The 237,858-nt window shown below is 43.7% G+C and overlaps 4 protein-coding genes, 1 long non-coding RNA gene, 2 other non-coding genes and 1 pseudogene across 11 annotated transcripts in view; 4 read left to right on the plus strand and 4 right to left on the minus strand.

Moving 5' to 3' along the window:
* LOC125349716 (kinetochore-associated protein DSN1 homolog) overlaps positions 1-488 on the plus strand; it is a 1,140-nt gene extending 652 nt beyond the window's left edge. The window contains exon 1 of the mRNA XM_048344099.1: positions 1-488. This exon is cut by the window's left edge and continues 652 nt beyond it. Coding sequence (XP_048200056.1) covers positions 1-488 — 488 coding nt within the window.
* Positions 489-11,616: 11,128 nt separating this feature from the next.
* Positions 11,617-31,195, minus strand: Sinhcaf (SIN3-HDAC complex associated factor). 4 transcript variants are annotated; one of them, XM_048367011.1, is made up of 7 exons: positions 28,497-28,797; positions 25,311-25,433; positions 20,531-20,676; positions 17,023-17,122; positions 15,432-15,558; positions 12,781-12,931; positions 11,617-11,962 (listed from the first exon to the last, which is right to left on the minus strand). In XM_048367011.1, exons 3-7 carry the CDS (start codon positions 20,656-20,658, stop codon positions 11,803-11,805), a joined length of 666 nt encoding a protein of 221 aa, XP_048222968.1. In that variant the 5' UTR covers positions 20,659-20,676; positions 25,311-25,433; positions 28,497-28,797; the 3' UTR covers positions 11,617-11,802. The 4 variants fall into 4 exon arrangements, with proteins under 4 accessions (XP_048222968.1, XP_048222985.1, XP_048222959.1 ...); XM_048367028.1 differs by lacking the exons at positions 25,311-25,433; positions 28,497-28,797 and adding an exon at positions 30,980-31,195 and having other exon boundaries at positions 20,531-20,678; XM_048367002.1 differs by lacking the exon at positions 25,311-25,433 and having other exon boundaries at positions 20,531-20,678.
* Positions 31,196-48,740: 17,545 nt separating this feature from the next.
* LOC125349727 lies at positions 48,741-49,479 on the plus strand (annotated as a pseudogene).
* A 7,600-nt stretch (positions 49,480-57,079) lies between these two features.
* Positions 57,080-57,501, minus strand: LOC125366383. Its single transcript, XR_007213828.1, has 2 exons — positions 57,368-57,501; positions 57,080-57,127 (listed from the first exon to the last, which is right to left on the minus strand). It is a non-coding gene; the product is annotated as an uncharacterized LOC125366383 (long non-coding RNA).
* A 4,880-nt stretch (positions 57,502-62,381) lies between these two features.
* Dennd5b (DENN domain containing 5B) lies at positions 62,382-210,714 on the minus strand. 2 transcript variants are annotated; one of them, XM_048366951.1, is made up of 22 exons: positions 210,353-210,714; positions 152,652-152,717; positions 149,749-149,858; positions 135,845-136,511; positions 119,928-120,115; positions 110,902-111,438; positions 107,992-108,223; positions 102,062-102,212; positions 97,230-97,323; positions 93,630-93,761; positions 92,991-93,143; positions 91,542-91,620; positions 88,022-88,103; positions 82,838-82,966; positions 78,217-78,338; positions 75,406-75,551; positions 73,147-73,265; positions 70,397-70,584; positions 69,317-69,399; positions 68,991-69,117; positions 66,020-66,194; positions 62,382-63,152 (listed from the first exon to the last, which is right to left on the minus strand). In XM_048366951.1, the coding sequence occupies exons 1-22, from the start codon at positions 210,483-210,485 to the stop codon at positions 62,969-62,971; spliced, it is 3,897 nt and encodes a 1,298-aa protein (XP_048222908.1). In that variant the 5' UTR covers positions 210,486-210,714; the 3' UTR covers positions 62,382-62,968. The 2 variants fall into 2 exon arrangements, with proteins under 2 accessions (XP_048222908.1, XP_048222918.1); XM_048366961.1 differs by lacking the exon at positions 152,652-152,717.
* On the plus strand, positions 194,297-194,403 carry LOC125341998. Its single transcript, XR_007209127.1, has one exon. It is a non-coding gene; the product is annotated as a U6 spliceosomal RNA (small nuclear RNA).
* Positions 210,715-222,459: 11,745 nt separating the features above from the next.
* On the minus strand, positions 222,460-222,560 carry LOC125341835. Its single transcript, XR_007209091.1, has one exon. It is a non-coding gene; the product is annotated as a small nucleolar RNA U13 (small nucleolar RNA).
* Positions 222,561-230,811: 8,251 nt separating this feature from the next.
* Etfbkmt (electron transfer flavoprotein subunit beta lysine methyltransferase) lies at positions 230,812-236,849 on the plus strand. Its single transcript, XM_048366988.1, has 4 exons — positions 230,812-230,849; positions 231,882-232,254; positions 234,279-234,409; positions 236,463-236,849. The coding sequence occupies exons 2-4, from the start codon at positions 231,944-231,946 to the stop codon at positions 236,804-236,806; spliced, it is 786 nt and encodes a 261-aa protein (XP_048222945.1). The 5' UTR covers positions 230,812-230,849; positions 231,882-231,943; the 3' UTR covers positions 236,807-236,849.
* Positions 236,850-237,858: the final 1,009 nt, after the last annotated feature.

The following is a 237,858-nucleotide window of genomic DNA, read 5'->3' on the forward strand; positions in this document are numbered from 1 at the left end:
ATTTTTCTCTGGAAACATCAGTGGCTGAGATGAAGGAGTATATAGCAAAGTTTTCTTTAGAAAGTCATACCTGGGATCAGCTCTTGCTGCATTACCAGAAGGAGTCACTGCCAGAAACAATATCCAGCTCAGTTGAAACCAAAATCAATGAAGTAAACATGGGCCCTAAAACCTATCTTGAGTCTTCCCAAAGTGAAGTTCTTAACACAAAGCCTGACTATCAGAAAATATTACAGAGCCAGAACCAAGTCTTTGATTTTATGGAGTTGGTGATGGATGAGCTCCAAGGATCAGTGAAGCAGCTGCAGGCATTCATGGATGAAAGTACCCAGTGCCTCCAGAAGGTGTCAGTACAGCTCGAGAAGAGAAGCATGGAACAATTAGATCATTCACCTGCTCGAAAACTGCTCAAACTTCACCTACGGAACCCTCCTACCACACAGTGCTCTCCATCTTATCAGTGGCATTACCCAGCTCCTCTGCCATGAAATACTCAGAAGATGGGACTAGGAAGAGTGCCCAACATGCGGTAACTCTGTGGCATTCTGGACTGGAAAGTTCTGTGTGGTGACCTTGAGGATAACTGGCAACTCATTCTGTTGAATATCCTTCATGGTCAGAACTGTTCACCTCATGAATGTATTTTTGTTTTGTTTCATTTAGTTTTGCTTTGGGTGCTGGTACTGGGACTTGAATATAGGACCTCAGGCTCTCACCTGGGCTTTTTCACTCATGGCTAGTATTCTACTCCCTCGGGCCACACTTTTTGGTATTTTAGTTAATTGGAGATAAAATCTTGTGGATTTTTCTGCCAAGGATGGCTTCAAACTTTGATTTTCACAACACAGCCTCCTGAGTAGCTAAGATTATAGGTATGTGCCACTGTACCCTACTGTGGATATGCTTTTTAGCTTTTAAAACAACCCAAGTCAGTTAGGACCATGTTTAACGAATCATTTTTAGGGGCCAAGAACATGGAGCATTGTTCACAAATGTCCAGTTTTCAAGAAAAGACTACTCATTGCCAATATCTTAATGTATGTCATGTACTTTAGTTTTTATATTGAGTTGAGAGCTTTCTGATTAATACTAAAGGAGAAGACTGCTTTTTTTTTTCTTTTCTTTTTTTTTTTTTTTTTTTTTGGCCAGTCCTGGGGCTTGGACTCAGGGCCTGAGCACTGTCCCTGGCTTCTTTTTGCTCAAGGCTAGCACTCTGCCACTTGAGCCACAGTGCCACTTCTGGCCGTTTTCTGTACATGTGGTGCTGGGGAATTGAACCCAGGGCCTCATGTATACGAGGCAAGCACTCTTGCCACTAGGCCATATCCCCAGCCCCTACTTTTTTTTTTTCTTTGTTTAGTGCTGAGAGTGAATTCCAAGGCTTCACACATGGTAGACTGGTGTCCTGCCACTAAGCTACGTGCTCAATCCCTGAACTTGATTTTGAAAAAAGTCACTCTCTTTGCTCTGTGGGTAATAAAAGTAAGCAAGATGTGGATATGCAAAGTGGTTAGGCTGCTGCTGAGGTTGAGGTGAGAAGTAAAAGCTTGTGCTAGGTAGATGAATGCAATGTGTTGGCTCATGGTGTCTGGAGAATAGTTGATAGGTAACCTGTGTCTCAAAAACCCAATCCTGCCACTTCCTATGACAGAAGAAGTCATTTAACCTCTTGTCTGTAAAGTTGGAAGAATGGTAGAATCTATATTTCAGGGATACCATAAGGATTAAATTAAACAATACAGGTTTAGAACAGCAGGGAAGCTAATAGCCAATTTGTGATAGCAAGTGGAGAATTCAACTAGACAGTAATACAGGTGGGGAAATGGGAGTGAAGTATAAACTAAATTTGAGAGATGTTTAGTTTGAAGACTTTAGAATAGATATTGTCCACAGTAGAAAAACATTTAAGGATCAGGAGTAATGTAAACGACCTACTGTTTCTGAAGCAGAGTGGTATCACACAGAGTGTAGAGCTTAGAGTGAGTCTTCTTACTCTGTTTTTTTTTTTAATTTTATTTTTTAATGTTAATATAAAGTTGATGTACAAAGGGAGGTACATAAGTCAGATAAAAGAATACATTTTTTTTTTTTGCCAGTCCTGGGCACGGTCCCTGATCTTCTTTTCGCTAAAGGTTAGCACTCTACCACTTAAGCCACGTGCCACTTCCAGCTTTTTCTGTTTATGTGGTACTGAGGAATCGGAGCTTCATAGATGCAAGGCAAGCAAGTACATTTCTTTTTGAACATTGTCACCCCCTTCCTTGCTCTCTCCCAGTTTTCTCTTCTTTCCCTACCCACAAGTTGTATATAGTTCATGTTCAACACAGTGTCCAGTAAGTGCTACTGCTATCTGTGTTCACCCTTGGTCCCTCCATTTCTATGATATTCTGAGTTTCTTTATAAAGTAGGAATAAACCACCTCTCTCCCCAAAGGTGTAGTACATCATAAGGTGTGGCAATTTTTTGTTTGAGTTTGTTGATGATAGGAAGTGTGTTTGTTGTCTCCCAACAGCTAAACAGAATGAAATATTAAAAAAATAATACCTATTGGGGTCTAAGAACCATTTAGCCCTTAAAAAAACTTATGAGAAAGATTCTGTTCTTTGTCGCTCTGGGTGAGGAACCCGGGCATAGAGAGGCTTAACTCAGTAACATGTGGATAGTAATGGAAGGTGAACTTGAATCAATCTGGCATTCAGTAGATGACAACAAATAAACATAAGCCATACAAAAAAGGGCCATACTCAAATTTGGTTCATACCTTGTGCTTGATGAATAACATTGTCTCTGCCTTTTGAGATACATGGTTATGTTTATTTCATTTGCCTAAGAAAATAACCTTTGGTCAAGGATACTTAGTGTTAATAAAAAGTAATGTGATGGGCTGGGGATATGGCCTAGTGGCAAGAGTGCCTGCCTCATATACATGAAGCCCTGGGTTCGATTCCCCAGCACCACATATACAGAAACCAGCCAGAAGTGGTGCTGTGGCTCAAGTGGCAGAGTGCTAGCCTTGAGCAAAAAGAAGCCAGGGACAGTGCCCAGGCCCTGAGTTCAAGCCCCAAAATGGCCAAAAAAAAAAAAAGAAGAAGAAGAAGAAAAGGGAAGGAGTGGGCTGGGAGGTATAGGTGAGAATGTTGAAAGAGTGACATTGATCAAGATGCACTGTGTTCATAAACTGCATTGTTAAAAAGGAAACTCCTTTGTGCAACTAAAACATAATAAAAAAAATTTATACCCGTCCTAGGGTTTAAACTCAGGGCTTGGGTGCTGTCTCTGAGATTTTATGCTTAAGACCAGTACTCTACCACTTGAACCACAGCTTCACATCTTGTTGTGGTTAACTGGAGATAAGAGTTACTCAGATATATCTGCCAGGGCTGGCTTCAAACCATGATCCTCAGATCTCAGCCTCCTGAGTAGCTAGGATCAGAGGCCTGAGCCATGGATGCCCAGATCTCACAGTATTTTCATTACAGTGGTTTGGTATTATTTCTTCTAGCCTATGGAGAAAATAAACTCACTAAATTCAACAGAGATCATAAAGCTAGTTAGTAGAAAATCCAAGATTTAAATTCCTGTCAATATTATTCCCTAGTGACATACCAAAAAATCTCTTGTGCCAAATATAACCAAATTAAGAAACTAAATGGCCATATATAATTAAGTAGAAAGAATTAAGTAAGGCTGGCCACAGTGCTTTGAGCGCTGGAGCTGAATCCCCAGTACCATGCCAAAATGTTAAAAAATAGTATATGTATATATGGGTGTGGGCAGATATATGCATACACACACACACACACACACACACACACACACAGAGGACAGACAGAATAAAGTGTTCTACCATTGATCTACCCGCTAGATTTATCTTTTTTTTTTTTTTTTTTTTTTTTTTTTTGCCAGTCCTGGGCCTTAGACTCAGGGCCTGAGCACTGTCCCTGGCTTCTTTTTGCTCAAGGCTAGCACTCTGCCACTTGAGCCACAGCGCCACTTCTGGCCATTTTCTATATATGTGGTGCTGGGGAATCGAACCCAGGCTTCATGTATATGAAGCAAGCATTCTTGCCACTAGGCCATATTCCCAGCTCTTATCTTTTCTTTGCTAGTCTTGGTGCTTGGACTCAGGGCCTGAGCACTGTCCCTGGCTTCTTTTTGCTCAAGGCTAGCACTCTGCCACTTGAGCCACAGCGCCTCTTCTGGCCCTTTTTATATATGTGGTGCTGAGGAATCGAACCCAGGGCTTCATGTATAGGAGGCAAGCACTCTTGCCACTAGGCCATATTCCCAGCCCGATAGATTTATCTCTATATCTAGATCTAGGGTGTATTTCTAGAAGTTAAGGTCATATAAAATGAGTTTATGCTAACCATTTTAGTGAATTTAAGGTTCTTGTTGTTTGCATATTCTGGGGCTTGAACTCAAAGCCTAGGCAGAGTCCCTGAGCCTTTTTGCTCAGGGCTGGCCCTTTACCACTTGAGCCACAGCTCTACTTCCGGCCTTGCGCTGGTTAACTGGAAACAGGAGGCTCATGAATTTTCCTGCCTAGGCTGGCTTCAAACTCAGAACTCAGCTTCCTGAGTCTGAGTAGCTAGGATAAGAGGCATGTGCCAGGTCAAAATTCTCAGAATTTAAGGATTCTAGCCATGTGGTTTCTCAAGTGTCAACTGTCATTCAGTAAAGGGACCTTGGAGATAGTAAATAATTTTTTTAAAGTTTGAATTAAAAATCTCACAATATCAATGCACAAATTACTTTAGTCAGGTATAAAAGAAAAAAATGTAGCTGGGTACTAGTCACTCATGCTTATAATCCTAGATACACAGGTAGCTAAGATTTAAGTATTCAGAATCAAAGCCCACCAATGTAGGAAAACACATGAGACTCTTTATCTCCAACTTACCACTAAAAAGTCCTAAGCAGAGATGTGAATTAAGAGGTAGAGTGCTAGGTTTGAGCAAAAAAGCCCAGGGATAGCACTCTGGGTTCAAACCCTGGTACCAGTGTGTGCGCGCACACACACAGACAAATGTACATGATCTGGCACTAACCATCTTAACAAAGTGGCCCACTTTAACATAACAGAGGAGCACAAGACAGTTGGCTCACACCTGCAATCCTAGCTACCCACAAGGATGAGATCTGAGGATCACAGTTGAAAGCCAGCTGGGCAGAAAAATCTGAGACTTTTTGTTTTTTTGCCAGTCCTGGGGCTTGGACTCAGGGCCTGAGCACTGTACCTGGCTTCTTTTGCTCAAGCTTAGCACTCTATCACTTGAGCCACAGCACCACTTCCAGCTTTTCTGTGTATGCAGTACAGAGGAATGGAACCTAGAGCTTCATGCTGGCTAGGCAAGCAATCTACCACTAGGCCAAACTCCTGGCCCCAGATCTGAGGCTCTTATCTCTGACTAACCAGCAAAAAGCCAGAAGTGGAGGTGTGGCTTAAGTGGTATAGACACTACCTTCAGTGAAAAACTAAGCAAGAACATGAGGTTGAGGGGCTAGGAATATGGCCTAGTGGCATGGAGCCCTGGGTTCAATTCCTCAGCACCACATAAATAGAAAAGGCCAGAAGTGGCGCTGTGGCAGAGTGCTAGCCTTGAGCAAAAAAGAAGCCAGGACCAGTGCTCAGGCCCTGAGTTCAAGCCCCAGGACTGGCAAAAAGAAAAAAAGAACATGAGGTTGAGTTCATCTCATTATTCGTACGCATGTGGTGTGTGCGCACACACACAGACACACAAAGAAATTGCAGCTACTCTAAACAAGATCAATTGTCAATAAACTATATAAGGAACAGTCTCTTTTTTTTCTTTCTTGCCAGTCCTGAGGCTTGAACTCAGGGCCTGGGAACTGTCCCTGAACCTTTTTGTGCTCAAGGCTAGTGCTCTACCAGTTGAGCCATAGTGCCACTTTTGACTTTTTGAGTAATTTATTGGAGGTAAGTCTCATAAATTTTCCTGCCTGGGCTTTGAACTGTGATCCTGATTTCAGCCTCCTGAGTAGCTAGGATTACAGGTGTGAGCCACTGGCGCCTGGCCAGGAATGGACATTTTAACAGAGTAAAATTTTCCCTATTTAGACCCCGAGACAAAGGCAATACTTTAAAAAGCCTTTCTCAAAATGGAACAACTCATTTCTCTTATACTAAATCTTCAAAAATATTTACTCCAAGAGACTCACTCAACTCAGCATCCAATAGCAACTTATCTTTTTGTTTGTTTTGCCAGTCTTGGGCTACCACTCTGGCTTTTTCTATGTATGTGGTGCTGAGGGCTTCATATATACGAGGCAGGCACTCTACCACTAGGCCATATTCCCAGCCTGCAACTCATTTTTTTATCCAGGCATAAGGAATTTGATTCCAAAAGCTTTCTCATCATTACAATTAGTAACCTAACTTCCCAGCCTGAGAAGTTGTTAGACAGAACCTTTGGGTCCCTTCAGGAACATGAGCCTGCAAAATTATCTGCCTTTAATCCAGTTTGGCTTTCTCCTCCCTTCCCAGTTCACTGAACATAGCACAAAAATAATCACCAGAGTATGACAATGCTATAATGGGAGCATCAGGAAGCTGTACAAAGACCACTAAATAAGGAGGGTTCCTGAGTTTCAAGCATTCTTTATTTGCAGAACAGTTAGTGAGCTCTGGATACTCTAATTTCTGTGGTCATCACTTGTTTTCTGATTTGAGGACACTATTCTCCACACACACACAGTAGACCTACTTTTAATATTATTTACATTAAAAAACAATGGTACCAGTCATGCCTGTAATCCTAGCTGCTCAGCAGGCTGAGATCTGAAGATCACACTTTGACCGCAGCTTGGGCATGAAAGTTGCAGAGACTCTTTCCAATTAGTCACCAAAAAGAGCCCAAAGTGGAGCTGTGGTAAAGTGCTAGGCTTGAGCACAAAAGCTCAGGGACAGTGCCCAGGCTCAATTTCAATCTGGAGGACACGCATGCGTGTGCGTGTGTGTGTGCACGCGCACACACACATACACCACACAAAGGAATTAGATAAGGGTCAACCTCTGTGCAAGGGGAATCAACCTAGAGCAGAGGAGAGTAGAGGAGGACACTGTCCCGTCCCCAAAGTGGGTGAAGATGGCATTATTACTATAGAACTTTCAGGACACGGTGTTGGAATAAAAGCAGATTTTATTCAAGCTACATTACCTTCTTTGCACCTCTCTCCACAATTGTGGATGAGGTTTTTGTGATCCTGGGGCTGAGCTTTTGTGCTCAAGGCTGGTGCTTTATCACATAAGCCACAGCTCTACTTCTGGCATTTTGGTGCTTAATTAGAGATAAAAGTCTTATGGAACCTGGTAGTTCAGGCCTATCATCCTAGCTACTGAGGAGGCTGCGATCTGAGAATCACAGTTCAAAGCCAAGTTGGGTAGAAAAGTCCATAAGACTTTCCCCCCCCCCCCCCCCCGCTAGTGCTGGAGCTTGGACTCAGAGCCTGAGCACTGTCCCAGGCTTCTTTTTGCTCAAGGCTAGGGCTCTACCTCATGAGCCACAGCACTACTTCTGGCTTTTTCCATTTATGTGGTGCTGAGGAATTGAACCCAGGGTTTTGTGCAGGCTAGGCACACACTCTACCACTAAGCCACATTCCCAGTCCCCTCCATAAGACTCTTATTTCCAACAAACTATTCAGAAAAAGCCTAAAGTGGTGCTGTGGCTCAAGTGGTAGAAGCCTAGCCTTAAGCATAAATTGGCTCAGGGACAGCACCCAGGACCTGAGCTCAAGCCCCACAATGGACAAAAAAAGGGTCTCCTGGACTTTCCTGCTCAAGCTAGCTTTGAGCCATAAGCCTCAGAATCTCAGCCTCCTGAGTAGCTAGGATTTTAGGCTTGGGTCATAAACACCCAGCTGGACGAGATTTTACTTTGCAGTTCCTGGCCCAAGCTAAGCTTTTCATAATGGGGATGGGGCTGGGGATATGGCCTAGTGGCAAGAGTGCTTGCCTTGTATACATGAAGCCCTGGGTCTAAAATTCCCCAGCAGAAGACAGCCAGAAGTGGCACTGTGGCTCAAGTGGCAGAGTGCTAGCCTTGAGCAAAAAGAAACCAGGGACAGTGCTTAGGCCCTGAGTCCAAGGCCCAGGACTGGCAAAAACAAAACAAAACAAAACATAATGGGAAAGCCCTTTTGCTACAAAACTCCTGTATTATAGGTATATAGAAGCCCCAACTAAAGGAGTCAGTGTAAAAATATGGGATTCTCTGGCCCTCTACATCAGCCACAGTTCCATGTCCAGCATTTTACTGGCTAACTGGAGAGAAAAGTCTCATACTTTCCTGCCCGGTCTGGCTTTGAATAGCAATCCTCACATCTCAGCCTCCCTGAGTAGCTAGGATTACAGGAAGTATTTGTTAAAACACTCAGGATACTAAATTATTGTGCACTTCTGTTAAAATCCCTTTTTTAGTGAAATTTTTTTGTGCCAGTAGTAGGATTTTAACTAGTCTTCAAGTTCACTTGACTTTTCTACTCAAGGCTGACATTGTACCACTTGAGCCACACCTTCACTTCCAGCTTTTTGTTGGTTAATTGGAAATAGGTTCCTTGAATTTGTCTGTACAAGCAGTTTCAAATAGTGATCTTCAGATCTGTCTCTTGATAGGATTATAGGGGTGAGCCACCAGCACCCTGCTTTAGTCAAATTTCTCCCCATCTCACATGTAATGTTTCTCCTTTCTTTTTTGTGCCAGTCCTGGGGCTGGAACTCAGGGCCTAGTCTCTGACCTATTCTGTTCAAAGTTAGCACTCTACCACTTGAGCCACAGATGTATTACCAGACCTTTGGTGGCTAATTGGGGATAAGAGTCTCAGACTTTCCTGCCCAAGCTGGCTTTGAATCATCTTAGCCTCCTGCATAGCTTATGGGCATGAGCAATTGGTTCCTAGCTACAGCTTGTAATAAATTTAAGGGCTTTATACGGAGTATCTGTGAAAAAGAAAACCTTTAGTTATTCTCAACAGACACAAAGCTACCAGTCTTCATTTTTCTAATAAGACTAAATTTATTCAATACCCTAGTAAAAGTTTTGATTATAATTATCCAACCGTATAAAAAAGTACAAAACAGATTTTGTAGATTTCTAATATATTAATACAAAGTGCATGACTACAATACCGAACATCCTACAGGCAAAGAGAGGTGGGAAGGGGGAAAAGAAGACTGTGGTTGAGGTCTAGTAATAAATAAATAAATACAGAAGTCGAGATGATCAACATTATAGGATCTACCACCAAAAATACTGCAGCCAAATGTACAAAAAAGACCAAAAAACAAAACAAAACAAAAAACCAAAAACAAAAACAGAACCACTTCCAAACAACTCAGGAGTAAGATGATGGCTGGACACACTGGCAGAGTGGACCCAATTCACTGTGCAGTCTCTGCCTACGGTGGCTTGGAACATGAAGGGCTTTCTTTTTTGCAAAAGAAAAGGGTTAGATTAAGAACTATAAACTACAAGGTCCTCCTTAAAAGTGGCTCACTTCATATTGTGACACTAATTTGTGTGTGTGTGTGTGTGTGTGTGTGTGTGTGTGTGTGTTGCACAGGTACTAGGTCCCTTAGCTTGCTTTCTTTTGGTTCTGGTCCTGAGATATGAGCCAAGGGCTTGGGTACTGTTCCTGAGCTCTTTTGCTCAAGGCTGGCACTCTCCCACTTGAGCCATAGCTCTTGTGGCTTTTTGCTGTTTAATTAGAAGAGTGCCATAGACTTTCCTTCCTGGGCTGGCTCTGAACCAAAATCCTCAGATGTCAGCTTCCTCAGTAGCTCAGACTACAGGTGTGAGCCACTAGATGAGGCTGTCCCTTAGCTTTTTTACTCAAACTTAGTGCTCTACCACTTGACCCACATATCCACTTCTGCTTTTCTGGTAGTTAATTGAAGTTAAAGTCTCATGGGCATCATTGCTGTGGCTGGCTTTGAACTTAGATCGTTCCTCAGACCTCAGCTTCTAGAGTGGCTTGGATTATAGGAGAAAAGCACTGGTGCCTGGCTTCAATTCCAGTTTCAAAAAGGAGCTGGGAATGTGGCTTAGTGGTAGAGTGGCGCTGTGCTCAAGTGGTATGGTAGAGTACTAGCCTTGAGCAAAAGGAAGCCAGGAGTGCTCAGGCCCTGAGTGCAAGCCCCAGGACTGGCAAAAAAAAAAGGAGCAGATTCAGATTACTACACAAGCAGGCAAGAAGCAAGGCTCTACCCTAATTATGGAAAATTTAAACCAGAGCTATTGTTTTACCTGAACTTGTTGAAAGAGGCAATGAGTAAACTTTGGACTGAGTTCAAGTAAAGAGAGCCCCCCACCCCCAATTCAGATACTGGGATTCAAACTCAGGGCAGGGTACTTTCCATTAACTCACTAACTTTCTCTCAAGGATGGCATTCTACCACTTATTTTTACCTCCACTTCTGGTTTTTGCTGGTTAACTGGAGATGAGTCTCTTTTCTGCCCAGACTGGCTTTGAACTGCAATCCTCAGCTATCAGCCTCCTGAGTAGCTAGGGTTACAGACCTGTACCACCAGTGCCCCATAACAAGTGAGGCTTTTAATGAGGATATAGGAATTGGGGGCTCCGACTTCAGTACACCTTGTAGTTTCAAAAGTTCCATTCAAGAAAGAAAAAGAAAAATCTGAACTCAAAACCAATCTTCTTAGCATTAACACATGCCTTTTTTCTAATAAATTTTACTTCAAATAGTGAAGAAAAAAAAAATCCTAATAGCTCAAACCAAGCCAAACGCCACCTGTAATAGGTAAAACCTTCACAAAGGTCAGTGGAAGCAATCCAGAGCTAAAACTGAATTGTGCACATTTCAGGAGGCTGAAGAACAGACATGTAACACAAGCAACAATCATTCACATTGGGTCAGCCCTCAAAGAAATGTGCCCTAAATAGCATTCACCTTTGTTCCATGCCATCCTGAAGAACGTGCACCTTTTATTCAGATAGTTTAAAATTTATACTCAAAGCCTCATGTTCTCTGCCGGGTGGTAATGCTTTGGTATCAGTTCAGACAGGATCTCATCTACCCTACAGACTTCCATTCTCACATAGGGCACTTGGACTCTGCTTTCAGGTTTCCACATGAATTAAAACCTTTATGCAGTATTAATGCGAGGAGGTAACAAAAGATGCAATGTATAAAGTCAAACTCCCTGTGTATTAGACATGCCTCCCATCAAGCTATCTTGCATCCCAAAGCTCACTCTCCTGCTCAATCATCAGTAGTATAGGTTTGAATCATCAAAACCACGGCAAGACCTAAGGTATGCCCAAGTTACCAACAGCAGCCACCTCTGTCAGGGGCAGGCCATGTCACTGAGTCACAAATGTAGAATCAGGAGGGAAAACAAGTACATCCAGCCATCGAAGAAAATGCCCCCAACCACGGCTTCTCAGTAGAGAAAGACTAAAACTACATACGGTTCAGCATACAACAAACCCATCTCTGTCCCCTGAATTTCCCCCTAATTTATTCAATAGAAGGGGATTTTAAAAAAGACGTAAAGAGCACTTTACAGCAGCATTCAGCTTTCCTATGAAATACTCAGCATCTTAAATATTATGTACACTTCTTTTGTTTTGTTTTCTTGTAGTAAGTAGACACTGGCTTCAGAGTTTGTGGGACTGGGGAAGGAAAAGAAACACCTTTCATAAAACTATTCTAGAAAATGTCTTTTGGCAGAATAGCAAGGATCCAAGTTCAAAAGAAGAGGGTCAGTTGGTTGCTTGTTTTCTCTGCCAACTTTCGATGGCTTCTGCCTGGGCCTGTCACCATTCCTGTGTGGAGATGGGCAGTGGCTCCGGCCCCGGCTCCTCGGGCTTGTCAGTGCCTGCTTTCTTATTGCTGCAGCAAGGCTTAAACAGATGGGTGTCAATGAGGACTTCCCCAAAGCGGCCTTTATAGATGATCCCACAACATATTTTTTGTCTAAAAGGAAAAAGAAAAGAATACTTATAAAGCACAAAAACAAGACGAGAGAGACAGAGAGAGGAAGGGAGGGAAACCTACCCACCATTTAACTAGTCCAACATGATCAAAAGATTCACTTTCAACAATCTTAAAAACTCCCACATGATAGGGATCCTGGAAAAATGTCAATTATCTAGGAAACTGAGATTTCTATTTCCATGATTATAGAAACATTTGAACATGTTCTTGTTTAATGAGCTATTTCTGTGCTAATAACCCTGGGGCTTGGACTCAGGGCCTCAACACTGTCCCTGAGCTTTTGTATACAAGGCTAGAGTTCTACCATCCAAGCCACAGCTCTATTTCCAGCTCTTTAGTTTTGCAAGGGCTTCCCACACCCAGCATTCTGAGACATTTCTTTTTTTCTTCTTTTTATTGTCTGTTGTGGGGCTGGAACTTAGGGTGTGGTTGCTGTCCCTGAGATCTTTTGCTCAAGCCTAGAGCTCTATCACTTTGAACCACAATGACATTTCTGGTTTTTGAGTGACTTGTTGGAGTTAAGTGTCTCATAGAGTTTCCTGTGCAGACTGCCTTCAAACTCTGATCCTCAGATCTCAGCCTCCTGAGTAGGTAGGATGACAGGCATGAGCCAACAGTGCCAAGCTTGCTTTCTACTTTAATGCCTTTATCATTAATACTTTTATTTGGTGTGAAGAAATCAAGTGGAATTCTTCCATACTTATTTCATGCTCTGGATCATATCCTAGCAATCATCATACATCATGTAACAAGTCTCTATAGGAGTGTGTGATACTTTTGTTTTCTGTTACTCTCACCTTTTCCAATATGTAAGATCTAAAAAGGAAAAAACTGGTGTCCTGTTAGAGCCAGCAGCCATCTCTGTGTCTGAGCCATCATCAGATTGGTTACTGTAACAAGGAGACTGAGCTGGGGAGGCACTTGAGGTGGTACTGTGAGCATCAGAATCTGCAATTGAAAGAAAAAAGGAAATGATTTCCATTGCATTATATATAAGACCCACTACAGGAGCTGAAACATCCCAACCCACCCCTCCCAGGTAAGCATTTTTTTTTTTTTTTTTTTTTTTTTGCTGGTCCTGGGGTTTGAACTCACTTGGGCTTCATTTTGCTCAAGCCTAGGGCTGTACCACTCGGGCCACAGCTTCCCTTCTGGCTTTTTCTGTGATTAATTGGAAATAAAAGTCTTAATACTTTTCTGCCTAGGCTGGCTTTGAACTGTGATCCTCAGATCTTAGCTTCCTGAGTAGCTAGGATTACAGGCATCAGCCACCCACATGGAGCTAAATATACTTTTCTTTTTTTGTCAGTTGTGGGGCTTCAGCTCTGGGCCTGTGTGCTATCCATGAGCTCTTCAGCTCAAGACTAGCACTCTAGCCAAGAGACCTGGTGGCTCACACCTGTAATTCTTAGCTACTCAGGAGGCTGAGATCTGAGGATTATGGTTCAAAGCCAGCCCGGGAGGAAAAGTCTGTGAAACTCTTATCTCCAATTAACCACCAGAAAAACTGGGTTGAGACACAGCTCCACTTTTAGTTTTCTGGTGGTTTATTGGAGATAAGAGGCTTGTGGACTTTCCTGTACAGAGGGGTTATAGTTACATATGTAGTGAGTACATTTCTTAGCAAACTTGTAACCTCCTCCTGTTGTAGGGAGTACAGGTGACTCCATCTTGACTAGGGAAACATGGTAGGAAATGTTGGGGGGAGTAGATGAGGTCAACCTGACCCCAAAATTCTACTTCTGTAAATGGCTTGCTTAACTTGTTTGTTGCTTGCTCTACCCCCTGCATCAATCTCCTACATCTGTGCAACGCTTGCTTAACTTGTTTGTTGCTTGCTCTACTTCCTGCGTCAAACCCTTACATCTGTGCTACACTTTTACCTTTATAAACCCCAGCTTAAGGACTGTTAGACGTCCGAGTGTCAGCTCCTAAGTCTGCACTGTGTCCCTGACCAGTCAGCCTGCTTTTTTAGGGTCGCAGTTTCAGCTCCCGAGTCTGTGCTGCATTCCTGGCCGATCAGTTCACTTTTTGCTTGAGACTGTCTCTGAGTGGTGGACTCTTGGAGGGGTGTGGAATCTCCTCGCTTGAACCCTGTAACACTCCCTTGCTTTTCTCCCACCTTCCCTCCTCCCCAATTCTTGTCCCAAGAACACTTTTTTTTTGTCTAAGACTAGGACTCACACTCTCTACCTGATATATTTGTTTTCACTCATTGGTTGGTGCTCTACCACCTGAGCCATACCTTCTTGGTTATCACTTGATAACCAAGATAAAATTAAAATATTTTTAGGTGTGTGCCTGCATTAAGGCTTGAACTAATGGCCCCATGCTCTTGCTGGGCTTTTCCACTCAAGGATAATGCTGTGCTGCTTGAGCCATACAGCTCCACTTCCACATGTTTTTGGTATTTTTCTTTCCCTCAAGGCTAGCACTCAACCACTCTAAGCACATTCCACTTCTGGCTTTTCCATGTTTGATTCGAGATAAAAGTCTCATGGACTTTTGTGTCAGGATGGCTTCAAACTGCAATCCTCAGATCTCAGCCTCCTGAGTACACTGTATATGTACTTGGTATGTATGTATGTATGCATGTATGATCACTTCTCTTTGGAGATGAGCTTCATGAAAAATCATGTTTCTTAGCCAGGTGCTGGTGGCTCACATTTAAGGAGGCTGAGATCAGAGGATCAGGGTTCAAACCAGACTGGGCAGGAAAATCCATGAGAGGCTTATTGCTAGTCACCAAAAAAAGTGGCTATGTGGCTCAAGTGGTAGAGCATCAGCCTTGAGCAAAAAAAGCTCAGACAGTGCACAGGCCAAATGTTCACTTCCAGGAATGGCACTCCCCCAATATAATAATAAAAAATCCTATTTCTTTACACAGCATCTCACGGTCACCAATTAGTCACTATTATGCACATTTAGCCAATCTTTCGCTCACAAGTCAGTTTAGCAGAACAAATGCTTTGGCCTTTGTCTCGGAATCATGAGGTATAAGGTACAATGCCTTAGGCCTTAGTTCCTAGATGGGGCTGGGCTGGTGGCTCCACACCTATAATCCTGGCTACTCAGGAGGCTGAGACCTGAAGGACTGTGGTTCAAAGCCAGCCCAGCAAGAAAAGTATGGAAGACTCTACCTCCAAAACAACCAGCAAGAAGAGCCAGGCTGAAGATGTGACTCAAGTTCAACACTAGCAAGGAACATGCAAGCTATGAGAAAACAAGGCCTTGATTTCAAGGCCCAGTAAGTACCAAGGGGGAAAAAAAAGGGAAGCAGCAGCAGTAAAGGGGCTTGGGGTATAACTGGTCCCTAGCATGTACAATCCTCAGCCCTGACAAAAAGGGAAAAGCAAACCAACGATAAGAAGTTATGTGTGTATACCATTCACCACTAACAAGCAAAAACAAACTGGAAAACCACCCAGTCCCAAGGCTCTAAACTTACTGTGACGTTTAAATTCCTTCTGCAGTTTACTGATCTGGTTGCTTTTTATCCTGTTTCCAGACAGGGTTTTCACTTTCTTTGGTTTCAAGGTAGTCTTTAGGCTGGGGCCTGCCCTGGCATCTACCACCTGGAAGAAATTACTGAATATTTAATGTCATTTAAGCACAGATACCAGTGTATAGATCTCTTTGGTTCAGGCCTATCTCTATTTGAGAAGCACAGTTTTACACTCAAAGAGGCAGAGTGCCAAGACTATAATCCTAGCTACTCAGAAGGGTAAGATATAAGAATTGCAGTTTCAAGAGCCCTAGGAAGGAAAGTCCTTTAAGTAGTTTCTATTTTTTGCTGGTCATGGGGCTTGAATTTGGAACCTGGGCACTGTCCTTGAGCTCTTTTGCTCAAGGTCAGTGTTCTACCACTTTGAGCCACAGCTCCCATTCTGTTTTTTTTTTGGGGGGGGGCAGTTAATTAGAGATAAGAGTCTCACAGACTTTCCTGTCCAGGCTAGCTTTGAACCATGATCCTTGGATCTCAGCCGTCTGAGTAGCTAAGATTATGGGTGTGAGCCACTAGAGCCAGGCTAAATACCAACATTCAAATGAGTGCCAAAATGACCATGGCTCAGTCTTGAGCAAAAAAAGCTAAAGGTCAGCATGTAGGCCCTGAATTCAAGTTCCAGTACTGGTACATGTGTGCATGTGAACACATACATGAGAGGAAGTAAATAAGGCAGGAAGGCAGGCAGCCAAGTGTTTGAGAGTCAAAGTCTCTCTTTCTCTCTCTTCCTCCCTCCCTCTCTCTGGTGCCCATCCTGGGGCTTGAACTCAGGGCCTGGTCACTGGCCCTGAGTTTCTTTTGCTCGAAGCTAGCACTCTACCACCTTAAGCCACAGCACCACTTCTGTTTATGTGGTGCTGAGGAACTGAATGCAGGGCTTCATGAATGCTAGGCAAGCAATCTACCACTATGCCACATTTTCAGCCCCAAATAACAGTCCTGGGACTTGAACACAGGGCCTGGGTTCTGTCCTTGAGCCTCTCTGTGCTCAGGGCTAGCACTCTACCACTTGAACTATAGCACCACTTCCTCAAAGTGTATTTTTAACCATCATATATTATGAAATAATGAATGCCATCCACTATTTTACTCTTTCTTTAAAGTGCATAATAGTAGGCATCTGCTGGGGGAAAAATGTGCAACTTGTGTATACTTGTTAATCATCAGTGGATAACCCAACAAAATTAAGAAAAATAAAAAACTATTATTTCTACCCAATATTTGAAAGTTAACAACAAAAAGTTTTAATACACCAGATACAGGTGGCCTACACCCATAATTCTAGTTCTCAGGAGGCTGAGATCTGAGGATCCTAGTTCAAAGCCAGCAAGCAGCAGAACAAATGTACAATATCTGATGTGAAATTATCAAGCAAAAATCCATGCTGGAGGTGTGAGTCAAGTGGTAGACTAGTGCTAGCCAAGAGCAAAAATGTCTAGTGAGAGACACTGACCTCAAGCCCCAATACCGACACATACAGACAAAAAGCTATGTGGATACATAAAAGTAGAACTGAGAGAAAAGATGAACTAACATGATTCCAGTTTTTTTTTGATCCAGCTGGTAATTTCTTCCATCTTTTGACAAGCAAAACACAGGCATTGCAGATGTCTCCTGAACGGGTTTCATGCAACCTGATAAAGAAAACAAACCTGGATCAGGCTCCTTTACCTTTAAGAGTCCATGCAAGTATACTTCTCCCAGAAAACCAGCTATCCACCCATTTAGAGTTTCAAGATGCAATTTCTCATCATTCTAAATAATCATCTTGTTCCACTGTTTCTCAGCTGTATCTTAGAAATATAATTAGCCTCTACAGGACTAATAACCAATTGTTTCAATCTGCTAATTTAAAAATAAAGGGCAGAGCTTGGGAATATGGCCTAGTTGGTAGAGTGCTTGCCTTGCATACATGAAGCCCTGGGTTCGATTCCCCAGGACCACATATATAGAAAAAAAAAAAGCCAGAAGAGGTGCTGTGGCTCAAGTGATAGAGTGCTAGCTTTGTGCAAAAAGAAGCCAGGGACAGTGCTCAGGCCTTGAGTTCAAGCCCCAGGACTGGCAAAATAATAATAAAGAACAGGAGATGGGAATGTGGCTTAGTGGTAGAGTACTTGCCTATCATGCATGAGGTGCTGGGTTCAATTGCTCAGTACCACATAAACAAAAAAATTCTTTACACACACATATACACGAATTTTTAAAAAAGAGCAATAGCAAATAAATAAAATAATACATTTTTTAAATTAAGTAACAGCAAAACTTTGGACCTACAGGAGATTCTGGCCAGTGCTTTTGGAGAATGCAGTCAAATCTTTCTTAGTATGCATATCTGCTTCATTACTTACTCTGAAAGTAAAAAACAGAGCCTGGTGCTGGTGACTCACTCCTGTAAACCTAGCTCCTCAGGAGGCTCAGAGCTGAGAATCAAGGTTCAAAGCCTGCCTGAGCAGGAAAGTTCATGAGACTCTTATCACCAATTAACCATCAAAAAGCCAGAAGTGAAGTCCTGGCTCAACAGGTACAGTGCTAGTCTTGAGCACAAAAGCTTAGGGACAGCAAACAAGCACTGAGTTCAAGCCCCAAGACTGGCATTAAAAAAAAAATTTAAAAAATAATGTGCTGTAACAGTCCAGTTGCATAATGCCAGAGGATTTTTGAAATTTTTAAAGTGATTGTAGCTGTGAAGAAATAAACAAAAGATCAATAGCAGGCACTGAAAACTTTTTTTTTTTTGCCAGTCCTGGGGCTTGAACTCAGGGCCTGAGCACTGTCCCTGGCTTTCTTTTGCTCAAGGCTAGCACTCTGTCACTGGAGCCACAGCACCATTTCTGGCCATTTTCTATATATGTTGTGCTGAGGAATCAAACCCAGGGCTTCATGTATGCAAGGCAAGCACTCTTGCCAGTAGGCCATATTCCCAGCCCCTGAAAACTATTTTTAAATTATATCACTGAAAAACTTCTTGCAAAACCTGTCTGGTACTGATACATCAGAACTGAAGAAAAATGCAATTTGCAAAGATGTATATGATAGGATAGAAAATGTCAACCTTCTAAATAATTATGTTACAATTAATAATAAATGATCAGCAAGGCAGTGGTGGTTCATGCTTGTATTCCTACTTACTCAGGAAGCTGAGATCTGATGACTGAGGTTCAAAACTAATAGAGGCAGAAAAGTCTTATTTCAATTATCCAGCAAAAAAGCCAGAAATAGAGGTGTGGCTCCAGTGGAAGCTTTGAGCTGAAAAAATTGAATGACACTATGTGTGGCCTTGAGTTCAAGCCCCAGTACTGGCATAAAACAAAAGGAAATAAAAATGACCAAGTAAGCTGGGAGCTGATGGCTCACGCCTATAATCCTACTCAAAAGGCTGAGATCTGAGGCTCCCAGGTTCAAAATCAGCTCAGGCAGGAAAGTCCTCGAGATTCTTGTCTCTAATTAACCATAAGAAAACCAGAAAGTGGTGCTGTGGCTCAAGTGGTAGAGCACTAGTCTTGAGCAAAAGAGCTCAAGGACAGCGCCCAGGCCCAGAGTTCAAGTACCATGACCACCACCACCAACAACAACCAAAAGACCAAGTAAAATTAATTTCTAACATGGAAAATAAACTTTTTTTAGCCAGGTAATTGTGGGAAAATAAATCCTATTTTATTGAGTAGAGGTAAGATTACTGAGTAAAACAATAAGGATAATTTCAGGAAAGAACACTAACAATATCTTCCTTGACAAGTTAGGTTAAAATGTATCTATCTCTACTGCTTAGAAAGATAATGCAGAAAAAAAATCATTGGGGCAGCCACTAGAAACAGTAAGGGGAAAAATGTAAAATCTTCTTTTTTTTTCTTTTCAAAATTCAATATGTATACTTTATTTTTTTCAAAATCTACTCTTTATGGCGAAATTAAGAAAAGGAACTGTCTACTTAGAATCATTCTGAGCTTCCTAACTAATTTGATAGCAATTACTATTTTTTTTTTTTTTTTTGGCCAGTCCTGGACCTTGGACTCAGGGCCTGAGCACTGTCCCTGGCTTCCTTTTGCTCAAGGCTAGCACTCTGCCACTTGAGCCACAGCGCCACTTCTGGCCGTTTTCTGTATATGTGGTGCTGGGGAATTGAACCCAGGGCCTCATACGAGGCAAGCTCTTTTGCCACTAGGCCATATCCCCAGCCCCAGCAATTACTATTAACAAGGGCCCAGTGGCTCACATCTACAATCCACCGAGAAGTATGGTTCTAAGACAGCTTGGTCAGGAAAGTTCACGAAACTCTTGTCTCTAATTAAGCACCCGAAGCTGTGGGTCAAGTGATAGAGTGCTAGCCTTGAGCAAAAAAGCTCAGGGAAGCTTGGTGCTGGTGGCTCACGGCTGTAATCCTAGCTATTTAGGAGACTGAGATCTGAGGATTGCAGTTCCAAGCCAGCCTAGGCAGGGAAAGTCTGTGAGACTCTTATTTCCAGTTAATCATAGAAAATTCCAGAAGCAGCACTGTGGCTCAAGTGGTAGTGGGCTAACCTTGAGCAAAGGAGCCCAGGGACAGCACTTGGACTCAAGAATTCAAGCCCTAGAATTGACACACACACACACACACACACACACAAATATTATTAGGATTCATTTTAAGATTAGGATCTTCTAAATAAGCTAATTAGAAAATAAATTATATGAACTAGCACACTGATGTAATTGCTTTGCTTAGAAATATTTCCTTTTCTATAATTGTTTTTCTCTGGAAGAAAGATACAAATATCAGCTGGGTGCCGGTGGCTCCCACCTGTAATTCTAGCAACCCAGTAGGCTGAGATCTGAGGATCATTTCAATTCTAAGTCAGCCCAAGCAGAAAAATCCCATGAGACTCTTATCTCCAATAAAAGACTCAAAGAAGCTGGAAGTGGTGATGTGGCTCAAGTAGTAGAGCACAGCCTTGAGCACAAAGAGGCTCAAGTATAGAACCTAGTCTCTGAGTTCAAGCTCTAGGACCTGCAAAAACAAACAAATAACAATAAAAGAGAATGGTAGACATGTCAACTGATCTTACCCAAAGCAGCTCTGGAAATCCTTTTCATAGCGTTTACTGTCAGTGAATCGAGAACTTGATGACTTAGCTCTGCAAATACAGCAGCCCTCTATACTGCGATACATCTTTGGCTTGTGAAAACCAAACATGTTTTCTTCTAGGTGAAAGTCTGTAAAGTCAAAGAAAGGGACACAACTTTATTGAAGGCTTTACCAAGAAACCATACCACCCCCAAGCACCACGGTAACTCCTGACCAAGTCAAATAAGCAGGATCCAGGAAGATCTTCTAGATTTCCCTCCATTCTTAATGTCTAGTGGTATATGTATAAAGAAGAGCAAACTCCAGACTGGGAATGTGGCTTAGTGCTTGTCGAGCATTCGTGAAGCCCTGGGTTCAATTCCTCAGTACCACATACACAGAAAAAGCTGAAAGTAGCAATGTGGTTCAAGTGGTAGAGTGCTAGCTTTGAGCAAAAAAGAAGCCAGGGACAGTGCCCAGGCCCCGAGTCCAAGCACCACGACTGGCAAAAATAAATAAACAAAAATAAGCATCTGAAGTTTCCCCTTTAAAACAGAACAACTGTTAACCTAGTGTACCTCTTCAATGTTTTCTCCCCCATTGGCTGAGGCTTAAACTCAGGGCCTGTCTGTGCTCAAAGCTAGTGTTATATCAATGGAGCCACACCACCACTTCCAGTTTTTGAGTGGTTAGTTGGAGAGTCTCACAGGGACTTTTCTGCCTATATCCTCAGATCTCAGCCTCCAGAGGAGCTAGGATTACAGGTGTGAGTCACTGGTGCCCAGCCTCTTCAATGTTTTTGTTTGTAGGGAGGCAGGAGGCATGAGCAAGAAAGGCCACTGATGCAATTCAATCATTACATCTTCAGTCACTTATATTATCTGTTAGTTATTGATAATCATTTGGTAATTTCACCCCTCATTAACCAGCAAAAAGCTGGAAGTAGAGGTGTGGACCAAGTGGTACAACTCCAGGCTTGAGAAAAAAGTCCTAAACAAGAACTTGAGAACCTGAGTTCAAGCCTAATACCTAGCATTTAAAAATAATAAAGCACAAGGCTCTTTCTTTCTCCCTTTTTCTCTTCTTCCTTCCCCTGTCTCCCCGCACCAGCAGTTTGCTCTCCCCCCATAAACTCTTCTCTGCTTGAAAAATAAAAAATAAAATAAAATAAAGAACATATATAGAGCCAATTCTTTTCTAACTTAATGAGATTCTGAAGGCAGAGAACAGACACAATATCTATGCTTACATTTAACTCAATACACGTACGTTTACTGAGATAACATAATATAAATCACAAAGAACCCAAGGAACACTACTGAAGAATTTTTTTCTACCCAGCTATGGTAAGGCAAGCCTGTAATCCTGGGGGTGGGGTGGGAGGGTATAAACACAGTGAAAACCCAACTGAACTAACCAACCAACTAAAACAACAAAAAATACTTTCTGATCATTTTGAAGCTTAAAGTTGACTATTACAAATACCAGCTTGAGCTCCAGCCAGGAAATAAAAAACAATCCTGAGTATATATGTACACACACACACACACACACACACACACACACACACACACACACACCATAGTAGCTGTTCACTTTGAGTATTTTAATATGGAATCAGGTAAAACCTGAGCTTTGCCTCATATTTTGTGACTTACGTATTATTGTCAGCACTGGGACTTGAACTCAGGACCTCAACACTATCTTTAAGGCACAGCTCCACTTCCAGCTTAATTGGAGGTAAGAGTCTCATGGAATTTTCTGCCCAAGATGGCTTCAGACATTGAGTCTCAGATCTCAGTCTCCTGAGTAGCTAGGATGAAAGGTATGAACCACTGGCAGCCAGCTTAGAACAGACCTTGAAATGACAGGATGATGGGAAAAGGAAGAAATAATCATGAAAAACTACCTGTGGTCACATGCAGTGAGAACCTAACTGATCCTTTGGTCAATCATATGCTTATGCTCTTTAATCATCTCATAGGTACAGGATCTAGTCCATACCAGCCATGTAACCAGAGCAACACTCTAACATTCTTCACAAAGGGTCAATAGAACTGAGTGCTTTGTATTTTCCAGCTGCTAAGTCACTTGCTTGCAATTATTTCCCAACAATTATACTGTTTTATCAGCACCTACAAAGAGCCATGAGTAATAAAAGATTATTATTTCCTTTCACCTGCTTCTAACTATCTGCCTACTTCCCAGCATTCAAAGTTCTGAATATATACTGGCAGGAGGGGAGGCTGGGGAGGGGCGGGTAGGGCCTGGCTCACACCAGTAATCCTAGCTCCTTGGAAGGCTGAGATTTGAGGATCCAAGCTAGAAAAACCAGCCTGGACAGGAAAATCAACCCCAAACCCAGAAGTGGAACTGTGGCTCAAGTAGTAAAGAGCAATAGGACAATACCCATGCTCTGAGTCCATGTCCCAGGACTGGCACTAACAATAATAACCGTAGCTACTCAGGAGGCTGAGATCTAAGGATGGCAGTTTGAAATCCTCTGGGGCAGAAGGCTCAGACTCTTATCTCCAATGAACTAGCAAAAAGCAGGAAGTGAAGGTGTGGCTCAAGTAATAGAGTGCCAGACTTGAGAGCATGAGGCCATGAGTTCAAGAGTGATTCAATGGGGCTGGGAATATGGCCTAGTGGCAAGAGTGCTTGCCTTGTATACATGAAGCCCTGGGTTCAATTCCTCAGCACCACATATATAGAAAAGCCAGAAGTGGTGCTGTGGCTCAAGTGACAGAGTGCTAGCCTTGAGCAAAAGAAAGCCAGGGAGAATGCTCAGGCTGAATTTAAGGCCCAGGACTAGCCAAAAAAAAAGTGATTCAGTGGGTGAGAAAGGTGAAGAGGGTCAGGATTCTTTGGATTTACACATTATCCCTGTAAAAGGCAGGGATAATGAGCAATACAAAATGCAAGGGTTCTAAGTGGTGGTTAGTCCACTGGAGCTCCTGTCTTAGAAATAAGAAGTCCCTTCTAATTTCTTTTTCTTTTTTTTTTTTTTTTTGCCAGTCCCGGGGCTTGGACTCAGGGCCTGAGCACTGTCCCTGGCTTCTTTTTGCTCAAGGCTAACACTCTACCACTTGAACCACAGAACCACTTCTTCCACTTTTTCCATTTACATGGTGCTGAGAAATGGAACCCAGGGCTTCATGCATGCCAGGCAAGCACTTTACTGCTAAGCCACAATCTCAGCCCCTCCCTTCTAATTTCATTTGCACCTTGGTAATATTGAGAGATGAATATCATTTCTCTTCTGAAGTGCATAAAAATACTGTGTATTGTTTCTTTTTTTCCTGACTTTACTGGGGTTTGAACTCAAGACTTTACCTGTCTCTTAGGATTCTTCCACTTTCAACGTGACAATGTTAAGAATGGGGTATTGATGGCACATACACCTAATCTGATCCAAACTTGTGTCTCACCCTCTGCCACCTTTATCAACTCCAAAATAGGGATAAATCCTGACTTTTGTGCTCAGCTGACAGTTGGGGGCGGGGGGAACGACACGATTTGAACTCAGGGCTTGGGCGCTATTTCTGAGCTTTTGTGAGCCACTGGTGCCCTGCTGGCAGGTTTTTGTTTTTTTTCCCCCAATATATCATTTTGCTTTCTGGTTGGGCAGTTAATTTGCCTAAGTACTTGGTACTGGTACTTCTCAGCATACAACTTTTGTTTTTCTCCAGATCTGGGGCTTGAACTTAGGGCATGGGCACTGTCCTAGAGCCTCTCTGTGCTCAAGGCTAGTGCTCTACCACTTGAGCCACAGCGTCACTTCAGCCTTTTCTGCCTATGCAGTACCTTTTTCTGTCCATATGGCACTGAGAAATTGAACCCAGGGCTTCATGCATGCCAGGCAAGCACTCTACCACTAAGCCACATTCCCAGCCCTCAGCATACTATTCTTGATCCAACTTGTCCCTTGCCTGTAACTACTCAGGAGCCTGAGATCTGAGAATCATGATTTGAAGCCAGCCCAGGAAGGAAAATCTATGAGACTCTCAATCTCCAATTAGGCAGGAAAAAAACCCAGAAGAGGAGCTGTGGCTCCAGTGGTAGAGCAATAACCATGAGGGAAATAAGCCAAGACAATGCACAGGCCCTAAGTTCAACCTTAGTATCAGCACAAAAAGTACTTATACTATTATATAACTTAAGGGTAGGGACGGGAGAAAAAAAACTGGAAGAGCAAGCAAAGGGGGTGACATTGTCCAAAAAGAAATGTACTCTAATTTGCATTGAAACAATGTAATTTAGTGTCTTCTTTTTGCCTTTCCTGACTTATAGAAATTGTACAATTTGGGGGGATTCTTTTCTGTTACTATATTTGCAATTCATTAAAGAATATGGAAAATCCAAGAAAAAATGTACTCTACTTGACTTACTGGAACTAACTGGAACCCCTGTGTATCACCTTAAAAAATTAAAAATAAATTAATTAATGAGTCTGAAAACCCATTATTCTCTTCCTTCTCTTTCCATGAAGTATCAAGTCTAGCTTCAGGAGAGTAACAAAACTCCTTGGCAAAAAACAAAAGGCTATTTCCAGGCTGCCCAAGAATGCTAAAACAACTTTAGTTTGTTTCCACCTTAATAAGGTCCTTTTGCTAGTATTTGTCTGGAGACTGCTACCTCTTATTCTCTCAGCCTGCAAAATTAAATTATCTTGCAACATTTTTCCAATCCTTTCTTAGAACACTGATCTAACAAGACTTCATTTATTTATTTACTGTATTATCTCCTGGGTTATTTCAGTAGCCGCTGCAGGAGTTGCTAGCCTGTTACAAGAAATAAGTCTTAGGTTACTGCCAGGTATTAGCTACACGTAGTCCACAGAAACAGGTGGAATCTGCTAACGATGCAAAAAAAAAAAAAAAATTGGGATAGTCAAGATGGTTCTGAAAGGCATGAATGGGAAAGTGCCCACAATAAAGAGGGAAGAAAAACATGAGATGTTTTGAAAGGAGTTTTTTTTTTTTTTTTAACATTTTGTCTATGGACTTTTGTAGAATACAAAAGTTGAGATGTAGCCAGGCACCAATGACTCACACCTGTAATTCTAGCTACTCAGGAGGCTGAGATTGAAAGATCACAGCTGGAAGCCAGCCCAGGCAAGGAAAGTCCATGAGATTTTTATTTCCACTTAACCACCAAAAAGGAAGCTGTGGTTCAAGTGGTAGAATGCTAGCCCTGAACAAAAAAGCTCAAAGGACAAGGGACACCATAAATTTTATTTACATATCTATATATGTAATATATAGAAAGATGTATAAATTTCATGGAAACACATACCAAATGAATTACTATGGAGAGAAAACAAATGAATGGATGGCCATCCATTTTCACAACTGGTAGAAACTAGTTTGTGCTATTTTGAGAGACTGGGAAGGGAGAATTAGTCTCAAATATAGGGAGAAATTAAGTCTCTAAATGAGTTACTTCAAGGGGGCACTGGTGGCTTATACCTGTAGTCCCAACTACTCACAGAAGCTGAGATCTGAGGAAAGCAGTCTAAAGCTAGCCCCGGGAGGAAAATCAGTGAGGCGCTTATCTCCAGTTAACTAGCAGAAAGCTAGAAGTGGAGTTGTGGCTCAAGTGGTACAGTGCCAGTCTTCCTTAAGCAAAAAAGAGGCTATGGGACAGTAACTAGACCCCGAGTCAAGCATCAGCACCGACCAAAACAATAAAGTTCCTCTAATTCAGTATGTACTAACATTAACCAAGTTAAAATAACATCAAGTCAGACAGTAAACAATGAAGCTTATAGTAAATGGAAACATTATGTTATCTGTTACACTTGAACCAGTAGTTGCAGATTTACCTGCATCCATATTTCTGGTGAAAAAAGAAAATCTCCCTACTTTTCTTCTGGACTTGATTTCCAGATTATTTCCCTAATACTAAAAACTTTACCTGCAGGGCTGGGAATATGGCCTTAGTGGCAGAGTGTGCCTTGTATACACGAAGCCCTGCGTCCAATTTCTCAGTACCACGTACATAGAAAAAGCCAGAAATGGAGCTGTGGCTCAAGTGGTAGAATTCTAGCCTTGAGCAAAGAAGCCAGGGACAATGCTCAGGCCCTGGGTCCAAGTCCCAAGACTGGCAAACCACCCCCCACCAAAAAAAAAAGTTACCTGCAGATACAATGAAAAGGGAAACTAGTGAAGCCAAAATATTTTCAGCTTAAATCCCCAGAGGAAAAACAAGGCTACTTCAGAGGGCAAGAGAAATCAGGAAGAAAGCAACCTTTTCTAGGTCTTTCAGGGACTTTTTTTTAAAAGAACTTTTTAAAACTGTAAAATGGTTGATTCAGAATTGGAAAAGCTGCAGGAGAAGGCCGTCTCCAGAACTGGTTTCTGGAGGTGGGGGAAAGGACATTCATTTTTGCCACATCAGGCCTGTTTTGTTTTTAATTTTTTTCTTTTTTTAGGGCTGTGTAGGGTGCTTGAACTCAGGACCTCACACTATTAGCTTCTAGGCTTTTTCAACTAAAGGCTGATGACACGCTACTATTTGAGTCACACTTCCACGACCAGCTTTTTGCTAGTTAATTGTAAATAAGTCTCCTGGGTTTGTCTGCCATCTGATTTCAAACTGACATCCTAAGATGGAGTTTGAACTCCATCTTGGGCTTCTTTTGCTCAAGGCTAGCGCTCTACCACTTGAACCACAGCTCCACATCTGGCTTTTTCTGAGTAGTCTGTTGGAGATAAGTCTCAGTCTTTCCTGCCTGCCTGCCTTTGAACTTAAATCCTCAGATCTCAGCCTCTTGAGTAGCTCTTGAGTAGGCATGAGCCATCAGTGTTCAGATTCCCTATCACTTTTTGAGAAGAAAAAAAAAATGACATTAATTCTAAAGTATCCTATGTGCCTGGTGAATAAATGCATTAATGTGTCTTAGCCTCATAACATTGGTTTAGGTTAAGTCAGCTGACACTTTCCCCACTGAAAAACTTTTACAAGTGTAGTCACTTACTTTTACATGTGAAGTCATTCATCATCTCTTAGCTGACATAAATACCCAATCATAGTTTAAGTCCCACCAATCATGTTTTCCCAAGATCTTATTGCTAACCATCCAGGTCCCAAACACATAGAACTAATCCCACTCAGGTGGTATTATACATTTCTTCTGGAACTTTCCATGCCTGACATCCCACAAAAAGTAATACAAAAAGGCCAGTGGACTGAGTCCCTGTCTTTGTGTCCTTCCACCCATAAATTATTCATTCTGATAAACCACTCTAACATCATCTAAAAACAAAAAAAATTCACTCTACTTGCTATGTTTGAAATTTCCCAGCATTGTGAAATTCCTGTAATAACAGGACTATGATACTGAAAGAAAAGAATCTACGTATACTTGCAAATTACCTTTTAAATACATAATCCAGAGAAAGAAATACCCAAAGGAAAGTCAAAGTTCTTAAGCTAAGTTTTTACTTGAGGTGTTTGTTCTCTTTCAATTAACTTCAGAAATGTACTAATTCTGATTGCCCTTCTCTGTGAGTTGGCTAACCAAAACTTAAGAGGAATGTGTTTACTTAATGAGAATGGAAAAAAAGGATTTCAACTAGTATGGATTTTTTTTTCTTGGTATGGCAAAACATCTCAAGCTGATTCAAACAGAACTCAGGAAGGATCAACAGAGAGCTGCTTATCAGATGTCTAGACTGTAGGCAAACCCCAAATACCAAAGGAGCACCCATGTGTCAAACCAGCAGAATTTTTGAGCTAAGCCTGGGGCCACATACAAAACAAAACAAAACAAAAAGCTTGAAAAGAAAGCCTCGAGAGGTAACCAGAAGGTCAACTCTAGCTCAAAGGAACTGGGGAGAAACTAGCCATATTGGGTAGCCATTACCCTGAGCAACTTACTCTCAACCCCCTGAATGCTAGCTTCCTGGAGGTAATCTTAAAAGCGGAGAAAAAGTGATCAAACACTAAGTAGTCTGGCATACCTTAAGACAAATGATCACATAAATTGTTTAAATACCAGCAGGCTTTGTTCCGGAACTCCCCCAGAAACAACTCCCAGCCCTTCATTTCCATTGGGCAATTTACAAACGTGTTGAGTTTTGCAACAATAAATTACTTTAAAGGACAGTTCAAGTCTGGCGAGCTTCAGTTAAAAAAGGTGCTTTTGGTAAGTCTTCTCCATGACAAGATCAGATTCATCTGAATTATCCAAAGAATTAGGCTGAGCAAACGCTGTCCCAGCCTTCCTTCCTCAGGACCGTGAGGACTGGGAGGTGGGGGCGGCTAGGGGGTCGCCGCGCACTACCGTGGGCTGAACTGAGATTCCTCGATTTTCCGAGTGCCTGCAAGCCATAGGAAACTGGAAGGCAGAAAGGAGTCCACTGGGATCCTGGTTACAAGCGGCACCACTCCACCCCCACCCCCAATCCAAGCAAGCCCCAAGAGGGCACAGTCTGCCACGGTTCTTACTTCCTAAGAGCAGGCCGGAGCCCCAAGCTTCCCCCGCGGTGGTTTTCGGGAGACGGGGGTCCCTGCGTGGACGGATGAATCCGCAGTCATCACATTGCCGGTGTCCCCCGAGCCTCCAGATGCCCCCTCCCAGGGGTTTCCCAAACACTCGGAGCCCCGGACACTCCGCGACCAGCGCCAGCCGCGGCGACGCCAGCGCCCGGGTCGGCTGGTAACGGAGGAGCCACTCTGAACACGAACCCCACAACCTGTGGGAGAATCGGGGAGCGCGCGGAGCGGCGGCAGGGTCCGAAAAGACCCGCACTCGTACCTGACTCGCGCACTCGGGGCCCCTCCCCACCCCACGACGCGAGCGAAGTTCCGCGGAGAGCCCCGGGGCCGGCGGGAGCGGGCGGCCACGGGGGTCCCAGCCCGGCCTCGCTCCGCCCGGGCCCCGCCCCGCGCCCCCCGCCGGCACCGCCCGCAGGCCGCGCCCCCCGCACGCCGCGCGGCCGGCCGGGGCTTGTTCCTCCTCATGGCTTTGCCCTGACGTAATTCAAACATGGCAACAGTTCGACTTCAAAGGCGAGTCCGGACCTCCCAGACACCCGCTCGGGGCCGCCGGGAGCGGGGTCCGTGGAGTCCCTTCCTGGCCAGGGCAGCCAGGGCTGCAGTGCCGGGGGCGCTCGCCCCGCACCCGCGCCGAAGTTTCCCCCAGCACGGTTCCGGGGACAAAGCCCCTCCCCAAAGTCGCCCGAACTTCGGGGTCCGCGGCCGCCCCCCACCGCGGCCCGGGCCCGCTCGGGCACTCGCCGCCCTTTGTTTTCCGTGCGCCCGGGCACTGCGTAAGTGCCGCCTCCGGGACGGCGGGGGGCGCGGACCGACACCCCGAGGGGGGTCCGGAGTCCCCGGGCGGCGGAGCCCGTTCCCCTGCGGTCGCCGGGGGTTTGTTAGACAAAGTTCTCGGCGACCTCGCGAGCGAGGGTCCGGCGGGGGCGGCAACCTCACCACTCGGCTTTTAAACTGGCGAGACGCCATCATCTGCAAATCATTGTCCTGCGGGCCGAGCCCCGCGCCGCGTCCGCCCGCGGGCTGCCCCCACCCGGGCCGGGGCCTGGAGCACGTGCTCTGCGGTGCCGAGCGCAGACATACACACACACACACACGCACACACACACACAAACTCGCGCAAGCACGCAATCACACACATGCAAACCCCAGCGGTTTCTTCCTCCGGAGTTCGCTCGCTCAGGCCTGGGCAGAGCAGCTCCGCTCCATCGGCGCCATCGCCCGGTAGCCCGCGCCGAGGCTACAGGTGAGCGCACGGCCACCGGCCAAACTTGGGGAGGGGGTGCCGGCCCGGTGCCCCCGCCTAGGGCGGCCCGGCACGGCGCGCGTGGCCGCGGGCTGCGTAGGGCGACCGCGTGCCGGCCGCATTGTCGCATCCGCATCCCTCCCCAGCCGGGCCAAAACTGCGGCAGCGGGAGCTGCGGGGCGGCCGGACGCGGCCCTGCACCCCGACGCGCGCCGGCCTCGACTTCCCGAGGCCCGCAACTTTGCAAGTTTCTGCACGGCGGTGCTCATTGTCCGACCGGCCCGGTCAGCTCCTGGGCACGGGCTGCGGAGATAAGTCCGCCACGCGGGGAGCGACGGCGCGCGGCCTTCCCCGCCCCGCGGCCGCCCGCGCCTCCTGAGAGGACACTGCGGCCAGGAGTCATTGTCACCTTCGGCGTGGCCGCCGGCCCCGCGCGCCCCCGGCCCCGGACTTTCGCTTTACCTCACGAGCCCGCCCCGGTACCGAACACATCCAGACGCGTGCACAAAAGAATCGGGCTCTGGGGTCACGTACACAACGCGCGCCGCGATGCCACCTCCAACACAAAACTTCCTGTGGGTGCGTGCGTGCATTTGTGTGTGGATAGATGGGGGAGGGGGAGGTGAAAGAAAAAAGATCACCCCGGAATTAAGCCTTCACAAACAACTTAGCACCACCAAAGTAACGCTCGGAGTCACCCACCTTCCACAAGCGGCCGATCCACGCGCAGTGACGTCCCCGAGGTGCAGCCTGCACCACCCGGCTCACCTCCCTGGCGCGCCCGCTCCCCGCCGCCAACCGCCTTGTGTAGAAAGATTGTCTCCTGCAGTTCTGCAGTTGCTACCGCTGGCCGAGAAGGTGTAGATTCCGCTTTCCCACTGCGCGTGCGCCGCCCCCAGCACCAAATTCTCCTGAATCGAGCTTATTTGCATACGGGCGCGCGCGCGTCGTGGGCGGGGCGGGGAGAACTCCCGGCGGGCCGGAGGGCGCGCGCGCTCCCGAGGCCTCCATTGTCCTTTTAAGGGGAGCGACGCCCGGGCGCGGGAAACGAGGCCGCGAGGGGGAAACCAGGCGGCGAAGGGGAGACGCGGGGCGGGGACTGCTTACTACGGCGACGTCCCACAAACAAATGCTCGGCGGCCGCGAGCCGCGGCGACTGGAAAGGTAGCCCTGGAACTGGGGTGTGCTTCCGGGTTCTTAGGTCCCCATTCTCGTGACAGAATACTTGTGAGCGCCACTTGCGCTGCCCACGCCCTGAGGCAGAGCTCTTCCCAGCGCCCTTGCCGGGCCGGTACCGCCCGCCGGGCTTAAAGTTTGCTTGGGGTTGGGCTTCTAAGGGTTTGTTTGGGTTCTGTTTCCTTTCGTTCTTCTGTTTTTGCCGATTGTGGGGGACTTGAACCCAGATCCTGAGCGCCGTCCCTGAGCTCTTCAGCCCCCAGGCTGGCGCTCTACCACCTGAGCCACAGCCCCATTTCCGGGTTTCCATGATTAACTGGAAATAAGAGTCTCGCGGACTTCCCCGCCAGAGCTGGCTTTGAACGAGGGTTCTCAGATCTCAGCCTCCTGAGCAGCTGGGATTACAGGCCTGAGTCACTGGCGCCCGGATTATTATTATTATTATTATTATTTATTAACCTTCCTCGTTGGCCATAGATTTCAAGCCCCTGGGATCTGAGTGGTTAATTTTTTTTTTTTTTTTTTGGCCAGTCCTGGGCCTTGGACTCAGGGCCTGAGCACTGTCCCTGGCTTCTTCCCGCTCAAGGCTAGCACTCTGCCACCTGAGCCACAGCGCCGCTTCTGGCCGTTTTTCTGTATATGTGGTGCTGGGGAATCGAACCTAGGGCCTCGTGTATCCGAGGCAGGCACTCTTGTCACTAGGCTATATCCCCAGCCCCTGAGTGGTTAATTTTTGTGAGAACAGTATAGCTTTCAAAAAAGACTAAACGGGCTGGGAATATGGCCTACTAGTAGAGTGCTTGCCTCGTATAAATAAAGCCCTGAGTTCGATTCCTCAGCACCACATATATGGAAAAAGCCAGAAGTGGCGCTGTGGCTCAAGTGGTAGAGTGCTAGCCTTGAGCAAAAAGAAGCCAGGGACAGTGCTCAGGCCCTGAGTTCCTGCTCCACAAAAGACCAAACAACACATAATCCGTAAACTAGACATTCTTCCTCCTCTACTAGGTGCTTGAAAAGGGTTATTCCACCCCCACCTCCAAGCCATTCTACTGTGGAATTGAGTCAGCAGAGTGCATACTTTTCCTCAGGGAATACATAATAATCTTAACCATAGAAGCAAGGTGGGGGGGGGAGGAGGGAATGAAGTAAAATTCAAATGCAAAGTAGGAAATGAAAAATATAAATAAATAAGAAATGCAGAATGCACATTTATTCCAATAATACATGTAGCTCTAAAATACAAAGATTTGGGGTTAAGAATAATGAGAGGACCCAAAGAGAAGAATGTTTATCTCAGAAATTGAATATTGTGGGCTGGGAATATGGCCTAGTGGCAAGAGAGCTTGCCTTGTATACATGAAGCCCTGGTTCGATTCTCCAGCACCACATATCTAGAAAATGGCTAGAAGTGGTGCTGTGGCTCAGGTGGCAGAGTGCTAGCCTTGAGCAAAAAGGAAGCCAGGGATAGTGCTCAGGCCCTGAGTCCATGCCCCAGGACTGGCCCCCCCCCCCAAAAAAAAAGAAATTGAATATTGCTCCCAAGCTACCAAAGTGTGAAAACCAATCATCAAATTTGATCATCTGCTAACAAGTCTTGCTGCTTCAAGTTCAAGTCAACAAACAACAGGGTTTTAAATAGAAAACTTACTCAGGAAGCCGAGATCTATGGATCAGGGTTTGAAGTCAGCCTGGGAAGAAAAGTCCATGAGACTCACCTCCAGTTAACCATCAAAAAGCTGGAACTGAAGGTGTGGCTCTCATGGTAGAGGTGAGGGAGAGAATACTAATCAAGAGCAAGTAAGCCCTGAGTGCAAAAGTGCAAGCTCCATACTGGCAACACACACACACACACACACACACAAAACTTGGCTAATTTAACAGCCAACTCTTAGAACATAGAGTACAAACTCACTTGTGAAGTTCTTAATTATTGCTTTTTATTAGGTTCTGTAATACACTATTACTGCAACTATATATGGAAAATGCATCTTTAAATACCTGTGAAGATGAAAAAAAAGCTCTGACACATCTCACTAAAAATATGAATTCCTTAAGGGCAAAGATGTTATCTTGCTCCATTTTGTATTCAAGCCCCAGTGCTAGCACAGAAAGAAGGAAAGGAAGAGTAAAGAAAAAACCTAGAAGTAACCATTGACAACTGAGATCAGACCAGATAACACAATTTCGTCTGCTCTCAAACTATAGGTTCAGAAATAATTTGGGTAATTTTTGTAAGGATAGGAATAAAATCTTTATAATGAGACGTTTTAATTTCTTCAGGTTTTTTTTTTTTATAACAATCTTTTTTTTTTTTTTTGCCAGTCTTGGGGCTTGAACTCAGGGCCTGAGCACTGTCTCTGAGCTTCTTATGCTCAAAGCTAGCACTCTACCATTTGAGCCACAGCACCACTTCTGGCTTTTTCTGTTTATATGGTACTGAGGAATCAAACCCAGGGCTTCATATGTGCTAGGCACATCCCCAGCCCCCATCTGCTAGTTTTGAACAACAACATTCATTCCAAAGGTTCTTTTGTTAGTGTTGTTGCTTGAATACCATGCTTGGGCCATGTAGCTGGGAAGGTGGCTCTCGCCTGTAATCATAGCTGCTCAGGAGGCAGAGATCTGAGGATCATGGTTCAAAGCCAGCCCAGAAAGAAAAGTCCAGGAGACTCTTAACTCCAATTAACCATCAGAAAACTGGAAATAGACCTTGGCTCAAAGTGGTAGAACACCAGTCTTGAGCAAAAAAGCTCAGGAACAGCACCTAGGCCCTTGAGTTCAAGCCCCATGACTGACCAAAAAAAAAAAAAAATTTGCTATTAAACAGCCCAAGTGAAAAAATATTTTAGTATCTGAGTTTTTGTTTTGTTTTCAGCTCAATGCTAGCCTCTACCTCTTGAGCCACAGCACCACTTCCAGTTTTCTGGTGGTTAATTGCAGATAAGAGTCTCAGGGACTTTCCTGCCCAGACTGGCTTTGAATTGTGGTCCTCAGATCTCAGCCCCTTGAGTAACTGGGATTACAGGCGTGAGCCACTAGCACTAAGCACTTCTCTTTTTGTTTTGTTTGGTTTTTTTTTTTGTTTTTTTTTGCCAGTCCTTGGGCTTGAACTCAGGGTCTGAGCTCTGTCCCTGGGCTTCTTTTTGCTCAAGGCTAGCAATTTGCTACTTGAGCCACAGTGCCACTTCCGGCTTTTTCTATATATGTGGTGCTGAGGAATCGAACCCAGGGCTTCATGTATACGAGCCAAGCACTTTAGAATTAGGCCATATTCCCAGCCCCCATCTTTTTTCCTTTTCCTCCTCTCCTTTTCAGTACTGGGGATCAAACCCTCAGTCTTTCTAATGGTAGGCAAGTATTCTACCACCGAGCTACACGTGCATACACACACACTCACACACAGTCCTTTTTATTTTTGTTATATTTTTCTGCCAGACCTGGGTGCTGCTCCTGAGCTTCTTTTTGCTCAAGGCTAGCACTTTACCAGTTGATCCACAGCTCCATGTCCAGCTTTTTGGACCAGCTTATTGGAGATAAAAGAGTATCTTGAACTTTCCTGCTCCGACTGGCTTTAAACTGCAATCCTCAGATCTCAGCCTCCTCCATAGCTAAGATTACAGGCATGAGCTACTAGCTCCTGGCTTCCTTTTTGAAATTTTTGTTTGAGCTAGGGTCTCACTCTGTGGTCCAGGCTGACCTCAAACTCCTGGTGCTTCTGCCTAGTCTGGACTGATAAGCACGGCCACCAAGCTTTCATAAGTATGTATTTCTCAAAGGTCTGCAAGAAAGGCCAACCACCAGTTGCCAGGCCTGCAACCCAGCCACTCAGGAAGCTGAGATCTTAGGATTCTGGTTTGAAGCCAGCTTGGGCAGGAAAGTTTGTGAGTTTTACCTCCAATTAACCAGCAAAAAAGCCAGAAGTGGAGCTATGGCTGGAAGTGCTAAAGGACAGGCCCTAAGTTTAAGTCCCAGTATCTGCAACACACACACACACACACTAATCCCAGTGTATCACACTGACTTTTTTTTTGGGGGGGAGGGGGCTGTCATGGGGGCTTGAACCCAGGGACTGGGCACTGTCCCTGAGCTCTTCAGCTCAAGGCTAGGGCTCTACCACTTGAGCCGCAGCACCACTTCTGGTTTTCTGGTGGTTAATTGGAGATAAGAGTCTCACAGAGTTCTGCCCAGGCTGGCTTGGAACTGCCATTCTCTGATCTCAGCCTCCTGAGTAGCTAGGATTACAGGAGTGAACTACCAGTGCTTGGCCACATGGACTTTTATAGAGTAAGCATTCACAGACAGAAGGGAAAAGAGTGAGAGGATAAGAGGAGGGATGGGAAGCTTGCTTTGGAAGTTTGCTATGATCAAAAGTCCTGGCTGGCTGCTAAATGCACTTGCTTTCATCCGTTGAAATGTACACAGTGTAACCTTGAGCACAGGCTCCAAACTTTCTCCATTTCGACATATGATTTATTTACCTGGGTTGATGTTTTCTTAAGGTTTCATTTCTAGTTTTAGGTTTGCATTCTAAGTGGCCTGTTTTGTGTTTGGGCACTTATAATAAGGAAAAGCTTAAGCCTGAAAATTAAAGCCCTCACCTAGCCAGGCTGGAAACAGTTTGGATGCACTTCACTGCTTCTGTTAGATAGTAACTTGTTGCCAACAGAAACTGAAAGAAGTACTTTCTGCAATTAATATGTTAATTATCATTAATGGCTTTGTTTACAGCAGGCCTGCCAACAGCTCTGGTCTTAGTCTTTGCTCTTGTTAAACTGGTTCTGAAAAATGAAAACACATGAGTTCAAGAAAGCGACTAGAGACCCAGCATTGAATCTCCACACAAAGTGGATTTTGCTTCTCAAGGTAAATCAAAACCTTGAACTTTGAAGCCCCTAGGACAGATTCTATTTCATATGTTAGAGATGATTTTTAGCATGCGTGTATGTGCTGGTACTGGGACTTGATCTGCCTCTCACTTGGCTTTTCAGGGATGAGTGTTTTCTACTACTTGAAAAACACCTCTACTTCCACCTTTTTTGTTAGTTCATTAGACTTTGTTGCTCTGCCTGGATTTGAACCTCCATTCTCCGATCTAAATCTCCTGGGTAGCTAGGATTATATGTGTGAGCCACTGGCACCCAATCTAAAATCATTTTCCTTACTCTTGATTTTTCAGTGTCACAGTGTTTTGAAGGGTGTAAAGTGTCCCATAGAAACGTGGCACATCTTCTTGAGGATTCAATGTTATTCAAAGATTATTTAGCTCATTTTTGCCTTTGCTCAAAAAATAGCAAGACTTTATCTTGACAATAACTAGTGCAAAAGGTGGCTGGAAGACAAGCCCAAGTAGTAGAGCACCAGTCTTGGCTCTTGGACTCAGGGCCTGAGCACTGCACCTGGCTTCTTTTTGCTCAAAGCTAGCACTCTACCTCTTGAGCCACAGTGCCACTAGTGGCTTTTGCTGTTGACGTGGTGCTGAGGAATCAAACCCAGGGCTTCATGCATGCTAGGCAAGCACACTACCACTAAGCCACATTCCCAGCCCCACTTTTTTAATTTTTTTCTCCTAGTCTTTCTTCCTTTCCCTGCCTGAACTTAAAAGTTCCTGGCTAAGAGGTAGTGTTGGGATATCTGTGTCTAGGTCATGGACGTCAGTCTCAAAGACATGAAACTGCAGGGAAAAACATACATGTAGAGCTTTTCTTGAAATGCTGGCATCAGATTTTTCAGAATATGTCACTATATTAGATATTGTCATTTTTATTTTGTTGGTTGTGGGGCTTGAACTTGGGGCCTGGGTACTATCCCTGAGCTCTTTTATTCAAGGGTAGTGCTCTAAGCCATAGCTCCACTTCCAGTTTTTGGTAGTTAATTGGAGATAAGAGTCTCTCAGACTTACCTACCTAGGCTGGTTTTGAAGCATTGATCCTCAGGTCTCAGACTCCTGAGTAGCTAGGATTACATGCATGAGCCATCAGTGCCTAGTCTTAGATATTGTAATCTTGCAAATTACTTAATGTCTCATGGCCCAGTTTCTCCTCTCTCTTTCTCTCTCTCTCTCTCTTTTTGTGTGTGATACTGGGCCTTGAGCTCTGGACTTCGTATTTTCAACATAGGTGCTCTACCACTTGAGCCACAGCACCACTCCTGGCTTTGCTGGTGAACTGGATATAAAAGTCTGTCTGATTTGTCAGTTTGGGGCTGCCTTTGAACTGCAGTCCTCAGATCACAGCCTTCTGAATAGCTAGAATCACATGCACAAGTCATTGGTATCAGATTTTATTTTTACCTCATTTTTATTTTTTAATTAAAAATTAAAAACTTGGGGCTAGGAATATGGCCTAGTGGTAGAGTGCTTGCCTTGCATACATGAAGCCCTGGGTTCTGTTCCTCAGCACCACATATATAGAAAAAGCCAGAAGTGGCACGGTGGCTCAAATGGTAGAGTGCTATCCTTGAGCAAAAAGAAGCCAGGGACAGTGCTCAGGCCCTGAGTTCAAGCCCTAAGACTGGCAAAAAAAACCACAAGAAAAATTTAAAAATTGTTATGCAAAGATGATGAACAGAGGGGTTGCCATTTTGTCAGTCAGGTAATGAGTACATTTTTTTTGGACAATGTCACCCTTTCCTTTGCTTTTTCCCTTCATTTTTTTTTAAGTGTAAGCAAAGATTTATTTGGATACCATTAAAAACATGGAACATATCCCCAGCCATAGTTTTAGTTATAAAACATCTTGGAGATGAAAACGTTGCTTTTCAAGTTAAAAAAAAAAAAGAAAAACATGGGCCATAGAAAGAAGTTGGGGATTTATCTCAGCAGGAGAGTGCTAGCCTAGCATGTGCAAGGCCCTGAGTTTGATCCTCAGCTCTGAAAACGAATAGTGGGAAATAAGGTAAGTACACAGGAGTACCGTTCTTATTTCTCCATCTTTGAAGAGATAAAAATTCATGTGAAGATTCAGTGAAGTGATAGTGGCAGTATTAAAATGCTTATTAAAAGTAATGCCTATATTTAAGTTAATTGTTACTGGCTTCTGCTTAAGGGTATTGGGGCAAGGCTAATGTGCACTAGATTGCTCTAAACTCCTCCACCTGGGCTGTCTATAGAATATAGTTGATATGTGGGACTGAAAATTTCTCATCAGCATAATAACTAAGAAAGATGAAAATGTTTCCTTAAAAATAAACGATAGCTTGGCGCCCTGGTTTATACTTGTCTTTTTTTTTTTTTTTTTTTTGGCGAGTCCTGGGCCTTGGACTCAGGGCCTGAGCACTGTCCCTGGCTTCCTTTTTGCTCAAGGCTAGCACTCTGCCACTTGAGCCACAGCGCCACTTCTGGCCATTTTCTGTATATGTGGTGCTGGGGAATCGAACCCAGGGCCTCATGTATACAAGGCAAGCTCTCTCGCCACTAGGCCATATCCCCAGCCCTATACTTGTTATTCTTGCTACCCAGGAGGCTGAAATCTGAGGATCCCAGTTCAAAGCCAGCAGACAAATCAAAGAGATTCTTAATTAATCACAAAAAGCCAGAAGTGGAGCTATGGCTCAAGTGGTAGAGCACCAACCTTGAGCACAAAAGCCAATAAAACTCAGCTACCACTTGAGCAATGGAGCCACACCTCCAGTATAGATTTTTGGGTTTTGTTTTCTAGAACATTTCTGTTCTAGCTGGCTTAGAAATGTTATCCTCCAGATGTTCCACTAGTAAGTAGCTAGAATTACAGGTGTGAGCCACTGCTACTGGGCTGCAATTGTAAGAGAGTCCCTCAGTATGCTACAGTGGGCTCAAACTCAGTCCCCTCTGCCACCCAAGGCTTGGATTAGAGGTATGCACTTCCATATCCATTTTCCAGAGGAACTTTTCCTTTTTTGGTGGTGGTCCTGGGCTTGAACTCAGCGTCTGGGCAATTTCCCTGAGCTTTTGTGTTCAACACTAGTGCTCTGCCATTGAAGCTGCAGCCCCACTTCCAGGTTTTTGTTGTTTTTGTGTGTGTGATTTTTTTGAGATAAGAGGCTGAAGGATGTCCTTTGATTGGCTTCCAAGATCTCAGCTTCCTGAATAGCTAGGATTCCAGGAGTGAGCTACCAGTGCTCAATGAGCAGCTTTCTTTCATAATATCCAACCTAAAGGAGGTTATGTTGTGGATCTGACACATGTAGGGAAGCACTAGTCATGCAATGGGAGGCTCTGAGTTCAAACTCTTGTGGCAAATCTTTGTCCTTATGCATTCTCATTACTTTCCTCTAGAATATTTGCTACAATTTTAAATTATACATTTACCTAAATAGTTATTTGCAGAATCAATAAATGTTTTTCCACACAAAATCCAAGTTCCATGTTTTTGCTGGTGCTTTGGAGACAAGAATTGCTCAAATTTCTCTCTTTGGGCTGGCTTTGAACTTCGATCCTCAGATCTCAGCTTCTTGAATAGCTGGGATTACAAGCGTCATTCACTTGCACCTGGCTTAATATTTGTTGATGATAAGTTTATAAATATCCCTCTGGTCTGCGTATTTTTCTGCAAAACACAGCCTGATACCAGGGAATACTCTGATTACCAGGCAGTGTGTATCATTTTGGCAGGATCTAGGCACACCAGGCAGCTCATACTTTCTCTTCTCATTCCAACTTCAAATAGCCTCTAGGCACACTGGGGCATGATTAATTGCAGCTGAGTTTTAAGGCCAACATGGCAAGCCAGGTACCAGTGATTCACACCTGTCATCCTAGCTACTCAGGAGGCTGAGGCACAAGGATCGCAGTTTGAAGCCAGCCTGGGCAGAAAAGTTATCTCCAATAAACTACTTTAAAAAAAAGCCAGTAGAGGTGTGGCTAATATGGTAGAGAGCTTTGAGCAAAAGAAGCTCAGGGACTGTGCCTAGGCCGAGTTCAAGCCCCAGAACCAGCACACACATTAAAAGAAAAAAAAATCAAAATACTTGATTTCCTCTATGGGCACATACCTCAGCCCCCAAAATACCCTCTACATATTTTTTAGGTTTAGCCTTTCTTTTCTACCCAGCCCCTTTGATCTGGAAGGATCCTAAGGGGATTTTCCCAGAGCCTTCCCTGGGGAGAAGGGCAATGCCCTAAGGACCCACTTAATTCATCATGTCTTTGTTTTCCACCAAGATGCTATATCCTGTATCTCGTGTGTGTGTGTGTGTGTGTGTGTGGGGGGGGGGGGGGGGGGGTCATGGGGCTTGAAGTCAGGGCATTGTTCCTGAGCCTCTTTGTGCTCAAGGTTAGCTAGCACTCTACCATTTTGAGCTACAGCACTACTTTCTGTTTTGTGGTGGTTTTTAGAGATGAGAGTCTCATGGGACTTTCCTGCCCAGGCTGATTTTGAACCCTGCTCCTCAGATGTCAGTCTCTGGAGTAGCTAGGATGACAGGCTTCTTGCCTTTTTTTTTTTTTTTTTTTTTTTGCCTGAGCTCCTTTTGCTCAAGGCTAGTGTTCTACCACTTGGGCCACAGCACCACTTCTGGCCTTTTCTGTTTATGTGGTACTGATGAGTCAAATCCAGGGCTTCATGCATGCTAGGCAAGCACTCTACCACTAAGCCACATTCCCAGCCCCTAAAACCTTTTTAAAATATTGAGCTGGTTCAGGAAAAGTTCTCTCTGGTCTGGAATGTGAGAGCTGAACATAAAACTTTGAATCATTGAGAGAAGTTGTCTGAGGAAGAAAAGGTGATCTCCAAATGGAGATGAGCTTGCTGGGCACGAGTGACTCATTCCTGGAAACCTAGCTACTTAAGAGGCTGAGATTTGAGGATCATGGTTCAAAGCCAGCCCAGGCAGGAAAGTCTATGAGACTCTTACCTCCAAATAATCACCAAAAAGCTGGAAGTGGAGCTGTGCTCCACTGGTAGAGTGCTAGCCTTGAGTAAAAGACCTCAAGGACAGCACCCACGACCTGTGTTCAAGCCCCATGATAAAAAGAAAAAAAGAGAGAATTAACTCCACAGATGAAGTGACAATACAGTATGATGTGACATGAGCAGAACTGTACTTCTGTACAGTTTATGCAGAAATGGTCTTTATCCCTTAAATTATGCCCTTCCTGCCAGGTACCAGTGGCTCACACCTGCAATCCTAGCTACTTGGGAAGCTGAGATCTGAGGATTGGTGTGGTTTACAGTCAGCCTGGAAAGTTCATGAGACTCTGATCTTCAATGAACCACCAAAATGCCAGAAGTAGAGTGTGGCTCAATGGTAGAATGGCTTTGAGTAAAAAAGCCAAGCAAGAGTGTGAAGTTCTGAATTCAAGCCCCAATACCAGCACAAAAGAAAGAAAAGTAAAATACTCAAAATACATCAGTTCTGCTATTATCTAGATGGGTCATGGAGGTTATGCTTCAAATAAGTTGCTTTTACAACGTGATAGCCTTGTACCATATTCTGGGCAAATATGGCCATAATTCACAGGCAGCTGACACATTAATGGGGTCCACTGTGTGGACTCTGTGTCAGGGATCTGACAGAGGGACAGGATTAGTCACTAACATTCAGAATACAGCGACAAAGCCAAACAAGCAGCTTCCACAGATACCTCGCTGAACAAATCCAACTTGAAACCTCTATTTTGATGACCAAAAATGAGGTAAAATATGCCTTTTCTAATGAATTTCCTTTTCTTTCTCTATTCTTTGTGTTGTGTGCATGTGTTTGTGTGCCAGAAATAAGGCTTGAACTTAGGGCTTAGGTACTGTTCCTGAACTTTTTGGCTCAAGGTTAATGCTCTTTCACTTTATTCACAGTTCCACTTCCAGCTTTTTTGGTGGTTAATTGGAGATTAAGAATCTCACAGATTTTCCTTCCTAAGCTGGTTTCAAACCATGATTCTGAGATCTCAGCCTCTTGAGTAGCTGGAATATATGAGCCACTAGCACCTGGCTTCTTTTTCTGTGTATGCCAGTACTGGATATTGAACTCAGGGCCTGGGGTCTGCCCTTCAGCTTTTTCATTCAAGACTGGTGTGCTCTACATATATCTTTTTTGTTGTTGTTAGTCATGAGTCTTGAACTCGTGGGCTAGGCACTGTCATTGAGCTTTTTTACTCAAGGCTAGCATTCTACTACTTGGAGCCACAGCTCCACTTGTGATTTTCTGGTTGTTAATTGGAGATAAGAGTCTCATGGACTTTCTTACTCAACCTGGCTTCCAACCTCAATCCTCAGATCTCAGCCTCCTGAGTAGTTAGGATTACAGGCATGAGCCACTGGTGCCTGACAGCATATTTCTTACTGCAAAACTACAAATGGGCATCTAGCTAGCACAGCAGTCTCCCAGGGGTTTGGTCACTTAGTGTTCACTGTCCCTGAGCAGTGGCCTCTGCTGCTCCATGGAAATCTCTCTACAGCTGAGAACTCTTGCCATTATAACCTAAATAAAAGTCGTGCAGTCCTGGCTTAGCAGCACTTCAAGACCACTCAGCTTCTCAACATCTTTATTTTGTTTTAAATGCTGCATCAGTTATTATGAGTGAAAACTAGCACTTATTTTTAAATGGCAAGGCATTCTAAATGGCTTAAATTGAGGGCAAGTTCAGACATAATAGGTGCTGACTGAAAGTAGGTGCTCCTTTGAATTATTAAGTACTGACTTCCGGTTATGAAAACTGAAGTCAGTCATTGAAAAAAATAAACCTTTTTTCTTTTTTTGGTTGATCATGGTCCTTGTACTAAGAGGTTGTAGGTGCTATCCCTGAGCAATTTTTGCTCAAGGCTAGTGCTCTTCCATCTTGAGCTTCCAGTTTTCTGGTGGTTAATTAGAGATTAGAGTTTCACAGACTTTCCTGTCCTGGCTGGCTTGGGACTATGATCCTCAGATCTCAGCCTCCTGACTAGCTAGGACTATAGGTGTGAGCCATCTGAACCTGGATCTTTTAGGGTTTGGGTTTTTTTTTTTTTTTTTTTTTTTTTTTTTGTGCCCATCCTAGGGCTTAAACTCCAGGACTAGGTGCTGTTCCTGAACTTCTTTTGCTCAAAGCTGGTGCTCTACCAGTTGAGCCACAGCTCTACTTCAAGCTTTTTTGAGAAAACAAAATTGTATAAGGAGCTGGAATTCAGGGCCTAGCAAGCATCCTACCACATAAGCCATACCCCAACGCTCTTTGCTTTAGTCTGTTTTTAGCTAAGAGTCTTGTGCCCTTGCCTGGGCCTGCCTCTGTTGGAGAAGCTTCCTTACTGCTACCTGGGATCACATCACTCCCAGCCTTAACATTTGAATTATGCAAGTCTTGGTGGTATACATCTGTAATCCCAGCACCCAGTAGGATCCTGATAGCCAGCCTGATCTATCAAGGTCTTGTCCACCCATTGATTATACCCTAATTTACAGATTGTGGCAATTTTTCATATTGTTGAGAGTAAAAAATATTGAAATAGCTAGGCATTTGTGGCTCATATCTGTAATCCTAGCTACTGAGGAGGCTGAGATCTGACAATCACAGTTCAGAGTCAGCCTGAGCTTTAGAAAAGTCCAGACTCTTGTCTCCAATTAACTGCAAAAAAAAGTCAGAAGTGGAGCTGTGGCTCACAAGCCTTGAGCATGAAAGCTCAACTTCAGCTGAGGTGGAACCCCAGAAACGGTACAAATTTTTTTTTTAAGGTTTTTAAGGGCTGGGAATATGGCCTAGTGGCAAGACTGCTCGCCTTGTATACATGAAGCCCTGGGTTCGATTCCCCAGCACCACATATATAGAAAACGGCCAGAAGTGGCACTGTGGCTCAAGTGGCAGAGTGCAGGCCTTGAGTCTAAGGCCCAGGACTGGCAAAAAAAAGTTTTTAAATAGCTGGACACCAGTGGCTCGCTCATACCTGTAATCCTAGTTACTCAGGAGGCTGAGATCTGAAGATCCAAGCTTGAAGCCAGCTCAGGCAGGAAAGTAGGTGAGCCTCTAATTAATCACAGAAAAAGCTGGAAATAGTGTTGTGGCTTAAGTGCTAGAGCGCTATTCTTAAGCAAAAGCAGCTCAGGGACAGCACTTGGGCCCACAGTTGAAGCCCCAGGATGGCAGGAAGGAGAGAAGAGAGGAGAGAGAGACCAGCCAGAACAAAAGCACGGAGATTTCACTGCAGCTCATCTATTCTCCAGATGTGAGCAGGTGGTTTCCACAGCATTAACCTGGAACAGGTTAAAAACCTCTAAATCTGGCTTCTGTGGTAATCCTTGCTACTCAAGAGGCTCAAATGGAGTGAGTAGACAAAATTGAGATTCTTAATTCTAACCAGCAAAAGACCAGCAATATGGTTCAAGTACAGTGCCACGCTTGAGAGGAAAAAGTTAAGGGATAGTTCCTAGGCCCTAAATTCAAGCCCCACGGCTAGCACTATTAAAAAAAATCCTTCTTGGGGTCCTGCTGACCATACACACTCGTACACACGTATACGTGTATACACACACACACACAGAGCAGGGCAAAAACATCAACTTCATTCCCGACCCTGTAGTGCCTGGGGCTGTACAGAATTGAATCACAGAACCTCACAGGAAAACAGCTTCCTGCAGATCCAGGGGTGAAAGGACCCAGAGCCCTGGTGGAGCAGGTCTCCCGGCCCCCAGGCAGCCGGCAGGCGGCTCTGCCTCTCCGTGAGCCGCAGAGGGGAGCCGAGCACCACCCGTGTGCCCCTGTCCTTCCAGGTCTCTCCTATCCATCAAGCCGCGGCCCGGCTTCGGTCTTGTTTCGGTGGCTGGCCGGAGACGCGCGTCCCGCCCGCGACCCCGTCGTGCTGTCTGTACCCGCGGGTGCGCGGACCCCAGCCTGTGGCTGGCTGGGTGGCGGTGTCCGGGCTCACGGTGCGGCCCTGCCTTCGTGCTCTAGACACAGCTGCCGTGGGTCGTGGGCGTCCCACGACGAGCGGTGGGGAGGGCTGCGCCCTGGGGTCAGGTAGGGTGGCCTGGCTGAGGCACTGGGGTTGGCTGCGGATTTTGTTTACTGTCGGTCTTTGCTTTTTCTTTTTTTCCTCACCCCTTTTTATCTTCGCGGGAACTGCGGGACTGTGCGGCCGTCAAAAGGGAGGACCTGCGTCCGGGTGGTGCAACCCCACCCCGGAAGCCCGCCCTGCCCCCTTTTCATTGAGAAAAGATGTAGCCGCGTGGCCCGAGCTTACGCAAAGACTCCACCCGACCAGCTCCCGAGTCCGGAGGGCTGTGCTCCCGCGCGCGCCTGCGAGGACCAGTGCGCACGCGCCACCGGCGCAGGGCGTGATGGAGGCACGCCGGGGAGGGGCGTGGCCTGCGCGCAGGGGCGGGGCGGAGGCAAGTAGCGGGGATTCCTTATGGCAGCCGCTTTGGGGACCACTGGACCCTGAATGGGAACGTGGAAGCCCTGCAGGTCTCCAAGCGAAGATCTCTTCCCTTTCTTCGTGAGTGACCGCGGAGGTGCGGGACGCGACAGCCGGCCAATGACGCCGACGGGGCAGGATTCAGAGCGTGGTGTGCGGGCGGCGGGCTCCACAGGTGCCAGTGTTTATGGTTGTCTAATCAACTGCCCCAAATCGTCTCAGCTTCAAAGGACCGGGGCTGAATGTTCTCCCGGGTCCAAGATCGGGCTCCGCTGGGCGCTGCCAGGCGATGGGGGCGGTCCGGTCTGGGAGGCTGCGCGCAGTGGCGGGAGGCACCCGCGCCCTAACCCCCTACAAATAGTAGATGGTGTGGATTAGATCTTGTGGTGTGGCTCTTCTCCCAGGACAACCGAGAACCGTAAAGAGGGGTTCCAGAGAACCCCAGCTTTGGTGTAACCTAAGCGAGAACTGACACCCATCACCTGTGCAGCAGTTGTTTCCCAGCGCCCTGGGGAGGGGGATCACCCTAGGCTGCCTGCACACTACCCACAATGAGAACCGAGGCCTGGAGCCTTGTAGCAAGCTCCTTCTGGGAAGTGGAAGTGGAGAGGGGGTTCCTTGTGAGGCTTGAACTTAGGGTCTGGCACCGTCCCAGAGATTTTTCTCAGGCTAGCACTTTGTCAGTTAAAGGCACAGTTCCATGTCTGGTTTTCTGGTGGTTAACTGGAGCTAAAAGTCTCACAGACTTTCCTGCCCGTCGCTGACATCAAACCTCAATCCTCAGATCTCAGCCTGTTGAGGACCTAGGAGTTCAGGTGTGAGCCACAGGTTCTGGCTTTGTAGCAGGTTCTTAAACTGCGCTCTGTGTGTGTGTGTGTGTGTGTGTGTGTGTGTGTGTGTGTGTACATGTACATGTGTACATGCTGTGTACTGGGGCTTGAACTCATTGTGTGGGCGCTGTCCCTTAGCTTCTTTTTATTCAAGGCTATTCCTCTACCACTTCAGACACAGTTCAACTTTCTACCTTTTTACTGGTTAATTGGAGATAAGCGTCTCAGACTTTCCTGCCTGGGCTGGCTGATCCTCAGGGCTCAGCCTGTTGAGTAGCTAGGATTACAGGCAAGAGCTACCAGTGCCTGGCTAGCAATAACTCTTAATAACAAAGCCCTGACCAATTGTGAAACAATTGGCAAACAAGTTACCAGTATCTGCGGCCATCAGAACACACCTGTAACTGCAGTTGTTTATTGTGCATGCTTCTCCTTCTTCCCCTACTATTCCTCTTTTTTTTGTGCCAGTACTAGGTCCTGAACTCAGACTCTCAGTTGGCTGGTAGGCTCAAGGCTTGTGCTGTACCACTTGAGTCACACCTCCACTTCCAGTTATTTAGTGCCAGTCCTGTGGCTTGAACTAGGGGCGTGGGCACTGCCCTTGACAATTTTTGCTCAAGGCTAGTGCTCTACCACTCAAGCCACAGCTCCACTCCCAGCTTTTTTTTTTTTTTTTTTTTTTTGGCCAGTCGCTGGGCCTTGGACTCAGGGCCTGAGCACTGTCTCTGGCTTCTTCCGGCTCAAGGCTAGCACTCTGCCACCTGAGCCACAGCGCCCCCTCTGGCCATTTTCCATATATGTGGTGCTGGGGAATCGAACCCTGAGCTTCATGTATAGGAGGCAAGCACTCTTGCCACTAGGCCATATTCCCAGCCCTCCACTCCCAGCCTTTTCATGATTTATTGGATATTAGTCTTACAGATTTTCCTTCCTGGGCTGGCTTCAAACTGTGATCCTCACATCTCAGCTTTCTGAGTAGCTAGGATTACAGGTGTGAGCCACTGGTGCCTGGGATTTCTAGTGTTTTGCTGGTTAATTGGATAGAAGAGTCTCTAAGCATTTGTCTGCCCCAACTGGCTTCAAATTTTGATCCTCAGATCTCAGCCTCCAGAATACCTAGGATTACTGGTGTGAGCCACCAACACCCAATTCTTCCTCTTATTTAAACCTAAAACAGACCTCTGAAGAAGATAGGTTGAAATGTCCTTTCCCCTGAGCCTGCCCTTGACAAATTAATGCACTCTCCCTTCTGTGACCTCCAGTACTACTTGTCTTTTTAGTTGGCATATTTTACTTGTTTCTTTATTCGGCTTATTGGAACAAGTAGATGGATCTGACACGTATGAAACTGAGGAGTCTGGACCTGACGCCTGCCACTCTGGCAACAGGCAGACTGCAGCAAGCCAGGTGCAAGGGGCATGTGAGTGCCAGTGAGCTGCCGTGTAACTCGGCATGGTTGAATAGAGTGCTTGTTCTGGGTGGATGTGGCTTCTTGTGTAGCTGTGTAAGGGATCCAGCAGGACTCAAAGTATAAGACTTTAAAAAAAAATAGTGCTGAGGCTGGGAATATGGCCTAGTGGTAGAGTGCTTGCCTCGTATACATGAAGCCCTGGGTTCGATTCCTCAGCACCACATATATAGAAAAAGCCAGAAGGGGCGCTGAGGCTCAAGTGGCAGAGTGCTAGCCTTGAGCAAAAAGAAGCCAGGGACAGTGCTCAGGCCCTGAGTTTGTCCTAGAACTGGCAAATAAGTAAATAGCTCTCCCTCTCTCTGCCCCTGTCTCTCTCCCCCCTCTCCCTCTCTCTCTCTCTCTTTTCCAGTTCAGATCCTCTGTCTTGTAATGGCCTATCTACTCAATTCAGGAGATAAGTGTCCCATGGGAAACCGAGAGTATTAAACAAAGGTTTGAAATCTGAGGATCCTGGTGCAAACCAGCCTGGGTAGGTAAGTCCATGAGACTTTCATCTCTAACCACCAGTAAGCCGAAAGTAATAGAGCTGTAGCCATTAGGAAAACACCTCAAGTTCAAACCTATGACTGGAACTCATGAAAACAAACCTCATCCCACATCCCAGCTCCCATGCCTGGGCTCCTGGTCCTGGCTCTGTGTCCCCGTGGCTGGGTGCACTGCAGGACATCTGAGGAGCAAATGCAGATCTTGAGGATGTTGTGTCTGTGCCCGGCCTGTCCAGGCCTGAGCACTGTCCTGCCCTCCTGGTTTCTGGGTATCTCCCCCTGGCAAATTCCAGCAGGTGCCAGCTTCCACTCCACCTCTTTCTCTGAAGCAGACCTTCCACGGGTCTTGATTACAGGGGGTCTCGGCCAGCTGGGAATGGGGCTTGCCAACCTCCTCAGGAGATGATTTGGGAAGGACAATATGATTTTATCAGACATAAAGAAACCCCCTGCTCAGGTTTTCCACAGTGGCCCGTTTGTCTACGCCGACATCTTGGACTACAAGCACCTTCGTGAGATCGTGGTCAACAACCGCTTCACCTGGCTATTGCACTACAGCGCCTTACTCAGCGCTGTGGGAGAAGCCAACATGTCCCTGGCCAGGGCTGTGAATATAACTGGATTGCATAACATTCTAGACGTGGCAGCAGAACACAATCTATGATTGTTTGTGCCCAGTACAATTGGGGCGTTTGGACCTACCTCTCCCCTGAACCCAACCCCAGACCTCTGTATTCAGAGACCCAGGACCATCTATGGCGTGTCCAAGGTGCACGCAGAGCTCACGGGAGAATATTATCATTACTGGTATGGCCTAGATTTCCGGTGTCTGCAATACCCTGGGATCATTTCAGCCGATTCCCAGCCTGGAGGAGGAATGAGGGACCAGGCAGTTCAGATTTTCCATGCTGCCGCAAAAAGCGGCAAGTTCAAATGTAACAAATGAGGAAATTCTTTCACCCAGAAGTCGGACAGACCTTCATGTTCATCAGAGAACACACAGGAGAGAAACCTTATGAATACAACAAATGTGGACAGACCTTGACATGAATAATAGACTTCACACAGGTGAGAAACCTTGTAAATATAGTCTTTCAACCAAAATTCATACTTTAGCAGGCCTAAGAGAATTCACACATGTGAGAAACGTTAGGAATGTAATAGATGTGGAATGTCTTTCACCTGGAAGAAAACTCAGTTTGCATTGGAGAACCCAAACAGGGCAAAAGCCTTGTGAGTGTAAATCCATTTTTTAAAAAAGAACTCTTAAAACAGGCTCAGATTGTGTGGTGAGCATCAACCAGAGTAGAGAGCGCTAACAAAGAATATTGTTCATAAAGTTTACTTGCACGTATGAAAATACAATGTACTTGTTGAAATGGCTTTGAGAGAGCAGGGAGGAGAATAAGAGAGGAAGATGTTGATCAGGATACATTGTTTGCATGTGTATAAATGTCACAACTAATGTACTACTAACATTAGTAACAATAAATAGTCTCTTCAGTTAAAAAAAAAAAAGCCTCCTGGGACAAAGATCTGGACAACTGTGGGGCCAGGACCACATGTTTCATTTACACAGACTTAGATACAAATTATTTTAGATGTCAAGAATTTTTGAAGCATCCTCATTGCTACTTTTGTGACTTGACTGAATCATTTAACATCTTTAAACTTTAGGCTCTATTCTGATAACTGAAAGCACACATGCACACATACATATGGCAACTACATAATAAAACTTAATTATTAATATGGAGAAGATAACATGACATCCTACATAATTTCATAGAAAAGTCCATTCTGTGCATATTAGGTAACATAATGAATTCTACTGAATAATCAACAAAAAATATTGTCTCTAAACATAATTGTCTGCCTACTGAAAAAATAGTCAATATGTTTAATGAAATTAACAGCAAGATAAACTTAGAAATCAGACTACTCAGTAAATTTTTAATTTGTCATTGAAATCAGTTATTTTAGAATATGTCTCTTTCAAAAGTGTTACATTTGATTTTAGATAATCAATCTCTTGTTTAATGTGTACTTAAAGGTAATCTTAATGGCAAAAACAAAAGACATGATAAAATAATGGCATTCACAGGGAAATGTCAGATCTTGAACGAATAATGTTGAGCAAGACAAGCCTACAGCACAGAGGACAAAGGCACATGGTCTCCCTGATACGGGGTTGTTGGAGGGGGAGGGGAGAGCAGTAGAGATCATGTCTGTAAAATAAACTTCTTTTCAAATGGTATTTCTACATATTTTGGTCAGCGACTTTACATCATGTCTCTAAAACCAAACAATTACTAAATAAACGTAAAAAGATCTAGGATAGACCTGCCAGGAGCACAATAGCTCAACATCTACATACATATGATTATATAAGATGAGGCTGAGCAAAATGAACTCCAAGAGATGGAAACAGGAGAATTTTACTGTTGTCATTATGTTTAATGTACTAGGTGAATTTCCTTTGACGTACCCCCTGTGGTCACTGTATATGATTCTGGTACACTGGATATTGTATATAAGCTTATCTGAACTAGGCAAGGGAAAGAAAAATGAAGGAGGGTGTAACAAATATGACAAGAAATGTACTCACTACCTTATTATGTAACTGTACCCTCTCTGTACATCACCTTATCAATAAAATTTAATTTTAAAAATAAGTAAATAAATAAATAAAAAATAAGTCAATTGAAAGCTCTTTCCAAGTCCGTGGGGCAGTGGTGCATGGGGGAGGGGGTCTCTAGCCATGTGAGCTTCACAACCAGATTGCAGCCTTTCTAGTACAGTCTCCAGACCTTTCTACAGGACTTCCTCCCTCCTTCCCTAGGCTGGCAGCAGGACCCTCAGGGACACACCTCATCTCCTGGAAAGTCCCTTGGATAGTTTGCACTCCCAGGTCCCCATGACCAAGCTGAAACCATTCCCCTCCTTCCTTGTAGTCTTTAAGGAGGTGCATATAGTTCTCTTCTTGTATGTTTGTGCTGGTTAGTCCTGGGGCTTGAACTCAGGGCTTGGGCACTGTCTTTGAGCTTTTGTGCACAAGGCTAGCGATCTACCACTTTGAGTCACAGCTCCACTTCTAGCTTTTGGGTGGTTAATTGGAGATCAGAGTCTCACCGACTTTCCTTCCTGGGCTGGCTTTGAACTGTGATCCTCAGATCTCAGCCTCCTGAGGAGCTAGGGTGACAGGCGTGAGGCACTGGTGCCCAGCAGTATACAGATTTTCATGTGAGTCACAGCCCAGGGCCTGGCTCAGGGAAGCAACCAGACAGGAGCAGATGTGTTCATTTCCCTCAGTCACAGAAAGCAGCAAGAGGGCTCTGCCTACCTCACTTGGCAGATGTCTCTTCTTTCATTGCTCCCCTGTGCTCCCAGCCCCTCAAGGATTTCTCTGAACTTGTTAGAGTATTTCTTCTAAATTAGCCCACTCTCAAACTAACAAGTCTCCAAAGAAATGCCTAGAAAATGAGATCTAATTTTTGTTCTGTCAAGAGGGCTAGATACCTGGGCACTGGCACTCACCTCTATAATCCTAGCTACTCAGGAAGCTGAGATCTGAGGATTGGGGTTCCCTGCTCCAAGCCCTAGCAGGGAAGTTCTAGAGACATCTCCAATGAATCAGCAAAAAGCTTGGAAATGGAGGTGTGCCTCAAATGGTAGCACACCAGCCAAGCAGGCTCTAGGCCCTCAATTCAAACCCTGGGACTGTCAGGGGAAAAAAAGGCAAAAAAAAAAAAAACAAACCAGAACCCCAAGAAGTGATTGGTAGGGGCCAGTCCCAAGGCTCCCCTTTATGCCAGCTGGTGTTTTCCTCACTGCCATTTACCCAGCACAGTAGATAAGAACAAAGGAGATAGGATGTAGGAGATAGGATGTAGCAGATATGGCTGGTGGAGCAGGAGCCTGGTAAGATAAATTACATGCATGCATATTAGCCAGAGGGTAGAAATTTCTTTTCTTTTTTTTTTTTTTTTGCCAGTCCTGGGCCTTGAACTCAGGGCCTGAGCACTGTCTTTGACTTCTTTTTGCTCAAGGTTACCACTACCACTTGAGCCACCGTGCCTCTTCTGGCCTTTTCTATATATGTGGTGCTAATGAATTGAACCCAGGGCTTTATGTATAGGAGGCAAACGCTCTTGCCACTAGGCCATATTCCCAGCCCCTCTTTTCTTTTCTTTTCCTTTTGTGTGTGTGTGTGTGTGTGTGTGTGTGTGTGTGTGTGTGTATGTGTATGTGTATGCTGGTCCTGAGGCTTGAATTCAGAGCCTGAGCATTGTTCCCAGAGCTTTTGTGCTCAAGGCTGCTAGAACTTTCCCACTTGAGCCACAGCTCCACTTCTGGCTTTTTTGGTGGTTAATTGGAGATAAGTCTCATGACTGCCTGGGCTGGCTTTGAACTGTGAGCCTCGGATCTCAGCCTCCTGAGTAGCTAGGATTACAGGTTTGAGCCACTGGCACCTGACTTAGAAGTTTCAAGTCATGGTAGCTGGTAGCCCTCTGCTTTCCTTTGTAATCCGCCCCCCCCCCCCCCCACTTGCCTTGGACGGGCAATTTGCCCTTCTCTGTTAGGTTTAGAGTTGATCATAAATCTATCCTGGGAGGAGCCTGAGAGATGGAATTTGAAACCCAGATGTTCCCAGATCTGCTGGCCGGCTGTGGACTCTGACCTAAGTCAGCTTAGCTTGGCTGAGAGACTTGCCTGTGATCTGCGCTATGTGGTTTGCAGCTTTGAAACAATTGGGAGCCATGGATCCTTAATGTGCATTTATCTCTGGAACCTAAAAAAGGCAATGTAGTCTTAAGCCAAAGGCGATGGCTCACACAGTGCTTGAGTTCATGAGTTCAAGGGTATCAAGGAGAGAGACATATCTAAAAGAAGTAGAGCACTTGCTAGGGACTCCCACCTCGGTACCTAGCTACCCAGAGTAGCTAGGAAAGCAAAATCTGAGAATTTCTTTTTCTTTTTTGGCCCTCATGGGGCTTGAACTCTGGACCTGGAGGTACTGTCCTTAGCTTTTTTGCTTAAGGTTAGTGCTCTACCATTTGGAGCCACAGCTGGTTTATTGGTGGTTAATTGAAAATGACAGTCTCACAAGTTTTTCCCTCCTAGACTGCCTTTGACCCACAATCCTCAGATCTCAGCCTCCTGAGTAACAAGGATTACAGGTGTAAGCAACCAGCACCTGGCTAGAATCTCACATTTGAAATCAGCTCAAACCTGAGACTTTTAGCTCCAAATAACCAGCCAAATGCTGGAAGTGGAGGTGTGGCTTTAGTAGAGCCTACCCTTGAGTGAAAAATCTAAAGGAGAGTACTGCCCAGGCTCTGAGTTTAGTACTGGCTCACACAAAAGAGCGCACCCCCCCCCCACACACACACACTTACAAACATACCTGCTTTGGCTAAAAAGCATTGACTATTTACTTAGGCCTTGAATTCACTGAAGGCAGAATGCATGCCTCCATTTTGTATGTAGGTCCTTGGCTCAGTCTCTCCACTTGTTTCCTTTTCCCCCTACCCCTAACCACCTGGCATTCCAAGATGGGCAAATTTATGGATAAGGATTTTGTGACCAAGGAGAAACTGCTCCTCTGACAGGCAGTGCCTTCTTATTACCTTGTGGTTAAAGGCCCCAATGAAGAGAAGTTAAAAGCTCAGGCTAGACTCCCCCTTCCCATCCCCCACTGGGGGCTGAGGCTGTTCGAATCACCCAGAGAAACCAGATTGTTCCTGTCAAATGATGACACCCACAAGAACCTCTCCAGAGCTAGGACTGGGAGAGCCAGAATAGACAAGCAACAACCAGACTAGCCCACCTGGAATGAGGGCTACTCTGTGTGTGTGTGTGTCTGTCAGTCTGTCTCTCTCTCTCTCTGTGTGTGTGCAAGCACCTGCGCACATGCCCGTGCATGCACGCACCCACACCCACACACCAGTGCTAGGGCTTGACCCAAAGGCCTGGGCGCTATCCCTGAGCTTCTGTTTTCATGACTAGTGCTCTACCACTTTGAGTCACAGTTCCACTTCCAGCTTTTTGGTGGTTAATTGGAGTTAAGTAAGTCTCACGGTCTTTCCTGCCTAGGCTGGCTTCAAACTGGGACCCTCAGATCTTAGCCTCCTGAGTTGCTAGGATTACAGGTGTGAGACACTGTCATGTATGCTTTTTGCCCCATCCCCTAATTTTTTGTCAATTTAAAGCTAAAGCTAATGTCTATGCCAGGAATATGTCTGAGGGTGCACTTAAGTGCTATCTTCTCATGGCTGCCATACAAATAATCTCTTTGTTCTCTTCACCATGTTTATTTGGCATAAGGGGACAAGTAGGCAGACCTAACTTGGGCCTCCTGGACTTTGGGCCTGGAGTTTAAAAACTTTACTTTCATACACTTATCTCCAATTAATCAGAAGTGGCGCTGTGGCTCAAAGTGGTAGAGCACTTGCCTTGAGTGAAAGAGTTCAGGGACAGTGCCCAGGCCCAGTTCAAGCCCTACATGACTGACAAAAAAAAAAAAAAAAGTGAAACATTTCTATGCAACAGAAAGCACCAGAATTAATTTAATGGTAAGCACTTGGCCTAGCCAGCAAGATGCCCTGGTTTAATCCTGCATATCTCTCGCACTCCCAAATAACACCAGAAATTAGAAAAAGGAAATGTTTACATATCAGATGCTTTGAAGTACAGAATTAAAAACAAACATTCCTGTTAAAAACAAAAGGTGGGCCATGGCTCTAGCATGTAATCATAGCTACTTAGGAGGCTGAGATCTGAGGATTGTGTTCCAAAGCCAGCCCAGGCTGGAAAATCCCTAATACTCTCATTTCCAACTAGTCAGCAAAAAGCCAGAAGTAGAGGTGTGGCTCGCGTACTAGAGCACCAGCTTCGAGTGGAAAAAACTGAGTACAAGGCCCTAAATAAAAGCCCCAGTACCCATACCCCCCATCTCTGTATATTGGGAAAGATTACAAAAATAATTCAGAAGAAGAAATAGTCATAGTTTAACAATATTGCATGTTACTGCAACTTGTGGCTCATGCCTGTAATCCTAGTTACTCAGGAGGCTGATATCTGGAGGATTGAGGTTTGAAGCCAGCCTGGGCAGAAATGTTCCAAGACTCCATCTCCAATTAACTAGCAAAAAGCTGGTAGAAGCATGGCTCAAGTGGTAAGAATGCCAGCCAAGTTAAACAAGCCAAGCAAATCTAGGCCCTGAATTCAGTCCATTGTCGTGGCAAATATACAGCTATGGGGCTGGGAATATGGCCTAGTGGTAAACTGCTCGTCTTGTATACATGAAGCCCTGGGTTTGATTCCTCAGCACCACATATATAGAAAAAGCCGGAAGTGGCACTGTGGCTCAAGTGGCAGAGTGCTAGCCTTGAGCAAAGAGAAGCCAGGAACAGTGCTCAGGCCCTGAGTTCAAGCCCCAGGACTGGCAACAAAAACAAAACCAAACAAAAATACAGCCATGTTGAATGCTGGCTTTCTAAATGATCAAAGCAGTTTACTTCAGTCTGTTAGGAAGGCACACACTGCCTTGGTAGCCAGGTCAGAAGGGAAACGGCAAGTTGGGCTGCTTTTTTTTTTGGCTAGTCCTGGGCCTTGGACTCAGGACCTGAGCACTGTCCCTGGCTTCTTCCCACTCTGACACCTGAGCCACAGCGCCCCTTCTGGCCGTTTTCCATATATGTGATGCTGGGGAATCGAACCGAGAGCTTCATGTGTTGGAGGCAAGCACTCTTGCCACTAGGCCATATTCCCAGCCCGGGCTGCTTTTCTTGATTCAGGAAACTAGCCTAAGGCAGGTGGCCCAGTATACCTGGAGGCTTGGTTGGGATTGAGTGTGGCTGTAATATGTGAGTTTTGGATGAATGGCCAGCAAGGCAAAGAGTTTTCAGGAAAGAGCTTTAAAAGTCATAATATGTCAAAATTGTGTAAAAATCTAAGAAACTAGGTTGTGTTGGCACCAGTGGCTCACACCTGCAATCCTAGCTACTCAGGAGGCTGACATCTGAAGATCTTGGTTCAAAGCCAGCCACAGCAGGAAAGTCTCAGAGACTCTTATTTCCAGTAAGCCACCAGAATACCAGAAATGGAGCTGTGGCTCAGAATGATAGAGAGCACTTGCCTTGAATGACAAATCTCAGAGACAGCACCCAGGCCCTGAGTTCAAGCCCCAAGACCAACAAAAACAACCTACATTGAAAATGCATGCTCTCTTCCTCCCTTTTCTCTTCTTCCTTCCTCCTCCCTTTCATCTTCTTTTCTTTTTAAGAGTTCTAGTTGTTCTCGATACAGAAAATGATAATTACTTTGTTTTTGTTCCAGTAATGGGATTTGAACTCAGGCCCTCCTGTTCTCACTTGGCATTTTCACTCAAGGCTGGAGCTCTAGCACTTGAGTCAGCTCCACTTCCAGCATCCTGATAGTTAATTGAAGAGTCTCACATACTTTCCTACCTGGGTTTTGAACCAGGATCCTCAGATCTCAGCCTCCTGATTATAGGAGTGAGTTACCATTGCTGGCTATTTTTGACCAGGATGTTACTAAGTAACCTAGTAAGTTCTGAGGCATTTAAGAACCTAAGTTAGGGCTGGGAGTGTGGCCTAATGGCAAGAGTGCTTGCCTCCTATTCATGAAGCCCTGGGTTCGAGTCCCCAGCACCCACATATATAGTAAATGGCCAGAAGTGGCACTGTGGCTCAAGTGGCAGAGTGCTAGCCTTGAGCAAAAAGAAGCCAGGGACAGTGTTCAGGCCCTGAGTCCAAGGCCCAGGACTGACCAAAATAATAATAATAATAATAAAATAAATAAAAAAGAACCTAGGTTATTGGGAAGCAAATGATGGACCTCAGGATTATACTGTGTTGTGGGACAGAGCTGATCTACCTGTCAGATCTAATTTTGAATGATTTATTTTAGGCTTTGCAGCCCAGAAAAATTGCTCCAGATAGATTAGAGCATCTTTCTTGTTTGTTTTTTGCCAATTCTGGGGCTTGAACTCAGGGCCTGGGCACTGTCCCTAGCTTCTTTTTGCTCAAGGCTAGGACCCTTACAGTTGAGCCACAGCACTACTTCTGGCTTTTTCTGTATATGTGGTGCTGAGGAATCGAACCCATGGCTTCATGTATACGAGGCAAGCACTCTACCACTAAGCCACATTCCCAACCCCTAGATCATCTATTTTTAATAAAACTATGATGGCCTGTCAGGATAATCAACAGAATTATAAAAAAATTAAGATGAATCAGGCAATTGTCAACATTTGCCTTTGACCTACGAAATAATTTCTCAGAAGACGAGAATGCTTATTTGTTGTAGTTTGTTCAAAATAGTGAACCATCAGAGTGGCTGAGTAGTTTACATCATAGCAGCATTAAGGTGCAGAATTAGGAAAAATTTAAATGTCAAACGAATCATGCCACATTCATATTGTAAGTAAAATCCTTTTATTTCCTTGTTTTTCTTTTTTTTTTTTTTTAATTGGTACTAAGGCTGGAACTCAGGGCCTCACGCTCTTGCTGGGCTTTTTCACTCAAGGTTGGTTGGTACTCTACAACTTGAGCCAAACTTCCACTTCAAATTTGCTTGCTTGCTTCCCTTTTTCTTTTTTTGGTTTGTATGTGTGTGTCAGGGCTTGAACTCTGAGCCTGGGCACTGTCCCTGAGCTTTTTTCACTTAAGGCTAGTGCTCTACCCACTAGAGCCACAGCTCCACTTCCAGCTTTTTGGTGTTTAGCTGGAGATGAGTGTCATGGCTTTCCTGGCTTTGATCCATGACTCTCAGATAGCAGCCTCTGGCATGGCTAGGATTACAGGTGCGAGTCAGCGCCAGCGCCAGCACACGGCTCACCTTTTCTTACTCCTCTGGATAAGCAGCTGCGCAGTAGGGATTTTTAAAAAAACTGTATAATGGTTTGGATATGCTCTCTGTTTTCCAAAGACTTTTTAAAGCCCCGTGAAATAGGATTCCCCAATAATGAAGCAAAGCCAAGTATCAACCCCACAGTTTTATTTGCAAAGAACAAAGCATGAAAAGTCATATTGAAATGTACTCCAAACCCTGAAAAACCCACGTCAGTTTTTCTGATATGTTAAAGTGCTTAAAATCACAATACTCTTTAATTTTCATGTTATGTTCATTCAGATGAGGGGAAAAAACTCCAGTTTTGTATACTATGTTAACAATACAAATGAAAACAATAATTTAAATGCAGAAATGCTATTTTAAAAAAAGACAGGGTACAGTGACACAGCTCAGGCAGTACAGAGGGCTTTTCCAAGTTTTACATTGTCATTAGCAATAGGAAACCCTTGCCTGTGTGTCTGCTCGAAACAGAATCTGGTGTGCACAGTAAAGTTTGGGACCCAGACACTCTAGACTGCCCTTGCAGCACCTCAGGGCATACTGGATCCCTTCAAAGGTTTATTTGAGGAAGTTCTCCCACCTCTGATAGTAATACTTGATTCTGATGCTTGTGCTGCTTAGTACCTTTTTCTGCTCAGGGATAGCACTCTTATCACTTGAGCCACACCTCCTATCTGGCTTTTTGCTAGTTAACTGGATGGAGATAATCAGATTTTCCTGCTTGGGCTGGCTTTGAATGGTAATTCTCAGGTCTCAGTATCCTGAGTAGCTAGGATTACAGCCCTCAGTGCTTTCTAGGACTTTTTTTTTTTGGCCAGTCCTGGGGCTTGAACTCAGGGCTTGAGCACTGCCCCTGGCTTCTTTTTGCTCAAGGCTAGCACTCTGCCACTTGAGCCACAGTGCCACTTCTGGCCATTTTCTATAAACATGGTGCTGAGGAATCAAACCCTGGGTTTCATGTATACGAGGCAAGCGCTCTTGCCACTAGGCCATATTCCTAGCCCCTCCAGGATGTTTTTTGAAGCTGGACTTGAGCTAATCCTTGCTGGGGACATCAGCTCCAATGAGTTCTGGGACTCCTTGTTTTTATCTGAAGTCAGGGACTTTAGGATATACCCTATCTCAAGCCTTGTGCACTTGTGTGCTGTCCCTGAGCTGCTTTTGCTCAAGGCTAGCGCTCTACCATTAGAGCCACAGCACCATTTCCTGCCTTTTTTGAGTAGTTAGAAATAAGTCTCCGGGCCTTTCCAGCCCTAGCTGGCTTCAAATCTTGATTCTTAGTCTCAGCCTCCTGAGTAGCTAGGATTACTGTCATAAGCCACAGTGCCTGGCCTTAGTTCTTTGGTGGCACTATAACAGCAACCTCTTTTAAAGTTGGAATTCATTTTATTCAGGTTGTCTGATGTATTTTCATAGCAATAAGGGGCTTACCTGTCTTTCTGGTTTCCTAGTTATACCAAAACAAGTTATATAGGAAGTGGAGATGGCCAGAGACACAGATGAGCTGGAAATGCACTTCCCTTTAGGAGGGTAGGGAAGAGCCCCAGACTCTGTCCCCAGTCAGTTAAGGTGTGGGAATACTGAAACATAAACAAGTGTGTGTAAACCTCACAGAAAATATTCACAGTTTCCTAAATGAAAAATCATAATTCTTATTTCATTATAAACAACTAGATTCCCAGAGCTATCAATAAATATTAATACTTTTCTGGGATCTGATGTCCTTGTCTACTGCTTTTTTATTTAACTTTAGTTTTATTTTATTGCCGGTATTAGGGCTTGAACTCAGGGCCTGGCATTGTGCCTTAGGTTTTTCACTCGAGGCTGGCACTCTGCACTTTAGCCACAGCAACACTTCCGGTTTTCTGGTAATTAACTGGAGATAAGAGTTTCACAGATTTTCCTGCCTGGGCTGGCTTTGAATTGTGATCCTCAGATTTCAGCCTCCTGAGCAGCTAGGATTATAGGTGAGAGCCACCAGGGCTTGGGTGAAGTCTTATTTCTAGACTCCCCCTAGGTGAGCCCTGGCTACCACAAGGCTACTTCTTACTCATCACATTGGATCCAAAAGGATTTGATGCTGTTCGCAAATAATTTATTTAATAACACTTATTCAATAAGGCCATGATTTCCCATTGTTGGGGGTGTGGAGTGGGGTAGGGGTAGGGAGCTGCCCCAGGAGGAGCCCGAGCTTCCTTGGGAAAGGGGGCCCAGGTTTTTAATTAGCCATAGTCATACTATACACGATGGGATGAACTTCTACATGAAACATGTTAAAATGATACTTTCATTCACAGGCTTGCAACTTTGCTCCCAGTTTTGATAGCTTCAGAGAAATCTGTTAAAATAATTCATAGTCCTCATAAATGAGCATTATGACACACACACACACACACACACACACACACACACACACACACACACACACACGTGGTTCCAGTACTGGGGCTTAAACTCAGGACCTTACACTCTCACTTTCCTTTTTCAGCTCAAGGCTAGCATTCTACCACTGCAGGGACACCTCCATGTCTAGATTTTTTGCTGCTTAATTGGAGGTTAAGATCTCACAGGCTTTCCTGTCTGGACTTGATCCTCAGCCTTCTGAGTAGCTGGGATTACAGGAGGGAGCCACTGTGCTCGGCTGGGGATATAATTTCTTATCTGTATGGGTGGCTGAATAAAGACCCAGGAGAAGGAAAAAGTATGGGTAGGAATGCCCTGAGGGGGGTGCTTCCTGCAGCTTGGTGTAGGAAAGTGGTCTGGGTCCAGGCTCTGGTTGTCCAGGGCAGCTGGGGTGTGCAGGAGGTCACCTCAATTCCCTGAGTGTTGGCTGTGTCCTTGGGAACAGTGCTTGGAGATCCACTCTCCTACCTGCACAGGACCCTGCTGGTGTCCCCAGGGTTGTCACACTTTCTTTTGAGGTAAACAAGCTTGTGGTCTCCCGGAGCCATCTTCCGAGTCCCTTTCGGCAGCGTACCCTCAGCAGTGCATCCCTGGGGCTGCTGGCAGCTCAATGGCGGGCCCTTCATATAGAAGGTGGGAAGGCAGAAGGGGGGCAGGGAGTTTGGGTTTGAAGCTGTCTCACTGCTAACCAGCTATCAGCGCCTGCCGGAAGATGAACTCAAACAAACCTAACTGCTCACTGACTGACTTTCTTCCAACCATCCTGGGGCTTGAACTCAGTGTCTGGCACTATCCCTGAGCTTTTGTGCTCAATGCTAACACTCTACCACCTGAGCCACAGCTCCACTTCCAGTTTTTTGGTAGTTAACTGGAACTACAAGTCTCCTGGATTTTCCTGCCCAGGCTGCCTTCAAACTTCGGTCCTCAGCCTCCTGAGGAGCTGGGATTACAGGTATGAGCCACCACCTCCTGGCTGACATCATTTCCTTATAAATACCACACTGGAAAGTAAGCCCTAACTTTTGTTGGTCATTTTTCGTTCTGGGGGGGTCTTAGCTCCTCAGGGCCAGTCTTTTTCTAGGAATGCAGAGTTTGCCTTCAGACCCCCAGAAAGGGCTCGACCTTCCTATAGCCCTGCTATTTGCATTATCATGGTTAACAAATACTTTCACAAAAACATTCTGAGCCACCACCTCCCCACCTCCCCGCACATTCCTTCTGAGGGGCTGAGGCCTGGGGCCTATCTGGTGCTATCAAAGTGCTGCCTCAAGCATTATGACTCCAATGACACTAATGCTGCAACTCTCATCTCCCACCCTACCTCAAACAACAGTAATAAAAATGCCAAGAATAAAGCTGGCCTGGGCTCTGGGGTTTCAATACTGGAATCAGTTTTTTTTTTTTTTTTTTTTGCCAGTCCTGGGGCTTGAACTCAGAGCCTGAGCACTGTCCCTGGCTTCTTTTTGCTCAAGGCCACAGCGCCACTTCTGGCTTTTTCTATTTATGTGATGCTGAGGAATTGAGCCCAGGGCACTTTACCACTAGGCCATATTCCCAGCCCCTGGAGTCAGATTTTTACACCTTGTGTTAATTGAAAACAATTTCCAAAAGGACTTGTTCAAATGTATAAAATGGTTTATAACTTAAAACTCACATCAAAGACTATGATACAGCAGGCATGGTGCGTACATTCATTCTCCACACAGGACAGCAGGATAGGTAGGTGGACAGACAGAAGGACGGCTGCATCTGGGACCACTGGGTGGCTGGTGGTGGAGATTTACAGGCTTACTGGCTTCCTCCTGACTAGCACCATGCCCCCCCCCCCACTACTTTAAGCTACTTAGGTTTTTTTTTTTCTTTTATTTAATCACATGAATAGTCAATCTAGGAAAGTATCTTATTAGAGTAATAGAATTTTTTAAAGAAGATAGCGTATTTACACACATCTAACACATGAAAATACTCTATTTTATACTAAACTCCAGGTTCAAACGAACTACAATAGGGCACTTGGCCTGGGCTGCAGAGTGGAGCTGGACATGGGGGCCACGGTGGGGGGGGCCCTTTCGGGGTTCATCATGGTCACAGGCCCAAGTGGGGTCCCCACGGCTGGGGAAAGCGAAGTGGCCAGGGGCCAGGACTGCAGGCGGCTACACGTCCACCCCTTTGATGAGAGAGCCTTCCAAGATGACGGCGAAGTCCTGGATGGTCTGCAGGATGCGGACCAGGGCGCTGACGGCCATGCGGTCTCGCAGGAGTGCGCTCTCCTCATACATCCGGGGGACTGCAGGGCACGCGGCCAACAAGGGGATCCACTGTGGGAGCAGATGGTCCCTGCAGACCCAAACACAGACAAGGTCTGAGCACACAAGGTCCCCAGAATCCTGCCATAGCATCTACAGACCTGGAAACTTTGCTAGTGCATAATCCAGCCACCAGAGAAAACCAAAGCTACCATGTTGGACATTTACTGGTCAAAAGAGTAAGACCAGTCTGGTGTTGGTGGCTCACACCTGTCATCCTAGCTACTCAGGAAGCAGATCTGAGGATTGGGGTTTGAAGCCAGCCCAGGCAGAAAAGTCCCCAACCAACAACAGCTAGGCTTGGTGGCACCTGCCTGTAGTCCCAGTACTACAGAGGTATAAGCTAGAGATTGAAAGTCTGATCCAAAGTCAAACAAAAAGAAGCAGAGGCTCTGGGTATGTGGCTCAGGAGCAGAGTGCTTCCCCAGCACCTCTGACCCTTGCACGGCAAGAACAACAGTAGTAACAGTAACAGGAAGAGGAAAAAAAACCTTGTTAGTGGTGGGAAAGTTTGAACTAAGGCTTTGTGCTTAAGCCATGCCCCTAGCCCTAGAATGTCATTGTGTGTGTGTGCGTGTGTGTGTGTGAATGCACCAGTACTGGGGCTTGAACTTAGGGCTTTGGACTCATTTTCTTACTCAAGTCTAATGCTCTACCACTGAAGCCACACCTCCATTTCCAGCTTTTTTTGCTGGTTAGTTGGAAATAAAAATTTCTCAGGCCAGGTGCAGGCGGCTCACGCCTGTAATCATACTCAGGAGGCTGAGATCTGAGGATCTTGGTTGAAAGCTAGCCCAGGCAGGAAAGTCCAAGAGTCTCTTATCTCCAGTTAACCACCAGAAAATCGGAAATGGCTCAGTGGTAGAGTGCTAGCCTTGAGCTGAAGAGCTTACGGACAGTACCCAGTCCGAGTTCAAGTTCCATGACCCCCCCACCAAAAAAAATATCTCAGATTTGTCTGTCTGGGCGGGCTTTGAACTGGGATCCTCACGTCTCAGCCTCCTGAGTACCTTAGGATTATAGAAATGAGCCACTGGTACCTGCCTTGCAAATTTCTTTTTGCCCAGACTGAACTTGAACCGTGGTCCTCTGGTCTCTGCCTCCCAAGTAGCTAGGATTACAGCTTGTGATTTCTGTTGCAGGTACTGGGACTTGACTCCAGTCCTCTGACTCTCTCAGCCAGCCTACTCATGGCTGGTGTTCTTATCACTTCAGCAAAGCCTCTAGTCTAGCATTCTGCTGATTAATTGGAGATGAAGTATCACAGACTCTTCTGTGTCTTGAGTAGCTAGGATTCTGGGTAGGAGCCACTGATGCCTGCTTTCTTTCCCTGTGGTGCTAGGGCTTGCACCCAGGGTCTCACACATACTATGTAAACACTCACTGACTTACAAGGCCAGTCCTGCTTTAAAAAAAAAAAATAACAAAACTCATGTAACAAGGTGAGGAACAAAATCAAAGCAGAAACACATACAGCAGATTCTGTAACCCAGAAGAGGGTTTGTGTCGGTCTAATAAGTTGGAGCGGTACAGAGATAAAAGGAGACACAGATCATACTTAAAAAGAATGTACACACACATAGCTGAAGTTGCCCCTTTTATAAAGAAACAGGGAACTTGAGTTCTTGTTTTGTTTTGTTTTTTGCCAGTCCTGGGGCTTGAACTCAGGGCCTTGAGCACTGTCCCTGGCTTCTTTTTTGCTCGAGGCTAGCACTCTGCCACTTGAGCCACAGTGCCCCTTCTGGCTTTTTCTATATATGTGGTGCTGAGGAATAGAACCCAGGGCTTCATGTATATGAGGTGAGCACTTTACCACTAGGCCATATTCTCAACCCCGGAACTTGGGGTTTTTGGAAGCCAGCTGCTTTTGCAGGACAAGTCACATTTGGTTCTCGATCAAATCTGTGGCTCGGTGCCTTGAGCATCTTCAGTATCCCTCCATGTGCCTTTCATGACAAGGACAACCAAAGCAAAGCCACTATGAATCTCAAAGTTTAGGAGAAAACGTGGTGGCTCATGCCTATAATCCCAGCCCTAGACCCTTTTCTCAACCAATCACTGGGTGAGGTGTTATCCCATCTATTTCAAGAAGCACCAGAGAACTGTGGTCCAGGTCTTGGAAAGTGTGAGACTCCATCCCAACACCTTCCAAGCACTCATGATGTCTGGAGTTCAGCGCCCGTTACTGTCCTCCACCAATCCTTTAAGGTCCATGTGTGGAGCCTACAGTTCTGAGAGCTGCTTACAAATGAGCAAACTGTCTAGTTCCTATGTGTATCTGTGCGTGCATGCGTGTGTGTGTGTGTGTGTGTGTGTGTGTGTGTGTGTGTGTGTATTTGTGTGAGAGAGAGAGAAAGAGAGAGGGAGAGGGGGATACTGGAGTTTGAACTCAGGAACCTGTGATGGCTAGGCAAGTGTTCTACCATTTGAGCCACCTGTTCAGCCCACCAATGTTATCATGCCAAAACAAGGGGGCAGCTGTGGGGGTGTGTGGCTTAGGCGTAGAGTGTTTGCCTAGCATGCTCAAGGCTCTAAGTCTGAAACTGAACACTATAAAAACATAAATACAATAAAATAAGTAAAGGGATAGGAAACAGTCTTAGAGAAGACAACACACAGCAAGATCCCACAGTGTGCCAGGCACTGGTGGCTCATAACTGTAATTCTGGCTACTCAGGAGGCTGAGATATGAGGATAGTAGTTCAAAGAAAAGCATAGTGCCTGAGGCTCTTATTTCCAATTAACCATCAAAAAGCCAGAAGTGGAGGTGTGGTTCAGGTGGTAGAGCTCCAGCCTTGAGTGAAAGAGCTAAAGGCCAGGACCCAGGCTCTGAGTTTGAGCTGCAACATTACCTTCCCATGCCCCACAGGTACAAAAAGTGAGAAAGTGGCTCTGTACCGGGCTCCAAGGCAAACTAAGATCTGAAATTTGCCATCCTTTCCGATGCTCCTGGGCGCAGCGTTGATCGCGCTCACATAGTGGCAGAAGGTTTTGCAGGATGACCTCTGAACAAGGGTATCAGCCTCACTGTCCACAATCCGCTCAGTGGTTTCGAAATAAGCCACTGCTCTCTCTGAGGAAAGAAAGCAATCACACCAATGCTTCCCGCACAGCAAGACTCATTGTTTACTTTATTCTGGGGACACCAAAAGGGCTTTGCATTAGAGCTGTTCCTCTCTAGCTCAAATCGCGACTTTAGCATGGATGGGAGAATGGCTCCACATGTCCATGCTTCATGGAAGGACAGTATGTTCCCAGCAAGGAATTCTAGTCAAGGCTGCATTCAGAAGACTGGAAAGTTTACTCTATGGCACTGGGGTTTGAGCCTGCAGCCTCACTGCATTCTAGGCAAGCATTCTTCCACTGATCTATATCCCCAGCCTTTTTTTTTCTTGTTAATTAATGTATACTAATTTTTCATTACAGTATTTCCATAAATGAATATGATGTACTTTGATCAAATTCTACTCCACTATTTTTTCTTACCTCACCTTAAACAGTGTGTATGTGTGCGGCGCGCATGGGTGCTGGTCCTGGGACTTGAACTCTGGTGAAATCAGAGCCTGGGCGGGGTATCCCTAAGCCTCTTTTGCTCAAGGCTACTGCTCTCCCACTTGAGACACCTTCTGGAGCTCCACTTCTGACTTTTTTTTGGCGCTTAATTGGAGATAAGAGTCTCATAGACTTTCCTGTCCCAGTTGACTTTGAACAGTAAACCTCAGATCTCAAGCCTCCTGAGTAGCTAGGCTTATAGATGTGAGCTACGGGCATCTGGCTTCCCTTGAAACAATTTAGTCTATTTTCATAAATGAGTATGAATATTGTGACCACATCCCTTTACCCTCTCCTTTTTTGTTGTTAGTCCTCTTGCTTGCTATTATCTGCAAACAGTCCCCTTGTTTTATACTTTTTTTTAAAGGTCCAGTGTTGGCATAAGGGAGTGAACATGTGGTATTTCTCTTTCTAGTCTGGCTTATTTTTCTTAATGTGATGTTTGCCAGTTCTACCCATTTTCCTGCAAATGCACAACTTCATCCTCTTTACAGCTGATATACTCTGTGGTGTATATGTACCACACTTTAGCCATTTATCAGGTGATGAATAGCCAGGCAGATTCCATATCTTGGCTATTTTGAATAATGTTGTAATAAACATGAGTGAAGGTATATTTATTATTGACTTATACTAAGCCTTCGGATACATAGCCAGAAAGAGCATAGCTAGGTAGTTCTATAGTTTCTTGAGAAAGCTCCATACTAACTTCCATCATAGCAACACTAAGTGTATGAGGGTTTCTTTCCCCTCATCCTTGCCTGCACTTGTTGTTCACTAAGGTATATAGGTTGGTCTCAAGTTTGCTCTGGAGCTCAGGGTCCCCTTAAGTTCTTTACCTTTCTACATCAATCTCTAGAGTAGCTCAGATTAAAGGCAGGTACAACCCTGTCCAACTGTTTACTCTCTTTAAAATACCTTCATGAAATAGAAATTCACAAAACCAAGCCTCTTCAGATCGGAACATAGGGGAATAGCTAGCAATGATGATCACCTGATGGCGTTGTGCTCTAGAGTGCTGCCTGACACCTCTCAAGGAGATCTGTGGATGGACCTGAGGAATCTCGTGGAGAGGTCCAAACACAGATCACTCAATGTGGCTCCAGGTATTCCAGAAGAAGCATTCCTGGGGCCTAGTTCTGTTCCTTTTTTGCCCAAAAATTTGTAGTCAGGTGTAATCAGCCTATTTACAAAACACAAAATTATTAATTGTACCTTTAATGAAGTGGGAAGTCTAAAAAAGAGCTGCATACAGAGCAAAAAATCATAAGCTGGGTGGTGCTAGTGGTTCATACCTATAATCCTAGCTACTCTGGAGGCTGAGCTCTGAGGAATGAGTTCAAAGCCAACCTGGGGCAGAAAAGTCCCTGTGAGACTCATATGTCCAATTAACTACCCAAAACCTGGAAATGGTGCTGTGATTCAAAGTGGTAGAGTACTAGCCTTGAACAAAAGAGCTCAGGGGAGCTGGGAATGTGGTTAAGTGATAGAGTGCTTGCCTAGCATGCATGAAGTCCTAGGTTTGATTCCTCAATACCACATAAAAAAAGGCCAGAAGTGGTGTTGTGGCTCAAGTGGTAGAGTGCTAGCCTTGAGTGAAAGAAGCTCAGAGACAGTGCCATGGCTCTGAGTTCAAGCCCCAGGACTAGCAAAACAACAACAACAAACCCCAAATAAAATAAGATAAAGCTCAAGGACAGCACCTAGGGCCCTGAATTCAGGCCCATGACTGACCCATCCACACCCCCCCCCCCAAAAAAAAAATCACAAGCTGGGTGCTGGTGGTTTGGGCCAGTAATCCTAGCTACCCAGGAGGCTGATTTCTGAGGATCTCATTGCAAAAAACCAGCCAGAGGCAGGAAAGTCCATGAGACTTTTTTTTTTGCCTGTCCTGGGGCTTGGGATTCAGGGCATGAGCACTGTTCCTAGCTTCTTTTTGCTCAAGGCTAGCACTCTACCTCTTGAGCCACAGTACCACTTGGCCTTTTCTGTTTATGTGGTGCTGAGGAGTTGAACGCAGGGCTTCATGAATGCTAGGCAAGCACTCTGCCACTAAGCCACATTCCCAGCCCCTCCATGAGACTCTTATCTCCACCAAACTACCAAGAGAGCTGGAAGTAGACCTGTGACTCCAGTGGTAGCATTAGTCTTGAGTGAAAAAGCTCAGGGTCCAGGCCCTGAGTTCAAGCCCCAGTACCAGCACACACAAAAAAAATACTCCCTAATCAATAGCCCTATTCATTTGAATTCCTGAACACTGGAGTTTTCCAAGAAGCCTTTCAATGACTTTCTAATAATGATTATCTGTTTAACTTACCCACGAAGTCCCAAATGAAGACATTCTTGTGGAAGATGCGGGCAGACTTGAACCCGTGGTGGAAAACTTGCTCAAGTGCTGCCACCAGTCCATTTTCTCCACACAGCAGCACTGTGAGGCTCCCTCTCTGTGAAGCATAACACACAGTGCTATGGCATAACTGGGGCTTCCATGTTTAAGACAACCCTAGAGGACAAGGGCTGAGGGAGCAGGTCACCGCAGCCAGCCCAGAGCTCACCCAGGAGAATGCAGCATGGGCGCTGCCCACTGCACCACCTGTACAAGCAGCGCACAAAGCCCATGGGCCTGTGTGATGGCCCTAATACCTCTTTTTCAGGTTTGTGAAAATGCTTCACGATGTTGTTCACAGCTTCTCCAATCCCTTCTTGGATCTGCCCGGCATTGGGCTCTGGAAAACAATGAACACAGTGGTTGCTTTCTTATGAGACAAACTCAGTATTGTGGAGTGCCAGTGGTGGCCCCTCTGCAGGAAACACTGCACTGGAGCAGGCTGGCTTGGCCAAGGACTTCATCTTGGCACAAAGAAAAAGAATCCAAGCTGGGCACCAGTGACTTGCACCTGTAATCCCAACTACTCAGGAGGCTGAGATCTGAAGATCCTGGCTCAAAGCCAGCCTGATTGCCTACAACCTCTAAACCAAGCCAAGCACTTGCTTCTTTTTTCAACTGAAAACAGGAGACAAAACACCTGTTATGCTGTTAGGCATAAGTCACCTGGCCTGGTGCCTGTCACAAAATGATAGAAATTCTCTGGGTGTGAGGAGCTGGTGGGGAAGACCCCTATCATTGTCCCTCAGATGTTTCCCACCTTTGGGATCCTGGGTGAGTAAAGGCAAAGGTCTTCCTTCCTTCCCTTCTTCCTCTTTTCTGTGTGCCAGTATTGGGACAGAACTGACACTTTACCACTTGAGCCACAGCTTCACATTCTGCTTTTTGCTGGTTAATTGGGTAAGAGTTCCATAGACTTCTTTACCCAGGCTGACTTGACCCATAATCTTCAGATCTCAGCCTCCCGAGTGGCTAGGATACCAGGTGTGAGCCACTGGTGCCTGGCATCAATTTCCTTTCTTTTCTTTTCTTCTCAGATCCAAGGCTAGCACTCTATCACTTGAGCCACAGTGCCACTTCCAGTTTTCCGGTGGCTAACTGGAGGTAAGAGTCTCATGGACTTTCCTGTCTGGGCTGGCTTTGAACCATGATTCTCAGATCTCAGCCTCCTGAGTAGCTAGGATTATACGTGTGAACCACTGATGCCGGGCTCAGTTTTCTTTCTTTTTTCTTTCTTAATCTCCTGTCCATAGCATGAATGCAGCTGTTGTCTTTGGTGGCTGAAAACCACATTCAACCTTTGAAGCACACTGGAAAGCAGAGACTTCAGTACTCACTGGTGGTCTTTCCTGTCAGGGAGGTGATGCTCAGTCTCCTGGCGCTGGTGGGCGATTTCTGCTGAGGGGGAGTGCGGCACTGCCGAGCCAGGTCCTCCTCTGAGGGGGATGCCATGAGCTCTCCGATGAGGACCCTCTCCAGGCTCCCGTCGTCAATGCCTCTGCCCAGCCACCGTCCACAGGGGAATCTGCAGGCATACCGCCTGTTCAGTCAGCAGTTGTTGTTTTGGTTTATTCATTTTAATTAGATAGGAATGGTAAAGCCCAGCATGTTTATGACTGGATATTGCTTACTATGAAAAATACTAAAAAGTAGAAGAGAGAATGGTGGACATCTACCTATCTATCTATCTATCTATTTTTTTTTTTTTTTGCCATTCCTGGGCTTTGACTCTGGGCCAGGACACTGTCCCTGAGCTTCTTTTGCTCAAGGCAAGTACTATCCCACTTGAGCCACAGTGCCACTGGGGCTTTTTCTGTTTATGTGGTGCTGAGGAATCGAACCCAGGGCTTCATGAATGCTAGGCAAGCACTCTACCACTAGGCCACACTCCTAGCTCCGTGGATACCCATACTGTTTTTTTTTTTTTTTAAATAATTGCTTATTTATTGCCAAAGTGATGTACAGAGGGGTTATAGTTTCATATGTAAAGCAGTGAGTACATTTCTTGTTCAACTTGTTACCTTCTCCCTCATTTTCCCCCACTCTCCCCGCCCCGCCCCGTGAGTTGTACAGTTGGTTTACACCAAATGGTTTTATAAGTATTGCTTTTGGAATAGTTTGTCTTTTTATCCTTTGTATCTCGATTTTGATATTCCCTTTCCCTTCCCTAGTTCTAATACCAATATATACAGTATCCAGGGGAAACCCATACTCTTATCACAGACTTAACATTTTGCTGTGTGCTTTTCTGGTTGAATATTTTACTGCAAAATAAGACATCAGGGCATTTCATTCCTGGAAACACTTCAGTATGAACCTTGAAGTCCTCAGGACATCTGTCTACACAGCTCCAAATTGCGAGGGCTTGAACTCAGGGCCTGGGAGCTATTCCTTTTCTTTTTTTGTTCAAGACAGGTGCTCTATCACTTGAGCCACACTTCTACTTCCAGCTTTTTGCTTATTAAATGGAGATGAAACTCTCATGGATTTTCCTGCCCAGTGTGGCTTTGAACTGTGATGCTTAGATCTTAGCCTCCCGAGTCCCTTGTGCCTGGCTCTGTCTGGTTACTTTGCACATATTCCAGTTAGAAATAAAGCTCCAGGAGCAAAGAGGAGGATGGCCATGTAGGGTAGCGCTGGTGACAGCTGAGAGTTCATCTTCCTTACCAGAATTGTTTTAAGCTTCCTTTTTGTTGTCTGAAGGCTGGCCTCAAACTCCAGCCTCCCACATTCTAGAAGTATAGGTGTGACCACCAGGTACACCTTTTTTGTCTTATTATTTATTTAAAATTGTTATTATAAATGTGATGTACCGAGGGATTACAGTGTCATAAATCATGTCTTTGTTTTTTTTTTTTTCTGCCAGTCCTGGGGCTTGAACTCAGGGCCTCAGTTTTGTCCCTGGCTTCTTTTTGCTCAAGGCTGAAACTCTACCACTTGAGTCACAGTGCCACTTGTGGCTTTTTCTGTTTATGTGGTGCTGAGGAATCGAACCCAGGGCTTCATGCATGCTAGGCAAGCATTGTGCTGCTAAGCCACATTCCCAGCCCATGAGTATATTTCTTTTTGTTTGGTTTTGTTTTTTTGCCAGTCCTGGGGCTTGAACTCAGGGCCTGAGCACTGTCCCTGGCTTCATTTTGCTCAAGGCTAGCACTCTGCCACTTGAGCCACAGTGCCACTTCCGGCTTTTTTTATATATGTAGTGCTGAGGAATGGAACCCAGGGCTTCATGTATATGAGACGAGCACTTTACCACTAGGCCATAGTCCAAGCCCCCATGAGTACATTTCTTTTTTTTTTTTTTTTTTTTTTTTTTTTTTTTTTTTTTTGGCCAGTCCTGGGCCTTGGACTCAGGGCCTGAGCACTGTCCCTGGCTTCTTCCGGCTCAAGGCTAGCACTCTGCCACTTGAGCCACAGCGCCGCTTCTGGCCGTTTTCTGCATATGTGGTGCTGGGGAATCGAACCTAGGGCCTCGTGTATCCGAGGCAGGCACTCTTGCCACTAGGCCATATCCCCAGCCCCAGTACATTTCTTTTTGAACAATGTCTTTTCTTTCACTCACCTTGCTTCCCTCATACTTACACATGTCTCTTCTAACACTTGTGGACTAAAAAGAATTAGCAACAAATGCTTTTTAAAAGCATTTTGGGGGGCTGGGGATATGGCCTAGTGGCAAGAGAGCTTGCCTCCCATACATGAAGCCCTAGGTTCGATTCCCCAGCACCCCAGCACGGAAAACGGCCAGAAGGGGCGCTGTGGCTCAGGTGGCAGAGTGCTAAGCCTTGAGCGGGAAGAAGCCAGGGACAGTGGTCAGTCCCTGAGTGCAAGGCCCAGGACTGGCCAAAAAAAAAAAAAGTTTTGGGGAATAATTTTATATTATATAAAGCAATACCCCTCCCCCTCCAAACTAAAGTTCACAAGAATGAAGTGTTGGGCATGGTTCAAGTGGTAGAGTGCCTGCCTAAAAATTGGGAAGCCTTAAGTTCAAACCTCAGAAGTTTAAAGGGAAAAAAAAACAGTGAAAAAAGCTTTAGAACAAAAACTATTTACAACCTTCTGTCAGGAACTCCTGAGGCCATTTGCTTACCTGTATGTATGTCCGGTGATCTCATTTCTGACCATGACACAGTCCACTAGCCATTTGGCTAACAGCCCGGAGTTATCATGACCTAACTGCACAGTGGTAAGCTTCCCCAAGTTCTGGCACTGCAGAGACAGGACCACAGCGGAGTCAGAACAATGATCCCATCTCAGCTTTACAGTAGAACCTAGCTCCATTTTATAACTAGAGGCCTACTGTGCATCTGCTCTAGAGAAACCATTCAGGGAGCCAAGGAGAGACAGAAGACTGATCAACACTGGCCATCCATCATGGTGGGTGCCAGACTATAGACCTAACAAGGGCAGAAGATATCTATGGAGGAACCCAGAAACCTTATACCTCATAAAACAGTTATTTGTCCTAAAGGATGAGAGGAATTTCAGTAAGTTGGAATGGGTGCTATCTAGAGAAAAAAATGAAGCTGAGTGTTGATGGCTCATGCATGTAATCTACTGTAGCTATTTTAGAAGGCGAGATCTGAGGATTAAGGTTCAAAGCCAGCCTGGGCAGGAAAACCTGAGACTTTTTTTTTTGCTGGTCCTGTGGCTTGCTTGAATTCTTTACCACTTGTGACACAGCTCCACTTCTGGCTTTTTGGTTATTAATTGAAGGAAGAGTCTCATGGCCCAGGCGGGCTTCAAACCATGATCCTCAAAATCCTCCTGAGTTGCTATAATTACAAGTGTGTGCCACCAGCACCTGGCTTGTAAGACTCTTATTTCCAATTAACCACGAAAAAGCCGAAGTGGAGGTGTAGCTCAAGAGGTAAGAGCTCCAGCCTTGAATGAAAAAGTTAAGGGACAGAGATTTAAAAATAAGTAAAATAAAAGGGCTAGGATGTGACATAAGTGGTAGGGTACTCTCCCCCACAAACAAACAAACAAACAAATAAAAGCAAGGGACCTGAGTTTAGATCTTAGTATTCTGAAACATAAACACACCCCTGCAACCCTTACACCCATAAACCTATCAACTGCTTATTTCTGGAATTCTCCAGTTAATACTTTTGGAGCTAACCATAAATAACCCAGCTGTGCAAAGTGAAATTAAGCACGTGGGCTGACTACTGAGGTGGACAAGTACAAAATAAAGCAGTAGCAAGAGGAATGCAAACTCAAATGCTAATTAAGTTCTGGAGGACAAAGCCATCAAAGGTGGAAGTTCTGGAAGCATAAGACGTCCTTGTGTCTCAAGGTTCAGGTGTCACAGTGACCTGGAGGAATGCAGAAGACATGGGAAGAAGAGACAGCTGATGGGAGCTAGAGCTTGGAGACAGCAAGATGGACTTACAGCAAGGTCTGTGTTACATAATTGGTAGTGGGGAGGAAGTGAGGGCTTTAATCTTTCATGAACAGATGGCTGTGAGTCCATTACTCCTACAGAATGTTACAACTTGAAGTGGAAACTGCTATATCTAGAGCCCAGGAGAGACTTGCAGCTAGAACCACTTCCCTCCTGAAAAGCAAGCATATCTTCCTGTGTATCAGAACCAACCTGCATGGGGACTCAAATACAGCGAAATCCTTCACCAGGTGAGACCACAAAGCTGATGATAATATTAATTGGTTTTGTGTGTTTGCTGGTACTAAGGCTTGAAATCAGGACATGCGCGCTATCCCTTAGCTTTATTTTGTTCAAGGCTGATGCTCTGCCATTTGAGCTACAGCTCGACTTTCAGCTGTTACTTGGAGATAAGAGACTCTCTGGGAAATATTTATGCCTGGGCTGGCTTCAAACCTTGTTGCTCAGATCTCAGCCTCCTGAGTAGCTTGGATTACAAGCATGCATGAGCCACTGGTGCCTGGTTAAAAGGGAATGTTATAAAATCACTCAAAGTGGTATGTTTGATTTTTTGTTTTTTGGTGCTGAGGACAGATAGAAATTACACTCTAAATGCCCCCATGTGTTGTAAAAGCCATGAGCATCTATGCCAGGGCTCTGGTGCTTGTGTGTAAGGATAAGTGGGTCTGGGAGGTGAAGAAGTATTTATTCCAATGTTCTCTGCTTGGGAGGCTCTGTGTCTGGCACTGGGGATCATGGAATAGGACCTAGTATAGCCTATTACAACCAGAAAGGCATTAGACAACAATAGTCTATAATATAATTATAGCCTACAAACACAAAAGTCATCCAGCCTGCTTGTGTGTTCCTTCTTTTATTTGACTGAAGGAAAAAGGGAAAGCAAAGCTAGACTCCCGTAGAAAGAAATACATCTTCTGTTTGGACCCAGATGAACAGACTCACCTCAAAAGTCATCTCCAGGAGGTTTTTGGGAATCTGCATTACTCCTGTGTCTCCTAACTCTCCTGACACACAGATCCAGGGATTTGATGTGATGATCGCATTGCTCAGCTTTTTAATGGGGATGATCACTGACCTATAGGGAATCACTGAAAGGAAAAGGTGGAAATTCATGAAAAAATATATAATTAAGGATAGATATAATCAATTATACCCATCTATCTTCTGTCATTATCTATGTGTGTGTGTATATATGTACACATATACACACACACACACATATATGTATCCACCCATTAATCCAATATATCTATCAATATCTATAAATATGCTTTTTGGATGCTTTTTTTGATGTTTTATATGAATTCTTTTTTAGTGCCAGTCCTGGGCATTGGACTCAGGGCCTGAGCACTATCCCTGGCTCTTTGCTCAAGGCTAGCACTCTACCTCTCGAACCACAGTGCCACTTCTGGCTGTTTTCTATATATGTGGTGTTGAGGAATCAAACCCAGGGCTTCATGTATACCATGCAAGCACTCTTGCCACTAGGCCATATTCCCAGCCCTGTATGATGTGTGTGTGTGTGTGTGTGTGTGTGTGTGTGTGTGTGTGTGTGTGTGTGTGTATTAGTCCTGGGGCTTGAACTCAGGGCCAGGGTGCTATCCCCTAGCTTTTCTGATCAAGGCTAGTGCTCTTCTACTTGAACCACCCACTTCTGACTTTTTGCTTGCTAAGTGGAGATAAGAGTTTCATGTACTTTCCTGCTCAGGCTGTCTTCAAACTGTAATCCTCAGATCTCAGCTTCTGGAATCACTAGGATCATAACAGCCATAAGCTACCAGCACCTAGCTTAAAGGTTCTTCTAATGATGGACCACTAGATGTCACTGTCCTACCATGGATCTTGGCTCAAACTTGGCAGCACAAAGTTAGACATTATACATTTTGTTTTTTTCAAGTGGGGTTGACTCTAACCCATTTGTGTGTATGCACACACGTGAGTGTTACAGGGGCTTGAACCCATCTGTGTGCAGTATCTTAGCTTTTTCACTCGGAGTTGGTGCTCTACCATTTGTGCCACAGCTCCACTTCTGGCTTTTTTCAGTGGTCAATTGGAGACAAGAGTTTTGTGTATTTGTCTGCCTGGGCTGGCTTGGAACTGTGATTGTCAGAGTTCAGCCCCTTGAGTAGCTAGGATTACAGGCATGAGCCACTGATGTCTGGTGAATTAATACTTTAGGGCTGGTTTCTATACTTGTTGGGATTTCTACTCAGTCCCAAGAGGGGCATTAGGACCCATCCTACAAACAGATAGACATGGGATGGGAAACTCACACTGGACAAAGTGATCAGACATAGCTTCACAATATGAGCTCAAGATCAGCTGACTCTTACATCAGGAAAATGGGTAACTGGTTCATCTTCCTAAATGTACACAAATGACTTTCTGTTGGGTGAACAGCTCCTTTTACTTTGGCCAAAGGGAGGAAATTATCAGGGAAAGACCATCCTTTCATGGTTTAGTAACTGTCAGAATCAAATGACTTTTGAAATGAAAAGCAGAAGTGGGTGCTAGAGATGGTGCTCATGTCTTGCATTGCTAGGATTAGAAAAGGCCGAGGTAAGGTCAGCAATCTGAGCAGCAGAGGCTCACAGAGGCATAACAGTGATTTCACAGTTTTAAGTATAAAGACAGCAATCTTATTAAACACAGAATACTTCTTTCAGGAAGCAGCTCAATTCCTCAGATAAGTAGAAACCTAAAAATAACTAGATGATCTTAAGAATCCTAAATGGCTTTTTTTCTCTTAAAGCTGCAATGCAACTATAGGTGCAAATGGCTCATGCCTGTAATCCTAGCTACTCAGAAAGTTGAGATACAAGGATAATGATTCAAAGTCAGCCAAGGCAGGAAAGTCCATGAAACTCTTAACCACCAAAACGCCAGAAATAGGGCTGTGACTCAAGTGGTAGAATACCAGCTTTGAGTAAAAAAGCTATGAGACAGAGTCCTGGCACTGAGTTCAAGCCCCATCATTGGCACAAAAACAACAAATATGTAAATAACATCTTAGATTAAAAAAAATTAAAAATGTGGTACTGAGGAATTGGACCCAGGGCTTCATATATGTACCACTAAGTTACATTCGCTATGTAGCCCAGGTGTCTTTGAATTTATGAGCCTCCTGTCTCAGCCTCCTATGTGCTAGGATTACAAGAGCACATTGCCATGCCCCATCTTTACATTCTTCCCTCTCCCCTGCACTGGGGATAAAACACTGGGCATGACAGATAAACACTTTATCCCTGGGCTACATTCCTGACCCCAGTATTTGGATTCTTATACCTGCAGTAACCTCATAAACAGGTTGATCCTGTTAGTGGTCATTATATCATTATAACTGCCTTTCTCCTTGTTTACCTCTACCAGAGATTGGAAAGCCAAGTCTCCATAATTCTGGCCAATGAAATGTTAGCGATGTTTAGTGGGTTACTTCTGCAAAATTATGTTTTCTAACACAGATCCTACAGATTTACGTGTTTTGGTAATAGTAACAGGGCTTGAGCTCAGGGCCTGAGTACTGTCCTTAGCTTTTTCACTCAAGGCTGGTGCTCTACTACTTGAGCAACAGCTCCACTTCAAGCCTTTTCTGGTTAATTGTAGTTAATAATCTCCCAGGTTTTCCTGCATGGCTGGCTTGAACTCTGATCCTCTGATCTCAGCCTCTTTGAGTATTTACGAATATAGGTGTGGGCGAAAATACCTGGCTAGTCTCAGTGTTGAAAGACATGACTCCCCTTTGTCCAGACTTACTGATGGTTGTGAAGACACTGGTGAAACAGAAGTAGTCCACAGCATTGAGGGAGAGGAGATGGTACAGAAACTGCTCTCTCTCTTCTTCACAACGTAGGAAAGCATAGCGCTTATAAAGCTTCCTAAAGGGGAAAACAAGCACACAATATACTTTCCATTATGCCTCAATTCCAAATGACTATCTCTACCATATAAAACAAATGTTCTGAGATCTCATATAGATAACTTAAACAATGAACATATAAACAGGTAAAGACTTTTTCTTGGGGGAGTGGGTATGGTACTAGGGCCTAAACTTCAAGGCCTGAGGGGCTGGGAATAAGGCCTAGTGGCAAGAGGTTTTGTTTCATATACATGAAGCCCTCGGTTCAGTTCCTCAGCACCTCATATATAGAAAACAGCCAGAAGTGGTGCTGTGGCTCAAGAGGTAGAGTGCTAGCCTTGAGCAAAAAGAAGCCAGAGACAGTGCTCAGGCCCTGAGTTCAAGCCCCAGGACTGGCAAAACAACAACAACAACAACAACAACAACAACAAAAAACCCAAAACAAAAACAAAAACTTTCAGGGCCTGGTGTGCTGTCCCTTAGTTTTTGCCACTCAACACTGGAACTCTACCACTTGAGCCACAGCTCTACTTCTGGCGTTTTGCTGGTTAATTATAGATTAGAGTCTCAAGGACTTTCCTGCCGGGGGGGGGGGGGGGGGGGGAGGGGGGGCGGGCATTGAACCATGAACCTCAGATCTCAGTTGCTAGGATTACAAGTACCCATGAGTAAACTGTGAATCATACTGACAGAGCCAGGTGCTGCCTGTAATCCTGGTCAGGAGGTAGAGCTTTGAAGAGTGCAGTTGAAAGCCAGCCCAGACAGGAAAGTCCATAAGATTCTTATCTCCAATTAACTATCAGAAAACTGGAAGTGGAGCTATAGCTCAAAGTGGTAGAGAGCTAACTTTGAGCAAAAATTTCTCAGGCCCAACAAAAAAAGAGAATTACTGACCAATATCACTAATGAACACAGATGCAAAGCTCCTCAACAAAATATTGGCTAACAGGATCCAGAAATTCATCAAGAAAATTATACATCACGATCAAGTAGGCTTCATCCCACAGACTCAAGAATGGTTCAAATCCACAAATCAATAAATGTAATTCACCATATCAACAAGAGCTAAGACCGAGAACCACATCATCATCTCGGCCGATGTCCCAAAAGCCTTTGACAAAATACAACACCCATACATGTTAAAAGCCCTGGAGAGAACAGGAATAGAGGGAACATTCTTTAAAACAATAAAAGCCATATACAACAGACCAACAGCTAATATCATATTTAATGGGGAGAAACTAGGGCTGGGGATATGGCCTAGTGGCAAGAGCGCTTGCCTCGTAAATGGGGAGAAACTAAAACCATTTCCCCTAAACTCAGGAACAAGATAAGGATGTCTACTCTCCCCGCTTTTATTCAACATAGTGCTGGAATCCCTAGCCATAGCAATAAGGCAAGAGGAGGACATCAAAGGGATCCACATTGGCAAAGAAGAAATCAAACTATCCCTACACGCAGATGACATGATCTTATATCTAAAGGACCCAAAAAACTCAGTCCCCAAACTCCTACACCTAATAAACCATTTTGGCAAAGTAGCAGGATACAAAATCAACCCACAAAAACAGCAGCTTTTCTGTACACCAGCAATGTACAAGCAGAAAAGGAAACTATGGAAATAATACCATTTGCAATAGCTAAAAAAAGAATAAATTACCTAGGGATTAATTAACCTAACTAAAGACATGAATGACCTATTTAATGAGAACTATAAAAACCTAAAAAGGGAAATCAAAGAGGACACCAGGAGATGGAAAGACCTTCTATGCTCATGGGTAGGAAGAATCGATATAGTGAAAATGGCCATATTGCCCAAAATGTTACACAAATTCAATGCAATCCCCATCAAGATCCCAGCTACATTCTTCACTGAAATAGAGAAAACAACCCATAAATTCATATGGAACAACAAAAGACCTAGAATAGCTAAAGCAATTCTAGGCAAAAGAAGCAGCGCAGAAGGAATCACAATACCAGATTTCAAGCTCTATTATAGAGCCATCATAACAAAAGCAGCCTGGTATTGGTATAAAAACACACCTGAAGACCAATGGAATAGAATAGAAGACCCAGAAATAAAGCTGCATTCTTACAGTCAGCTGATATTCGACAAAGAAGCTAAAGACATACAATGGAAAAAGCATAGCCTCTTCAACTACTGGTGCTGGGAAAACTGGGCAGCCACATGTAGAAAACTCAAAGTAGACAGACCCTAGCCTATCACCATGCACCAAGATTAAATCAAAATGTGTGAAGGACCTCAACATCAGACCTGAATCCTTGAAACTACTGAAGGGCAGAGTAGGAGAGACACTAGGACTTACAGGCACAGGTAGGAACTTCCTGAACATAGTCCCAGGGGCACAACAGATAGGGGAGAGTCTCGACAAATGGGACTACTACAAAATAAAAAGTTTCTGCACAGCTAAAGACATAGCCACCAAACTAGAAAGACAGCCAACCATATGGGAAAGGATCTTCACCAGCACAGCAACAGACAAAGGCCTAATCTAATATCTGTCATCTACAGAGAACTCCAAAAACTAACCCCCTCCAAACCCAGTAAACCAATTATTAAATGGGCAAAGGAGCTAAAGAGAGACTTCACAAGAGAAGAGATAAAAATGGCAAAGAAACATATGAGGAAATGCTCAACATTCCTGGCAGTAAAGGAAATGCAAATAAAAACAACCCTGAGATACCACCTCACTCCAGTTAGAATGGCCTATAGTCTGAACTCAGGCAACAACAAATGCTGGAGGGGATGCGGGGAAAAAGGAACCCTTCTCCACTGTTGGTGGGAGTGCAAATTAGTACCACCACTTTGGAGAACAGTATGGGGGTTCCTCAATAAGCTCAGCATAGACCTACCCTATGACCCAGCCATACCACTCCTAGGCATCTATCCTGAACAACAGGTCTCAGGATATCATAAAGACATCTGCACATCCATGTTTATCACTGCACAATTCACAACAGCCAAAATATGGAAACAACCCAGATGCCCCACTACAGATGAATGGGTACAAAAAATGTGGTACCTATACACAATGGAATACTACATAGCGATTAGAAATGATAAAATATTGGTATTCTCAGGTAAATGGTCAGAACTTGAACAAATAATGTTGAGCGAGACAAGCCTAGAACACGGAGAACAAAGAGGCATGGCCTCCTTGATATATGACTGTTAGGGTGGGGGGGGGACAGTAGAGACCAGGTCTTCAAAACAACCAACTTCTTTTCAAATGTTATTTCCACGTTTGGGTCAGCGACTTTACATTATGTACCTAAATCCAAACAACTACTAAACATAAAAAGGTCTAGAATAGACCTATCAGTGGATCACAATAGCTCAACAGCTATGTACACACGATCATATAAGACGAGGATAAGCAAAAACAACTCCAAGAGAAGGACACAGGAGGATTCTATTGCTGACATTACATTTAAAGTTCTAGGTGAATTTCCTTGGGCGTACCCTATGTGGTTACTGTATATGATTTTGGTACAGTGGTTATTGTATATATGCCTACCTGATCTAGGGAAGGGAAAGAAAAAAGAGGGTGTAAGATATCACAAGAAATGTACTCACTGCCTTATTATGTAACTGTACCCCTTTTGTACAACACCTTTTCAATAAAATTTAATAATAAAAAAAATTTATCAGGGACAGAGTTCAAGTCCCACAACTGACAAAAAACAGAACAAAACAAAAAAAGGCTATAAGGATTGTAGGTGTGAGCCACCAGTTCTCACTCCAGTTTTTTTTGGGGGGAGGGGTTGGAGTAGGGTGGGATAGGAAACTGGGATTTGAACTCAGCACTCTGTGGTTGCAAATCAGGCACTCTACCACTTGAACATCACACCACATCCCTAGTCCTATATGGGTCGTTATTTTTCAATAGGGTCTCACATTTTTGCTCAGGGCCAGCCTCAGACTATGATTCTTCTACCTAGGCCTTCTGGTGTATCTGGGATTAAACAAATGTGTATTACCAGATCTGGCTTGATTGAGATGGGGTTGGATCTTACCACCATTTTGCCCAGGCTGGCCTCAGATTTCAATTCTTCTGATTTCTGCCTCTGGAGTAGCTAGTATTAGGTGTGAATGAGTAAGCTGAGATTACAGGTGTGATCGACTGTGCCTTGTCCTGCTACTACAGGCTTTGTTTATAAGTTTTACAGTATAAGGTTTATATGAGTTCATGTATCCTTCAGATGTTCCTGTCAGCTCGTGTGGACTAGTCAGCTCCCCCACTACCCCATTACTGCACAACAATCTGTTCTTTGGCTGTGCTATCTGGTGTGCCCACCCCAAAATGATCAAGTATTACAACCATGACAGCTAGTAGGTTTCTGGAGCACTTATCTGTAGGACAGTAATAATGCAGGTGGCTTGTGAATCAGCAATTCCCACTGAAATACCAGTCAGTGTACATGATACGATCACAATATACTCTGCCAGCACACACATCAGGGGAGTAGAAATGGCTTGGAAAGGCCTAGTCTTACTTGGTGAGTAGTTGGTTTGAGAGCAGCTGTTTGAGGTGCTGGGACAGAAGCTTCTTTTCCAGGGACAATCTGATCCACGCACGGGCACGCCCCACGTCAGTCTTGATCTCACTCATGCTCTGAATGTGCCTAGAGAACACAGGCAACAGTGAAGGCTCAGCTCTGTGTGGCCAGGAGCCTGTAGACAGACTACAGGAACTACAGACAGGACAGGTCTTCCTACCATGCACACACAATGTGAAGGCTGGCTAGACCTTCAGCCATTCCAGTTGACTCACAAATTCGGTCCCTGTCACCTTTGCATGGTAATTCACAAGCAACATCTTATGAGGAATTATCCACACTCCTGAACTTTGCAGCTTTATGTAACTGTTTGTTTGTTTAATGCCAGTCGTGGGGCTTGAACTCAGGGCCTGAGCACTGTCCCTGAGCTTCTTTGCTCAAAGATAGCACTCAACTACTTGAGCTATAACACCACTTCTAGCTTTTTCTGTTTATGTGGTGCTAAGGAATCGAACCCAGGGCTTCATGCATGCTAGGCAAGTACTCTACCACTAAGCTATACTCCTAGTCCTTTATTTTTATGGCAGTACTGGAGTTTTGAACTCAGGGTTCTGAGCTTCAGTAAGGCAGGCACTCTACTCTGCTACATCTCCAACTTACTTCTTAAGGTTTATGACTTTTTTTGTTTTGGCCTCAAAACACCTATAAATATTCACTTGTTTATTCCAGATCCTCAAAAGATAAAAATAAGACAATCAGAATAGTCAAGTTTCTATTCACAGTGATTGTTCTATATAGTTTATATATATGTCACAAGTTTAATCTATTGAACTACTTTTCATGTGGTCTCAGACACTAAGTGGAAAATATAAAATCTTACTATTTAGGACATTAGGTAAGTCTAGCTATACTCTGTTGATATTAAAAGTTGGAAGAGGGGCTGGGAATATGGCCTAGTTGCAAGAGCGCTTGCCTCCTACACATGAAGCTCTCTGTTCGATTCCCCAGCACCACATATATGGAAAACGGCCAGAAGGGGTGCTGTGGCTCAGGTGGTAGAGTGCTAGCCTTGAGCGGGAAGAAGCCAGGGACAGTGCTCAGGCCCTGAGTCCAAGGCCCAGGACTGCCCCCCCCCAAAAAAAAAAAAAGTTGGAAGAGGCTTAGAAAATTACATGGTTATTACACATTACAAAACTGATGTGGCCTAGCTGGGTGCCAGTGGCTCACCCCTGTAATCCTAGCTACTCAGGAGGCTGAGATCTGAGGATCCTGGGCAGGAAAGTCTGGGAGACTCTTATCTCCAATAAACCACTCAGAAAACCAGAAATGGTGCTGTGGCTCAAATGGTAGAGTGCTAGCCCTGAGCAGAAGAGCTCAGGGACAGCTCCCAGGCCCGAAGTTCAAGCCCCACGACCGATCAAAAACAAACAAAACAATGACATAGCCTGACATCAATGAACTATAATGTATGTATGTAAATTACTGTTCATGAGTCTGAATCTATCTTCCTAAATGACTTTTCTCCTAAGGGGGAAAAGAGGAAGAGTGAAATAGAGACAGGGAAGACTGTAAAGCCACTGCACAGAAGCACCAGTGGAGTCTTGTTTCTGTCATCCTCAGGTCTGCCTTTTTTCTCCTTCCCTTATAGTTACATAAATCTCTTCCAATACTTGTGGACTAATAAGAATTAGCAACAAATACAATGTGTTTTTGTCTTTTTTGTTGTTGTTGTGCCAGTCCTGAAGCTTGAACTCTGGGCCTGGACACTGTGCCTGAGCTTCTCTGACCCAAGACTAGCACTCTAAGACTTGAGCCATAGTGCTATTTCCAGCTTTTTGGTAGTTCATTGGAGGTAAGAGTCTCATGGACTTTCTCTGCCCAGGTTGGCTTCAAATCATGATCCTCAGATCTCAGTCTCTTGAGAAGCTAGGATTATGGGCATGAACCACCACACCTGACCATTTTTGTGGAGCTTGGCCACAATCCACCTCACCTCTAATAATTTTTCAGAACTTATAACAAACTTATTCTAAAGGATTCAGTACCATTACACATAGCCATGAGCAGAGAAATCTGTGTTAAGCACAGCCCCCATGAGCCTTGGCTTACATTGGTGGTGACAGCAGTGTGGGTCCCTGGAGATCTAGATGCCTTCAAAGGTGAGCCTTTAAAACAACGGAGGCTCTCTCTCAGCCCTCTGGACTTCACCAATCAGGACACAGGACTTCAGTTCTCAACAACTACATTTTCTAATTCATTTCATTCTTTCACATTTAGTAACTGGAATGCTTCTTAGCTAAAGCCACTATTATTTTCTGGTCATGTCCTCACAAAGATGCCCGGGACTCTTACTGTATTTTTCCATCCCTCAGCCCTGCATCCCTCCACTGCCCAGCCAGGCCTGGTTCTTCTTATTACAGAATATAGGGGTGCTCACTATGGCTGAGGTAATGCTTCTTCTAGCTCCTATTAAGAGAGAAAGCTCAGAAATATGTCAGTGACTGCCAGAGCCAGGAAATAGGAGAGGGGCTGGGGCTGACCAAAAAGGAGGAGCCTGGTGGTTGGTTGGGGTAATGAAACTGGCCGTGTATTTGTAAGGTCCATAGCACTGTACATTAACAAAGAATGAATCTGATCATACATAAATTTCAGGGAAACAAAGGAAAACAAAAGGCCAACCAGGATATGAAGGGAACCCCAAACAGAATACAAACTAACAGAAAGAACAGAACTCTTTTTTTTTTGTCTGAGACTGGGACTTAAACTTGGTACCTGACACTTTTGCTCATTGGCTAGCATTCTACCAAATGAACCACATCTCCAATCCCAACACAACAATTTTTGTGTGCATGTGCTGGTTGTGAGACTTGAACTCATGGCCTGGGCCAGTACTGTACTGTCCTTGAGCTTTTCTTTCTAGCTTTTGTTTTGTTTTGGCTTAAGGTTGGTACTCTACTACTTGAGCCATACCTCCACTTCTGGCTTTCTGTTGGCTAATTAGAGGTAAGAGTCTCATACACTTTCCTGCCCCAGTTGGCTTTGAACTGTGATTCTCAGATCTCAGTCTTCAGGACAGCTAAGATTACAGGCATGGACCACCAGCGACTGGCCTAAGAGAACAGTTTTACAAATAAATAATGTACCCACACTGAAGAGAATGAAGAACAAACACCTCCAAAACCTAAGCTTTGGAAACAAGTATTTTGACTGGACCCAAAACTTAAAAAACAAAAGTAGAAGTAGACAAAAATACAGTATTATTGGCGGGTCATTGAGCAATGACCTTGTGCACACAAGGCTTGCCCAAACAAGCAAATACACTGTCAATAACAAGAACCAGATCTCTAGTGGTTGGAAAAAGAAATTAAAAATAAGGAAAGAAGTTACCCCTGGTACTAATGTGAAATAAGAGACATCATTAACTCACAGTTTGAAAATGCCTGTATACATATATAAAAAATACATATCCACATAAAGATGGGAACAAATGTAGAGATGCATGTGTAACACAGCTTGTAAGCACTAGTACACAAACATGCATCCCAGGCTTATTTTGGGAACTTTACACTTATTAAGTCACTGAATATTTATTCCAAGATTTTGAGAAGTCCTATCACCCTATTTTATAGGCTCTGGGCCTAGCTAGCAGCATAGCTGAAAATATTAACCTTGGAAAGCTGGTTACAGAGCCCAAGGTTGGCCTATCTTCCTTCCTTCCTTCCTTCCTTCCTTCCTTCCTTCCTTCCTTCCTTCCTTCCTTCCTTCCTTCCTTTCCTTCCTTTCCTTCCCTCCCTCCCTCCCTCCCTCCCTCGCTTTCTCTCTCTTTATTTTTTTTTCTTGGTCATGGAACTTGAACTCAGGGCCTGGGCACTGTCCCCCCTGAGCTCTTTTGCTCAAGGCTAGTGCTCTACACTTTGAGCTACAGTGCCACTTCTGGTTTTCTGGTGGTTAATTGGAGATAAAAATCTCATGGACTTTTATACCTGGGCTGGTTTTGAGCCATATCTCAGCTTCCTGAGTAAGCCACCATTGCCTGGCTTCACTGAACTTTCATGTGGCTAAGGTCAAAGAATCCTATGAGATAGGTATCATTCCTGTCTCTACTTGAGACCTGGGGAAACTGAGGCACGGGGAAAGTCACACAGATAGCCAGAGGTAAAGTCAAGATGTGTCAACACTATGCTTGAGTGCCACTTAAGAGTTGCAAATATTTAAAAGTCAAATAATCAACAATATTTATAAGGCAAATCATAAATGTTACCATTATTACAAATGTTATGACACTCATCTGAAATTTATATATCTTAAGAGCTGAGCACTGTGCCTAAAATGTTTAAAAGGAAAAAAAAGCCTTCATCTGAAAAAAAATCCATTTGGGATTTATTTTTGTGACAGTTCTGGGACTTGAACTCAGGACCTGGGCACTTCCTGAGCTTTTTTATTTTTATTATTTATTTATTGCTCAAGGTTAGCACTCTATCAGTTAAACCATAGCTCTATTTCTGGATTTTTGGTGGTTAAGTCTCACAGAGGGACTGGGTTGGGTTTGATTCCTCAGCACCACATAAACAGAAAAAGTCAGAAGTGGTGCCGTGTCTCAAGTGGCAGAGTGCTAGCCTTGAGTAAAAAGAAGCCAGGGACAGTGCTCAGGCCCTGAGTCCAAGCCCAGGACTCACAGACTTTTGCTTCCTGGCTTGCTTCAAACTGTAATCCTCAGATCTTGGCTTCCTGAGTAGTTAGTATTACAGGTGTGAGTTACTGATACTTGGCTGTTTTGGATATTTTCATGCCTCTGAAGATTTCAAAGGCCAGTAATTCAGAAGTAATAACTTTCAGATTTGTATTTGTTTCAAAAAAAAATCTGCAGACAGTAAGATTTCTGACAAGTAATCTGTTATCTGAATACTTCTTTTTTCAGACATCTGTAGATAGTAGGTATTTAAAGTAGTTAAAAAAATCAAACAAAATTGTATAATAGATCAGAAATATTTAGAAAACTCCTTTGGATTTAATGTCAGAAAAAATATAATGCATAGACATCAATAGATAAAAATGATAAAAGATGCTTTCTTCTGAATATGTAAGGAAAAAATATACATAGCCATAGATATTTGAGCAATTTAGGTAATAAGCCATAAAATATTTTCAAGTTATCATCATTTTAACTTGTACAACAAATACCTCATGTCTTGGATAAGAGAAACCCTGAGTGTAGGTAACATAACTCCCGAGTCAGACTTTCTTCTTTCTGGTCCAAGGGCAACTGTGGAAGAGCAAAATATTAATTAGAAAAAAACAACAGAAAGAACTTTAATTTGTGGTTGTATTTAGATATTTTAAATGATTTTTTAATAGAAATCTACCTAGCAAATAAGGCAAAGTGTGCAAATTCTGTCCCTAAAGGCCAGTCATTTTCTACAGCTACTCATTCTAAGAGCATAATTACAGAAAACCATCTCTAAATTAAGGTACTCAATATGTCAATCTTTATCTCTGGACTCATGAAGTGGAAATGTTTAGATTAAACTCTGGAAAAGGTGCGTTAAAAAATAAAAAAATAAAATAAAATAAAATGAAGGGGCTGGGGATATGGCCTAGTGGCAAGAGTGCCTGCCTCATATACATGAGGCCCTGGGTTCAATTCCCCAGCACCACATATACAGAAAATGGCCAGAAGTGGTGCTGTGGTTCAAGTGGCAGAGTGCTAGCCTTGAGCAAAAAGAAGCCAGGGACAGTGCTCAGGCCTAGAGTCCAAGCCCCAGGACTGGCCAAAAAAAATAAAATTTAAATAAAATAAAATGAAATTTTAGGCCGGGCACTGGTGGCTCACACCTGTAATACTAACTATTCAAGAGGTTGAGACCTGAGGATCATGGTCTGAAGTCACCCAGGCAGGGAAGACTGTGAGACTCTATCTATAATGACCACCAAAAACATGGAAGTGAAGCTGTGGCTCAAGTGCTTAAGTGCTAGTCTTGAGTGAATAAAGTTAAGGGATAGTTCTCAGAGCTTGGGTTCAAGATCTAGTGGCTTACATGCAGGTATATGTGAGCGCATGAGTGCAGACACACACACAGAAAAGAAAGCTCTGGACAACTGGTGTGGTTCAGTGGCAGAGCATCTTCTTGGTCACTGGCTTGAGTTAAAAAAAAAAAAAAAAGGCAAGCTGGGTGCTGGTGGTTCACATCTGTAATCTTAGCTACTCAGGAAGCTGAGATCTGAGGATCATGGTTCTAAGCCAGCCAAGCAGAAAAGTCCTTGTGAAACTCATTAACTCCAACTAACCACTCAAAAACCAGAAGTGGCACTGTGGCTCAAGTGATAGAGCCCTAGCCTTGAACACAAAGAGGCTCAGAGACAGTGGTCAGACCTGTGTTTAAGCCCCACAACGCACTGAAAAAAAAAAAGAAAGAAAGAAAGAAAGAAAAACAGGCCGGACACTGGTAGCTCCTTCCTGTAATCTTAGCTACTCAGGAGGCTGAGATCTGAGGATCATAGTTCAAAGCCAGTCTGGGCAGGAAAGTCTATAAGGCTCTTTGTCTTCAATTAAGCATTAGAAAAGCAGTAGTGAAGCTGTAGCTCAAAGTGGCAGAGCACTAGTTTTGAGCTGAAAAAGCTCAGAAACAGTACCTAGACCCTGAGTTCAAGCCCCATGACCACCACCCCCCCACAAAAAAAAAAATAAAGGAAAGAAAGAGGGCTGGGAACATGGCCTAGTGGCAAGAGTGCTTGCCACATATACAGGAAGCCCTGGGTTTGATTCCTCAGTACCACATATATAGAAAAGGCCAGAAGTGGTGCTGTGGCTCAAGTGGCAGAGTGCTAGCCTTGAGCAAAAAGAAGCCAGGGACAGTGCTCAGGCCCGGAGTTCAAGCTCCAGGATTGAAAAAAAAAGAAAAAAGAAAAACAAGGCAGGGAATGTGGCTTAGTGGTAGAGTGCTTGCCTAGCATTCATGAAGCCCTGGGTTCAATCCCTCAGTACCACACAGGGAGAAAAAGTTGGAAGTGGCTCTGTGGCTCAAATGGTAGAATGCTAGCTTTGAGCAAAAGAAACCCAGGGACAGTGCCCACACCCTTAGTTTAAGTCCCAGTACTGGCAAAAAAAAAAAAAAAAAAAAAAAAAGGGAAAAACAAGCAAGTCCTTGCTGTAAACACACACACACACACACACACACACACACACACACACACACACACACACTTCAAGACATTCTTCTTTTTTTTTGTTTTTTTTTGGTTTGGTTTGGGTCCAGGGGCTTAAACTTAAAGAGCTGGCATTATCTCTGAGCTTTTTTTTTTTTTTTTGCTTAAGGCTAGCTCTCTACTGTGAGCCACAGCCCTACTTCCAGATTTTTTGGTGGGTAATTGGAAATAAAGAGTCTCAAGGACATTCTGGCCCAAGCTACCTTCAAACCACATTCCTCAGATCTCATTGAGATCATGACACTTCTAACATGAGATGTCTTCTATAAACTGTAAGAGAATCTGACTTCTAACCTGAGTGTGATAGTGCTAACCTGTGTACAGGTGGGTACCTGGGTACACCCCAGGTACTTGAGAGGCTAAGGCAGGAGGATCACCTGAACCTAGGAGCTTGAGACAAGCCTAGGTATCAGAGTGAGACTCCACCATTCACAGATTATAAATGTTACAGGGCTTGAGGGAGGAGATTCCCTGTCCCTCCAAGAGTCCACCACTCAGAGACAGTCTCAAGCAAAGAGATGTATTTATTGGGGAAGCAAAAAGTGGACTGACCAGCCAGGGACACAGTGCAGACTCGGGAGCTGCCACTGTGATCCCCAGCAGTCCTCAGATTGGGGTTTATAAAGGTAAAAGTGTAGCACAGATGTAGGGGGTTGACGCAGGGGGAAGAGCAAGCAACAAACAAGTTAAGCAAGCCATTTACAGAAGCAGAATTTTGGGGTCAGGTTGACCTAATAATCAAGATGGAGTCAGCTCTACTCCCCTCAACGTTTCCTACTATGTTTCCCTAATCAAGATGGAGTCATCTGTACTCCCTACAACAATAAATAGATACATACATACACTAGCAAGTAAGGAAGCAGGGAAAAGGATTCTTACTCTAGGAGAGGGTTTGTTTTTGTGATGGTTCTTGAGCTTTAAATTTGGGGCTTTGTACTATGGCTTGTTTGGTTTTTGTGTTTTGCTTTTTTTCCTGCTCAAGGCTAGTGCTCTAACACATTGATCCATAGCACCACTTCTGGTTTTCTGGTGGTTAATTGGAGATAATAGTCTCACCCACTTTCCTGCCTAGGCTGGCTTTGAACTGTGATCCTTAGATCCCAGCCTCCTGAGTAGCTAGGATTATAGCATGAGCACTGGTACCCAGCCCACACAACTTTTATGTAAGTCCAAGTATATCCTGGCATAGTCCTTCACACTTTATGGGGTTTCCATATGTTACCTTCTTTGATCAACATGACTGCCTTGGCATAGCCAACATTACCTTCCCTATCTTATGAATAAGGAGGCAAAAGATCAGAGAGGTCAAGTGATTTTTTTCTAGCTTCCCATGTAATAAATCACATTAATCTCTGCTTTATTTCACTTCTGGCAAGATGGGTAAGTTTTCACTTTAGACAGGAAAGAGACAAACACAGCCACCCAGAACTGACTCTCCCCATGGTCTGGTACTGCCTGCTCTGTGGAAACAATCTATCCCAAAACAGTGCCTGCTCACCTGGTGATTCTGCAAGATGCTCTTGCTTCTCTTCTCTGTCTTGAAACTGAATTAAATGTGACCACAAGGCTGACTTCCCCTGAAAATAAAAGAAATAATTCTTCATCAAGACCATTCACATTAAATTGGTCATTCAGAAGTTTGGTGATCTAGCTTACCAATTCCTCATTGTGTGATGTGTGTGTGTGTGCGCGCACACACACGCACACGCGTGTGCACGCACATGCGCACACCAGTATCAGGGTTTAAACTCAGGGCTTCAAATTCTTGCTTGGCTTTTTTCTCTAATGGCTATGTTCCACCACTTGAGCCATATCTCCAGTCAGGCATTTTGTTGAGTAACTGGAGATATACATTTCTTTATGAACAGTGTCATGTCTTCCCTTGCTCTCTCCCAGTTTTTCCCTCTAGTGGAGATGTAGTCTTGTGGCTTTTTTTCCTCCAACATTTCAACTATGATCCTCTAGCTCTCAGCTTCTTGAGTAGCTAGGACTATAGGTATGATCCCTGGCACCCAGTTTTTTAAAGTTATTTTTGGAGTAGCTGGGTATTGAAGTGGGGCCTTGTGCACTGGAGGCACATGGCTACCAAGTAACACACAGAGGCCTGTGTGACATTCTGGGCATTTAACTCCTTTGCCTTTCTGAAGAGCTTGGCAAGAGTCTAGCAAAGGGAAGAGAAGCAGCTCAGCAGAAGGCCAGAAGGGCTGGCATGGAGATTACTGATGTCAGTTCGACTGTCACTTTGTTGTATATAATTAGGCCACATTAGTAACCATGGAATTAAAGGGCTCTAGTAGCACAAAATACATATGCATATGTAGAATGTTTGGATATGAGGCAAGGGGAGAATAAAACTGGTATAATGGGATAAGGAAAAAGGGGAATCTCATCAGAAACATATCCAAAAAGGAGACTGACGACCAGAGCAAAGAAACTATCTGAACTTTCCCACCCTTAACCACCATAACACAAAATTGTAAAGAACTATTAATTTTGGCTGGATAAAAGTAGACATTGCATAGGTTTCACAGAGCAATGAGTCTGCAGTAAGTGTGGGGTTTTATCTTTTGCTATTATTCCCAAATTGTTGCCGGATTGTCAATTATGTTTTCCTTTTCTGGGGTTAAAAAGCTAGTAACACTACCAGTCATCTTGTGACAAAAGACAAAAGAACATAGCCTTTTTTTTCCCCTCAAGGCTGGTGCTCTACCACTGTAGCCACAGTTCCACTTTTGGCTTTTTTTCTGGTTCATTGGAGATTGTCTCACAGACTTTTTTTTTCCAGAATTGGCTTTGAACCATGTCTTCAGATCTTAACCTTTAGAATATACTAGGACTATAGGTGTGAGTTTTAAGTGCCAGGCCAAAGATAGCCTTTTAATGACATCTCCTTCTTCATGTCATATTTCTTACAGACCTCCTAATGGGCTATGTCATAAACAGTTACCTGCTTGACCTGCAAGCCATGGCTCCATATCCTCTCCAGCAGGTCACAGAGGCTGGCAATCAGGGTGTTCTCCTCCAGGCCAGTGATGTTTGCTTCCCCATGGCCCAGCTCCACTGCCTCATGTCCCATCTTCTCTACCAACATGCGTTTTGTCTGAAATATCATGCACCGTGGGTCATAAGTCATCCCATAAATGAGCCAATTAATGGCTTCCCTTTGTTATTTGTCTAATTACAGATTTGCGTGCGTGCGCGCGCGTGCGCGCGCGCGTGTGTGTGTGCATGCGCGCGCTATTCCTGGGGCTTGTATTCAGGGCCTTGCACCATCCCTGAGCTTTTGTGCTCAAGGCTAACTCTCTACCACAGAGCCATAACTCCACTTTTGACTCTTTTGGTGCTTGAGCTAAGAGTCTCATGGACTTTCCTGTCCAGATTAGCAATGTCTTTTGATGGCAGAGGATACAAAGGTGAGAAAAACGACATGGGTGTCCCAGATTACTAGTGTGGTGAGTCATGCCAAATCATGGTTCCTTTTAGGGAAGCTATGTCTTTAATGGAGATTGACTCATCTCCTCTTAGCCCCACATCCCATCCATAGCACAAGCACAAATTCACACTGTCCAGCATTAGTAATACATACCTTCATTCTGCATTCTTTTAATAGGCCTTCCACAAATTTCCAGTTAGTCTGTGCAATTACTGCAGGAGAGAGGTCTGACAATTTGGGTTGCCTCAGGTTTTTTCCTAAGCTTCGTGCCTCTTGCATATATTTCTAAAAAATTAAGAGTATTTAAAAAAGTATAAGTATCATTTTCTGTTCTACTTAATTTTATACTAACAAATACAGGAATAAGCCAGATGCAGAAAGGCTGTATTAGCATGTGGTACTTTAGAGAAAGTGCTGTGCTGTGCTCTCCTAAACTTGTTAATTTATCAAGTTTAAAATCGTTCAGAACCACATGGAGCTCTCTTAGTACGTGTGTGTGCGCACCAGGATGGGGCTTGATCTCCGGGCCTTAGTGCTATCCTTGAGCTTTTTTGCTCAAGGCTGGCTCTACCACTTAAGAAACAGCTCCACTAGCAGGTATTTTGGGGTTTTGTTTGGTTTTTGTTTTGTTAACTGAAGATAAAGAGTCTCAAGGACTTCCAGTCTAGACTGGCTAAGAAATACAATTACAAGTGTGAGCTGGTAACCAGCATTGGGCTTAGTTTAGTTTTTGGGTTTTTTTTTGTTGGTTTATTTTTGTAGGTTGTGGGGCTTGAATACAGGGCTTGGGTGCCATCTCTGAGCTCTTTTGCTCAAGACTAGCACTCTACCACTTGAGCCACAGTGCTACTTCCGGCCTTTTCTGTTTATGTGGCACTGAGGAATCCAATCTAGGGCTTCAAGTATGCTAGGCAAGCACTCTACCACTAAGTTACATTCCCAACCCTCTTCAGTTTTCTAATAAACACACTTATCTCTTTAAGTGGTGCTGAACTTGTAAAAAATCTTTCATAAAATAAAATAAACTTCAATGACATAAAGAGGGAAAAAATATGAGAAAGGCTCCCAAATTACTTATGTCCTCGGGAAAACAGTGGTGAATGCAAGCTTACATGCAGGGTCAATAGGAAAAAATTTGATGGACATCAGGATTTCTGGGCTCCAAGCCCAACTTTGCTTTTGCATGTCCATTTAACCTTTGGGCAACTGTTTTGGACTTTAGCTAATTATGTCAGGTTGGATAAGATGAACTTAAGGGTTCCTCTTACCATTCAATATTCTATGTTGATGACTGGATTTCCTGAAACATAAAATGTATACTAGGAAATTAAAATTAAAATGCTGTGGAGACAAAAATCTAAGAGAGAAAAGCCAAACTTCTAACACTTTTGTTCTTCAAAAAGTAAAAAAAAAAGCGGGGGGGGGGGGAATATGTATATTGAACACATTTTTCCTTCTCTGAAATAAAAGCAATTGTTTTTATTAAAAATAAAAATCCCAGGAGGCAGAGCTGTGGCTCAGGTGGTACAGTGCTAGCCTTGTGCACAAAAGCTCAGAGACAGTGTCCAGGCCCTGAGTTCAAGCCCTAGGATTGGCACACGTGTGTACGTGTGTACGTGATACGCACCTCAAACAAACAAATTTAGAAATAAGCAGGTAAAAGCAATTTTAACAATATATATTTAAAGTTACCCCAGCTGGGTACCAATGGCTCACTCCTGTAACCCTAACTACTCAGGAAGCTGAGATCTAAGGATCATGGTTTGAAGCCAGCCTAGGCAGGAAAGTAGGTGAGACTTTTATCTCCAATTAACCTCCAAAAAGCCAGAAGTGGAACTGTGGATCAAATAGTAAAGTGCAAGCCTTGAACAACAACAAAAAAACAAAGCTCAGGGATAGTGCCCAGGCCATGAGTTCAAGGCCAAGGACCAACATTAAAAAAAAAAAAAGAATCCCAGAGGCATAGGCATGTATCAGGTGGTAGAGTGCCAGCCTTTGAGTATCAGACCCTAAGTCAAGTCCCAGTCCCAGTAAGAAAAATACATTCCCACTGCACGGGGCCAGTTTTACTGTCAACAAGGTGGAATTACGTACATTAACATTCAAAGAAAAAAAGCACAAGGGGAAGAAGCAAAGGGAAGAGATGAAGTGCTCAAATGACAGATGATGGGAGGCATTCTACAGCTATGTGAACTCCCACATGTGTGTGCACATCATCAAGCAACACTAAGGACAACATGTGGGAATATCTGGTGAAGCACTTGCAAGGCAAAGGACATACCAGGCAGCACTCAGAGAAGGACTTTTTAGGAAGCCGTGCAGGAGGAGGTGGGCCCTGTTCCCACTCCCAGAATCCCATGGAGTTCTGACAGACCAAAAGGTCCCCGGAAGGCTAAGTGGATGAAGTGCCAATGACAGAAAAGCAAAAAAGAAAAAGGAGAGGGGGAAAGAGACCGGCAAAACAAGCATGCACATGAGAAAATCACAGCAAAGGTGCAAAAGAGAAGAAATACAGTTGCTAAAGGAAGGCACTGATGGGATGCTTCAGTTCTTAAGCAAATGTTCAAAATCACACATGGATGAACACACTGAGAAAAAGCCAGAGATGTTTACAATGATGTCTTCTGTTTTATTTCTACACATTTAAGTTTAGAAAACAGTTAACAGATTTTCTTACTGCACTTTTCTTTTGATCATATGAGACAAAAACTTAAGTATAACTACTCAATTGTATAATTACTTTTATTTTCAAAGAGTACAAATAAAGCAAATGGATCTTAATTTCACAATGGCTCAACAAAGTCCCACAAATGGTACCAGCAAGCCCCCAGGACAAAGCTTAGGAAAATGTTTCTTTACTGACTAAGTTTAAAAATTATACTTGAAACCAAGGACTACTGTCCCTAAACTTTCTGTTCTTTTTCTTTTTCTGGTTCTGGGGCTTTAATTCAGGGCCTGGGTGCTGTCCCTGAGCTTTTTTGCTTAAGGCTAGTGTTCTACCACTTAAGCTATAGCTCCACTTTTAGCTTTTTTGGTAGTTTAATGAAGGTAAAAGACTCAAGCCCCGCCCCCCCAAGCCTATAATCCTAGCTACTCAGGAGGCTGAGATCTGAGGATTTTGGTTCAAAGCCAGGCCGGGCAGGAAAATCCCTGACATTCTTATCTCCAATTAACCACCAGAAAACAGAAAGTAGCACTGTGGTTCAACGGTGATAAAGTACTAGCCTTGAGCTGAAGAGCTCAGGGACAGTGCCCAGACCCAGAGTATAAATCCTATGACCTCCCCGCATACCTCCGCCCCCATTCCGCCAAAGAAAGAGTCTCAAGGACTTCCCTGCTTGTGCTGACTTTGAACTGTGATCCTCAGCTTTCAGCATGAGCCACCTGTACCCAGATCCCAAATTTACTCTTAAAGCTTTTTTTTTTCTTATTTATTGTCAAAGTGATGTACAGAGAGGTTACAGTTTCATACATTAGGCCTTGGGTACATTTCTTGTACTATTTGTTACCTCCTCCCTCATTCCCCCTCCCCCTCTTAAAGCTTTTACTTGATGAAGGACATCTATTTTCGATGGACTGAAATTACAAAAATGGAAAGAAACTGTCTTTTTGCTACATATCAGTACCAAAGGATAATTTTTTTCAAATACACTGGACAATTTTTTTTTTTTGAGAACATGAAAGGACTGGTACAAAGAACCTCGCTGGGTGGGTAGGCCTTGTCCTAGCTTTGCATCCAGGCATCCCACATACCTCCCTCAAATCGTTGTCCAGTCCTACGTGCTCCGAGTACTGTCGAAGGCGTTCTTTCCTGCGCTGTGTGGTGGCACTGCGGCTCACCCAGCGACTAAAAAACAACAACAACCGCATTGAGGGCAGCAAGAGTCAAGATAATTGATCAAAGAACAACAGACGGATGGTCTCTATCTTTTACACAGGACATTCCCTGCTTTGCAACTAATTTTTTTTTGGGTAGTACTGGGGCTTGATCTCAGGTCCTGGGTACTGTCCCTGAGCTTCTTTTGCTCAAGGCTAATACTCTACCACTTGAGCCACAGTGCCACTTCTGGATTTTTCCGTGTAGGTGATACTGAGGAATAGAACCCAGGGTTTCATGCATGCTAGGCAAGCACTCTACCACTAAGCCACATTCCAAGCCCTGCAATGAATTCATTTACAAATATGGAACAGCTGGGTTCGATTCCTCAGACCACCTCCATAGAAAAATCTGGAAGTAGTGCTATGGCTCGGTGGTAGAGTGCTAGCTAGCCTTGATCAAAAGAAGCTCATGGGTAGTGCCCAGGCCCTGAGTTCAAGCCCCTGGACTAAAAAAAAAAAAAAAAAAAAATGACATAATCATAATACCACTCAATCCACCCATCCAAAGCACTAGTCTGATGTGTTTTAGTATACGCATAAAGTGCAACCATCACCACAATGAATTCTTCACATACACACACACACACACTCTCACAAAAACTAAAAATTATGTGTTCATAATAACAAGGCAAATTTTATTCCAGTTCTCAAGTCTATCAGATATATAATGCTAAAAGCAAATATTATTCAATATCTTTTACTATTCAATATTTTTAACTGAAGAATAATACCCAAATCCACAATTTATAATTACTCAATTCTAATATTCTAAAATAACTTTATGTATGTGTGCCACTCGGGATGGAATACAAGGTCTTGCACGTGGTGAACACTGTCAATGAGCTCTTCAGAAATATTCTACCTTTCAGGGAATAGCTTTCTAAGCTTGACTCAAAGTACTACTAAGAGTAAGTCCTCTTCCATAGTCTCAGGATTGGCCCAATGGCCACTGTGATTCTTTTGTTCTAGTCCTGTAGGACTGTATTTCTGCAAAATGGTAGCTCGTATTTACCAGGTTCTTTTTCTGTGCCAGTCCTAGGTCTCAAATATATGGCCTGGGCATTGTTCCTGAGCTTTTATACACAAGGCTAGCCCTCTACTACTTGAGATATGCCTCAATTTCTGGCTTTTTGTTAGTTAATTGGAGAAAAGAGTCTAAGTTTTTTGGTGTTTTTTTTTGTTTGTTTGTTTGTTTTTTGCCAGTCCTGGGGCTTGAACTCAGGGCCTGAGCACTGTCCCTGGCTTCCTTTTGCTCAGGGTAGCATTCTGCCACTTGAGCCGAAGTGCCACTTCTGACCTTTTCTATCTATGTGGTGCTGAGGAACTGAACCTAGGGATTCATGTATACGAGACAGGCACTGTTGCTACTAGGCCATATTCCCAACCCCAAGTCTCTAAGTTTTATATCTGCTTGGCTGGCTTTGAACCTTAATCCTCTTGAGTATAGTATCACAGGTGTGAACCACTGAGCCCAGCTCTATCTGCCCTTTCATCAGCTCTACTCCATACCTGTCAATGACTACTGCAACTGTCTCATTTTACTCTTCAGTACCACCACTCATTTGGTGAATGTAACACAAAACCTCACTCCACAACTTACTCCTAGAACAACTAAACCACCACATATACATGAGGAGTGATGCAATAAACACAGAGGAGGGGAAGATAAATTAACAAACAAAATGTACACAGACTTAGCTGTACACCTTTTGGCATGGAGGCCTTGAAAATAGTCCTATGACCAAAAAACTTCAGTGTTGAAAGAGTGAATGTGCCCAGGGATCTAACAAAAATTAGAGTTAAGGGACAGGGTATTCAAAATGAACACTAAAAATATGAAGCAGAACAAAAGGATTGGCTAATGAACTTAGAAAGTAAAGGAGGAGCTGGGTGCCAGTGGCTCATGCCTGTAACCCTAGCTAGTCAGGAGGCGGAAATCTGAGGATTGTGGTTCAAGGCCAGCCTAGGCAGAACAGTCTCAGCAAGACTCTTATCTTCAATCAACCATTCAAATACCAGAAGTGGAACTGTGACTCAAAATGGTAGAGCACTAGCCTTGAGCAAAAAGAGCTCAGGGGCCACACCTTTATGAGTTCAGGCCCCATAACCAACACAAAAGAAAAAGAAAAGAAAGCAAAGGAAGAAAATATAACTAGCAGAACATTCCTCCTTGGCTGGCAAAAAGTAGAAAATGTATTAGGGAAAGAAGATAAGCCGGGAACCTGTGGCTCATGCCTGCAATCTGTCATCCTAGCTACTCTGGTTCAAAAGCCAGCCTGGGCAGACAAATCCCTGACACATTTATCTCCAATTACCCAGCAAAAAGCCAGAAGTAGAGATGTGGCTCAAGTGGTAGATTGCTAGCATTGAATGAAAAAGCTAATATATTTTGAAGTCCTGAGTTCAAGTCTCAGACAGTTGTGGCACTGCATAAAAAAAGACACATGGAATTGGGGGCTAGAGGGGGAGGATACATAAGATTACATGTTGTTTCCCACACCTCAGTCTCTCTTGGATCCACCTTTCCTGACAGCTCAGCTGCAGGCACAAGGTGAGGTATCTGAAACCAGCTGTATTCCAAAGCTTATCAGATCAGCAGCTGTTGCTAATTTTTTTTTCTTTTTTTTTTTTGCCAGTTCTGGGGCTTGGATTCAGGGCCTGAGCACTGTCCCTGGCTTCCTTTGCTCAAGGCTAGCACTCTGCCACTTGAGCCACAGTGCCACTTCTGGCCGTTTTTCTATATATGTGGTGCTGAGGAATCGAACCTAGGGCTTCATATATATGAGAGGCAAGCACTCTTGCCACTAGGCCATATTCCCAGCCTAAATTCTTTTATGTTCAGTACTGCATTTCAGGTCATTTAAATTTGCTTGGGCCTGGTTGTAGAGATCAGTGGTACTTGCCTGAGCAAATGTAAGGCCCTGGTTGATCCCCAGCTATACAAAAATGAAATACAAAGTAAAGAAAAATAAAACAAACTTTCTTAAGGTATACCAAGGATTTTTCAGATCTTAAAGTAGCAAAAAGTATCTTGTGCCCTTCTCTTAGAGAGGAAGGCATTATATATAGGGTGTGGGTTGCTAAATCAAGACCTAGGCTTCAATTCTAGTTTCACTACTTTCTAGCTTTGTGATCTTGCCATAAAATGGTTTACCCTCTCTGAATCTTCTTTATATAATGGGTAAAATATAACGTTTATATATAGGGATACTTATAATGACTAATAAGCTGATGTGCTCAAAGCAGTGAGCAAAGAAGCTAATACAGAATCTGCTTAATTACATTAGCTGTTATTACCAACGTTACATCCAACAAACACCCTTCATTGGGACAAAGAAAGCTCCACTGGCAGGAAAGGTGTATTTCAAGGCAGAGAAAAGTGCATTAGAAAGAACAGTGGTACTGGGAATGTGGCTTAGTGGTAGAGTGCTTGCCTAGCATGCATAAAGCCCTGGGTTCAATTCCTCAGCACCACATAAACAGAAAAAGCCAGAAATGGGGCTGTGGCTCAAGTGGTAGAGTGCTAGCCTTGAGTAAAAAGAAGCCAGGGACAGTGCTCAGGCCCTGAGTCCAAGGCCCAGGACTGCCCCCCGCCAAAAAAAATCTAATATATTTAAGAAACAAATATGAACAACCATCTTTAGTTGATGAGAAAGTGATAAGCCTGTCATTTCTTTTAGGTTATTTAAAAAAAAAAAAAAAAAGCTGGATCTGGATGCCAGCGGCTCACATCTGTAATCCTAGCTACTCAGGAGGCTGAGAACTGAAGATCAGAATTTAAAGACAGCCTAGGTGGATGAATCTTTAAATTTTTTTATTTCCCCAGTTCTGGGGCTTGAACTTAGGATCTTAGCACTGTCCTTGAGCTTCTTTTTGCTCAAGGCTAGTGCTCTAACATTTGAGCCACAGCGCAACTTCTGGTCTTTTCTGTTTATGAGCAAACAAACCCAGTCTTCATGCATGCTAAGCAAGCACTCTACCACTAAGCCACCTTCCAAGCCTAGAGTAGACAAATCTGAGAGACTGCCAATTAACCAGCAAAAAGCTGGAAGTGAAGCTGTAGTTCAAATGGTAGAGCACCAGCCTTGAGTGGAAAAAGCCAAGCAAGAGTGAGAGGCCCTGAGTTCAAGCCCTAGTACTGGCACAAAAAGAGAAGAAAGCAATGTGGCTTAATGGTAGAGTGCTTGCCTAGCATACATGAAACCCTGGGTTTAACTTCTCAGTACCACACAAGCAGAAAAAGCTCAAAGTAGCACTGTAGCACAAGTGGGATAGTGCTAGCCTTGAGCAAAAGAAGCTCAGGGACAGTGTCTTGGCCCTGAATTCAAGCAAAAAAAAAAAAAAAGCCAGCACCGGTAGCTCAAGCCTATACGTAATCCTAACTACTCAGGAGGCTAAGATCACTGTTGAAAACCAGCCCAGAAAGGAAAGTCAATGAGACTCTTATCTCCAATTAACCACCAGAAAACCGAAAGTGGCTCTGTAGTTGTAATGGTAGAGTGCTAGTCTTAAGCTGAAGAGCTCAGGGACAGCACCCAGGCCCAAAGTTCAAGCGCCATATCCAACAAGAAAGAAAATAAAAAAAGAAGGAAGGGGGAAAGGGAAGGAAGGAGGAAACAAGAATCAGATAGATAAAAGCCTGATCAGAGTTGCAGACTACCCTGCCCATTCCTGTAATCACTTACTCCAGTGAAGAATATTCTTACTTGTTATTGGTTGGTCCTGTTGCCAAGACATCAGACTGTAACTTTGGAAAGAACCCTTGCTCATATTTGCCTTGTCCAATTTTCATATCCAGTAAATGCGGGTGGATTGCAGTGTGATCCATTTTCATCAGTCTTTGCTCAATTGATTGGGCTACAAATTAAATTTACAACAAATTAGACATTTCAATGGGAAACCTCCAAAAATAATGCTTCTTTTCCTTATGCGTCTACAGTAAACTCAACTATTCTGACACTTTGAAACAGATTTTTATAAAGGCTCTTCAGAAATCAGTGTAATATAAGGATAAGAGGGTTAATTTTAAGTAAATATTGGATGGTTAATTATCATGGTATTTTCTGTCTTTGTCAAACACAAGGTGGTAGAATTGAAAAATCTATAATTTAGTATTGAAACAGTTTTCTTAAGTGGGCAATTCAGGATCCTTAACAAATTTGTACTTGGCTCTAAGTACATTAAAGAAAACAATTTAAAGGGAAGGAAAGCCTGGGCACTGGTGGCTTATGTCTGTAAGCGAAACTTTTCAGGAGGCTGAGATCTAAGGATTAAGGCTCTAAGCCAATGCAGACAGAAAAGTCTATGAGATTCTTATCTCCAATCAGCCAAGAAAATGTCAAGTGGTAGAATACCAGGCTTGAGCAAAAAAGCTATAGTACCCAGACTCTGAGTTCAAGATCCAGATGAGGAAAAAAGGGGAGAAATATATACAATAGCCTTATTATTTTATTTCTACAAAGATCCATTAAATATTCATGGCTCTCCATTTTTATTTTTATTTTTTTTGGCTAATCCTGGGGCTTGGACTCAGGACCTGAGCACTGTCCCTGGCTTCTTTTTGCTCATGGCTAGCACTCTGCCACTTGAGCCACAGAGCCACTTCTGGCCATTTTCTGTATATGTGGTGCTGAGGAATTGAACCCAGGGCCTCATGTATACAAGGCAAGCACTCTTGCCACTAGGCCATATCCCCAGCCCATGGCTCTCCATTTTTAAATCAAGGAACTATGTAAAGCTTATATCACTTTTAATAAAAATCACATTCTCATCATAGGAATGATTTAGGAGTGTTTATTAGATCAAGAACAGACAAATAAACAGACAAATAAACAAATAAACAGTTTTAAAATGTCTAGAAGAAACCAGTCTTTTAAAAAAAAAGCCAGGGGCTGGGAATATAGCCTAGTGGAAGAGTGTTTGCCTTGCATACATGAAGCCCTGGGTTCGATTCCTCAGCACCACCTATATAGAAAAAGACAGAAGTGGCGCTGTGGCTCAAGTTGTAGAGTGCTTGCCATGAGCAAAAAGAAGCCAGGGACAGTGCTCAAGCACTGAGTCCAAGCCCAAGGTCTGGCAATAAATAAATAGCTAAAGATATAAGAATTACTCAATACTTTTGTTTTTAGAACACCTTAAATTGGACCAGGTGCTGGTGGCCCATACCTGTAATCCTAATTACTCAGGAGGCTGAGCTCTCAGGATCATGGTTTGAAGCCAACCCGGGCAGGAAAGTCAGTGGGGCTTGAACTCAGGGCCTGAACACTGTCCCTGAGCTTCTTTTGGTCAAGAGTAGCATTCTACTACTTGAGCCACAGTGCCATTTCCAGTTTTTTTTTCCTGTGGTACTGAGGAATTGAATCCATGGCTTTATGCATGCTAGGCAAGTATTCTACCACTAAGCCACATTCCTAGCCCATCAGTGAGACTCTTATCTCCAACTAACCACCAGAAAACCAGAAGTTCCCCTGTGGCTCAACATGGTAGAGTGCTAGTCCTGAGCAAAAAAGATTAGGGACAGTGCCCAGACCCTGAGTTCAAGTCACACAACCAACAAAGACCCTCAACACACTAATAATGTTGGAGGTTGTTTCAAAGACCCAAGAAAGTGAGATGTTTCCCTAGAAAAAACAAGACAAAGCAACCTTAATTTTATTTTATTTCTACTTCTTATTTTATTTTTTTGGTCCTTCTTATTCTTACTTCCTCATTTTTTTTTTTTTTTTTTTTTGGCCAGTCCTGGGGCTTAGACTCAGGGCCTAAGCACTGTCCCTGGCTTCTTTTTGCTCAAGGCTAGTACTCTGCCACTTGAGCCACAGCGCAACTTCTGGCCATTTTCTGCATATGTGGTGCTGGGGAATTGAACCCAGGGCCTCATGTATATGAGACAAGCACTCTTGCCACTGGGCCATATCCCCAGCCCTTCCTCATTCTTTTTTCTCTCTCTCTCTCTCTCTCTCTCTCTCTTTTTTGGCAGTCCTGTGGCTTGAACTCAGGGCCTGGACACTGTCCCTGGCTTCTCTTTTGCTCAAGGCTAGCACTCTACCACTTGAGCCACAGCCCCACTTCTGGGTTTTTCTATATATGTGGTGTTGAGGAATGGAACCCAGGACTTCATGTATGCAAGCACTCTACCACTAGGCCATATTCCCAATCCCCCCGCCCCCGTACCCCACCCCGGCAACCTTAATTTTTAAAGGGTCTTATGAACTAATTGAGTAGCTAGGATTACAAGCATCAACTAAACCACCAGCACAATCCTTTCCCTAGGGTATATATTTAAAATCGCTACAAGGAGAAGAATCCAGTGATGCTTTCCAGTGAGTATACTGCCAATGAGTATTGGACATTCAGAAGTGATCAAATGTATACTGTCAAAGATTTGGGTCACTGTTGCTCTGCAATAGGCAAACTGTATTACTACCCACCTCTCATCTTTCTGCACAGAAATCACCAGGTTCTGGTGCCACATGTCAACTACAGAGAGCCTGTGCCTAAAGAGTTTCTCTGCAAGTCAAAATTCTTTGTGGTTAGAGGAAAAACAACAGCAAAAGCACTGCACATGTACACATGTGTAACATGTACACATTCCCTCTTTTTGGAGGGAAATGAGAGAGGACAATTTTGCCCAATAAAAGAAATCACAGCATTATTTGGAGGAATATGTACAGTCACAATTAGCTGCCCTTTTTGTCTTTAAAAAATGTCTTTGAGGGCTGGGAATATGGCCTAGTGGCAAGAGTGCTTGTGTTGTATACATGAAGCCCTGGGTTTGATTCCCCAGTACCACATATATAGAAAATGGCCAGAAGTGGCACTGTGGCTCAAGTGGTAGAGTGTTAGCCTTGAGCAAAAAGAAACCATGGAGAGTGCTCAGACCCTGAGTCCAAGCCCAGGACTGGCAAAAACAACAACAATAACAACAACACAAAAACAAAAACAAAAAATTTCTTTGATAAACTCCTAGGAAATAAATGCCTTTGCCTTATTTGATTTTCATATGGGTTATCTATAAGATACTTTTGAAGAGTTTCATGTAATTTTTGGAAAGGCAGTGGGAGCATCAAAGTGACTAAGAGGTTGAAAGAAAATCAGTTTTAATTGGAAAGACTTTCTAGAAGCACAAAAGTTAAGGAACCGGAGCTTCATTCTTGTTTAGTAATTCTGTCAGGAGTAGAGGAATGAAATTTGCTCAAAAAGGCATTGTATTATTCACATGGCCATTTAAGCACTGAAGTCATAATGTTTTCTGCACTGGCACAGACAACTTCATTCGTTCTACCTCAATTTTTAGAGACAAAGAGGTAACTACCACTTTGTGTAGGGCTCCAAGGACCTGGTTTTACTTTCTTTGCTGGTCCTGGGACCTGAACTCAGGGCACAGGCATTGTTCCTGAGCCTCTCTGTGCTCAAAGCTAGCACATAGTCTGTTGAGCTCTCTCTCTCTACTTCCCCTCCGCTTGCAGGGGGGGGGAAGGGGCTTGTACACCCCTTCCTGGGTGGTCCTTTATCGCTCTCACGTGGGAGCGATGGCCACAGGTAGCCTCGGTGGCCCAAAACCGCCAAGAACGACACGGATGCGTGGGCCCCTGGAGAAAACCTCTAGGGCTTCTTTTTATTCAAATGAGGAGCCCCCCAGATATACCCCAAAGGCAGGCACAAGAGAGGGGCCCCTGATTGGTCCCAAGGGGCTGTCCCTCAAGTGATGTCAGGAGACTTCCTTTGTGGGCAGAGGTCCAGCCCCCCAAGGATGCGCCCCTGGGGTACCCCTCCGCCATAGCACACGTGCTAGCCCCAGGAACAGGGGCTTCTCTTCCTGTTAAAGACAGGTAGGGGAGGGACAGGCCGAGGTTAGCTGTGGCCCCTTAAAGGCACAGCTGACCCCAACAATAGTCTACCACTTGAGCCACAAAGCCACTTCTGGCTTTTTCTGAGTAGTTTATTGGAAATAAAGAGTCTCACAGACTTTCCTGCCCTGGCTGGCTCTGAACCGAGATCCTCAGATCTCAGCCTCCTGAGTAGTTATGATTACAGGGATGGGCCACTGATGCCCAGCTCCAAGGACCTATTCTTATGTGAGAGAACAGCACAGGGTGATATATCAAAGATCTCAATGACACTAATACTTATTTATTTATTTTATTTTATTTTTTGGCCAGTCCTGGGCCTTGAACTCAGGGCCTGAGCACTGTCCCTGGCTTCCTTTTGCTCAAGGCTAGCACTCTGCCACTTGAGCCACAGCACCACTTCTGGCCGTTTTCTGTATATGTGGTGCTGGGGAATTGAACCCAGGGCCTCATGTATAGGAGGCAAGCTCTCTTGCCACTAGGCCATATCCCCAGCCCATACTTCTTTTCTTAATATGCTAAAGGGGAAGAGGAAGGTAAGAAAGGCTAGGAGCAAAAGCAGATAAGAGCACAGAGCTCCACATGGCTGGGCTCTCTCTCTTTCTCCCTTTTTGGTGCTGGTTCTGGGGCTTGAACTCAGTACCTGACCAGGACTCGCACGCGTGCGTGCACACACACAGACACAGACAGAGAAATACATGTGAAATAATTGGAGCATATAATACTCAGTTGTTGGCTATTAATGATTATTTACTTTATTACATTAGCAGACAAGACTAACCAAACCCATAACTCTTTGAGGGAAAAACTGGTTGTCAGGGTTAAGGGAACCTCTAATTTGGATGCTAGAATCCAGAAACTGAATTTCAAGGAACAAACCTCTATAAGGCAAAGACATTCTGTTTTAGTTATGTAAATTATACAGCACCTCAAACTATATATGTTTTTTGGACACAGTTACTAGCCTGGCTTGGATCTTGTAATCTTCCTGTTTCACCTCCCAGATGCTGAGATTGCAAGTGTATGCTGCTATTCCTAGCTTCAGATTTCCTGTTTTAAGTTAATACTAATTTTTTCTTGAATAAAGAGAAAAGAAGGGGGCTGGGGATATGGCCTAGTGGCAAGAGTGCTTGCCTTGTATACATGAGGCCCTGGGTTCGATTCCCCAGCACCACATATACAGAAAACGGCCAGAAGTGGCGCTGTGGCTCAAGTGGCAGAGTGCTAGCCTTGAGCAAGAAGAAGCCAGGGACAGTGCTCAGGCCCTGAGTCCGAGGCCCAGGACTGGCCAAAAAAAAAAATGAAGTGAGAGATTAAAAAAACCCCAGTATCAGTACCAAGATAGAAATTTACTTTTTTTTTTCTACTGAACAAAAAAAGAATAAGAATTCAAAGCAATCTACTTATCCTCTACTTAAACATCCGTGTGTGTGTGTGTGTGTGTGCGCGCGCACGCGCTGGTACTAGGGCTTGAGCTCAGGGCCTCCCACTCTCCCTTGACTTTTTTGCTAAAGGTTGGAACCACTTGAGCCACATCTACTTTTGGCTTTTTGCTCAATAACTAGATAAGGGATTTATCTGGGCTGGCTTCAAATTGGAATCCTTAGATCTCAGCCTCCTGAGTAGCTATGATTATGGGCATGTACCATTGTTATCTGGCTAGACCTATATTGTTTTAATACCAGGATTAGGAAGTCTAAAACTGAAATTTAATTCTATGGTATATGAGGCCAACAACACATAAAAAGGAATGATCACAGGTTTCATTTTGAAAGGCATTTCAAATGTACCTGCTTCTTTTAAAGTGCTGCATTTCTGATAGATAGACGTCCTCAAGGTAGGTGCCCTTACATTATACAATCTCATCTTCTCAATTCGAGAGTCAAAGACCTGAAGCAAAGGATCTTTTTCTTCCCATTGAGACATAATTTTATTGTCAATAAAGGTGGCAAACATCTGAGTTTCAATGAAGCGTGAAAGAAATGGCAGGTAAGGCTCAGGCTGGTCAGACAGGAAAGAAGCCTGTAATGAGATAATTAGAAAATTATTTCTATAATGAGATTGTCTTAATATTACAGGATGAACCTGAAAATGATCAGTTGCTAAGATCATTTTTTAAAAAATCTGTAACACATAAAACAGTTGAAATTTTTAAAAAATCCTTAAAAATCTATTCTTCCTGCCTTCTAAATGTATAGGATTTAGGACATTTAGGTCTTTAGCACTAATCTTACCTCTTAAAACAGATTTACGTGTGTGTGTGTGTGTGTGTGTGTGTGTGTGTGTGTGTGTGTGTGTGCTGATACCGGCCTTGCACTCTCCTTAACTTTTCTGCTCAAAGCTGATGTTCTACCACTTGAATTATGTCTCTACTTTTGGATTTTTGCTGGTCAATTGGAGGTATGAGTCTCACAAACTTTCCTGCCTAGATTGGCTTTGACTCAGATCCTCAGTCTCAGCCTCCAGAGTAGGTAGGATTACTGGTGTAAGCCATCAGTACCTGGCTACAATTTAATTTATAGTCCAAATAGTCTTTAAAAACAAAATGGGCCAAATATCTGGCTTCTGATATTCAGATGCTAATGGCCTACAAGATTAAAGGTTAACAAAAACTTGTCTCACAGGTCAGGTCTAGTGTGCCTGAAATATTTTCCTAGTGAAAAATGAGATGGTCACAAGACTTTTGGAATAAAAAATAAACCTCTCATTCCCTTAGTGGTTATACATACAAAAAAAATTCCACTTCTAGCTTGACACTACATAAAGATTAAGAAGGAAGAAAGGAGGGCTGGGGATATGGCCTAGTGGCAAGAGCGCTTGCCTCCTATACATGAAGCCCTGGGTTCGATTCCCCAGCACCACATATACAGAAAATGGCCAGAAGTGGCGCTGCGGCTCAAGTGGCAGAGTGCTAGCCTTGAGCAAAAAGAAGACAGGGACAGTGCTCAGACCCTGAGTCCAAGGCCCAGGACTGGCATAAAAAAAAGAAGTAGAAATAAACCTGGGCTGGGGATATGGCCTAGTGGCAAGAGTGCCTGCCTCATATACATGAGGCCCTGGGTTCGATTCCCCAGCACCACATATACAGAAAATAGCCAGAAGTGGCGCTGTGGCTCAGTGGCAGAGTGCTGGCCTTGAGCAAAAAGAAGCCAGGGACAGTGCTCAGGCCCAGAGTCCAAGCCCCAGGACTGGCCAAAATAAAAAAAAAAAGAATTTGAATTTCCCCAAGAATAAAGCATGAATATATACAGATTACATCCAAATTGTATAAAAATATGTTAAAATATTGTTAAGTGGGAAAGGTACCTCAGAGGATGAATATATTCAAAGTGATGGCATCTTTATCTTAGAGAAGTTTAATCAAACTAAAGCACATCAGCAAGTTCTGACACACTTCAAAACATCAAAAAGAAAATAACAGGTGAAATCAGAAAATAATCTTTTATGCTGATTGCCTTTATACAATTACTCCTCTCTGACAGATGCCCCTAGGTTGTAGATTAGCCTCTTGGGGTTTGACCTCAGGGAGGTTTTTCAGGACACAAAGAAGCCATTTAGTGAAAGCATGACTCAACCTAACAGCAGCCTCAGGCGTGGGCAGTGACAGAGGCAGGGATTCAACTGTACCCAAGGGATCTAAAATAGTTAATGCACATCTCTGAGTGCTTTTGTCTGGAGGAAAGAGGTGGAGGATCAGTGAAGACCATCTGCCAGAAGGATGTAGTGAACATTTAAAAGAAACTGCTGCGTGACAATCAAAAGCTCCTGTCATTTTCTGTTTTCCTAGTCCCCAAAATTCATAACCCCGTCTTACACTAAAAGTAATCAAACCTAATTTACTCACTCGTTATCTTTTTTGGATCCTAAAATGATACAAACTTGGCTTCTGAACAATAAACTATTTGCTATCTTTTTAAGAGTAAGTTATGACCTTATTGTAAGGTAAAGACTGAATGTAAGAATACAGATTTATTTTTTATTTTTTATTTTTTGGCCAGTCCTGGGGCTTAAATCAGGGCCTGAGCACTGTCCCTGGCTTCTTTTTGCTCAAGGCTAGCACTCTACCACTTGAGCCACAGCACCACTTCTGGCTTTTTCTATATATGTGGTGCTGAGGAATCGAACCCAGGGTTTCATGTATACGAGGCAAGCACTCTTGCCACTAAGTCATATTTCCCGCCAGAATACGGATTTCTTAAAAATGGAATGGCCTAGTAACCAGGCTCATGTTCGCAATCCTAGCTACTCAGGAGGCTGAGATTTGAGGATCTTGGTCCCAAGCCAGCGTGGGCAAGAAAGTCTGTGAGACTCTTATCTCTAACCACCAGAAAAGGGGCTGTGGCTCAAGGGGTAGAGCACTTGTTTTGAACAAAAGAGCTCAGGGAAGTTACCCAGGCCCAGAATTCAAGCCCCACTATGGACCGCCACCCCCCCCACCCAAAAAAAGGAATTGCCTTAAACCAGGAGGATTTTGGTTGAAAGGGCCTTGGCAGAAAAGTTCACAAGATTTTATCTCCAATTAACCAGTGAAAGACTGGACAGAAGGTGGAGATGTGGCTCAAGTGGTAAAGCACCAGCCTTGAGCAAAAAAGCTAAAGGAGAATGGCTAGGCCCTGAGTTCAAGCCCCAGTACCAACACACATTCACATAAAAGCATCCTGGCACAGGAGCATGAAAAGGGAAGGTAGGGCTTTGTTTACTTTGTCAAAGTTCTGCATCTGTTCCCGATTGGTGAGCCAAGATTCCATGTCCTGGGCGGTCTGAATTACAAATGCTTCATAATCAGCAAACATCTGGGTAAAGCGGTTGGCGAAGACCTCTCGCAGTTGTACATTGAGCTGGTAGTCCCGCAGCTCGGCCTCTTCACACTGCAGCTTCGAATCCTTTTCTTTTCCACTCAGGGAGGAGGAGAGGTCCATTTTTTCCACATTAACCCCAGTCCGCTTGGCTAGTGCCTGCAGGCGCGCTATGGTGTCGTTGCCTTTCAGGAGCTCATACATGCTGAGGTTACTGGTGGACACGTTGCCATTCTTTTTGTCATTGACCAGATCTTTCAGAACTAGGTTCTTCAGTTTGGTGGCACTCTCACTACTGTGGAGGCCACCTTCTGGAGGAATGCCAAATTGAAGAAGAACCTCAGAAAGTTCCTGGATAAAATCCACTTTATTGGGGAACTGTGGAAACTCCTCAGGCAACTCAATAAAATGGTTGTCGATATCCACGAAACACAAGTTAGCCTGACAAAGAAAAAGAAATACAAAAGTTGAAAGTAGAGGAAATTTTTTTTTGTCAGTTATGGGGCTTGGACTCCAGGCCTGGGCACCATTCCTGAGCACTTTTGCTCAAGGCTCTGCTTGCTCTACCACTTTGAACCACAGTTCCACTTGGAGTAGGGGAATTTTATGGTCTAAAATATTCTCAACAAGTATTATTTTAAAAACATAAATGATATTGTATTTATCTTTTTTTGTGGGTTTTTTTTTCCAGTCCTGGGGCTTGAACTCAGGGCCTGAGCGCTTCTTTTTGCTCAAGGCTAACACTCTACCACTTGAGCCACAGCACCACTTCTGGCCTTTTCTATATATGTGGTGCTGAGGAAATGAACCCAGGACTTTATATATACAAGGCAAGCGCTCTACCACTAGGCCATATTCCCAGCCCCACCACATTGTCTTTTATGTTAGCCATCTCAAGGCTCAGACCTTTTTTATTTGTGTGCCAGTGTAAGGACTTGAACTCAAGAGTCTTGTGCTCTTACTTGGCTTCTTTTGCTCAAGCTAACACTGCTTAAGCCACACATCCACTTCTGGCTCTTTGCTGATTAACTGGAAAAAAGAATCTAACTTTTCTGCCTAGGCTAGAGTCAAACCATGACCCTTAGATCTCAGCCACCTGAGTAGTTAGGATTACAGGCATGAGGCACCAGCACATGGCTCCACTTTCATTTTATATGACGTCTTCCTGCTATTCTTCTTCATCCCAGCTTCTCTCATGAAAATACACTTTGGATGCTGTGCTCTGCTGACTAAAAGGGCATAGCGAGATGGAAGTCCTAGTACCACAGCTACTGGCCTGTCTGTACACTTCCACAGAGGTCTGCTCAGAAAGAAGAAATTATAAATATAAACTTGTGCTAGGAAAATTTCCCGAAGAAAGCCAAACCTCACACAATAGAATTCTGTGAAGTTGCTTCCCCTCTCCTAACATCATTAAATTAAAAAATTCTATCAGAAGATTTCAAGAAGTATTACACATATGATTTTTAAAATATATTGAACACTTCAAACAAACAACCCTTGAGAACTAAATACATGTTTCTATTGATCAACTCCAACCACAAGCTGTCATGAGCTTCCAGTTACAAGCAACACCATGACTGGGGATGCAGTTCACTGCTAGAGTACTTGTGTAACATGAGCTAGGTCTAGTTCAGATCGCAACACCAGAAGAAATAATCAAGACAAGTTCCTTCAAAAGTGAGAAAACAAAAGACTAAAGTGAGTAAACCTTTCTGTGTGTCTACCTTGATTTACTCCTAATACTATTTTTTAATCTGAGTTACTGATATCTGTTTTTTTTTGTTATTTATTCATTCATTTTTTTAAAAGCTGTTTGTCATTGTAGGGGCCTGATAATCTTCTCTATATTATTACAGTTTTACATTTTATTTATTTATTATTTATTTATTTATTTATTTGTTTATTAATTGAACACAAATTTTTTGACAAGGTGTTGTGCAAAAAGGGTACAGTTACATAGTAGGGCAGTGTGTACATTTCTTGTGATATCTTACGTCCTGTTTTTCTATCTCTTCTCTAGGTCAGGTAGACATATATACAATATACAATGTATCAAGAACATATACAGTAGCCACGTGGCCATGCCCAAGAAAGTTCGCCTAAGGCTTTAAATGTAATGTCGATATTAGACCATATGTCGACAGTAGTCTTATATGAACGTACATACATAGCTTTTGAGCTATTGTATTCCCCTGAGAGGTCAATTTTTGACTTTTATATGTTGAGTAATTGTTTGGTTTTAGTTACATACTGTTGGGTCGCTGCCCCAATCCTGTGGGGAATACTATTTGACAAGCAGTTTTTGGTTTCACAGACTTGGTCTCTACTGTCTCTCCGTCTCCCTTTGTTAACAGTCATATATCAGGGAGATCATGCCCCTTTGTTTTCTGTGTTCTAGTGTCTCGCTCAACATTATTTGCTCGAGTTCTGACCATTTCCCTGCGAATAACAATATTTCAACATTCCTAATCGCTATGTAGTATTCCATTGTGTATAAGTACCATATTTTTTGGATCCATTCGTCTGTGGAGGGGCATCTGGGTTGTTTCCATATTTTGGCTATTGTGAATTGTGCCGCGATAATGTATATGTGCTATGAAGCAAGTACTTGTTTTGTTTCTTAACACATGACCTTGCTTCTGCTCAGCTTTTCCACTCAAGACTGGGGCTATACAACTAAAACCACACATCCATTTCCAACTTTCTGCTGGTTAACTGGAGATTATAGACTCACAGACTTTCCTGCCCTTGGAGGCTTAGAACCACGATCCTAAGATCTCAGCCTCTTGAGCAGCTAGGATTTACAAGCATGAGCCACCAGTACCATATCTGCATTAATTCATTCATTTGTTTATTCATTCTTTCATTTATGTTGGCCCTGGGGCTTGAACTTAGTGCCTGGGTACTGTCCCTGGTAGTACTCTACCACTTGAGCCATACTTCTACTTCTGGATTTTTGGTGGTTATGCAGAGATTAGAGTCTCAGAGACTTTCTTGCCTAGGTTGGATTCGAACCATGATCCTCAGATCTCGGCTACCTGAGTAGCAAGGATTACAGGTATGAACCACCAGCAGTGGGCTTCAGCTTGCATTTATTTTAAACTGAAATCACCTCTTTTTATCTTGATGTTTCCACTGTAACCTACACAAATTGATAAAGTCCCAAGGCAATGCTTACTTGAAGGAACCCCCAAAATGAAGGTGGACACAGGAAATATTTTTTGGGGGGTGGGCCAGTCCTGGGCCTTGGACTCAGGGCCTGAGCACTGTCCCTGGCTTCTTTTTGCCCAAGGCTAGCACTCTGCCACTTGAGCCACAGAGCCACTTCTGGCCGTTTTCTATATATGTGGTGCTGGGGAATTGAACCCAGGGCCTCATGTATACGAGGCAAGCACTCTTGCCACTAGGCCATATCCCCAGCCCGACACAGGAAATATCTTAAAAACAAAACAAAACAAAACAAAAAACCCTGGGTGGGAATATGGCCTAGTGGCAAGAGTTCTTGCCTCGTATACATGAAGCCCTGGGTTCAATTCCCCAGCACCACATATATAGAAAACGGCCAGAAGTGGCGCTGTGGCTCAAGTGGCAGAGTGCTACCCTTGAGCAAAAAGAAGCCAGGGACAGTGCTCAGGCCTTGGCCCAGGACTGGCAAAACAAACAAACAAGCAAAGAAACCCAACAACTGCCTAGGACAGGTTTTCTTCTCATTGTCTGGGGTTAAGTTGTCCAGGTCATACCACAGGCAAATATTAAAAACATTCCCTTGTGGGCTTGAGTGTAGCTCAGTGGTAGAGTACTTGGGCTAGTACCCATGAGGCCCTAGATTTGATCCTTAGCATCACATGAAAGATAACTAAGCCAGACACAGTGGCTCAAGACTGTAATCCTAGCTGCTTGGGAGACAGAAATCAGGGGACTGTGGTTTGAGGCCAGTCATTCCAACCAGTGGCTGGGTGTGGTGTCCCAGGGAGGAGAGGGAGGGAGCGAGCAAGCAAGCAGGTCTGTTTCAGTTTTTCTATTCTCCCTCCTGCCCCCCCCACACCCCTTAGTCCTGAGGTTCAAACATGGGGTCTGAGAGCTGTTCCTGAGCTTCATTTTGCTAGTGTTTTACCACTTGAGCCACAGCACCACTTCCAGCATTTCTGGCAACTAATTGGAGAGACAAGAGTCTCACAGACTTTTTTACCTGGGATAACATTGAACTGCAATCCTCAAATCTCAGCTTCCTAAGTAGCTAGGATTACAGGCATGGGCTGCTGTGATCTGGCTTCTCTTGATTTTTTTATTTTTTATTTTTATGTGGGATGTAGGGCTTGAACTCAGGACTTGAGTACTGTCCCTGAGCTCTTTTGTTCAAGACTAGCTCTGTACCACTTTGAGCCACAACTCCACTTCCAGTTTTTGTGTGGTTTATTGGAAGTGGGTCTCATGGGGACTTTTCTGCCCAGGCTGGCTTTGAACTGTAATCCTCAGACCTCAGCCTCCTGAGCAGATAGGACTACAAGCATGAGCCACCAGTGCCTGGCTTCTAATTTTTCTTCAGTCTAATACTCTCCCAACTGAGTTATCTAAGCAAGTTTCACCTGATGTTTTAAAAGCATAGCTTACCATAAAAATGAGCAAGAATGGCAGGTAGGTGAGGTAGGTCCCACTGCACTTAATCTCCAGTGGTAAGACTTCCACCTTCACCGTCCCTGACTCTCTAAATAACAAGTGGCCCAAGGCTGGGAATATGGCCTAGTGGCAAGAGTGCTTGTCTCGCATACATGAAGCCCTGGGTTCGATTCCTCAGCACCACATATGTAGAAAAAGCCAGAAGGGGCGCTGTAGAAGCCAGGGATAGTGCTCAGGCCCTGAGTCCCAGGCCCCAGCACTGGCCAAAAAAGAAAAGAAAAGAAAGAATAACAAGTGGCCCACGTACCTCTGATTTTGGAACCGTGGGGAAAGGAAGTAGGTAGTTAATTTTAACTTTCTGTAGTTAAGTAAGTTACCTCACAACTAAAATCATACCTCCTTAAAATAATTATTTCATTAACTTATTGCCTCCCCCTCCCCCCACCCCGGACTTGGGGCTTGAAGTCAGGACCTGGGCACTGTTCCTGAGCTCTTTTGCTCAAGGCTAGTAGAGCTCTACCACTTAAGCCACAGAACCACTTCTGGCTTTTTCTGAGTAGTTTATTGGAGTTAAGAGTCTCGTGGAGACTTTTCTGCCTGAGCTGGCTTTGAAATGTGATCCTTGGATCTCAGCCTCCTGAGTAGCTAGGATTATAGGCGTGAGCTGCTGGCTGGCACTTGGCTAAACTTATCATTTTTACATCAGTTTTTAGAAGCTTTTTATTCCTGCCTCCCCAGTTTTCTTCTTCCAGTCCTGAGGACTGAACTCAGGGCCAGGATGTTCTCCCTTAGCTTTGTGCTCAAGACTGATGCTCTACTCTACCATTTGAGCCATAGCTCTACTTCTGGTATTTTGCTGGTTGACTGGAGATAAGAGATTCATGAGGGGCTGGGGATATGGCCTAGTGGCAAGAGTGCTTGCCTCGTATACATGAGGCCCTGGGTTTGATTCCCCAGCACCACATATACAGAAAATGGCCAGAAGTGGCGCTGTGGCTCAAGTGGCAGAGTGTTAGCCTTGAGCAAAAAAAAGAAGCCAGGGACAGTGCTCAGGCCCTGAGTCCCAAGGCCCAGGACTGGCCAAAAAAAAAAAAAAAAAAAAAAAGAGATTCATGAACTATTCTGCCTAGCCTGGTTTCAAAACTGCAATCCTCAGATCTCAAGCCTACTAAGTAGCCTAAAATTATAGGTGTGAGCCACCAGCATCCAGCTAAATTCCTTGTTTAAATGGGTGTGCATGCGCGCATGTGCGTGCACACATGCCTGTCTTCGGGCTTGATCTCAGTACCTGGGCACTGTCCCTGAGGTTTTTAACTAAAGGCTAACACATTACCACTTGAGTCATAACTCCATTTCCAGATTTTTTTTTTTGGCCAGTCCTGGGCCTTGGACTCAGGGCCTGAGCACTGTCCCTGGCTTCTTCCCGCTCAAGGCTAGCACTCTGCCACTTGAGCCACAGCGCCGCTTCTGGCCGTTTTCTGCATATGTGGTGCTGGGGAATCGAACCTAGGGCCTCGTGTATCCGAGGCAGGCACTCTTGCCACTAGGCTATATCCCCAGCCCCCATTTCCAGATTTTTGGTGGTCAATTGGAGATAAGAGTTGCAAGGACTTTCCTGTCTGGGCTGGCTTCAAATCAGGATCTCATCCTCCTGAGCAACTTGGATTACAGGCATGAACCACTGGGCTTGGCTTAAAATGGCTATTTTAACATCTACTTCCTCCCCTAAATTATGTGAAGCAGATTATGTCACTGTACAAAGATACAGAGTGCAGTGACAGCACTGCTAGTCTTTTCTTTTCACATAATGATGCACTTAATTTCTAGTTTCTACATACCACTGCTATTTTCACAGTGATTCAGACTATTTCATGTCATTCCACTCTATGAATAGACTAGTATACACACTTATTAAATAGTGTTAAGATCCTGGCTAAAAACTGCGAAAATCACAGCCATCACAAGAGCTTTTAGAAATTTTAACTTGTTTATTCTATAGAGTCCAAGGGCATAGACACTGATTTTCCAGCTACAAAAATGCCTAAGGAGGCATTAAAAAACGTTCTCAATGATTACTCCTGTAAAATGGAAAAATAGTATTTATGTACCTAAATTGTCTTAGAAAACATGATTTGATTAACATATAAATAGATTGCAACAAGAAACTAGAACATGTCATTGTTTTAAGTCTTTAAAACAAAATGCATTTGGCCAATCTGTCTTTCTCCTTGAAAATTTCAAGGATTTACTTGGGAACCTACAAGATACTAGATTAATTTATTGAAAAAGAAAATGGGGAAAGTAGAGGAAAGGGCAAAGCAGGGAGGAGAAAGAGATGAATACACACAAGTCCTAACAGGACACTACATGTATATACTTGATTTGGCTTGAGTCAAGCTCTCTTTCCTTGAACACAAGTGTTAATTCTCATATGGAAACATTCATTAGATTAAGAGTAAGCAGTAGATGATTACAGGAATCATTACTGAGTATAATGACTGTAGTTTAGTGTGTTAAATTCACTTATTAAAATGAGAATCTCTATGGGAAATATGAACAAAAGTGAAGCACAGTTAAGAAGGCTTTTATTAACAAAGGTGCTAATTAAATAGCTAATAATATAATGTAATAGCATTCTTATCAATATTTCATTTCAAAGCTTTGTACAGCAATTCTCAGTGCCATTAAAAATAAACATTAGGGCTGGGGATATAGCCTAGTGGCAAGAGTGCCTGCCTCGGATACACGAGGCCCTAGGTTCGATTCCCCAGCACCACATATACAGAAAACGGCCAGAAGCGGCGCTGTGGCTCAAGTGGCAGAGTGCTAGCCTTGAGCGGGAAGAAGCCAGGGACAGTGCTCAGGCCCTGAGTCCAAGGCCCAGGCCTGGCCAAAAAATAAAAAAATAAAAAATAAATTCCATCTGGACAGAGGATGTGGCACTGCTTGCCAGTCAACTCAGCTATGACAGGAAGCTAGAACAGTTGGATAGATGTCCAGGCACATACCCAAGCAGGAAGTGAGACTTGCTTCAAAACTAACCAGTGCAGGGATGGGGACATGGCTCAGTGGTAAAAGTGCCTGCATAGCAAGCATGAGAGGCCCGGTATACAAAAAACAAAAACAACAAAAAAGGGCTCTGAATGTGCCTCAAGTGGTAGAGTGAGTGCTAGCCTTGAGCAAAAGAAGTTCAGGGACAGTGAGTGACAGGCCCTGATTTCAAGTCCAGGGCTGGCAAAAAATAAAAATTAAATACAGTACACAAGATAGATACTAGGGGAAGTGGTTTGGGGTAACAAGGAGGATGAAGGAGGGTGAATCTTGTTGAAGCAGATCATTTGCATTACAAAAACAGAAATGATGAAACCTATAGAAATTGCTTTAGGAAGGGGAAGTGGAGAGGGGAAGAGTATAGGGGGCGAGATTGATTGATATACATTGTAAACATGCATGGAAATGTCAGAATGACCCCTCCCTATATATATGCTAGTTAAAAGTTAGGGGATAAAACTTTTGCTTTGCTGGTCATACTAATTTAACATTTAGAATGGATTGATAATTAGTCTCATACTTAAAAATAGAGAGCATAAAGCATTTGATATTTCCATTATCCAGCCAGCCAGTGGAAGATGTTAATAGGTCAAAAATCAAATTCAAGCCAAGGATCAATGGCTCAACTCTTAGCTACTCAGGAGGCTGAGGTATGAGGACTGAGGTTCAAATCGAACCCAGTCAGGAAAGTGTGAAATTCTCATCTCCAATTAACTAGCAAAAAGCCAGAAGTAGAGGCATGGCTCAAGTAGGAAAGTGTCAGCCTTGAGCAAATAAGCCAAGTAAGAGTATTAAGCTGTGAGTTCAAGCCCCAGGACTGGGACCCATATGTGTGTGTACACACAAACACACACACACAATCAAATTCACTTCATAACAGTGATTTCAGAGGGATATTGAATAAACTTAGGACACTGTGCTTAAAAAGAAATGTTATTAGAACAATAAAACAATGAAATCGTGGTACTATTACTCCATCTTCATAAAGTTATAATTGAGAAATTTTGTGATTATCCTTTTTTTTGGGGGGGGGGGGGTGCTTGGCTTGCAGCTGTCCTGTTTTGAACCAGGCAAAATGGCTATGATGTGTTGCAGCAACCTTCAGGAAATCACCTTGTGTTCTAGGGCTAAAGCCCTAACCTAGCTATATTTGGGAGACTGTGTCACAGGACACATTAGGAAGACAAAGCTATTGAACCAAGTCTCCTAGACCTTGAATCAACATACTGCAAAAGGTTCATCATTCACTGGAAGTTTACCTCTTGAGGAAGTTCTAGTTTAGAACGGTCAGTTCCTTCTTTGGACTGAAGACCCATCAGATAAGGGACAGGAGCATCAAGAAAGTGTAGCAGAGAGGCAGGGAGGATGGGCACATAAACGTGCTGCCACTGAAATGGGAAGAGAAGTGTGGTGATGCCTTCTGCCACGGTCATCAGGTGCTGATAATCTGCACAGGACAAGGAGAAACAAAAGGAAAGAGTCCAAGTAAAAACATATTGCTGCAGTGAGCTTGGAAGTATCTGAAAAATTTGATGCTAAAAATAAGCAAAACATAGACAAAATGATTCTGGATGATCCTGCGAAACATGTCAGATCTAGCCCATCCTAACTGAAAAACTGAAGAGTTCAATGATTTCACCTTAATTTTTTTTTTCTTTTGGTCTGGGTACTGAGGCTTGAATTTAGGGCATGGGGGCTATCCCCGTGACTTTGACTTTTTCACTCAAGGCTGTCACTCTACTACTTGAGCCACAGCTCCACTTCTTTCTTTCTGCTGGCTAAGTGGAATTAAGAGTCTCATGGAGGGCTGGGAATATGGCCTAGTGGCAACAGTGCTTGCCTCGTATACATGAAGCCCTGGGTTCGATTCCCCAGCACCACATATATAGAAAACTGCCAGAAGTGGCACTGTGGCTCAAGTGGCAGAGTGCTAGCCTTGAGCAAAAAGAAGCCAGGGACAGTGCTCAGGCCCTGAGTCCAAGCCCAGGACTAGGCAAAAAAAAAAAAAAAAAAAAAAAAAGAGTCTCATGGACTTTCCTGCCCTAGCTAACTTTTAACTGTGATCCTCAGATCTCAGCCCCCTGACAGGGATGAGCCATTGGAGCCCAACTATAGGTTGGATTTTTTAAGGTTGTGTTTTGTTTATAAGAACTAATTTATCAAAACTAGAAACTGGATGGATTTGCAAAAGGTAGATGGGAACATTAGGGTGATATCCATCAAGATGCGTTGTACTCATAATCTCACCTGTGGAATTGAAAGCCCTTTGTACAACTACTTAAAAAATACATACTACATTATTTTTAAAGGAACACATAAATTAATAAAATCTGTCCACAGTTTTAATGTATTGATATATTAAATACTCTGTCATTGGTGCTTTATACTACATAAGATATATATATATAGGTATATATATATATATATGTATCTTATATATATACCTATCCAAAATCCCTAATTAAATCTGAGGAGCCAGGTTTGAGTTTTTAATTTTTTGTTGTTGTTGTTGGTCATGGGGCTTGAACTCTGGGCCTGAACACTGTCCCTGAGCTCTTCAGATCAAGGCTACCGCTCTTCCACTTGAGCCACAGTGCCACTTCTGGTTTTCTGGTGGTTAATTGGAGTTAAGAGTCTCATGGACTTTCCTGTCCAAGCTGGCTTTGGACCACAATCCTTAGATCTCAGCCTCCTGAGTAGCTAGGATTACAGGTATGAGCCACTGGCGCCCAGGATGTTTTAAAATTTTTTAAAGGTAACTTGGTGTCTAAGCCATAATCTAGGGCAGCCCCTGTAATCAAATACCTTAATGTTTCCACAGAAAACCATGAAAATGCTTCAGTAGGGCAGAAAAATCAAAGACTACAAAGAGGGCCACATTTTGGTTGAGATCTGTTTTTGCAGATATATTAGTTACAAAAACAATGATTTTCAGAATTTGGGGGTTTAAGATTAATGACACCAGATGATGGATTTTTAATAACCTCACAACTCTCCTTGGGTTCAAATATGGCAAAATGGAGAGGAAGACTTGGAGGATTTTTTTTAAAGTCAGATCCTACTTGGTTCATATCAATTCAATGAACACATGACCAATTATAAACAGAGTGCTGACCATTTTTAAGTTTGCATGTATCATTTTACAATTTTTAAATGACTATCTTTAACAATCTACAATGGGATTTTGCAGTGAATCACCAGCTATCTATAGCCCAAGTGTACTTAAAATTGTCCTTGCCAGGTGCCAGTGGAACTGCCCAACAATCCTAGCTACTCCTCAGGAGTCTGAGATTTGTGGGTCATGGTTCAAAGCCAGCCTGGGCAGGAAAGTCCCTAAGAGTCTTATCTTCAATTAACCACCAAAAAGCCTCAAGTACAACTGTGGCTCAAGTGGTAGAGTGCTAGCCTTGACTGATAAAGCTTAGGGACAGTGCCCAGGCCCTGAATTCAAGCCACAGGACTAGCACACACATATGTGCATGCACATGTGTGCATGCACACACACACATGCCCTTATTTGGAAAACTATTAAAATCACTTCAAGAAGGGGCAAGGGAATGGAAGGACATGACAGAGAGGGGGAAGTTATCAGGATACATTCTAAGTATGTATAGAAATGTAATGAAAATCCCTTTGTACAATTAATAAATGCTAATAAAAATACTTATTTGATTCATTAAGACTAAGATTTAGGGATAAAACCTCTTTGCATGAATATTTCTAAAACAAACACCAAGCCAGTCAAATGAGCACAGAGCTAACTTAATTACATGATATAGCATGGACAAATGGACACACGTGTGCACAATCCCTCCAAGTGTAGGCAAGACATATGCATAATTAATTAGAAAAAGACTAAATCTAGAGAAATATCCTTAGATTCTATCCTGTGGCCATCCATTTCAATCAAGGATTCGTTTTTTCTTTTCTAAAAAATTTTGTAACCGGGGACTGGGAATATGACCTAGTTGTAGAGTGCTTGCCTAGCATGCATAAAGCCCTGGGTTCAATTCCTCAACACCACATATATAGAAAAAGCCAGAAGTGGCACTGTGGCTCAAGTGGTAGAGTGCTAGCCTTGAGCTAAAAGAAGCCAGGGACAGTGCTCAGGCCCTGAATTCAAGCCCCAGGACTGGCAAAAAACAAAACAAAACAAAAAATTTTGTAACCTCAGTACTTAGAGCACAGTATCTGGCATATTATACCCTCCCTGCCCCCCTCTCTCTCCCTCCCTCTGTCATACACATGAACACAGGGTTTTGAACTCAGGGCCTTGTGAGTACTAGGCCATGCCTTCAGTACTTTTTGTTTGTTAGGGTTTTTTTTGTTTTTGTTTTTTTCCCGATTATTCTGAGATAGGGTCTCTCTCACATTGCCACAGCTCCACTTCTGGCCTTTACTAAGTAGTTTATTGGAGATAAGAGTCTCATGGACTTTTCTGCCTGGTCTGGCTTTGAACCGTGATCCTCAGATCTCAGCTTCCTGAGTGGTTAGGATTACAAGCATGAGTTATTTTCAAGATCGTTTTAAATTATGCCTAAACCAGCTTTGGCTGCAGTCCCCCTAACTTCCCTGTGCTGTTGTGGATTACAGGTATATGCCACAGGGTCCAGTCACTGTGCTTCCCCCATAGCTAGTAAGAAAGACATGCACTACCATGCCCAGCTATTAGCTGAGATGGCTTTCAAACTTCTTTTTGTCTGGGCTGGTTTCAAACCACAATCCCTATATCTCTGATACTTATGTAACTAGGTATATAGGCCCTGGACCAATACACCTGGCTTAGGGTATCACTTTTTGCCCTGGCAGGGGCCTGGACCTCAATTCACCTAATTTTGTTTTCCATCTTTCTTAGGATCACACCCAGATTCTTCTTTTGAATGCAGTCTCAAAGATTCTTCTGCCCAGACTTTCCAGGAACCATGACCTTCCAATTTCATCCAACCATGTAGCTAGGATGACAGGCAAGCACCATTGTCTACACTACTGGGTCTATGACCTCGGTCTCCCAAGTAGTTATAATTACAGGTATGAGCCATTGACACCCAGCTCAATTTATTTTGGAGTAAATTAATGACTTATTTGGGTAAAAATGCACAGATTTGCAGGTTTTATAATGTTAAGTAGATTGATTTTTGTTTCCCCAGGAGATTAAGGACTATTTGGCTAAGAATGATGGCACATGCCTGTAATCCAGTATTGGAGAGGCTGAGGCAGGAGAATTACAAGTTTCAGGCTAGCCTGGGCTATGTAGTAAGATCATATTTATAACAAACAAAATAAACAAGCTAAACATGGGCTAGGAAGTGTAGCTCAGTGGTAGAGGGCAGGCTTAGCAGGTGTGAGTGCCACAAACAAACCAAACTACAAAACCTCCCTAAAGTGAAACTCTAGATTTTAAAAAAGAACTATGGTTTTAAAGAACATTAAATAGGGGGAAAAAGAGACCTACTTAAAATCCCTTTAATAATTTAAAGTAGGGGCATATTTTATCTCCAACTTCAGAATGTCTTAAGATTATTTTCTTTTTAAGAAAAAGGAAGAATGAGATTTATTAAGTTAAGAATAACTTATATAAGCCAGTGCTGGTGGCTCACACTAGTAATTCTAGCTACTCAGGAGGCTGAGATCTCAGGATTAAGGTTCAAGGCAAGGCCAGACAGACAGAGAAGTCCACGAAACTTTTTTTTTTTCTTTTGGCCAGTCCTGGGTCTTGGACTCAGGGCCTGAGCACTGTCCCTGGCTTCTTTTTGCTCAAGGCTAGCACTCTGCTACCTGAGCCACAGCGCCACTTCTGGCCATTTTGTATATATGTGGTGCTCGGGAATTGAACCTAGGGCTTCATGTATACTCTTTCCACTAGGCCATATTCCCAGCTCTCCATGAAACTCTTTTCTGCAATTAACTAGTTAAGAGCCAGAATGGAGGTGTGGTCTCCATGACAGAATGCCAGCATTCAGAGAAAAAGTATGAGGCTTTGAGTTCAAATTCCATAGTAGTGCATGCACGCATGCGCGTGCACACACAAACACAAATTTACTTCTATAAACATGTCTTTTATCAATGCTTTCAGTCAAAAAAGATCCAGTAACAGAGCTATACTTGAACAAGCTGGGTGTGTCCATTACTCATTGCAGACATGGAGAAAGCACACCCTTAGGGAAATATCAGTGAAGAAAGACTCTCACAGCATTTGGGCTTTCATTAAATAATTCTGGACAGGGTCTAAGGAAATGAAGACTTGCTTTGAAAGGGAAGCTGCCAGAAATCAGAACAGTTCTATGACAGTGTAGGTAGTTCAATAAATCTGATCTATTTATTGGTAAGGAAGATAAGAGAATATGATATAATGAAGCCAGGGATGCAGCCCAGCGATAGCACTTGCCTACCATGTGTGAGGCCCTCAGTTGGATTCCCAGCATCACAAAAATAAGCAAATAAAAAAGTTAAAAAGCTTTGAGAGGTGAGCACTGGTAGCTTATGCCTGTAATTCTAGCTACTCAGGAGGCCGAGATCTGAGGATCATGGTTCAAAGCCAGCCCATCTGGAAAAGTCTGTGAGAGCCTTATTTCCAATTAATCACACACACACACACACACACACACACACACACACACACACACACCCTCCAGAAGTAGAGTTGTGCTCAAGTGGTAGAGCATAGCCTTGAGCAAAAAAGCTCAAGGACAGAGCCCAGGCCCTGAATTTAAGCCCCTGGACTGGCGTGTGCACACACACACACAGTCAGAAGTAGGTATGTGCAAGAGTCTGAGGACTTAGTTCAAGCCCCAGTCCTTGCACACACAAAAAAGGCTATAGATGGTTATATCAGATGTTAATTTAATTTTTAAAAAAGGATGTTGAATATTTCATAGGTTACACATACATGTCACATTCTAATGAGACTACTATATCCTACTAAAGAGCAACATGGGTTTGCTGTGAGTACCCCCTTGGTGGCAAACCCACAGAGTACATGTTTACATGATACCTGGCTGGCCTCTAAGCACCTTCCTTTACAATACCAAGCTGTGCCAGTAGAGGGCAATTGAAAGATTATTGACTTGTGGTGTGAATACATGAAAACATCTGGTGGAACACTACCCCGAGAGAGAGAGAGGTGCCCCAGCAACTGGCCTCAATAGCCACCTTCCCAGGACCAATCCAACAACAAGACACTGTATATTCCGTACTTATACCCACTGTGGTACCCCTAACAGAAACTGTGTCTTGGAGGTTTGCATTCTCTTAGATCAGTGACGAACAACAGTTGTGGCCCAGGTGTGTTGACCTTCTGTATTGTTCTGTTTTTCTATGCTAGTACTGAAGCTTGAACTCAGTGTCTGGGTGTTGTCTTTTAGCTTTCTTGCTACCATTTGAGCTACAGCTCCCTGGTTTTTTAGTGGTTAACTGGAGATAAGAGTCTTATGGACCTTTCTGCTAGGGCTGATTTCATACTACATCCTTCAGGTGTCAGCCTCCTGCATAGCAAGGATTACAGGAGTGAGCCACTAGTGCTTAGGTCTCCATTTGTTTCAAACACAATTTCTTCAGTGAGGCATAAACTGCAGCCTTGGGATGTGGGTCTCATTTCGATGTTTGTCCTTTCTGGGGTGTCCTTCAGAGTTTTCTTTATGTCTCCACAGTTACTCTTCTATTACAGTAGTGTTATACTTCATATAACATGCTTCTATTTAAAGTACTGTATGATTTCAGTCTCCTAGTTGGACCTAGTTGGCACAGGGATTTAAGTAGTCAACCCAAATTCCTAGCAATCTGGCTACTGAACTGTTATTGAGGGAAATGTCTGATCTTTTAAAAACACAAATCCTTTAAGAAATGGTGACCAGGCTAGGTACTAGTGGCTTATGCCTGAAATCCTGCTGCTAAGGAGACTGAGATCTGAGAACTGTGGTTTGAAGCCAGCCTGGGCAGGAAAGCCTATGAGCCTATTATCTCCAATTAAGCAGCAAAAAAAGGAAAAAAAAAAAAAAAAAGGAAATGGCACTGTGGCTCAAGTGAGCAAAAAGACTGAATAAGAGCAGAAAGTGTAGGTGTGGCTGAAAGTGGTAGAGTCTAAGTAAAAGAGCTCAGAGACAGCACTCAGGCCCTGAGTTCACACCCCATGACCCCCCAAAAAAATCTCATGGACTTTCCTGCTGGCTTCAAACAGCGATCCTCAGATATCAACATCCTGACTAGCTAGGATTACAGTCATGTGCTTCCAGTGTCTGGCATTGACCTGAATGTTTTTATGGGATTAGATGTAAGAGAATGCTTTCCTCATCTTCTACTGTAGCACTGGGAGCACAGCAATGTGCCCTCAAATAGTATAAACTGAGTAAGTCTCCATGAGCCCACAAGACGGAATGGAAATGAAAGTGGCTGGTACATAGCCACTTTGTGGCTATGTCAAAAGACTGCCAAGTCAAAGAAACACATGAGGAAATGCTCAACATCCCTGCTAGTAAAGGAAATGCAAATAAAAACAACCCTGAGATACCACCTCACCCCAGTTAGAATGGCCTATACCCTGAACTCAGGCAACAACAAATGCTGGAGTGGGTGCGGGGAAAGAGGAACCCTTCTCCATTGTTAGTGGGAGTGCAAATTAGTACAACCACTTTGGAGAACAGTATGGAGGTTTCTCAAAAAGCTCAATAGAGACCTACCCTATGACCCAGCCATACCACTCCTAGGCATCTATCCTAAACAGCAAAACCCAAGATATCAAAAAGACATTTGTACTTCCATGTTTATCGCAGCACAATTCACAATAGCCAAAATATAGAAACAACCCAGATGCCCCTCCACAGACGAATGGATCCAAAAAATATGGTACTTATACACAATGGAATACTACATAGCGATTAGGAATGTTGAAATACTGTTATTCGCAGGGAAATGGTCAGAACTCGAGCAAATAATGTTGAGCGAGACAAGCCTAGAACACAGAAAACAAAGGGGCATGATCTCCCTGATATATGACTGTTAACAAAGGGAGACGGAGAGACAGTAGAGACCAAGTCTGTGAAACCAAAAACTGCTTGTCAAATAGTATTCCCCACAGGATTGGGGCAGCGACCCAACAGTATGTAACTAAAACCAAACAATTACTCAACATATAAAGGTTAAAAATTGACCTCTCAGGAAATACAATAGCTCAAAAGCTATGTATGTACGTTCATATAAGACTACTGTCGACATATTGTCTAATATCGACATTACGTTTAAAGCCTTAGGCGAACTTTCTTGGGCGTGGCCACGTGGCTACTGTATATGTTCTTGATACATTGTATATTGTATATATGTCTACCTGACCTAGAGAAGGGATAGAAAAACAGGGCGTAAGATATCACAAGAAATGTACACACTGCCCTACTATGTAACTGTACCCTTTTTGCACAACACCTTGTCAAAAAATGTGTTCAATAAATAAATAAATTTAATGTAAAAAAAAGAATATTCAAGCTCCTTCACAGGTTAAGAGAAATGGGGCAAAAAAATGTATTGAAATATGTTTCTTAGTAATGGGATTAAAGAGAATATTAGTTAAAAAAAAAAAGACTGCCAAGTGGCTCCCTGTGGAAATTACTGGGACAATGGGCTACAGAGTTTCCATAAGAAGGCCAATTCTGACCTTGCATTCAGAGATTAACTGAAAGTGTTGCATGACAGAAATAAATCATATAGGGCTGGGAATATGGCTTAGTGGTAGAGTGCTTGCCTTGCACGCACGCACGAAACCCTGGATTCAATTCCTTAGCACCACATAAACAGAAAAGGCCACACGTGGTGCTATAGCTCAAGAGGTAGAGTGCTAGCCTTGAGTAAAAAGAAGCCAGGGACAGTACTCAGGCCCTGAGTCCAAGCCCCAGGACTGGAAAGAAAGAAAGAGGGTGGGGGGAGAAAGAGAGAGAGAAAGAAAGAAAGAGAGACAGAGAGAGAAAGAAAAAGAGAGAGAAAGAAAGAAAGAGGAAGGAAGGAGAGAGGGAGGAAGAAATCAGAAAATCCTAAAATCTAAAATATTCATGGTATCTTCAGTGAGATCAGAAAATACTCTGATGGGAGAGGGCAATGCCCAAAAAAGCTCCGTAGTGAAATGGATAGTTTATTACTGAGTCTTCTTACCAGGATGAGTTCAAGGCAGCCTCCTTCCCCAAGAACTGACTGGAACTCAGTGAGAAGCTGCCAGGTTTACTTCTCATTTGACCAAAAAACAGAGCTGTTTGCTTTATGAATAACAGGTACCAGATGAATAGACACAACAGAAGAAGACAAAACAATAGCTCAGCCAGTGACGGACTCTCACTTCCTTTTCAATGACAGAAGAGCTGAACAAAGGTAAAAGCCCAAATGTCTTGGCTTGTATTCACTCACAGGCAGTGGCCAATGGCCTGGCTACAGGGTCAGATAGATGGGCAATGAAAAGTTAAGACTAATAAAAGCATGCCTGTATGGGGATAGTTTCCTATATCTATCTCAGTTGACCGTAATGCTTTAAAAATACCCTGAGTAATTTCAACAATATTGTTAATCATAATTGTGTGTGCGCGCGCCAATCCTGGGGCTTGAATTTAGGGCCTAAGCACTGTCCCTGAACTTTTATGCTCCAGGCTAGTGCTCTGTGACTTGAGCAACAGCTCTACTTCTGGCTTTTTGGTGGTTAACTGAAGATAAGAATCTCATGGACTTTCTTGCCAACACTGGCTTTGAACAGCAATCCTCGATCTCAGCTTCCTGAGTAGCTAGGTTGACAAGCATGAGCCAAAGGGGGCTGGCTGTTTATGGTAATGTTTTGCTTTGTAGTTATTGTTGCAGTGCTGGGGATCAAACCCAGGGGCCTTGAACATGCTATAAAAGCACTCTACCCTAAGCCATCATAATAAGCTCTTATGCTTTTCATAAAATAAAGCTAATAGTATTCCTTTTTTTTTTTTTTTTTTTGCCAGTCTGGGGCTTGAACTCAGGGCCTAAGCACTGTTCCTGAACTTCTTTTGCTCAAGGCTAGCACTATACCACTTGAGCTACAGCACCACTTCTAGCCTTTTTCTGTTAATGTGGTACTGAGGAATCAAACCCAGGGCTTCATGCATGCTAGGCAGGCACTCTACAACTAAGCATTTCCAGCCCCAAAGCTAACAGTATTAATGGGGCAGGTTAATGGGGCAGGTTAACTACAGAAAAAGAATGCTAAAATTGGCCCTTTCTCCTAGTCTTGCCCTAGGAAACACCCATGAGTTCTTACCAGTCACCGCCCCCCCTTCCAGGCCACTCTTGCTTGTGAGTAATTAAGTGGTCAGTTTACCTACAACTTTCTCATTAAAGGTAGACAAACTCAGAATCAGGTCTAACCAAACTGAGGCACATGTGCAGAGGAAACTCATGTGTCCTGAGCCTGACCTTTTCAGAACAAATGACTACTTAAGGCATCATGCATGTTAGCTGCATCTCATACACATATTTAAAATCCTGGAATGGCATTTTTTTATATGGACAGATCCCTTCCAAAAATCGGCCAAATCACAATCTTTCATTTCCCTACTAACAGCCCACTATTATTACCATGACCTGAACCTTAAAACACTGAATTTTTAAACCATGTGCTTGCTGTTAAGTTACTTAGCTTGAGCCCATCATTGCCATTATACTTTAGCTTCCTCTATAAACTCCTTGTTTTGCCGCTTTGCTTCTGTGTCTGTGTTTGTTCAATTCTTTGGTCTACATACCAAGAATCTGGGCGCTTCACCTCGGAGACCACCCACCAATAACATTAAAATACTGGTCAAGTTCTACTGCATTAAGGACACAGGTCATATGAACCCCACATTCTGCCATCAACACACTGGTTTTGCTTTGATGATTTATAAACTCCAGAAACAATAACATAGGGTATTTGCTTGGGCATAACTATCAAGAAAGAGCTCTGGGGCTGGGAATATGGCCTAGTGGCAAGAGTGCTTGCCTCCTACACATGAAGCTCTCAGTTCGATTCCCCAGCACCACATATATGGAAAACGGCCAGAAGGGGCGCTGTGGCTCAGGTGGCAGAGTGCTAGCCTTGAATGGGAAGAAGCCAGGGATGGTGCTCAGGCTCTGAGTCCAAGGCCCAGGACTGGCAAAAAAAAAAAAAAAAGAAAGAGCTCTGATTCTGGCAAGGTTACCTCACATATGGTTTACGAGAGAGGGAGCACAGAGCACTACAAGGCACAGAGCATGTGGGCAGCCCTAACTGCTTATTGTCTTTGTCAACAGCCAAAGGAGGTAAGCAGAAATGTTTCAGAGGCTTTAATTAGTGGTATCAAACGTTAAGACACTGGTGTTTAAATTCCCCATCTTTTACTCCTCCACTGTTCTTTTGAAAAGAGGGTCACACCCCCATCTTCCCACTATACTGCTCACAGATTTCATGGCGGCAAAACAAAGTGCCTTTAAAAAAATGGGGTCTGCTGGGAATATGGCCTAGTGGTAAAGTGCTGGTCTCGTAAAAAAAATGGGGTCTTCAGAAAAGAGCCTTCACCTTCTTAGAACATTTTCTATTTCAGATACTAGCTAATTACCACTACAAAGTAATTCCTGTGAGCACATCTTGAGATGACAGACTGAATCTGTTTAAACAGATCATGGACCAGAATTTCCAATTAATCTGGATGGACATTTTCATCACTGAAATCCATCTCCTTTCATGTGGCTGGGTTTTTGTGGTAATTCTTTAGTGTGTAAAATGTTTTCAAATTTTATGGCACAGTTTTATCAGTGACGGATGAAATAGGGCAGCAGAGAATAAATCAATGTAATGATTCTCTTACTGTATTCATCTAAATGAGATGTCTCTCTCTAATGGGAGAGGCATTGTCAATGTCAAAATCTGCAAGAGGTTCCATTTCATATTCTGCAAGTATTTAGCATGATACTTCCTTAACAGAGCTAAAGAATGATTTCATGATTCAAAAGTAAATATTGAGACAGATAAGGAAAGGTTAAGTACAGTACCAGTATAGCTACTATGGAGGCTCAGCATTTGGGCAAAGACTGATCAGATGCAATTCTCAATGTCTGCATTAACTTACATGCTGTGTGATTCTGAATAAATAACTTAGGTTCCCTGAGCCTCAATTTCTTCCCTGATAAAATAACAATTAGAGGGCTGGGAATGTGGCCTAGTGGCAAGAGTGCTTGCCTCGTATACATGAAGCCCTGGGTTTGATTCCTCAGCACCACATATATAGAAAAGGCCAGAGGTGGCACTGTGGCTCAAGTGGCAGAGTGCTAGCCTTGAGCAAAAAAGAAGCCAGGGGAAGTGCTCAGGCCCTGAGTCCAAGCCCCAGTACTGGCAAGAAGAAGAAAAAAATCAATTAGAGCACTAACTCATAGGTCAAAGGATTAAATACATTCACGTTAGTAGCAAAATTCACAGCAGAGTGTACTGCATGGTTATAAACTTACTATTGTGGGCTCTTTATATTTTATGACATTGAGAGAGAAAAAATCTAGTTCTAGGAGCCAGGCACCATGGGGCATGCCTATAATCCCTGCTACTTGGGAAGGTAAGGCAGGAAGATTACAAATTAAGAGGCCAGCTTTGGCAACAAAGTGAGATCCTGTATTAAAAAAAAAAAAAAATCTAGTTGGGGCTGGGAATATGGCCCAGTGGTAGAGTGCTTGCCTTGTATACATGAAGCCCTGGGTTCGATTCCTCAGCACCACATTTATAGAAAAGGCCAGAAGTGGTGCTGTGGCTCAAGTGGCAGAGTGGTAGCCTTGAGCAAAAAGAAGCCAGAGATGGTGCTCAGGCCCTGACTTCAAGCCCCAGGACTAGCAAAAAAAAAAAAAAAAAAGAAAGAAAGAAGTGTAGTTCTATTATTTCAGAATTCACTCAGTTCTTAGTATATGACTAAGTTAACAACAACAACAATAAAAAATAGAATACAAAAATCACATTCATAAATATTCATTCTTTATTTGAAACTAAAATTAATTGGTAGATAATCATCAACTAACACTTCTCAACAGATGCTTTAAACAAATGAGACAAGCTATTCAAACAGAACAAAAAGGTGAGGTCTGGGGCAGACAGGCAGTGTGAGGTGAAGTTCTCTTTTAAAAAGGAAGTATGGGGCTGGGAATGACCTAGTGGCAAGAGTGCTTGCCTCGTATACATGAAGCCCTGGGTTCAATTCCCCAGCACCACATATACAGAAAATGGCCAGAAGTGGCGCTGTGGCTCAAGTGGCAGGGTGCTAGCCTTAAGCAAAAAGAAGCCAGGGACAGTCAGTGCTCAGGCCCTGAGTCCAAGCCCCAGGACTGGCAAATAAATAAATAAAAATAAAATGGAAGTATGATAATGAGAAGTTTTTTTTCTTTTCTTCCATTCTAAAGAACAGTTATTAGGAATTTTTGCAATGAGAGAGAGAAGGTACCCACAGCTTCGCACATGTTGGAGAAGTGCTCTCCCACTCAAGTACATCATCCTTTGCCATTTACTGTATTCTCAATCCTGGAGCCAATACCCTAGGATCCATTCTCCAGTGCAGGGAGTGGAACCCAAGGGGCCTCACAAGTGCTAGGCATGTGCTCTTATCACTGAGCTACACCATAAGCCGAAATAAATGCCTTGACTATTTAACTTTACAAGTTATAGGTTAAATAGTAGTACATTAGCATAATATGTAGAGGATTTTATGGGATTAACAGCGTTGATAATAACTACAAGAACATCAGCTATCAGTGCCAATTGTACCCTTAGTGTTTGTACAAGTTTTCTTGTTTAACACTTTCACAACAAATCAGTGGTAATGGTCGATAAATTTATCCCCATGGATAAACTGACACCTGGGAAAACTAAGTAAGTTGCCCTTTACAGTTAGCATTAAAGAGTGTAGAGATTTCAATCAAGAATTGTCAGGGCTGGGGATATAGCCTAGTGGCAAGAGTGCCTGCCTCGGATACACGAGGCCCTAGGTTCGATTCCCCAGCACCACATATACAGAAAACGGCCAGAAGCGGCGCTGTGGCTCAAGTGGCAGAGTGCTAGCCTTGAGCGGGAAGAAGCCAGGGACAGTGCTCAGGCCCTGAGTCCAAGGCCCAGGACTGGCCAAAAAAAAAAAAAAAAAAAAGAATTGTCACCAGAGCCAGGTGCGAGTAGCTCATGCCTGTTATCCTAGCTATTCAGGAGGACGAGATCTGAGGATCACAGTCCGAAGCTAGTCTGGCCAGGTAAATCTGAAAGACTTTGATCTTCAATTAACCCATAAAAAGCCCTATGTGGAGCTGTGGCTCAAGTGGTACAGTGCCAGCCTTGAGCAAAAAAACATGAAACCCTGCATTTGAACCTCAATACTAGTATGTGTACACATGCAAAATTTGAAACTGTTTGAGAGCACCAATATAATAGGACTTTGCAACCCTACCATCTTTAGGATAAAAATTAAGGTAAGAAAGATTTAGTGATATACAGGTAATGATAAGCACCAAGAAAGTGAGAGCAAGAAAAAAATAAGAGGAAAGGGAAGAATTAGGATTGGCCAGTGGAGAACTTCTTAACAACTGGAACCCATTTATTAAAGAACATTATGTAGGCCAAATTGAAAGAAAACAACCTTGGGAAGGCCTGTTAACACACAAATAGTGTCAACATACACACAAGACGAGGAAGTACAAATATAGCCAACTTGGCTCAGCTTCTCCTCCAATTTAAAATAGAAAAATAAAAAAAAGAGAGGTGGCAAAATAAGACTGACGGCAGCAGTTGGGAGACTGTGCTGCAATTCTGTCAGCTCAAATACAAGTTAAAAGAACACTAATCCAAGTAGTTGTGTCACATGTTGTTGTTTTTTTAAAGCACCAATGCATGCATCATTGGCTCTGATTTATAATTCCCTTCAATGCACTATCAATAAAGATACATTATCTGTTTCACTTGTGAATTCACATTCAGATCTGAACTGGTATCCTAGTCTAGGTTCCCCATTAGTTTTCATAAATGCACTGGTCAAATAAATCTCAGTTTGCTAGTATCTTAAGTGCGGGCCGGGAGACCTTTGAATAAAATATATCACAAAGAGGAAGTGGAAGTGTTGCTCCAGTGGTAGAGCACTAGCCTTGAGTGAAAAAGGCAAATGAGAGTGCAAGACACTGAGTTCGAGCCCAGTACCTGCACCAAGGGAGGAGGGAGGAAGGGAGGGAGAGAAGGAGAGAGGGAAGGAGGGAAGGAAGAAGGAGGGAGGAAAGAAGGAAGGAAGGACAAAAATAACTTCCTTCTCTCTCTTCCCATAAACACAACTCTGTGAAGAACTGCTGCAGAGCTTGGAAAGTGGCATCTGGGTCATATGTGCACATTTTCTGCACATTCACATGGAATGCCCCTAACAGTCAAGAGGACCAGAGCTGGGCTGGGGATATAGCCTAGTGGCAAGAGTGCCTGCCTCGGATACACGAGGCCCTAGGTTCGATTCCCCAGCACCACATATACAGAAAATGGCCAGAAGCGGCGCTGTGGCTCAAGTGGCAGAGTGCTAGCCTTGAGTGGGAAGAAGCCAGGGACAGTGCTCAGGCCCTGAGTCCAAGGCCCAGGACTGGCCAAAAAAAAAAAAAGAGGTCCAGAGCTGACTGCCGGGACAGGCTGCAGAGGAAACAGTTTCACTTAGCCTGTCTGTCTAAGACCAGCTACGTTTCCATATGGATCTTTAGTAGTTTGTAAAGAAGAGCAGGTAGGTATAGGTAGATGCACGTGCGTGTGTGCGTGCGTGTGTGTGTGTGTGTGTGCGTGCGCGCGTCAGTCCAGGGGCTTAAATTCAGAGACAGAGTTCCGTCCCTGAGCTTTTTTGCTCAAGGCTAGCACTCTACCACTTGAGCCACAGCGCCACTTCTGGCATTCTGGTAACTGATCAGAGATAAGAGACTTACGGACTTTCCTGCCCAGGCTGGCTTTGAATTGTGATACTGAGTAGCTAGGGTTGCAGGTAAAAGCCACTGGCACCTGGCTTAAGAAGAGGAAATTCTAAATATTCCTGTTTCTCTCCACAGCACTGCCACCACCTCAAAGGGAATCAATGCTGCCCACTTGGCTTCCAACCATGCCTGCTCTTTTTTCCTTCAACCAGAAAAGACTCTTGACCATATACTGTCAGATTCTAAGACTGCAACTTCAGGAAATGCAGCAGCTGAGGATACCTACCTTGTGAGTAGAGAAGGATCTGCATTTCTAAAAGAACACAGGTAAATACCTGCACCAGGTTCTCTAATCCCAGGAGCTCAAAGGCTTCTCGAAGAGGGTAGTCAGAGAGGGGGAGTTCATTGGGCCCAGGCCGCTGACAGATGACGGGCTCATAAACGCCATAAAACTTCAGGGATCTCCCTGGTGGGGGCAGGGGGACCTCATAGAGAATGTTATGGATGTAGCTCTCTAGTGGCAGGGGCGGGGGCTGCTGAGAAGTCACAGCCTTGTAAAGTTGGATGAGGAACTTCTTGCAGGCCTGCATGAAAGGCAGTGGTGTGATCAAGCATATGCTCTTGGAGACGTACAGGGTGTCTCTGTGGATATCATAGGAATTGTAGCGCTGGAGTTTCAGGAGGGATGTTGTGTCTCCCTCATCAATACTGCTTGCCAGAGAGTCCATGCTGCAGGAGGACGAGGCATACAGGCCACTGTATTGCTCGGCGTGGTGCATCTGATAGAGTGTCTGCATGGCTGTGCAGATCTGTTTGCTGCTTACTTCTTCATAAAAAGTGAGAACAAAACCATATGTACGAGAACCATCTTCACGGGTGATTATAAATGAGTGGAACTGGGGGTCTTTATTGTCAGCCTGTGTTCTGAAAGACAGCCCTTTCGGCATGCACAACTGTGGAGGAAGGGGAGAAAAAGGCATCAGAAGGCAACACACAAGCAATTTCAGAAAATAATGGGATCTAGCTTTAGCAACAGATTGGTTCAAAATTATAGTCTGGTGCTGGTGGCTCACATCCATAATCCTAGCCCAGGTAGAAAAGTTCAAAACCAGACAAGGTAGCAAAGTCTATGAGGTTCCTGTTTCAAATTAACCAGTACAAAGCTAGAAGTGGAGGTGGCTCAAGTAAGAGAGCAAGGCTCAAGTACAGGCAGAAGAAAAAAAATACATTGGAAGCCTTCATTTATACATACATAAAAGTATTCTTTAAAGAAATACACATATACATACATAAAAGGAAAAATATTTATGGTGTGGCTATTTCACTGCGTGGGGTGTTTAAGATTGAGATTTTTGGCTTGGTTTGGATAAGCTTCTAATCAAGTTTGTGATCAGGTCATGTAGCCACTGTGGGCCTCAGCTCCCATCTTCAGGAGTTGCTACATCAAGGACCGAAGACCAAGTCTTTAAGTGTATTTTTGTAATGGTGATAATGCTTCAGAGGAAATGGGAAATAGGTAAAAGCTTATTTGAAAAATGGCAAAGAAGTTAAAAAGAAAGGCAACTGGTTTCATCTTTGCTGTCTTGAAAAACAAACTTTAAAATAAAAACCTTTGATTTACTGAAAAAGAAGAGCAGAAGCAAGACACTTTAGCTGTAATAGAAATTATGCTCTCCATTTTGGGAACTACCAAGGATTGAGTCAAACTCAGGAACAAAATTACCCAAGGAACTAGGGGCTATATTTAAAATGTTTAAAATGCATGGGAAATTAGAATTCCTTTGACTCCTCTAAATAAATTATAGAAAATCTGAAATATACTAAGAACAGAACTTGTAATTCTAATTCTAACAAACTACTATTTGCTTTTATATATTTCTCCTTTTTTTTTTCTTTGGCCAGTCCTGGGGCTTGAACTTAGTGTCTGCCACTATCGTTGAGCTTATTTTGCTCAAGGTTAGCACTCTACCACTTGAGTCACAGTGCCACTTCTGGCCTTTTCTGTTTATGTGGTACTGAGGAATCAAACCCAGGGCTTCATGCATGCTAGGCAAGCACTCTACCACTAAGCCATATTCCCAGTCTTACTTCAGTATTCTAGCATGCCTTTTTTCTAAGTCAGTTGTGGGGCTTGAATCAACTCTGGGCCTGGGTGCTGTCCCTGAGCTCTTCAGCTCATGTGCTCTACTACTTGAGCCACAGAGTCACTTCTGGTTTTCATTCCCAAAGTTACAAATCCTCCACTCAAGTTGTTAGTAAATGTTTAAGTGCCTGTGGGAGTTAGGCCCTGTGGGGACACAGAAGTGAGAAAGACTTGGTTCCTGCCTCTGTGGAGCTCCCAGGCTATAAGAATGATACTTGGAAATGTAGGCCTCTATGGGGGGAAAAAACAAAAACAGCAAGAAAAGAGAATTATCAGGTAAAAATGAAGTTCAAGTGGGAACCCAAGGTTCCAGAGTTAGTAAAATGAAGCTGCTAGGTAGATGCTGGGTGTTGGTGACACAAGCCTATAATCGTAGCTACTCAGAAGACTAAGATCTGAGAATCAAGGTTCAAAACCAGCTAGGGGAGAAAAAAAAAATCTGTGATATTCTTTTTTTAATGTCAGTCATGGGGCTTGAATTCAGGGCCTGGGTACCGTCCCTGAGCTTTTGTGCTCAAAGCTAGTACTATACCTCTTTGAGCCCAGTGCCACTTCTGGTTTTCTGGTGGTTAATTGGAGATAAGATTGTCACAATGACTTTTCAGCCCAGGCTGGCTTCAAATCGTGATCCACAGATTTTAGTCTCCTGAGTAGCTAGGATTACAGGCTTGAGACACTGGTGCCTTGTTGGAGAATTAAAGTCTCCAAGCAGTGGAAAAATTTAGCCCCGGCACGGTTACTCCGATGCCTCATTAGCACACTAATAGGCCCTTGGGAACACATTTCCAGTAAGGAGTTTCTGGTGTTTGTGGGCCAAAGGAAGCCACCAGTTGTTGTGAGAATCTCCTTTTTCCCCCTGCTTAGCAAGTCTCCCTGAGGAGACTTGCTTGACCAGCTGCCTTTAGTGTTAGATTCTCACTATAAACAGGAAAGTCTCCTCACTGTTATTTTCACAAGTACTTGGAGAAGTCAAGATTGATGAGATAGTAGCTAGTAGATAATTATAGTTCTACCTAGGTTGTATACAGTTCCTTGTTTTGATATCAACAATATTTGTAGTCACTACCTCCTGTAATTAGAAAGGCATTTGTATCAAGTTCCTGCCCTCACAGTAGGAAATTTCCTCCACTTCTGTATTTGAGACAAATGTCATGCTGTATTGATCTTTTACCCTGTAATTGTAAAATTGGTTTCTAACCCTATATAAACCCTGGCCCTCTTGGAATAAAGTATGCATTGGTTCACTCGCCTTGCATCCCCCGTGTCCTGATTTCGACTGCAGTTACCCAGGTTCAATAGTGCCTGGCTTCTGTGACACTATACCTCTAATTAGCCTCTATGAAGCTAGAAGTGGAGGTGTAACTTATGTGGTAGAATGAACACCTTAAGTAAAAAAGCTCAGAGGCAGTGCCCAAGGCCTGAGTTCAGGCCCCCCCAAAAAGAGCACATGCACATACACACACACACGAAACAAGAAAATATTAATACAACAAAATTCTCACAGTGACTGAAGGCAGGTGGTAGCATAAATGTTCCATATAGCTACTTTAGACCAGGTTCCCCTAGAAGTCCTAGTTTTTGCAACTCATGTCACCAAATGATACCACTATACTTTAGTTCTAATGAAGCTCATTTCCCAAAAAATTCTTCCACAATTTTAAATATATTGTCAACTCCCAAATTTAGGTTTGCTGTTTTTTTGTGTTTTTTTGTTGCCAATCCTGAGGCTTGAACTCAGGACCTGAACACTGTCCCTGCTTCTTTTTGCTCAAGGTTAGCACTCTACCACTGGAGCCACAGCTCTACATCTGGCCTTTTCTATATATGTGGTGCTGAGGAACTGAACCCAGGGCTTCATGCATACTAGGCAAGCACTCTACCACTAGGCTATATTCCCAGCCCCTAAATTTAGTATTTTTTGAACCTGACTATTGGGGGTGAGAGGAGAAATAGTGGGGCTTGAACTCAAGCTTTGCACTCTTGTTTGGCTTCTTCCACTCAAGGCTAGTGTTCTACTAACCCTCCATTTCCTTTTTGTTGATTAATTGGAAATAAAGAGCTTCACAGACTTTCCTGCCCAAGCTAACTCTGAATCTTGATCCTCAGGTCTCAGCCCCCAGAGTAGCTAAGATTACAGGCAAGAGCTACTTGTGTCTAACTTAGTTCATTTCTTGATTCAGCCTCTTTGCAAAAAGTTTTTTTTTTTACAACTAGGCAATGTGGAAATATAGTGACCTCCAAAGTCAACATAAAGATTTCATTTTCTTGGCAGGTTTTCCAGATATCATAAACCATAGAATCATAGCTCATGATGTTTCTGAAAAGCTGCCAAATACTCTTAAGGATTTGTAGCTTTCTTGAGCACATATTCATTTACAGGAAAGGATTGCCAAAAGTTGTGCTAAAAAAGAGAAGACTTCCTATGCCAGATAACAGATGTAAGAATTTTTCTTAAATGCTCTTCTCACAAATCAAAACAAGTAAGAATTATATTTGTAACCTGGGAATCATGAATTGGAAAATGTAATTTTATTTTTCATTCTTAAAAGACAGTAATATAAATTACTGGGAACTAAAAGACATTTTACTTCTCAGAAACCTGAGATATAAATCAAGATTTTCTTACCATGGCATTGTTAACCCACAAAAGTATCTTGTGAACACACAAATTTACTAATTACTGCTGAGGTGCCAGACTTTGAAGTCAGGCCCCACCACGTGAACCCCATTTTAGAATCGAACCCTGAGCCAATCAGATTTGTACCTGTGTTCTAATCTCGCTTGCACAGCTGATTGTTGTAACCTTGTTCTTTGCCTTTATAAGCCCTGTGTAATCACAGCTCGGGGCTTCCTAACCTCCGCTGTGTCGGTGGGTAGGACAAGGCCCGAGTTGGCAGCTCGTTAAATAAAGCCTTGCCTTGCTTTTGCATTTCGGAGTGTCTGAATCTCGGTGGTCTTCTTGGGGGTGGTCTTGTGACTTGGCACAACATTTGGGGGCTCGTCCGGGATAGCCCCAGAGACCCCGAGATCCCAGACTCCGAAGGTAAGAAAACAGCGCTGTTTATTTGTCTTGTCCTGTCTTTTGCTTATACTTGTAGGGCGCAAGTCAGTTTGGTTTTTGGCCGGATCAGGAGGGCCTCCTAAACGAGACTCAACCCGCCCACCTTGTACTTGGGTCTGCTCCTTCTGCTTATCTGGCAGGAGGTTGTGGGCCAACTCGGGTCCACTCCTTCTGCACCCTTGCAGGAGGTTGTGGGCCAACTCGGGTCCACTCCTTCTCACAGGAGGTTGTGGGCCAACTCGGGTCCATTCCTTCTGCACCCTTGTAGGAGGTTGTGGGCCAGCTTGGGAGATCTCCAACTCGTAGCTTTTCTTAGGCCTGTGTGTTTTCCTCCTTTTGTATTAATTGTTTGTTTCTTGTAGCCTTTTGGACTGAACATCTGATCAGAGCTATGGATAACGTTCTATCTTGAGGACCTCCATCTAGCCCCCTAGACTTGATCCTAGCTCACTGGAGGGAGGTTAAGGAGATAGCTCATTTTTGTGTGTTTTTTTCTTGCACTGTGCCTGACTGACAAACGGATGATGGGGAACGTTCCTCCCACTCCCATGGACTTGACTTTAGCTCACTGGAAAGATGTACAGGTGACAGCCCACAATCAATCAGTGAGAATGTCTGTAAAAACAGAACTCTAGGGGACCCCCACCCAGCCTTCTTAAGCAGAAAATTGTTTGGTACGCTAAAATGTTTTACTAAGACTAAAAAATGAGGCTGGAGAATGGTAAAATCATTTGTTAAAGGTTTTTGTCTTAAAATGTACGGCTGATGCTTATTCAGCACGCTTTAAGATCTTTTGAAAAATGTATGTGTGTGTGCATGTGTGAGTGTGAACATGTTCAAGACTGCAGTATGATGCAAAACTAAGTTTAAATTCAAAGGTCTTCATGCCATGCAGTAACTGGGACTGAAGAAAAAAAAAAAAAAAAGAGGCTCTTTTGAAACAAGCAGCCCGTAAGCAAAGGGCGGCACCTGGTTTCAGATTGCCTGTGAGCTTCAGTTTTTCCGATGCAGATAAAAGCTAAAGTGTTGTGTTAGTGTTAGAAAGGCTTTGGGAATCAAGAATACATTTCTAGATAAGAAATTTGGAAGTAAAATTGTCCTAAATAATTATTGCAAAGTGAGAAAAGGAGAATTATGGCTACCAAAATGTTTAATTGCCATTCCAGCTTCTTTGTAGGTTTTTTTGTAACAGTTTCCAGCAGGCCCACAGAGAAGCACAGGTGATTCCTACAAGTTTGTCAAGATCTAATACTGACCCTTAATAAGTTCCAGGTAAGAGAGCATGCTTAAAAACTACTTCTGTGTGGAACACCTTGTTGCTTATAATTGGAGTAAAGTGGCCCCTTATGAGACTCATTGATCTGAATCTGCAGTTCGAAGCCAGCCCGGGCAAAGAAAGATCCCTGTGAGAGACTTGTCTCTAATCAGCCAGCAGAGTGCTGGGAACGGAGTGGTGTGGAGCTCAAAAGTGGTACGGTGCTAGTCTTGAGCTGGAGAGCTGAGGGACAGCACTCAGGCCCTGAGTCCAAGTCGAAAGTCACTCCTCCTGGGACAAAAGTGATGGAGCATCCAGAGGCAGTAAGCCACTGCTTGGATGGCAGAGATGGTGTCAGATCCTAGAGTCACTACTGTTGGCCTTTCAAAAGTTAAAGCCGGGAAGTCCTAGAAGAATAGTTCATAAGCATGCCTTTCCAATGCCCATGTCTGTCTACTGGGCAGGAATTTGCCAGTCATCTGTGATAGTGGTTAGTAAGGGTAAGTTTGTCAAATGAGAGGATAGATTAAAATCTCACCCCCATTTACTCAAAGCCCTGACTGGCCGTAAGAATTTTAAGCTGATACATCTGTTTAGGAAAGAAAGCTTGTAGACCTGAGATTGTGTTGTGTCCTTATTGAGATCTGTTAAAGGCCTGTCAGCTTGCCAATGCCCCCAATCAACAGATTAACCACGGTGGAAGGGACCCTAGACGGCATCGCCACTTGGGTTCATTGCTTCCACGCCAGGCCAGCTGACCCCTTTACCCTGGATGACAACTACCGTGATGGAACATGGGAGGTCTCCAAGCACCCAACTCAGCCGCTTTGCCTTCGCCTCAAGAAAAGAAAGTTAGACTGAGACTAAGGTTATAGGTTCCTGGCTAGGTAAGGTCTATGCCCCTGAGTCAGCCTGAAGAAGTTACAGAAGATGGATGATCTTCACCCATCAGCCCCCCTTTAAAATCAAGGGACCAGAGTTGTTTTTGGGAAGATGAGGCAGGATAAACTAGAGGCATGCAAAACAGAGGTACAGAGACTATTCTTGTAAGAAATGGTGACAGGCCCTTTGGTTACTACATTGGGCCCTACTGGCCCATGCCTTACCTCTATATCATCCCCTAGACATGTAAGCCATTGAAATGGACAGAATGGAGCCATGATTGGCTCCCAAGGTACCAAAAAGAAAAAGGGGGAAATGAGGTGCCAGACTTTGAAGTCAGGCCCCACCACATGAACCCCATTTTAGAATCGAACCCTGAGCCAATCAGATTTGTACCTGTGTTCTAATCTCGCTTGCACAGCTAATTGTTGTAACCTTGTTCTTTGCCTTTATAAGCCCTGTGTAATCACAGCTCGGGGCTTCCTCCTAACCTCCGCTGTGTCGGTGGGTAGGACAAGGCCCGAGTTGGCAGCTCGTTAAATAAAGCCTTGCCTTGCTTTTGCATTTCGGAGTGTCTGAATCTCGGTGGTCTTCTTGGGGGTGGTCTTGTGACTTGGCACAACACTGCCAGGTGCTTTTAAAAATAAAATCTTAAGGCTCAATAAGAATTCACTAGCAGGATACTGGTGGCTCACGCCTGTAGTCCTAGCTACTCAGGATGTGAGATCTGAGGATCACTGCTCAAAGCCAGCCTGGGCAGGGAAAGTCTGTGAGACTCTTACCTCTAATAAACTACTCAGAAAAAGCCCACAGTGGTGTTGTAGCTTAAATGATAAAACGCTAGCTCAGGGACAAGGCCCAGGGCCCTAAGTTCAATCAGGGTGGGGGATGGAGGGGGGAGTAGAAGAGAAAGATCACCATAAGCAGGGGGACAGTGTGACAACTAAGAGCAGAAGCCAGTTAAGACAGTAGCTGCAGCAGTTCAGGTAAGAGATGGTGGTTAGGATTATGGTGGGTATGGAGAAACGGAGGGAAATAAATAAACAACTGTCTGCATATGGAAGAAGGCAAGAGAGTGAGTTTTCAACACTGACCTATGGATTTCTGGCTGAGACACTCAGGCAAGTGGCTGTATCATTTGCTAATCAGGATTAATAAAAAGGAGTGTGAGTAGGCTCTGGTGGCTCACACCTATAATCCTTGCTATTCAGGAGGCTGAGATCTGAGGATCTGGGTTTAAAGCCAGCCCGGATAGGATAGGAAAGTCCATGAGACTCACCAATAAACCACCAGAAGGGGCACTGAGGCTCAAAGTGGTTGAGCTTTAGCCTTAAGCAAAAGAGCTCAGGGACAGTACCCAGGCCCTGAGTCATTCAAGCCCCATGACTGACCAAAAAAAAAAAAAAAAAGAGGTGTGGATTCAGGTTTGGACATTTGAGTTGGTGATGCCAGTGAAATATTTCAGCTATAATATGAAGGGGACATTGCTTTCCTAGCAATAGCTGAAGAAGATTTCCAACTCTGAGTCTACTCTAAGATGAGAGCTTAAACTTGGGTCAAAGTAAGGGCTTACTAAAAAGAAATTAATAATAATAATAATAATAATAAGGCATTACTCTCGTTCTAATGTCATTCCATTGTCAAACCTATGAACAAAATTTGGGGTTATCTATTTCAAATTCAAGTACTGGCTGAGTGTGCAAAATGAGGGATCTCTCTCTCTCTCTCTCTCTCTCTCTCTCTCTCTCTCTCTCTCTCTCTCTCTCTCTCTCTCTGTCCGTGGGACTTGACCTCTGGGCCTGGAAGCTGTTCCTGTCCCTGAGCTCTTCAGCTCAAGGTTAAATCCTACCACTTTGAGACACCACTTCTGGTTTTCTGGTGTTTAATTGGAGATAAGAGTCTCAGGGAGGGCTGGGAATATGGCCTAGTGGCAAGAGCGCTTGCCTCGTATACATGAAGCCCTGGGTTCGATTCCCCAGCACCACATATACAGAAAATGGCCAGAAGTGGCGCTGTGACTCAAGTGGCAGAGTGCTAGCCTTGAGCAAAAAGAAGCCAGGGACAGTGCTCAGGCCCTGAGTCCAAGGCCCAGGACTGGCAAAAAAAAAAAAAGAAGTCAGGGACAGTGCTCAGGCCCTGAGTCCAAGGCCCAGGACTGGCCAAAAAAAGAAAAAAAAAAGAGTCTGGACTGGACTGGTTTTGAACCACGATTCTCAGATATCAGCCTCCTGAGTAGCTAGGATTATAGGCATGAGCCACCAGTGCCTGGCTTACCCTTTACTCTTTACTTGTCATCCCACTCCAACTTTCTTTGTGATCAAAGTAAAAAGTAAATTTATCATTACTTTTTGTGTGTGTGATAGTTCTGGGGGTGAACTTGCAAGGAATGTTAGTAAATCTTTTTGGAATTGCAGCAAAAAGCAAAATGCCATGTGGTACTTAATAATCAAAACTCAGTCTTGATATCTATCCTTCCCGGGGAGACTTCTGCTGTTTGCATTTAAAAAAAAAACAAAAAAACAAAAAAAAACACCCTTACGGGAGGAGGGAGAGAAAACAAAACCCTCAAAGACAAATCAAGGAAGCTGATAATTGAATTAAAGATGAATGTTTTGCATACTGAGACAAAAGCCATAATGGATAGCTTATTGTTCACTCAAATGATTAAAAATGAAACGTGTCAAGTGTTTTTGACACTTTATTCTGAAGGACTACAAAATTGTATTGTAGTAAGAATCTAGTTTTGAACATGATTCTGGTTTTTCACAAAATCATTTATTCTTTAAATATCTGACTAATAAAAGAAAATCAAGTATTATCTATTCACATTCTTAACCATGTTTTCAGTGCTTTGGTTAGAACCTCTTAACACTTTTCCGTTTTGCTGGCATGAGCAGCTGATAAATTACTTTTTATCACTACTGATAGTTATTTTATTCAGAAGCTTGTTTAGACTCCTCTAAGTCTCATAAAGGTAACTTAGAGAGTTGTGCATTATTAAATTTCTATAGTACGCCATCAAAGATGATTTCAAACATCCACAGTATTATCAAAATAATAAGAGTTTGGGACTGGGGCTGGGAATAGGGCTTAGTGGTAGAGTGCTTGCCTTGTATGCAGGAAGCCCTGGGTTCGATTCCTCGGCACCAAATAAACAGAAAAGGCCAGAAGTGGTACTGTGGCTCAAGTGGTAGAGTGCTACTAGCCTTGAGCAAAAAGAAGCCAGGGACAGTGCTCAGGCCCTGAGCCCCAGGACTGGCAACAAACAAACAAGAGTTTGGGACTGTGGGCTGGGAGTATGGCCTAGTGGCAAGAGCGCTTGCCTCCTACACATGAAGCTCTTGGTTCCATTCCCCAGCACCACATATATGGAAAACAGCCAGAGGGGGCGCTGTGGCTCAGTTGGCAGAGTGCTGGCCTTGAGCGGGAGGAAGCCAGGGACAGTGCTCAGGCCCTGAGTCCAAGGCCCAGGACTGGCCAAAAAAAAAGAGTTTGGGACTATAACTACATTGTGCTCTGTAAAGAATCAAAGTCAAGCTGGGTACCAGTGGCTCATGACTATAATCCTAGCTGCTCAATAATACCCCAGTAAGAATGGCCTATATTCTTAATTCAGACAACAACAAATGCTGGAGGGGATGCGGAGAAAGAGGAACCCTAGTGCACTGGTGGTAGGAATGCAAACTAATACAACCACTTTAAAAAGCAGTCTGGAGGTTCCTCAAAAAACTAAACACAGGGGCTGGGATATGGCCTAGGGTCAAGAGTGCTTGCCTCGTATACATGAGGCCCAGGGTTCAATTTCCCAGCACCACATATACAGAAAATGGCCAGAAGGGGCGCTGTGGCTCAAGTGGCAGAGTGTTAGCCTTGAGCAAAAAGAAGCCAGGGACAGTGCTCAGGCCCTAAGTCCAGGTCCCAGGACTGGCCAAAAAAAAAAAAAAAAAACACTAAACACAGCCATACTACTCCTAGGCATCTATCCTGAACAGCAGGATCCAGAATACTATAAGGATACCTGCACTTCCATGTTCATTGCTGCACTGTTCACAATAGCCAAGGTATGGAAATAACCCAGATGCCCCACTACAGATGAATGGATTAAAAAATGTGATACCTATATACAATGGAATTTTACACTGCATTAGAAAGCATAAAATAATGGCATTTGCTGGAAAAATGGATGGAACTAGGACAAATCATGCTGAATGAGACAACCCAAGAACAAACAAATGGCCTATGGTCTCCCTGATATGTGGGTGTTAGAATTAAAATGCAAAGAGATACAATAAAGTAAATAGGCCTCACGATACCAAAATACAGTAAAAAGAAAAGAGGACACATAATGAGTGGAAAGTATGTGAGAATAGTAATAATAATAGCAATAATAGGGCTGGGGATATAGCCTAGTGGCAAGAGTGCCTGCCTCATATACACGAGGCCCTAGGTTCGATTCCCCAGCACCACATATACAGAAAACGGCCAGAAGCGGCGCTGTGGCTCAAGTGGCAGAGTGCTAGCCTTGAGCAAAAAGAAGCCAGGGACAGTGCTCAGGCCCTGAGTCCAAGGCCCAGGACTGGCAAAAAAAAAAAAAAGAAGTCAGGGACAGTGCTCAGGCCCTGAGTCCAAGGCCCAGGACTGGCCAAAAAAAAGAAAAAAAAAAAAAAGCAATAATAATATAGCAGAGGGGACCATCATTACTTCGGACATTGATGAAAGGGAACTAAGTAACTCATGGGGTGGGAATGGGAAGGAAAGAATGAGTGAAGGAGAGAACTGCTGTTGCTAAACAAAAGGAATGTAATGTGCATATTATCTGAAATGGAGAAAATGATTTTATTTTTAAAGTTCATAGACTTTACAAGCTATGTAGAGTAGAATGACAATTTTCATCATTGTGAAAGTTAAAACAAATACTATGAAATATATGTAATAACTTAAACCCAATTTTTTAAACTCCTAGCTGCTCAGGAGGATGAGATCTGAGGATTGTGGTTCAAAGCCAGCCCAGACAACAAGGGCCACAGGACTCTTATCTCCAATTAAGCACCAAATAAGCCAGAAGTCGAGCTGTGGTTCAAGTGGTAGAGCACTAGCCTTGAGCACAAAAGCTCCGGGATAGCACACAGGCCCTGAGTTCAAGCCCTAGGACCAACACACACACACACACACACACACACACACACACACACACACACTAAAGTCAACTGCATTAAGCATCTGTCCTTACCAAAAGTACATGCTAATGTCTTGCTGGAACAGAACAAACCCAAACTGGAAAGGCTTTGCTATGATGCAGAAATATCATGAAGGGTCCAGTATGCCTAATATCACTTCTGATGTGAATTAAAACACTAAGATATGTAGTTTTGTTTTGTCTTTTTGCCAGTTTTGGGGATGGAACTCAAGGCCTAGGCACTGTTCCTGAGTTTCTTTGGCTCAAGGCTAGCACTGTACATCTGGCTTTTTCTGAATAGTTTACTGGAGTCTAATGGGGGTTGGGAATATGGCTTAGTGGTAGAGTGCTTGCCTTGCATGCATGAAACCCTGGGTTTGATTCCTCAGCATCACACAAACAGAAAAAGCCAGAAGTGGCACTGTGGCTCAAGTGGTAGAGTGCTAGACTTGAATATATATATTGGCCTTTCCTGCCCAGGCTGGCTTTGAACCACAATCTTCAGATCTCAGCTAGGATTACAGGCGTGAGCCACTGGTACCTGGCTGATACATAGTTTTTAATCTTTGGGGTTTTTTTTGTTTTTTTTTTGAGGAGCTATCAGGGCAGGTGGGGAAAAGAAAATGACCCAGAAAGTAAAAACAAGGGGGGAGGGAAAGTAGGAGAAAATGAGGGAGGGGGTAACACTGTAGACAAAAAATATACTTATTACTTTACCTGTGTAACTGTAACCCCTCTGTACAGCACCTTTGCAATAAAATAATTTTTTAAAAAGAAAGTAAAAATGATATAGATTTACTTCTGATACTTAATTACATTACCTGGGACAAGTTACTTAACCACTGTGAAACTTGAACAAAAGTCAAACTAGGTCAATGTAAACAAGCATGTGAAAATAACAAGGCTTAATTAAGCACCTAGTAGGCTTCCACTAAATACTAACTTCCTTTCCTTAGAGTATTGCAAAAAAGGGACTTTAGTTCTAACTCTAAAATTCTTAAACTAGAACTGAGACCAGGGTCTCAGTCTACCATAGATCATTTCTGTGTTTTCCATGCTAGATCTCTGATCTGTACTCTGGGGCTTACTGAATTAAGTAATCACAAAGTCAATGGAAGTCGAAAATATTATCAAAGCTTCTAAGCACTTAAATTAACCAGAAAACAATGAGCTTCATTTATAAAAATCTCTAAGAAGACATTTAATCGCCATTGGTAGGCAACTAAGTACATAAATTCAGATTCCTTATAATTAAATTCTAACTATGGCTTAAATGACACATATAAGTTCCTTTCCAGCTTCCTGTTATCTAGAAAGATGATTAATTACAAGCCCATTGTACATCATTCCTGAAATGTAGAAACTGTAACCACACACAAGTACTACCACTGTTTATCAAGATTTCTTTGTATTAATACAAGCCCACAAGATAGCTCAATAGTAGGAAACACAATAAGCTTTGAGATTCCTATTCCCTATGGGAACCCTGGGGAAGCACCCTAACTTCTCTGAGCTTCAGTTTCTACATCTGTAAAATGTGGACCATAGTTTATTTCTCATGCAATTATCAAAATGAAATGAAATAATGTAGTCATTCCAACTACTGCCATCTGCCATCTTACAATAAAAAAGAAAGGCTAAAGAGAAAATGGAGAAAGAAAAAAAATACAAACCATGTTTACTGCATCTTGATCAAAAGGGTTCCATTCTATATTCTGAGGATAATGTGCCAAAACTTTGGATTTGAATGTTCTTCTTAAAGGACTCTGGTCAAAATTTTCACCTACAACAAATAATAAAGGATAAATAACTGACTTCCTTACAACTATCACCATATTTTATAATTATTTGCATATATTGATATATTCATAGATATATATTTACTGCTTGTTGAAATCTGATTCAAGTTTCTACCTCTGCTAAGAAGTAGGAAAATTCCCAATGGACAACTATAAAAACAAATATTAATAACAAATCTTCACCTAACAGTTTAGACTCTGAATTTTTAAGTCTTAGCTATACAATCAATATTAAATATCAAAACACTGCAATGATGTAATTATCATTTTAACATACAGTGGTAAAAATATTACATGGGAACAATTCACTAAAGAAACATTGATGGAACCTCTTAATATGACTATATACAGACCCAATGCTTCAGAAAAGGCAATTTTGTTTGTGTTACCACAAAAATCTCTGGTACATGTAGTTTTATATTCAGGTTCCTCAGTAACAAGACCAAGTTATGAACATCACTGCTAAGTTTGCTGGTGGACAGAACACATTAGATAAACTAACTTCCTAAAATGAGCTAGCCAAATTGATTACCAGTCAAAGTTATGGAAAGATAAAAGAGGCATACCATTTTACATAAGAAAACTCAGTAACAGCTATCAGATCAATTCTTTATCTCCTTAACCAAATGAATTCTCATATTAATTCTGTTATTTCCAAATGTCTTAGTTTCAGAAAATATGTTCATGTAGATGGTCTTAAATTTCCAATGTCAAATAGTGAGATCAAGGAACTGGAAGATTTTGGAGTAATTTCATTTTGTCTTATGTTTTTCTACTTTTCTAAATTGGAATAAAGTGTAAATCACTAACTCATAGCAAAATATAAGTGTCATTTGTTAGCACTTGCACAATTAAGAATACCATAAAGCAATCTGACTTGTAAGTGATATGCTGACATCTTGTTAGACTCAAGTTTCCATTTTAGGAAAAACATGAAGACATACTAAAACACCTTTGAGTGAGTGCAAAACTTAACAGATAACAGGAGGGAAAAGTCACACTTGAAAATCTTGTTGGATATTGCAATATGAAATGTAATTTTTTTAAAAATAAGGTCAGTGGATACATGGGATGCAGTGTGGCTGAGGACAAAGACGGTTCAGCGCTGTGAACTTGTAGATAAAAGACGTCCCCAGGCTGATGCTAGATTTTCCACACTACTAAGAAGTTTTAGATTATTTGTAAGAAAAAAAAATTACATTCCACTCACTGTGAGTCCACGAAAAAAAACAAAATTAGAAGAAAAAAAAAAAACACCACTGCCTCCTCCTGGTTCTGTGTGTGCTGCCAGGCTGCATATTTTCGGGAACCCTGTCCTACACATACCACGAAGGACAGGAAATGTTTCTTAGCACCCATAAATATAAGAAAAATGCCAAACACTATAGAAGCAGGTCTATAACTGACACCAACCCAGGTCATGAATCCTTATAACACTTACCGTTCGATGAATTCTTGCCTGTAGGATTTAACATAGTAACATTAGCTTTACTCATATATCAAGGAATTAATAGGACAGGAGAGAAATCACAGAAGTCATAACAGTTTCATTGGCAATGTAATTGTTCTGTTACCTAAGGAACATCACACCTTTTTGAAGTACAATGAATCCATCAGAGAGAAAAAAGAAAATTACCTCCAGAAAGAATTTCACAAAACCAGAAAGCCTACAAAATACCAACAAGGAGAAATAAACCATCACCAATTTCAGCAGCAGCAAGCAGCACCAGTGCCAGTACCACCACCATCTCTCATACTTAAAAAAGGGAGCATGAGGAAAGATCACTGCTCTATATTCAGTTGCCTTGGCAAATAGTTACTTTAAAGGAAATTAAGAATCTATACTTAGAAATTCTGCTATCACTGCTAAGAACTGAGAAATGAGTAATACAACTCAATCCTCAATAAAGACTAGTACCAGCTAGCAAAGAGTCTTACAGATGTCTTTTAGGCAAAGGAGCTGGCAGGGAACAAACCTATTCTTCATTTTGAATGCAAAGTTTATAAAATTGTACCTTAAAATTTACTGCCAGGGGCTGGGACTATGGCTTAGTGGTAGAGTGTTGCCTTGCATGCACTAAGCCCTGGGTTCGATTCCTCAGCACCACATAAACAGAAAAAGCCGGAAGTGGCACTGTGGCTCAAGTGGTAGAATGGTAGCCTTGAGCAAAAAGAAGCCAGGAACAGTACTCAGGCCCTGAGTCCAAGCCCCAGGACTGGCAAAAAGAAAAAAAAAAAAAAAACTACTGCCAGGAGGAAGCAGAAAAAATAACTATGTTTGGGACTTTGTATTTCCAGGAAGTGGAAATTATACAACATCCCTTATTGAATGAAATTCAAATTTACCCTTTAGATACTGTCCTGAAGCAAACAAGGACCAAACAAACTTGTACCAATCTTAATACCCTTGTGAGGTCCTGGGTTCAATTCCCTGCATTGCCAAAAATGTAGCTCCAGTATTAATATCCTTGCTGTAAACTAGACACAGACATAAATCCTGCTGTGTAACCTCCAATCATACCCTACAGATTAAGCCCTTCCTCCTAAGAAAGTAGGAAATATATGTCAAGACAGCTGAAAGCCAAGCAAATATTTATTTTCAAGGCTTGAAGCAAATGAGGTCTTTATGCAAACTAAGGTACAGATGACAGAACAGAATAAGGAGCTGTAAGTTTGTCCAAGCAAAACAGAATAAAGCAACATTGCTAAACTGGTTTGGGGTGATAATTAGAAGATAATGACTTCTAGCACCCAGTCCTTTTCTAACTTGTTTTTACCTGGAGTCGTATTTGCAGCATCTTGGCTCCTGCCATGGCGATCTGCTTCTAGCCATTGGTACAAAACTACATGATTTAACAGAAACAAAAAGCTTTATGAACGAAGAAACAAAACAAACATAAAAAAGCAAAATGACTGTGAAGAATGGAAAATAAGAATACAAAACTTAAAAACAATTCAACATGAGATCAGGAAACATTCACTTCAAGAGTGTAGTTCAACATCACTGTAATACAGCTTATAAGCTATTATAGAAAGCAGAGAACGAGTCATTTTAACATATAGTAGGTGAAATGCTGTTTAAAAAGCTGTAATAGGTGTCTGTGTGGGGAAAAGCACACCTATATTAAAGCTAATTTCAAGAGAACGTGTTTCTTTGTGAGATTTAATGAAGTATGGCAGTAAGAATAATTGGCTATGGTTGTGAATGTGGCTTAGTGGCAGAGTGATTGCCTAGCATGCATGAAGCCCTGGGTTCAATTCCTCAGTACCACATAAACAGAAAAGGCCAGAAATAGAGCTGTGGCTCAAGTGGTAAAGTGCTAGCCTTGAGTAAAAGAAGCTAAGGTACAGTGCCCAGGCCCTGAGTTCAAACCCTAGGACTAGCATAAAAACAAAAAAAGAAAGAAAAGGAATAAATGACTAACTTTAAGAATTGTATTCAGACCAAGTATGGAGGCTCACACCTGTAATCCTACTCAGAAGTGAAAATTGAGAGGACCACAGTTCAAGGCTAGCCAAGGGCAAAAATTAGTGATCTGAGCATGGTGGTACATGCCTGTAATCCTAGCTACTCGGGAGGGTAATTGTCTGAAGCTGGTGCTGATCAAAAACTCGTGACCCTACCTGAAAAATAACTAAAGTGACAAAGAGCTGGAGTGTGTGTGACTCAAGTGGTAGAGCAACTGCCTGGTGAACATGAGACCCTAACTTCAAACCCTAGAACTTTTCTCTCAACCAAAAAAGAAAAAGAAAGAATGAACAAAAGAGAGAGGGAGGGAGGGAAGGAGGGAGGAAGGGAGGGAAGAGAGGAAGGAAGGGAGGGAGGGAGGGAGGGAGGGAGGGAGGGAGGGAGGGAGGGAGGGAGGGAGGGAGGGAGGGAGGGAATCATATCCTAACCACTACACACTTAGTACAATTGCATAAGTCCAAAAACCCGAATGTGCCAAATGGTGACAAGGATGTGGAATGAGAAGGAATCCCATTCCTTGCTGATAGAAGTACAAAATGGGAGGACAGCTTTGAAAGACAGTTTGGCAAATTCTTATAAGGGTAAATATAGTCTTGATACACATAATCCCATAATTCCAATCTAATCATGAGTAAAACACCAAATTCCAACCTATAATATACTTGGTAAATACTCATCAAAACTGTCAAAGACATGGAAAACAAAAAAAGTCTCAGAAACTGTCACAATCAAAACAGCTAGGACAATAGCTAGGGAGAGAGAAAGCTTCTGAATGTAATACTGTATAGAAGATGTAATCCTCCACGAGAGAAAGGAGATTAGGTAAGATAAAATCGGGACAGGGCACATCAATACTGTACCACACTATACCTACCACACCACTACAAAACATCAATAATAGGTAAACCATATGTGATTTTCTGTAAATATAAAACTACTATTGTAAAAGCTACATTTCAAAGCTGGATATGAGAGTGAGTCGGTAGTTCCAGCTACATAGGAGGCTAGTCCAGGAATTCCCAACACAATGAGACCTTATCACTAAAAACAACAAAACTCCACTTATATTTGAATATTCAAGGGAAAGACACACTATATTAAATTTTTTTTTTTTTTTGCCTGTCCTGGGCCTTGAACTCAGGGCCTGAGCAGTGTCACTGGCTTCTTTTTGTTCAAGGCTAGCTAGCACTCTACCACTTGAGCCACAGTGCCGATTCTGGGCTTTTCTATACATGTGGCTGAGGAATCAAACCCGGGGCTTCTTTTATGCGAGGTAAGCACTCTACCGCTAGGCCATATTCCCAGCCCTATATCAAATCTTACTATCAGCATTTCATAAGTATATTATTTTTTAGTCCAAGACCAGGATTTAACTCAAACTTGGAATCTGATGCTTTCAGTTACTGGTTAGTACTCTACTACTCAAGTCACACCTCCAACCTCTCATAAATAATTTTATACAAATGTAAGAGTGGGGTATATGCCTGTAACTCAGCACTTCTTGGGAAGCTGAGGGAGGGAACTCTCAAGTTTGAGCCCAGCCTAGGATATATAGCAAGATGGCTTCAAATCAGAACAAAACTAAAGCTAGGTCCAGTGCCTTAGGCCTATAATCCTAGCCTTTCAGGATGCTGAGGTCTGAGAATTGAGATTCTGAGGGCTGTGGCAGTCATATCTGAGAAACTCATATTTCTGACATTAGCAAAAAGCCAAAAGCAGAGATGTGGCTCAAGTGGTAAAGTGTAGGTTTTGAGAGAAAAGTCAAGCAAGAACAGAAGGCCTGAGTTCAAGTCCAGTACTTTACTCAAAGCTGGCACTCTATTACTTGAGCGTGTCATACCTCCACTTTCAGGTTTTTACTCCCTGCTCTGGCTCCTAACCAGAATACTCAAATCCTCCTGAGTAGCTAAGATTACAGGTTTGAGCCACTATTGCCCTGCCTAAATTAAAATTTTAGTTAAATAAAACTTAAAATTCAGTTCTTTTCCTGCATCAGCCACATTTCTGGTTGCTACCATATTAACATGTAGAATAGAATAGTTTCATCACAAGAAAAAGTTCTATGGACAATGTTAATTTAGAGGCTTGAGTAGATCTGGGTATTTATTTATTGTTTCTTTCGAAGAGGGCAAGACTACTGCCTAAGTAGGGCCCTGTGCCCCATTAGAACATTCTAAGAAGGAGGGAGGGGGGAATGAGGGAGGAGGTGACAAACCCTACAAGAAAAGTATCCAAAGCCTAACATATGAAACTGTAACCACTCTGTATATCAGTTTGACAATAAAAAAAATAACATTCTAAGATTCCACTTAATTACCTAGACTCTCTTTTTTTTTTAATACAAAGACCAGATAAATGTTTGGTTCTTTTATATCAATGACTGCTTAATTCACTGAAAGACTTCTTTTCTCCTGGGATCTTGTTTCTTTCCTGCCAGACTACTTGGGGTCCAAACATATTTAACCACTTTCCTCCCTCTCTCCTCCCAGCCGAGAGTACATCTTGGTTCTAGCAAAAAGACAACTCTAGGGCTGGGGATATGGCCTAGTGGCAAGAGTGCCTGCCTCATATACATGAGGCCCTGGGTTTGATTCCCCAGCACCACATATCCAGAAAATGGCCAGAAGTGGCGCTATGACTCAAGTGGCAGAGTGCTAACCTTGAGCAAAAAGAAGCCAGGGACAGTGCTCAGGCCCAGAGTCCAAGACCCAGGGCTGGCAAAAAAAAAAAAAAAAAAGACAACTCTATATCTCAGGAAGAATGAATTCTGTACAGGATTTTCCAAACCACCACTTGGTCCTAGGAACAATGAAAGCAGTCACAGAAACACTTCCTTAAACTCACTGTTATCTTCCACTTGCGGTTTTCTTTTATGATCTCTAAAACCTTGGTGAAGCCTTTATTCTCAGCTATAAGCACAAAGAAAGGCCAGTGAGTAAGAAAGAAGCTGTATTCCCAAAGTCCAGTGTAGTGAGGACAGCAGACTGGTGAGATCTCAAGCAGAGGGAAGCTTAGTAACAACATTTGTAGTTAGAGCTGGGTGCTGGTGGCTCACACTGGAACCCTAGCTACTCAGGAAGCTGAGATCTAAGGATCAGGTTCAAAGCTAGCAGAAATTAACAAGCAGAAAGCTGGGAGCTGAGCTGTGGTTAAAGTGGTATAACACTAGCTTTGATCTAAAAAACTAAGGGAGAGCACCCTGACCCTGAGACCCTGAGTTCAAGCCCAATAATGGCATATATGCACATGCACACACACACACACACACACACACACACACACGCATGCAAACATACAGGGGAGGGGAGGAGAGGGGAGGGGAGGGGAGGGGAGGGGAAAGTCATATCATGACTTTTCAAATATACTTATTTCCACCCTGATTCTTTTCAGGCCAGCATTTCCATTACCTAGTGGAAACCTCTACCATAGGCTCCAAATCTCCAACTATCTAAAACTGAATCACTCCTTTACCTCCTAGACTATCTTTTTTCTCTGATCCTTGTGCCAATCAATGACACAAATGTGGGGCTTAGTCTCTCTTACCTTGCAAAAAGGCTGAGGAAAATAAGTTAGAATCAACAATGCCCTGTCTAGCATAAGAAGCATGTTCTGTGAAAATGACAGGTTTCGTCATGTAGAGAATGAATCTTAGCTGTTCTGTTTCCAGAACACATGATGACTCAGCCATATGTGATGCTGGGTAAGCTATTTAAGCCTTTCTGTGTTTCCCAGAAAGGAAAATGACAATGACAAGTGAATTTTTATGTCATAAAACAGTAAATATGGTTAAGACTTGATTATTTGAGATGGGGTCCTTGACTAGTCTGGACTCCTACTCTTGGTCTCAAGTGAACCTCAGCTTGCTTGCTTGCTTTTCTTTTCTTTTTTAACTGTATTTTTTTTTTGGTCTTTTTTGTTTTGGTACTGGGGATCGAACCCAGGACGTTGAACTTGCCAGGCAAGTGCTTTGCCACTGAGCTACATCCCAGCCCTCTTTCTTTCCTTCTTTCCTTCCTTCCTTCCTTTTTTGCCAGCTTTAGGGCTTGAACTCAGGTGAGAATGACAGTAAGAGTACTTAACAGTATTCTGCCTTACAGAGCTAGTTATGCATTTACTTTTATCCATTTTTCACTAGAAAAAAATGGCCCTAACCCACCTCTATGATTAAGCACTGATTAGAAGTTGGAAGAAGTATCCTATAGTTCCTAATATGTCTCCTTTTTACTACCCACATCTAATTATTAACCACTTCATCTTACTGATTTAGCACCTACATTTTAGGGGAGAAGGTCAATACCACTGACCCATGTTCCCCAGCCCCTTAACAAGCAATTTTAAGGAAATCTACCTAACCACCTCTGAAACTTCTTTACTCCAATATAATGTGACTTCTCATGTGAATTATTACAAATATCACCTTTGTTCTGCCTACCTTCTGCCTGGCTCCCTGTTGACCTCTTTACCATAATGTAGCTGAGAAATCTTTCTAAATACAAACCAGATGTTATTCCCATTCAGTATTGCCTCATCATGCTAAGGCTAAGTCTCAAATTTCTTAACCTGACTTCAAAATCTGCTCATGGCTTCAAGATGTTTATATCTTAATCCTTCTTGCCAGCTTTCCCATCCCTTTTGTGCTTTGTACTTGAGCCAGGCAGCCCTTCTTAGCTGTTCATCAAACAGGCTGGAATGCTTCAACTTAACCTTTACATGTGTCGTTCTCTTTGCCATAAGCACCTCTCCCATCAGTGCCCTACTGTCCCACCTGAAAATTCTTAGCCAGAACTAAGCAAACAGTGCCTTTATCTGGAAAAACACTTAGCTCTTTAAGGACGCTCTTTATGGGGTTTGCTATCAAATCCTTATGGCCTGCATAAGTATGTAGCATAGTGTAAGCTATAAGAGTAAATGAGAGTCTGGTGCTACTGACTTACACAGGTTCTCCTCAACTACTCAGGAGGCTCAGATCTAAAGTCTGCAGTTCAAAACTGGCCCCAAGAAGGAAAGTCTAGAAGTAAAGCTGTGGCTTAAGTGGTACAGAGCACTAATCTTGAGCTAAAAAGCTCAAGCACAGCACCCAGGCCTTGAGAGTTCAAGCCTCAAGACCTGCACACACATACACAAAAAAGTAAATGAATGGGCTGGGAATATGGCCTAGTGGTAGAGTGTTTGCCTCATATACATGAAGCCCTGGTTCCTCAGAACCACATATATAGAAAAGGCCAAAAGTGGTGCTGTGGCTCAAGTGTTAGAGTGCTAACCTTGAGCAAAAAGAAACCAGGGACAGTGCTCAGGCCCTGAGTTCAAGCTCCAGGACTGGCAAAAAAAAAAAAGTAAATGAGTAATTTTGCATATGGGCTAGTCAAAAGATTTATCTGATTCTTGTCTTTCAGGAAAAGGTTTTTTTTGTTTTTTGGGTTTTTTTTTTTTTTTTGGTTAGTCATGGGGCTTGAACTCTGAGCCTGGGCACTGTCCCTGAATTCTTTAGCTCAAGGCTATTGCTCTACCACTTAAGCCACAGCACCACTTCCGGTTTTCTGGTGGTTAATTGGAGAAGAATTTCACAGACTTTCCTGCCTGGTATGGCTTTGATCCTCAGATCTCAGTCTCTGAGTAGCTAGGATTACAGGTGTACCTGAACCACTGGCGCCTGGCTAAAAGATACTTATTTTTCCCATCGATGTATGGGTGTAAACACTAGGTGTACAGGTTAGAGTGGTAATCCTGAACTTGATCTTTCTGATGATGGTGACCGAAACATGTTACTTACATATTTATATCCTCTAATGACATACAACATATTCTGCTAGGATATATCATGCCTGAAAGAAGTTACGCCCAAGTCATAAAGAACCTTTGGGCTGTTTTTTTTCCCCTCTTTCATTTGCTTATTTTCACTTCTTCATTGAATTTATTCTTTCATTTTGGATGATCTTTATCACTTTTCAGTTCTTTAACTGCAGAAAAAGTGTAGCATTTACAAGCTCCTTTAAGACTCTGATATAAGTGACTGCTATTTAATATTTGCTTATTCAAAAGCTAACTATCCAATCTGTATATTAAATTCTTTCCTTTATCACTTGTGCTGTTCAGTTTTAAGGTAATTTCTTTTCCTTCCTTCCTTCTTGACTCTCCCATCCCTCCTTCCCTCACCCTTCCTTCTTTCTATTCCCCTGCCTCTCTCCTTTCCTCCCGTGTTCTCATGACAGTACTGGGGCTAGAACTCAGGCAGGGCCCTGTGCTCTCACTTAGATTTGTTTGGGGTTTTTTGGTGCTGGTCCTGGGCTTTTCCACTCAAGGTTACCACTCCACCATTTGAGCCACAGCTCCACTTCTTTTTGGTGGTTAATTAGAAATAAGAGTCTTCCAGACTTTCCTATTTGGGTTGGCTTTAACCAGGATCTTCAGATCTCAGCCTTCTGAGTAGACAGAATTACAGACATGAGACACTAGTGCTGGCTCAGCTCACTTAGATTTTTTTGCTCAAAGCTGGCATTCTACCATTTGAGCTACATCTCCTCCCCCTCCATCCTGGAATTGAATCAGGACCTTGCCAAATTAATTAGGCACCCTGCCATTGAGCTACACCCCCAGCCATTACTTTGCTTTTGATAACTAGAAATATTTCATGCAGGACAGAAATAATGAACACTTTATTTCACATTTACTTGCTTTACATTTTTCAAAACCAATAAAATGCTAGAGATAGGATAAAAGTCCCCTTGTGCTTTTCCTGACTTTAAGTGTAGAGCTCTGACTGCCAGCCTGTCTGCTCTACTCTACTTCAGTACCAATTTCACGCCTATAGGAAAAAAACAGCCCACGGCTGGGAATATGGCCTAGTGGCAAAGTGTTCACCTTGTATACATGAAGCCCTGGGTTCGATTCCTCAGCACCACATAGAGAAAAAAAGCCGCAAGTGGCACTGTGGCTCAAGTGGTAGAGTGCTAGCCTTGAGCAAAAAGAAGCCAGGAACAGTACTCAGGCCCTGAGCTCAAGCCCCAGGACTGCCCCCCAAAAAACAACAAAAACAAAACAAAACCAAAAAACAACCCATACAGTCCACCAGGAGTCCTCCCATCTCTAAGCCCTGTCCATTCTATTAGCTAATTCGGGCATATCTGTATATTCTTCTGTGACAAGTTCCTCCAGCCTGACCTTGGAGTGAACTGAGTGGCTAACCCCCTGACAACACGCTCAGTGTCCTAAATTGTCTTAGCTACCACTACGTTTGCCTTTAGACACAGGTGAAACCATCTCAGCCAAGGTAAAGGGCAGTTAAAAATGATCATATAATCTGAGTGAGAAATACAGATAGATAAGCTGATAAAAGGAAGGACCTCTCTAAAACCACAAGTTTTAGTTAAAGTTAATACTCCCAATTTTATTAATAATTCTATTCACTGATTGTTCCAATAAATGGTTTGGATATGGAAGATTCCCTAGAAACATTCCTTGAAGACTTTGTCCCCAGATGGTGACTGCATTGAGAGGTAAATGGGTTATAATGGCACTAGCTTCACAAGTTGGTTAGCCTACTGTAAATTCATAGCAGATGGGCCTAGTTGGAAAAAGTTGGTCACTAGAGTGGGGGTGTTTTGTCACCAGCCCCTTGCTCTCTCTCCCTTTTGCTTCATCACCATGAGATAAGCAGCCTCATCCACCACCTATTTCCACAACTGTGACATTCTGACTATCTCAGGCCCAAAGCCATGGACCCAGCTGACCAAGGGCTGAAACCATGAAACCAAAACAGGCCCTTCCTCCTTTAAGTTGACTTTCTTAGGTATTTTGCCATAGCAATGAAAAGCTAATCACAGCCAATAAAATGTGGAAGAATTTATTTCCCACAGGAGCAATGTTATGAAAACAGTTGAGTTTATTTCCCTAGCTCAAATTAATAGAGTTGGTTCTTAATGATCCCAAACAGGGAAGGTAGAAGAACAGAGAAGTTGTAGGATCTGAAATCAAAGTTCTGAAGCTTTCAAATCCAGAGCTCACAAATGCTGAGATGAATTACAGCTCTGGGATTTCAGAGATAGCATGGAATACCACCATGGCATTATCCTTCCCTGTGCCTTTCTGTCTCACACTCTTATCTCTGCATTTTACTTTTCCCTTTCTATACCTGTGGTTCATACCTTCAGCTATTTATTCTGCCCATGCAGATCCTCCTACACTCAACCCCTACTGTTGGGGTTAAAAGTTGAGGTTCCCAGTCAGGTACCAGTGGCTCATGCCTAGCTACTCAGGAGGCTGAGATCTAAGGATAATAGTGGTTTAAAGCCAGTCCAGGCAGGAAAGTCTTTGAGATTTATCTGGAATTAACCATAAAAAAAAAAAAAGCTGGAAATGGAGCTGTGGCTCAAGTGGTCAAGCACTAGATTTGAGCAAAAAAGTTCATGGACAGTGTCCAGGGTTCAGTGCCTTGAGTTCAGGCCTCAGTACACACACACACACACACACACACACACACACACAGTGTCAAAGTCCCCAACACACACACACACACACAGTGTCAAAGTCCCCAAGAGGGGAACCTTGTAATCATGCTCTGGAAGTGATACCTCTTACATTCAGGTTCTTTAATTACATGGTTCTTCTTAACTCTTCCTCTCTGCTACAATTACCTCTACCAAAGATTGTTCTATAAACACATATTTGTTTCAAATAGTTTAGAAAATAACACTTCCTAAAGGAATAGTTTATAAAGTATTCGGCTAGACATCTTAAGGAGACTACTATGCAATCCATCCCTCTTTCTCTTTTTATTTTTACTTTACCTTGGGAGGATAGAGATGCTCAGTTCTGTGGTCCAAGGTTAAAAACAGCTTGACTTGAATTAAAACTACCCAGATATCCAAAGATTATGCTCTTTAGCATTAAATGTCCACCCTGACCCTTCCTTTAGGCTAGGTCCAGGGCTGTGCATTAAGCACATACAGCTGGGCTAAGAGACGTTTCTTAAAACAATCTGTGGGCTTTGAGGCACTATTCAAATATATTACTTTTACTAGAAATGAATAGCAAGCAAATCTTTCACATGACTCTGTGTGTGTGTGTGTATGTGTGTGTGTGTGTGTGTGTGTGTGTGTGTGTGCTGGTCCTGAGGCTTGAACTTAGGGCCTGGGAGATATCCCTGAGCTTTTTCTTTTTTTGTCATGGCTAGCACTCTACCACTTTAGACACAGCTCCACTTGCAGCTTTTTTAGTGGTTAATTGAAGGTAAGTTTCACAGATTTTCCTACTTGAACTGGGCTTGGAAGTGTGGTACTCAGATCTCAGCCTCCTGAGTATCTAGGCACGAGAGACTGACAACTGGCTTCATATGACTTTTAATTAAACCTTAGTATTGCATATTACCTTTCCCTTTCCAACTGACTTAAAAAGCATGTAGATTTCATACCTACTGTATCATAACTGACTAGAGGATGGCTAGTTTGCTCTTATTCTTTTATTTTATTATATTATTTTTTCGGTTTGTACTAATTTCATCTCATCTTTGTAACCAAGGAAATAATCCCCATTTGACAGTCTAGAAAGTTGCACCTGCAGCTGGCGTGCGTTCATGCATGTGTGCATGTGTGTTCATACTTTTTCCAGCAGGGAACCCTCTCCTACAGTTTTTTTTTTTTGTTGTTGTTGTTGTTGTTTTTTGCCAGTCCTGGGGCTTGAGCTCAGAGACTGAGCAATGTCCCTGGCTTCTTTTTGCTCAAAGCTAGCATTCTACCACTTGAGCCACAGCGCTACCTCCAGCTTTCTCTATATATGTGATGCTGAGGAATCGAGCCCAGGGCTTCATGTATACGAGGTGAGCACTTTTACCACTAGGCCATATTCCTAGCCTCGCTACAATTGTTTTGGGACTTGTGTCAGAAAGGTTGAGAAAGCAAGGCCTTAGCCACAAGGCTGCTCAGAAAAGGGATTAAGACAAATGCAACAGCTGGGTAAAAATTTATGCAAAGAGTTTTTTCTCACAGAGTAAAATCAGAGACAAGCTTATTTCTGTACTTTGGCACTTCTCCTATGGAAATTACTTGAAAAGTGGATATTAGGAGAAAAAAGATGCAACAAATTTACTGGATTTATTTCTTTCTGGATACTCAGTGACTTGCCAGGCAATTTGTTGCATCTTTTTTGCATGAGTGACTTGGACTGGGGAGACTTTTTTCTGGCAGCATGAATCTAAAGTGTTACAGAAGACATGTCTAACAAGATCCAAAGCAAACTGAAAACAACTCTAATGCCTCTGTTAAAGGCTAGATTCCTCAAATACAGGGTATGAACTTTTCCCTATCCACCTGCTGGGTTCTGTTTACCACAGAAGATGGCCACTATGCTTTCCTAAAAACACAACTAGATCTGTGAGGCTACCACAGAAGTCAAATGGACAGTCCACTACTGTCTAATCGCAGTAAATCTTGAGCATATGGTTGCTTACTGTGTGTCTGCTCACATGATTTTTATTAAAGGGCCAGTAAGTCAGTACTGCAAACAGATGTGCATGCACAAATTGAAGGGGGTTTAAGGGGGTTTTGTTTTGGTTTTGTGGTGGTATGGGGCTTGAACTCAGGGCCTCCTTCTTTCACTTGGCTTTTTCACTCAAAGCAGGTGCTGTAACACGTGAGCCACACATGCAATTCCAGCTTTTGGGTCGTTAATTGGAAGTACAATCTCACAGATTTGTCTGCCTGGACTGGCTTTGAACCGTGATCCTCAGATCTCAGCCTCCTGAATAGCCAGGATTTACAGGTATGAGCTTGTAAACTGGTTTTTTTCTTAGCAGTTTTATTGAGATACATTCCACATATCCTACCATTTTCCCTTCTGCTTTCTAGGGTAGGTTACTTGCTACACAAGTACTCCACCACTTGAGCTATGCTTCCAATCCCATTTGCATTTTGAAGTACATAATCCAGTGATTTTTTAATATATTCACTTAGTTATGCAACATCAGCATTACTCAATTTTAGAATACTTCCATTATGCCAAAAAGTAACCCTGTACTCATTAGCAGAGACTTTCTAATAAGAAAGCCACTTTCTGACATCTGCCCTACCTGCTATATGTGTTTGTTACCCATGCAGACATTTCTTGGGCTGACAGCTGAATGTGACAAAATGATAATAATTTAATGATATGATTAATTCACTATACCCCAAATGTTACTTCAACATATAATTAATATGCAAAACTATTAGCAAGATAGTAAGTTCCTGAAATTCAGTAAGAATATGACACTACAGATGTCTCACTTTGCACTAGGCATGTCTCAAATGCTCAATAGGTATATGAGGCTACGTGGCTTCCATGACGACCAGCACAGTCTTAGATCACTGAGTGTTGTTTCCTTTGAATTCACCATAAAGGATCACCTGGAAATAAAAGTGCCAAGGGAATTAAATTAATTGAATAAGGGTCATAGACAAGAGGGAAGGTTTTATTAATGTTATGTATAAGTTCGGAGATAAAGCCTAAGATTCTACTGTATATTCTATAGGATATACCAAAGTTATTCATTTTCAAATTGAAAATTCAATTGATACTTATTTTTGTAGACTGAACTGTATAGGGTTAGGTATTATAACCAGGCTGTCTTATACAGGATGCCAACAAAATCCAAAAAATATGTGTGTGTATATGAGGGGTTTTTTTTTGGGGGGGGGGAATGTTAATGCCCTTTCTGTTCCTATGTATTCTATTCCAGTAAAGACCTCTACCATCCAAGACAATCACTGATTTAGTAAAGGAATTCCTGCTTCCTCCTGCTGCCTGACACACACCCCCCACCACATGCCCAGCATATTTATTTAAGTAACCACCTGCGATGCTAATTTCCTCTACACGTGAATTTAGGTACTCATTTCTTGTTGGGATTATTCCACCAGATTATTCTACCTTGTTACTTGTCCACCAGCTTCCATACTGCTGTCAAAACCATCTTCTTAATAATATGCTAGCCGAAGCATTAATTCCTTGCCTATGGAAATAGAGCTGTGGCTCGGGTGCTACAATGCTAGCCTTGACTAAAAAAGCTAAGGGACAGTTTTCAGGCCCTCAGTTCAAGGACCCATACTCACACCCACACCCACACCCACATATATACAAATTCCCTTCCTAAAATGCTTTAGTACTGCTGGGCACCAGTAGCTCATGCATGTAATCCTCGTTACCCAAAAGGCTGAGGTCTGAGAATTGTGGTTTGAAGTCAGGAAAGTCTGTGAGACGCTTACCTCCACTTAACCACCGAAAAGCCAAAAGTGGAGCTGTGGCTCAAGTGGCAGAGGAACTAGCGTTGTGCAAAAGAAGTTTAGGGATAGCACGGAGGCTCTGCGTTCAAACCCCAGGACTAGTACCAAGAAAGGGAGGGAGGGAGGGAGGGAGGGAGGGAGGGAGGGAAGGAAGGAAGGAAGGAAGGAAGGAAGGAAGGAAGGAAGGAAGGAAGGAAGGAAGGAAGGAAGGAAGGAAGGAAGGAAGGAAGGAAGGAAGGAAGGAAGGAAGGAAAGAAAGAAAGAAAGAAAGAAAGAAAGAAAAGAAAGAAAGGAAAGAAAGAAAGAAAAAGAAAGAAAGAAAGAAAGAAGGAAAGAAAGAAAGAAAGAAAGAAAGAAAGAAAGAAAGAAAGAAAGAAAGAAAGAAAGAAAGAAAGAAAGAAAGAAAACGCTGCAGTACCTCTTTATGGGTTGAATGGATGTCCAAAATCCTTAGTAATATAAAACTTGTATTTCATCACTGATTTCCTCAGTCATCTCTTCTCTTTCATATTAACTGTCATAATAACTGTAGTAATTTACTCCCACCTTTGTGTACCCTTACAAATGTTTTCTTCAGTTTAAAATACGCTCCCCTTATCCACACACCAAAGGCTCACACCTATAGTATTAACAACTCAGGAGGCTAAGATCTGAGGATTGAGGTTTGAAGTGAGCCTGGGTAGACTCTTACCTCCAATTGGTCACCAATAAGTTGGAAGTAGAGGTGTGGCTCAACTGGTAGAGAACCAGGCTTGAGCAAAAAAGCTAAGGGACAGTGCTGCTGATGCCAAGTTCAAGCCCCTACCAGCACACACAAAAAGAATGAAATATCTTCCCCTCAATACTTGCCTCTTTAGCAAACATAATGGCTCCTAGTTCAGTTTACATTCCCATTGAAATGTTCCCTAAAGTTAGTCATTGTTCTAAATCCTTATTTATAGAATTTATATTACATTTTGCAGTACTCTACTGGGCTAAAATCAGAGTCCAACTACCTTTGGAAACTTCTTAGGAAAGCATGGTCATATTGGGAACTGAAGTTTGCTATATTTTGCAGTCCCAAATGCAGCATCTTCCTCTGGGAAATGGAAGATCCTGATTTCATAAATGAGGGAAATATCAGAGGCTGTGGCTGGTTCAGAAATTGAAAACTCTCTCTCTGTCTCCATATATATGTATATATATGTACATATACATATATAGATATATATATATAAAATATGTCTTGTGTGTCCCATCATCACCAGTGCTGCTTTAGAACAGTCACGTGTTTGTGTTCTTTTAAATCACTGTAGTAGTACTATCTAAATAAGTTATTTTTCTCTTTATACCTTTCTTTTTAAGTCAAGGGAGGTGGCAATTCGTTCTTGAGGCTAATGGAGATGGGGGGAATCTTATATCTCTAAACAATTATTAATTTCTCCAGTTCTTACATGATCTCACAAAAAACATAGCAAGATCCTGACTCATGCCTATAATCCTAGTTACTCAAGAGGCTGAGATCTGAGAATCAAGGCTCAGAGCCAGTCAGGGCAGCAAAGTCCATGAGACTTTTATCTTCAAGTAACCACCAAAAAGCCAGAAGTGGAGCTGTAGCTCAAGTGGGAAAGCGCTAGCCGTGAGCTTTGCTCACATATTTTCCCAGGCAATGAGTTCAAGCGAGTACAGGCAAAAAAATGTTAGAAGGAAAGAGGCATGACTCTTAGCACACAATGTTAGAGTAAGTTAAAAACCATCCTATTTTTGAGTCTCAAAATCTTCCTCAGTAATTTTATTTAACCCAAGTAGTGAGGGTGTCCGAGATGCTAACAGGGATTCCTTACAGGCTCACCCACACCCAAACAGATGCTAGTAGGCAGAATTGCTTGGTCCTACACTCCACCACTTTCACAGGAAGTGGTATCTCCTATCTGAATAGTGTCTCTCTCAGAGCTTCCTCTACAGACTGAACAAGCAGCCTGGAGAAGCATGTTTTTTCATACAGTCTATAGAGATCATGGCCAACAGGTCAGAATGTTCTCCAGGAAAACTAACTCCCCGTTTTTCCACCAGCTTCCTCTCTGGACTTCTCAGATGACTCACCTTTGTCTCTCTGCCATCAGTGACTTTGTACACAGCATTACAGACACCTGCATCTGATCTGAGGGTTTGGAGATGCCTGTCCATCATAGTGAGGAGGGGGTGGTGGAACAGAATAACAGCCAGGAAGTAAAGAAAGGGAGGGTAATAATTATATTTTTAATTAAATAATCTTTTATTACGGCATTCTTTTATTAATCCTTTCAGATAAAACGTCTCAAAACATAGCCCACACAATTCTCTCCTGCCCTGTATACAAATGCCCCTTCTTCCACCAACAGGAGTTTGGGATGGCCTTATGTGACTTACTCTAGCAAGCAGAATGTAGCAGAAATGTTTCTGTGAACCAAGCTCAGCTCATAAGAGTCCTGGCCTCTTCTACTGCTGGAATCCAGCTGCCATGTAGAGATGAGAGATGACATGGAAAGTGGGGAGGAGCCCAGCTGGCGCCAGCCTTTACAGATACCAAATCCATGCCAATGATCCCAACCAACAGTACTAGAAATAGAAAAACTGCTACCCAGCCTAGATGCCACAAGAAATAGTATTTCATTGATTATTTAAACCACTCTGTGATAATAAGTAATGAAGCAATGAATAACTAATAATATTCCTTGACACTCTAGTCAATTTTCCCACCAAACCCTAGATTTAGAACTGGAATTATATTCTTGCCAGTAATAAACTGGCCAATCACTTAGTTCCTCAGAGAATCTTAAAAATCTCTAAACTGAACTGTTTGGTTTTTGTTGTTGTTTTATTTTCTTCTTTTTGTGCTGGTCTTGGGGTTTGACCTCAGGCTGCATGCTGGCCCTGACCTCTTTTTGCTCAAGGCTAACACTCTACCTTTTGAGCCACAGCTTCACTTCTGGTCATTTTGGTGGTTAACTGGAGATAAGACTCTAATGGACTTTGCTGCCCTGGCTGGCTTTGAACCTCGCTGCTCAGAGCTTAGCATCCTGAGTAGCTAAGGTTACAGGCACAAGCCACTGGTACCCAGCTGAAACAACATTTTTGTAACTTTCAAAATTAAATGCCCTTATATCTGGAAAAAAGGACTTATGGCCAAAAATTCCTGTAAAAGAACAATAAAACTGGGCTGGAAATATAGCCTACTGGTAAAGTGCTTACCTCATATATATGAAGCCTTGGGTTCGACTCCTCAGTACCACATATATAGAAAAAAGCTGGAAGTGGCACTGTGGCTCAAGTGGTAGAGTGCTAGCCTTGAGCAAAAAGAAGCCAGGGATAGCACTCAGGCCTTGAGTTCAAGCCCCAGGACTGGCAAAAAAAAAAAGAACAATAAAACTCACAAAAAGTATTTTTCTTATTTGTGTGCCAGTTCTGGAACTGGTACTCAGGCCCTGGGCACTATCTCTGACTTTTTAATCAAAGCTAGTGCTAGACCACTTGAGCCACAGCTCCACTTTTAGATTTTTGGTGGTTAAGTGGTGATAAGAGTCTCACAGAGCCATTGCAGGGGCTCATGCCTATAATCCTAGCTACTCAGGAGGCTTAGATATGAGGATCACAGTGTGAAGCCAGCCCAGGCAGGCAAGTCGATGAGACTCTTATCTCCAATTAACCACCAAAAAACCAGAAGTGGCTCAAGTGGTAGAGCACTAGCCTTGAGTACAAAAAGGGGCAAGGGCAGGGACAGAGCCCAGGCCACGAATTCAAGCCCCACAAACAACAACAAAAAGTTTCACAGATTTTCCTGCTTGGGCTGGTTTCAAACCACATTCTTCTCAGATCTCAGTTTCCTGAATAGTTAAGATTCTGGGATGAGCCACAAGCACTTGACCTATAATATGTCTTTAAAAAAAAAAGAAAAGGTAAAACAAGACCTCAGATCCCCCACTGCCACTGCCAGGTCACCTGGGGCCAGCGTGAGTGCCCTATAGTGCCTGGTGGAGCAACTCCAGCTGGAGGCCAGCGTGGAGCGGATCAAGGTCTCCCAGGCAGCTGCAGAACATCAGCAGTAGTGCACACAGAATGCCTACAAGGGGGTGGGAACATGGCCTGGTGCCAAGAGTGCTTGGCTCGTATATATGAAGCCCTGGGTTTGATTCCCCAGCACCACATATATAGAAAATGGCCAGAAGTGGTGCTGTGGCTCAAGTGGCAAGTGGCTAGTCTTAAGAGAAAAAAAAAAACAGGGACAGTGCTCAGGCCCTGAGTCCAGGGCCCAGGACTGGCAAAAAATAAAGAGAGAGAGAGAGAGAGAGAGAGAGAGAGAGAGAGAGAGAGAGAGAGAGAGAGAGAGACAGAGAGAGAGAGACAGAGAGAGACAGAGAGAGAGAGAGAGAGAGAGAGACAGAGAGAGAGAGAGAGACAGAGAGAGAGAGACAGAGAGAGAGAGAGAATTAGCCAGGAGTGGTAATCTGCCTATATATAATCCCAGAAACTGGGAAGCTGAGCCTCCAGAGTTGGAGGCTCATAGCAATTGCTCCTTTCTTATCCCTCCTTTTGAAGAAGAAATGGAGGCAGAGGGGAAGGCACAGCTGTGCCACCACCTCTGGAGATCTTTGCCTGGCCTGCTGGTTCTCATCTTCTGGGAGGACCCTGGCTGATATTTTAACAGCAAGCATCTATAGCAGCAGAACATATTTAAAAAGAAAGGAGAGGGGAGGAAGAGGGAGGACATACATGATCAGCCTGCCACCAGCAGCTCATACCTATAATCCTAGCTACTCAGGAGGCTGAGATCTAAGGAGTATAGTTTTAAGGTAGCCCAGGCAAGAAAGTTCAGGAGAGTCTTATTGCCAATTAGCCAACAAAAAGCCAGAAGTGAAGCTGTGCCTCAAGTGGTGGAATAAGATTCTTTTTTTTTTTTTTTGGCCAGTCCTGGGGTTTGGGACTTAGGACCTGAGTACTGTCCCTGGCTTCTTTTTGCTCAAGGCAAGCACTCTACCACTTGAGCCACAGCACCAATTCCGTCTTTTTCTATATATGTGGTGCTGGGGAATCGAGCCCAGGGCTTCATGTGTGCGAGGCAAGCACTCTACTACTGGGCTATATTCCCAGCCCTGGAATAAGATTGTTAAGTGAAAAAAACTAAAGGATAGTGCCCGGGCCCTTATATTAGCACACACAGTCACTGAGAAATAATCTTTATAATACTATCTTGGCTTACTAAGAAATAAATTGCTGCTTCTTCCAGAAAAAAATTTCAATTCAAGGATGACCTGGATTATATCTGAAAACTTAATTTAAAAAAAATTTAAGGGCTGGGAAATTCACTAAAAGCAAGAACAAAGTAGACCCAGATATGTTTATGAAGCCTTGAAATGCTGGGATAAAGGCAGCCACAAACAGGACAGTGTTTTACTCATACATGATAATCTCTCTAGAAAACAAGCTCCACAGAAAGCACGGATCATGTCTGGTTTTGCTCTCTGGTCTGACCTCACTAACATGGCCAAGAATTCCTGCATTAAAATTGACCCTCAATAATTATTTCCTTAAGGCTGGATAGATGAATCAAATTAAGTGAGCTAGCCACAACACTGTTATTTGCAAAAGACATATCCTTGAAATTTGAGTAATGTGTGTTTAAGATAAGCAAAGGGACAATGTAAGGAGAGAGAGAGAGAGAGAGATTTTTTCTCTGTCCTCTCTTCCACTGGAAACCTTACTCTACTAATTCTCATTGTTTCTTAGGCCTGTGTCCCTAGTCTCTTGCTCTCTTTCTTCTTCTGTTATAATTCCACCCCTCAGCCATGTGCTCTTGCCTGTAATTCTAGCTAATGAAGGCTGAGATAGTGAGGATTATGGTTCCAATCTAGTTTAGGCAGTAAAGTCCATCAGATTCCACCTCAATGGAAGAAGCAGAGCATGGTAGCATAGCTACTACAATGGGAAGCCTAAAATAGGTGGAGGGAGGTCCTAAGCATGTACCTGGGCTGGAAGTGAGTCTGTAGCTCAAAACACAGCTGAAGGCAAGGCTCGAAGGTAGATTTCCCACCTAGCAAGCTCGATATCCTGAGCTCAAACTCAGTACTGTAAAATAAAACAAACAACAATAACAACAAAACCTCTAAAGAAGATAAATGAATGGCCAGTACACATAGGAAAAGATGTTCAATATCCTTCCTCAGGCAGCAGGTAAATGCACATACAAACCACACAAGAGACCATACCCACTAGAAAGGCTAAAAGAATAGGTATGAACACATATTGACTAGGATTTATAGAAACTTCCCCAACAAATTGATGGTGGGAATGTAAGGTGGTAAGCATACAGAAAATACTATATGTATATATATATATGTAATTATATATGTCCTGGAAAACAGACTGATCGTTTCTTAACTACTTAAATATATATGTTTAAGACCCAGAAATTACATACCCAAAATTATTGAAAATATTGTTCATGCAAAAGCCAGCACACAAACAGGAACATTATAAGAGCTAAAAAAGTGGCAATAATTTGGGGGGGGGGGGCATGCAGGAGAAAAGAGGGAAGGGGTTAACAGTGTTCAAAATGAAATATACTCATTACCTTACTTATAATTACTTAACTGTAACCCCTATGTTAATCACCTTTTTGGTCCATCGTGGGGCTTGAACTCTGGGCCTAGGTGCTGTCCCTGAGCTCTTCATCTCAAAGCAAGTGCTCTATCTCTTTGAGCCACAGTGCCACTTCCTGTTTTCTGGTAATTAATTGGCGATAAGAGCCTCACAGACTTTCCTGGCTGGGCTGGCTTTGAACCCCAATCCCCAGATCTCAGCCTCCTAAGTAGCTAGGATAACAGGCATGAGCCACTAGTACCTGGCTGTTCATCACCTTTATAATAAATCTAAATGCACAAAAATTGATCAATGCAAAAGTAAAAGTTATTTCTATAAAATGGAATGATATCTTGCAATAAAAATAAGTACCAGGGGCTGGGGATATGGCCTAGTGGCAAGAGTGCTTGCCTTGTATACTTGAAGCCCTGGGTTCGATTCCCCAGCACCACATATACAGAAAATGGCCAGAAGTGGCGCTGTGACTCAAGTGGCACAGTGCTAGCCTTGAGCAAAAAAGAAGCCAGGGACAGTGCTCAGGCCCTGAGTCCAAGGCCCAGGACTGGCAAAAATAAATAAATAAATAAATAAATAAATAAATAAGAATAAGTACCAATATGTGCATACAGCATAAATGAACCTTGAAGTCAAAAAGTCAGACAAATATCATATGATTCTATTTATGTGAAATGGACAGGACAGGCCAATTCTGTGGAAATATGAAGTAGATTTGTTGTCAGGGATTGAAAGGTGAAAATGGGAAGTGAAAATAGATTGTGTGTGCACATGCGCGTGTGCACGTGCATGTGCACACGCGTGTTGCTGAAAATTGAACCCAGGCATTTATATGAGATACACAAGTGTACATTACAAGTGAGCTGCATCTCTACCTCAAGTACAGGGTTTCTTTCTTGTGTGTGGTACTGGGATTTGAACTCAGCACTCTACCACTTAAGCCACACTACCAACCCCTTAATACAATGGTTCTTTTTTCAGGTAGTGTTTTTCTCTTTGCCTGGCATAGCTAGGGCTACAAGCTTCCTATTTGTGCTTCCCCTGTGACTGGGAAAACAGGTGTGTCACCAGTCTCAATAACTGGATGAGATGGAGTTTTGAGCTTTTATGACTGAGCTGGCCTCAAACCTCGATCCCCAATCTCTGTTTCTCAACTGGCAAGGATTACAGGTTTAGGCAACTGTTCTCATTCGGGGATGATGGAAATGTTCTAAAATGGATTGTGGGCTTGGAACATGGCCTAGTGGCAAGAGTGCTTGACTTGTATACATGAAGCTCTGGGTTCGATTCCCAAGCACTACATATACAGAAAACGGCCAGAAGTGGCGCTGTGGCTCAAGTGGTAGTGTGCTAGCCTTGAGCAAAAAGAAGCCAGGGACAGTGCTCAGGCCCTGAGTCCAAGGCCCAGGACTGGCATGCATGCATGCATGCATGCACAAATAGATAGATAGATAGATAGATAGATAGATAGATAGATAGATAGATAGATAGATAGATAGATAGATAGATAAATGAATCGTGGTGTCAGTTTCTCTACTCTGTGACTGTATGTAATGCCACCGATTTGTTCACTTTAGTCAGGCGCTGGTGGCTCACACCTGTAATCCTAGCTACTCAGGAGGCTGAGTTCTGAGGAGTGCAGTTCTCCAAATAACCACAGAAAACTGATTGGAAGTGGTGCTGTAGATCAAAGTTATATAGCCTTGATAACAAAAGTTCAAGGATAACACCCAAGCCCTGAGTTCAAGCCTCATGACTGACAAAAAGAAAAGAAAATGTTTCAGCCAGGAGCCAGAGGTTCAATCCTAATTACTCAGGTGGCTGAGGTTCTGAGAATTGTGGTTCAAAGCCAGCTGGGGCAGGAAAGTCCATGCGACTCATTTCTAATTAACCATCAAAGATTCACAAGTGGACATATGGTTCAGGTGGTAGAGTACTAGCCTCAAATGAAAAAAACAGAGAATACAAGGCCCCAGCACCATCACCAGCACAAATTTTTTAAAAAAGATATTTGGTGTGTAGATGATACACAGAATACATTTCAGCATAGCTTTCTAAAAATTCTATGTACCCTATATAAGAGCTAGTTCAAATTGTGACTGTCCCCCTACTTCCCACTTTCTTCAGTCAAAATGTCTGTGCTGTCATTCCAGCAGTTTTAGTCGGTTACACATTGCCTAAATCAGAACCCAAGCTTGTAAATGCTAAAAGAATTCTTCTTTAGTCTCTCTTCTCTGGGCCCCATCTAGTATATTATGTAAGGCCAATTCTAAATACATCTCTATTGTACTACAGATTACTCTCAAAGAGTGATGTATGTGGAAAACATGAATGAAATTAAATCCATGCAGTCTAACTTACCCATTCAAAAGTCACAAGTTGCTGGATGCTGGTGGCTCAAGCCTATGATCCTAGCTACTCAGGAGACTGAGATCTGAGGATCATGGTTCAAAGCCAGCCTGGGCAGGAAAATCCATGACACAGGTCTCCAATTAACCATCTAAAAACTGGAAGTGAAGCTGTGACTCAAAGTGGTACAGCCCTCGTCTTGAGCAAAAACACACAGACATAAGTGTCTAAGCTGAGTTCAAGCCCCATGACTGACAAAAAAAAAACGTCACAAGTTGTTGTTACATGTCCTACCTTTTCAAATGACAACACATATTGGGAAGCTCAAATCACAAGAAGAAAACAGACTAGGTATACATAAAAATGACCCAGAAAATGTGAAATCCTATGACCTTCTTGTTTAAAGTCCATTAGTGACCTCTGGCTATGTATGCTCAGTTCTATCATCCTTATTTCCTTCAGAAGTAGTCAGTTGTAAAATAATGCACAAGCCACAGAAAGTTACAACAATTAACATGCATTTAATTTACAATCTTTTCAGAAGCAGCTCTCCAGATTCAAAGATACTAAAGACACATAAGTAAGTGCAGTGTGGTGGACTGGGGAGACATCAATAGGCAAGCACTAGCCTAGTATTTTGGTTTGGTTTGTCCCCAACAGGCTCATACATGAAGAGTTTTGAGAGGTGATGGAAACTTTAGGAGATGGGGGTTAACTGAAGGAAATGTCACTGGGGAGTGCCCTGAAAAGCTTTATCTTGCTTCCTCCTCTCTGTCTGTCTGCCATGAAGGGAGCTGCTTTGCTCCATGACATGGCCCTGCCATGCTTACCTCCTCAGGATCACAGAGACAGAACCATCCAAGGACTCTAACTTCTGAATTTGTGAGCCAAAGAAACCCTTCTACTTCTAAGTGTGAAGTGTGTTTGTGTGTGTACCAGTCCTGGGGCTTGAACTCAGGACCTGGGCACTGTCCCTGAGTTTGTCTGGTCCAAGCTAGCATTCTATAACTTAAACCATAGCTTTACTTCCAGCTTTTTTGGTGGTTAACTGGAGATAAGAATCTCATGGACTCTTCCGTATCACTAGCTTTGAATCACAACTCTCAAATTTGTCTCCAGAGTAGTTAAGATTACAGGTATGAGGGGACTAGGAATGTGGCTTAGTGGTAGATTGCTTGCCTAGCATGCATGAAGCCCTGGGTTCAATTTCTCAGCACCACATACACAGAAAAGGCTGGCAATGGCGCTGTGGCTCAAGAGGTAGAGTGCTAGCCTTCAGCAAAAAGAAGCCAGGGACAGTGCTCAGGCCCTGAGTTCAAGCCCCAGGACTGCCCCCACGCCCCAAAAAGGTTACAGGTGTGAGCCATCATTGCCCAGCTTAAGTGTTTTTGTCAGGTACTTGGCCTAAGGGATGAAATCTGGTTAATCTATCTAACACACATAACATTTGGAGGTCGTGAGAAGAAAGGGAAGGAGGAGGGAAGAAGGGATTATGTATCCTGGCTTGGTCAAAACAGGATAGAAACATTAATGGAAAATTTGGTGAAATTCAAATGAACACTATGATTCCAATGTGAATTTCTTTGTTTTGATCAATGTTTAACACAATATTAGCATTTGCAGACACTAGGTGAAGTATATACAGGAACTCTGTACTGTTTTTGGAACTCTTCTGCAAATCTGAAACTTAAAAAAAAAAAAAAAAAAAAAGCCAAGTGTGTAATCCTGGCGCTGGAGAGGCTGCAATGTGGGGAATCTTACTTCTTGAGTTCCAGGCCAGCCTGGGCTACAACATGAGATGCTAAAAATAAAAAATAAAAGTTGTATGTTTTGTTTTCTGTACTGAATGTTTAACTCAAAGCCTCTTGCTACCAAGCAAGTTCTCTATCACTTGAGCCACATAAGATGGTTGAATACAAGTAACCTGGTATAGAGAGAAAAGTTCCCATCTTTTGAAAAGTACATTCTGGATGTACTGTGAACAGACTGGAGGTTGGCCAGAATGGATGTGAGAGAAAATTAGCCAGTCATGCAATAGAGAGAAGTGAATGGATAGGGTCTATATAGGAAGCAAAACCAAAGGGACGCAAGGATAAAATTAGATGTGAAAAGTCGTGGGCTGATGGCTCATGCCTATAATCCTAGCTACTTAGGATGACATCTGAGAATCGTGGTTCAAAGCCAGTCAGAGCAGAAAAGTCCAAGAGATTCCTATGTCCAATTAAGCACCAAAAAGCCACAAGTGGAGCTGTGACTCAAATTGTAGAGGGTCAGGCTTGAGTGAAAAGCTAAGGGACTGAACCCAGACCCTGAGTTCAAACCCCAGTACTAGCACACGAATTAAAAATTAGATGTAGGAGATGAGAATAACTTGCAGATTTCTGACTTTAGCAACTGGCTAGAATGTGGTAATAACTTATTAAAGAAGAGAACAATAACAAAGTGTTCGATCTGAGATGAAGGAGAACATGTTCCATCTTAGAAAAAAAAAACTCTCACGGAGCTGGGGATATGGCCTAGTGGCTAGAGTGCTTGCCTCGTATACATGAGGCCCTGGGTTCGATTCCCCAGCACCACGTATACAGAAAATGGCCAGAAGTGGCGCTGTGGCTCAAGTGGCAGAGTGCTAGCCTTGAGCGGGAAGAAGCCAGGGACAGTGCTCAGGCCCTGAGTCCAAGCCCAGGACTGGCCAAAAAAAAAAAACAAAAAAACTCTCACTAACTGAATATGGTTTTATAAAATGAGAGAAAAGGTTACTAAAGGACAGTAAGATCAAGTTCTTGGCCTGCCATTACAAAATGACATCTGATTTTAACAAGTCACAGTTTCCTTGGGGATCAGTTTTCTGAAGCTTATTAATTCATGAACTTCAGTTGCATCATCTCCAAAGTTCTTTCCTATATAGCTTGAGACTCAGACATTCCAGTCATTGGATTTAATATTCATGGCCTGGATAAAGAAATGATACCTAAGTTCACAGTAACTATGCAATATTATAAAACATGAATGTTCAGATCTGCATTCCTATTCTTCTTTAATATTAGATCCAGATTCAGTCTAGAAGAAGAATACAATCACCTTTCTAAAATTATTTAAAAAATATTGTGTGGGATAAACCCTTTTAGTATACAGTATTTCAGTGATTTGATACAAATTGTGGTTCATGAACATATTGAGCTAGCCAGGTACCAGCGGCTCATGCCTGTAATCCTAGCTACTCAGGCCAAGATCTGAGGATCACAATTTGAAGCCAGCCCAGGCAAAAAAGTCTGTGAGGCTCTTATCCCAAAAAATTACCAAAAGAGCTGGAAGTAGAGCTGTGGCTCAAGTGGTAGAGTGCTAGCCTTGAACAAAAGAGCTCAGGGAGAGCACCAAAGCCTTGAGTTTGAGCCTTACATCAGACAAAAAACAAAACAAAACAATATGGCAATATGCAGTCTAAAATGAAATATGGTAAGTGATCTGATATATACTTGTAATCCCAGCTATTCCAGAGGTGAAGGCAAGAGAACAGAGTTCAAGACCAGTCTAGGAAAAGTTGAAGAGCTCCTACTTTAAAAACAAAATGTAAATTGGGGGGAAGGGGAGCTCACATAACAGACAGCTTGTTTAGCAGGTACAAGGTCCTAGGTTCAACCCCCACTACAAGAAAGGAAAGAGGGGAGAAAGGGAGGAAGAGAAGGAGAGAAGAGACTAGGTATGCTTCTTGACCAGTAGTTCCTCTTAGGAAGTTTAAGGAGGGTGCTGGACTAGTGGCCTAACTCCATTTTGTCCATTGCTTTAACCTTTTCTTTTTCTCCAACTCTCTCTTCACTCACAGTCTCCTTGGGAGAGAAAAGAAAGATGGATGAGTAAACATCTTATGAAAAAAGCCCAAGCACTGTCAGATAAACTATGCCTTCTCCAAGTCCACCTGCATATCCTGGGATAATGATCAACCCAGCATGTGTTTGACAGGACCACCTAACTACGCATACCTTTCTCCCTGCCACTTAAGCCTAAAGTTTGTTAGTTCTCAGAAGACAATCTTGGGGTCCATGTGCCTTTTTGTCTTCCCAATATGGCTGTGTTCATTAAAACTGTCTGCCTTCACCGGCACTGGTCTGAAACCAGGGATTTCATCTAAAGACCTAAAGAAATAATTAAAAATATGTGCAAAGACTTTCCCACTAGGAAGTTCTTTGTAATACTATTTTAATAGTATCTTGTAACACTATTTTTGAGACTTTGTTTAAAAAAAAACACCTCAGGGCTGGGGATATAGCCTAGTGGCAAGAGTGCCTGCCTCGGATACACGAGGCCCTAGGTTCGATTCCCCAGCACCACATATACAGAAAACGGCCAGAAGCGGCGCTGTGGCTCAAGTGGCAGAGTGCTAGCCTTGAGCGGGAAGAAGCCAGGGACAGTGCTCAGGCCCTGAGTCCACGGCCCAGGATTGGCCAAAAAAAAAAAAGAAAAAAACACCTCAGGGCTGGGGATATGGCCTAGTGGCAAGAGTGCTTGCCTCTTATACATGAGGCCCTGGGTTCAATTCCCCAGCACCACATATACAGAAAATGGCCAGAAGTGGCGCTGTGGCTCAAGTGGCAGAGTGCTAGCCTTGAGCAAAAAGAAGCCAGGGACAGTTCTCAGGCCCTGAGTCCAGGCCCCAGGACTGGCAAAAACAAAACAACAAAAAAAAAAAAAAACACACACACCTCAAAAGCCAAAGAAGCTAGGGGAAGAAAATCTATAAATAAGGGTACAACCATAAAATACACAGAACTGCACATTGAAAAAGATACATAACTCAAAAATGGAATTGCCTCCATTATAAGGTGAGTTTTAAAGGTTCAAGATAGTTTTTATAAGGATTTGTATTGCATACAATTAAGGCATATTCAATATTAACATTCAAATGCTATTTCATAACTATTAAAGTTACTTATATTAAATATAAATTACTTATGATACATTGTTTGTATCCTCCTGTCTTACAGGTAGAGACATAATACCCACTAACACATATCTCTGAATAAGTTGCTGTTATTTTCCAGTATTGCTTAAATTCTCAACAAAATCATGTGTGATCATATGACCAATCACTTTATAATCAGTGTTTCAAACAAAGCAATGCTCATTTAAAAAAAAAAAGAAAAGAAAAGAAAAGGCAAATTCAAGGACCAGGGTACATAAGAAAGCTTACTTAGCAATGGGCTGGGGATATTGCCTAGTGTCTGGAGTGCCTGCCTTGTATTCATGAGGCCCTGGGTTCAATTTCCCAGCACCACATATACAGAAAATGGCCAGAAGTGGTGCTGTGGCTCAAGTGGCAGAGTGCTAGCCTTGAGCAAAAAGAAGCCAGGGACAGTGCTCAGGCCCTGAGTCCAAGCCCCAGGACTGGCAAAAAAGAAAGAAAGAAAGAAAGAAAGCTTAGCAATAAGTAAAAAAGAAATCTACTTACTTGACTATGACTTTTTTGGCTTCTTTGATGAGTAGGGAAAAAAGAGATAAGAAGAAAAGGAAAAAAAGGGTAGGAACAATCTGCAATCTGCAACCCATGAAAATCAGAGAAATGAGAACCACTTCTGCCACATCAAAAGCAGTGCAGAAAGGAAGTTACTTATAAACCTCTCCGTGCTCAAACAAAACAATCAGTTTTAATGAACTGTTTTCCCTCTTGTTAACAACTCTGGCCATATGGACACAGGTCACAGGGCACACTTTTACTGTCCTTTCAGCAACTCTTGAGAAGGCAAATCTAAATCTTCTGATATGTGACACACATAACCTGGGCTGGGAACAATAGTGGTGGTTTCACAGTGAGATGAATTCGGTTTTCCCATCAAACATTACTGCAAGCATAACCAAAGTAACAGAAAAATAACAAAAATAATTCCTAGGTTTTGTTTGTTTGTTTTTGTTTTTTGGCCAGTCCTGGGCCTTGGACTCAGGGCCTGAGCACTGTCCCTGGCTTCATTTTGCTCAAGGCTAGCACTCTGCCACTTGAGCCACGGCACCACTTCTGGCCATTTTCTGTATATGTGGTGCTGGGGAATCGAACTGAGGGCTTCATGTATACGAGGCAGGTGCTCTTGCCACTAGGCCATCCCTAGCCCCCCTAGTATTTTATTTTAGGTTGATACTAAAAGTTGAATCAAGATTCAAGCCTTTTTGCCTGCCCCCCACACACACCCTTTTCTGTCTCTGAATGTCTGTCTCTGTCTCTCTCATGCCAGTCCAGGGCCTGGGTGGTCCCCCTAAGCTTCGTTTCTCAAGGCTAGCCCTTTACCACTTGAGCCACAACTCCACTTCCAGCTTTTTGCTGGTCAATTGGAGATAGAGTCTTATGGACTTTCCTTCTTGGGCTAGCTTCAAACCATGATCCTCAGATCTCAGCCTGAGTAGCTGGTATTACAAGCATGAGCCATGGGCAGCCCTACAAGCTAAACTCTCTTTGACCTCTAGAAACTTACAGAACTCCAAGTTTGAACAGAAAACTTTTCTTAGAATTCTGAAGATACTAGAAAAGAGTGAGGGAAGGGGTGATAGTGTCCAAAAAGAAATGTACTATTTACCTGACTTTTATGACTGTAACCCTTCTGTACATCACCTTTATAATAACAATTTAAAATTTTTTATGAAGAATTCTGAGGGCTGGGGCTGGGAATATGGCCTTGTGGTAAAGTGCTTGCCTCGTATACATGAAGCCCTGGGTTCGATTCCTCAGCACCACATATATAGAAAAAAGCCGAAAGTGGCACTGTGGCTCAAGAGGAAGAGTGCTAGCCTTGAGCAAAAAGAAGCCAGGGACATCTCAGTAGTCAGTGTAAACTCTAACATCCCTTGGAGGGGGGGGGGGGAGCGAAACATCTTAGGATCTTAGGGTTCCTTTCTCATGTATAACAGGGAACCAATGCTTTTGTAAAATGATGGGGGGGCGGGGGGATGTGGCTTAGTGGTAGAGTGCTTGCCTAGCAAGCATGAGGCCCTAGGTTCAATTCCTTGGTACCACATAATCAAAAAATAAATTAATTTTAAAAGATGTAGAAAAAAATGCTTGGGTGCCAGTGTCTCAAGCCTGTAATCCAAGAAGCTGAGATCAGAGAAGTGAAGTTCAAAGCCAGCCTGGGCAGGAAAGTCTATGAGGCTTTTATTTCCAATTAACCAGCAAAAAGCAGGAAGTGGAAGTGTGACCAGTAAAGTACAGATAAAGCCAAGTGACAGTACCCAGGCCCTAAGTTCTAGCCCCAACACACACACACACACACACACACACACACACACACACACACACACACACACACACACACACACACAGTGGTTTAGGGAGTTTTGTTTTTTTGTCTGTTGGTTGTGGGGATTGAACTCACGGCTCTTCTGCTCAAGGCTAGTGCTCTACTACTTTAAGGCACAGCTCTACTTCCAGTTTTCTGGTAGCTAATTAGAGATCATTTCCAGCCTGGGGTTGGTCTGAATCGGGATCCTCAGATCTCAGCCTCCTGATTACAGCCAGGATTACAATCATGAACTACCAGTACCTGGCCCACATAATTTATTTTAACTTCAAAAACAATGTGACAGGCTGTGAATATGGCTTAGTGGTAGAGTGCTTGCCTTGCATGCATGAAACCCTGGGTTTGATTCCTCAGCACCACATAAACAGGGAAAGTCAGAAGTGGTGCTGTGGCTCAAGTGGTAGAGTGCTAGCTTTGAGCAAAAAGAAGCCAGGGACAATGCTCAGGTCCTGAGTCCAAGCCCTAGGACTGGCAAAAACAAACAAACAAAAAACACACAAAACAATGTGGCAACGTCTTCTTAAAATAGCAGTAGAAATAACTAAGATCATATAAGATCTCTTTTTCATCTATATCCTGTGATGTCATTAGACATCCTAGAAATGATGAAGAACATGTGTAAATGTCCTTTTTTTGGGGGGGGAGGGGGAGTCAGTCATGGGACTTGAACTCTGGGCCTGGGTACTGTCCCTGAGCTCTTCAACTCAAAGCCAGTGCTCTAACCCTTAAGCCACAACACCACTTCTGGTTTTCTGGTGATTAATCAGAGATAGAATCTCACGGATTTTTCTGCCCAGGCCTGCTTTGAACTGCAATCCTCAGATCTCAGCCTCCTAAGCTAGGATTACACGCCTGAGTCACTGGCATCCACTTGTAAATGTCTTTTTAAGTAAAAACTTACATTTTGGGACTAGGAATATGGCCTAGTGGCAAGAGCACTTGCCTCGAATAAATGAAGCCCTGGGTTTGATTCCCCAGCACCACATATATAGAAAATGGCCTGAAGTGGCACTGTGGCTCAAGTGGTAGAGTGCTAGACGAGCAAAGGGACAGTGCTCAGGCCCTGAGTTCATGGCCCAAGATTGGCAAAAAAAAAAAAAAAAAAAAACCCCTTACATTTTAAGTTTATGCTATCTAAATAAAAAATGAAATTTCCTTTTAAAAAATATTTACTTACAAACTACGTAAAGTAGGGAGAAATACGAAGGGAAAAAAGACCATCTCCTGCTTGACACACAGCAGGTAGGTAGAGGGAGTCTCTTCAGAACTAGAATTTCTCTAATGAAAATGATGGCTGAGTTAGTGTTTAGAGGAGGTATTTGAAGTATCATGTGAAAAGCACCTTAATACACACAAACTAAGGTGATTAACTTTGTCAGTTCACTCTTTTCAAAAGCTATGTTATTTACTTTGTTCTACAGCTTATATTGCAAGAGAAATTCATCAGTTTTTCCCTGTGGATCTACACTAGATTGGTGGCACTTGTGCAACACAGAAACAAACCGGGGAAACCCACCGCAGCTCCATGTGGGATAGGCTAACAAGCAGAGACAGCACACAGTATTGAAGTGAAACAAGGCAGGGTCCGTTGGAGCCCATGAATATTTCAAAAGAATAATCACAAAGTGTGCCAGATGGGTTCACTTACAGCTGGCTGACAACTAAATTTCTGACCAAAGCCAAATGGTTCTTTACATAATTTATCAAGCACTTTTCAATCACCTTCCACTACCATCCTTCTCTTTCCTTTTCTTCTTTAAAGAGCAAAACCACCATCACTTCTTCAAGTGGAACCATTATAAAGGAACAGAAAAGAGCACCTGTGTGCCCAGATCAGCTGAATGTGAAACAGAAGAATCCAGGTGTTGTGACTAGAGCAAAAATGAACAAAAGTGCTATGAAAGCCCAACTATTCTTTAAAAAAAAAAAAAAAAAAAAGTTTAAAATAAGCACAAATTGCAAAAAATTAGCAATAAATACAAAGCAATTCAGCTTAGCAGCCAGGAGAAGCTCATCCCTCCCAGAGAACATTGGTCTCTGCCTACCTCTGCAGCCTGTCTGTCACTACTGCACCCTATATTGCACATACAAAAGTAGCCAACTTCACTCCTATGAGCATTTACTATGTGCTAGCCATTGTTCTAAGTATAGAAAGCACTGAACACAATCCCAAGAAAAGGAGGATACTATTAATAATAGAATACTATTAAAAAGAGATTTAAAAAAGGGGGGGCTGGGAATATGGCCTAGTGGCAAGAGTGCTTGCCTCCTACACATGAAGCTCTCGGTTCGATTCCCCAGCACCACATATATGGAAAACGGCCAGAAGGGGCGCTGTGTGGCTCAGGTGGCAGAGTGCTAGCCTTGAGCGGGAAGAAGCCAGTGATGGTGCTCAGGCCCTGAGTCCAAGGCCCAGGACTGGCCAAAAAAAAAAAAAAAAAAAAAAGAATACAAATTGAGCCAGTAATCCTGTGGCTCACAGCTGTAGTCCTAGCTACTCAGGAGACTGAGATCTGAGGATTGTGGTTCGAAGACAGCCTGAATAGGAAAGTCCTTGAGACTGTTATGTCCAATTAACTATTCAAAAGCCAGAGGTGAAGGTGTAGCTCAAATGGCAGAGGGCCAGCCTTGGTGAAAAAGTTAAGAGACAGTGCCCAGGCCCTGAGTTCAAGTTCCAGTTCTGGCACACCAAAAAGAACAGCAAACTTGCCCAAGGCAGTCTAACACGATCTTAAATTCTGCTACATTGCAAATTACTTCTGTTGCTTGTTTACTTTTCTTCTTTTGAGACAGGGATCTCACTAGATAGCCCACACTGACCTCCAATTTACCATCCTCCTGCCTCAACAGGAGCTGGGATTACAGGTGTGCAAAAGCACACATTCTTTCTTTCAAGTAAAGATTGCACCCAAATTCCACATACTACTATAGCTTTACTGTACTCTATTTAAAAACACTGCTTCAGATTCTAAACCCTAAACCAGAGATTTCAAAGCTGTAACAGTGAGTGTGATAGCCAGATTCCAAGAGGACCCCCAAAGATTACTGGGCCGTGGGATTCACAGCTTTGTGCAACGGCCTATCAAGGGCTGATCTAGGTGATCAATAGAATGAGGCAGAAATGGCAGCATGACACTTGTGAGATAGAGTGGCAAACTATTATGGCTTCTATCATGGGGGTGTCGGTCCATACTTGCTCTGGCAGCAGCAAACAATCATGTCTTTGGGCCAGACAAGCAGCCTATGGAGAGGCAGCCCTGTAGGAAGGAACACACAAATGAGGTTGGAAGCATATTCTACAGCCACTGTCTAGGCCTAGAGATAACATGACTGCAGCTCCTGACCACAACCCAGTGAGATGGTGAGATCCAACCAGGCTACTCTCCAAACTGTGCTCACTGGGTTGCCTGCAGAGTTTCTGTCTTTGGTTTGCAGTGGTGCTCAGGACTGCACCCAGGACCTTGTCCATGCTAAGTTTGTGCTTGTTTTGAGCAGAAAATAATTTGTTCTAAAGCAGTAGTAAACGAATACAAACAAGCAGCTCAATTGGCAACTTAATTTATAATAAAGGTATAACAAGAAAAAACCCGTAAGATTTCTAAATCAAAAGCTAGAATATAATGGACACTTTCAATAACTGGTTGGTTCCTCAAGATCTACCTGTTAACCTAACTTTAAAAATGTTAGAAGTAATCTGCCTATAATCCTGGCACACAGGAGGCTAATCCAGGAGTATCGGGAATTCAAGGCCAGCCTAAGTTAGATAGCAGAGTTACAGACCAGCTTAGCTACAGACCTGTCAAATAAACAAAAGAAAGAAAAAAAAAGAAACAGCAAAAATGTTACAAGTGTAAGATTTACTTCTTAATTACTGCATTTAGTTAATGAGGCCAAGGATGATTAAACAGAAAGACAAAATTTAACAGTGTACATAAAAGAATCCTCATCTTTAGAGAATCATTCTAAATTATGCACAAATGACATAATACCTAGAATTTATTTCAAAGTATTTTGTTGTAGGAGGTGGGAGAAAGAAGGGGAAGATGACAGGAGATAAAACTGACAAGTTGACAATTCCCAACGCCATTCTCTCTGTTCTGTACAGGTTTGAAATTACCCACAACAGTTTTCTTTTTCCTAAATTGACAAAATAAAACACTCCACACTGAACAATTTCCTATTCTATCACCACAAAGGAACAAAACTTCTATAGTATGTAGCACAGTGAGGCCCTTAAGTCAAGTTGATACCATATGGTTTGTAGGACTATATCTTACTAAAGAAAGGGGAAACCTGCTCTATATTATTTTAGAAAAGAAAATGTTTGGTGTTGTTTTATTTTGTCAGTCCTGGGGCCTGAACTCAGGGCCTGGGCACTGTACCTGAGTTTCGTGTGTGTGTGTGTGTGTGTGTGTGTGTGTGTGTGTGTGTGTGTGTGTGTGTGTGTGTGTGTGTGTGTGTGTGTTGTGGGGCTTGAACTCTGGGCCTAGGCACAGTGTGTGTGTGTGTGTGTGCGCGCGTGTGTGTGTGTGTGTGTGTGTTGTGGGGCTTGAACTCTGGGCCTAGGCACTGTCCTTGAGCTCTTCAGCTCAAGGGTAGCACTACCACTTGAGCCACAATGTCACTTCCAGTTTTCTGGTGGTTAATTGGAGATTGAATTTTCTGCCCTGGCTGGCTTTGAACAGCGATCCTCAGATCTCAGCCTCTTGAGTAGCTAAGATTATGTGCATGAGCCACTGGCGCCTGGCTCCTGAGCTTCTTTTGCTCAAGGCTAGCAGTCTATGTGGTTGGGAGAGTGGCCTAGTGGTAGAGTGTTTGCCTAGCATGCAGGAAGCCCTAGGTTCAGTTCCTCAGTATTATGTACACAAAAAAAGCAGGAAGTGGTACTGTGGCTCAAATGGTAGAGTGTTAGCCTTGAGCAAAAAAAGCTTAAGAACAGTGCAACAGTGCCTAAGCCCTGAGTTCAAACCCCAGGACTGACCAAAAAAAAAAAAAAAAAAAGGCACCCTACCACTAAGTCACATTCCCAGCCTGTTTGTTCGTTTTTAAAGAAAAACATTTATTATTGCAACATGTGGATGACTTTTAATTATCTACTAAAAGAAAGGACTACATGGACTGAGTCCATTATTGCTTACTTGTTCATGTAAGTGCTTTGGGCCAATAATCTGAGATAAGCTATTACTATAATCATAACATCTGTAATACGCTTAAAAGGCCCCATATTGTTCCTGTTTTCATTTACAATGTAGGAAACACATGTTTATTATTTTTCCTATTAAATACTAAAACCCTGGTTTCCATAAGATTAAAGAGGAATGGATGCTCTTTACAGAGGTAAACTCTCTGAGACAGATTTAGTACAGAAAGGGACTGTACTGCTTTTTTTTTTTTTTCCGGCCAGTCCTGGGCCTTGGACTCAGGGCCTGAGCACTGTCCCTGGCTTCCTTTTGCTCAAGGCTAGCACTCTGCCACTTGAGCCACAGCACCACTTCTGGCCGTTTTCTATATATGTGGTGCTGGGGAATCGAACCCAGGGCCTCATGTATACAAGGCAAGCTCTTTTGCCACTAGGCCATATCCCCAGCCCCCTGTACTGCTTCTTGAAGCTACTACAAGTACAAACTTAGGGGACTCACTTAACATCTCTGAATATGACTGCCAACTGCAAAGCAGCTATACGCGTAAAAGATATATTGAACATTATCTTTTACTATTGTTACTACTCAAATGAAGTTAAAAACAAAAAACAAAAAACACAGGCTGAGGCTGGGAATGTGGCCTAGTGATAAAGTGCTTGCCTCATATACAGGAAGCCCTGGGTTCGATTCCTCCGCAACACATATATAGAAAAAGCCGGAAGTGGCACTGTGGCTCATGTGGTAGAGTGCTAGCCTTGAGCAAAGAGAAGCCAGGGACAGTGCTCAGGCCCTGAGTCCAAGCCCAGGACTGGCAAAAAACAAAAACAAAAGCAATAAAAAAAAAAAAAAAACAGGCTGAGAATTTAGCTCAATGGTAGAGAACTAGACTAAGGCATGGGTTTGAATAATAAGTAACAGAAACACATCAAACTTCAAAGTTAGGAGTAAGAGTAATAAGGAATATGTCAGAGTACAAAAAATAATATACCTCTGGAAGTGTCAACAGCAGTGTGGCAATGTGTAGGCACTGACTGGTAGCTCATGCCTTTAATGCTAGCTACTTGGGAGGATGAGATCTGAGGATTAAGGGTTTTTTTTTGTTTTTTGGCCAGTCCTGGGCCTTAAACTGAGGGGCTAAGTACTATACCTGGCTTCTTTTTTGCTCAAGGATAGCACTCTGCCACTTGAGCCACAGCGCAACTTGCTGGGGAATCGAACCCAGGGCTTCATGTATACGAGGCGAGCACTCTTGCCTCTAGGCCATATTCCCAGCCCTGAGGATTAAGGTTTGAAGCCAGTCTGGGCCAAAAGGTCTGTGAGATTCATATCTCCAATGAACAACCACAACCAACAACAACAAAGGCTGGAAGTGGAGGTATGGCCCACGTAGTAGAGCACCAGCCTTGAGTGAAGAAGTCAAGTGAGAGCATAAAGCTCAAACTCCAGTACAGGAACAAGAAAAAAAAAAAGTGGTAATTACAATCTGAAAGAATAGCCTAGATGACTAGAGATGGTAACGAGATTTTGTTTTATAATGTTTAGTTTTTCAGTTTTCCCAGTGGATTTATCCCCCCTGCCCCCCCGCCCCAGTCCTGGGGCTTGAATTCTGGGGCCAGGGCACTATCCCTGGGCTCCTTTTACCCAAGGCTGGCACTATACCACTTGAGCTACAATGCCACTTCCAGTTTTTTCTGTAATTAATTGGAGATAAAGATCACATGGACTTTCTTGCCCCAGCTGGCTCTGAACCATGATCCTCAGATTTCAGCCACCTGAGTTGCTAGGATTACAAATGTGAGCCACCATGCTGGCTTCAGTATTTTTTTTATCAATATAATTAGTTTTTTAATTAATATAATTAGTTGACCCAAGAGGAATATTCTGACATCACCATACAGGATGTGTTGGTTTTTTGTTTTTTTAAAGCAAAATCTTGGTATCTTAATGAGTTTGTTTTGTTGTTGTTTTTTTGGCCAGTCCTGAGGACTGGACTCAGGGCCTGAGCACTGTCCCTGGCTTCTTCTTGCTCAAGGCTAGCACTCTGCCACTTGAGCCACAGCACCACTTCTGGCCATTTTCTGTATATGTGGTGCTGGGGAATCGAACCCAGGGCCTCATGCATATGAGGCAGGCACTCTTGCCACTAGGCCATATCCCCAGCCCCTATCTTAATGAGTTTGACACAACATTATCATGTTATGTATTTTAAAATAATATTTTGAAATGTAAAGATAATAAGACAAAATTAGCTGCCAGTAAAAACAGCCACAATCTCAGGGACAGTTATTTAATATCTAAAGGAGAGTTCAGGAACATCTTAAATACCACCTAAGTAGCAGGGGGTTTAAGCTAATCAACATGGTAATTTAAATAAAGACAATTACACCCTACTAAAGCTCTGAGCTCCACAATAAACTCTACCTACACTATCAACCAATAGCAGACTGTCTCTCCCTCCTTTCCTCTCTCTCCTTTCCTTCCTTCTTTCCTTCCCTCTCTCCTTTCTTGTAGGTATTAAGTTTTCAGGTGGCTTTCTGGTTTTTTTTTTTGGTGTTTTTTTTTTTATACTGGAGTTTGAACTCCCACCTACTGGGCAGGTGCTCTACCACAGAGACAATGCTCTAGGTTTGTTTTTGCTATATATTTTCTTTTACATCTTATCAACCATCAGGGCCATGACTACAGTTCCAGGTTTTAAACTCAGGACCTAGCTAGCCAGACTGGTAACTCTACCACTTGAGCCACACCCTCAATGCTTACTATTGGTTCCCCCGCCCCCCATATAGTTTTTTGCCTTGGGTGAGTCTGGACTACATCCTCCTCTTTCTATCACTCACATAGCTGGACTGGCAAGTATGAGCCACCCAGCCTGGCAAAAAGCAGGTATTTCAACATGAGACTCTTCCACACAGCTAAGTGGTATGCATTCTTCTAGAGCAGTCTAGATGACCTGAAAACTCTATGTGGGAATGGTAAGAACCCAGTACAAATATCTTCAGACAACCTTCAGGATGAGTATAGAGAGGTATGTCAGTCTGTCTGTCTGTCTATCTATCTATCTATCTATCTATCTGTCTATCTGTCTATCACAGTATCTATCTGTACATAAACCCTAAAATCTTAAAAAAACATACTGTTCACTTGCTTACATAATATAGATGTAGTCTAAACCCTCCCCCCAAAACTATATGCTTTTAACCAAAAACTGAAGCTATGCAAAGCAAAGGAAAACTAGATAAATTAATACTCATATTTTTCTAACTCAAAAATAATAATCTCAGCCAGGTGCTGTGGCTCACACCTATAATCCTAGCTACTTGGGAAGCTGAGATCTGAGGATCGTGGTTCAAAGCCAGCCTGCGCAAGAAAGTCCATGAGATGCTTATCTCCAATTAACCACCAGAAAACAGGAAGTGGAGCTGTGGCTCAGAGTGAGAGCACCAACCTTGAGGGAAACAACTCAGGGTCAGTGCCTAGGCTCTGAGTTTAAGCATCACAACCAAAAAAAAAAAAAAAATACAAAAAAGTAATCTCAGCTTACTCTCTTGGGTTCATATTTTTCTTAATTATGATATCTTCTTTATTATACTACTTTTTAAAACAGATTTAAATGAATATGCATGCATACTGGGTTCCCTTAACAAAATACAAGGGGCAAAAGAAGATAAAAATGAGTGAGCTAGTCTATAAACAGGTAACACAAAGAAACAGAGAACACAAAGAAATCTAGACCTGAAGCCTAGAATTCAAGTTCCAGCTCTATAGCTTGCAGATATACACATTAGTACTGGTAACCACAATCAAGACAAGATGTGGAAAAGTGAATTCTCCCAGCTATAAAGGAATATAAAGATACACTAGCCCAGTGCTGAGAGGCCACGCCTCAGGAATCTGAGATTGGAGGATAGCCATTTGAAGCCCCATGAGACTCCATGAGACTTTTTTTTTTTTTTTGCCAGTCCTGGGGCTTAGACTCAGGGCCTGAGCACTGTCCCTGGCTTCTTTTTGCTCAAGGCTAGAGCTCTGCCATTTGAGCCACAGCGCCACTTCTGGCCATTTTCTATATATGTGGTGCTGGGGAATTGAACCCAGGGCCTCATGTATACGAGGCAAGCTCTCTTGCCACTAGGCCATATCCCCAGCCCCTCCATGAGACTCTTATCTCCAATAAACCACCAGAAATCTGGGAGTAGCACTGTGGTAGCCTTGAGCAAAAGAGCTCAAGGACAGTGCCCTGGTCCTGACCTTAAGCCTCCCAGCCAACAAAAGGAAGAAAGGGAGGAAGGAAAGAAGGGAAGGAGGGAGGAAGGAAGGGAGGGAGTGAGGGAAGGATAAGAAGCCGGGGCTGGGAATATGGCCTAGTGGCAAGAGTGCTTGCCTCCTACACATAAAGCTCTCAGTTCGATTCCCCAGCACCACATATATGGAAAACGGCCAGAAGGGGCGCTGTGTGGCTCAGGTGGCAGAGTGCTAGCCTTGAGCGGGAAGAAGCCAGGGATGGTGCTCAGGCCCTGAGTCCAAGGCCCAGGACTGGCCAAAAAAAAAAAGAAGCCTTTTGTTAGATGATACAAAAAGACCGAATTCCTGCATCTCTTAGTTCCTCTTTAACATATATCCACAAGTTTTGACTTTTGGGTTTTTCTATTGTTTTATTGGGGAGGGTGTGCACATTGTGTGTGTGCTGATACTGGGGTCGGAATTCAGGGCCTAGATGTGCTGTCCCTTAGCTTTTTTACTCAAGGCTAACACTCTAACAACTTGAGTCACACCTCCACTTCAGGCTTTTTGGTGGCTAATTGGAAAAAAAAGTTTCCTGGACTTTCTTGCCCAGGCTGGCTTTGAACAATGATCCTCAGATCTCAGCCTCCTATTATCTCAGCTACTATTATGGGGGAGGGGGGTTGAGAGAGGGGATTCCCCTCCCCTCCAAGAGTCCACCACTCAGAGACAGTCTCAAGCAAAAAGATGAATTTATTGGGGAAGCAAAAAGTGAACTGACCGACCAGGGATGTAGCACAAACTTGGGAGCTGAAACTGAGACCCTAAGAAAGCAGGCTGACAGGCCAGGGACACAGTACAGACTCAGGCGCTGACAATGTGACCCTTAACAGTCCTCGAGCTGGGGTTTATAAAGGTAAAAACGTAGCACAGATGTAGGGCGTTGACACAGGGGGTAGAGCAAGCAACAAACAAGTTAAGCAAGCCATTTACAGAAGCAGAATTTGGGGGTCAGGTTGACCTAATAATCAAGATGGAGTCAGCTCTACTCCCCCCCCCCCAAAATTTCCTACCTACAACAGCTATGGTACAGGCATGAGCCACCAGCGCTGTTTGTTTTTTAAGAAAAGGTATCATTGTGGAACCCAGACTGGCCCTGAACTCTCAATGCTTCTTCTGCCTCAGCTTCCTGAGTGTTAGGATTACCCATTACTTTTTCAACAACAATTAGATTTTATTTATTGGGATATTTACAAAATCAGTTGCAATGGCTCAGACAAAAAACAACAAAACAAACTTACTGGGTTTCTTAGATTATTACTGTCATTTAACCACAACAAAGTCGTCTCTTTCTCATCTAGTTAATGACCAGAAATTTTGTATTTTAAATTCTGGCTGTTATTTGCTTTAATGCAATCTTGTCTCCTACAATTTTAAAACTGAACGTGTATGCATGTGTGCAGGCATGCGCGCCACATTTTGGCAGTACTCGGAATTGAACTCAGGGCATTACACTTGGCAGGAAGTTTGATTTCTATATGAATTTAAAGAGTATAAAACAATAATAAAAACATGCACCCAGGTGTTGGTGGCACATGCCTATTTGGGAAGCTAAGATCTGAGGATCATGATTCAAAGTCAGTCCAGGCAGGAAAAGTCCAAACTCTTACCTTCAATTAATAACCATAAAGCCTGAAGTGTACTTTGGCTCAAAGTGGTAGACCACTATCCTGGAGCAAAAAGGCTCAGAGATAGTGCCCAGGCCCTGAGGTCAAGTTCAGCTCATGCACGCAGTTGTGTGTACAACACACATACAACATACAACACACGTAGAAAATACTCAGGTCCTTATTTTGTCACTAACTTTTCTCTCCCCACTCCAAAAAAAACTTCATGGCTACTAATCAAACTAAATGAGTTCATTTCTTTTTCTCTGTTCCTGGTGTTTTCCTACTCTATATTAAATATCTGATAAGGTACTACTCTATATTACTCTATATTTCTCTCTATATTTCTACTCTATATTTCCTACTCTATATTAAATATCTGATAAGTGTTGTAATAGGGAGGCCAGATCTGCCCAATGCCATCAATAGCTGTGGAGGGACTTCAGGTTGACTCCAGCTCAGATTAGAGCAGAAGCCAACTCCATCTCCACTAAGCCCTCCCCCACCCTATTCAGGGAAGCTCCCCTTTACTACGGAGATTGACTACCTGAGGCCTGGGAGTTTCAAGGGAACCTGGGTCCTCCTCTTTATTATGATAAGTTATGTAGATTGACCACCTGAGGCCTGGGAGCTTCAAGAGAACTGGCTATGAGTAGGCATATCCGCCTGCATCATGTGAGCCCTGCCAAATCCATGCGTCAATTCTAACTAGAATGATAGGTTAGTTCAAATAAATATTATGAGACAGACTGTAACTCTATTGGCCACCTGCGTGCGGCCTAGCATGCTCTGTAAGTATTGTATCTTCATTGGTCACCTGCGTGTGACAAGTTTGTCTGTGATGTTTGCCTTATAACCAGGCTGGAAGGCCACACGGACACACCGTCCCAGCTCCCGAGTCTGGGCTGCACTGGTGTGCGCGGTCCCAGCTCCCAAGTCTGGGCCCTGATCCTGGGCCCAGCTCCCGAGCCTGGGCTGCGACCAAGGCCGGTCGGTTCACTTTTTGTTCATTTTTACTTCCCCAATAAAACTGTCTTTTTGTCACCTTGTAGCTGGAGACTGTGTGGTGGACTCTTGGGGGAACCAGGAATCCCCTCCCTTTTGGGGGGGGGCCCTGTTTCATTGTAGCGAACCCCCACTCTACTTCAGTGTCAGCTTGTTTATTATAAGTGGTTAAAGCACAATTCTCTAAAAATAGTCTGCTGCTCATACAGGGCACCCCTTGAATCCCTGTAACTTCACACATCTAAGAGACAATAAGGATTAAACAGCAAAGTCCCCTGGGCTCCCTTATGCTAAATAACCCTAAGTTTTAGCCCCTCCTTAAATAAGCATATTTACTTTATGAAACTTTGCAAGAATGTTTTACTCCCAAGGCAGGGAGGGCACATATTTAGTCATACACTCACTAAACAGGTAACTGTTAAAAAAATATAATTCAGTGCTCGCTTCGGCAGCACATATACTAAAATTGGAACGATATAGAGAAGATTAGCATGGCCCCTGCGCAAGGATGACATGCAAATTCGTGAAGCGTTCCATATTTTAAAAAATATATATATAATTCAATATTTTAGACAGAAAAGCATTAAGGAAAGCTTTTTAGAGAAAAAAATATTTACAAATCTCATGCTCATAGTTAACTTTGAGTATTCTCTTTTGTTCTAAAAATATGTTTTAAGGAAGCTTAAAGCTTTATGTTGTGGTATAAAGAAACCTAAGGCAGCTAGAGAGAAAGTCAATGGCCCATAATCTCAACAAAGCAGCAGGGTCAAAAGGTCAGGGAACAGGGTGGAAAGTAGTTCCCACCCTTATGGCTTGTCATTATTTCAGAGACATTCAAAGTTGGGCTAACTAAAATAATATAGCTATTTCTATTTTCCTTTAAATGTCAAGACAAATTGGAATATTAAGAATTCATCTTAACAATGAAATCCACCCCATATAACTAATATAAACTAATAAAATAATTCATTTTGAAGAGCAAAATTTAAAAGGCTATTTTCTCATATCAAAAACAATCTGTCACACACATACGTAGGATTTCTTGAAGGACTTTCAGATAAAAGCCATCAGCAGATTTCATTAAGTAGAGTTCAATAAGATAGAGAAAGAAATACTAAATGTGCATACATGTCAGCCAATATCTCACATCAAAGCCTATGGCCCCTAATGAATCACCAGGGCATGCTTACTTTCTGGCCTTATAGCTACAGAAATGACACATTTTCATTCCAGCTTAGAGGAATTGTCATTCTAGGAAAGAGTGTAAACATAATCTTGTTGAACTTCCAGCAAGTAGTCTAGACATTTGTGCAGGAGACCCTTTTGATAATGGCTCCCTGACTTCTCCAATAAGCAACTAAATATGGGAGCTCTAGGGCCAGGGAATTGGCTAGCTATGTCAGCACAAGGTGCTATCCTTTCAGTGTCAACTTTGTGTTACCAACTTCCACCACACACCCATTTGAATTCTTTCTCCATCGCCCCCTTTCTCTCTCTGAGGACAAGATTGTTTTTTCCAAATGGTTCAGGGCACTGAAGGTTGGGCATGCTGGCACACAGAACTTTTATGTACTTCATTACAGGAGTGAGAACAACCAAACAAAATAACCAAGCTTGATATCCTCACCTCACAGCACCAAAGCCTGGGTTGTAATGAACTGTGAAATCACCTTCATTGTTCTTGTGAACAATGGCACAAAACAAATGAAGTACAGAATCTCATATCCCAGGAGTTGTTGAGCCAGAATATTTTGAAATCCAGACAAAAGTTTACTAAGAAAAAGAATAGACTTGAGACAGAAGATGGGAAACATTTTTAAACAATCTGTTATCTTGTTATCCCAGGCATTTAAATTTTCTTAAAAGTTAAGCTTTAAGTGAAGATAAACAAATCTTGAAAACAAGACACTAAGGTTCTAAAGGTGAATCATCCACTAGCTTAAACCCCTAACAGTCTAAATTGCTACTGCTTGGACCACTCTTATTAAAGTCAGTGCCTCATTCCCATGGAATTCCAGCTGATAAGCCAGTGCTAATTTTTACAAAAAGACTTCCCTGTCTGGGAACTACCTAAGAGTATGTGGGGCTTAGCCTCTGTGATGTCAAGTGTTCTATCCCCAGCATCCCACACAAGTGAGGCCCACCTGCTCCCCACCACACTACCCTCAAAAAAAATGCCAACTGGTCAAGGAAACAATGCCTTTTTTTTTTTTGGACTCAGGGCCTGAGCACTGTCCCTGTCTTATTTTTGCTCAAGGCTAGCACTCTGCCACTTGAGCCACAGTGCCACTTCTGGCCATTTTCTATATATGTGGTGCTGGGGAATCAAACCCAGGGCTTCATGTAAACAAGGCAAGTACTCTTGCCACTAGCCCATATTCCCAGCCGAAACAATGCCTTTTTGCTCTTTTGGTCCTAACCTATATAAAAGGAAAAAAGATACAAATTTAATATATAGGAAGAATAATGTTGTTCTGGCATATTGTCCCTGTTTTGGCAAAGGATATGAAAGAAGAGAAAGGAAGAAAACTAAAGAGCTGTTAGAAATGGAAAATATTAATCCCTTTATTAAGTTTCTGCTTCTGATAAAAGATCTAGATTGGTATTAGAGATTTACTGGCCGAGGAACTTTTTGCCAAAAGAACATGTCTAATTTGGGGTTGGGAATGTGGCTTAGTGGTAGAGTGCTTGCCTAGCATGCACGAAGCCTTGGGTTCCCTTCCTCAGTACCACATAAAGAGAAAAAGCCAGAAGTGGCACTGTGACTCAAGTGCTCAAGTGGCAGAATGCTAGCCTTGAACCCAGAGAGGCTCAGGGACAGAACCCAGGCCCCAGGATGGACAAAAGAAAAATCTCTACTACAAGTTTTTATGCAAGAAGAATGTTTTTTTAAAAAAGGAAGTGGCTTCACAAAGATGAAAATAAAGATGATCTTGAAGAAAGGATTAGAGAACAGAAAGTACAGCTAAGCTGTACAAATTATATTACCAAAAACTTAAGTTACTATATTGCTTCCACACTAATGGGTTAAATAAATGACAGAACAGACTTTGTTGTACTAGAAAGGGGATGGATGGGGCTGGGAATATGGCCTAGTGGCAAGAGTGCTTGCCTCGTATACATGAAGCCCTGGGTTCGATTCCCCAGCACCACATATATAGAAAATGGCCAGAAGTGGCGCTGTGGCTCAAGTGGCAGAGTGCTAACCTTAAGCAAAAGGAAGCCAGGGACAGTGCTCAGGCCCTGAGTTCAAGGCCAGGACTGGCAAAAAAAAAAAAAAAAAAGAAAGGGGATGGATGGGGAGAGGCAGGGAGACAAAAATGGTCTTCAAAGCAGAAACCTGGATTTTCCAGGAAGGAAGGAGAAAGGAGTATATAAAACAGATGAATTTTCAACAGAAAGCATCTGGAATCTAGAAAATATACTGACAAATCTCTTTAAACTAGGATTCACAGTTTAAAATCTAGAGGTCCATAAATTATGTTTAAGGATTCAACATGTTAGTCAATACTTAAAAGATTCTATTAGTCTAAAATTATAATTCATCTCATTTTTATTGCACCCTATATTTTAAAGCTTCCAAAACTGGGGATATAGCCTAGTGGCAAGAGTGCCTGCCTCGGATACACGAGGCCCTAGGTTGGATTCCCCAGCACCACATATACAGAAAACGGCCAGAAGCGGCGCTGTGGCTCAAGTGGCAGAGTTGCTAGCCTTGAGCGGGAAGAAGCCAGGGACAGTGCTCAGGCCCTGAGTCCAAGGCCCAGGACTGGCCAAAAAAAAAAAAAAAAGGGCTGGGGATATAGCCTAGTTAGCCTAGTGGCAAGAATGCCTGCCTCGGATACACGAGGCCCTAGGTTCGATTCCCCAGCACCACATATACAGAAAACGGCCAGAAGCGGCGCTGTGGCTCAAGTGGCAGAGTGCTAGCCTTGAGCGGGAAGAAGCCAGGGACAGTGCTCAGGCCCTGAGTCCAAGGCCCAGGACTGGCCAAAAAAAAAAATGTAGCAAAAGCTTCCAAAAGACCCACCACATTTTGTAATTTGAGAAAAATCAATGTACCTACAAGCAATCTAGGTCAGAGTTAAGCATTGAGAAACATTTTCTCTTGGGTATCTCAGACAAACAAAACATCTTAACAGAGGCAAGGGAAAGCAAACAGACTGCTTTTGCAATGATTAGTCACAGATCAATAGCAAAAGCAACCTGGATGAGCAGTAGCAGTCAACATTTTACAAAAAGATTCCTCTTTCTATATCTATGCCTATAATACATTACTGCTCTGATGCACTGACCCCTTCCCCCTTCCACTGAATAAAAGTAAAGCAAGCCAGATGAGGTGGCTCATGCCTGTAATCGCCTAGCTGCACAGGAGGCTGAGGTTTGAGGATCATGGTTAGAAGCCAGATGAGGCAGGAAAGTCATAAGACTCTTATTTGAAATTAATCATAGAAAAAGCCAGAAGTGGGGCTGTGGCTCCAGTGGTAAAGCGCTAGCTAGGCTGAGCAAAAAGAACCCAGGGACAGTGCTCATGCCTTGAGTTGAAGACCCAGGACTGGCACAGAGAGAGAGAGAGAGAGAGAGAGAGAGAGAGAGAGAGAGAGAGAGAGAGAGAGAGAGAGAGAGAGAGAGAGAGAGAGAGAGAGGAAATTCTTGGATTCCATTTCACACATTTTAAACTGAAATCTTGAGCCAGGTGCCAGGGGCTCAGGCCTGTAATCCTAGCTACTCAGGAGGATGAGATCTGAGGACCATGGTTCAAAAGTCCCAGAGACTCTTATCACGAATTAACCACCAGAAAACAGGAAGTGATGCTGTGGCTTGAAGTGGTAGAGCACAAGCCTTGAACAAAAGAGCTCAGAGACAGGTATCAGGCCCAATGACCCACAAACACACACAAACACACACACACACATTCTCTCTTCTCTCTCTCTCTCTCTCTCTCTTTCTGACAGTCCTTGAGCTTCTTTTGCTCAAGGCTAACACTCTACTACTTGATCCACAGTGACACTCCCAGCTTTTTCTGTGTATGTGGTACCCAGGGATTGAACCCAGAGCTAGGCAAGTCCTCTAACACTAGGCCAAATTCCTGGCCCCTCTTTGGGTTTTGTTTTGGGTTGGGTTTTTTTTTTTTTTTGGCCTCTGTTTATCCACTGCTATTAATAATTACCTGGGGACCTGGCTCATAAATGGCCAGCTCATTAATGTGTGACCACCTAGCAGTTACAGACAGGTGGCCTGAGGACTCTAGGAGGATAGTAATGGAAAAAAAAGGGCCACCTCAGAGCCAAACATGCTGGGGTATAACCCCAGCTAAAGCCTTTACTCTGTAGATGACCCTGGGCAACAACTTAGAAAATCTTTGTCTCCTTGAATGTCAAATGAGACACACGAGAGACTTCCAAGTGAATGGGAGAATCAAAGAATATGTTTATAAATCACTGACCACAGGTCATGCTTGATAAATATTAGTGATCCTCATAACTTCATAATGTACAGGTCATTTCCTGAGGTTACTTCTGACTTCATAATGCATGTACTTTTGAAACTTCAAGTTAATTTTCTGCACCATTAAGGTATACAATTTTATAGCAAAAATAAAAGATTATTGTCAGGTGCCAATGGCTTATGCCTGTAATCCTAGCTACTCGGGAGGCTGAGATCTGAGAATCAGTTTCAAGCCAGCCCAGGAAATAAAGGCTTATCCCTAGTTAACTACCAAAAAGCCAGAAGTGGAGCTGTGGCTCAAGTGGTAGTGGTGGCCTTGAGTTCAAGCCCTCATAATAGCACCAAAAAGAAGGAGGAAGAGGAAGAAGAATGAGAAAAGGAAAGGGGAGAGAGAGAGAGAGAGAAGAAAGAGAAGCCCGGTGCCAGTGGCTCATTCCTAGCTAACTCAGAAGGCTGAGATCTTAGGTTCTCAGTTCAAAGCTAGTCCAGATAGGAAAGACTCTTAACTCCAATTAACCACTAAAAAGCCAGAAGTAGAACTGTAGTTGGGATGCCATCCAGGCCCTGAGTTCAAGCCTCAGAACCGGCACAAATATTAATTTAAATAAAACTCGGGACAGTATTTGCCTAGCATACATGAATCCCTGGGTTCAATTCCTCAGTATGACACAAAGAGAAAAAGCTGGAAGTGGCTCTGAGGCTCAAGTGGTAGAGTGCTAGCCTTGAGCAAAAGAAGCTCAGGGACAATATCAGTGCCCAGGCCCTGAGTTCAAGCTCCAGCACTGGCAAAAAAAAAAAGCAACAAAAAAACCTTCACTTTATGCCAAGGAAAGATAGAAGGATAAAAGGATAGATACCAGTGGCTTACACCTATAATCCTAGATACTCAGGAGACTAATCCAAAAGACTGAGGTTTGAGGTTCAACACCAACCCAGGAAGAAAAGTCATTAAGACTCCAAAATAACTATTAAAAATAAAACCTAGCTGGCTGAACAATGTACAAGCAGAAAGGGAAATCACGAAAGCAACCTCATTTGCAATAGCCTCGAAAAGAATAAAATATCTAGGTATTAACCTAACCAATGATGTAAAGGGTCTATTAAGTGAAAACTATAAAAACCTAAAGAAAGAAATCAAAGAGGACACCAGGAAATGGAAAGACCTTCCATGTTCATGGACATGTAGGATCAATATTGCAAAAATGGCGATACTGGGCTGGGAATATTGCCTAGTGGCAAGAGTGCTTGCCTGGCCTGGGTTGGATTCCTCAGCACCACATATATAGAAAAGGCCAGAAGTGGCACTGTAGCTCAAGTGGCAGAGTGCTAGCCTTGAGCAAAAAGAAATCAGGGACAGTGCTCAGGCCCTGAGTCCAAGCCTCAGGACTAGCAGGGAAAAAAAAATGACCATACTGTCAAAAATGACATACGAATTCAATGCAATCTCCATCAAAATCCCAATGACATCCTTTCCTGAAATAGAGAAAACAATTCAAAAATTCATATAGAACAACAAAAGACCTGGAATAACCAAAGCAATTCTAGGCAAAAGAAGCAATGCAGGCAGTGTCACAATACCAGATTTCAAGCTCTTCCATAGCACCATAATAACAAAAACAGCTTGATACTGGCACAAAAACAGATCCGATATCAATGGATTAGAAGACCGAGAAATACAGTCAGCTGATTTTTGACAAAGGAGCTAAAGACATACAATGATTAAAAAAAAAAAAATAGCCTCGGGCTGGGAATATGGCCTAGTGGCAAGAGTGTTTGCCTCTTATACATGAAGCCCTGGGTTCGATTCCTCAGCACCATATATATACAAAAAGGCCAGAAGTGGTGCTGTGGCTCAAGTGGCAGAGTGCTAGCCTTGAGCAAACAGAAGCCAGGAAGAGTGCTCAGGCCCTGAGTTCAGTCCCCAGGACTGGCCAAAAACCAAACAAACAAACAAACATAGCCTCTTCAACTATTGGTTGGTGCTGGGAGAACTGGGCAGCCACATACAGAAAACTAAAAGTGATCCCAGCTTGTCACCATGCACTAACATCAACGCAAAATGGATTAAAGGCCTCAACATCAGACTTGAAACTGAAACTACTGCAGGACAGAGTAGGAGAGACACTAGAACTTACAGGCACAGGCAGGAAGTTCCTGAACAGAGTCCCAGGGAAACAAGAGATTGGAGAGACTCGACAAATGAGACATTAAAATAAAGTTTCTGCACAGCTAAAGACATAGCTACTAAGTTAGAAAGATAGCCAACCAATTGGGAAAAGATATTTACCAGTAATGCATCAAACAAAGGCCTAATACCCATCATATACAGACAGCTCAAGAAACTAATCCCTACACAGCAACAAAGACCTAATATCCATCATCTACAGAGAACTCAAGAAACTAACCCCCTCCAAACCCAGCAAACCAATTATTAAATGGGCAAAGGAGCTAAAGAGAGACTTCACAAGAGAAGAGATAAAAATGGCAAAGAAACACATGAGCAAATGTTCAACATTCCTGGCAGTATAGGAAATGCAAATAAAAACAACCCTGAACTGTATTTTGAACACCATGTACATAAGATTGACTATGTTGCCCTCAAATATAAATTAAATAACACATGTTTTTCATCCCTTGGATGAAAAAAAAAAAAAAAAAAACAACCCTGAGATACCACCTCACTCCAGTTAGAATGGCCTATACTCTGAACTCAGACAACAAATGCTGGAGGGGATGCAGAGAAAGAGGAACCCTTCTCCACTGTTGGTGGGAGTGTAAACTAGTACAACCACTTTTGGAGAACATAAAGTATGGAGGTTCCTCACAAAACTCAGCTTTAGACATACCCTATGACCAAGCCATACCACTCCTAGGCATCTTATCCTGAACAACAGGATCCAGGATACCATAAAGACATCTGCATATCCATGTTTATTGCTGCACAACTCACAATAGCCAAAATACGGAAACAATCCAGATGCCCACTACAGATGAATGGATCCAAAAAACGTGGTACCTGTCCACAATGGAATACTACATACACAGAGATTAGAAATGATAAAATAATGGCATTTGCAGGGAAATGGTCAGATCTTGAACAAATAATGTTGAGTGAGACAAGCCTAGAACACAGAGAACAAAAGCATGTGGTCTCCTTGATATGTGATTGTTGGGGTGGGCGGGGGGAGAACTGTGGGAGAATTAATTTCTCTGACCAAAAAGAAGACTTAGCCTCGGCAGTCACTTCAATGCCGCGTCAGCATACTGACAGGCTCCTGGGAACATATTCCCAGTTAGAAGTTTCTTTGTGTCTGTGGGCCAAAGGATGCTGCCTTTTGTCAGGAGAATCTCCCCTTCCCCCATACAAAGCCTCCCTGAGGAGACTGGTTTGCACAGCTGCCTTTAGTGATAGTTACTCATTATGGATAGGATAGCTTCTGCTTAGCAAATAGCAAATTCCCTTCTCAATAATCAGGATAGTTTCTTCCCATAGTAAACAGAGAAGTCTCCTTTAGGTGCATAGAGACCTGGTCAAGGTCCGGAGCAAATAGTAGCTAGGTAGCAAATAGTTTGGCCCTAAATAAGTAAACTCTCTTTGAAGCAGTAAAATTTTGTAGTAGATAAACTTCTATGTTAGTGTCCTTCCTCCCAGAAATGGCGTTCCTCAAATTCTTGTAGTTATAATGGATAATATGCTGTGTTAATCTTTACCCTGAAACTTGTAAGTTGATTTCTAATGATATATGCTGTGTTAACCTTTGCCCTGAAAATTGTGAGTTGATTTCAAATGATAGACAGACCCTGGCCCTCCTGAAATAACACCTGTAATCCTAGCTACTCAGGAGACTGAGATTGGAGGATCATACTTCAAAGGCAGCTGGAGTAGGAAGACTCTCATCACCAATTAACCACCAAAATAACCAGAAGTGGAGCTGTGGCTCAAAGAAGTAGTGCCCTAGCCTTGAACTTTAAGCTCAGGAACAATGCCAGGCCAGGAGTTCAAGTCCCAAGAACTCATTCACACATACACACACACACACACACACACACACACACACACACAAATACACAACATTTCACACGTTTATGTTGTCTTTGTGCTTGGGGGCCATGCTAATCTCTTTATGGTTCCAGTTCCAGGGTAATGGCAACTGAAGCAAGCACCAAGCACTTCTAAGGTAAGGCAGCATGTGTAGTGGCTCTGACAAGACAGATCATGGTTTCTCACTTACAGAACTTGAGTGAAATTAAATACTTCCACTTTCTTGTCCAGTGTCCTCATCTCTAAAAGAGAAAAGTGCTACATTCTAAGTGCTGCCAGGATTAAAGTTAATGACCTTGAGGCATTATCCCAATGCCAGGTAGGTAGAAAAAACTATGTCAGGGGCTGGGGATATGGCCTCGTGGCAAGAGTGCTTGCCTCATATACATGAGGCCCTGGGTTCAATTCCCCAGCACCACATATACAGAAAATGGCCAGAAGTGGCGCTGTGGCTCAAGTGGCAGAGTGCTAGCCTTGAGCAAAAAGAAGCCAAGGACAGTGCTCAGGCCCTGAGTCCAAGCCCAGGACTGGCCAAAAAAAAAAGAAAAAACTATGTCAAAAAACAAAAACAACTAAGGGCTGGGAATATGGCCTAGTGGTAAAGTGTTCATCTCATATACATGAAGCCCTGGGTTTGATTCCTCAACACCACATATATAGAAATAGCCGGAAGTGGAGCAGTGGCTCAAGTGGTAGAGTGCTAGCCTTAAGCAAAAAAGAAGCTCAGGGACAGTGCTCAGGGCCCGAAACTCAGGACTGGCAAAAAAACAAAACAAAAAACTATTTTATTGTTATTATTATTATTATTGAATATTCTTACTGAAGTTACTATCAGCTATATTTTCTACATCTTTAAATACCATAAGTATTTAACATTATATAATTAATCCAAAATGTAATAATCAGTTTTTCTACCAAGAAGAAAATTTAGGTGTAGTTTAGTTTTTTTGGAGGGGGGTAGTTTTATGAGACAAGTTTTCACTGTGTAACCCAGGCTAGCCTTGAATTTGAGATCCTCCTTCCTCGGCCTCCCTAGTACTGGGATTTTTGGCATGAGACACTACATCAGGCTCAAAATTTAGGTCATTTCTGACAGATGGAGCATGTGGCACGTTTTTCAAAGTACCTTATATAAGAACCTCCTCGATCCTCTTGTAAATTATAGAAGAGGGAATTATTTATTCCTGCATGGAGTTTCATTGAAATTGTAACTAACAACCCAATGTACTCTAGACATTACTTTTATTACCCCCAGGGTATATGTGGCCAGCAGTAGAAACACAGGAAATGACATGCTTGGAAATTTCACAGCCATCCTTCTTAACACTGCACAGGCATATATAGAAAACTTGGACTTTGGGGGGTGGGAATACGGCCTAGTGGTAGAGTGCTTGTCTTATATACACAAAGCCCTGGGTTCGATTCCTCAGCACCACATATATAGAAAAAGCCAGAAGTGGCATTGTGGCTCAAGTGGTAGAGCGCTAGTCTTGAGCAAAAGGAAGCCAGGGACAGTACTCAGGCCATAAGTTCAAGCCCCAGGACTGGCAAAAAAACAAACAAACAGAAAACTTGGACTTTTGTGTGTGTGCTGGTCCTAGGGCTTGAACACAGGGCCTAGGTGCTGTCCCTGAGCTCTTTTACTCAAGGCTAGTGCTCTACAAGAAGAGCAACAGTTCCACTTCTGGCTTTTTGGTGGTTAATTAGAGATTAGAGTCTCACAGACTTTACTGCCTGGGCTGGCTCCAAACATAATCATCAGATCTCTGAATGAGACACCAAGGCACTGTGCTTGAACTTTTAACTGTACTATATTCTCCTCCCTTTCTATCCCTTTTGCTCAGATTTGTCTGCCCAGGCTGACTTTCTCCCAAAATATTTATGTTCTTGGTTCTCTACACTTGTGTGTCCCACGTTAACAAAATGATTACAGGCTAAGCCCTAGGTACTGCAGGGTCTGTGTGTGTGCCGGTCCTGGGACTTAAACTCAAAGCATCACACTCTCCTCCTTTAGCTTTTTTGCTCAAGTCTGATGCTCTACCACTTAATACACATCTCTACTTCTGGCTTTTTGATGGTTAATTGGAGATAAGAGTCTCGGGGATTTTTCTGCCTCGGGTGGTTTCCAACAGTGATCCTCAGATCTCAGCTCCTGAGTAGCTAGGATTATAAGTGAGAGCCACCACTGCACCCAGCTTAAACCCTTTTATTTTTAACAACATATTTAAAAAACTAAAACATACATGACCATGCATACTTGTCACCCCAGCACTCCAGAAACTGAAGGGGGAGGATTTTGGATTGGAGGCCAGTTTAGGCTATACGTGAGGAAACTTTTTTTTTTTTTTTGGCCAGTCCTGGGGCTTGGACTCAGGGCCTGAGCACTGTCCCTGGCTTCTTTTTGCTCAAGGCTAGCACTCTGCCACTTGAGCCACAGCGCCACCTCTGGCCTTTTTCTGTATATGTGGTGCTGAGGAATCGAACCCAGGGCTTCATGTATATGAGGCAAGCACTCTTGCCACTAGGCCATATTCCCAGCCTATGTGAGGAAACTTTCAAAAAGAAAAAAGGTAGGTGAATGGTACTGTTGGGTTGCTGCCCCAATCCTGTGGGGAATACTATTTGACAAGCAGTTTTTGTTTTCACAGACTTGGTCTCTACTGTCTCTCCGTCTCCCTTTGTTAACAGTCATATATCAGGGAGATCATGCCCCTTTGTTTTCTGTGTTCTAGGCTTGTCTCGCTCAACATTATTTGTTCGAGTTCTGACCATTTCCCTGCGAATAACAATAGTTCACCATTCCTAATCGCTATGTAGTATTCCATTGTGTATAAGTACCATATTTTTTGGATCCATTCATCTGTGGAGGGGCATCTGGGTTGTTTCCAAATTTTGGCTATTGTGAATTGTGCCGCAATAAACATGGAAGTACAAATGTCTTTTTGATATCTTGGGTTTTGCTGTTTAGGATAGATGCCTAGGAGTGGTATGGCTGGGTCATAGGGTAGGTCTATGTTGAGCTTTTTGAGAAACCTCCATACTGTTCTCCAAAGTGGTTGTACTAATTTGCACTCCCACCAACAATGGAGAAGGGTTCCTCTTTCTCCGCACCCCCTCCAGCATTTGTTGTTGCCTGAGTTCAGAGTATAGGCCATTCTAACTGGAGTGAGGTGGTATCTCAGGGTTGTTTTTATTTGCATTTCCTTTACTGCCAGGGATGTTGAACATTTCCTCATATGTTTCTTTGCCATTTTTATCTCTTCTCTTGTGAAGTCTCTCTTTAGCTCCTTTGCCCATTTCCTAATTGGTTTACTGGGCTTGGAGGGGGCTCCCTAAGAAATTTCATCCAATTTTATCACTTTAAATTTCTACTTAAGGCCAGAAGCTGGTAGCTCATACCTGAAATCCTACCTACTCAGAAGGCTGAGGATCAAGGTTCAAAACCAGCCCAAGCAATAAAGTCTGTGAGACTCTTCTCTCCAATTAACCACTCAAAAACGGGAAGTGGCACTAAGGCTCAAAGTGGTGGAGAGCTACAGTTTAGCAAAATTTGCTCAGGGACAGCATCCTGAGTTCAAGCCCCACAACCAACCAAAAAAAAGAAAAATTCTACCTAAAGTATGAATCTCTCTGAAAGCAGATGCCTGACTTATCTGATATCCCCATTTGAAAGTCTAATAGACAATTCAAACTTAACCTTTTCGTACTTTTCTTTCTTCCTTCCTTCTTTTTTTTTTTTTTTGGTGCCCATCTTTAAGCACAAATTGTTTTTATTTTTTGCCAGTCCTGGGGCTTGAACTCAGGGCTTAGGTGCTATCCCTGAGCTCTTTTGCTCAAGTAGTAGTCCTCTACCACTTAAGAGCCACAGCTCCATACTTTTTTTTTTTTTGAGTGGTTAATTGGAGTGAAAAGTGTCACAAAGACTTTATCACTTGCCTGGGCTGCTTCAAACCACAATCCTCAGATCACAGCCTCCTCAGCAGCTAGAATTACAGGTGTGAGCCACCAGCACTCAGCCTTGAGCTTTTTTTTGCTCAAGGTTAACACTCAGGCTGGCTTTGAACCTAGATCCCTAGATCTCAGTCTCCTGAAGTAATTAGGATTACAGGTGAGAGCCACCAGTAACCTAGCCAAAACAAAATTTTTGGTACAGGACTGGGACTCAAAGTCAGTGTCTGAAGCTTTTGCTCTTTGGCTGGTGCTCTACTACTTGAGCCACGCCTCCAACCCCAAACATAACATTTCTAAAACTGAACTAGTCTCCAGCCTGCTTCTCTGTTAGTTTTCCTCTTTTAGTAGAAAAGCTTGTAATTGTTCAGGACAAGAATGTTGGAAGAACATAATTCACACACTCATACAATTCATCCACATCACCTGTGTCAGTTCAAAGTCAGTGTAGGACAGGAAAGTCCATAAGCCTTATCTCCAATTAACAACCAGAAAAACAGAAGTGGCACTGTGGATCAAAGTGGTAGAAGTCTATCTAGCCTTGAGTGCAAGAGCTCAGGGACTGACTGCTCCTGGGCCTTGAGTTCAAACCACATGACTCACACACACAAAAAAATCTTCCTAATTTTTTTTTGACAGCTCTAGAAAGTTTGTGGCCATTTTTTTCTTCAAATATTGCTTTCCCTCCATTCTCTACTTATTTCTTAAAAGAAAAAAGAAAACATTTGAATCCACTGAAAACCAAATATTTAACTATCTAGTTGCGTTCTCGTTCTCTCTCTCTTTCTCTCCCTCTCCCTCTTTCCCTCTCCCTCTCCTTCTCCCTCTCCTTCTCTCTCTATCCCCACAGTGTCACTTCTGGCTCTTTCTGAGTAGTTTATTGGAGATAACAACCTCATGGACTTTGCTGCCCCAACTGACTTCAAACCAAGATCTCAGTCTCTGAACAGCTAGGATTACAGGTATGAACCACTTGTGCCCAGCTTAGTTTTGGGGTGTGTGTGTGTGTTGGTCCTATGGCTTGAACTCAGGGCCTGGGCACTGTCCCTTAGCTTTTTCTCTCAAGGCTGACTACCACTTAGCCACCTCTCTACTTACAGTTTTTTGTTTGTTTTGTGTGTTTGTTTGCCAGTCCTGGGCCTTGGACTCAGGGCCTGAGCACTGTCCCTGGCTTCTTTTTGCTCAAGGCTGGCACTCTACCACTTGAGCCACAGCGCCACTTCTGGCCGTTTTCTATATATGTGGTGCTGGGGAATTGAACATAGGGCTTCAGGTACAGGAGGCAAGCACTCTTTTGCCACGAGGCCATATTCCCAACTAGGCCATATTCCCAGCCCTCTACTCCCAGTTTTTTAGTGGTTGGAGATAAGGGTGTCTTGGACTTCCCTGCCCTGTCCGGCTTTGAACTAAAATCCTTAGATCTCAGCCCCTGAGTAGCTAGGATTACAGGGGTGAGCCACCAATGCCCTGCTACTATTTAGTTTTATTAAAACATTTGCACTGAAAAATCCCAAATCATACAAGGTATTGTGCTAGTAGAGAAAACAAATACAAGGATTTTTTTTCATCCATCATCACCATTCACAGAAAATCTCCAAATGAGCCCAGTGCCATAAAGTTTAGAGTACTTGGGCATGGGGGTGGGGGTGAGGTATGGCAAGGATCCTAAAAAAGCTAATCCTCTTTCATCTGTCCCAAAAGAGAAATCTCTCCAAATCCATCTGCAAACCGTTTCTCCTCTAAATTCATAGGATTACATAATTACATATATAGGAAAGAAAACCTGGTACTCTATTATGTTTCTTTTTTAAAAACACTAAAACTAGACTTAGTTTTTGTTGAAGATTATTTTACTTTGATGCTGACTTAATCAAAAGATCCTCACTTTAGCTAAGATGCAGGATGGCTGGGTAGGGTATTTTAAGGCTGAACAGTTTTGTTTACTATTGTTGATTATTTAATACTGTACATTCTTCCTAGTCCTCCACCTCCCCTCAAAGGAAGAGAGAAAATCCACACTGATTTAAGTAACCAATAAGAAATGCTATGTCCAAAGGAAGCAGTTCTCTAAGGCTATTATGACCTAAGCGTTTAGCACTGACAGAGATAAAGTTCAGGCAGTGGATGTCACTTGTCGCACCCATTAGGAAAAAAAAAAAATCAAGGTTTGGATCCCATGAAGCAAGCAAAAAGAGAGGTGAAAAATGCCGTCAATCGCTTCTCCCAGGCCTCCCCTCACCACTGCGCCCTGCCCCAGGCCCCAGCATCCCTTGAACGCCAGGTTCCCAGCGTCGGTCCCCTCCAAGCTCTGCCCCGCACTGCGCCATCACCGAGTCCGGAGGAAGGACCGTGTCCCTCTAGGAAACCCCAGGAAACCTGCGGATGCTTCCAAATGTAGGGATGGGTGGGAAGGAGATGTAGAACTACACCAACTCAGAACGGCGCCGGCGGGTATCGACAAAGCATCAGGACGGGTCCCCAACTCGGCTCCAAAGGTCCCCGTGATCTGCCAAAAGGCCGGGATTCCAAAGGGTGACTCGATTGTCATCGCTAAACCCAAAGGACGGGGGGCGGGAACACGACGACGACAGGTGAGCGCGGCGCACCCGACAGCAGCCCAGGACTAAGTCCGCAGCCGGCCGGCCGCCGCGCCGGGGGTCGGGCTCGCCCTCCCCTCCCCCAGGCCTCCGTGAGTCACGTGTCGGGCCAAACTTCACGGCCCCGCAGCGGAGGGGGGGGGGGGGCCGCGAGCCAGGGCCAGGCATCCCCGCGCCCGATGACTCACTGGCCGCCTCCGCGGAAGACAGCGGGCGCGGGACGGACGCGGTGCCAGGCGCGGAGCTGTGGCCCTCAGGCCGCCCGCGCCCGTTATTAATAACCCCGCGCCCCGCCTCCCCCGCCAAGCAGGCGCGCGGAATAAATAACAATGTCATTAAATCGCCGCCCAGGCGTCGGTCGGGGTCGCAGAGCGGCGACCGGGGTGGGGCGGGGGGGAGCCGACTTTGTGTGGAGCCCGCAGCCCGCCCGCACCCCGCCGCCGCCGCCCGGCCTTACCCGCCAGCTCGTCCGGCTCTAGCCCGCTGTCAGCGTCGATCCCGCACAACACGAAGTAGTGCGCGAAGCGGCAGGCTGCCGAGGAGGAGCCGGGGCTCGGGCTCGGGCCGGGGGCCGCGCCGCTCCCGCTCATCCCGGCCCGCTGTGGAGGTTGCGCCGCCGCTCCGACTGCAGTCCCGGCACCGGCCCTACGGCGACACCCGCGCGCCCATAGCCGACAGCCGGCGCCCGTGAAGCGGCAGTGAGGGGCGGGAGAGGGGGCGGAGATCCCGGCCAGGTGGGGGAGGGGCGGCGGGGGAGTGGCGGCCGGAGGCCCGCGCCGCAGCTGCCGCTTGTCAGCCTCGACCCGCGGCGGCGTCTGGCGCCCGCGCGTCAGCGGAGCGGGGCTCGGGGCTGTGAGGGAAGCGCGCGGGGGCGGGGCTGTGAGGGGAGCGCGCGGGGGCGGGGCTGTGTGGGGAGCGCGCGGGCGGGACTGAGAGGGGAGCGCGCGGGGGCGGGGCTGAAGGAGCGCACGAGCCGGTGAGCGGGCGCGAAGGGAAGGGCGCGCACTCGCTACGGAGGAGAGGAGGTGGCGCGCGCACGAGGAGGGAGCGAGAGGTCTGGGTGGTGGCGCGGGGAGCAAGATGTCGGGCGCGCGCCCAGCGGGCTTTGCTGGTCGCGAGCGCTGGATTTGCGCCAGCCCCACGCTGTGACATTGGGGTGACCCCCGCGCGTTCCCCCGCACTTCCCCGCCGTACAGCGGGGACTCTTGTCTTCGTCGGAGAAAGTGTAGGTCGTGTCTCCCAACGGAGGGGCTCGAACCTCTTGTAACCTATGACCAGGACTATCCCCGCGGCTTCCACCCTGGTTGGCTAGCCCACCACCTTCGGGGCAGCCGCGGATGGGACTGGGTCGTTATCACCGCACCCCTTGGTATTCTCCTGTCGGGAAGCTGACCTTTACGCTCCCTGGCGTGCGCTTTCATCTGCCTCTGGGTCCTGAACTTCCAGGATCCCCCGGCAGCGGTTCCGTCGAACCCTGTCCTTGGACGCCAGCCTGTGCCGTCTGCCGTAACTCCCTGTCCGGCTCCTCTTTCTGGACTTGGGACTTTGAGGACCACCAGTGGTAGACCCAAAGCAGCCATTAAGAAGTGGACTGAAGGGAAAGAGGAACCCTTCTCCATTGTTGATGGGAGTGCAAATTAGTACAACCACTTTGGAGAACAGTATGGAGGTTTCTCAAAAAGCTCAATATAGACCTACCCTGTGACCCAGCCATACCACTCCTAGGCATCTATCCTAAACAGCAAAACCCAAGATATCAAAAAGACATTTGTAGGGCTGGGGATATAGCCTAGTGGCAAGAGTGCCTGCCTCGGATACACGAGGCCCTAGGTTCGATTCCCCAGCACCACATATACAGAAAACGGCCAGAAGCGGCGCTGTGGCTCAAGTGGCAGAGTGCTAGCCTTGAGCGGGAAGAAGCCAGGGACAGTGCTCAGGCCCTGAGTCCAAGGCCCAGGCCAAAAAAACAAAAACAAAACAAAAAAAAGACATTTGTACTTCCATGTTTATCGCGGCACAATTCACAATAGCCAAAATATGGAAACAACCCAGATGCCCCTCCACAGACGAATGGATCCAAAAAATATGGTACTTATACACAATGGAATACTACATAGCGATTAGGAATGGTGAAATATTGTTATTCGCAGGGAATACTACATAGCGATTAGGAATGGTGAAATATTGTTATTCGCAGGGAAATGGTCAGAACTCGAACAAATAATGTTGAGTGAGACAAGCCTAGAACACAGAAAACAAAGGGGCATGATCTCCCTGATATATGACTGTTAACAAAGGGAGACGGAGAGACAGTAGAGACCAAGTCTGTGAACACTGTATATGTGCTTGATACATTGTATATTGCATATGTGTCTACCTGACCTAGACAAGGGATGGAAAAACAGGTTGTAAGATATCACAAGAAATGTACACACTGCCCTACATGTAATTGTACACTTTTTGCACAACACCTTGTAAAAAAATTTATGTTCAATTAATAAAAAAAAAGAAGTGGACTGAAAAAACAACCTTGAGATACCACCTCACTCCAGTTAGAATGGCCTATACTCTGAACTCAACCAACAATAAATGCCGGAGGGGACGCAGAGAAAGAGGAACCCTTCTCCACTGTTGGTGAGGGTGCAAATTAGTAAACCACTTTGGAGAACAGTATGGGGGTTCCTCAATAAGCTCAGCATAGACCTACCCTATGACCCAGCCATACCACTCCTAGGCATCTATCCTGAACAACAGGTCTCAAGATACCATAAAGACATCTGCACATCCATGTTTATCACTGCACAATTCACAATAGCCAAAATATGGAAACAACCCAGATGCCCCTCTACAGATGAATAGATCCAAAAAATGTGGTACCTATACACAATGGAATACTACATAGCAATTAGAAATGATAAAATATTGGTATTCTCAGGGAAATGGTCAGAACTTGAACAAACAATGTTGAGCAGGACAAGCCTAGAACACAGAGAACAAAGAGGCATGGTCTCCTTGATATATGACTGTTGGGGGTGGTGTGGGGAGAAACAGTAGAGATCAGGTCTGCAAAACAAAAAAGTTCTTTTCAAATGGTATGGAAATACCAGGTTTGGGTCAGCGACCTTACATTATGTATCTAAAACCAAACATAAAAGGTCTAGAATAGACCTATCAGTGGATCACAATAGCTCAACAGCTATGTACATATGATCTTATAAGACAAGGATAAGCAAACTCTATTGTTGACAGTTATATTTAAAGTTCTAGGTGAATTTCCTTTGGCCTACGCCACATGGCTACTGTATATGATTTTGGTACACTGGGTATTGTAAATATGCCTACCTGATCTAGGGAAGGGAAAGCAAAAGGAAGGTGTAAGATATCACAAGATATGTACTCACTGCCCTATTATGTAACTATACCCCTTTTGCACAACACCTTGTCAACAAAATTTAATTAATAAAAATATTTTTTTAAAAAAGAAGTCGACTGAGAACCTCACCACTGATTGCATATTTTTTTCCTTGAAGGTACTTTATACCTAGGTGCTGTTATTTAATGCCATTTTACTTTTGCATTCTTAAATTTTGAAATCTACAACTCACACCTATCTTGTACCAGCGGCTCATGCCTGTAACCTAGCCAGGTACTCAGGAGGCTAAGATCTGAGAATCCTGTTCAAAGCCAACCCTGGATACGAAACTCCATGAGACTTCAAACCAGCCTGGGCAGAAAAGTCTATGAGACTTTTATCTCCAATTAACCAGCAAAAAGTTGAAAGTATATAGCACTATTCTTGAGCAATTAGAACCAGACTGAGTTCAGGCCCCAATAATGGCACAAAAATAAGTTTTTATAAGGTAAACTGAGGGGGCTGGAGATATGGCCTACTGGCAAGAGTGCTTGCCTCGTATACATGAGGCCCTGGGTTCAATTCCCCAGCACCACATATACAGAAAACTGCCAGAAGTGGCGCTGTGGCTCAAGTGGCAGAGTGCTAGCCTTGAGCAAAAGGAAGCCAGGGACAGTGCTCAGGCCCTGAGTCCAAGGCCCAGGACTGGCAAAAAAAAAAAAAAAAAAGACGTAAACTGAATAATCAAGAGCTCAAAGCTAGCGGGTGCCAACCACACCCATAATCCCAGGCAGAACCGGGGACACAGAGGTATCATAGCAGTTTTACCAGCTATAGGCCTGGGCTACATAGACAGCCAGGCTCAAGAAAAGAAAGGAGCAGGCCACCACTGGCTCACACCAGTAATCCTAGCTGAGATTTGTTGCGCAGTTTGAAGCCAGCTCAGGCAGGAAAGTCTTTGAGACTTATCTCCAGCTCATCTCAGAAAAAACTGAAGTGGTGCTATGACTCAAGAGGTAGAGTGCTAGCCTTGAGCAAGAAGAGTTTAGGGACAGCCCTTAGGCCCAGAGTTCAAGGAGGGGAGAGGGAGTGGAAGGAAGGAAATCAAAGCTAACACAATCTGGGTGATTGACCTTTGGCTTCTAGTGTACACTGCACTTCCTCCTGAGAGCACTTTTAATGACTGCACTGTGTCTGCTTTGTAGCTGTGAACCCCTCAGGGAAGGAGTCATGCTCTGGTTAATTGCACATCAGCAATCTAGGAGAACCTGGGCTCCTCCAGGCCTCTCTCTATTTAGTGAATGGAAGAATGATGTTAAGCTACAGGGTAGCAGATTGCTGCTACTGAAAAGAGAACTTTTTTTTTTTTTTTTTGCCAGGCCTGGTGCTTGGACTCTGGTCCTGAGCCCTGTCCCCTTTTTGCTCAAGGCTAGCATTGTGCCACTTGAGCCACAGCGCCACTTCTGGCCATTTTCTATATATGTGGTGCTCGGGAATCAAACCCAGGGCTTCATGTATAGGAGGCGAGCACTCTTGCCACTAGGCCATATTCCCAGCCCCTGAAAAAGGGCAACTTTATGCACACTTTTTTTTTTTTTTTTTTTTTTTTTTTTTGCCAGTCCTGGGCCTTGGACTCAGGGCCTGAGCACTGTCCCTGGCTTCTTTTTGCTCAAGGCTAGCACTCTGCCACTTGAGCCACAGCGCCACCTCTGGCCGTTTTCTGTATATGTGGTGCTGGGGAATCGAACCCAGGGCTTCATGTATACGAGGCAAGCACTCTTGCCACTAGGCCATATCCCCAGCCCCAAAAGGGCAACTTTAAAGCTGGGCTACAATCCTAGCTACTCAGGAGGCTGAGATCTGAGGATCACAGTTCAAAGCCAGCCAGAGCAAGAAAGTCCACGAGGCTCTTATCTCCAATTAACCATCGGAAAGCCAGAAGTGGTGCTGTGGCTCAAATGACAGACCACCGGCATTGAGAAATAAATAAATAAATAGATAGATAGATAGATAAATAAATAAGTAAATAAATAAGGGACAGTGCCTAGGCCTGAGTTTAAGCCCCAGTACCAACACACAACTTTAATACCTAATATATGCTTATAAAAACACTTATTTCAGGGCTGGGGATATGGCCTAGTGGCAAGAGTGCTTGCCTTGTATACATGAGGCCCTGGGTTCGATTCCCCAGCACTACATATACAGAAAACAGCCAGAGGTGGCGCTGTGGCTCAGGTGGCAGAGTGCTAGCCTTGAGCAAAAAGAAGCCAGGGACAGCGCTCAGGCCCTGAGTCCAAGGCCCAGGACTGGCCAAAAAAAAAAAAAAACACTTATTTCATAGACCTGTTCTCCTTACACCAAAAGTGCTAAACAGAAAACACACACAGGGGGGCTGGGAATATGGCTTTGTGGCAAGAGCACTTGCTTCGTATACATAAAGCCCTGGGTTCGATTCCCCAGCACCCACATATATAGGAAATGGCCAGAAGTGGCACTGTGGCTCAAGTGGCAGAGTGCTAGCCTTGAGCAAAAAGAAGCCAGGGACAGTGCTCAGGTCCTGAGTCCAAGGCCCAGGACTGGCAAAAAGAAAAAAAAAGAAAAGAAAACACACACAGGACTGGGAATATGGCCTAATGGCAAGAGTGCTTGACTGGTATACATGAAACCCTGGGTTTGATTCCCCAGCACCACATATGTAGAAAAGGCCAGAAGTGGCCAGAACTGACAAAAAGAAAACAAGGAAAACACACAGGGCCGGGAAATATGGCTTAGAGGTAGAGTGCTTGTCTTGCATGCATAAAGCGCTGGGTTCAATTCCTCAGCACCACATAAACAGAGAAAGCTGGAAGTGGCACTGTGGCTCAAGTGATAGAGTGCTAGCCTTGAGCAAAAAGAAGCCAGGGACAGTACACAGGCCCTGAGTCCAAGCCCCAAGACTGGCAAAAAATTAAATTAATTTTTTTAAAAGAAAGAAAACACACACTTTTTTTGTTTGTTTTTGTTTTTAGGGCCTGAACTCAGGACCTGTGTCCTTACCTGGTTGGTTTTTTGCTTAATGTTGGTATTCTACCACTTGAGCCACACCTCTACTTCCAGCTTTTTTGCTGGTTAATTGGAGATAAAATTCTCATAGACTTTTCTGCCCAAGCTGGTTTGAATCCTTGATCCTCAGAACTCAGCTTTTGAGTAGCTAGGACTACAGGCATGAGCCACCACTTCCTGGCTCAAAATCACCCTCAGACTGAGGGGGTAACTGGGGGAGAGGAGTGTTCTGCTTGACCACATCTTGTGGCCAGCAACTTCTTGCAGAACACTTGTTCTCTTAAATTCTAGAGTAATCCAACAAAGCCTAGTAGAAAACAAATATATTGTTCACACTATTATTACTCACAATATTATTCACACAAGTCATATCACAGTTTCTTCATTTGAACAGTAACTGATTTATGAGCTTGTAAGCCCCATATTAATATTTTAAGATTAAATAAGAGAAATAAGAAACCCAGGTACTGCCTATAATCCTAGCTCCTCATGAGGAAGCCAGCCTGGGCAGGAAAATCCTGAAGAACCTATTCTCCAGATAACCATCAAAAAGCCACAAGTAGAGCTGCAGCTCAGATGGTAGAACACCTGGTTGGAGGAAACAAAACAAGGCCAGAACTGCAAGTCCCTGAGTTCAAGCCCTAGAGAAGGGCTGCGAATATGGCTTAGTGGTAGAGTGCTTGAGTAGCATGCACAAAGCCCTGGGTTCAATTCCTCAGTACCATGTAAATAGAAAAAGCCAGAAGTGGCACTGTGGCTTGAGTGGTAGGATGCTAACCTTGAGCTAAAGAAGCTCAGGGACAGTGCTCAGGCCCAGAGTTCAAGTAGGTCCAGTACTGCAATAACAAAAGGAAGGAAGGAAGGGAGGGAGGGAGGAAAAGAGGGGCGGGGGGGAGGGGGAGGAGAAAGAAAGGAAGAAAGAGGAAGAAGAAGAATAATAGAAGAGAATTTGCCACATATCACATACCATTGCAGCATGGTCTTTAAAATAATGACATAGAAGTAAATTAGTTAAGTGAACCAAAATTACTTAAGGGGAGAAATCAAGTCCCTTTTCCAGACAATGCAAATGTAAGGTCTGTCCCCAGGGGGCTCCATGCAGATGCCCCCTCCTCATTAAGTCTCCACCCAGTTACCTGGGTAACCCGCAGACCTGGAAGCAGTTACCTCCCCTTTCCCTGAGATCACATCCTAATCCACCTGGCTACCCCCCACCCCACCCCTGCCCTAGATAAGGCAGGGCTGGGTGGGTGTCGCCCCTTCTCTCCCTTCTCTCTGGCCATGCATGCATTATCTCGGCCACAGGCCAGCAGTTCGGTAATAAACTTTTCTCTCCTGCCTGAATACCACGTGGTGTTCTCCTTTACCAGCTACCTACTTTTAAAACCTAACAGCAACCTTTGTCATTTGTGACCACTTTCCTGCCATCTGCATCCACATACAACAGAGAGAGAGAGTGCTAATGTGACATTCAGAACTCACAGCATTTATTGGCCCACATTTTGCTAGTGTCAAAGTCACCATGAGCAACCCTGTTTCCAGAGCTCTGTTCCCAACTCTTTTTCTTGGCCCTAAGGCTTGAACTCGGGACCTGAGTGCTGTCCCTAAGCTTTTGTGCTCAAGGTTAGTGCTCTACCACTTGAACCACTGCTGCACTTCTGAGTTTTTGGGTGCTTAATTAGATAAAAGTCTCATGGAGTTGGCTGTGCTGTCTGGCTTCAAACCTAGATCCTCAAGATCCCAGCCTCTTGAATTAGCTAGGATTATAGGTGTAAGCCACTGCTCCCCGCCCCCGCCCCCACCTGTCCCTTACTCCTTTGTCCTGTGTAACAGATGCCATCAGTAGGACTCAGCTACTGCTAGCAGGTCATGCCTTCTGCTGAGAATTTCCCAGAGTCCTTAGAGAAAACAGCTTTGCTCAGGGGTGAGAACTTAAAACTCCATTCTGTTTTTCCTTATGAATTTTCTACCTCAGTGGAAAACCTTCACCAATCAGCAGTCCCAACTTTAACCTCTAAGTAGCATTAAGAATTCCAAGCTCGGGACTGGGAATGTGGATACACACACACACACACACACACACACACACACACACACACACACACCCTGAAAGCATAGGTATCGGCCATCCCAGAGGACCATGGGGAGATAATCACAGGCAGGAGAAGAAGGTTCTTAAGGAGGTTTATTAGTGGGGCCATAGTTCCCATGGGAGAGGGAGCTACATGGCGGCTGTACCTTATCCAGGTGGCAGCTTCTCTCTGGGGGTAAAGGGGAAGAAGTTAGGTAGTGAGTAGGAATGGCTCATTAGGTATGGGTGGGTCTGGGGTCTAGTGGGAGGAGCTGAGGACCCCTGGCTAGGGAAATGCTAACAGTGCCAGTACTGGGAACTCAGAACTTCAAGCTCCCATATTGGCTTTTTCCTCTCAGGGCCAGCAATGTATGACTTCAGTCACATCTCCATTTCTGGCTTTTGACTAGTTAATTACAGATGAGTCTCTTTAGTTTGTTTTCTGGGGCTAACTTTGAATCATGATCCTTAGATCTCATCCTCCTAAGTAGGTAGGATTACAGATCTGAGCCACCAGCACCTGGCTAAAAGGAAATCTTGAATTATATTTCTTTCTTTAGGATTTTAGCTTTCTAGGAAAATCCTATTGTAACAAAAGCTTACTAGGAAAATTAATAACCAGGAGCTGGGAATGTGGCTTAGCAGTAGAGTGCTTGCCTAGCATGCATGAAGCCCTGGGTTCGATTCCTCAGCACCACATATATAGAAAATGGCCAAAAGTGCCACTGTGGCTCAAGTGGTAGAGTGCTAGCCTTGAGCAAAAAGAAGCCAGAGGCAGTGCTCAGGCCCTGAGTTCATGCCCCAGGACTGGCAATAATAATAATAATAATAATAATAACCATTCTTGCTTCATCATAGTTTTTGAAAAAAGGTTAATTGTGCCAGTAAGAATTTGAATAGCCAGCCAGGTGCCTGTGGCTCACAGCTATAATCCTAGGTCAGGCAGCTAAGATCTGTAGATCTTGATCTACGGCAAAATCTGGGCAACTATTATCTCCAATTAACCACCAGAAAGCTAAGGAAAAGGAAAAATACTTGATTGGCCAACTGGGATCAAATGGCTTATGTCTTTAATCTTAGTTACTCAGGAAGCTGAAGTCTGAGGGTTGCGGTTCAAAGCTAGCCAAGACAGGAAAGTCTGTGAGACTCATCTCCAATATACCACTAAAACGTCACAAGTATCTGGGTGCTGGTAGCTCAAATCTGTAATCCTAGCTACTCAGGAGGCTGAGATCTTAGGATCAAGGTTCAAAGTCAGCCTAGGCAGGAAAGTCCATGACATTAATCTCCAATTAAGCACCTAAAAAAAGCCAGAGACTCAAATGATAGAGCACTAGTCTTGAGGGGGAAATAAAGCTCAGGGACATCACCAAGGCCCTAAATTCCAGCCCCAGGACTGGCACAAAGGAAAAAATGTAATCCCATAAAAATATCTGAAAGACTCATTTTTATCTTTCACATTCTATATTGTTAAGCTTTTACAATAGATACCTATTGCTTTTGTAATTCAAAACATTCCTTTCTGTTATTTTTGCTAGTCCTGAGGCTGAACTCAAGGCTTGGGCACTCTCCCTGAGCTTCTTTTGCTCAAGGCTAGTGCTAGGATTACAGGCATTAGCCACCAGCGCCAGGCTTACATATGCATTCCTGTATGCATGTATTCACTTGTACACACAAAAACTACATGCAAAAAAATCAAAGTCTTCATCTAGGCACTGGTGACTCAAAGCCACCCCAGGTAAGACAGTCCCTGAGACTCTTATCTCCAGTTAACCACAACAAAAACCAAAAGTGGAGTTGTGATTCAAGTGGTAGAGCAACGACCAACCTTGTGTCAAGAAGTCCATGAGACTCTTATTTCCAATCAACCATCAAAAAACATGAATTAGAGCTATGTCTCAAAGTGGTAGAGTGCTAGCCTTGAGCAAAAGAGCTCAGGGACAGTGCCTAGGCCCTGAGTTCAAGCCCCAGGACTGGCAAAAAATAAATATGAGATAAAATAAAAATAATTTGTGCTTAAAGCTGGGCTCTGGCAGCTTGCACCAGTGAACCTAGCTACTCAGGAGGCTGAGATCTGAATATCACAATTTGAAGCCATCTGAGCAAAACAGTTCCCAAGATTTTTTTTTTTTTTTTTTTGCCAGTCCCGGGCCTTGGACTCAGGGCCTGAGCACTGTCCCTGGCTTCTTTTTGCTCAAGGCTAGCACTCTGCCACTTGAGTCACAGCGCCACTTGTGGCCATTTTCCGTATATGTGGTGCTGGGGAATCTAACCCAGGGCTTCATGTATATGGGGCAAGCACTCTTGCCACTAGGCCATATTCCCAGCCCCCAAGATTCTTATCTCCAGTTAACCAGCAAAAAAAACAGAAGTGGCACTGAAGTGCCAGACTTTGAGGTCAGAACCGCACTTTACCACATGAACCTGAGATAAGCAGGCCCTGTGAGCAAACCCAGGACAAGCTTATTAGGGCCCAGTCGGTCAAGAACTCTAACCACTGGGAATACTTAACTCTAACTGCCCCCAGAATGCCTCGAGCCCTGAGCCAATCAGATTTGTACCTGTGTCCTAATCTTGCTTGCTTGAACACCTGATTGTTTTAACTTTGTTTTTTGCCTTTATAAGCCCTATGTAATCGCAGTTCGAGGCTCCCTCCACTGTGTCGGTGGGTAGGACGAGGCCCGAGTTGCAGCTCGCTTGAATAAAGCCTTGCCTTGCTTTTGCATTTAGGAATGTCTGAGTCTCGGTGGCCTTCTTGGTGGTCGTTTCACGACTTGGCACAACAGCACTGTGACTCTCTTCCCTTATTAAAAACAAAGCAAAAACCAAGTGCCACTGTGCTGGTGGGTCACTCCTGTAGTCCTAGCTATTTTTTTTCCAGTCCTGGGGCTTGAACTCAGGACCTGAGCACTGTTCCTGGATTCTTTTTGCTCAAGGCTAACACTCTACCACTTGAGCCACAACACCACTTCCCGCTTTTACTATATATGTGGTACTGAGGAATCAAAGCCAGGGCTTCATGTATGAGAGGCGAGCACTTTACCACTAGGCCATATTTCCAGCCCAATCCTAGCTATTTAGCAGGCTGAGAATCATAGTTGGAAGCCAGCCCACACAGGAAATTCCATGAGACTCTTTATCTCCAATTAATCACCAGAAAGCTAGAAGTGGAGCTGTGGCTCAAATGGTAGGGCACCAGCCCAAACAGCAACAAAAACAAAACAAAATGGAAAAAAAAGGAAGAAGGGAGAACAACTTCTGAATCCAGAGAAGGAGCAGTATTTGAACTCCCCCTAAAGCCATTGACAGGTGCCAAGGGCTCAGGCCTGTATTCCTAGCTACTGGAGAGGCTGAGATCTAAGCCAACCCAGGAAGGAAAGTCTGTTAGACTCTTATCTCCATTTACCATCAGAAAATTATAAGGGGTACTGTGGCTCAAAATGGTAGAGTGCTAATCTTGAGCAGAAGGGTTCAGGGACAGCACCCAGGCCCAGATTTCAAACCCCACAACTGACTAAATAAAGCCATAGCTAACTGTCAATTGCTTTGCACTTCTACATTCAGTATTAAAATATTAATGATGGGGCTAGGAAGTGGCAAGAGTGCTTGGCTCATATACATGAAGCCCTAGGTTCGAGTCCTCAGCACCATATGTGTGTGTGTCTGTGTGTGTGTCTGTGTGTGTCTGTATGTGTATACACACAGAAGTGGCACTGTGGCTCAAGTTGGCAGAGTGCTAGCCTGAGCAAAAAGAAGCCAGGGACAGTGCTCAGGCCCTGAGTTCAAGCCCCAGGACTGGCAAAAGAATAAAAATTTTTAAAAAATTAATGGGGGGGGCTGGGAATATGGCCTAGTGGCACGAGTGCTTGCCTCGTATACATGAAGCCGTGGGTTCGATTCCCCAGCACCACACACAGAGAAAACAGCCAGAGTGGCGCTGTGGCTCAAGTGGCAGAGTGCTAGCCTTGAGCAAAAAGAAGCCAGGGACAGTGCTCAGGCTGAGTGCAAAGCCCAGGACTGGCAAAAAAAAAAATAATAATAATAATGGTCTGTCTTCTTTTTTGTGTAGATACTGGGACTTGGACTTTTTTTTTTTTTTTAACAGCCAGGTAATGTGCCCACATGATAGCAAGATTTAGGAGGACGCACATGTCACACAAGCACAGAAGAACAAATCACGCTTCTGAACCAGAAAAGGATTTCCACAACACTTTGGATTGGAATTTTCACTCAAGTCTGTGGCCCTACCACTGAGTCACAGCTGCACTTCTAGCTTTGGGTGATTAATTGGAAATACAGAGTCTTGTAGACTTTTTTGTCTGGATTGACTTCTGTGATTCTCAGATCTCAGCCTCCTGAGGAGCTAGGATTACAGGTATGAGCCATGGATGCCCAGCCTAGCTTTTTTTTTTTTTTCTGGTCCTTGGGCTTGAACTGAAGAACTGGGCTCTGTCCCTGGGCCTTTCGATGCTCAGGCTAGCACTCTACCACTTGAGCCACAGTGCCACTTCCAACTTTTTCTGTATATATGGTGCTGAGAATCGAACCCAGGGCTTCATGCTAGGCAAGCACTCTACAACTAAGCCACATTCCCAGCCCCTAGTTTAGTTTTTGTTTTTGTCAGTCGTGGAGCTTGAACTCAGCGCCTGAGTACTGTTGCTAAGCTCTTCTTCTCAAGGATAGCACTCTACTACTTTGAGCCACAGTTGCACTTCTGGTTTTCTGGTGGTTAATTGAAGATAAGAATCTCATAGATTTTCCTGCCCGGCTGGCTTTGAACTGAGATCCTTATATATCAGCCTCCTGAGTAGCTAGGATTACGGGTGTGAGCCTCCAGAAACCAGGCTCTAGTTTTGTTTTTAATAAGGGCAGTGGGTATTTACTCCTGAAGTGGCAAGGATGTGGAGGAGAGGGGCTGGGGAGGAAATTCTCTTCAGGAAAGAAGGGCTTGAGGGAGGGGAAGGGCAAGTGGGAACTGCTAGAAGCATTTGACCCAGTTCCCAGTTAAGCTATTAGGCAGCTGTGCTCCTCATTCTCTACTTGGATTTTCAGCATTTTCACAAATCCTCAGAATTTGTTGAAACCATGAGCTCGTACCTGACAGCTGGATTCCCTTGGTGTTTGGAAGGGGAAGGAAATCAAAGCCTGATTTGCTCAAAACCTGGCAAGTCAGCCACTAATGGTCAAGCCTGTAACCCTAGCTACTCCTAAGGCTGAGATCTGAGGATTAAAAGTACAAAGCCAGGGCTTGGAATATGGCCTAGTGGCAAGAGTGCTTGCCTCGTTTATATGAAGCCTTGGTTTGATTCCCCAGCACCACATATATAGAAAACGGCCAGAAGTGGTGCTGTGGCTCAAATGGCAGAGTGCTAGCCTTGAGCAAAAAGCCAGGGACATTGCTCAGGCCCTGAGTCCAAGGCCCAGGACTGGCAAAAGAATAAATAAATTAAAAAAAAAAAAGTGTAAAGCCAGCCCAGGCAGGAAAGTCTGGGAGACTCTTTTTTTTTTTTTTGCCAGTCCTGGGGCTTGAACTCAGGGCCTAAGCACTGTCCCTGGCTTCTATTTGCTTAAGGCTAGTGCTCTGCCTCTTGAGCCACAGCACCACTTCTGGCTTTTTCTTGTTTATGTGGTGCTGAGGAATTGAACCCAGGGCTTCACTTTACCACTAGGGCGAGCACTTTACCACTAGGCCATATCCCCAGCCCTGGGAGACTCTTATCTCCAACTACTTACTTAACCACCAAGAAGCCAACAGGGGGGCTGAAGCTCAAGAAGTAGAGCACTAGCCTCAGGGACATTGCCCAGTTCAAGCCTCAGTATGGTTTATACCACACACACAGGCAAAGTAAGCAGCCCAGGAAAACAGTGACTTCTGTGAGAAGCAGAGCCACATTTTTTGGCTGCTTTATTGGAGATAAGAGTCTCATAGACTCTTCTTTCTGTGGCTGGCATTGAACCTTGATCCTAGAATCTCAGCTTCCTTAGTAGCTAGGATTAAGGCATGAGCCACTGGCTCCCTCCCTGCACAGCTGCATTGTACCCTTTATATGAGAAACAGGCCATGTCAATGTGTAATCTGGCAAGATTGAAATTTACCCAAGCCCTGAGAGCCTAAAAAGCTGATTAAGAAATTCACCCAAGGGCTGGGGATGTAGCCTAGTGGCAAGAGTGCCTGCCTCGGATACACGAGGCCCTAGGTTCGATTCCCCAGCACCACATATACAGAAAACGGCCAGAAGCGGCGCTGTGGCTCAAGTGGCGGAGTGCTAGCCTTGAGCGGGAAGAAGCCAGGGACAATGCTCAGGCCCGGAGTCCAAGGCCCAGGACTGGCCAAAAAAAAAAAAAAGAAATTCACCCAAGTCCCCACCCTTCTGTGTGGCTTCCATGAGCCTCTCCCATACACTCGGGTTTGCCTAGGACAGGGAGAGATGCTGGTCCTCCATTATTTTTTTATTGTCTGATGATTAGCTCAACTCCTGGTCCCCACTGAACAACTAGAACAAAACTCTTGTTAGCCAAACTTTGTCTTTGCAACCTTCCTTCCCAGGCCCCGACTTTGGCTCCAGTGAGAATTCTGGGATCTGCTGTCCATCCACTACTCTCTCATCTGCTTTCCCTCAGTCCAGTCATCCATCCCTGTTTACTCTGTTTACAAAGGATGCTTAGAGGAGGGAAGGGGGAATGAGAGAGGAGGTAACAAACAGTACAAGAAATGTACCCAATGCCTAACGTATGAAACTGTAACCTCTCTGTACATCACTTTAACAATAAGAAAAATAAATAAAATGTGAAAAAAACAAAAACAGAGGATGCTTAGAGGCCTGTAGGTTACCCAATTTTTTTTCTGTTCTTTCTTGGCCTGAGACTGGGATTTGAACTTGGTACTTGCTTATACTTTCATTCAATAGCTGTTGCTCTACCAGCTGAGCCACACCTCTAACCTGTGCACCCAATTCTATTGCTAAAGTTCTCCTCCCTATTGCAAATGCTCTGTCTCCGTGTGTGTGTGTGTGTGTGTGTGTGTGTGTGTGTGTGTGTGTGTCCATACTGGGTCTTTTTTTTTTCCTAGTCCTGGGGCTTGAAAAACACAGGGCCTAGGCCCTGTCCCTGAGCTGGGGTTCTTTTTGCTCAAGGCTAGCACTATGCCACTTTAGCCACAGTACCATTTCTAGCTTTTTGGGCTTTTTCTATTTATGTGGCACTAAGGAATTGAACCCAGTGCTTCATGTACGCTAGACAAGCACTCTACGACTAAGCCACAATCCCAGCTCCTCATACTGGGTCTTAAATTCAAGGCGTTGTACTCTTTTGCTCCAGGCTGGTGCTCTACCACTTGAGACATACCTCTACTTCTGGCTTTTTGCTGGTTCATTGGAGAAAAGCCCTGGCTGGATTTGAACTGTGATTCTCAGAAGCCAGTCACCTGAGTAGCTTAGATTGCACGTGTGAGTCACTTCTGTGTCTAGAAGAACTCTCCTCTTTGAGACTGAGTCTCACTTTGCAGTCCAGGCTAGCTTCAAATTCACCATCCTTATACTTCAGCTTCATGAATGTTGGTATTACAAGCATACACATGACTTGGTTAAATTTTTCTTTTTTAATGATTTTATTTTTTTTGTTTATGTGGCACTGAGGAATCAAACCCAGAGCATCATCATGCTAGGCAAGCACTTTACTGCTAAGCCACATTCCCAGCCCTACTTCCAGCTTTTTGTGGTGGGTAATTGGAGAAAAGAGTCTCACAGACTCCTTCCTGGACTGGCTTCCAATTGTGATCCTCAGATCTCAGCCTCCTTATTAGCTTGGATTACAGTTGTGAGCCACAGGTGTCCATAGCTGGTGTATCTGTCATTCTAAGATACAAAGAAAGTTGAGATTGGCAGGATGGAAATTCTAGACCAGCCTGATTAGAAAAGTCCACAAAACTCCATCTCTACAGAGGGAAGCTGGATGCAGTGGTGCATTCCTGTGATTCCACCAACAGGAAGCCTAAAGTAGGTGAATCAACGTCCAGGTATACATTTGGGCAAGAATTGAAGCCCCTTATTTTAAAAATAAGCCATGGAAAGCCAGATGTCAGTGGCTCACACCTGTAATTCTCGCTACTCAAGCGAATGAGATGATGATTCAAAGCCAGCCCAGACAGGAAAGTCTGTTGAGATTCTTCTGTCCAATTAACCACCAAAAAGCCAGAAGCAGAACTGTGGTTCAAGTGGTAGAGTGCCACCTTTGAGTATAAAAGCTAAGGGACAGCACTCAGGCCCTGGGCTCAGGCCCTAGGACCAGGAGAGACACACAGAGCTAGAAACTGAGTATTTTGGGTTATACAGTCCCCCTGAGTGGGTTTCTAGAATGCCTAAAGTCTTGCCGGGAGAATATGACCTGTGACAAACAGTGGTATAGGTATATAGTGTGTTGTAGGCACTGTTTAAGGTGTGTGTGTGTGTGTGTGTGTGTGTGTGTGTGTGTGTGATTTCATTTCTCCCATTTCTACTTTTTATTTATTTACTTATAGTTATTTATTTGGTTGGTTGTGGGGCTTGAACTCAGGGCCTGGGCACTGTCCCTGAGCTCTCACTCAAGAGTAGCATTCTACTACTTGAGCCACAGCTCTGCTTTGGGTTTTCTGATGGCTAGTTAGAGATAAGAGTCTCACAGACTTCCTGCCCAGCCTGGCTTTGAACCATGTTCCTCAGCTCTCAGTCTCCTGAGCAGCTGGGATTACAAGCATGAGCCACCAGTGCCTGATTTCCAAATTACTTTTTAGTTGTCTTGTTTTGCTTTTGTTACCAGTCCTGGGGCTTGAACTCAGGGCCTGAGCACTGTCCCTGGCTTCTTTTTGCTCAAGGTTAGCACTCTGCCACTTGAGCCACAGCGCCACTTGCGGCCTTTTCTATATATGCGGTGCTGAGGAATCGAACCCAGGGCTTCATGTATATGAGGTGAGTACTTTACCACTAGGCCATATTCCCAGCCCCTTAGTTGTCTTATACATGAGAAAACTGAGGCCCAGAGCTTAAGCACCATATTCCAGTTCACTCACATAATGACAGGATTGGAATTCCAGACAGATAATATCTATTGGGGCTCAGTTTATACCTGGAGTATAATGTCCACCAGCACAGTGCCTCCATTTGAAAGAACCTCCATGTTTGACCACCCCTCTGGGACTGCTGTGGAGGGCCCAGCACTCCTTCTTCTGGCTGCTACGAGCAACTACAGCTTCTTTATTAATGACAGCTTTATCTTGGTCTAAGTGCTGACCTCAGATCAAGATCAAACCTTTAAGATATCCAAACCTTGGGGCTGGGAATATGGCCTAGTGGCAAGAGTGCTTGCCTCGTATACATGAAGCCCTGGGTTGGAGTCCTCAGCACCACATATATAGAAAAAGTCAGAAGTGGCACTGTGGCTCAAGTGACAGAGTGCTAGCCTTGAGCAAAAAGAAGCCAGGGACAGTGCTCAGACCCTGAGTTTAAGGCCCAGGACTGGCAAAAAGAAATATTTTTCTTATATCAAGGTAACTGCTTTAGCCCAGCACTGGTGGCTCACACTGATAATCATAGCTACTCAGAAGGCTGAGATCTGCGGGTCTCTGTTCAAAGCCGCCCTGGGCAACAAAGTCTGTGAGACTTTTATCTCCAATTAGCTAGCAAAAAGCCAGAAGTGAAGCTGTGGCTGAAGTGGTAGAGCATCAACCTTGGAAAAGCTAAGGGACAGCATCCAAGCCCTAAGCTCAAGTGAAAAAGAAAGAGAGGGGGGAGGGGGGAGGCAGGCAGGCAAGTAGGCAGGAAGGAAGGAAGAAAAGGAAGAGAGGACACAAGCCAGGTGCTGGTGGGTTATGCTTGTCATTCTAGCTATTCAGAAGGCTGAGACTGAGGATCCTGGTTCAAAGCCAGCCAGGGCAGGAACATCTACAAGAGTCTTACCTTCATTTAAACACTAGAAAACCAGAAGATGAGCTGTTGCTCAAAGTGGTAGAGCACTAGCCTTGAGCACAAAAGTTCAGGAACAGCATCTAGGACCTGAATTCAAGCTTTATGACACACACACAAAACAATTGCCCATATTCTAGTTCTGTTGCTCTTGTCAAGCTTCTGACTATCCAGGAAATTTATTCTTATTCGAGTCAAAAATCATGTGAGTGTTCATTCACGTGAAGGTCTTTTAGTGTGTGTGGCCAGTAATGGGGCTTAAACTCACTGTCCCTGAGCTTTTGTGCTCAAGGCTAGAGCTCTACCCCTTGAGACACACGTTCCCTTCTAGCGTTTTGCTGTTTAGCTGGCCTTTCCTGCCTGGGCTGTCTTTAAACCTTGATTCTCAGTTCTCAGCCTCCTGAGTAGCTGGGATTGCAGGCTGCCCCTATTTTCTGACAGTACCCAGTCCAGAATGATCTTGAAATGCTCAAAATTCGAGACACCCTCCCCCCACCCCTGCCAAGACTGCCGAGAAGCCAATTCTGATGCAAAAGCAAAGAGTTGTTTATTAGCAAGCTCAAGCTCGAACCTAAGCCCACAAGGATACAGCCAAGATGGATGAAGGCCCAGAGCACAGATTACACCGGGTTTATATAGTAAATAACTCTAGGGGATTCTCAATTAAAAAGACATGTGATTGGTTAATCTTTAGTGTGTTATCTATTCCTGATTAGCTTGGGCATTGTCACTTAAGAGCAAGACAGTCAAAGTTTGCAAAAGACTTCTGGGGTCAGCCTTCACCTGTTATCGATCTCCAGACTGTTAGTGGGGGGTGCTGCAAGGGACTTTTGGCTCCAGTCCCCTCCTGCTATGTATACATTAGTTACTTATTGGGGCAGTAACTTGTCAGGGGCTTAATTTCCTGGTGGAGCACCTGGCACCTCAAATATTTATCTGCTGATATTGCAGTACACAGCACAATTATCAAATAAGGCAGTGAAGCGTCTTACAAACAATGGCTAAAGCATTCTAACTTGAACTGACCGCCGGTCAAAAGACTCCAGTCTCTGACTACCTTATTTTAGACTGCATTTTGCTCACGCTTCATACTGACATGTTCTGCAGTTATTCCAGGAAGCTTCAGGGCCCGGTCAGGCCCAAGCTACAATATAGAGGTGCACCGGCTGCTCAGGCTCCTCAATCTGCCTTCCTGTTGAATCTTTCTCTAAGTTCTCCAATGGAAACTCAAATTTTGTCTGAAACTAGTCCTACTTCCCTGTTACTAGATATTGCTACAATTAATAAACCCAACTTCACTGATGGGCTGGCAAGCTTTTCCACAAGTTTGTTGGGTTCTTCAGGCCTGAACTGGCTGCTTTGTCTTGCGCCCCCCGGTGGTTACCTTAGGAAACAGCAGGAGCTACGAGTGCTTGGCACTTGAGCCAGGCACTTGAGATGCAGGCACATCTCCATTTCCACCTTTTTGCTGGTTAGAGACAAAGTCCTACAGACTTTTCTTCCAGCCCCGGCTGGATTCAAACCGCGATTCTCAGGTCTCAGCTTCCCGAGTAGCTAAGATTACAAGCATGTAAGTTGTTTATCATGCTTTTTGTTTCCTCAAGATTTTTGTTTCTGGGAGTGGTGCTGTGGCTCAACTTGATAGAGCGCCAGCCTTGAGCTAAAACAGAGCTTAGAGACCTGAGTTCAAGCCACATGACCACCACTACTAACAACAAAAATATTCTTTAAGGGCTGGGAATATGGCCCAGTGGCAATAGTGCTTGACTCGTATACATGAAGCCCTGGGTTCAATTCCCCAGCACCACATATATAGAAAACGGCCAGAAGTGGCACTGTGGCTCAAGTGGCAGAGTGCTAGCCTTGAGCAAAAAGAAGCCAGGGACAGTGCTCAGGCCCTGAGTCCAAGGCCCAGGACTGGCCAAAAAAAAAAAAAAAGATTTTTGTTTCCTCCAGATAATGAGTACATTTCTCTTTTTTTGGCCCCTGTCACACACACACCCTTTTTAAGAATTTTTTTCCTTGTGTTGGTACTGGGTCTTGAACTCAGGGCTGTGTGCTCTGCTTTCCTTCTCCTTCTCCTTCTTCTTCTTCTTAAGGTTGGAAATCTACCACTGGAGAGTTACCTCCACTTTTTGTCTGCCCAGTATGGCCTCAAACCTGGACTCTCCCATCTCAGCCTCCAGAGTAACAGCTAGGATTACAGGCCTGAGCTGCCTGCCCTGCGGGGCTCAAGACATTCTTAGAAGGGTTTGGCAGCTGCACGCCAGTGTCCTCGGGGGCTTGCTTCGTGTCCCCTCCCCCCGCTGCAGGCGGACTGTCACAGACTGTCACTCACCTGCACTAACCAGATGCTGCCCACTGACTTAATTTCCCAGAGTGCTCACCTCAGCAAACACGCCCCACAGGGCTTGCCTTCCCGCCCCCGGAAGTGCTGGAGGAGCTAGACCGCAGCCGGAAGGCGGGGACAGGGCTTCCGAGTCCAGAGAGCAGCGACGGGGAAGGGAGGCGGCACTGCGCACGCGCAAAGGAGCAGGAGCGACACCCCAGCCAGGTAAGCACACTCGGAGGCCCGCACTTCCCCTTTAAGATGGACTCCTGCCCTCCGGCAAAAAATACATTTTTAACATTCTTTGCAACGTCCGGTCGCTGCCTGGGCAGAAGTGTTTGTGACACTTCTTGGCTGGCTTGTCCGGCTAGCCAGATTACCACCCCCCCACCCCCGCCCCAGGCTCTGCAGGCCTAAGTGGGTGCCCCTGGGCCCACTCTGTCTACCTCAAGTTCACAGGCTGTTCTGACCTGCCCTGTATTTTGCCATTTGAATGAATGATCCATGTTTAAATGTAGGAGTTTGTGAATGTCAGGATTGCCTTGAGGAAATCCGAGTGCCACAGTCATGTGGCACTTGTATTGTCACTCACCCACGTAGTGTCTGCCCACAAATGCAGGCTTTTGACGTTTTTGTTTTGTTTTGGAGGCATGGTTTTTCTCTATTAGCCCAGGTTGGCCTCAAACACATAATCCTTCTGCCTTAGCCTTCCAAATTCAGGAATTACAGGTGTGCCCCATTCTCAGTTAGCACTTTGTGTGTGTATGTGTGTGTACACACGCGTGCTAGTACTGGGGCTTGAACTCACACCCTGGGCTTTGTCCTTTAGCTTTTTCTTTTGCTTTTTTTTTTTTGCCAGTCCTGGGCCTTGGACTCAGGGCCTGAGCACTGTCCCTGGCTTCCTTTTTGCTCAAGGCTAGCACTCTGCCACTTGAGCCACAGCGCCACTTCTGGCCATTTTCTATATATGTGGTGCTGGGGAATTGAACCCAGGGCCTCATGTATACGAGGCAAGCTCTCTCGCCACTAGGCCATATCCCCAGCCCTGTCCTTTAGCTTTTTCACTCAAGTCTGGAGCTGTACCACTTGAGCCTCAGCTCCAGTTCTGGTTTTTGGTAGGTAAGTGGAGATAAGAGTCCCACTGACTTTCCTACTTGGGTTGACTTTGAACTGTGATTCTCATATCTCAACCTTCTAAGTAGCTAGGATTACAGGCCTGAGCTACGGACACCTGGCCTTTCTTATTTTTGTTTTTAGATATCCGGAGGTGGGACGTGTCCAGCTTGTTCTCAGGCAAGCTGGGTTTTGGAAGAGGACGAATGGCATTGAGCTGTGGCTGGCAAGCTCCTAGGAGCCAGTGGTATCTCCAGAAGGCCTACAGATATGCGGGCTTCTCCCTGTTTCTGGGGGACCGCTGTCCCTGGAGAGGAGCAGGAAGCCCTGTAAACGCAGAGGTGAAAAAGTTTCTTGAAAAGAACACAGAAGTCACCAGCACTGGCAACCTCACCCCCGAAATCCAGCTACGACTTTTGACCCCCAGATGCAAGTTCTGGTGGGAAAGAGCTGACCTGTGGCCTTTTGGTGATCCTTACTGGGCCATCTACTGGCCTGGAGGCCAAGCCCTGTCTAGGTATACTACCTGGCTGGAACGGGGGCCTGGGACTGCTGCTCAGCTTTTCTCCTCTCAGCACCTCCAATGCCTCATTCTCCATCTGCCACACAACATCAAAACCCCAAAGTCCCTGAGGCTGGCTGAGCCCTCCACTTGGTGGAGTTCAGTCTGTAATCTCCCCTACAGAGGAGAGGAGGGTTGGTATTGTAGGAAGATAAAGGTTATCTTCTTTTAAAAAAAGAAAGAAAGAAAGAAAGAAGGGGCTGGTAATATGGCCTAGTGGCAAGAGTGCTTGCCTCGTATACATGAAGCCCTGGGTTCCATTCCTCAGCACCACATATACAGAAAAAGGCCAGAGGTGGCACTGTGGCTCAAGTGGCAGAGTGCTAGCCTTGAGCAAAAAGAAGCCAGGGACAGTGCTCAGGCCCTGAGTCCAAGCCCCAGAACTGCCAAAAAAGAAGAAGAAGCCGCCTCCTATAGCCAAGCATGGTGGTTCATGCCTGCGATTGGGGAAGTGGAGAAAGGAGCATCATGAGGTTGAAGCCAGCCTGAGCTATGTGGTGAGACCTCAGAAAACCAAAACCAACAACAAACAAGTAGATGAGAAACCAGAAAGCCTTGTCCATACTTGGCTTTGGTATTTGCCAGAAAGAGGTGGTTTGAAGCCTCCAGAGGCTGGATTTTCAGTTGAGGTCAAGGGAGAAGACAGGAATGATCACCAGTAAATTCCCAGAGGGTGGGAGTGACCTCCACAGTGCTCACTGTTGATCCTCCCCAGGCTTCCTGCTGGCATAGATGTGAATTCATTTGGGGAAAAAAAAAAAAAAAAAAAAAGAAGCCAGGCTCTGGTGGTGCACGCCTGTGATCCTAGCTACTGGGGAGGCAGGAAAGTCCATGAGACTCATTTCCAGATAACCTCTAGGAAACCGAAAGTAGCGCTATTTCTCAAAATGGTAGAGAGCTAGCCTTGAGCAAAGAGCTCAGGGACAGTGACCAGGCCCTGAGTTCAAGCCCCACAACTGACACACACACACACACACACACACACACACACACACACACACACACACCAGACATCCCCCCTCAAAAAAACCCCACCAAAACATGCAACCTGTGTGTGTGTGTGTGTGTGTGTGTGTGTGTGTGTGTGTACCAGGGCTTCTCGCTTTCTTGGCTTTTTCATTCAAATTCTTATGGACTTCCTGCCTGGGCTGACTTGGAACTATGATTGTCAGATCCCAGCCTCCTTAAGAGCTAGGATTATAGGTAGAAGTCACTGTTACCTGCCTTTTTTTTTTTTTATTGCTGGTCTTAGGGCTTGAACTCTGGGCCTTGGCACTGTCTCTGAGCTGCTTTTGCTAAATCTAGTGCACTACTCTGGCTTTTTCTGAGTAGTTTATTGGAGATAAGAGTCTCATGATGGACTTTCCTGCCCAGGCCAGCTTGGAACTGCAATCCTCAGATCTCAGTCTTCTGAGTAGCTGGATTACAGGTGTGAGCCACTAGAGCCCAGCTCAGCATGTTTTGTTTTTTTTGTTTTTTTTTTTGGCCAGTCCTGGGGCTTGGACTCAGGGCCTGAGCACTGTACCTGGCTTCTTCTTGCTCAAGGCTAGCACTCTGCCACTTGAGCCACAGCGCCACTTCTGGCCATTTTCTGTATATGTGGTGCTGGGGAATCGAACCCAGGGCCTCATGTATATGAGGCAAGCACTCATGCCACTAGGCCATATCCCCAGCCCCTGTTTTTTTTTGAATAGTTCTTCCTGCACTTTTCCCACATCCCTGAGCTGTGTTTTTCTTCTTCTTCTTTTTTTTTTTTTTTTGGCCAGTCCTGGGGCTTGGACTCAGGGCCTGAGCACTGTCCCTGGCTTCTTCCTGCTCAAGGCTAGCACTTTGCCACCTGAGCCACAGTGCTCCTTCTGGCCATTTTCCATATATGTGGTGCTGGGGAATCGAACCGAGAGCTTCATGTGTAGGAGGCAAGCACTCTTGCCACTAGGCCATATTCCCAGCCCCTGTGTTTTTCTTCTTTTTGAATCTAGGTATCTCTTGGATAATCCTGGTGTTGTGAGAGGAAAGTCAGTGCTAGACCTCGGGAGTGGGTGTGGAGCCACAGCCATGGCTGCGAAGATGAGTGGGGCCTCACAGATCCTGGCCAATGACACAGACCCCAGTAAGAATTTCATATTACAAACCATTGAAAGCATATTTTTGTTTTCTTCAGGATAAATATGTACAGACACTCAGCACAGGGTGTCATTATGTAGCTCAGGGTGGCTTTGAAGTTGCTATGTAGCCCAGACTAGCATTAAGCTGTGTGTGTGTGTGTGTGTTGGTTCTGGGGCTTGAACTGATGGCCTGAGCTCTGTCCCTGAAGATTTTTGCTCAAAGCTAATACTCTTCCACTTGAGCCACAGATCCAATTCTAGCTTTTTGGTAGCTAATTAGAGATGATAATCTCATGGACTTTCCTGCCTGGGCCAGCTTCACAATCTTGACAGTTCAGCTACCTGAGTAGTTAGGATTACCAATGTAAGCCACCAGCACCCAGATCATAGTGTTTACTTTTATTTTATTTGTATTGGTATGGGACCTTGAACTTAGAGCCACGGATGTTCTTACTTGGCTATTTTGGGGATTTTTTTTGCTGGTCCTAGGACTTGAACTCAGGGTGTGGACACTGTCCTTGAGCTTCTTTTGCTCAAGTCTGTGCTCTACCTCTTGCACCACAGCTTCACTTCCAGCATTTTTTGTAATTCATTGAAGATCTAAGAGTCACATTGACTTTTCTGCCCAGGTTCACTTTGAACCATGATCCTTAGATCTCAGCCTCCTGAGTTTGCTTGGCTTTTATGCTCAAAGCTGGAGCTCTACAACTTGAGCCACACTTCTTCTTCAGCTTTTTGATGGTTAACTGGAAACAAGAGTCTCAGATTTGTCTGCCCAGGCTGGCTTAGAACTAGGATCCTTAAGTCTCAGTCTCCTGAGTAGCTAGAATTACAGGTATGAGCCACTGACACCCAGAATTTATTGTATTATCTTTAAGTAGTTGTACAAAGGAGTTGTCATTGTCACTTAACAAAGCAGTTTATGAATGCAGTGTATCTTGTTCATTGTCTCTTCTTTCAACATTCTTATCTATTAGAATTTTTTTTCTTATGCCAGTACTAGAAGTTGAACTCAGGACCTCTTGATATTGCTTGATTTTTTCCTTCAAACCTGGTACTCTACAACTTGAGCCATACCTCCACTTCTGGCTTTTTGCTGATTAATTAGAGATAGAGTCTGGGGTTTGTCTACCTAGGCCGGCTTGAGATCCCAGCTTCCTGAGTAGCTAGGATTACAGGTGTGAGCCACCAACATCCAGCATATTTGCAATAGTATATGGCTTAACAATAGGATACATTTTAGTGTTCTTCATCTTTTTTTGGGTCAGTCATGGCGCTTGAACTCAGGGCCTGGGTACTGTCCCTCAGCTCTTTCACTCAAGGCTAGTGCCCTACTACTTTGAGCCACAGCTCTACTTCCAGTTTTCTGGTGGTTAACTGGAAGTAAGAGTATCAGTAAGAGTATCATGGACTTTCTTGCCCTGGCTAGCTTTGAACTGTGATCCTCAGCTCTCAGCCTCCTGAGTAGCTAGGACTACCTGTATAAGCTACCAGTGGTCTGACTTTAACTTTAAAAATAACAAACAAGGGATGGCAATGTGGCTTAGTGGTAGGGTGCTTGCCTAGCATGCATGAAGCCCTGGGTTCCTTTCCTCAGTACCACACACAGAGAAAAAGCCGGAAGTGGTGCTGTGACTCAAGAGGTAGAGTGTTAGCCTTGAGCAAAAAAAGCCCAGGGACAGTGCCCAGGTCTGAGTTCAAGCCCCAGGACTTGCAATAAATGAATAATTAGAAATAAAAAACAAAAAATATAAAAAACAACTTTCACCAGATGATGGTGGTTCACACCTGTGATCTGAATACTCAGGAGGCTGAGATATGAGGATCACAGTTCGAAGCCTGGACAGAAAAGTCCATGAGACTGTGTCACCAATTAGTTAGCAAAAACCCTCAAGTATAGCTGTGGCTCAAGTGATACAGTGCTAGCCTTGAGCAAAAAAAATCAGGGGCAGCATCTAGGTCCTGAGTTCAAGTCCCAGGACCAGGACCAAATAGAAAGCAGGGGGAGAAGGAAGGGGGTATATATGCTAAACCATCAACTCATCATGTGTTTTGAAGTTGCAGGAATGGCTATTGCACTGAATTGTGAACTGAATCGACTGGATCCTTTCCCTATCTTAACTGAAGACATTTTGGATATGGAACAGGAGAAATGGGACCTGGTTGTCCTTGGAGATATGTTTTATGATGATGATCTTGCTGACAGGCTCCATCAGTGGTTGAGGAGCTGCCGTGGGACCTATGGAACGCGAATCCTGATTGGTGACCCTGGCCGTCCCCAGTTCACAGGACACCGCATCCAACAGCAGCTGTGTAAAATAGTGGAGTTCTCCCTGCCTGAGCCCACCCAGCAGGAGAACAATGGATTGACAACAAGCGCAGTGTGGGAATTCTGGCCTTGAACTGTTCTAGTGCTTCTAAGTTTCAATACAATTTTATGTGGAAGACTGTAATCCTAGTAACTTGGGAGGCAGAGATTAGGGGTTTGGGGCTCAAGGCCAGCCTGGTTTGAGGCCAGTCTGGGCAAAAAAGTTCTCAAAGCCAGGCACTGGTGGCTCACACCTGTAATCCTATCTACTCAGGAGGCTGAGATCTAAGGATCCTGTTTTGAAGCTAGAAATGGCAGGAAAGTTTGTGAGGCTTATCTCCATTTCATCAGCAGCAATGGAGCTGTGGCTCAAGTGGTAGGGAGGTAGCCTTGAGCTAAAAAGCTCAGACAGCACCCAGGCCCTGAATTCAAGTCCCAGGACTGGCGCGGGTGTGCAGGCACACACACACTTTGCAAAATTCCATCTTAACCAATGGCTGTCATCCTAAACTACAGGGAAGCATAAATAGGAAGATCATACACTATGGCAGCCTGAGCCTAAATCAAATGATTGAGACACTTGTATTCTCCATCTGCTTGCTTGCTGAAAGCTGGGCTCTAAGTCACTTGAGCCAGTTTTACTTCTCGCTTTTTTGTTGTTGTTGTTTGTCATGGGGCTTGAACTCTGGGCCTGGGTGCCATCTCTGAGCTCTTCAGCTCAAGGCTAGCACTCTACCACTTGAACCACAGGACCACTTCCAGTTTTCTGGTAGTTAATTGGAGATAAGAGTCTCACGGACTTTCCTGTCCACCTGGGCTGGCTTTGCACCATGAATCCTAAGATCTCAGCCTCCAGAGTAGCTAGCATTATAGATGTGAGCCTCCAGCACCCACTCTCAAGTTCTTTATGACACAGAAACATTATAATATGTCCTTTTTTTTTTTTTCCAGTCCTGGGCCTTGGACTCAGGGCCTGAGCACTGTCCCAGGCTTCCTTTTGCTCAAGGCTAGCACTCTGCCACTTGAGCCACAGCGCCACTTCTGGCCATTTTCCGAATATGTGGTACTGGGGAATTGAACCCAGGGCTTCATGCATACGAGGCAAGCTCTCTTGCCACTAGGCCATATTCCCAGCCATAATATGTC

The sequence above is a fragment of the Perognathus longimembris genome, chromosome 1 (genome assembly GCF_023159225.1).
Source record: "Perognathus longimembris pacificus isolate PPM17 chromosome 1, ASM2315922v1, whole genome shotgun sequence".
Lineage (NCBI taxonomy): Eukaryota > Metazoa > Chordata > Mammalia > Rodentia > Heteromyidae > Perognathus > Perognathus longimembris.

Coding starts and splice junctions, on each gene's coding strand:
- Sinhcaf (XM_048367028.1), bottom strand. CDS start 20,658: ATGTTTGGTTTTCACAAGCCAAAGATGTATCGCAGTATAGAGGGCTGC. Junction 17,123..20,530: donor GATTTCCAGAGCTGCTTTGG/GTAAGATCAGTT, acceptor TTTCTTTATCAG/GTTGCATGAAACCCGTTCAG. Junction 11,963..12,780: donor GATCTTACATATTGGAAAAG/GTGAGAGTAACA, acceptor TTTTCCTTTTAG/ACAAAAAATATGTTGTGGGA.
- Dennd5b (XM_048366951.1), bottom strand. CDS start 210,485: ATGAGCGGGAGCGGCGCGGCCCCCGGCCCGAGCCCGAGCCCCGGCTCC. Junction 111,439..119,927: donor AACTAGAACTTCCTCAAGAG/GTAAACTTCCAG, acceptor TTTCTTTGTCAG/GCTAACTTGTGTTTCGTGGA. Junction 91,621..92,990: donor ATGGCTTGCAGGTCAAGCAG/GTAACTGTTTAT, acceptor TTTTATTTTCAG/GGGAAGTCAGCCTTGTGGTC.
- Etfbkmt (XM_048366988.1), top strand. CDS start 231,944: ATGGCATTGAGCTGTGGCTGGCAAGCTCCTAGGAGCCAGTGGTATCTC. Junction 232,255..234,278: donor GGAGGCCAAGCCCTGTCTAG/GTATACTACCTG, acceptor TTTTGAATCTAG/GTATCTCTTGGATAATCCTG. Junction 234,410..236,462: donor GGCCAATGACACAGACCCCA/GTAAGAATTTCA, acceptor TGTGTTTTGAAG/TTGCAGGAATGGCTATTGCA.